Source organism: Episyrphus balteatus, chromosome 1, assembly GCF_945859705.1.
Source record: "Episyrphus balteatus chromosome 1, idEpiBalt1.1, whole genome shotgun sequence".
In the NCBI taxonomy this organism is placed as follows: domain Eukaryota; kingdom Metazoa; phylum Arthropoda; class Insecta; order Diptera; family Syrphidae; genus Episyrphus; species Episyrphus balteatus.
Genome location: NC_079134.1, coordinates 60392350 through 60680707, shown reverse-complemented (window position 1 = coordinate 60680707; position 288358 = coordinate 60392350). Strand labels below are relative to the sequence as shown.

Here is a 288358-nt window from a genome sequence, read left to right as displayed (position 1 = left end):
GCTCTTGTGCTTTCGCTAAAGCGCAAGGTAGATCGTCGGGAGAGAGAGAAAATAGTATGTTGGACAATGGAGTTGGTTATGGTTATGAATACTCGGAGAGCATTTCGTCGATGAGGGTTATTCAATTCCTTTGTTAAGGACGAGTCATTACCATGAGACATAATGGTTTTATTAATAAGTAGAGTTAGTTTTACGTTTACTAGATTATAATAATCTATGAAACTTGTATTACCCTGTCGTAATACACTTAACTCTTGCTCTATAACGTGAGCTGGTCTTTTGTCCGCGTAAGCGAAGTCGAGACGTGATATAATCGCGTCGAAATTTAATACAGTACCGTGGTTCGTCAATATGTCATTAGCGTTATGCGTAATTTTATTTCTAAATATAGTTAATGCAGCGAAATATTTTCTGCTGCCTATTATGTATAATGACATTGAGTTGTGTGCGGCTTCCCGCCAACTTACATATGAATTGATATTTTGCCCTGAAAACTCAGGCAAAGATTTTATGACGTCGAGTGTCTCGTTACACTCTACACCGTCTGTTATCGTTTGTTTCTTATATTCAGTTACGACGTTACTATTTGTAACGGCGTCGAGAGTACTTTTTAATGAAGTAATCTCTGCCTCCATGGAAGCAGTAGTAGTCGCTATTAGTCTTGCGACTAAGTCTTGAGTGTCTTGGTCGAGAGGCATTGTAATCTTTAAATTGGTAAACTTGTCAAGTAAGTCGTCCAGCATTCTTAAAATACCTAATTATTTTTTTACAATAATACTTTTTATATATTTATAAATATTTCTCTGATAAATTTCACTTCCAATATAAGTATTAAATTCAATTTCAAGATAATAATAATTAATGCAATAATTAATGTATGTATATATATTTTTATACTTAATATTCTTACTCAATATTTATTTTAATTAATTCTGGTGTTGATTTTTTTTCTGCTGCTCCTATATTGTTGTCACTGGCTGATTGAACTGGTGAAACTGATGAAATAGATTTCAAATGTTTTTTTGTTTTTAAGGTTTATTTCCTGTTTTTGTACTGAATATATTTAAATTTTCTTTTTTTTTTAATTATTTTCTTTATTCACACTTCTTGTTTATTTATTTTCTGTTTTGTGGGTCATTTCAAATGCCCCACGTGGGCTCTTTCTTTCACTATTATCTTTCTCTTTTACTCTTCAGTCTTTATTGTCACTCTTTTATTTAATCAATTTTTTTCTTTTTTTTATCTTTTTATTTGTATATATGTGTGACCGCAACTCCCATAGAAAAAATTTTTTGTCGAATTTTTTTCGGGGGAACCCCATAAAATGTTCCGCCTTTGCAGATTTTTAGATAGCCAAAATTTCAGCTCGATTGGATAACTCTAAATGGTGCCGACACTCGCTCAAAGTATCAAAAATCTCTGTTTTTTCACTGTTTTTCGAAGAAAATTAGCTCTAGCTCCCAAACAGATCGGGTTATTTTCACTTTTTATATATTTAATTAAAGGTAGTGTTGTTACACATAATTCAGATGCTTAATTTGTTTAGTTTTACTAAAAAAGAAAAATATTGTCATCAATTTAAATTTTCAGTACTTACCACAAAAAGAGCTGAAATGCAAACTCGATTTAAAATTAAACTTTTTTTTAACTGTTTTATTCTGCGGATAGGGATAGAATGGATGTTTCTCTATCTCTGGGCCCTCGGGTAGCAAAAGTATGAGGTATAGTCGTATGGTGAAAGAGCTATTAACAATGAAACTTTCTTTGTTATTGGATCGATGTAAGGCATCTGATAGAAATGCTTCTTGCATAATTATAGCTACAATAGAAGCACTAGGGCAAAATCCAATTGGCTTTGTAGTTTCAAAATCAAACTTACATTCAACAAAAAAAAACTTTTGCTTGGTTTAATGCCCCAAGAGCTTATCTGGCTCCTAAACAAGATCTTGATCTTTTGCGTAATTGCATTGAATACCGCAAGATAGACAAAGATATTTCAGAGAAGGCTCTTGCTAAATTCTCAAACTATTTATGGTATTTGAGTTCAGAGCAGGCAGGTCTGGCGTTCTTTGACCTAACTTTACCAGATGGCGAACAAAATTAGAAACGGCCAACATAATTTTGAAAACCAGTGAAACGGAAACCAACAGAATAGTAAATCCAAAGCTACAGACACATGAAGATGAAAAATTTGTCACAGCAGGGTTAAAAAATATTGTGAACAAAGAAACATTGAACTTTTTCAGCCCATTGAAAATAGACACAAGTTTTCTCAAAGAACCTTCAAATCTTTGGCCCGAAAACCCGCATTTTAAAGAAGGCTTTAAAAATGTGCAATCACTTAAAGTCGTAAATGACATGACAGAAAGAGGAGTCAAATTAATAAGGGATTTTAATAACCTTTTAACTAAAGATGAGGAACAAAAACAATATGTACTTCAAGTAGTCAGTGAGTGCCGAAAATTGTATCCTGATGCTTCCAAAACTACTTTGTAAATCTGTTGATTGAATTTTTTTAGTATTTACTTCATTAATTATGTATAAGAAATGTAACACGATGTTATTTTTTGGTTTTTAGGCCGTGTGTGAATTGCGTAAAATAGTTCACTAGTGTAAAATATTTGACACTGTTGAGGTGAATAAAAAATTTTCAACTGTTTAAAATTTATTGGGCTCTGGGACAGGTTAAATTTGAGTTAAATTGTTTTTGCAGATGGTTTTGTTTTGTTTTTTTTTTTTTATTAAAAAGGAGTTTCATAGCAGAAAAGAGGCAGAGAAAAATATTAAACAATAAGCCAGACAGCTGAAATTTTTTTTTTCACCTCAATAGTGTCAAAAATTTTACACAGTGTTAACTATTTAACGCAATTCACACACAGCCTTAGAATTCTGTTAAATGTTTCGTTTTTTTAAATAAAACAGTTTAAAAAAAAAGTTTCATTTTAAATCGAGTTTGCACTTCAGCTCTTTTTGAGGTAAGTACTGAAAATTTAAATTGATGACAAAATTTTTCTTTTTTGGTAAAACTAAACAAATTTAGCATCTGAATTATGTGTAGCAACACTACCTTTAATTAAATATATAAAAAGTGAAAATAACCCTATCTGTTTGGGAGCTAGAGCTAATTTTCTTCGAAAAACAGTGAAAAAACAGAGATTTTTGATACTTTGAGCGAGTGTCGGCACCATTTAGAGTTATCCAATCGAGCTGAAATTTTGGCTATCTAAAAATCTGCAAAGGCAAAGGGGTTCCCCCGACCAAATTTCGAAAATCGATTTCTTGCGGTCACTCTAGTATATATACATAAACATATTTATTTCAACGAAGAAAAAAATAACAAAAATAATAAAAATTATTTAAATTATTTCTATTTTAAGTGGAGCGATTGAATATAATATAACCTGGGCGAAACGCTTTATAAATTTGGAGTTGAGGTCACTTGAACTTTAAAATTGAATCATATTTATTTCACTTCGTAATATAATTATTTATTTTTATTTTTTTTATTTTATTTTTTAGTTTTTTTTTTTAAACTCTTTTTATTCATTTATTTATTTTTATTTTTTTTAAATTCTTTTTATATTCTTAGATCACCTTTTGTATTCAATTTAATTTTTTATTCACTATCTGACTATCACTGTGTTGAATACTGCACAAGTTTTATTAGTTTTTTCTTCACTTTCAATTTTATCCTTCTTTAGGATACTTATTTTTCCACTGATTTAATTTTTTCTCCTTTTCGAAAGGATACTTATTTAGGTTTTTGTTTTATTTTTTCTCCTATTCCAAGGATACTTATATGTTAATTTTTCTCGTCCGTACCGGGTATTTTAAATTACGGCACTCGAGTATTCTTTACAAAGTTCGTACTTTGTTTTTTCCGAACTTCACTTGCAAAAAATTTAATGGACACAATTTTTCATACTTTGTAATTTTCTGAATTTTTGATTGTGATTCACTTCACTTCACTTGACAACTCAACATAAAACCATACTTTGCGTTTTCTGGTTATCTTTATGTGGTTGTCCTGTCACGGTCGCCAATTAATTTATTTCTTACACATTGTAAGTTTTAAAAAATATATTTATTTGAAATTAAACGAACAAGGGTTGCTTACGACTATCTTAGCACTCAACTTAAAACTCAACTCACGGTCGCCAATTAATTTATTTCTTACACATTGTAAGTTTTAAAAAATATATTTATTTGAAATTAAACGAACAAGGGTTGCTTACGACTATCTTAGCACTCAACTTAAAACTCAACTTAAGACTGAAATACATTTCAAGTATTTTCTTATATCTAACTTTATGGTGGGAGATGGTGATCTCATCAACTGGAATCTGGAACACTGCATCCCAGGGGTATTGATTGCCTGCATGATCGTGATCGTACTTGTTTGGTTATAGTTATGCATTGCATCATTGACCGGATGCTCTATTGATAAGATGTTTACTTTATTGTTGGGAGTTTTAGCAGGCTTTATTCATTGATTGAACTATTCTTAATTTGACGTTTGGGGTATATGTAAGCATCGGACCTTAACTTATCTTATATATAAAAATGAGTTCGTTTAGTGTGTGTGGCCGATAAACTCGCGTTTGGCTGGTCCGATTTTGGTAATTTTTGTTTTGTTTGAAAGGAGTTAATATGTGGATGGTTTGTATCAAAAAAAATAATACCTTTTCTCGCATCTTTACATAGCTGTCAATTTGTACGAGTAAAAAAACACTCTCGCTTTTTAAAAATTTTAACTAAGCTTAATTTGTAAACAAAGGCTTTCAAAATAATTTTTGACGTCTAAAACGTAAAACAAATAATTTTCAAAATTTGAGTACAGAATAAAGGTATGTAGAAATGAACTTAATCAGATTTTATTGGGTCAGAGATTGTTTCATCAATATGCTGTGGGTATGTAGTAGAGACAGAACGATTACAATTTTTTCGTTTTAATAAAAAGAAGCTCAGATCTGAGGAGTACCTACAATCATACCATTAAAACGGATGGTATTGTTAATGATATGGGTCAAATTACTATTTTGCTCTCTTCATACACTGGCGGTCCACGTCATATATGCATGAATACGCTCAAGATTCTTTGTCATATGTTCGTAATTACCAAAGTCAGGATTTGTTCATTATTTTTACATGCAACTCGAAGTGGATAGCAATTAAAATTAAAGAGCCAGGACAATCGGCGGCTGATAGGCATGATATAATAGCGCGTTTGTTTTAGATGAAGTTAAAATCATTAATGGATTTTATCATTAAACATAAAGGATTTGGGAAGGTACAATGTTGGATGTAGGGGAAGTGGGGGAAAGACCGCTTATGGGGGCAATATCGTTTTTGTACAGTGTCGTATGAAATAAAAGTAAAATTGGCATGACTTGCTATATAAAATTGGTGCCTTTTGATATGATCGATTACGTCTGTAAGTTTTAGCAAGTTCAGTTGAGACACCGAAGAGTTACGGTAAATTTTGTGATTTTTAATCAAATTGTTATCGTTCATGTGAAAAGTCAGTTGTATTTTTAACACTGAATATTCAAAAGTATTTTCTGCGAAAAAAGGAGTCTTAAAGAAAAATTAAAAATAAAATGATCCAGAACATCAAATATGATATGATTGGGGCAAGACCGCCCTTGGGTTGAAATTGGAAACTCTGATAGCTTTAAAAAAGTAAAAAAAGAAGTTTTCCGTTAAATCTTCCAAAAAGGTAGGCCAAATTATACTGTTAGTGATGATTCTGAGGAAGAGGACTTTGCAGATTGTATTTGTAAATTCTACCTGCAATTGTTTTCTATCCAAAATATTGTTGGATTAAGTGCAAAATATGTAGCAAATGGTACCACAAAGCTTGTGCTGGAGTGAGAACTAATGAAAATAAAGCATAATTGTGTTATTATTGCAAAAAGAACGGTCTTTCTACCAACAATATTTGATAGGGCGGTCTTACCCCCATGGGGGGACAAGAACGTTTTTTGTTAGATGTTTTTTCAAAACTTATTATCTTCTGTTCAATATTTTGTATTTTTATATAATAATGGGAGTTCCTACTCAATCACTATGTATCAAATGGGACGCTACATAAGCAGTAACGAAGCAGGTTGGCGATTTTTTTCATTTCACATACATTAAAGGTATCCAGCGGTTCTTCATTTAGCAGTACATTTGGAGAATGTATATTTTACACATGAAAATGCTGTTTCAAGAGCAGCGGAACAAGCGTCCACCGCATATAACTTTAATCGCATTTTTTTCGTTATGCAAGAAATGTTGTATATCAAAAAACATTTTTACAATAAATTGGTTAATATTCACTAAACTAAACAAGTTCTTTTTTCGGTTTTAATTTATTTTCAAACAGGTTCAATTTTATTCAAAAGTGCACTCAGCGAAGCGGGTGGGGGTTAGCTAGTTATATATAAATGTATGTACAAATTCGAAAGAAAAAGTTAAAAACATTCAAATAAATAAACAAATAGGTATGTACCTAATAGTTTTAAAAAATAAACGTTTTATTTGCCAAAAAAAAAATGTTGAACAAATTTGTTTTTAAACTACTAAAATAAATATCATCACTGAATACCATAACACAGAAAAAAAAAGTCGATCGGATTCCTGCGCCTACGAACACTTGCAAAAGTTATATAGAATACCAAGGTGATGTAGGTACATAGATGCGCAGAAAGATAGAAAAATTCAACACTGAATATCATACCATTTTTTTTTTTCATAAATATACCTACCATGACTCTTGCACATAGAGTAAAACCAACGGAAAACGAAAACACAAGTGAATTCGGTTGCGCTAAGCAAAACCGCAATATACACTTGCAAGGCTTGTTATTTCCTTGATGCTGATTGTTTTTTCTACCTAAATAGACTTTAATTTTATGACTTTGGTTGTCTAGAAAGGAAAAGAGAATGCAAATAAAGATACCGAGAGAGAACTGAGTTGAGATGACGTTGAACGTGAGAGATGTATGGCGAAGAAAGGTCACTAATACACACAAACTCATTTACATTAAGTCCAACGGCGTATACAAGGGGGGGGTTACGGGGTCATGACCCCCCCCCCCCCCCCAAGAACTTAGAACTTAAAAAAGAGTTTGTTATGTGATACTGAAATCTCTTGAGTAAGATTATTTTCAAAATGTTGAAGTTTTAGAACATGAACGAAAATTAAAAGTAAAAAAAATTTTTGGTATTCAAACAAACTATTTTACCATATTATTTTGGGGATGTGGTCATATTTTTAGCGAACGCTATGCTGGATTAGGATTATTTTGATTCGTTCGATAATATTAGTTGAGCTGTGCTGTAGAGTTTTGTATGGAAACAAAATCCGGATAAGTATTATATTCAAAGCTTTTTAAAAGAAATTGAATCTGGTAGGTACACAAAAATAATATCTTAAGGGCAAGACACTGCTTACCAGCAAATAAAAGAAGCAGCCATATCTTCTATTTTTTTATATGATGAAGTGAATAAAATATGTTTTAAATAGGGAAGCTTTCTGTGGCCTTGCTGTGTGGAGGTCAATTCTGTTGATAAAATTCGTCATCGGCAAAATGTTAAAGAAGGATGTCATTTCTCAAATCATTTTAGTTTTTTGCAATGTTCCAGTTTAATACATTCGTCTGATAAAATTTGGTTAATTTTGTTTGCTTACAGAATATAACAGTATTTTGTACATACTAAATTTGCTAGATCTGTTGCATTTTTTGAAACAACTATGGATTTGTTAATCATCAATGGCCAGCCAATTATAGAAGCAATGTAAGCACCCTTATCTAAGGCAATTTAAATATTATTATTAAATATCACTTAGGGCTAATTTTTTGAATAGTTAGATAAACCTAAGTTAGAGCTTATTCCTAGGAATAAAAGTTTTTTTTTATAGTGACATTTATTCTTCTGATAGTCTATCTGACGATTGAAAAAGCAGGGCTTAATCTAATAAATACAACTGAATGTTTTTTATATTGTAAACCGCTGATTAATACCTGAAAACGGACGAATCCCAAAATATCGCCAAAATTATTCTTTTTGTCTTTACTATTTTAATAGAGGTATTTTAAATTCCCATACAATTTTAAAACAAAATTTAAAAAAAAAATATATTTTCAAATGCAATTTTTTTTACAAAACTTTGCGATGCGTTTGCCTGAGGTTAGGAAGACTTTTAATTCAAAAGTTAAAAACTGTTATTAAGTAAAAACGATTTTTATTTTATCTTTCTGGGCTAGCGGAAAACAATGAACAGTTGTTTTAAGGCAAATTATTCAATCGAAGTACTCGTATAGTACATTTTATTTTTAGGAGAGGATAGCCTCAATTGGTCAAAATTAAAGCCTAGTACGCTGCTGATAAGAAACGAAAAATCCCATACAAAAATGAAACAACGAATTGGTAACCCGAAAATTTCGTTCAACTTTTCGTTCTGTAGTACGCTGTTCGGCACAACGAAATTGAAAGTCTAAACTTCTTTTTCGCACACAAACAATTGCCGGGGACATTCATTGTGTGTGGAAAAATGACATTTTGAGTTTTTTGTTTGTTTTTGTTGTTCATTTTGTCATTGCATGTCTTTCTGCGATGCGTGTTTGCTTTTTTTTCATTTATGTTTTGCAATTTTTGAGTATTTTTCGGTCCAGTTTTCGCAAGCATTTCGTTGTCCTCGTGGAGACCGACGAAAAATTTCGTTTCACATCAGCAGCGTTCTAGGCTTTAAGGCTTAACGCTAAACTTAAACGAATCTCATAACGTTTTTGTTTGGTTACTTTTAGAACTACATTCGGAACTTTTCGATTCGAAATGCAAGACGCACAAATTTTAATGTTTAATAGTTCAAAAAGCCCATTTTCAGGTTTATGCCTACTATCAAAACTTTTGAAAAAAAAAAAAAATTGGCATGACCCCCCCCAAGAAGCAAACCTGTATACGCCCCTGATGAAGTCTGAGTTCGTCATTCGGGGACACCCACTCTTAAGAGACAGATTCAAAAATTGTATCAAAATTAGACAAATTGTATTTTTGTACTCGAGCAAACTCATTTGTATCGAATTCGATACAATTGTATCGACTTTTCCATGCCTGCTTTGGCCATCAAAGGTCATATAGACATAGTTTTACAAGGCTCGGTAGCAGCGCTGCCACCCCAGAGATAATTGAGCGCAGTATATTTCAAGAAAAGGCGCAGTAGATTGCAAAAAAAAAAAACTTTAAAAACTTTCTAACATTAAAAAAAAAAGTTAGCATGCCATTTTGAAGAAATAATTAATTTACATTAAAAACAAAATTTCGAATCATTTCAAAAACCCGTTTTCAAAAAATTGATTTTTCAAAAAAAATTTTGAAATATTTTTAAAAAATCCAAAAACGTGTTTTTTTAAAATTTTTACATTTTAATATTACGGTTAACTAAACGCTTTAGTATGAAAATTTTAGTTGAAATCGAGTTAGTCTTGTAAGAGATATTTTGAAACCAAAGAAACGGTTCTATGGCAGGTACCGTTAGTAACCTTCCAAAAAAATATTTTTTTTAATCAAAAGTTGGGTCTTGTTTGTAAAATTATACACAAATTTTTTTTATCAAAATCGTTAGAGCCGTTTTCGAGTTATTTGATATAACTTGAACAATTTCTATTTGAGGTACACTTTTTAAGTGAGATATAAAAAAAAAAACAAAAAAAAACCAACCAGAATTCTATAAAAATCATCTGAACCAAATTTGAATAAAATCCGTCCACGCGTTTAGGCTGTGGAAATGTGTACAGATGGACGTACAGACGCACAGACGCACAGACGCACGGACGGAATTGCGAGACCCACTTTTTCGGAATTCTCCATCATCGTAATGTTGGTTTTGATTAAAACCTCAAATTTTTTTCCGACACGAAACCAATACTTGCGCTATAGAGCAAGTAAAAATGAGCTCAACAGTAAAAAATACAAAACAGCTCTATCTTCGGTTCGACGTCGTTTCACATCATTTTGTTGGCCCGAAATCTTATTAGGTATTGCGATTTTAACTTTTCACCAGTAGCCAAAATATAACTGAGCAAAAAGATGTCGGTAGCTTCTCAAATTACCTGAAAAAGAGTTAAAAATACGGCTTGTTTCCCGAACATGAACAACTTTTCGGTCGGAACTCACAAGTAACAAGTGAAATTCAATTTTTCGTTTGGAATTTTGTTCACGCAAAACTCGCATTTTAATTTTTTAATGAATACATTTACAGTGAGTGAACGTGTCTCAGTATTTAAAATTTTGTAATGGACAACAATCAAACTTTGGTTAGGAACTATTAAAATTGTTAAAAGGGGAGTAGATTCGTTTTGCTTCGCAGTAGATTTTAATTTGAGCTAAAACGCAGTAGATCTACTACTAAAGGAGTAAGGTGGCAGCCCTGCTCGGTAGTCCGAAGGTAGAGCAGTCAGTCAGCGAGTGGAGGGTACCGAGTTCAAGCCATAGTTAGGGCATGTAACGTTTTCTTTTTTTTCTTTAATATTCTTTTTTTTTATTTTAAAAATTTAAGTGATAGAAGTAACATCTCACATTTTATGCAAGATTATCAATTTTTTTTTTTTCAAATATCTTATTTTCTCACATCCTTTTTGCTTGTGAGTAATTTTGGCAGTTCAATCGAGATATTATATCGATTTCTTACAGACACAGTTTTATTCAGATTTTTCCAGTCTGTCAAGCATTTTGATTTAGAAATGTTTCAAGGCGAGAAAATTTTGTTTATAGAAACAAACGAATGTGAGAAAATGATTTTTGTGTCGATTCACATTTTTTTACTTGCGATATAGGTACTATAGGGCAAGTTTAGGATTCGTAAAAAAAATCGAACTCGAGATAACAATTTCACATGACATTACGATGATGGAGAATGCCAAAAAAGTTGGTCCGGCAATTCTGTCTGTCTGTCTGTCTCTATCTGGAGCTGCAGCCTAAACGAGTGAAGTGATTTTAGCAGTTTTTGGTGATTCTCTAGAGGGGAAATTGAAATTTTTTTTTTTATGACCAAAACTAACGGTACCTGCCATATAACGGAAATAGAAAAGTTAATTTTTTTCAAAAACGGCTCTAACGATTTTGATTAAAATTTTTGTGTGTAGTACAATACATAAGAGCCAACTTTTTAAATAAAAAAAATATTTTTTGTACCGTTATTAACGGTACCTGTCATAGAACGGTTTTTTTCGTTTCTGAATATCTCGTACAACATTAACCCGATTCAAATGAAAATTTTTATACAAAAGTGTGTAAGTAAAGATAATATTAAAATTTTAGAAAATTTTCAAAAAACGCATTTTTGGTTTTTTAAAAAATATTTCAGCTCAAATACAGGAAGTAACTAAATTTTATTGCCTCAAAGTAAAGTAGAAGATGGAGCAGTCTTCTAGAAGACTCAATCGGTTCATGAGCGCTAACGAATAATGGCTGAATTCTAATCTGAATATAACTAAAGCTATACATGACTGCGTAAGTGATAACATCAATTTAAAACAAAAAAATGCTCTTTAAACCAATATTACATATTTATAACATTTTACCATTTCAATCAAAAATGATGGGATCAAATTCTATAAAAATGCAAAAACTCTTAGCAGTTGTCAAAATGTTCACATATATCAAATTATGATCGAGATATATACCAATATTCATCAAAAAATTATATAGATCTAAGTTTTCCCCTAGAATTTAACCCGGACGACTTAAGTTTTACCTCCGAAATCGACAATGAATAAAAAGTTTTGTTTCTTCATTTTGTTATTTTCTTTTTTGTTTGAATATTCAAATTATAGTGTTTTATTATCTATACTATTATTAGTTCTATTTTAAATAAATTAAAATTATTTAAAAGAAAAGAAAAAATTATAATAATAAAAAGAAAATCCTAAAAAAAGTTCGCTGCTCAACTCTTTTAATTAAATAAAAATGAATTTCCTGGCTAAAACGTTTCCATTTATCTGTTTTTCATGTTTAATTAATAGATTTAGGTGCAAATAGACGTCTTAATGCAACTTTGCGTAGTTTCAGTCACTAAAACACAAGATATTAGAAATGCCGATTTTTCCATACATTCGTCCCACTGTGGCGGCGCGGCGCACAATGGGCCCAAAGGACCATTTGCGTCTCAAAAATGGTTTTTATGAAATTTTAATTTTTGGTAATTTCTTTACGGAAATGAATCAAGGGAAAGTCAATCTATATGTTTTCATTAAAAATTGATTTTTAATATGAGTTCCTCTATTACAAAATTGTATCTGAAGTCTCCACTTGAAAATACTTTGTTTGAGTAACAAAATAAACCAAATCTTCACTATACGTTTTCAAAACTATATTTGAATAAATTATATAAGTGTTGTATGTCGTTGGAAAGCTTATTTTAACTGCTATTTATATTGCTGAAAATAAAAATTTTTAAAAATATAGTTTTAATTAATATTATTTTTTTCACACAATAAGCTTTTATTTGCAGTTTTTTAATTTCGAATTGAGTTTTAAATGTTTCCGCTGTCTTCCGCTGTCTACTTTTTTTCACAGATTTGTTCTTTGGTTTATGTACTAAAAGATACAAAAAGAATTGGCTGCTTTTATCTGCTTTTCTTTGATAGAGAACGATATATCTGTCGAAAGACATAGTACAAAAAAACGTATTTTGGTGCATCCTGACCTGTTTCAATACATATCTTGAGTTCTATTGATCGCACTGTCAAGATTGATGTCTTCAGGCCTTGGGGAAATGACAGAGCATCAGTCCTTATATTCAGAATGTGATTTTGTGTTATTTTAGCCTACTCACATTAATTGGAAAACTCGCGATATTTAACCTCTCGGAAACCATATAAAGCCGCGATTTAAAGCTGCCAGACTTTTGAATTCGTTATTAGAACGCATAAGGCTATAAAACTGCATTCTCACATCTTGGTTATACGCTATACCTCAACTCCCAAAATTTGCTGTGGGCTCTTAGACTTAGTATATGCACCCGAAATTGAAAATATTTGTATTTTGAACAATTCAGTCATTGTACTATTAGAAAAAGTCTAAGGTAGCAGAAAAATGGTAGAATTTAATATTGTAATTGTTGTTCATCTATGGAAAAAGTTAGATCGAGATTTTATTTACTGATTTTGATTTTACTCGAAGATTTTCAAAAGAGCCGTTTAAAGTATTTAATTAAGAAGGATTTTCGTGAAAATTGACAACCATTTTTTTTTTGTAATTTCTTTTTTTTTTTTTGCTCTTTTCTCAAAAGCGTAGTTTTTCTACTATTTCACTTTGCCTTACAAACGAAATTTTATTTAAAATGAGTATAATCAATATTTTTCTTATAATTTTTCAATAAAATAGCTTTAATTTCAAATAACGTAACACAAACAAACTACATTGAAATGTATTTTTTCTTTATTTTATACTCATACAAATAATTAAGTAATTTTAAGACACGAAGGGAAGGCCTTTATAAAATTAAGAAACCAGTTTTATCTTATTTTGCAAAATTTGAGAAAATAATCTTTTAAGATACAAAAGTTACAGATTTTTGAGACGTTCTAGCCAAGTCAAAATCGTAGTTTTTTAGCTTTGAATAAACGTTTAACACTTAAATAAAAATATTAGCTAAAAAAACAGTGTGTCAAATAATTTTTTAAACATTTCAGGTAATATATTCCTAATTTGAGTTAATTATTTTCAGACGCGAAGAAATGACAGATTTTTGGAACGCCATAGTCGAGCCAAAATTGTACTTTTTGAACTTTGCCTAGCTTTTCAAAGCTCAAAAATAATTTGCATTTAAAAAAAGCTACGCTCAATGATTTCTGATACATCAAAGATTATATGTTCCAAATTTGGTTTAATTATTTCAGGAGACAAAAAAGTTACAGATATTTTTAAATTCCCAAATCAAGCGAAAATCGTACTTTTTGAACTTTGACTAATTTTTAAAAGCTTAAAAATAATTTTAATTTAAAAAAAAAGTAAGTTGAATGATTCGTTATATATCAAAGGCATTATGTTCCAAATTTGAAGCAATTATCACAAAAGACAACAAAGTTACAGATTTTTGAGACGCCTAAGGCCATATGGGCCCACTGTGCGGAGGTCCCAGCCTTTTTGGAGACATCGTCAACCTCGACGATATCCTCAACCAGGTTAGGGTCCATTTCCTGACTCTGCAGAACCTTAATTTTGACATTCCTAATGCCAAAACGAAGCTTGTAATCGGCTTTATCGAGAGCCCCACGGCTGACTTCGCAGATCCTCAGAAGATAAGACGCGCTGTTCTTTTGCGGTTCCTCAGTCTTAATGACTACCCAGTCATGCATCGGAATCAGCGGGTTTAACCTCTGAAGACTACGAATCAGTTCCGGTCCACTTGGCTTGATACTCATGAGGGGCAGCCAAATGCGAGCAAGCGGTTGTCTAGGTATTTCCTTAGCTGGGATAAGCTTGAGCTTCAAGCCATCCCATTTATTGCTGATCTCAGCAATACTTTTACTAAGGAAACCCCTAGAAAACTCATCCTCGCACTTGATTACCCTGTATCCCAAGAGCATCTCACCAGAGTCAAAACTCGGGTAGGGTCCCTCAGTAGCTGTTAGGGTATAAAGGAACACCATCTCAGAGAGCTTAGCCTCGATGGAGTTCCACACTGACGTCAGAGCTCTGTTGTCAGTGGAGAGCTCATCTACAATCGCCACTTGAAGATCGTCTCTGACAATCTCACTTAAAGTGCGCGATTGCGCCGCTCCCTGAGGTGGTGTTTTCTTAGTAGTGCCGCCGGTTTTAGATCTCTTCTGAGGAGGATTAGCTTCCTCACGAGACCTATTTCTCTTGACGGTCTTTTTTGGCTCAATGGGAAGATTGTTGTACTCTTCAACAATCTTCCCATATTTGATTTTGTCAGCGGCATCGTTCTCGTGGGGAGTTCCAGCTTCCTCATTTTTAGCAATCTTGCCAAGAATGAAGGAAGCCCTCTTGAAATCCGCTCTACGAAGCGAACTCGCTGTTCGTTTCTTACGATGGGTAGCATCGCTTTGGCTGGCTTTGCTACCCGAAGGCTTTATTGGGTTTGGTACGGGTCGAAACACAGGGGTACTATGGCTGGTACCACCTGCATTTCCAATTTTTGAAGATTGCTCAGAAATGCTAGTGCCTCCAGCATTAACTGAACAATCGACGATTGTTTCCTGGCTCGAGGCCAAAAGTTCATCCTCCATATCGGAGGATGTAGTAACGTCTGTATTGTCTTTTCTGTCCATATTTGAAATTGATTTATAAAAATTTGAGTCCCACGAGTAGGTCGGAAAGGAAAGGTCAACCCCGGCAGAGCCGATTACCGGGGCAAGGCAAAAATATATGACGGACCCTGCCAAGGCGTCCGAAAGAGCTCGTTCGCGACTGGTTTGTCCCCCAGCCTTCCATTTCTTCGGCACGGATTATGATAGCGCTCACCCCACCACTGAAAATTAGGAACCTTGTATCGATGGTAAAATTGCATTTCTGGTTGTTTAACTATTGAGGAGTTAAGGAACAACACAGCTATGCAACCTTACCTTAGCTGATCCCCATCTTGCCAAAAACGAACAAGATAAAAACTGTGGTGATCATTACCGCCCGGCACCCACTAGGAGGGTTTGATACAAGGATTTTTACGAACATACTCGTCAATCATAGTATCTATTTTCTCACGTAAATCTGGTTCTCTCAACATTCGTTTTTGGAGACATGTCAAGCGATTCTTAGCCATGGTGTAGCTGTTTGGCAGTTGAAAATCTTCAAACTTCCAAAGCAAACCCGTTTCAAAATGTCCATTTTTACGGATTGTGTGTGTTTCCAAAATATTCAAAGCTCGTTTGTCATCACTTGATAAAGTGACATTGTTGGAATTCGAAGCTCCAAAACTTTCTGTATCGATGAACTCTCTTACTGATTGCTCCAGCTCGGTGTCATTGCATTCGCAAATGTGGCAGCTATGATGACCAGAAACATTTGAATTTGAAGCTACGTCAGAGCAATTACCATGCACAATCCACCCTAATCGAGTTTTGGTTGCTACTGGTTCCAATAAACTACCTTCTTTGCTTCTCAAAGGTAAACCAAGTTGAGTATTGTTTAGACCTATAAGCAAACGAGGAGCTGCATTTGTATACCCTTTTATATCAAGCTCTCTTAGGTGAGGAAACTTCTCTTTTAATGCTTCTGGGTTAATTGTTTGATGTGGAAGTTGAAGATTTTCAACTGTGTGTACATCAGCAAGAATTAATTTTTTAGAGTTAGGTGCCGTGCTAGATATCTTCAGTGTGAACACTTCAGATGAGTTCTCATACCGTCTGGTGTTTCCAGTCCATTTTAAACACAATGGTTCAGACTTGCCCCTCATGTTGAGATGATTTGCTATCTCTTGATCAAGCAATGTAATAGACGAGCCATCATCTAGGAGCGCAAAGATTTGAAGTTCAATATCATTTCCATAAAGTATGACGGGAACAACACGAAATAGAGTTGAGGTGAGGTTATGCCGATGAATGTTTGAGTGATGTTGTGCTGAAATATTTTCTTGGTTGTGTCCGTGATTATGTAGCAGCTGATGATGTTTAAACATGCAGTTGTTTACGCCACAAACTGATCTTGAGAGGCATTTGCTATTCTCATGCTTAAGTAAGCATTGCCGGCATAGTTTATTTTCTCTGACAGCTGACCATTTAGCTGTTCGATTAAGTTTTTGAAACTTTGAGCAATCAGCAACAGATGTACAGTTACCATTGCAGATACAGCACTTAGGATTACAGAGAGAGAGTTTGCTATCTATTTCGCTTTCAAGATGTATGTTGAGATATGCCCTGTCTTTTGAACTTTTTGTATTTCGTTTGTTCGACTCAGTTGAAGTAAATGCTATGGGGGATGTAAGACCATTGACAGCATCGGCAATATTAAACATCCACTCACTAAAGTTAAAAAGTGTACAATCTGCGAGCGTTTGTTTATAAATGGCCCAGTTCAGACGAAGCTCATGTGGTAATTTATTTTCAAGCTCCTGGAGGAGAGTCGGATTGTTTATATAAGCAACCAAACCAGAAGCCTCTATAGTCGCACAGTAGTTCTGAACCTCAAGAGCGAAGCTAACAATTGTATCGAACTTGTCTGCTTTTGGAGCTGGAGTCATTTGGATCCTCTTTTGAACCGCTTGAATAATCATAACAGGCTTACCATACAGTGCGTTAAGTGTGGAGATAACCCGAGCCACACAGTTAGGTTGAGTCAATAAACTTTTAACGGCATCAAGTGCTCGTCCTTTCAATGTCCTCTGTAGCCGTATCATGTTTTCTTCATCGCTAAAACCGCATAATTTAGTTGTTCGATTATAGTTCGATATAAAAATTGGCCATTCTTCTGGGTTTCCTGAAAAACTCTGAAGATCTCGGGACAGTACTTGTCGAGCTGCTATATGACTTCTAGATAGAATCGAATTTGCATTAGCTTGATTAGATGGATTAATATCTTGCAATTTTAGGTCAGAAGGCAAAGGCTCATGAAAAATATGAGTATTCGAGGTTGGTTGTTGATGTTGTGGTATATAATTCGGAAGAGACTGTGGAGCATACGTCATCGCACTTTGCTGCTGTTGCTGAGGTAGTGGTTGCGGCTGGTCACGTTTTTGAGTCCACGTGGTATTGAGCGGTAAATTTGGGGAGCTTGTGTTTTTTGACGCAGGGTCAGCTGGATTCGGTTGCTTTTTCACCGTCGTCGATTGTAGACAGCTCTGAGTTGGATATTTTGTTAGCCAGTGGTTGACTTTTGACTTTGATATAATGGAGTCTCTTTCATCTTCCTCGGACGAGTTATCATCAGCTATTTGGGACAAAAGTTGGTATTTCTTTGACAAGTAGTCATTGTCTTCTTTTTGTCGGAGTTCTCGCATTTCGTTGAGGCGTTTTTCTGAGAGGGCTTTTTCTTCTTCTAATTTTTGTAGTTCGATTTGTAAATGTTTAGTGGAACGAGCCTTTGAGATTTTGGAACTAATGGAAATGTTGGACCCCTTTTCTTGCCTATCTAAATTTAGTAACCCAGTTTTGTTAGAAGTGGGGTTAAGGAAAGATAATACCGAGGGACGAGCAGTTGTTAACATGTACGTTGGAGTGGCGACAGCGGTTGCAGTTGAGCTAGTACTTACTACTGGGAAGTTAAAATTTGCAGCTGTCAAATATGTGGTTGTGGTTACAAATGAACTGGGTGCTGTAGTCTTGTTAGGGTCGACGTTGGTTGGAGATACAGCACTCGTGTTAATAGTTAAATTTTCGATAGTGGTATTGGCATTTTTAGCAGTAGAGGCAGACGACACTTTTAAAAACCAAGGATAGGAAATATTCTTACCTGCGCAACATGTTTTACAGATGAACTCTTCTTCTCTGATGAAACTATCTACTCCAGCACATGAATAGTGATTCCAGCCTTTACATATCTCGCACTCGACCATGTTCTCTTTAGAATCTGGGGCTGTGCAGGACAGACAATTAAATTCCTCATGTGATGGTGTGCTTTCCATGGAACCCGGTGGCGTTCTGGATATTAGTACAGATTTGGAGAATGCTGCTATCTCAGGGTTATTATTTGATGACATCTTTAGCGGGAATACAAATTACTTAATGAATTTGTAAGCTAAGCTTAAAATTACATATAACCTATAATAATTTGATCTTACAAACTAGAATACTTAAAGAATTAATGAATTTGTAAATTGTTGTCGCAGTTTGGCGACAGCAGAAACTTTTTTGTTAACTCAAACACAGTTTTTTATAGTTCAGTTGAGTTACAAATTCCTTTATTAAAAAATAACAGCGGTATTTATTAGATTTGCTTAAATTGGTTCTCAAAGGTTGTTTAATTAAGCTTGCTTAAATATTTAATTCGCCTTTAAGCAACGTTGCTAAAATTTGTATTTATAATCGAATTTCCACAGATGACTAACTAAACGATAGTTGTGTCAAAAAATGAAGGGGAATTGACTAATCTAGTACAAAATACTATTACATTTTAGAAACATCACGTGGTTTTGACAACTTGAGGGTATGTATTTTTGTAAACAAAAATTCTTAACCTTGACTGCGCAAAAAAAAAAAGATTAGGTCGTTGACAATGAGTTTGCTTTCGTCGCCAGACGGCATTGATTTTTTTCATTTGTACTAGCCATTTTAATTTTTTTTAATTCTTTGATTTGAATTTAAAATTCAAGCTCCTTTTAGGGAATAATTTCATTTCAAACCAAAATGAAGTCTTCACCCCACACCCTAGATAAATTAATAACATGATACTGAGCTCACGATCTTAGTAATATTTCATATGTGGTCAAATCAATCTTAAAATAATCACTTGTGATGGTGATCTATAAATTGCATGTATATGTTTAGTCCCCCATTTATCTTCCATTTTTATATGTAAACCATCATAACTTAAAGTGTGCATAGAAAACCTTTCATAAGTTATATTCTTTCGTATGAACTCCGCAACTCCTCCTTTTCCAGATTGTTTCCTATTCATAAATTCTACATTAAAACCTTCAATGTTGTAAAAATTGTTTTCTTCCTCATTTATATTTATTTCATTTAAAACTATTATGTTTAAATAATTTAAAATACTTTGAATTTCAATAATAAAAGTATTCCAATTTTTGCGTAGCGATCTTATGTTATAAAACACACAACAAAAATTAAAATTTTTTAAATCCATAACATTCATACCAATAAAACCATGCAATACCCTAAAATCAACCTCAGCTTCACTGTCTTCCATCATATCATCTATTATCATTTTTGTGCCTCAGGTTCTCTCATAAATGCATTTGTATTTTGTCTATATCATTTAATTGCGTGCAAGTATTTTTCCTGCAGCCTCCCACACAAATCTCCAGTTGCACTCTCTCGCTTTGTTTTTGGCTGCCCATAGCAAGTGCTTGTTAGTTGGAGTCGGGTGATTGTTTACAAAAACAATTGCATTGCTGTGCGTATTACCTTGTTGTTGTTCTTTACTTGCATTTTCTCTGTCTTTAATTTGATCTGTTCTCCGAGCGGTTTTTGCATATTTTAAAAAGTTTATTTTATTATGTGTAACTTGCAAAAGAAGCAATGATAACTGATCTATTTGGGTTTCTTGTTCTTGTTCTGTATACATCAGTAATGTCAGCTTGATGAATGGGACAGTTGATTTTCTCTCCAATTGCTTGCAATACATTGATGAGATTTTCATTCGGTGTTGGTTCAACGTTTTTTATTTCTATATTTGTTTTTATTAGGTGTTGTTCAAGTGTGTTAATTTTTGTTTCCATTGTATGTATTATTTCATCTTTTTTTAAGTTATTTTCTCTTAATTCTTTAATCTCATTTGAGAGTTTGTTCAACAATTCGTTGTTGTTGTTTACACTTATTTTAATTTGTTCATAATTTTTGGCAATTGTATCGCAGGTGGATCGAATTTCTATGATTTCATGTCTCATTGCTTTAATTTCATTAAGAATGCATGCATTTAGGTTTTCTGTTTCTGGTTCAGAAGTGCTTCTTGACCTTTTCGATGATGGTTGGTTGGACGTTGTGATAGCCGCCGCCGCACAGTGGGCCCATATGGCCTTAGGCGTCTCAAAAATCTGTAACTTTGTTGTCTTTTGTGATAATTGCTTCAAATTTGGAACATAATGCCTTTGATATATAACGAATCATTCAACTTACTTTTTTTTTAAATTAAAATTATTTTTAAGCTTTTAAAAATTAGTCAAAGTTCAAAAAGTACGATTTTCGCTTGATTTGGGAATTTAAAAATATCTGTAACTTTTTTGTCTCCTGAAATAATTAAACCAAATTTGGAACATATAATCTTTGATGTATCAGAAATCATTGAGCGTAGCTTTTTTTAAATGCAAATTATTTTTGAGCTTTGAAAAGCTAGGCAAAGTTCAAAAAGTACAATTTTGGCTCGACTATGGCGTTCCAAAAATCTGTCATTTCTTCGCGTCTGAAAATAATTAACTCAAATTAGGAATATATTACCTGAAATGTTTAAAAAATTATTTGACACACTGTTTTTTTAGCTAATATTTTTATTTAAGTGTTAAACGTTTATTCAAAGCTAAAAAACTACGATTTTGACTAGGCTAGAACGTCTCAAAAATCTGTAACTTTTGTATCTTAAAAGATTATTTTCTCAAATTTTGCAAAATAAGATAAAACTGGTTTCTTAATTTTATAAAGGCCTTCCCTTCGTGTCTTAAAATTACTTAATTATTTGTATGAGTATAAAATAAAGAAAAAATACATTTCAATGTAGTTTGTTTGTGTTACGTTATTTGAAATTAAAGCTATTTTATTGAAAAATTATAAGAAAAATATTGATTATACTCATTTTAAATAAAATTTCGTTTGTAAGGCAAAGTGAAATAGTAGAAAAACTACGCTTTTGAGAAAAGAGCAAAAAAAAAAAAGAAATTACAAAAAAAAAATGGTTGTCAATTTTCACGAAAATCCTTCTTAATTAAATACTTTAAACGGCTCTTTTGAAAATCTTCGAGTAAAATCAAAATCAGTAAATAAAATCTCGATCTAACTTTTTCCATAGATGAACAACAATTACAATATTAAATTCTACCATTTTTCTGCTACCTTAGACTTTTTCTAATAGTACAATGACTGAATTGTTCAAAATACAAATATTTTCAATTTCGGGTGCATATACTAAGTCTAAGAGCCCACAGCAAATTTTGGGAGTTGAGGTATAGCGTATAACCAAGATGTGAGAATGCAGTTTTATAGCCTTATGCGTTCTAATAACGAATTCAAAAGTCTGGCAGCTTTAAATCGCGGCTTTATATGGTTTCCGAGAGGTTAAATATCGCGAGTTTTCCAATTAATGTGAGTAGGCTAAAATAACACAAAATCACATTCTGAATATAAGGACTGATGCTCTGTCATTTCCCCAAGGCCTGAAGACATCAATCTTGACAGTGCGATCAATAGAACTCAAGATATGTATTGAAACAGGTCAGGATGCACCAAAATACGTTTTTTTGTACTATGTCTTTCGACAGATATATCGTTCTCTATCAAAGAAAAGCAGATAAAAGCAGCCAATTCTTTTTGTATCTTTTAGTACATAAACCAAAGAACAAATCTGTGAAAAAAAGTAGACAGCGGAAGACAGCGGAAACATTTAAAACTCAATTCGAAATTAAAAAACTGCAAATAAAAGCTTATTGTGTGAAAAAAATAATATTAATTAAAACTATATTTTTAAAAATTTTTATTTTCAGCAATATAAATAGCAGTTAAAATAAGCTTTCCAACGACATACAACACTTATATAATTTATTCAAATATAGTTTTGAAAACGTATAGTGAAGATTTGGTTTATTTTGTTACTCAAACAAAGTATTTTCAAGTGGAGACTTCAGATACAATTTTGTAATAGAGGAACTCATATTAAAAATCAATTTTTAATGAAAACATATAGATTGACTTTCCCTTGATTCATTTCCGTAAAGAAATTACCAAAAATTAAAATTTCATAAAAACCATTTTTGAGACGCAAATGGTCCTTTGGGCCCATTGTGCTCCGGCAAGGTGCCGGTAACTGACTGTGCAGGACCTTTCACGAATTAAAAACATGCTGCGCGTCATTCAGGTTAATCTGAAGCACTCGAAATGTGCCTCGGATAACCTGAGAGTTTTCCTAAGGGAGGAAAACTTCGATGTGGGCATGATCCAAGAACCCTGGGTAAATGGCCTTCAAGTGAGAGGCCTCCGAGACAGCCAATATGACCTTTTTTATAAGCCCGTCAGTTCGAACCAAGGTAAGCCAAGAACATGTATTTTAGCTAAAAAACACTTAAAAGCTTTTTTGTGTCCCAATTTTAGCACCTCTGATTTAACAGTTATTAAATTAGAGGGTTCAAATACCGACAGCTTATTTTTGGCCTCGGCGTACATGGCACATGACCAGCAGTCACCGCCGGATGAGGTACGCAGACTGACATCTGAAGCCAATACATCAAAGACTAGCCTACTCATTGGGTGTGACGCAAATGCGCGTCATACACTATGGGGTAGTTCAGAAATCAACGAACGAGGTGAGTCAGTATTTGATTATATTATCGAAAATAACCTAATTATTTGCAATAGAGGTACTACTCCAACCTTCACTTTCCCGAGTTCAGGTAACTATGAAGGGTGGGAGGATGTACTGGATCTTACTCTCATAAATAATTGCTCCAATTTGCAGGTTGAAAATTGGAGAGTTTCGCCCTTAAAATCTTTTTCAGATCATAGTTGGATCCTCTTCCAACTTAATTTTGAAACCAAAATCCCAACCCCCTATAGAAATCCCAAAAGAATTGACTGGAAGAAATTCAGTCAAATTTTTAGCGCAAAGCTACGCAGCATACCTAATCTGAGTACAGATACGGTTGCGGATCTTGAGTCAAATGTTTTGACCTTTGAAAGATCGATGATCACTGCCTTCAAGGCTTCGTGCCCGGTAAGACATAGTAGCAAAACTTTTCCTCCTTGGTGGAATGAAGACTTGTCTAATCTAAGAAAAATGACTAGAACAATCTTCAACATCTGCCATAAACACAAATTCTATCAACCCTATAAGGACTGTTTAAGAGTCTATAAGCGTACTATAGCATCATCCAAAAGAGAAAGCTGGGAGGAATACTGCCATTCCATTGAAGATATAAAGGACTCCGCCAGGCTTAGCAAGGTTCTATCGAGGGAACATACCAATCCCTCATTCCTTAAAAAGCCTGACGGATCCTGGACTATATCTCCAGCTGAGTCCCTGGAACTACTGATGACTACTCATTTCCCGGGGTGTGAAGACAATACCTCTGAAGTGAACATAAATCCCACTTTGCTGTCAGTTACGGCAGAACAAGTTAACTCCCTGATAACAAGAGAAAATATAGCCTGGGCTATTAGCACCTTCTCTCCATATAAGTCTCCAGGCCCTGATGGTATTCTGCCTATCATGCTACAAAAGCAGCAAGAGATAGCAGTTACGTGGCTTGAAAAAATCTTTAAAGGCTGCCTTCTTCTTAACCATGTGCCCAAGTCGTGGAGACAAGTAAGCGTGGTTTTCATTCCCAAAGTGGGAAAAAGAGGGCATGAATCCGCGAAGGATTTCCGGCCAATCAGTTTAACATCTTTTCTACTCAAAACCTTGGAGAGAATTCTTGAAACCCATATTAGAGAGATCTTTAAAAGATGTCCTTTGGAGAGTTCGCAGCATGCTTACATGAGGGGCAAATCTACGGAAACAGCCCTCCATGAAGTCGTTCGAACAATTGAGAACTCGATCCATTTTAAAGAATATACCCTAGCTACCTTCTTAGATGTAGAAGGAGCTTTTAACAATGTCCTAACCGAATCTATTCTCGAGGCCCTTGTGACTTTTGAAGTAGAAGACTACATCAGAAGTTGGATTATTTCAATGCTAAAAGAGAGAAGAATTCAAGCAAGTTTAGGAAATTCACAATGTTATAAATGCGTCAACAGGGGTACGCCTCAGGGTGGCGTTCTTTCCCCCCTTTTGTGGCTCCTTGTTATGAACAATATCCTCGTGAAGCTTGAGAGAAGTGGAGTGAAGGCAGTGGCATATGCGGACGATCTGGTTGTACTCGTATCAGGAAAATTTTTACCCGTGATCAGTGAGATCACTGACACGGCTTTGAGAAGAGTTAGCAACTGGGCTACAAGCTGTGGCCTAGGAGTTAATCAAAGTAAAACGGAACTGATGCTTTTTACAACTAAAACCAAAATCCCTGCCTTCCCTCTACCTCAGCTTAACGGCCAAATCTTATCACTTTCTTCTAGCGCAAAATATTTAGGTGTAATTTTGGACACTAAACTTAGCTGGAAGCTAAATATAGAAGAGCGGGTTAAGAAAGCGAGCATTGCTTTCTATGCCTGCAGTAAAACCTTTGGGAAAAAATGGGGCCTTAAATCAAAAATGATTCTATGGACTTACACAGCGGTTGTAAGACCCATTCTTACCTACGGCGCCATTGTTTGGTGGCCTGCTCTCAGTAAAGCATACAACATCAACAAACTTAAGAAAATCCAGAGAACGGCAAGCGTAGGGACGACTGGAGCCCTCCGGTCGTGCCCCACTGAGGCTCTAAACGTTCTCTTACACCTTTTACCCATAGACCTTCATGTCAAATACCAGGTGTCTTGTAGCGTATTAAGGCTAAAAGAAACCGGCTGTTGGAAGGTAAAACCTTTTGGTCATAGTGACATAACTAATTTAGTACCATCAGATATGTTTCTGACCCCTACCGACTATCACACTCCTACCTTGAACACTGTAAAGAATTGTAAGGTCAGCTTCCCGTTGAGGACAGACTGGGAAGATGGAATTGTGACGAGAGACTTCGACACTTGTATTTTCACTGACGGCTCAAAAATGGACTGTGGGGTCGGTGCGGGTGTCTATCATGAATCCCTTAATATTTCAAAATCCTTTCGACTTCCAAATTTTGCAAGCGTGTTTCAAGCAGAACTACTCGCAATTAGGGAAGCTTGCAAAGTACTAAGAATTAATTTAAATCAAACCCATAATGTAGCTATACTAACAGATAGTCAGGCAGCTATAAAAGCAATCTCTTCAGTCATGACATCATCCAAACTGGTTCAGCAGTGCAGAGAGCAACTCTCAATACTGAGCGAAAGCCTCACAATCACTCTAGTCTGGATCCCAGGACATAGTGGTTTTGAGGGCAACGAAAAGGCAGATGAACTGGCCAGGCAAGGATCGGCCCTTCATGAGTCGCTAGCAGAAGCAGTTAATATTCCAATAGGAGTCATGAAGGGCAATATCTTCTCAAACTATTTAAAAAAAGCAAACAATAGGTGGCATAGTTTAGATAGCTGCGTCATATCTAGGAAAATATGGCCCACTTATAATAAATCCAAAACCAATGATTTAATCTCCAGACCCAGAAAAGATATTAGCAGAATCGTTGCGGTGCACAGTGGGTCCCGCCATAGGTCAAAAATAAAAAAAGTAAATGTCAATTTTTTAAAATCCAATGATTAAACAACGTTCTACAATCTCCCATCGAACCAAAACCAAAAAAAATTTGACAGTTACCCTTTTTTTCATTTCTTAATAGCCATTCAAAGTCGGTATATAAAAAAAGGTACAGTTTTTTAATCGCGGCAGTTATAAAATGTGAACTTGCGATAGTGATAGCTGGTGTTAAAAATTGTGAACAGTATTTAATTGTTATGGATATTAAACGAGAAGGTTAATACTTTCTAAAAACATAAATTATATTGTTAAATAACATTAAGGCTAATTGTAATGGGGCTCGTTAGCGAAGCAATTTTAACCATTTTTATTTAGCTCAATTTTCATTAAATTAGAGATTTAGTTGGTTTGCCTTCGAGTGCCCTCTACAATTTAAGTTCTCAAATGAAGAATACCGTCCTACCTTTCGAAATAATAGCGCCGTTTTTTCCCCTTTTTTCCCCTTTTCGAGTAATACGAGTTTAAATGACGATAGACGGAGAAAAAAAAATTACAACGTAAAACTAAAATAAATTCCTTTTTGGCACTATTATTTTTTTAAAAGACTGAACTAGAGGATAATGGTAAAGTGCTCGACTGACAGGCAGGTCCATTTCCGGCATTAACCATTTTTTTTATATTTTCAAAAAAAAAAATCTTTTTTACCTTTTTTTAATTTTCTTGAAAATAACCAAAATTTTAAAAAACTGACTTGATGCATTTTTTTGCAATAATAAATCATATAAAATGATAATACAGGTGTTTCATTAAAAAAAAAATGGTGATTATATTTTTGACCGCACTTTGTATGGGAGGTGACCCACTGTGCGGTGTATCAAAACGGCGCATTCTGCGCTAATTGGGTCATCAAGCTCGTTTGCTTTGACCGCCATCTCTACCTACCTACCTACCATGTTCGTAAAGGCTATGCACGGAAACTTTCGAAAAAGGAAATATCTGAAGGGCAAAACAAATCTTGGTATCTACCTATATTTCCCGTGCAAAATCCAAACAAGCCAAACAAATTAAGAATTGTTTGGGATGCGGCTGCCAAGGTTCAAGGAGTTTCTCTAAATTCATTTTTACTCAAAGGGCCAGACCAACTTACATCCCTCATATCCGTCATCTACAAATTTAGAGAAAATCTTGTGGCTATTTGTGGAGATATCCAAGAGATGTTCCACCAGATACACATCCGTGAAGAAGAGCAAAATTTCCAAAGATTTCTATGGAGCAGCAAGGCTGATGTAAGTCCAGACGTCTATGTTATGACCGTCATGACCTTCGGTGCCACATGCTCCCCTTGCTGTGCACAGTACATAAAAAATAAAAACGCAGATGAGTTTGCTCAAGAATACCCAAGAGCCGCACGTTCCATTCGCGAAAATCATTACGTCGATGATCTGATGGACAGCGTTGAGACAGAAGATGAAGCAATCCAACTAGCAAACGAGATTCGACATATTCATCGAGAAGGAGGTTTCCATATCAGAAACTGGATTTCTAATTCTTCACGTGTACTGAATGCGTTGAGCTCCGAGCCTATCGAACAAGTCAATATGAATATAAATGTAGAACTAGGAACCGAGAAAGTTTTGGGAATGTGGTGGAATACCTCTATAGATTGCTTGATTTTTAAGCTCAGTTCCAATCTTAAGCAAACAGAAATTTTAAGAGGCATTCGTCGCCCTACAAAACGTGAAGTATTGAGGATTCTCATGACCATATTTGACCCTATCGGACTTTTGGCGCAATTTCTCATATATATAAAAATCCTCCTACAAGACATTTGGCGCTCTAACATAGAATGGGACACGCAGATAAGAGATGCAGAGAACGATAAATGGCTAAAATGGATCCGTTATCTCCCAGAAGTTGAAACCCTGAAGATTCCAAGATGCTACATGAGTCCGAAGGCTGTTTCCAAGAGCAGTGAAAGGCAACTTCATATCTTCGTAGACGCGAGCGAGAATGCCTTTGCAGCTGTCGCTTATGTGAGAACTACAAACTTCGGCGTTGTTGAGTGTGGTCTAATTGATTCCAAAACTAGAGTAGCCCCCCTCAAGAGTCTGTCCATTCCCAGACTAGAACTGCAAGCCGCAGTTCTTGGGGCTAGATTGGCAAAATTCATCACAGATTCGCATTCTCTGAAATTTTACCAACAATTTTTTTGGTCTGATTCCAAAAATGTTTTGAGCTGGCTACGTTCAGATCATAGGAAATACAGGCAGTTTGTCGCCTTTCGGGTAAGTGAGATACAAGACCTTACCAAAGTTTCAGAATGGCGTTGGATTCCAACGAAACTGAACCCAGCCGATGAGGGAACTAAGTGGCAAAAATCACCAAACTTAAGCATTCACAGTCGATGGTATAAAGGTCCCGATTTTTTAAAACTCACTCAAGACAAATGGCCCCAAGAAACACATTATCAACAATCAACTATCGAGGATATGAAGACACAGTTCATTAATGTTCACATTGTGCAAACTCCCAAGAATGTTTTTCGGTTCGATGAAAATTCCCGTTGGAGTTTTCTGGTGAGGAGCTCAGCTTATGCTCTCCGATTCATTCATAACATAAAGTTAAAAAAGCAGAAAGAGAAGAGAATTATTGGATGTTTAAAGCAAAATGAGCTCCAGAATTCTGAAATTACATTAATAAGAGAAGCTCAATCTCTCTACGATGATGAAATTGCAGATCTTGCAGCTAATCGACCTATTGAGAAGTCTAGTCCAATTTACAGTCTCTGTCCTTATTTGGATGACAACTTCATTCTTCGAGCCAACGGAAGGATCAACTTCTCAACTGGTGTATATGATAATACGAAACGACCTACAATACTTCCAAGAACACATCGAATCACGTTTCTCATCATCATGGATTTTCATCGCCGTTACAATCACCAAAATCATGAGACTGTGGTCAACGAACTCCGGCAGAGGTTTTTTATTCCACGAATGAGAGCCCTTTTTCGTTCTGTGAGATTATCTTGTCAAGAGTGTAAAAACAATAGTGTTCAGCCACAGGTTCCAATAATGGCTCAACTCCCTCCAGCTAGGCTAGCTTCATTCTCTCGTCCATTTTCTTTTGTAGGAGTTGATTATTTTGGACCGATGAAAGTAAATGTACATAGAAGATCCGAAAAACGTTGGGGAGTTTTATTTACATGCCTGCGAAATTTTATCGCAAGACGTGGAACACCTCAAGAGTTTTTCAGTGATAACGGCACAAATTTTGTGGGTGCCGAACGAGAACTCAGAGAAGCACTACAAACTTTAAATAAGGAAAGATTGATGGTAGCTTTTACATCAACAACAACAAAGTGGACCTTTATTCCACCAGGATCGCCACATATGGGTGGTAGCTGGGAGCGGCTGGTGCGTTCTATTAAAACGATTTTATACAAAATAATGCCTACACGTAACCCTTCTGATGAGCTCCTACGAGGTATGTTACTGGAAGTCGAAAATATTGTTAATTCTCGTCCCTTAACTTACATCCCTCTAGACAACGAAAGTGATGAAGCCCTAACACCCAACCACTTTCTTCTTGGCTCTTCAAGTGGTATAAAGCCCATCGCTATATTTGATGATAGTGCAATAGTGGTTAAAAAGAATTGGCATGCTTCGCAGCAGTATGCAGACCATTTTTGGAGACGGTGGATAGGTGAGTATCTCCCTACGTTAACAAGGCGCTCAAAATGGTTTCAGCCCGTCAAGCCCATTGAAGTGGGCGATATTGTTCTTTTAGTTGACCCAGATAGCCCAAGAAATTGCTGGGCTAAAGGAAAAGTTATTCAAACTAAGCCTTCAAAGGACGGTCAAGTACGAAGTGCATTTATTCAGACACAGAATGGGGTGTATGAAAGACCCGTACTTAAATTAGCAGTGCTAGATGTCCTTAACAAGCAACTTTAAACTTTATTCTCGAGCGAAATTACAAGGAGGGAGTGTTAGTTGCTCATTATACTCAATGTCTTGTGTAAACACCTTTACAATGTAATGTAATTTCACCCTTATATAAACTTCAAAACTTCCTTGCCAAGTTTCGATATCGAAAAGCTAATTGAAATTTAACTAAGCCTTCCTGCCAAAAAACTATATATATAGCGTACCTTTTCTTTCATTTTCCTCTTTTTTTGCAAAGCGCGTGCTTCATATGTACTTAAAATAACCTAAGCTTAAAATTACATATAACCTATAATAATTTGATCTTACAAACTAGAATACTTAAAGAATTACTGAATTTTATTATAAAGGAAACTAATGTAAGTAAAGAAAAAATGAATTGTATTAAAAAACAACTATAAACTCTTATTTTTTAATAAAGGAATTTGTAACTCAACTGAACTATAAAAAACTGTGTTTGAGTTAACAAAAAAGTTTCTGCTGTCGCCAAACTGCGACAACAGTCTTCAAAAGGTCTTATGAATGTAATAAAACAAAGTACACGAGTTGACATAACAGCAGGCACCAGCACTTTAATTGATCATATATACGTTACAATTACAAAATGCGATATAGTATCTGCAGTCATAGAAACGGACATATCTGATCATTTTGCAACTTTTTACGGTACAAAAGGATATACCAAGCACTTGACCAAAGATGATGCAATAAAAATAAATCAAGATATGGTTAATCAACTTATACAGCAAACAAATTGGCAAAATATTTATGAAAATGAAAATGATGTTGATGAGCTATATAACAAATTTGTAAAGAAAATGTCGAGTATCTACACGGATGCAACTGTAACCAAAAAACACAAACAGTGGATTACGCCAGAAACCATTGATTTGTGCAAAAAAAGGGATCAATATTACAGAAAATGGAAAAATAGTCCACAAAATGAAAATTACAAGTCCGACTACAAAAAATTCAGAAATTTCGTCAATAAAAATATACAAATTATGAAATCGAGATTTTACAAAACAAAATTATTGAGTGCAAAACACGATCCTTAAAAAAATATTGGGCATTTTATAAACGATTTGTTGGGAAAAAAAAAACCATCGATTAATGAAATCATTTTAAATAATATTTGTAATAAAGCGAACGTTGCAGATACCGCAGAAGAATTTGCTAATTTTTTCTCAACACAGGCAGCCAATATTGTGCACCTATGTGATCAGAAAACTTCCAAACAACAAATCCAACACCTTGCTCATACAATATATGTCGAAGAAGCGGATGAAACTGAGATAAAAAACATACTCTCCAACTTAAAGACGAATAAAGGACCAGGAGTTGATGGAATAAGAGCAGTTGACTTAAAAATTAATTCAAACACCCTTACACCAATTATTCAAACGATTATTAATCAGAGCCTAGTTCAAGGATGCGTTCCAAAAATTCTGAAGACATCAATTATCCGCCCGATCTATAAGGGAGGAAAGAAAAGTAAGATCGAAAACTACAGGCCCATAGCAATTTTGCCCGTCATTGAAAAATGTCTTGAAGAAATTGTAGTAAGACGCTTAACTAAATTCATGGAAAAGCACTGTTTGGTGCAAAGCAATCAATATGGATTTCAAAAAGGGAAAAGCACAGGAACGCTTCTTTGTGAATTCTGCAATGTTGTGAATATGAGCCTTAACAAAAATCATCATGTATTAGTAATGTTCGTGGACTTCAGCAAGGCTTTCGACACAATTGGTCACGAAAAACTATTGGATGTCCTATATAATATTGGCATACGAGGAGAACTATGGAAGTTTTTTTTTTTTTTTTTTTCTTTATTCTCCAACTCCATTACATCATACAAAATTCAATTAATTACAAAGTAAATAAAATATTATAAATAATTATATCTATAAGATGAATGAAAGGGAATAGTTTGAGGCATTAGTTAAATTAAATCAAAATAGAGCTTAATGCCACTTAATAAATTGATAGTTACGTACTTATATGTTTTTTAGTGTGGGGTGAGTATAAAAAAGAAAATTGCATTTCGGATTTGTTTTTAAATTAATTCAAAAGATACAAAAACAAAATAATAAATCAATAAATAGCGCATCAAATTTTCAACTTCATTGTGATCAATGCTCAAAAGCCATAGCTTAACTTCCTTCAGAAAAATTAATAAAATTCAAACGGTTCGAATATTTTCAAGGAGGGCATTAAACAATTTATGAGATACGATAGAAAAAAAGTTTCTTAATCTAGAAGTTCGAAAGCGAGGAATGGTTACAGTGGATCCAATATTACTTCGAAGATTATATAAGTCAGATATGGGGCTTTGTAAGTAGCCACCTCTTATGAAAAAAATTTTTAGGACTTTAAAATAAAATAAGTGTCTGATTGGTAGAATTTTCAGCCTTTTGAACAGTTCCATAGTGTGTGCTAAACGAGACAGTTTACAGATTTTTCTTATAACATATTTTTGTAATATGGTCAATTGATGAATTTTATTAAAATATGCTCCCCCCTAGCAGCTAATACCGTACTGCAATTTTGAATGAAAATTGCCAAAATAAATATTTTTCAAAACTTTTGAAGAGCAGCATTTCGAAAGACGGTAAACAGCGCAAAGTCGATAAAAGATACTGTTTCAAGCACATAATATGGTCATTCCAAGACAGATTTTGGTCAATTAAGACACCTAGATATTTGTAGTTAGTTACTATATCAATTGTGAAACAATGTTCATTACAGTCAAAATCTTTATTGTATAATAAATTACATTCACAAGACAGCAAGCTTGCTCTGTGACAATTAGCCGCATGAAAAATAATGTTGAACTCAGGGGATCCCGTCGTGTGAAAAGTGAAGCACATGAGTTTAGTTTTTTGGCTAACTACCAACTTGTGTTTAGCAAACCAAAGCCGGAGTAAATGTACATCATTATTTATATTAGCAACTAATTCAAAAAGGTTAGTTGAAACATAGGCAAACGCTAGGTCATCCGCAAAAGCCTTGACCTTGCCAACAAAAGGAAGTTAAAAAATCGAGTTCACATAAATTAGGAACAAAATCGGTCCAAGCACAGATCCTTGTGGAACACCGAGACTTACGGTCTTGGGATTACTTAAACTGTTTCCAATTTTAACTTTTTGAACTCTGTTATTGAGGAACGAATAAAACCAGTCTAGAACGAAGCCACGAAAACCCACGCTATACAGTTTGTTCAACAGAATTTCATGATCAATCGTATCAAAGGCTTTGGTTATGTCCACGAAAAGTCCGGCACAACATTTTTTGTCATCAAGACCTTTGTAAATGTTTTCACAAAAATCGAGCAAAGCATCTTCAGTAGAACAGTTTTCTGTGAAACCAAATTGCTTTGTACTGAAATAATTTAGTTTAGTGAGATATTTCAAAATCCTGCTCTTCATAGCCTTTTCAAAAATTTTTGACAAGGTAGACAATAAAGAGATCGGTCGATAATTGGTTTTGTCTTTACGATTTCCTTTCTTGAAAACAGGAATAACATGAGCCTTTTTAAGTGACTCAGGAAAAGAACCCTTTAAAACACTTAAATTGAAAAGATATGCAAGAACATCAACAACATACAGACCAATTTTTTTCAGAACGTTGTTTGAAATGCCATCGTCTCCAAAAGAATTCGAATTTTTGATAGAATTTATTAATTTCAAAACTTCAAGTCCTGTAATATTTGTGTAAAAGAAACTATTTCTATTATAATTAAGCTCAGGAAGAGTTACTGATTCCGAACAAATGTCACAAGACAACGAAAAATCACGAGGAAATGACATATGTGCAATAGATGTAAAATAGTTGTTAAAAATGTTTGCAACTGCAGTAGGATCTGTGACATTATCATTTTCATTTGTTAACGCAATTGTATCATTACGGTATTTAGACTTGCGATTAATTATTGTATTAACAATCTCCCATTCTTTTCTAAGGTTACCGTGAGAATTCTCAATTTTGTTAATAAAAAAGTTATCCTTGCATAACTTAATGTCTTTTTTTATTTTTTTGCATATTTGAGTGTAGCGAGTTTTTAGGGCATGATTATGTGGATGTTTGCAACATTTCTTACGAAGTCTGTGCTTAGATTTTATTCGATTTAGAAGAGATTTATTCATCCATGGTTTTAACATTACCGATCTTCTAAGAACTAAAGTTCTGCTCGAATCATTAATGTGATTTTTAAGGATTACAACAAAATGTTGGAATGCTCGCGACGCGTCTAACTCAAAGTATACATCGTTCCAATTCTCCCTAAGCAGTTTAGTTTTTAAAAGGTTATAGTCAATTTTTAATAAATTCGAAGAAAAATCTCTTTTAGACGTGTTTTCACTACTTAGACTGCTGAAAAGTAATCCAGTCATGCAATGGTCTGTAATCCGAAGATCAAAATTAAGAGCAATACATTGATTAATTCCAAGCGCTAAAAACCGACCAAAAACATGATCAAGACAAGTGCCAGATTCTCCACGAGTTGGTTCATTAATAATTGATGTCATCCCTTGAGTAGCCATAAGAGATTCATATGTTTCTATTGTTTTACAAGATTAAGTAGATCTAAATTTAAATCGCCAAGAATAATGACATTTGCTCCCGTTTCTGACGTTAAAAAGACTGAAAATTCATCTATGAAAATATTCGAAGCAACATTATGAATTCTATATAAACACACAAAAACAAAAGTGGATGGAGCGTTATCTTAAAGAAAGAACAATTAAGGTGAAAATTGGCGATTATTGGAGTATGGAAAAACCGAGTCATTTTGGCGTGCCACAGGGGTCAGAACTAGGTCCTATACTCTTCATACTTTTCACGAACGCACTTCTCCAAGTGTTCAAGTGCAGATGACATGGCGATTGTGGTTCGACACAAAAATCTTCAGACTGCAATAACTATTATGCAACAAGAGTTTGATAAGGTTTCTCGATAGTGTCATGACTTTGGATTGGTAATAAACTCTACAAAAACTAAGTTAATGCATATTCGAGCACCAAACCATCAAGAGGAGCATATAAACATCTTCTTTCAGAATCCAAAATGTCCAACTAGCATAAGGAGTGATCCAATCGAAGTTGTTAAAACAGCCAAATATCTGGGAATCACAATTGATGAACACTTTTTATGGCGAGAACATATCAATGCAATGAGATTGAGTATAAGAAGTGCTATGTTTGCCATATTTTACCTGGAAAGATGTTCAACAAAAGAGGTGCAGAAGCAAGTGTACTATTCACTTGTTGAATCCTGTTTAAGATATGGGATATTGGCATGGGGAAATGCAGCAAAGACACACCCAGATAAGCTCGTTAGCTTGCAGACAAGAGTAGGTAAAATAATTAACAAAAACCACATTTCTTTCAAGGTCTTGAGCGTACACGACATTTACAAGATGACAGCGGTTATAGAATATTATGATGACAAACGATTTCAACAATCTATCTTACACAACATCAACACAAGAAGACAAGCCCAAGGCCTACTGGAAATCCCGGCAGTATATAATAATTATGGGAGAAAACAACTTTGTCATTCGATACCATCACTTTTGAACCAGCTTCCACGAAACCTTAAAAATATTCGTAACTTTAAAAAACGTAAAAAACTTATAAAATTATTTTTCTTAAATTAAATATAAATTAATGAAAATGTACTATAATTTAAAAAAAAAATTTTTTTTTTGTATAACTTTATTCTACTATAAAAACAAAAAAAAAAAAAAACAAAAAAAAAGCTTCATTAAATTGCAATAATTAATTTTTTTTTTTTTCTCTTGTTACTATCGATCAACAAAAATTACCATTGAAATATTTATGAATCTTTGATTACACTGGTCAACAAAATTTAACTTTCTTTTTGCCACAAGAACCAAAATATACTTTTCTAGTAGTTTTTAGGGCGCTGAATCCGAATCTGAAGTCAGAAAAATTTGATTGGTCTTTTTTTTTTGAAATATTACCGTTAGAAAATGTCAAAAAACGTAATTTTGGCTGTTTTCGAGGTTCTGTTTTTATGTGGGGTAATTCATTATAAACTAATTTGTAACGGTTATTATAAGAACAGATATTCTTCTTTCAAAAACTTTTTAAATTTTCCCGATATCTCTTTTATTGCTCGAGATATCTTAAGTTCATTTAATAAGTCAAAGAGAAACTAAACTTAATCTAAAGTTTAAGTCACTGGTCACAGAATTTTTGCCAGAAGAACCAAAATATGCTTTTCTGAAGGTTTTCAAGTTGCTGAACTCAAATCCGCAATCGGAAAAATTCTATTAGCCTCCGTTCTTGAAATATAACCGTTATAAAAAAAACCTTTTTTTGCATTTTATAACGGTAATATGTTAAGAACGAAGGCTAATAGAACTTTTCTGATTGTGGATTCGAGTTCAGCAACCCAAAAACCTTCAGAAAATTATATTTTGATTCTTGTGGCAAAAAAAGTTTAATTTGGTTGGCCAGTGTTGTTTCTGATTCAAAGCCCGCTACTTAAATTTTAAATATCTCGGGAAATAAAAGAGATATCAGAAAGATTTAAACATTTTTTGAAAGAATAAAACTAGCTCTTATAGGCACCGTTACAAATATATTAAAAATTTAATAACCCACAGATAAGCATTAAGCTTCGTCGGTAACACAAATATTGTTAAACTCCTTTTGAAATGAATAAAAATCTATCTATCTATCTATCTATCTATCTATCTATCTATCTATCTATCTATCTATCTATCTATCTATCTATCTATCTATCTATCTATCTATCTATCTATCTATCTATCTATCTATCTATCTATCTATCTATCTATCTATCTATCTATCTATCTATCTATCTATCTATCTATCTATCTATCTATCTATCTATCTATCTATCTATCTATCTATCTATCTATCTATCTATCTATCTATCTATCTATCTATCTATCTATCTATCTATCTATCTATCTATCTATCTATCTATCTATCTATCTATCTATCTATCTATCTATCTATCTATCTATCTATCTATCTATCTATCTATCTATCTATCTATCTATCTATCTATCTATCTATCTATCTATCTATCTATCTATCTATCTATCTATCTATCTATCTATCTATCTATCTATCTATCTATCTATCTATCTATCTATCTATCTATCTATCTATCTATCTATCTATCTATCTATCTATCTATCTATCTATCTATCTATCTATCTATCTATCTATCTATCTATCTATCTATCTATCTATCTATCTATCTATCTATCTATCTATCTATCTATCTATCTATCTATCTATCTATCTATCTATCTATCTATCTATCTATCTATCTATCTATCTATCTATCTATCTATCTATCTATCTATCTATCTATCTATCTATCTATCTATCTATCTATCTATCTATCTATCTATCTATCTATCTATCTATCTATCTATCTATCTATCTATCTATCTATCTATCTATCTATCTATCTATCTATCTATCTATCTATCTATCTATCTATCTATCTATCTATCTATCTATCTATCTATCTATCTATCTATCTATCTATCTATCTATCTATCTATCTATCTATCTATCTATCTATCTATCTATCTATCTATCTATCTATCTATCTATCTATCTATCTATCTATCTATCTATCTATCTATCTATCTATCTATCTATCTATCTATCTATCTATCTATCTATCTATCTATCTATCTATCTATCTATCTATCTATCTATCTATCTATCTATCTATCTATCTATCTATCTATCTATCTATCTATCTATCTATCTATCTATCTATCTATCTATCTATCTATCTATCTATCTATCTATCTATCTATCTATCTATCTATCTATCTATCTATCTATCTATCTATCTATCTATCTATCTATCTATCTATCTATCTATCTATCTATCTATCTATCTATCTATCTATCTATCTATCTATCTATCTATCTATCTATCTATCTATCTATCTATCTATCTATCTATCTATCTATCTATCTATCTATCTATCTATCTATCTATCTATCTATCTATCTATCTATCTATCTATCTATCTATCTATCTATCTATCTATCTATCTATCTATCTATCTATCTATCTATCTATCTATCTATCTATCTATCTATCTATCTATCTATCTATCTATCTATCTATCTATCTATCTATCTATCTATCTATCTATCTATCTATCTATCTATCTATCTATCTATCTATCTATCTATCTATCTATCTATCTATCTATCTATCTATCTATCTATCTATCTATCTATCTATCTATCTATCTATCTATCTATCTATCTATCTATCTATCTATCTATCTATCTATCTATCTATCTATCTATCTATCTATCTATCTATTTAAAAATCAATATTTTCAGACTTATATTAAGGTAAAATATGTACCTAACTTTCTAGTAATTTCTATTAGGAATTCATACAAAAAAGGCTTTACTGTTAAGTTAAGGGGTAATAACACCTTGTAAACCATGAAATCGAGCGTCATATTCATGAGCGTATAAAACAAAGAAGAAATATTATTTTCTTTTGGTGTTTGTTTATTTTAATTAAGTATATTAATAGGTAACAGAATAGGCTAATGTTAAATTTTTTAATGATGTGAAATTTGTTAAATGGCTGTGTAGTTCAGGATGATAGTAAAATCCTGTGCTCCCATCGGGCGACCAACTAATTCCTACAGTTTTTAACCGATTGGGCTGAAATTTTGTGTGGAGCTTAATAGCCTGTTTTCACTAGAGCAAATGAGATGATTTCGATCAAATTTGCCAAATGAGGTTCGCAATGAGATAATTTCCCATACAAATTTCAAATTTGAAATGAGATAATTATCATCTCATTTCAACGAAATTAGCTAGGAAATTAAGTCAAATCGCCTGAACGCACATAAAACTTCATTGTGAATAGGCCACAATTGTGGCATTTTACGAAACGTCAATCTAAAAAAAAAATCATAGCGGTAAAATTAAATTTAAATTTGTGTATTTCGTGTCGGTAAATAATAAATAAATAAAAAAATATTATAAAGCATAATACTTTGATTTCCATCATTAGTTTCTACCTCTATTTCATTCTATGAAGCAATTAAATGTTAGAGGTATGTTTTTGAATAATAGAAATTTGATGATTGAATAGAATTGACTTTGTTTTTTTTTTTTAGATCTTTGTTAAAAAAGCTGGACGTGACCGAGCAATTACCTAGGAGTCGAGACTATCCAATATCATCCCAAGGATGTAAAACGTGTATATTTGTTTTTCGCGAAATTAAAACAGAAATATTTCATAACGAAAAACTGAAAAAATTGTTTGCCGACAACAGTCCTCAGCTGCAAGTACTGCGCCACGACAAACCACTGAAAGTGATGAAGATTCAGTCCCATTTGTCATATGTACCGAGTATATTATTTCAAAAGCATTGAAGCACTTGGCGTGCAAAACAATGTACAAGTCAACGAAGCTCCAAGCAGTTCAAGGGTTTTCTATCCGTGTTAGATCAACATATGAAACCAGGAGAAACCATTGCTCTGTTTGGATACTGACTACACCAAGAATCGTGTAAAAATAAAATAAAATCTTTTCTTTTAATTAATTTTTTATTAGTTTCAATTTTATTTTGTCAAAAATTATACTACATTTCGTTGGGCCTCGATTATTTTAAAAAGATTATTTTGAGGACATGGGTTCTCCCCTTGGTCATCGCCGTCGTCGAACGTCGCCTCATAAAAGTGATATACCTAGATCTGCTGTATGCTTTTCTTGTGTTTCTTTCGCTTCTTTGTGATTGTTTGTAGATTATCCTTGAGTTGGGTCAGTGAATGTTCGAATACAGCATTACCCACTTCTGTTTGTACTGTCGTCTGGTTGGTGAGCATGGCATATAGATTATATGTAGCTTCGTCTTCATTACCTGATGCGAGTTTCAACTTCAGGAATAGCGATGATGTGTGTCCCACTGACTACGATTAGTTTCTTCGGTGGTGGTTTTTGGGCTGGAGTCTTTTTTTTATTTTTCTTTTTTTATTTTACTTCCAAGGAGTGGTATTTGTTTTTATTCTGAAAAACAATTTGTTTGTATTGCAATTATTTTTAATAGATAATTATTTAACTTACCATTTTTTGCTGGCATTTTGATTTCCGTTTTATTTTAACATTTTTTTTTCATATGATTGACAGGCCTGTCAACAAAACTCATACTTCAGTGTTGACACTTGTCAGTCCAAATGAGATAATTTGTAGTGAAAACACTTTTTTGGAAATTTGCTAAATTACCTCATTTGGGCTGTAGTGAAAACAGGCTATAAAATACTATTCTATAGTGAAGTACGTAGGATTTTTTTGAAATATTATTTTTTAAAGAAATGGCATTAGTTTGAAAAAATTATTTCATTCCAAAAACAAAATTCGTTGAAAAAAAGACCATAAAATCGTTAAATACTTAATTAAACTAAACAAACACCAAAAGAAAATAATATTTCTTCTTTGTTTTATACGGTGATGAAAATGACGCTCGATTTCGTGGTTTACAAGGTGTTATTACCCCTTAATCATAAGCTATAAATTTAATAGAAAAGTGAGGAAAATTTCATTTTATTGGGGAGTCATCCCTTTTTAAACTCTACATTAAAGTTAAATTTACCAGAAATAAGGTGGTTCATACCTTATTTTTTCTCCGTGTGGAAACTGGAAATCAATTTTTGTGGAAATTTTATATATATACATTGCATACATTGCGCCATTTTCCTCCCATTTGCCAAAGAAGAGTTTATTTTTTCAGGAGAAACAAATCTAATATATTTTGAGGGGAGAGATTTTGGTATATAAGAAAACACATACATTTACAAAGTAGACTTTGTTGGTGGTTGTATTTTCCCCGAAACTACTGAGGTTTGGTTTGAATACGGCTGTGTATATATAATATACTCAGCCCTATTTATAAACTCATCACAGACAGTACAAAGCATTATGTATTCTTTATAATTTATTTAACAAGGGTAGGTTCGTGAATGCACCCAATGCAACAAAAAAATAAAAAATAGTCGAGCTCGGACTCACGTCGGAGCCAATTCGGACCGAGGTCGGACTCGTTTGCTTGAAGAGTTTGTCTTTCCTTCGTTATTTCTCCTTTTCGCATTTTTCACCACGATTTCTCCTTAGTCAGCTATTACCCTGCAAACCAAACCTCAGTAGTTTAGGGGAAAATACAACCACCAACAAAGTCTACTTTGAGGATGTATGTGTTTGCTTATTTACCAAAATCTCTCCCCTCAAAAAATAGTAGTTTTGTTTCTCCTGAAAAAATAAACTCTTCTTTGGTAAATGGGAGGAAAAGAGCGCGATGTATGCAATGCACAAAGTTTTGTCTCTTTTGTAATGGCGGCTCACGTTTGATTTGACTTTTCCTGCATTTTATATTTCCTAGGCTCTAGTGAAACCAGTTAAACATTGATAGTAACAGCAACATATTAGTTAAACAAAAAAAAAAATTTCCGTGCTCCATTTGGCAAATAAAAATGAAAAATAAAACAATTCAATTTAAAAAAATAAATAATCTTCCCAGTGTTATTTGTGAAAACTATTTTCTCTAAACAATCTACCACACAAATTCTTCGGCACTCCACAAAAATTGATTTCCACTTTGTGAAAACTATTTTCTCTAAACAATCTACCACACAAATTCTTCGGCACTCCACAAAAATTGATTTCCACCATCAAAATGCGCTGTTAATTTTTTTACGGTTTACTCGGAAAAGGTTGACACCACTTCACAGCTTCAGCCTTTTGAATTTAGAAAAAAAAATTTAAAAAAAGATACAAAACCACCACCAAAGTGCAGAGTATTTTTTTCTTTTCACTCTTCTCAACGGGAAAGGCCACAGACGCGCGCCCAGGGATCTTTTTTTATTTATGTTTCTTGTTTTCAACACAAAAAACTATTTTCTGTTTTTCCAATAAATAATGGTTGTTTAAAAGAATTGTTTGTTTGTTTTGAAGATTTTTTTTATTTTCAGATGAAATTAAAATATGGGTTTTAGCAATACGGATATAAACCGATGAAATAGTACTCCATATAAGTACCTACTTTTAAAGAGCAGATTTCAGTGGTTTTTCTGTAGCTACAAAAGTACTGGCAAATGTACATCAGAAGCACTTGCAGATGTGCTTCGCTGATGTACTTTTAAAGTACATTTATCTGTACTTTTAATGGAGGGGAAATTTATTTCATCTTTCATGCAAGAAAGAGATAGCTGCTTCACGTATTCTTATATACAGAAAGTATGTATATAACTGAGTTTTTTTCCCGAGCTCCTATCTTTTTTCAGTGGAAAAAAAGTACTTCTTTTACCTACATATTTCACGGGTTTTTTCTGTAGTTCTACGTTTGCTGGGTACATGAAGCCTCAAACGGCGCGACTCTCTTAAACATAATAAGTGCAAAAGAGAGAAAAGATGAATGAAAAAATTATCCGACCGGAGATTAGTGGGTCGTGAGTCCGAGACTCTTTTTAGACGTTCCTTTTTCCTTTTTTTTCAACATTCCCTCTCATTTCTTTTTGCTTCTTGGTGCAAAAAACAACAACAAATTTTAAATCAAAAGAGAAATGTCAAATTTGAGTCCTTGACTCAAGAGGCATCGTGTAATAGTACGCGCCTCACAGAATGATTATTATCAAAAGAAAGTTCGAAAAAAGAGTCAACCCTTCAAGCAAGAAAACGGAGCTCAGAAAACCAACTCCGACCTCAAAACGCGAAAAACGAGGTTGCACTCACACACTTGCAACTTTTTGTGTATGAACACAAAGTCGAAGGAGAATCGTGGTGAAAAAGTGAAAAAAGGAAAACGAACGTAGGAAAGACAGAGACAACAAGACAAGGTATAATACGTCGTTTTGTAATTATTTGTCGTTTGTTGCAGTATCTCGTCGGTGGTCGGGTCGTACGTCGTGCCTCGTTCTAAAACTAAATACATTGTTTTATTAATATGGAAAATTTTATTTCAAAAAAAGGTATGAATTGCTTTACGTGCTTCTGCGATATTCTAATTAATAAATTTATCATTTTGTTGTTTTTCAAGGAGTTCAATAATGAGACGCTAGCTGAGAATTTTCACCCTAACCTAACGCACAACAGCTACAATATTCTTCAATGATGCAAATTCTCCAGCCGCTGTTTCAACGAATAAAAAATAAAACAATACAAAAAAATTGAAGAAAAAGAAAATAATTCGTGTTCTGTTTTGTTTGCAAATGCTTCCAAATCGCTGCATCAAAACTATAATGTTCTATGTCGAGGAAATGGAAAAAAATGACTTTTTTATATCAAAATTTTCGTCTTTTCAATGGCTACAAGACTGTGTCCACAAAAATTTTCTTTTTGGCTTAATACTCAATTTACGGATATAATGGCTTATACTCAGTACTATAAAGTTCTTAGTTCACATAGAACAATTTGCCTCATTTGAACCCCATTCAAAAATGACTACTTTTAAGTTACAAAGAACATTTTACATTTAAAAATTAGCTGTCCAAAATAAAATCCTTTAAAGCAATATTGAAAAAAACAACAAAAAGCTTTAAAAGCAATATAATTACTCCAAAAATATTGTTTGTCTTGACTGTAAGTTGGTTATTTTCATACACAGTACACATAATAAGGTAATATATTCCGAAAAATGTCAAAATTTGTTTGTCAAAAAATGGGCACCATCTGTCAGGCCGGCCTTTAATTTTTGTATTTTAATCGCAGTAAACAGGAAATATGTTTTTGTTTTAATTTATAAAATGTCATTTGAAAAAATTATAAATTGAAAAATAACAAATTTTTTGCGTGTTTCGTTTCGGAAAACGGTAAATAAATATTAAAAATTAGTTGTGTGCGTGGTTTTTCGGTTTTTTTTGCGTTTTTGGTCGGTAATTTAAACAATTAAGAATTACGGTAGTTGACATTGGTCGCCAAATTGTCATGTTTTGACAATTTGCTGACCAATGTCAGTTCGGAATATATTACCTTTTTATGAGTACTGTGATTTTCATATACCATACTCATTACTACACCCACCGAAATAATTATAAAGGCAGTCGATTTTTTTCGTTTTTAAACCATATAAAGGATATTTAATTTTTACTCCTTGCACGAATAAGATGACAAGTATATACTGGATTGTTTGCCACCCTTTATTTTTATTTAATTCGTTAAACTTAATTTTAAAAATAATTTTTTGAATTTCTGGTGCGAAATAATTATAAAGGCACAGCTGATTTTCACATCAAAAGTGTGGTTTAGCGAGATCAAATGCAACCAAAAGTAAGCAAAACAGTTGAAAAATGAATTTAACCCATTATGAACATTTTATAAGTAAAATTGTTCGGTTATTTTTAAATAAGGCGTGAAAAAACCAAAATCAAGGCTTACCATGAAAATTGATTGTCCAACCGCGAAAAATCTGGAGGAGAAGAAAGGTCCGATTGTGTAATTGATAATTTAATTTACAAAGATGACAAGTATGGTTACCTAAAACGATTAGGAAGGAAGCCTTTGGTCGAAGAGAGAGCCAAAAGTGACAAAAAATGAAGTAATTTTCGTGAGAATTTGACAGTAAGAGAAGTTTTCGAGAAAATAAACTTGGTAGTGGAAGTACGAAAAGTGCAGCAAATAATTAAGGTGTAATTAAGTCATTTCTACAAAAGAAAATGTGGAAAACCGGCGCTCTTGTCAAGGCATAAACTTTCCCGCCTTCGCTTCGGTGAAAAGTATAGATTCTGGGATGAAACATGAACCTGCACGGTCATGCTTTGTACAATTATTACAGAACCATCTTCGTTCTACATCAATTCCTTCTTTTGATAAATATTTAAATAAGATATTTAAAGACACAAACAAATTTTTAAAACGGCATCCAGAAATTTACATCGTTCCTGCAGACAAAACTTTATAGTTCACCAATGAGAGAAAGTTTAATTTGGATAGCCTAGATGGTGTACACATCGATTTTTCCATTTTTCATCCCAGAATCTATACTTTTCACCGAAGCGAAGGCGGGAAAGTTTATGCCTTGACAAGAGCGCCGGTTTTCCACATTACACAATTACACAATCGGACCTTTTTTCTTCTCCAGATTTTTCGCGGTTGGACAATCAATTTTCATGGTAAGCCTTGATTTTGCAAATTTCTGCCTGCGTCAAGGATTTTTCACGCCTTATTTAAAAATAACCGAACAATTTTACTTATAAAATGTTCATAATGGGTTAAATTAATTTTTCAACTGTTTTGCTTAATTTTGGTTACATTTGATCTCGCTAAACCACACTTTTAATGTGAAAATCAGCTGTGCCTTTATAATTACCTATTTCGCACCAGAAATTCAAATAATAAAAAAATAATTTTTAAAATTAAGTTAAACGAATTAAATTAAAATAAAGGGTGGCAAACAATCCAGTATACAAGGTGTCCCACAGTCACCGCCCCAAATGAAAACCATGGATTCCTGAGGTCATTTCAAGTCGAAAAACTTGAGAGGTAATTTTCTCGTTTTCGTCCCGTTTTCGAGTTACCACGGTTTTTATGATTTTTGCTCTCTTGTCCTTTAACTGGCCTTATCTTTGCCAAACCACGTTTTATTCGAAAGATTTTTATAACAACAATTCAAAAATTTATTACAGTTTAAGTTTGTCTTAAAACTTTTTTTTCTGCGGACAACCGTTTCTCCACAATTTTGCATCAAACACAATTTTCTTCGTTTTTTAAATTGTTTTTTACACTTTCATATCATTTGAGTCAAAAAAACACGTTAATGAGTATTAGTTTTGTGTGCTTTTTGTTAAAGCCCAGTTTATTTTCATAAAAAAAATAAGTTTTATTTCATAAAAAAGGCTACTGTAAGTAATTAAAAAAAAAAAACAAACTGAGTGCATTAAAAAAAAAAATTACTTTTAAATACAAAATTAATTTAAATGAATTAAAACTTTTTCTAAGCTTTATCTATTTGTCCTTTTCTTAACCACAAAAGCTCAGAAAAAGTTTTTAAATCTTGATTGGTTGTAAAAAAAATCTTTCAAATCAAACTTAGTTTGGCAAAGAAAAGGCCAGTTAAAGGACAAGAGAGCAAAAATCATAATAACCGTGGTAACTCGAAAACGGAACGAAAACGAGAAAATTACCTCTTAAGTTTTTCGACTTAAAATGAGCTCAAGAATCTATGGTTTTCATTTGGGGCGGTGACTGTGGGACAGCCTGTATACTTGTCATCTTATTCGTGCAAGGAGTAAAAATTAAATATCCTTTATATGGTTTAAAAACGAAAAAAATCGACTGCCTTTATAATTATTTCGGTGGGTGTATAATGTTGTATGTCGAACAAAGAACAAAAAAATCAACTCGAAATGCAAGGAAATCAAATAAATGTTTTATGTCAAAACAGAAAAACGTTAATTAAACAGATTTCCAGCATCAAAAAAGAAATTTTAGCATTTGAATTGATAGATTATCCTGCTACGGTAGTTAATTTTCTATTTTCACGCAAAAATACATAAATAAAGGGTGAAATTCTGATACTCCAAACTTTGAAGTCGATTTTTTCGAAACATTTTTTTGAAACATAGAACATTATAGTTTTGAGGCAGCGAAATGTCAAGCGCCATTTTTTTTCCATTCCGTTTTCCGCTCCGCTTCGGGCTCCGTTTTCTCGGAGTGGTGAATTTCCCCCTCACCAATACATATGCAATCGGCTTCGCGGTGATTATAATTTCCGTACTAATTTGAGGCACCGTGGGACCCGTTTCGTAGTTAGGTCGCACCAATGTCGGACTTGTTTGCTTGAAGGGAATCCTCTTGAGGCTTCGTGTAATAGCTGACTTCGACTTTTGTGTTCATACACAAAAAGTTGTAAAAGAAGTGTGAGTAAAACGGCGTATCCAAATGGGGTAATCAAACAGAACTCCGTTTTCGTGCTTGAAAGGAAATTCCAGCTCCCCTTCAAGCAAACGAGTCCGACCTCGGTTCGAATCCGCTCCGCCTCAGGTGGAGCTGACTCCGTCTTCGGCTCAGAAACGGGTCCGAAGGCGGCTCAAATTAGTATGGAAAATATAATTACCGCGGAGCCGATTTTATATGTATTGGTTTTTTTCACCACTATTTCTCCTTCGACTTTGTGTTCATACACAAAAAGTTGCAAGTGTGTGAGTGCAACCCCGTTTTTCTCGGTCGGAGGTTGGAATGTCTTTTCTGAACTCCGTTTTCTTGCTTGAAGGGTCGGATTTAATCCGACCCTCAAATCCGGTCATATAAACGTATGGCTAAAAACGAAAAATGTGTACAAAATGGTTGCCAAGGCATTTGCAATTGCTTCTTTTGCGAAAGTCGGTCCTTATATATCGAGTATCAAATATACTTTGTTTTAAATATTATTTACTTTATATTGAAGACAGCTGTGACGTAAAAATAAATCTTATTTCAAGAAAAGCTCAGCCTAATAAGCGAATTCTAGTTCTTAAAAAACTTAACGCTTGAGTTACCACAAGTATAAATCTTTGTATGATGCGGCGTCGAAGTGAACGGAAAAAATCTATGGACGTCGTTCAGTCTCCTGCAGTTTTAAAGCGCCCAAGAAGGACACGACGATCCTCACAAGTTGATGCTCTTCCGAAATTGAGCAATGCTGAAGCTTGTAATGACGACGGCGAAAACGTCAGCAAGGATTCTAAATCAATAATTTCTGGCCTAAGATCAACTAATAACGGTGAATTACAGGCACTTGAAGAGGACCCAAATGTTAATTCAGTGAAGAAACGAACACTTGAGGTACTTAAGAAAACCACTTTCTTTCTAGTCTAATGCGGTTCTCCATTGGTAAAAAATCAGTTTATTTTTGATATAAATCTGTGTACAGACTGATGGTTTGTTCAGTTAAATGAATTAGATCAATGAATAAAATCTTTATTGAGGCTTATAATGTTAGTTGTGTCGAATTCCATTCAATGAAAAAGTCGAATTTTCGGCGATCTCGAAGCGAATTATTTTTTGAAACTCATGTTCCATGGAAACAAAATTCGCAGCACATTTTTTCAATCCCTCTTTTTTTAGGGATTTTCACAGATTTGAACACGCAATTAAATTTAGTTTATTGAACTTGTTATTTACAATTGACTTAAAATTAACTTATTTCTAAAATACAGTGCCGCTCACTTGAATAGCACACCTTTTTTTTTTTTGTTATAAGTGCATATAATTCCTGTCTCTTAATACCAAAATGATCAATATTTTACTTTTTGGTATGTCCCCTTATGCACTCTCTCTGTGAGCGAAATCATTCATTTTCAATGACCCGTTAGTTAAATTTTGCAATTTTTTGCGGAACAACTCTGAAAAAAGTGCTCCTATTCTGGCGGATGTGCTATTCAAGTGATAGCACATCCGCTTTTTTTTTTTTAGTTTTCGAGTGCAAATCAAAGAAGGTAGAAATGCAGAAATGTTCTCCGATGTCTTTTAGTAATTTAAAGCTGATTTCAGTTAAGTGCATGGCCCTTCTTTAGCATATCATGACAATAATAGTTAAAGCCATTGATCATTTTGGTATTAAGAGACAGGAATTATATGCACTTATAACTAAAAAAAAAAGGGGTGCTATTCAAGTAAGCGGCACTGTACATTGATTGATACAAAATTTTGTTGGCACGGAGGTGGCCTAACTTTATACAATAGGTTTGTTCCTTTGGCGTTAAATATCTACTGCTAAGTACTTCTGGTTGTCAACTCCATTTCTTCTATAGAAAAAGTGTCTTTGAATGGATTCAGAAGTACTAAAAAGTACTTTGCTGAGCCCCAAGGAACACAGCCAATGACTAAGTTATAAAATATAAATATATATTATACATGGATAAACTTAATTTGAAAAGCTGCTGACTAGGTTGTCCTCAGGTTGTTCAGACCCGGATGTCCAGTTGTAGAGTTGTTTGGCGTTTAGCCACGGTAGTATGCCGACTGCGTGTCGGCGTAAAAGTTAACTGCTTCTTCGTTGTCCATTGAAATTATGTGCAAAACCAAACTGCTTGTCTGGGATGATGTTGTTATCGGTGCAAAATTTCTTCAGCTTTCTGAGTGTCAGCTTTTCCAAGTGCTTACTAAGATTGTTGAGAAGAAAGATTGGAGATGATGTTCCTAGCACCTTTCTTAGGAATCCACGATTCTTGCAGTTTTCCATTTCTGTGGGAAGTAGCAGTTGTTTATGCAGTTGTTGAGGATGATAGCTAAGAAGATTATGACTGTTTGCTGGAGCTACTTTATGATGAAGTTGGAGATGCCATCCAGTTCAGCTGATTTTTTCGGTTTGGATAGGTTAATTATTTCGACAATCTCTTCTGGATACTCAGGTTTGGGCTATCAGTTGGATCACTGGAGTCACTGAAAGTTGTTTTATCGTTGTTAGATAATAAGGTCCTTTAGATGGATGCTTCGAATTCCTCTAAGAAGACCGGGATTATGAAAGGGTTCGGTGTGAAGTTACTTTCCAAGTGGGCTGCAAATGCTTCTGCTTTTTCCTGCGATGTCGTTGCTTCTCCATTGTTGCTATTTATGACTTTCAGCATTGGTGACTTCTGTCCAACTATTCCGTTGATGTTCTTGAAGGCATCAGGTCCTGGCTTTATTGACTGTAGTCACTTCAAATAAAGAGTAAATTATAATCGAATATCGTATTTTTTTGCGGAAAATGTGATATATGCAAATAAAAAAAAAACAATGTGCGATCAAATATATATATATATGGCATAGTTCTTGTGAAAAAGTCAAATTACTGTGACTTTTCTTCCCGTGATTGTCTTCAGGAAATTTTTTCTCTGTAAAACCACAGTATACGGCCAAAATAATTAACCTTCTACTTCATCTCCAATCAGATCTTAACAATATCTGCAATTTCCTATTGATTTTGACTAAATTAAATTTATATTACCGAAGAAAATAAACAAAATTATTGATTAATGGAATCTCTGGTTTTATTTTGCAGAAATTGTTTTGATTTCAGCTTGACGTTCGTGTAAAAATTGTTGTCAAATGACACACACACAATGGCAAAATGAATTCGGTCTGTTTTCGTATTCCTTTTCAACACCAAAATCTAAAAATTGAAAGGAATTCCACATAAAAATTGAAAGGAATTCCACATTACTTTTTGATTTTACATCTGTTTTTTTTTTTACATTCTTTTATCGCATTCGAATACGTTACCGTGTGCCGTGTGTGAATTAGGTTAAATATTTAACCTCTGTTTAATTTTCGACACTATTGAGGTGAATAAACAAATTTTCAGTTGTCAAAGATTTAATGGGCTCTGGGACCCGGTTAAATTTTTATCTTCAGAGGTTAAATTTTTCACAGAAGGATTAGCAATTTTTTTTTTTTTAAATAAACAATCAAAAACTGGAAATAAAGAATGAAAAATGAGAAAGAAATAAAACATTTTGAGTGTATATCAATGGAATAATAATATTTAAATTAAAAGAGTAAAAAGCACCTTACTGGCGGACCAGAATGATGTAGCTGTGGCTGTGTCTTGTGGCGCTGTCAAAGTTAAAAAGTATAAAATTAGTATATCTGGCTGAACAGAATGGAAATTCGCTTGTGGCAAAGAAAAACGCCGTGGTACAAGATGTCAAATAAAATCGCTGAAAATGTAGAAAAGATGAACAAAATTGAATCGGTGATTGTTAAAACAACATAAGTAACATTTTTTATTTTTTTCAGGAGAGACAAAAAACTGTATTTTTGACTACGCGGCCGTATTGACAATTTTAGCTTTAAATTCGGTTTAGAGGCCTTGTTGAGAGTTGAAACCAACTAAAAGTTTTAAAAAAATATCTTTATTAAAGAAGATTTAACAAAAAATAAATATTTGTTATATGTTGTTGTAACACCCAACGTTTTGTTGGGAATCAAAACCACTTAATTACTTGAAAATAATGTTGTTTTGACACTCATTTTACATCCAAAGTATTAGCAAATTTAATGGAAATGAATAAAAGACTATTACAATTCAGCAATTTTGTTAATACATATTAAAAAACTTGAACATTAAACAAAAAGGCGAAAGTGGACGTTCCACGGCCAGCAATGAATTTGTTATTTTTGACGTAGTAAAGTCGTACTAATATTGTGCAAAAGTTTTATCCTTGTGACGTAGGTACTTCAAAATAGTATAAAATGCATTTTTGAATTTAACACTTTTTATTGATTGTCTCATTGATGTAATTTTAATGTTTATTTGAAGTGAAAAATATTATGGTTTGTAATTTTCCCTGAGTTTGAAGACCTTGATCTTGAATATCAAACCAATAGAACCCAAATTAACAGCCTTTTAAGAGAACAGTTACACTGCCGCTCATCTGAATAGGTTCACATTTTAGTTCATCTTACTCTTAGCCTGTCTTGGTATTTAATGCAATGGCACATCTTTTTTATATATGTAACGAGAGAACATCTTTATGCGCTTAGTTTAGGAGAAAAAAAAATTGTCTTGGGGCCTACCGTTCTTCTCACACGGTACCTAGACCAAATCTAGTCAAAAAATCGAGCATATTTTTTGGCTCATCTGAATAGGTTCAAAAGCAAAAAATGTTTATAAATGATGAGTTGCATGGGTCTGTTGGACTCAAAATTGTGTCTGTAAATAAATCTGATTGTGTATAACCTGTAAGGATGAAAACGGGTCGTGAAAAAATCTTTAGGCGCGAAAAAAATGGGGAAAATAAAAGAAGTCTTTGAATCAGCCCGAAACCAAAGATGCATTGAGACAAAAACAAACGCAAGTTAAAATTTAGTAAGCAGTTATTTGCGCAATATCCAAGGGTATAAAAACAACATTAAAAGTCGATGCAACTCAGTCACAACATGGCCCGATAGATGTGCAATGATCAGAACAGCATGACTTTGCGCTAAAAATTAAGCCGAAAACCGGTATAAAATGCAGTTTAACGACGGCAAAACGGGTTGTCAGAAGTGGTAAACATTTGAGAAGAACAAATCTTCGCAAAAATTACCACTTTACAAACCACGAAAAGAAACTCGCCTACAATAAAAAAAAAAAAAAATATGTCGTGAAAGTCGAATTTGCAACCGGTGATTTTTCAAAGGAAAAAAAATGAATTTAGTGGGCACTGAGGGCTAAATTCCTATTTTTATGACCTTCGTAGAGAGAACCATTATTTTAATGTGTTTAGATAACTGTGAAGGCAGTGTCATTAAGTGCAAAGCTATTTCCTTCTACAAAACTTTCGATCTGCAATTTGTAACACAGTTTTTTTTTTTACTATTGTCGGCGAGTTTCTTTTCGTGGTTTATAAAGTGGTAATTTTTGCGAAGATTTGTTCTTCTCAAATGTTTACCACTTCTGACAACCCGTTTTGCCGTCATTAACTGCATTTTATACCGGTTTTCGGCTTAATTTTTAGCGCAAAGTCATGCTGTTCTGATCATTGCACATCTATCGGGCCATGTTGTGACTGAGTTGCATCGACTTTTAATGTTGTTTTTATACCCTTGGATATTGCGCAAATAACTGCTTACTAAATTTTAACTTGCGTTTGTTTTTGTCTCAATGCATCTTTGGTTTCGGGCTGATTCAAAGACTTCTTTTATTTTCCCCATTTTTTTCGCGCCTAAAGATTTTTGCACGACCCGTTTTCATCCTTACAGGTTATACACAATCAGATTTATTTACAGACACAATTTTGAGTCCAACAGACCCATGCAACTCATCATTTATTAACATTTTTTGCTTTTGAACCTATTCAGATGAGCCAAAAAATGTGCTTGATTTTTTGACTAGATTTGGTCTAGGTACCGTGTGAGAAGAACGGTAGGCCCCAAGACAATTTTTTTTCTCCTAAACTATGCGCCTAAAGATGTTCTCTCGTTACATTTATAAAAAAGATGTGCCATAGCATTAAATACCAAGACAGGCTAAGAGTAAGATGAACTAAAATGTGAACCTATTCAGATGAGCGGCAGTGTACGTGTTTTTTTATAGTTGAACAAATTTTGCTTTTCTGAATTTTTATATTTATTTCATTTAATAGTTCAAATAAATTCATAAAACACTACTAAACTGATAAAAAAGTGTACTTTCTAACGTCAGCACTTTTTGAAATATTAAAATTAGATTAGATTAGAAAAATTTTATTTAGCTAAGTTCGCTATTATTAGAATTTTATACATTTATATATATACATTAAAGTTTTTAATTTAAATTTAATAATTATTTTTACAATATATTATAACATTTTTCTTAAATTTTGTAATATTTGTTTCATTTTTTACATAATTAGGAAGTTCATTAAAAATTTGTATGCCTTTATCAAATAACATATTTTGCGATTTTGAATTTCTAAATAATTGCACATTTAAGTTATTGTTATTTCTTAAGTTATATGGTTGTAAATTACCTCTTGTTGTTAATTTTCTACTTAAATAATTCGGCAACATATTGTTTTTTATTTTGAAAATAAATAAAAGAGTACTGATTACAATTCTCTGTTTAATATTTAACCACCTAAGTGTATCTAACATGCTTCGAATGGAAGTATATCTATTACAACATAAAATTGAACGCATAGCTTTATTTTGTAACTTTTGTAGGTTATCCAGCATACTTGAAGATCCCAACAATAGTATTGTTGGACAATACTCAAAGTGGGGTCTTACTATAGTATTATAAATTTTAATTGCCATTGGAATACATAGCTTTTTTCTTATACAACGAAAAAAAACGATTTTTTGGGCAATTTTTTTTAGATATATATTCGAAATGTTTTTTAAAACTAAGTTTACAGTCCATTATGACTCCTAAATATTTTATTTCATTGACACATTCAAATTCTTCTACTTGATTTATCGTATTATTTTCAGGTAACAACATTATTTTAGTTTTTTCAATGTTTAGCTTAAGTTTGTTCATATTCAAATAACTTTTTATGTTTTTTAATTCTTCACAAAGTTTTCTTAAACAACCATCAAAATCATTTTCATCAATGTATAAGAGTCCATCATCGGCAAAAAATTTTATTTTACTATACTTTATCACTTTTTTCACATCATTAATGTACAGCAAGAACAGCAGCGGTCCCAATATAGATCCCTGAGGAACTCCCAACTCTGATTCGATGGGATCAGATACTTCATCGTTGAATTTCACTGTTTGTGTACGTCCCTCCAGATATGATTGGAACCATTCATGTTCAACTCCTTTTATACCGTATTGAAATAGTTTTTTCAATAATATTTTTCTATCAACTGTTTCGAAAGCTCTTTTGAAGTCTAAGAACACAGATGCAATTTTCTTCTTAGCATGTAGTTTCTCTTTCCAGTCAGCTATTACGAAGTTTAACGCAGATTCACATGAATGTTTCTGCCTAAATCCTGATTTTTCTTCCATAAGTATATTATTATCTTCTATGTATTTCTCAAGTTGTACTTTCACCACTTTTTCAAGAATTTTCTCATGCAATGGAAGCATATTAACTGGTCTAAAATTTTCACACTTGTTTGAGTTATTCACTTTAGGCACAGGAACTATAACTGAGTTCTTCCAATTTTTAGGGAAGATCCCGTTTGTTAGTGAATAATTTACAATGTTTAAAAGGGCTGGACCCACCCAGTTAAAACTGTCCTTTAACATTTTTTTGCTCATAAAATTAAAATCACTTTTTTCCGGGATTGTGTCTATTATTTTCCAAAGTTCTTCTATTGAATCTAAGGTTTTAAACTTAAAATTGTTTTCAGAATTCTCTACACTATTCAACCATGGTTCAATTGGAATGTTATCATTTATTTCTTTTACACTTTTCACAAAATATTCGTTAAATTTATTAGCAATTAGTTTATTGCCTCTGGTTTTAGTTCCATCAAATTCAATAACATTTGTCTCTATTTTATCATTTCCTAAAACTAGTGACTTGATATACTTCCACATTGTTTTCTGATCGTTAGCACCATTAATTTTATTTTTTATGTATTCACACTCTGTTTTTCTTAGATTTTTTTTGTAATCGTTCCTTATTTTTTTATACACTTTCCAGTCTTCATCTTGTTTTGTCATTAAAAATTTTAAATGACTTTGAACTTTTTGGGATTTTAGTCTACTTAAATCATTATTGAACCACTTTTGTACATTGTTATTAATAGTTCTTTCAATTACAAAACTTTGAATAATTTTTAACATTTCTTCTTCAAAAATATCACTCATGAATTCATTGCCCTGAGTTGAGATACTAATCTGATTTATTGCACTTCTTCGTATTGCTTGTACAAAATGAAAACTGTTGTATTTTACAAATTTTATCTTTTTTGGTAAGTAATGCTGTATTTCACGTTTTATATTGATTTTAAATATAACCGTCTCATGATCACTTATTTTTATTTTATTTTCAACTTTTGCTTCACAATTGTTTATATCCGTTACCACATAATCTATTAAAGAACTTGAGGTAGTGGTTATCCTAGTTGGGTCATTAACCAATTGTTTACATAGTTTTTCACTAAATAAACACTCTAACTCTCTTTTATAAATACTTTCTTCAAGCCAGTTTTTGTTAAAATCGCATGGTATTAATATGTTTTTATCAGGTAGTTGATCAAACCAATCACAGATGCAGTTACAAAATTCTCTAATTGAAGTACTAGGTGATCTGTATAAAGTTAGAAACTACTGATTTATTTTCAATCTCCACTTTTATTAATAACACCCACGCCATCAACCCAATTTGTACACTTTTAATGACTGTAGGATATTCGAAACAATCTTTTAAATATATAACTATACCACCAGTGTGTGGTGATGTCGTTTCACATCTGATTATATGGTATGCATTTAAAGTTATTTCTTTATTATTCACTTTTGTTCCAATATGAGTTTCTGTTAACACCACCATATCAAATTTATTTTCAAGTATATTATTTTGTAGCTCACTAAAGTTGTTGATGAGGCCCTGGATATTTAACTGCATGCATTGAAAAAACTTTGGTTTCTAATATGCAACTTTCTCCCTCTCTCTTTCAACTCTTTTCAAATACACTGGACAATTTATATCCCTGGCATCATGGCACGGATCAATATCAAGATTCAGTTTTTGAATAGTTATTAAGCAGTTCACACATTCACTCATTTCACTATCGCAGTCCTCGAATCTATGCTCACCATTACATTTTGGGCATGTTATTTTATGTGTACAATCTTTAGCATTGTGATTAAATCCCCAACATTTGAAACATCTTTTCACACTTATCTTATCATACACTGTACACTTGTTCCATCCAATATTAAAACTTGGTCTTTCCGCTTCTAAAATCCGTTTAAATAAAGTCTTTTCAATTTCCACTATAGCGTTATATTTATTTGAATCTTTATAATTATTATAAGTTTTGATAATTTTTAAATTTCCATCAATTCTATTTTGTTTTTTTATAATTTCGATAAGATTATTTTCATAAATATTTTTATCTACCCCTATTATAACAATTTTTGGATCATGCAAAGATGGCACATTTACTTTATAATGTTCACCTAATTTTTCTTTAACTTCACTTTCCATTTTTCTTGTAGATTCTTCATCTTCACATCTAATAAACACTGTTCCATCTTTACTTTTAGAAATTCCGCTTATTTGTATAGCCAACTCAGCTGGATTAATTTTTTCTTTTAAATCTTCTTTTGTTTTTTCACAATTTTGATTATTATTAGGCTTCACCATAATCGGGGGTACATTTTTTGTTATTATATCCGCATATGATTTCGGTTTGTTTACTTTTTTTGTTTCACTATTTGACTCTTTTCCTCTTATTAATTTCATACAACTCATTAGTTCTTTTATTTCTTCTTCTTGTTTTTTTAATGCATCTCTATTGTCCCTTACCACATTTAACACATCTTCTATTTCATTTAACGCTTTTTTGTTGTCATTTACGACTTTTAGTACATCATCCATTTTTAATATTATCACTCTTAAATATTCTTTGCAATCATCACAAATAAACATAACATTCTTGTGCTTAAGAATATTATTTTCATATTGTCCCAGGCTTACGCATTTACCACAAAATGTTTTTTGGCAGAAAGCAGAGCACACAAAGGGGGTTTCTTGCCTGCCAATTAGTTTTTTGCACTGTACACAGTCACTCATTTTGTTATATACTTTTTTTTTTTTTTTTATCACTGTATTGCTCTGTTATTCGATTATATATTATAGGTCTCTGTCCTTTCACTCATTAACGGCTATGCCGCTAATTTTTAATTTTAATTTTTAATCTTTTGAACTAAATATTTGTATTTTTTATCATTTCACTTGAATTATTAAATTTAAAAAATTTACTTCCGTGGCTTCACTTAATTTTCGGTTATACGCGCGACGCGTTATCCAACAAATTTCTTCTTTTTTCTTTAGCTACTCGATTTTACGTCCTTTCTTCATGAAATTTCACTCAAGAAAATCAATAAGAAAATCGAAATAAAAAGTTAACATTTTTGCATTCTAACGCTTTGTTTAATTTTTTTTTATTTTTTTTTCTTATCTGATCTGTGTGAAAATGGAAGACTGTAGTGGTAAAGACTGTAACAAAAGAATAAGCCGCAATGAAGATTTTCTTATATGTAGTGGAATGTGTGGAAAAAAATTCCTTCAAACAATAATAAGTGAATATGGCTGTGATATATTAGTACTAACTGAGACACATTTTACAAAAAAACATAATCCTGCTGAAATACAACTAGATGGTTATTACATTTTCAACTGTGATAGCGAGTCTAGTCATACAGGCGGATTAGTTTTCTATGTCAAAAAAATCGTTTAATTGTTCTCTTGTTAAAAAATTTGTTGTCGCTATGAACTTTTGGTGTTTAATTATTAGAGTGCAATATGAAAATACAGCTGTGATATACTTATGTGCATCTCATCTATCGACATCTATCGAATTCTGTGATGACCTAGAAAAATGGATAGACTTTCTTCAATAGTGCAATAATAACTTTATACTAATGGGAGATTTTAATATAGATTGGCGGGCTATGAACAATACCTATACAAAACGTTTAAAACAAATAATAACTGATAATAACCTTTCCATGCTTAATACAGATCCTACGAGGATAACACCAACTTCATGTACCCTAATTGACTATGTTCTAACTAATAACAGAAATATCTGCAAAGCTAAAGTGGAACCTAAATTTAAAATAAGTGATCATGAAGCTTTGGAAGTTACTATACAGTGTTCAAAACAAAAACGAGTATTTAAAAAAAACTATAAGCTACTGTAAGTACAATAAAGAATATTTTTTAAATGAACTAAGCCTCAATCAATTCTTCTCTAGTTTTAATTCTGATAATTCTTATAATTTACATACTCTAAGTGAACAATTTGCTGAAGAATTGAAAAAAGTTGTTAATAGTATGGTGATCACTCGAACCTTCCCTTATCAAAACTGTGAATGGAATTCTGAACTTAGATATGCAAAAAACGTAAAAATTAATTTATATAAAACGGCTGTTACAACAAATACCTTAAGCAACTGGCAAGCTAATCAGCAATATAGAAACTACTACAAAAGACAAATTGAATTTGCTAAGTCAAGTTTTATAACTGAAAAAATACAAAATGCTAACAACCAAAAAGAAATGTGGAGACAATTAAAAAAGCATGTTTTAAAGACAAATAAAGATGAAATTTCTATAGTGAAATTCGAAGACTGTGATAATGTAACTAATAATGCAATTATAGCTGAAAAGCTTAATAACTTTTTTATTAAAAGCATCTGTGATCTTAGCAATTCTGTGATATTTTGTAATTATAGTAGTTTAGTTGATGAGTGCAATATAGATTTTAAGTTTAACATGATTGATACAAATGATATTGTCAATACCCTATCTGTGATAAGCACTAAAAGTGATTTTAATTATATGAACACAAAAATGTTAAAAGACTCTATAGAAATTGTCGGTCCCGTCTTTGTTCGAATTATCAATACGTCTTTCAATTCCGATTTTTTTCCCAAATCATGGAAAGAATCTCATTCTCCCAAAAAAGAAAGTGGCAAGCTCAACTCTCTGCAGTGATTTGCGTCCCATAAATATGCTCCCAATTTATGAAAAAGTGATTGAGAAAATTGCCTCTACTCAACTACAACTTTTTCTTGACAATAATAAAATTCTTTCCGTCAACCATTCCGGCTTTCGCTCTAATCATTCTTGTGAAACTTGTGTTAATTATGTTGTAAGTGATTGGAAAAAAGAAATCGATGACAAGAACTGTGTGGTTGCCGTGTTTTTAGATCTTAAGCGGGCCTTTGAAACAGTTGACCACAAAATATTGTTAAACAAATTAGAAAAATATGGTATACGAAACACAGAACGAAAGTGGTTTAAAAATTTCATATATGACAGAACTCAAAAAACGTCTGTAAATAACAACATTTCAGACTCTACAACAGTTGCTACTGGAGTTCCACAAGGAACAATCCTAGGAATGCTTCTTTTTCTTCTGTACATCAATGATATGGAAAAAGTAGTTCAATATTCCCAATTGGTCCTATTTGCAGACGATAGTTTAATTTATTTAAGTGAAAAAGATATCAAAACTGTGATTGAACAAATTCAAAGTGATTTAAACAATATTTTTACGTGGCTAAACATGAATAAACTTATCCTTAATACTTCAAAAACAAAATTTATGATACTCAATAAACCTGTCTCCCTGTCCCAATTAAGTTCTCAAATTTTAATCAATAACCAAAACTTAGAAGAAGTATCATCTATCAAATATCTTGGTGTTGTGCTAGATAATAAATTATCTTTTAATGAACATATAGACTTAATATGCAATAAAGTATCTCAAAAATTAGGAGTTCTTAGAAGAACCCGAAGAAATATATCAAAAGATAGTGCAATAAAAGTTAGTGCAATAAAAGTTTTTAATGTGACTGTAAAACCTCATTTTGAATACTGTGCAAGTCTCCTCTTTACATGTAACATAACACAAAAAATTAGAATTCAAAAACTTCAAAACAAAGCCATGCGTTTTATATTAAAATGTGATCGTTATTCCTCTTCAACTGCAATGCTACAATCATTAAATTGGTTAAATATAAATCAAAGACTTTTCATAATGGCAATGGTGTTTGTTTTCAATATAAAACACAATAAGTGTCCTGAATATCTTAAATCAATAATACCTGAAAATAGAAATATACAATATAGTTTGCGAAACATTGAAGAATTCAACATCATTCGAACGATAACGACAAGAGCACAATCCAGTATAATCTATATGGGACTACAAGCATATAATAATCTTCCACTGAATATAAGAAATATAAACAATTTAGATCAATTTTAAAAATCAAGTAATCATTTGAATAAGTAAAAAATTACTTTTTTTGGAAACTATATGAGTCTTTACATTAAATAAAAGATAAAGAATTATTTTCTTATACTCATATGTATATTATATGTTGTTTATTTAACAAACGTTTTCGGGAATTCTTCCCATCTTCAGGTTCAAGCAAATAATACATAAATATTTTAAATATTTTAAATTTAAATTTACATAAAAATCAATTTATCAAATCTCTTAAATTTAAAAAATTAAAGTAATTTTTAAAAAGTATCAAATAAGAATGTATGAATTTTAATTTGGTTTTAATATAAAATAAGATAAATGAATAAATGCGTTTTAGAATTTTGTCTCAAATATGTCTTTAGTTGTAAAGGGTTTCAAAAATGCATGTAAGGAAGATCGTTCAAATAATTTGTTTTTATTCATATTATTTGTACGATGAATATATATTTCTTCGTATGCATTTAATAATTTTGGGTTATTTATTTGTTTTAATAACCGAAAACCTGCTAGGTTATGATTATTGCTAATCATGTGATCAGCTGGTGTTGATTGATAAACTGTTTTAGAGTGGATAGATTTGTAATGTTCTGACCATCTTATTTTAGCCCTTCTTCTCGTTTGACCAATGTAAACTTCATTACAATCTTGACAAAACATAAATAATAAACAAAATTAAAACTATTGATGACACTGCGCTTTAATATAACACAATATTATAGTCAAGGTATTTTGTTGTGACTCAGCATACTGAGACTGCTATGATTGCCGTGGGAATTTGGTGTTGGGTTTTGTTGGTGTTCCTGTTGATACTTTCAACAAGAGACTTAACAACTTTAGTATCTAATAAACAAAAAGCTACTACTACCTATATGGGTGGTACGTTTGTAGAAGGGTTGACATATTCTTTGATGAAAGTGTTTAATAATTATTCAATTAAATTATCACCGAACAGTACTGGTAATAAAGTAAAAACTTTGATTGGCACTGTAAAAGACAAGACTGACACTCTTGACAAATCTGGAATTTATTCCGTTATTTGTCAAGATTGTAATGAAGTTTACATTGGTCAAACGAGAAGAACGGCTAAAATAAGATGGTCAGAACATTACAAATCTATCCACTCTAAAACAGTTGATCAATCAACACCAGCTGATCACATGATTAGCAATAATCATAACCTAGCAGGTTTTCGGTTATTAAAACAAATAAATAACCCAAAATTATTAAATGCATACGAAGAAATATATATTCATCGTACAAATAATATGAATAAAAACAAATTATTTGAACGATCTTCCTTACATGCATTTTTGAAACCCTTTACAACTAAAGACATATTTGAGACAAAATTCTAAAACGCATTTATTCATTTATCTTATTTTATATTAAAACCAAATTAAAATTCATACATTCTTATTTGATACTTTTTAAAAATTACTTAAATTTTTTAAATTTAAGAGATTTGATAAATTGATTTTTATATAAATTTAAATTTAAAATATTTATTATTTGCTTGAACCTGAAGATGGGAAGAATTCCCGAAAACGTTTGTTAAATAAACAACATATAATATATGAGTATAAGAAAATAATTCTTTATCTTTTATTTAATCAAGTAATCATTTATGCAAAATCAAATATTTAATGTTAAATGCTTTTTATTTTACTTAAATTACTGATACAAATTTGAATGTAACTTTAAAAAATTGTAAATCTCTTTTAGACCTTAATGGCCATTGGCCAAATAAATTTCAAATAAATAAATAAAATAAAAGTTCGGATTTTCAATTTTTTTGCTGGTTTTAATCGCTTGAAAACTCTCGAACAAAATCTCGAAGTTGATTGCTTAAAAAGTTTATATTAAGAGTTCTATTGGCATGATATTCAAGATTTTACCTTCATGCTCAGGCAAAATAACAGAGCATAATACTTCATATTCAAAATAAAAATTAAATTCAATATGTCCTTCACATATTGCAAGATGTATTATCAATACTAATATTACAATATCTTACATTCTTAATGCAATGCAGTGAATAGTTCATAGTAAAACTTTTCCTTAGTTATAGTTTTTTCATTTGTAACTGCCGAACGTCCAACACAGAATTTTTCTGTATTTATATCCATATTTTAAAAACCTAGAACATTTTGAAAGATGCAATTCCACTCAAATGACCACGAACAACTGAATGACAGTAAATCATCGAAAAAACTGTAGGAAATAACAGTTTACTTACTTCGTTTTTCCAGCCATGAATGTAAAAATAAATTAATATCAAGTATTTAAGGTGTTTTAATACTCAATTTCAAAATTGGCAGAAGAGATATGTTGTTTTAGCACTCAATGCGTATTTTAACCTCGAAATTTTATATGATCCAAATATCAAATCATGTTGGTTTTGCTCTACCCATAAGCCATAGAGGAAAGAATATCTAGAGAGCCGACTCGTACCCCCCTTGCCTAAAACACCCGCAAATTTAATTTCAGATAATTGGTATACATCTCTCTTATTTTCCTATCTGTGAATACGTGTGAAAGCTATAATGCGTTTAAAACCTTCCTTTCACAAGTAGATGTCCTCACAAGCTTTGAACTTAAACATGATTTTGGTTTGTACATGAACTTGAATAGGTCAAATAGCTCACTCCAAACACCCACCTTTCAATAAATATGTACAGAAATAAAAAAAAGGTTCGTGTTTTGAATTTATTATATTATTTTTTTATGAATTAATTCCTCTACTGAGCACTTAAATTGTTTTTAATTGTTTTGAGCACAACTCCACAGTTGAATGTGTTGGTACCATTTAAAATGCACGGGAAAACTACCACATATAAGCACTGTGGAGTTTTTCCTCTCATTGCAGCTTGTAGGGTGGAAGAGAAAAACCAACCGAAGTCGCGTCTCTAGGTATTCCTTTCTCTATGCCATAAGCAATGCAAAACAGTTATAAAAGTGGTTTCAAAAAATTTGTCACTCATGTTGTTTTAACAATCACCGATTCAATTATGTGGCGCACTAAAATGTCAATTGCCTTGAAAAAAAAAATAATATTAACTGAGCAAGCACATTAGAAACGTCAAAAGTCATTGCGCTTGTAGCTTGAAGTAAAAGTCGACTCGACTTGTACCACAGCGAATTTCCTTGCCACAGCCACACCTACGTATTTTGGCACCAATATACTAATTTCATACTTTTTAACTTTGACAGCGACACAAGCCACAGCTACATCATTCTGGTCTACCAGTATTGGTGCCAGAATACGTAGCTGTGGTTGTGGCAAGGAAATTCGCTGTGGTACAAGTCGAGTCGACTTTTACTTTTCTTGACTTTTGACGTTTCTAATATGGTTGCTCAGTTAAAATTATTTTTTTTTTCAAGGCAATTGACATTTTAGTGCGCCACATATTCTGTTCATCTTTTCTAAATTTTTAGCGATTTTTTTTGACATCTTGTACCAGCGCGTTTTTCTTTGCCACAAGCGATTTTGCATTCTGTTCCACCAGTTAGTGACTTTGCCAAATTTTAATTTTATTTCCAAAAAATTTTTTTAACAAATTAAATTAAGACTGGGTTCCCTTTTTCAGCAAAGTCAAATCTTATGTAAAAGCATTTGTGTGTATTAGTGAATGTGTTTCGCTCTCTCGCCATCGAATTATCTGGTTTTTTACTCTCAGGATGTTGGTTATGGTTTTCATTCATTGTCTCTTTGTGAGATCGCCATCGCACTCACGCGTGCGGGGTGACATGCAAATGTATGTAGGTATACTACATAGATCTTTATATGGATATGGTTTGTGGACGAAAACTGGTTTGAAATTCAATATTTTCATGAAAGATTTCTGGAGTGTATACCTATTTATTTTTGAAATGAAAAAGAAACTTGTTTCCATGTTGCTGTTGTGGATGGTATTTGAGTTTTTTGTGTATCAGAGAAATTTTTTGCATTATAATAATAATTATATAACCCGTTTGTATGGCGATTTGAATCCGAATTGAATCAGGATTTAGGTCTATATATACCTGAATCGAATTGAATCCGGATTTGTCGATCCGATCCGACTCGGGGAGCTGAATCGAATCGAAAATATGCATATATACCTAACGAATTGAATACTCGAGATATAATATATGGTGGAAATTGTGTGTGATTGTCTTCTTATTTGCAAATTCACTGTGTGTATGTCTAATGATATCTAGTTTTACTTGCACTTTGTTTTTGGTTAGATTTTTCTATTTTACTGCAAATATATTAAAAAGAAAAATTGTGTTTTCGATTCTATTTCAATTCGATTCCTCGATCTGGTACTTCCATATACCTGGATCAAAATTTCGATTCAGTTTCAATTCGATCTTTAAATCGGTCATACAAACGGGGTAATAGTTGTTCAGCGGAGAAGCAGGTAGAGGATGTGTTATATGGGTGCATTGATATAATATACTTGACAGTATCCTTTGTGTAGTTTGTATAAAAATATGAGTAGATGCGCTGATGCGCAGAAGGATTGATTTTCAGGTTCTTGCTCACTTTTGAGTTGTTCTTCTAAATTTTTTGTCTCGCACTCACGCGTGCCGGCTGACATGGAAATGTATTTACTTACAATATATAGAATGTTTAGGTGCTTATGTGTATGTTGTTTGAGGATGGACTCGATATCAATCCAATTTACTTTCAACACCTTTTTAATAAAGATTTTTTTTAAGTCACCAATGCAATGAACTCAGTTCGTAACTGAATCGATTTTGTTTTTTATTTACTTATACCTACATTATTAGGAAACAAAATTGAGGCAGCATTAATAACTTATAAGTTACTTTTTTTTAAACCTTGAAATTAATTTTTCAATTATGTAATCAAAGTTTAGGGAAGTTTTCAAAAATAATTTTCAAGCTCAACACTTTGAAAAACAAATGATCTATTTTTTCAAACTGATATTTTATTTATAAATTCAGATAGGCATTAGCTACATTTTTGCTTCTGTTTCCTCAGTAGCAAAACTATTTCCATAAATACCATCAAGTGCATTCTAACCACAAATACACTTATACCTATAACCCTTTACCCATTCACCCGCGAAAATATAACTATTATACCTACAAACCTACAAAAAAAAAACCGAATCCGCAACATATAAACAAAGACAATGAAAAACAAAAGGACATATTTATATTATATAACCCTGCACGCTCGCGCGAGTGTAATATAATAATAAACAATACAACCCAGAAATCAACCTAAATATGGAAATCAATAATTGTGCACAAGCACATGTCAAATGTCAATACACATTTTTACACACAAACAAATGCATACCACATATCTAATCCTTTACCTATATCCCCGCACGAGCAATGTGAATATTACACAACGCAAAGAATTTCGCTGACACAAAAAAAAAAACCAAAAAGTGTCAACTCGCAAGAGCGGGTGCGATATTATAAACACGAAATGAATTGTTAGGAAAAACCCAAGAGTCAACAAGAACAAAACAACCCTTTTTGAAAACCAAAGATAATGATCTTGCAAAAAATATCTACTATATACCTACTCTCTGCATCATCTTCATAATTTCATGAATGATTTCTGCCTGCCTGAGTGAGGAAATAGGAAACAAAAAAAAAGTATTATGTAAACACAAAAAAAAAAAAAAAACAAAATATAACGAGAAAATGAGAGCGCAAGAGCAAGTTTTTTTTCAATAAATAGAAAAGAACAGAAAAAAAGAGTTCATCAGCGCCAGCTTATGCGTGGCATTCTTTTGAACTAAATTTGCATGTGTGCATCACGCACACATGCTAAAATAGACACTTTTTCAACAATTTATATTAAAAATACTGTGAGCAAAAACATATTTTTTTTTTGAAACTGATTTGAAATATAATGAAAAAAAAATAATAAAAATAAATTGTGGATGCTTTGACTGCCCCTTCCTCAAAAACAGAATGCAAATATTGGTTTATTAAAATCAAATTTTTAGTGTGTAAATAAAAAAAATATTTTTTTTTGGCAAACGGGTTGCATGAACAACTTTATTAACTTCTCATTATGACACCTTTCCTTCAAATTAACCGTTCAAACTAACTTCAAATTAAATTTTAGAAATTTTATTGGGTTCACCTATTGTTTTCTTATTGTTTTCTTTTTGTTTCATCTAAAAACACTAATAAACGGTAAAGTTATTCTAAGAAGAGTGAGTAAAAAAACATGAAATTACAACAAATTAACGAAGCTTTTTTTCTAATAAAAAAAAAAAAAAAAAATCTGTTTCGCGTAGTGCATGAAAACACATTTAATCATTATAAAACAAAAAAAAAATAAATAAAAAGTTTATAAACAACGGTGCCCCAACCAAAATTCTGATTCAATCTAAATTTGCAGGAAAAAAATCATTTTCGACCCTTATAAAAATCGCACAAGAAATGTTTCTAAAATTTAAATGATGCAAAAATATTCGTACGTTTATTACCTTTTCAAAAAAGTAAGTTTCATAAGATTATCTTATAAACTGCAAAAGTAATACAACAATTAGTCAACCATCTTCCATTAAAATGCTATGGAAACCCCCCTTAATGTTTTTGGATGCATTTCGACTATTAGTCATCCTCAGCGAGCACGTTATACTAAGTTTAATCTGTCATGGACCAGCTGGACGTGAGAGAAAGAAGAATTAAAAACAAATTAAAAAACAATAACAATAATACAAATTAAAACGTCAATTAGTAGACTGATTGATGCATTTGAATAGTGGAGCGTATATGGGAGCTTCCATCATGTTCATAGATATGCTTCTGTTTAAGAACATATAAATGCTCTCATAGACGTCCAGTTTGTATGCGTCGTTGACCTGTTTCTTCAGTTTGACGTTGTCCATACTCCAAAGTGTAAATTGGTCATGTTCTAGTGCATGGAGTGCAACGGCGGATTTTGTTGTTTGTTGTTTCTGAATGCTAGACAAATGTTCCTTCATTCTCACCTCTATGCTTCTTTTTGTTTGGCCAATGTACTTTTCTTCACATTCATTGCATGAGATTTCATTAATTCCAGATTTTTGAAGGAAGTTTGTTTTGTCTTTCAAATTGACAATTACATTTTGTAATTTGTTGTTGCTGCTGTGTACAATTTCCATGTTATGTTTTTTGAAGACTTTTTTTAATTTGTTGGTGATTTCAGGTACGTAAGGTAATGATATTCTTTGTTGTTGTTCTTTTTCCTTAGAAAATGTCGTGATGCTTCGTATGTTTATCTTTTTCGAATGTAGAGATACTAAATTTTCAATCATTTACCACACAAATTTTGTATCCACAAAGGACAAATCACTTATCGCACTCCAAACAATTATTTTTTTTTTTAAATGACAACAGCTGATTTAATTTTGATAACTCTGAATTCCGCGTTCTGAAAAAAAACCCAGAGTTGTTCAGGGTGCGTTCAGAGCGAACAGCGAACACAGAAGAAATAACTCTGGTTGAAAAAGGAGTTACAAAAAACGCTTGACGTCGAATTCGGAGCGACCCAGAGTGCCCTAGAGCTCACAACGAACAAACCTATTTGTTCACTGTAACCATTTAACAAAGCTGCATACTTGATGTATTTCAATTCTTCCATATAATTTTTGATGTTGAGTGGAAGTCTGCAAAGTCGATGAACCATGCTATGGAATGCAGCTTTTTTATGAGACACTGGGCAGTGCGAATCAGATGGAATGTAACATGGTATGTTAGATGGTTTTCTATAAACAGAAAATTCGAATTCAAGAAAGGTAATGACGAATTCTTCTCCATTTCTAACGTGAAATTAATCGTTGGCCATTGTGTATTTAAATGTGATAAAATTTCCCTTTCTTTTCCTTTCTCAATTATTGCTGCAACGTCGTCAACGTATCTCCACCAAGTTGTTGGTAATTTTCCTGTTTCCTTCAATTTTGTCTCAAAACTTGACATTAAAAGGTTAGCAATGAAAGGTGATAAGGCGTTTCCCATGCAGGTGCCTTTTGTAATTTGATAAAAATCACCATCAAATTGGCAAATGTTTTGATTCATGCAAAGTTTTGTTAGATTCATGAACAAATCTTTCTTTTCTTCCCTTGGCTCACATTCTTTGAGCCATTCTTCCAAGATGATGAGTGTTTCAGGAATAAGTATGCTTGGGGAAAGAGACTCTACATCAAAAGACACTAAACATTCATTTTCTTTTATTGTAATACTTTTCATTTTTTCGCAAATCTCAAAGATATTTTCAACAAATAAACCTTTTGGTTTCGGGTATTCATTAAACTTTTTCACTTACCATTTTGCAATTTTTTCGGTTGGTGCATTACAGTTAGAAACTATTGGGCTCATTTTTAGGTTTATAATATCTTTGTGAGTTTTTGGCAAGCAATACAACTGGTATTGACGGGTTTGATGTTAAAAGACTCCATTTTGTTTTGGGGTCAAATTCAACTTCAACTTTTTTTAAAGTGATATTTGTATTTGTAATCATTTTTGGTAATGGATTCTTTTTCAGTAGTTGAAAACTACAAGAGTTGATAGTTTCAGTTACTTTTTCTTTATATTGTGATTCATTGCTAACCTTTTTATGTCAAGTTTTGAGACAAAATTGAAGGAACAGGAAACTACCAACAACTTGGTGGAGATACGTTGACGACGTTGCTGCAATAATTGAGAAAGGAAAAGAAAGGGAAATTTTATCACATTTAAATACACAATGGCCAACGATTAATTTCACGTTAGAAATGGAGAAGAATTCGTCATTACCTTTCTTGGATGTACTTTTAACACGAAAAATTGACGGTACTATCGAATTTTCTGTTTACAGAAAACCATCTAACACACCATGTTACATTCCATCTGATTCGTACTGTCCAGTGTCTCATAAAAAAGCTGCATTCCATAGCATGGTTCATCGACTTTGCAGACTTCCACTCAACATCTTAAATTATATGGAAGAATTGAAATACATCAAGTATGCAGCTTTGTTAAATGGTTACAGTGAACAAATTATTGACAATTTATAGAAAAAGAACAACAAAAAAGAATATCATTACCTTACGTACCTGAAATCACCAACAAATTAAAAAAAGTCTTCAAAAAACATAACATGGAAATTGTACACAGCAGCAACAACAAATTACAAAATGTAATTGTCAATTTAAAAGACAAAACAAAATTCCTACAAAAATCTGGAATAAATGAAATCTCATGCAATGAATGTGAAGAAATGTACATTGGCCAAACAAAAAGAAGCATAGAGGTGAGAATGAAGGAGCATTTGTCTAGCATCCAGAAACAACAAACAACAAAATCCGCCGCTGCACTACATGCACTAGAACATGACCAACTTACACTTTGGAGTATGGACAACGTCAAACTGAAAAAACAGGTCAACGACGCATACAAACTGGACGCCTATGAGAGCATTTATATGTTCTTAAACAGAAGCATATCTATGAACACGATGGAAGCCCCAATATGCTCCCCTATATTCAAATGCATCGATCAGTCTACTAATTGACGTTTTAATTTGTATTATTGTTATTGTTTTTGAATTTGTTTTTAATTCTTCTTTCTCTCACGTCCAGCTGTTCCATGACAGATTAAACTTAGTATAACGTGCTCGCTGAGGATGACTAACTGGCTGAATACAATGGTATAGCTGTGGCTGTAGCTTGTAGTACTGTCAAAATTTTACTGAGGGAAACAACAACAAAAGTTGGCGGCAGCTGAACAAAAAGTTGAGAATTCTTCAACTTGCGCTATAAGCTACAGCCACAGCTACACCATTGTATTCAGGGGGTAATAGTCGAAATGCATCCAAAAACATTAATTTAATTTGTTAAAAAAAATTTTTTTAGTAAATAAAATTAAAATTTGGCAAAATCACTAAAGCCGTTGTTTTCTTCATTAAAAGTTGAAGTCAACTTGAGGATTTTTATTCTCAACTTGTGATTTTGTTTTTCTTCACTCAAAGTTGACAGTTTCAACTTTTGATTCTCAACTCTCGAGTTGGTCAACTTCTGGTTTGCTCAACTTCCGAAAATAGTAGAAGTTGAGGGAGCAAACCTGAGAGTTTTCTGTGAAATGATGGTGAATCGTGGCAAAAACTCTTTTATTTTTGTTTTCATGGACAAATAATTGAGAATTAAACTTATGGAAACATATTTTCCAATTTATTCATTAAAAATTGTCATTCACATTTTCCAACCATTTTTTTTACATTCCGTCAACATCGCTTTGCACACACACTTTTGCACAAAAAATATTATTCCTTTGAAATTCATTTTTACAGAAAAAGAATCAAAGCAAAATGCATTTAAATTTATTACTAAAATGAATTTGACATTTGAACAAAAAAAAATTGCACCAGATTTATACAGAACTTAATTTAAATGACATACTCGATTGCTTTTTTTAATTTGAAACTGACACTATTAGTATAAAATGTCACAAATATCCCAGGGATATTTTTCAACTTGGTAGTTGGCCAACTTCTGTTTTTTTTTAAGTGAAGAAAACAAATTTTCAACTTTTGATTCAACCTTCGAGTTGAAGTCAACTCTCAAGTTCGCCAACTCTCGAGTTTGCTTCAAGTTGAGCAATAGTGAAGAAAATGGCTGTAAAGGTGCTTTTTACTCTTTTAATTTAATTATTTGAGGATTTTGCGGTCATTTTTTTATCGTTTTAAAATAAAATACAATTAAATAATAATATTCTTTAATATATTTCACTTTATTGATGATGAAAAAAATTGGAAATGCATGAGAATCAAAAATAAAATTAGCAGAACAACGCAAGTGTGATGTTTGTGTATTGTAAAGATTAATAAAAGTTTTTAACCCCATTAATTCTTTTGTTTTGCAGCTTAAAAAAATTGTTAAGCCACGTCAACAGACCCTATCAATTCCAGTGTATCACTTTGTACACTTCCTCTTTCAATCATTGACAATTACCACCCGCCTTTTCTTTTAAACCAGATGAAGCTTATTTTAAATATTTGCCAAATTTTTCATTCGGGCCATTTCTCCCAGATTTCATCGAAATAAATCTCATCGAAGATAAATTGAATCAACTTGACGATGAACACTCTGAACGACCAGATAAACTCCCTGCCATTCTTCTCAAAAAATGTTTTCATACTACTCTTTCCCGCTTTCTCAAATATTTAAGTTATCTTTATCTCAAGGAGAATTCCCCCAGGTATGGAAATCATCTTTTATAACTCCAATTCACAAAAAATCTGCACAAAATGACGTTAAGAACTACCGCCCCATTGCTAAACTTCCCCATATACCCAAAATTTTTGAATGCATACTAAACGAACTCATAAGCTTCCGCTGTAAGTCACTTATATCCCCTAGACAACATGGGTTTCTCAAGGGTAAGTCCACTACCACTAACCTCATTGAACTCGTATCTTTTACCCTTTCAGCACTTGAGGCTGGGATGGAGGTCGATGTTGTCTCCACCTATTTTAGCAAGGCCTTTGACAAAATTTCCCACAGCCTAATACTTTTCAAACTTACTGCACTTGGTTTCGAACCTATATTTTTCAAATGGATATCTTCCTACCTCCAAAACCGTTCTTATAGAGTGCGTTCCAGAAATGCTTACTCTACCCCCTTTTTCGCTACTTCCGGGGTCCCCCAAGGAAGTCATTTAGGCCCCCTCCTCTTTATTCTATTCTAAATGATTCAAAACTTATACAATCAGACCTTGACAGCTTTTCAGTTTGGTGTCTTAAAAATTGTCTCGAATTAAATGTAACCAAATGCCAATCAATGACCTTCACACGTAAGCGCATAAAATCTCCTCCCCGTTACTACCTACTCCACAATGAACACATTCCCATTGTTGAAACGATTCGAGATCTTGGTCTCATATGTGACCAAGAACTCAATTTTCTAATGCACATCGATAACATGATACACAAAGCCAACGCAGCCCTCGGTTTTGTTAAACGATGGTCCAAAGAATTCTGTAACCCTTATGTGACTCGCTCCCTTTATATAACCTTCGTTAGAGCCATCTCAAGTCTGGTCACCATATCACCATGTCCACACAGCCAGAATCGAAAGCATTCAACGTCGCTTTCTTCGCTTCGCTCTTTGCCACCTACCGTGGGCGATCCCTTTATCCTCCCTCCCTATCAAAATCGTCTCAAACTAATCAACCTGAAAACTTTAGAAGAACGAAGAAAAATAAACGATATTCTTTTTATTCACCGTGTTGGTGTACACTCTCTTTAATTCCATCTTTTTCAATACTAACCCCCGAAATCTGAGAAATCCTCGCCTTTTTTATATGTCCTCCCACCGTACATCCTATGGATCCAACGAACCCCTCACTCGAATGTTGCAGAGTATAAACACGAACTTTGACTATTTTGATTTCAACATCAGCACGTCTCTTCTTAAACACCGCCTTCTTAACTGTCCCGATCACCCTCTAAGTTAGCTATAAGTTAGTTTTTAAGTTAGATTAAGTTTTTGTAGCTTGAATTAAGCCGAATAAATGGGGGTGCTGCCCCCACCAAAATTAAAAAAAAAACTAAAATTTATCCCAATTAATTTTTTTTTTTTTTTTTTTTGATTTTGAACTTTATTTGGCTCATTTATTTATGTTACATTCAAAATAATTGACCTATAAATTTTAATTAATATAAGTTTTGGCATATGGGGCATTTCACGTGAAACCAGCAGCAAAAAATGTCGTGGGTCGTCAAATTTGTTCATATTTGGTATATGTATTCCTCAATCGATTTAAAAAATACATCTGGAAGGATTTTGAATTTTAAGCCCTGATAGCGGAGTTATGGGCTTCTAAAGTTTTGGAAAACTGTGGGAAGAGTTTATTTGAAAAATTTATATAAATTAAACGAAGGGGTTACAAAATTATTTTAATGATGGATTATATGCAAAATTAGACGTCCTTTTCAAATATGAAATCTAAACCGGAAATAGATTTATTTTTTCGATAGAAAACCGGAAGTTGGCACTTCAAATCCGACCATTTCGATATTTTTTTAAATAGTCTTAAAATAAAGCTTATACAATTTAAAAACTACATGCCAAATTTCAGAGTGGGATCTCAAGTCGTTTAGAAGATACATAGGTTTTAGCGAGGGGTCTTCGTGCATGTAAAACCGGAAGTACCCAGTAGAGTGGAGCGTTTTTGGACTTTTCTTTCAGATCACTGCGTGCAACTCATGGTTTATGCCTTGTGGTCTTTTGAACATATTCTGATACTTTTTTTTTATTTGACAATGGAAAAATAAAAATCGGGAAGCCTCCTGAAGATTGCTCGTTTTTTACGAAAATCGATATTTTATGAGGCGTTAGAACCCATCTGAATTGACTTACTCTTTTTCATTTCACTACCTACTACTCATAACTTATGCTGAGTGGTCTCTAGAACCTGATCTGATCCCCTATTTTGAGTCATCAATGGAAAAAAAGAAATCAGGAAGGCTCCGAAAAATGCACATTTTCGCAAAAATTCAGATTTTTTAAATTGTGTAAAATCCCGCCCAGAACAAATTTCTTTTACAACTTGTCTGTATTTGTTTTATTTGTTAGAACCTATTTGAACCTTAAAAGCTATGGAGCACTCAAACTGAGAACTTTTCTGTAATAATGACGTCGTTTATGGGGGATTTAAGAAAATGCTACTTTGACATCCCCTGACCCATTTCAATAGAAATTTAAATTCTAATACTACACTTAAAAACTTCGTTAATAATTTAGTTTTTATATAAAACACTAACTTTTGTAACTGCATTTGATTTATGTCGATATCTTATTTCAATCCTTAGATATTTGACAATTAGGTGTTTCCATAATTTTTGCCCATGCTTAATTTTTTTAACTTTACCTGCAGACGGTTTTCTTAAATACCTTACAATCTTTTGATTTCCACAAACTTGAGTTTTTAATATTGTTAAATTCATAAAAATAAATCGTTAAAAGGTATAAGATTATATAAGATTATGATTCCCCTCGTTATCCAGGCATTTGTCTCTTTAATCGTTACCACCGGTGATTTATGATAGGCAAATATATGCAGTGACTACATGGAATTGAAAAGAACTACTAATCTGTATTGTATATAATCAAATTTATTCCTTAAAATCTATTTTATAGGTATAAAATTAAAAAAGTATGCAAAAATTGCTTCATATTACCCGGTGGGAACGATCGCGTACTTCCGTCGTTCGTGTGCAGCGTCTGCACTTTTCCTAGTCAGGTTAATGCCTAACTGTGATAACTGCCGCCCTCACAAATGTCTGCGTCAAGCAGATCGCAAGTTGAATGAGGACAGCAACTTGAACTTCCGTTGGTGTCACCGAACCTTGAGGTAGGTCTGGGTATTGGGATTGGTTTCCGACGGAAGGATAGGCGCAGTTGGGGTACGTTGACCCTTCCATAGATTTTCTTCCCAAATAAGGATATTATAGCTAAGACTGTTAAGAACAAGAAGATTTCTGTAAAGATAGAAGAATTAAGATTATGATTCCCCTCGTTATCCAGGCATTTGTCTCTTTAATCGTTACTAGCGCACCGGTGATTTATGATAGGCAAATATATGCAGTGACTACATGGAATTGAAAAGAACTACTAATCTGTATTGTATATAATCAAATTTATTCCTTAAAATCTATTTTATAGGTATAAAATTATAAATGTATGCAAAGATTAAGATAATGGAGGAAGCGCTTGAGGACTCGATACCATCTTACTATAGTATGTCTTCTCCTTAATGTTTACCCATTCATTGTCCAGCTGAATCAGATAGGTGCCTTCTAAGGGAATAGAGGAATTTTTATTTAAAATAGTTACACAGAGCATTTCCACCTTTGAGAATTCTCTTCGCACACAGACGTATTAGCAATGTTAAGACAGTCTACATTTAGACCGTACGTTTCGTTACGGTTTAATAAAAGTCTGGAATAGTCTAAGTCAATTTGTCTATTGTTTTTAGTCACCGCATGAACGGTAATTAAATGGTGTACCCTAGGGTCAATTTTAGGTATAGATAAGACGTAAAGTAGCAATGTCCCATTACAATATACTAAGGGTCGTCCGTATTCAACTGCTTCTACAACATTTTGGTAAGGTAATGTTTCAAGCTCATTTACTATAGTATTAATTTCTTCAGAGTCCAAAAGATTACTGTTCACTATTCCGTTCTTAGCTAATTGGCAAGCTCTTAATATCTCATTAACCCCTTCCTTTAAAATAAGTATTTTGTCAAGTAAGTCGTGTCTTAGTTTATCTGTTTCTGTTTTTTGTACAGCGTTACTGTAGCGTTCAATAAGTTTGTTAATTTTGTCCGTTACTTCCTGGGTCTTTTCAAACAATTTTTTGTTCATAATGTATTGCTGGTTGTTGTGTTCTGTGATGTATGTCTTTTCTTTTAAAAGATTGTCCCAGTCAGTTGCGTCTGGAGAACCACCAATCCCTATCCAATTTATTAACCTAACCCTCCTTGTTCGTGAGTCTCTCAACTCTTCAATCCTATCCTTTATTTGTCTTATGTGATAATTCAGAATAGTTCTCGTTTCTTCGTCCATCATATGTTTAAACGTAAGTCGTTCGGTTTCCTGTACAAGTATATCGTATTTGTTTAAGTCAATAACATGCACGAGCTTAAAAACTCCCCTCGTTATCCAGGCATTTGTCTCTTTAATCGTTACTAGCGCACCGGTGATTTATGATAGGCAAATACATGCAGTGACTACATGGAATTGAAAAGAACTACTAATCTGTAGTAGTTCGGCAGACGGCAGATAGCCATGTCTAAATGATTTTGTTTTATATTAAAATGTTATATTAATTTTATGGTGCAGGGAACTAAGTCCACGGGAACTAAGTCCACTGAGGGACTTCGTTCTCATTGAGTGGGAACGAAATCCACTTTAGGGAAGTGGTTTTCTTTCCCATTCAAGGTGGGATTGAATTCCACTCTCTAATGGGAACCTAGTACACACTCAAAAAAATCAAAAGAGAATTTATTTTCAACAACGATTGTTAACGAAAAACGAAAGTAATCAAATAAGCGTGATTTTTCGTAAAAGTACTTTTTAGTAAAAAAAATCGAGCAGGGGCATAAGTCCCGATTTTTTTTTTCGGAATTTATGTCCCACTTTACTAGAATCCAATTCGGGACTTAGGTATGTCCCTCACTACTGAGAAATAAGTCCCAAAAGAAGAATTTCGGAACTCATTTCCCACATGTATTTTTTTTTTATTTTTGCGTATAAATACCTGAAGAGACAAGTTAATATGACCACTGCTGATGCAACAGTAGAACCGGTCTTGATTTATTTTTGTCGGTAGTACCTAGTCCAATGCAAAGCACAATTATAAGATTTTGAAAAACAAAAAAGAAGTTGGCAAACTTAATGGTTAGTGGAAATAGCATCGTGACAAAATAAGATCATGGAAAGTGAAAGTCTTTTCGAAAATATTTTTGATATGTATTCTTTTTAAGTTGATAACACGGTGAATTGGAATTCACCGCGCGAATTTTTATTTTCACACCTCAAAATTGATTCTCCCCTGGGCAAAATTTTTTTCCGCTTCGCGTTTGGCTTGTACAAATTAAATAGATTCGCATGTTAGCAAATGTTTTTCCGCTTCGCGTTTGCCAAATTATAACACATCACTAACATACAAACATTTGCGTCTGCCTGGCGATCTAACATTACCTAAGCAGAGGAACGAACTTGCGTGAGCGGTCCACTTAGGATATTTAAAGTCGCCAATGTCGGGGTCTTTTTAACTAACTGAAACCTTGCCCGGCTCGCTTCACGCGTTCTCAGTATTTTAAATCCCTTTTAGGGTTCTTTGTTCCGCTCATGTAACTTCGTTGCTCCGCTAAGGGTATGTAAAATCGCCAGGAAGGCGCCAATAACAACACTTTTTTAAGTAAACTGCTTTGTCCCGTGGATGTTTATTTCAAATTAAATGGAACTAACATCCAATTGGGTTAGTTCCGTGAGTGTTACTTTCTTTTCAATTTCTTGAAAACTGGATTTCGAAATGAACTGCTGATTTTCCAGATTCTGTAAAAAGTCAATTTACAAACTCGCGACTCTTTTTCTTCTTATTTTACTTCTTCTTGGTGAAATGGGAATTAAGTTAACATTCAGAGGGAACGAAAACCACACGTTTTTTTGGGAATTAGATTCCCACCTAGCATGGGAACTTACTCCATTTTACTAAAGTGGGTTTCGTTCCCACTGAGTGGGAACTAACTACCTCAGTGGACTTAGTTCCCCGCACCTAATTTTATTAATTATTATGAATAAAATCAATTCTAATCTAATCTAAATCTACTAATCTGTATTGTATATAATCAAATTTATTCCTTAAAATCTATTTTATAGGTGTAAAATTATAAATGTATGCAAAAATTGCATTTGGTAATTCTTTTTTTTTTTATAATTCTTGCAATCGATTTTTTGTATTTGTAATATGAATTTCTTTCGTATTCATCCGCTTTAGCTGCAAGGTTATATTTCAAGCAGCCTACTAGGGTTCGAGGATCAACACCACCGCAATTACGATTAAGTAATTTTCTATGAACCGACCCTTTGTTTCAGGGGAGCTAAACTCAGGCATATTTGTACATTGTTTTTTTTTTTTTTTTATTTCATTTCATTTCATTTTATTTTAATCGCAATTTGATTTTTTTATTTTTATGCTAGGCGTTAGCCCATTCTTTTTTATTATTTTATTTTTTTTTTTTTTTAATTTTTAAGCAATTTAGTAAAAGAAAAGTAAAAACATTTTCGGTTTTATTACTTTAACCATTATTTAATATTTTTCAAATGGGCTTTGTGGATTTTTTTACCACTTAATGTGGTGATCGTCACTCGATTGTCTTTTGCTACAATTTCTTTTTTGTATAAAGGTTTATTTTTACTTTTTATACCTTTTACAGCGACGTAAACGTCATCCCTATTCTTATATTTCTTTGGTACCACTCTTTTCAAGTTTCTTCTATTGTGCCTCCATATTCTTTTTTATAAGCCCCCTAAGATCGTTATTGGTTCTTGATCTGATGTTTAACAGATTTTGATAATTAACTCTTTGTGATCTGTTAAAAAAGATATCTGATGGTTTTCTCTGTATAACAGAGTGCACTGTGTTGTTATATCTGTCAACGGCCACATAAACGAGTTCTTTAACGCTTAAGTCGCGATAGTCTGCCTTAAGACACCTGTATATGTCTTAAATAGTAGAGTGAACTCGTTCTATCTGGCCATTGACTTCGCTCCTATGAGATGGGGTCAGATAAAGTTTTACTCCTAGGTTTTTTATTAGATTTATAACAATGGGACTAAGCAATCCTCTTTCGTTGTCTGTGACAAGGATGAGTGGAACGGTAAAGAAATATAAGATCTTTATTATCTTTGATCTGATAGTGATTGCAGACCTATCTTAAATGTGGAAGAACTTTGAAAATTTTGAAAATTTATCAACGACAGTTAAGAACTTTTCGTTTTGAATTTCCTTTATATGCATGTGAATTATTTCACACGGATATTAAGGAATCGGTGTTGATTGTAACTGTGCCATCATCTGTGGGAAATAGTACCTACCTTTCGAGGATTTGTTCTTTGTTTTCTCTCGGAGCTCGGTGAGCCCTTTTATGCACCTCTTCAATCAATGATAGAAAACCTACGGTCTTCGTTGGCGACGTCCTCAACCCGTATCTGAGTTATTCTTATTTTATATTTCTCGAAATGTTCTAAGTGTACATTTTGAAGCATCCAAAGGTATTTTTCTGGGATTTTTATCCCATTTATTACATTTGGATTTAAGCTTTGTTCTGTCCAGTTGTCTATAGGAAAAGTAATGGCGTTGGAAACCCGGGTGTGGTTGTTCATGAGAATATAAATCAATACCTATTTTAAAAACCAATTGGTTCCTGAAGACATTTAGTGGAGCTAATGCGTAAGGTATAAGGTCGGTACTGTCATGGTCAGTAGACTGGGCCAAAACAAAAAAAAATATTTTTTTTTTTGAAAGTTACTTCGAAAATCTTGTTCAGGATGATGAAAAAAAAATTTGGTGAAAATTTGAGCCGTTAAAAAAAATTTTAAGAGGTCTATCAGCGGTGTTTTTTATTTTTATACATGATATGATGTTTTACAACAGAACTGCGGTTAAAGCTAAACGGTTAAAGCAATTAATTTGCTGCCAAGGAACTTTTTATAGAACGTTTAATTCCCTACAAGAAAACATCTTGCTAATTTGAAAATATTGGATTTTCAGTGAATTAGAAAATTTTGAAATTGAAAATTGATTTTTTAATTTTTTGGAATTAATTTGCTTGGACCAGAAATAACGGTATTTGTCATATACCGATTTTAGTAAAATTGAAATATCTCGAAAACGGCTCCAACGATTTTGTTGGAAACTCTCTCTCTAAGTGATTGGCTGTGTTTTGTTTCTGCTCCGAATATTTTTTATTATTGAACGTTTAAATCGTCACATTTATAAAATTAAAAGTGTTAACTGATTCTAGTGACTTTTTGACTTTAAATTAAATTAATTTCAATCAATTTTGCCAATTAGTTGTCATTTAACTTTTACCTAAAAGTTTTATCTATTTGCCATTAAAAAAAAAAAAAAAAACTATTAAAAATTATTGTGTTTTGCTGCATCTACCAACAACAACAACTACCACCAATCTTAACAATTTCTCTTTATTGAGAATAGAGCTAACTCATTCAATTGTCTCCCTCCGGTGGGTACAATTTTGGTATATGTTCTGCCTTGTACATATTTGATGACATCCTTGGTTTTTCTTTGCATTAAAAAAAAATCAAATCATTGACTGCGGACAACAACTGGACTTCTCTACATCTTGTGACAACAAAAACCATTGTCTTGCCTGCCACCAGCATTCATCACACTGAGAGCATCTGCTTGCCCCCATCCGCTGCCCTTTTCATCATCAAACGTTTACTGCATCACTGCTGGCATTTACAATTTACATACAAGCCATCAGTAAATTTCTTCCCGCTGTTTTACGTCTAAAAACAATAAATTTTTTTGAATTGAATTTCTTTATTGAGTCTTTTAGGTTACAGTTGCTGTCTTAGTCTAAAAATAACAATTCTTTACTACTTTACTTAAGTTAAACTGGCGGCTATAATGTATTGCCTGCTCTTTCAGTTGCTTTGTAATGAAAATGAATACAATGTTTGCCTCATGGCGGTCAGTAAAATGTTTTTCTTTTTTTTCTACTCTTGCTCATGACAGAGAGTTTTGTTTACGTTAACTGTGTGACGTTTTGTCACCCTCTTATAAACTAGGATACATATATACAATAAAAAAACTACAGATACCTTACAAACTAACCCTACGATAGAATGCCTTGAACATTTGTTAGGTTTGTGAGATACGAATATACATAGTATGTACGGAATACAAATATACATTTTCTTTTTTTTTTTTTGTTAGAGCGAGAGCTCAGTCAGATTCTTGTGAATACATTGTATGTTAGGTTAACATTTTCGTTTATAAGAGCGAGTACGCCCTTAGATTCATTATTTATTTGTTTTTTTTTTTTTTTTTTTCCCTTTTTAGTGAATATTATTAACATGGAGGAAAAAGGCATTTATCGGGGAACACATTTATACTTCGATTGTTGTGTACGAGACGAGATAAACATAGATACACAGAGGGTGTTACAAAAGAAAAAAAAAAGAAACTTCATTAATGAAGATAATGAATGACAGATAACATTGATTATTACAATTATTTGTTTTATAAAATATTTTTACTTTTGATTTGTTGTTCATTTAATTGTCTTTTACATTGGTGATTTTGTAATTATTTATTTTATAATAATACCTGTTATATATTGTTTGATAAATACTTGAATTGTATTTTATTTCAATTAGAAGATAACTAAATGATACTTATTCTAGTATTTTTAAGTAAGTACTGTCGGCCAATCTTTAGAGAATTTTGGTAACTTATTTTTAATAATTTTATAGGTAGAAAAGGGGTTCCCCCAACGTACACTGTAGTGAATCGCGGGACGCAAGTGGCGAATGGATAATTATCCGCGATTTTGATTTGGGATGGCCCTGTTATAGAACTCTAAAGGTTCTAACACTGGAGCGTCAAGATCCACTGAGAGTATTCCGAGTGGTGACAGATAACCAACGCCGTCCCAAGAGGACCCAGTCTGGGATGCTAAGGAATGTATTATTAAGTCGTTTTCGGATTGTTCAAAGTTTGAAATTGTTTTTTTCATGAGAAGCGAGACGTATCTCATCAGCGGGACAGTATTTGTGTCGCTGTAAATAAAGTTATTTGAGAATCTTTTGGTCCGGGTCTCAAAGTTTTTACCAGCACAGAGCCTAAGAAGTTTTCTTTCAAGGATTTCCATATTTTGGGCTACCGAGGGAGAGATGGTAAACCATATTGGAAACCCGTATGTCATTACTGGTCTAACTAATGTTTTATAAAACAGTAGTTTGGATTTTTTGTTTAAGGCTCTGTGCCTGAAAAAGGGCATCAGCATGTTAGAGACTTTTCTGGTCTTTTCAATGGTGAGTTTAGCATGATAATTAAATTTAAATAGATTGTTGAAGTTGATTCCTAAATATTTCAACTTGTTTTGAACTTGGATTGGGCAACCGTTGACGTTTAGTGTGAGATGTTTGCTTTCCCTTACTACTCCAATTGGACCTTTACCACTCGCGTTTCTGATGCAAATCAGTTCTGATTTTGGGACATTCAGCTTGATACCCCAGGTGTTGTAATAGTCGTTTATAACCCCGATGTGTTTTTCGAGGTGGTGTAGAGCTACTAGTGGATATTCGTGGTTGGAGTACGCGATGGTGTCGTCGGCGTAAAGGAGACCGGTTGAGACCAAATTATTTTCTGACCATGTATGGGGGAAGTCGTGCACAAAGATGTTGTATAGGTGTGGGCCCAATATTGACCCTTGCGGGACGCCACTGTCGCAGCTTCGGGGGTTCGACTTTGTCCCTTGAATTTGTACGAAGAAAGTTCTATTAGATAGAAAGCTGTGCAGAATATTGTAGATGTAACTAGGAAGATTAATTGATACGAGTTTAGAGATAAGCCCCACCCTCCATACGCTATCGAAGGCTTTTTCAACATCGAGAGAGCAGGCGACTGTGCATCTTTTTTCTCTCAGATTTAAGATGATATCGTTTTGAAATTTGGTTAGCGCATGGAGGGTGGAGTGTCCTCTGCGGAACCCGAATTGGAAGTCGGGTATCGGGTCTATGGGGTTGTCTAGCGGGCAATTCATTTTGTTCAGGATTATTCTTTCGAGTATTTTCCCGGTGTTGGAAAGTAGGGAAATCGGTCTATAATTGTTAATGTCAAAATTGTTTTGTTTTTTAACTATAGGCAGGATCCTAGCTGTTTTCCAGAGGCTGGGGAAGTAGGCATTGTTAATGCAATTATTGTATAGAATTGTTAGGAAGTTAACCGCTTGATTTGAAATTTTTTTCAGAAAGTAATTAGAAATGTTGTCCGGCCCGGACGATTTTTTTGGTCTTAGAAGCTTAAGCAGGTTCTTCACAGAATCAGGGTCAGTAAAAATATGGGGTGCAATAGGGTTCAGTGCAGAGTTTTCGGAATTGAATAGGAAAATGTGTTCCGGTGTGTTTAGAGCCACTGAGTTAGCGGACTCTTGGGCTCTTTGCGTGGTGTTTATGTTGAATAGCGGCACTCTTTCTTTGTACACGTCTGTAAAGTGTTTTTCGAAAGATTCAACGATTTTTGCTTCGCTGGTGAAGGTCTCATTATTAACGACCACTTTATTGCAATGAAATTTTTTCTTTTTGCCCAAGATCCCGAACGCCTCTTTAAAGGCCCATGGGCCAGGCTTAATTTTGGAAAGTCTGTCACTTAGTTCCTTGTTTAACCAGATGTTTACTTTTTGCTTAATAATGTTGTTTAATAAGGCGATCTGGGATGATAACTCTCTATATGCTGGACTGATTCTGTTAAGGGATCTGTGGAATATATTTTTTAAACGCCTTTGCCACTGGTGTTTGACTTTATAGAGGTTTTCGATTTCAGGGGGTAAGTTCTTGTACTTGTTGAATGAGATGGAAGAGCTTGTGGAGTTTCTTTCTAGGGTGGTAATGAGTGTTTGATTAAAATGTGATATGTATTTATCAATGTCGGTATTGGGTAGGCAGGAGGTCGCTGGGGGAAAAAGTTGAAGGAGGTTGCTATCTAATTGGTTTCTGAAGGACTGCCAGTTGGTATTTTTAAATGATCTGAGTGAGTGCTCCTCACGCAGGCAGATGTTTGCTTCTCCAATACTTATGCACAGAAGTAGGGGGCAGTGCTCTGTAAAGGTGGGAAGGGTTTTCAATGAGAAGTTTTTATTGAAGTGGTTAATTAGATGACTGGATATGAGAAAGTGGTCCAAAAAAGATGGTCCTCTGGGAAAGGTGGGTGTATCCGATGTGAAGTTGGCTAGGGATGGATTGAAGTTTTGTAACCATGATTCAAGCGTCTTACCGTTTAGGTTATGGGTGTGGTCCCCCCAATTGGTACTCCTAGCATTGAGGTCACCACCTATAATTGAACCATCAAAACTGTTGGAGAGGGCTTCAATAGCGTTGAGTTCTGAGGTAAATTGTGCAGGGGGGGTGTTCGAGGGGAAGTATACCGACCCTAGTAGAAGTGTTTTGGGTGAATTATCAATTTTCAGTTTGATGGTGACGAAAAGCGAAGGAAAATTTGTTGAGTGATAGTCCACCAGCTCGTATTCAATGTTATTTTTGATGAGCAGGGCTACCCCCTGGTGGTTGTCATTTCTTAAAGTGTGATAGTTTTGTATTTGTATTCTGTGTCTATTCGAGAAATGAGTTTCTTGAATAAACGCAAAAGAACAATTGCTAGCTTGGAGAATTTTTTGAAGTTCTATTCTCCGCGCTTGTGAAACTAAGGACGTAATGTTGAATTGTAGAATTTTTAACCACATCATTTGGAGCAGAAAAGGAGTTGGTTGACCAGGTCGAGGTACGCTATTCTTTTTTCCGCGAGGGAGCTGAAATTGTTTAGGTTAGACATGAACTTTTCAATATTCGAAATAAGTGTGTTCATGCCAATGCCAAAAAGGTCATTTGACAGTGACATGAATTGATCAATAGTGGATTGTCCTGTTTTTTTATTGGAGTAGTTCGGGAACATGGGTTCCACTCGGGGGGTGTTATTTTGGGTTGCTTTGAAATGGCTGGCATAAGAAATACCCGGTGCCACAGGGGCACCCCTGGAGATCGCGAGGGAGAGGCCTCTTGCGTCAGCTTTTTTAGCACTTGCTTCTTGCAGAAGGCGTTTTCTTCTGGAGTCATATTTTTTGTAGGACTCGCATCCTCTAAAGTTAGCTGGGTGGTCTGAGCCGCAGTTGACGCAAGTGGCCTTGCTCTCCCCCTTGTTCTCCACAGTGCAGGCGCCGGGCTGGTGGTTATTGGTGCATTTTACGCACCTGTATTGGTTTGCACAATTCTTTGCGAGATGGCCGAACTGTTGGCAGCGCCTGCACTGTAGGGCGCCCGTGTTTCCCTTTGGCTTCTCCCAGTGAACCCTGGTATTAAACAAATATTTGATTTTGAGGAGTTCCCCCATGCTGGTGCCTGGTGTTAACCGGACCAAAAAGAGATTATAGTTTATTTTCTTTTGCCTAGACCGAAGTGTTTCAAATATAGAAACCTTTTCCGCGAAAGGGACTCTCATTTTGAGCTCGTCCAAGATCTCGGATTCCAAATAATCTGAGGTGAGGCCCCTTAGGACCACGTTGGTGGTTCTGTCTTCCTTCAAAGTGAAGGAGTGTGCTTGGGCACTCTCTGTCTTTCTCATTAGATCCATAAGCTCCCTATGGACTTTTGCGTTATCGACGTACAGCCTACTGCTGTTCCCGCGATTCACTATCCTATACGCGAAGTTTACCGACTTTTCTCGGAAATCAAATAATAATTTTCTAGTGTCTACATTTTTCATTATAATTGGCGGACAGTACTTACTTGTATGTGGTATATCGCTAGGGATGCTTTCCTTTCCTAAGGTGTTGATTGGAGTATTGTTGGTACCGTCTTTGGTGCTTCCATCGGTGTTATTATTTTGTCCTGGGACATCTTCCTCCACGTTGCTGACTGCTGATTGTGATAATTGTCTCGTGATGTTGTGGTTGTGCGAGTTCTTTTTTAGCGTGTGGATTGTTATGTCCAGCAGGGGGGCGAATTGGTTTTGTGATGGAGCGCCAGTGTCCATGCCTTGGCGGGGTGATGGTGTTGCTGCCTTGTGCCTTTTATCCGGCATCTTCCATTCCTTTGTCAGGAGGTCGTCATCGATTTCGATTTGAAGGGCTCGGGTTGTGGCGCCATTGTTGGAGGTACCAGGATTTCCATCGTTTTGTTGCGAAGGTTGCTTTGGCGGGCGGCTGAGTACAACGAGTTGCTGCGCCACTTCCATCTCGATGGATTTGTTGATGGTGATTTTGGGCTGTTTTCGTTTTCTAATGTTAGAAGAGGTTTTGTTCATCTCTCCGGCTTGTGCCGTGTGGCATTTTTTGAACAAATAAATCAATTAAGATAGCAGGCAATTTAGATTGCTTTTGTTTTAAATATTTGATTATTTAAGTTTTTTGAGGGGTTTTTGTTTGGTTTTAAATGATTTTTATTTAGTTTTTCACAATAAAATTGCTGTGTTAAACACGTGTCTCAAAAAGCCGCCAAAAATCCAACTTCGCACGACGACGTGCAACCTTCTTTTTTTCGCGGGGAACAGCGCTCGCAACTGCACTTGACGGATGAAACAATAAATCATCATCTATCAGTTTTGACGTTTACCCCAGCGCCACCTGTCGTGACCTAGAAACCCTACAAACCCTATTACTACTGCATAGGGTGATCAATAACGAATTTTAAATTAAAAAAAAATACTAATCTGATAATTAAAAATTATAAAGTAATTTCGATTAAGATATAAATTAAATAATAACTGAAGCAGTACGGCAAACTGTGGATCTTGCGGAAAAATCTGCGACTATATGATAGATTCCATTATGTGTAGTGGAAATTGCAGAAGAACTTTTCATATTCTATGTATTGGTGCCTCGTTTAGCAGCATCAAACTTTTTAATAAGATGAAATCGTTCTACTACTTTTGTGACAAATGTGATTCATTTTCTGATAATAATATTGTTCGTGACGTTCTGCAAAACATGAAGCAGTTAGAAAAATTGGAAAAACAATTATTATTATTTCTCTCTAGTACAGGAAAGATAGACTTTTTCGTGGAACGAAATATAGGACGGCTGAATTTTTCAAATCTGAAAGAGGGGTATTAGAAAAGCTTAAGTCCTGGTTTTCGGGACGCCACCCCCCTGGCGAAATCCACCATTTTGGAAAACGCGAATCGCTCTATATTTCCAAGACTATTTGTCCTAGAGAAATGGTTATCAGACCAAAGTTCTTGAAAATTTAATAATCTTTTTCTTTGTCATACATTATTTTTCTGAGCGGGAAATAGTTTTTAGGTTATGTTGTTTTAATTTATTTTTTTTTTGTTTTTTTAAGTTTTTATCATTCCCGCTAATAGTAACATAATTTTTTAAACAGTTAAAGTTATAGACCTCAAATTACCAATAATTTGGTATATTTTTGAAAGTCATGCGATGTATGAGTCGAAAGTTATTGATCTGAAAACTATAGTCTAAGTACAGGAAAGTTAGTAAATAAAACACTCATTTTGTGAAACGAAGTATAGGGAGGCTGATTTTTTCAAATCTGAAATAAGGGTATTAGAAAAGCTTAAGTCCTGGTTCTAGGGACGCCAACCTCCTAGCGAAATCCGCCATTTTGAAAAACGTGAATTGGTCTATAGGTATCTGCTACACTATTGACTTGACCGAATGAGTTACCAAAGTTGAAGGTAATATAAATATCTTTTCTTGTACATTCACTGTTTTTCAGCGAGGACAACACTTTTGAGGTTATGCTGTTTTATTTTTCGTTTTTTTTTTAAATTTTTCTCAGTCTCTATGTTAGAAACATAATATGTGTACCACAATATTCTAAATTTTACCATTACCCACCTTTACAACTCCCTCTCATATCATATGTTTCTTGTTTTTACATTACGTACACGATTTAGTCTTTTTTTCATATCTTATGCAAAAACATATTAGTATATTAATTGAAAATATTGAAAGGGATTGCTCTCAAAAATCCGTATCTTTGGTTTGAAAAGTCATATTATAATCTTCAAAAGTATACCAAATTGATGGAAATTTGATGTTCTGATGGCGTCCCGAGAACCAGGACTTAAGCTTTTCTAATACATTTATTTCAGATTTGAAAAAATCAGCCTTCCTATATTTCGTTTCACAAAATGCGTGTTTTATTTACTAACTTTCCTGTACTTAGTCTATAGTTTTCAGATCAATAAATTTCGACTCATACTTCGCATTACTTTTAAAAATATACCAAATTATTGGTAATTTGATGGTCTATAACTTTAACTGTTTAAAAAATTATGTTACTATTAGCGGGAATGATAAAAACTTAAAAAAACAAAAAAAAAAAAATATAAATTAAAACAACATAACCTAAAAACTATTTCCCGCTCAGAAAAATAATGTATGACAAAGAAAAAGATTATTAAATTTCCAAGAACTTTGGTCTGATAACCATTTCTCTAGGACAAATAGTCTTGGAGATATATAGAGCGATTCGCATTTTCCAAAATGGTGGATTTCGCCAGGGGGTGGCGTCCCGAAAACCAGGACTTAAGCTTTTCTAATACCCCTCTTTCAGATTTGAAAAATTCAGCCGTCCTTTATTTCGTTCCACAATATGCCTGTTTTTTTTTTACTAACTTTCCTGTACTACTCTGACAATCGAAAATATAACTTCACCCTCACAACAACAAACCGAAAACACATTAAACTGTTTTTAACATCTTATCAGAAAATTGTTAACAATACACAATCATGTAACAATGAAAATCAAGATAAAATTTCACCTAAGAAAATTGTCGCAGCGCCATTAAAAAGAAAAAGTGATACACTAGATCAAGAATCACCTTCGCTAATTCCATCACCAAAGAAACTTGCAACTCAGTATCAGAACATTTAGAAACGCCCACGTTTTCTAAATCGCAACAAATTGTAGATGCATCAAATGCAATTACACCTCCACCCATACCAAGATCTCCTATTGACGCTTCTGTACTAACAGGCAATTTAGATTGTGAAATTAGCTTAGTAAAAAATAATTCAACAGGACCTCTACCGCATTTAAATGTAATTTCTTCAACTTTGCCAAATCAAAATCTAGCTATGAATAATCCAACGAAGTTTGTATCTCCTATTAAGTCAGGTCTGAAAATAGTGGAAGGACAAAAAACTATCTTTATTTCCAAATTGGACCCTAAAACGAATGCTTAAGATATTTAAAATTATATACAAAATAAACTTGGCATGATTCGATTTATGACTGTTGAAAAAATGATTCAGCTTAAATTTTCAAAATACTCATCTTTCAAAATAAAAGTACCTGATTCAATATTTTATATTCTAAATTCTTCGATTTTCTGGCCTAATGGTATTATCATGCATGAATTTGAAAACAGATCCACAAAGACGCAGCACAAAAATTTTCGACCACAACTGACAATGCGAAACCCTCATCGAAGCAGCTTCAACAATTATTAATTTATTATCAAAATGTCAACGGATTAAGGAGAAAAACCAGCAAGGTTTATAAAAATATAAATAATATCCCCCATGACGTAATCGTGCTAACTGAGACATGGTTGAACTATTCTTTTATTGACACTGAGTTTTTTGATAACACCTATCAAATTTTTCGACGTGGTCTCCACATACTTAATGATTTAGCTTCTGTTGGTGGAGGTTTATTAATTGGAGTAAAAACATCTCTTATATGTTCACTTGTTGACGATTTTTTGGAGTCCTCGCTGGAGGTGCTCTGTGTGAAAATAAAAATGTCTTCTGGATACATTTATGTGGTGGTAACTTATATTCCACCTAATTCTACCATCGAAATCAATGAAAATTTGCACAGTTCTTTAGAGACGATATTTGAAAAGATTGATCCAACAGACGAAATCATAATTATTGGGGACTTTAATCTTCCCAAATTGGAATGGTGCCGTTCAACTTATGAATTCTGTTTAATAGATGGTATGGCATCTTTTGGCTTAAATCAGTTGAATGGAGTTAAAAATGAAAATGGAAGAATATTAGATCTTATCTACTTCTCTGACGCAATGAATGCTGATGTAGCCGTTATCCCATGCGATTCAAAACTTGTTCACGAAGATCGCCACCTCCCCGCCCTTACTATTTGTTTAAATTTATCTATATGTAATGCACTTAATTTTTGTAAAAAACATATTGAATTTGATTTTAAAAAATGTAATTTTACTCACCTATTTAATTTACTACTCGAAATTAACTGGGATGTATTATTTTTAAGTTTGAGTTTAGACGAAATGATTTTAAGTTTTTATGTAATTATATTTGATTTTTTTTTTTTGATACTATCCCACTGCGCGAATTAAAATCTTTAAATAGTAACCTGCCGTGGTTTGATTCACATTTAAAATCATTAAAAAATAAGAGAAATAAGGCCTGGTTGAGATATAGTCTTTCGAGAAGTGATGAGACACTTAGAGTTTATCAAGAGCTGCAAATGAACTTTGTGACTTATTCGGATTTTCTGTACTCAGAATTTATTTCAAAAACTGAATGCGAAATTAAAATTAACCCTCTTATGTTTTGGAGATACGTTAATAATAAACGTAAATCTGACGGTTATCCAGCTAGTATGAACTTTCAAAATTCTTCTAGTCATATCCCAGAGACAATATCTAATATGTTTGCTGATTATTTTAAAAGTGCCTTCGAAGATTGCTCTTCAACAAGCACTTCTTTTATCTCTCCTTTTTTTTTTCCGTGGGTAGGTGTTGAAATCTTCAAAAGATTCTATGAGGCCCGGAAAACGCGTGCTCATAGATATGTGGGACTCTTAACCACTAAAACCACCTCCTCCTCCCGATTGCAACTAAGTTCAGATGGAACTTATCTAGCAATTTATCTTTCTCGAAGTTAAGTTACGTGTTGTAGGTAACTTTCCGATGAAAGTTCCTACTGATGATATTTAAAAATAAATAAATAACATTTGTTTTAAATTAAATCATTTAAGTAATGGTTTAAATTTTGTTATCAAAAAAATACTTTATAGGAAGTTAAACAAATAAAATCTCTAAAACATTTAAATTTATATTAATCAATGCCGATATTTTGAAATAAAGGAATTAAATTGAAAAATTTCACTGTACCAAATCGGAAGGTTTAGTCCTTCGCAAACGTCGTACTAAGTTTGTCTCGTCGAGTATTTCTAGTATTGTTTTATTAGTATGTTCGACTAACCGTTTTCGATGTTTTTGGGCAAACGTTTTTATTTCTTCGCGAACCGTGGGGATTCCAAGATCCCTGTGAAGATCTTCGTTTCTTATATACCACGGCGCATTTACAAATGATCTTAATAATTTATTTTCAAAGGTTTGTAATCTATTTAAATTTGTATCGCGGGTACAACCCCAGAGTTGAATACCATATGTCCAGACAGGCTTAAGTACTTGCTTGTAAACTAATAATTTGTTTTCAATACTAAGTCTAGAATGTTGTCCGAGCAACCAGTACATTTCTCTTAACTTAATATTTAACTGATCACATTTATTTTTAACATGCGGTTTCCATTTTAATTTCGCGTCGAGAGTCATCCCGAGATATTTTGCCTCGTTTGCAAATGGGACTTGAGTAGTATTAATAAAAACAGGTAGTCTATTTATTTTCTTATATGTAAAGTCCACGTGGACTGACTTAAATTCGTTAAGCGCTATTCGCCATGTTTGTGTCCATTCATTAACATTGTTAAGAGCATTTTGCAATTTACTTGTCGATTCGTTAATTGTTTTGCCTACTGCAAGTATTGCGGTGTCGTCAGCAAAAGTAGATACAATTGTGTTTTCTGTTTGAGGTATATCGCGTGTGAATAGAAGGTACAGAATGGGACCTAAAACACTACCTTGTGGTACCCCAGCCACTATTTCCCTAAAGTCTGAGTAATCATTTCCTTGCCTAACGCGAAAAATTCTGTTCTCTAGATATTCTCTAAGAATGATAAAGAGTCCTTCAGGTAGGACTTGTCTTAACTTGAATTTGAGACCCTCGTGCCATACTTTATCAAAAGCTTGAGACACATCTAAAAAGACCGCTGAACAAATTTTCTTTTCTTCAAGAGCTTTCTCAATGACATCGGTGATTCTATGTACTTGATCAATCGTCGAGTGCTTGCTTCTAAAACCGAACTGGTGTTCAGGTATAAGACCTTCTTCTTCTATTATTGGCTGGAGGCGCTGCAAAAATATTCTCTCAAAAACCTTTGATACTACAGGAAGCAGTGAAATGGGTCTGTATGATTTCTTTTCATGTGATGGTTTGCCAGGTTTCAAGACCATTATTACTTCTGCGACTTTCCATTGGTTTGGAATATATTCTAACCTAAGAGTGGCATTCATTATGTATAGGAGGTTTATTAAACCTTTCCGTGGGAGCATTTTAAGAATTTCCGCAGTAATTAAGTCGTATCCTGGAGCTTTTTTTGACTTAAGCTTCTTAATTTCTTTGTTTAATTCGGCAAGCGTAACATTTCTTGTGATAAAACTTTCACTTGACGTTATATTCATTTTTATACTATCATTCAATGCTTGCCCATTGAATGGTTTGAATGTTTCCTCTAGGTAATCAGCGAAAACGTTTGCTTTCTCTTTGTCGCTTCTTGCCCATTCATTTTGGTCTTTCATAATCGGAGGTGCTGGAATCTTAGGTTTTTTCGTAAAGTAAGTAAATTACTTAAGTGATTTAAATTAGATTTGTGTTGAGGAGCACGAGTTTGTTGCCATTTTTTGCGCGCTTTTCGCTTTTCTTTAAGAACGTCTTTTATCTCTTGGGGATATTTAGCATCTTTGTACCCTGAAATTTTTCTTTGGCAAGGGGTATTGTTCCATGCGGCTTTTTGGATAATATTCACAAAATTATCTACCGCTGCTTCAAGCTCAAGAGGTGTTTGTAGTGATACCCTTAATTCAACATTATCCTCAATATCTTTCTTAAAACCTTCCCAGTTAGTTTTACCGTTTGTTAGCCTAGGTGGTATTTCGATTTTAACAAGACTTTCGCTCATTGTGAGAATAACGGGAGAGTGATCAGAGAAAAGATCAAAGTATTCCGTTACTTTAATTCGATTTGACGGTATTCCCCTGACTATAAAGAAATCAATCAGGTCAGGTATTTTGGAGGAATCTGCCGGCCAATAAGTTGGTTTTCCAGTAGAATGAAAGTCACAATTATTCTCCATACCGGCTTCGTATAATGCTTGGCCCTTTTGAGATATGCATCTAGAGCCCCAAAACGTGTGTTTAGCGTTAAAATCGCCACCAATGATTAACGTTGGTCTAAGTGATTTTAGTAAGTTTGAAAATTCATTTTTATCGATTTTGTACCGCGGAGGGCAGTATATAGATTAGACTGGGCCAAAAAAAAAAAAATATTTTTTTTTTTGAAAATTACTTCGAAAATCTTGTTCAGGATGATGAAAAAAAAATTTGGTGAAAATTTGAGCCGTTAAAAAAAATTTTAAGAGGTCTATCATCGGTGTTTTTTATTTTTATACATGATATGATGTTTTACAACAGAACTGCTAGAAGATCAAAGTAAAAAAAATTTCTGTTCATTTTTTCTTATTTAAAATTAAATTTCCTACAAAAAAGATCGAATTGAAAATTTTCGTCAGACGAGCCGTATTCGAGTAATTAAGCTTTTTAAATCGAAGTGTTTTTTCAATTTGACTGTTTCACTTTGGAATTTTGTGTTGAGCAAATAAGTGAATAGAAAAATAAAACCACGACAGATTCTTATAGGAAATTTAATTCTCTACAAAAAAGGTCTCCTAGTAATTTTCCCTAAATTGAGTTCTAAAGAAGTTATTCACGATTTAAATCGAGAAAAAAATTAAAAATCAATTTTCAATTTCAAAATTTTCTAATTCACTGAAAATTCAATATTTTCAAATTAGCAAGATGTTTTCTTGTAGGGACTTAAACGTTCTATAAAAAGTTCCTTGGCAGCAAATTAATTGCTTTAACCGTTTAGAAGATAATCGTATTCAAATCGCAATGCATACTTGTCATAAGAAAACTATTGAAATCAGTGGGCATTGGTTTTGATACGAATATCTTCTTAACGGTTAAAGCAATTAATTTGCTGCCAGGGAACTTTTTATAGAACGTTTAAGTCTCTACAAGAAAACATCTTGCTAATTTGAAAATATTGGATTTTCAGTGAATTAGAAAATTTTGAAATTGAAAATTGATTTTTAATTTTTTTCTCGATTTAAATCGTGAATAACTTCTTTAGAACTCAATTTAGGGAAAATTACTAGGAGACCTTTTTTGTAGAGAATTAAATTTCCTATAAGAATCTGCCGTGGTTTTATTTTTCTATTCACTTATTTTCTCATCACAAAATTCCAAAGTGAAACAGTCAAATTGAAAAAACACTTCGATTTAAAAAGCTTAATTACTCGAATACGGCTCGTCTGACGAAAATTTTCAATTTGATCTTTTTTGTAGGAAATTTAATTTTATATAAGAAAAAATGAACAGAATTTTTTTTTACTTTGATCGTCTAGCAGTTCTGTTGTAAAACATCATATCATGTATAAAAATAAAAACACCGATGATAGACCTCTTAAAATTTTTTTTAACGGCTCAAATTTTCACCAAATTTTTTTTTCATCATCCTGAACAAGATTTTCGAAGTAACTTTCAAAAAAAAAAATATTTTTTTTTTTTTGGCCCAGTCTAATATAGATGAAATATTCAATGCATCATGTTTAGTTTTAACCTGCACACTTATAAGCTGCATCGATTCAAGTTCAAGCTTTAAGCCAATCGAGTGTTTGATACATTCTTTTATATATAATGATGCTCCGCCCCTTGCTTTGTTCGACGGATGAATTGTGTGGTAATCTAAAAAACCGTTTATATTGAAATTTGATTCTCTTTTAACATGGGTTTCTGATATCAAACAAATGTCAATATCTTGTTCCCGTAAAACCATTTCTAGTTCTCCAAGTCTCTGCCATAATCTATTGGCATTCCAAGTAATAATTTTAAGGTTTTCCATCATGTTTTTTTGTATACCGTTGGGGTCGAATAAAATCTTCAATTTGAGCTAGCCTATCACATATTCTATTATTAAGTTTGACCTGATCCTCAAATTTTGACAAGATTAAAGCCAGACATTGAGAAAATGCGTCAGGTTCAGGATGATTTATTACGGGTGTAGCTGCCGCTTTGGCGTATGAGTTTGCACTACTTTTTTCTGGAGACGTCTTTGATGTTGATGGCGTTGTATTTTCTTTGCCGGCATTGGGTCTTACTGTATTTGCCCTTTTAGGTGTCTTAGAAATTGAGTTTTCTGTTTGCTTCAATGGTTTTCTTTGTGTGTGAGTTTTTTCTCGGCGTTTTTGTAGCTCTTTGGCTACTTCACAGCCTCTATAGCTTGCCGGGTGACTTCCATTGCAATTAATGCACTTCGCTGGAGTTTTGCTATTTCCGGTACAGTCTGCAGTTAAATGTTTTCCCGCGCATTTCACACACCTACAGTGGTGGCAAAATAATTAGAAACATCCTCCTTTGTTTACAAAATGTTATTTTTTTCTTACTATAAATACAAAATATTTAATAAATTTTTAGCAAACACAAGTGATGATATAATCCTTGTAACATTTTAAGAAAAAAAATGTAGAATTTATCCAACAAAAGAAAAATATTGCAAAAAATCTAAAATAAAGTCCAATTTTGTGTGGAAATATAATTAGAAACACTGAGGAAAAATTACTAAGAAATATCCTGTTTTTGATTTTTAGCATTTAAATTTGCCAAATTTGGTCAATTAATTAAACGTACAATTAATAATAAGGACTATCACCAACTAATTTCTATTAGTTGGTTAATGTGGTTGCAGTCCTCGAAAAATGCCACATGTTCCAAAAAAATAATAAAACGTCCTAAACAATATTCCTGACACACCAACCCCTTATATTTTAGAAAAAGAAGGTGCAATAAAGAGGAGCTCCTTAGTAAAACATCAAGCTCTCCAAATACCTCTGTTAAAAAATATTTCTAATATTTTGTATTCATATTAAGAACATACAAACATTTTGAAAAGAAAGAGCGTGTTTCTAATTATATTTCCACCACTGTAGGTTCTTTTTTGCAATAGGTTTGCGTGTGGTTGAAGCCTTGACAGCGTTTACACTGAGGTACTTGCTTTGTACGGTTTCTTAGAGGTTCGATCTTTACAACGAGGTTAAGTATTGTTTTAATTTTGTAGATTTCCTCTAGTTTTTCTGTTTTATCAAAAGTGAGTATGAATAGTGGGAGGCCACGTTGTACCACGACTGTTTCCTTATCTTTTTGTTGTTTTTCCTTCTTGACGATGCTTTCAGTATTTAAAATCTTGTAATTTTGTTCTTTAAGATCACTGATAACATCATTTTTTTGGCATGAGGAGTGTAAGCCCCTCGCCACGACGCATAGAGGTCTTTCCGATTTGTTTTCGTATGCGTACCACTCTACTTTTTCTTCGTTTAGTCTTCGCGAAAGGAGACGATAGTTATCGGAGTCTTTTACACAAACTTTCCACTTGGTGTTATTAAGCGAGATAACTTTAAAATTCGGCGGCGGTAACGCCTTTAAAATAGTTTGTAATTTATTGAACTCCGCAACCCCGACAACATTAATCGGTGGCTTTTCTTTGTTATTTTTATCGTTTTCTTTATTTACTTCTACATTCGCTTCTTCCGTTTCGGAAGAGGATGCATCCTCTGGTGGGGACGAAGCTTTACGTTTTTTGGTACGTCTTTTTGAGGATCTTTTCGTTTCACGTTCTAGTTCTTCTTCGTCTGTTTTATATTCAACAATATCCACTTGCTGTGGAGTTTCTTTTGATTCTATTTCTGTTTTAGTTTTTTTCAACATAACATTTTCTTTGCGAAGAATATCGATTTCTTGCTGTGCTTTCTTTAAGGCCTCATTTTCATTTTTTAGAAATTTTATTTCTTCTTTCAACTCTTGATAGAGTTGCAATGTTTCGTCGAGCCTTTGACGAAGATCTTTATTGTCTTTTACAAGACTTTCTACTTTCTCTGAGTCTTCTTTTGCACGCTCTGGCGTTTTGGGCAGACTCTTTTGCCCGGATACACTCGATGTTGGTGGTGGTGATCGAGTTATCATGGGTTTTCTTGAAAACGGATTTATCAAGTGTTCGAATTGGAATAATTGGCTCTCCCCAGAATCCTTAGAGCCGACCTCCGAAGAGGGTGGATTTTCCAGAAAATCTGAATTGCCACCTGGGGTATTATATCTTTCTGTTTTATTCATTCCATATTTTGTATACGTCATTCTCAGTATACGGAGGGTGGATTTTAGTCGCCTCTTACGACAGGCATGCCTACCTCGGGTATATTCTTTCTTTTCCCCTACCCGAAGGGGTATATTATCTCTCCTAACACATTGGAATATACACATCTTAATTCAATTAATTTTTCTATTTCTGAGGCTGCTATACGTCAAAATATTTTAAAACTAGATGAATGTTTTAGTCCTGGTCCAGATGGTATACCATCATTTATGTTGTATAGCAAAACTTTCAGCTATTCCTAAACTGTTCGAGTCTCTTGTCTGTGAAATAATTTCTTTTAATTGTTCATCTGTTATATGTGAAAATCAACATGGTTTCGTGAAGAAAAAATCTACGATCACCAATCTATTACAGTTGTCTACTTTTTGTCTTGATTCATTCGAAAATCATTCCCAAGTAGATTGCATCTTCACAGATCTTAGAAAAGCATTTGATAAATTAAGCCATAAAATACTTCTGAGTAAACTAAATAAAATTGGACTAAGTGATCATTTTGTTATGTGGATTTCATCTTACCTTAAAGATAGATATTATAGTGTTATGTTTAGAAGAAGGAAGCAGTTCTTGTCAATTCAAAGTTAATTCTGGTGTTTCCTAAGGGAGTCACCTTGGCCCTTTGCTGTTCATTTTATTTATAAATGATCTTCCATCTGTATTAAAACATTCAATGACATTAATCTATGCTGATGATGTAAAAATATTTAGGAAAATTAATTCCATTACAGATTGAGAACATCTACAATGTGATCTATGTTACGTAATCTTTCATACGTAACGAAGGTAAATTTGAGAGGTTTGCCGTAAAGGCAGGGGATGTGAACCCGACAAATGGGTTCCTCTCCCTTTTACAACAATTTCCCTAATTCCCTAACGTTTCCCTACTGTCCAGCTTTTTGGCACACTGGTGGCCAGTTATGTTCGAGGCAACTAAGGCCCACTTCCTGAAAAAGAGGAATAAAAAAGATTAATTACTTTGTTTTAATTAGTTCTTACATTTATTTTTTTATCGATATTTGTTTCTCCCTGTGTAGTCGGCCAGAGGGTCCTCTCTTGGTGTATAAGATTGACTGTTCAATTTCTTAACTAATTCTACATTATTTATACTATTTAATTTTAACATTACACACTAATACTTATAAGACTAAATATACAGTATAAAGTATTACCCAATTACATAACTAAGATTGCTTACATTGCAATCTTGGGTAATACTTTATTTTGTTGCTAATTAAATTGACATACAAAGAATTACCCAGTTACAAACTTAATATTGCATACAATGCAATTTTGGGCAATTCTTTGTTTATTGTTTATTAACCTATTTCAAAATTATACCTACTTAATTTCTTCTACTTTACTTTGCGTCATCCTCAATTTCTTGGTGACGCAATTTGAGCCATCAACACTCAATAACCAATATGACCCATCAGCAGTTTTCTTTCGTTTATTTTAATTGTGACGATCCAGTATGTTTTGTCACCGGATCGTCGACCTGCCGTCGCTTCAACTTATTATTGAAGTTGAATCATTGGCCAGGTGTTTACAATTATTATTGGCCCAATTAATTTGAGTAATTCGTTTGTTTGTTTACAAAGCGAATTACTCTTGGTGCCCTTGAATTAATGAATTAAATTATTGTGGAGGGTTATGGTTAGTGTGAGACATAATAGATTAATGTCTAACACGACATCTAAATACATTTTGGGAATGGTGCAGTAACAATCGTTTGATTTTAAATATAGACAAGTGTAAGACAATTAGTTTTACACGCAAACGTAATTTAATTAATTATGACTATAGTTTAAACTTGACGCGTTTACATCGTGAATCTAGTTTTTCTGATCTCGGAATCGTATTAGACTCAAAATTAACATTTACTGACCATTTTAATTATATTATAAAGAAATCTAATAAAATACTGGGTTTTGTGAAAAGATTTTCCCGTGATTTCCGTGATCCCTATGTAATTAAAATCCTTTATGTTTCTCTTGTCAGACCAATTCTCGAATACGGGTGCGTTGTATGGGCGCCATACTACTCTATACACATAAATAGAATTGAAAGTATACAGAGTAAATTTTTAAGATTTTCTCTTCGTTTTTTGCCATGGACAGATAGGGTAATTTTGCCTCCATACACTTCAAGACTTCAATTGTTAAACTTGCCATCTCTTTCTGGTCACAGAGAGTACTTGCAGTTCTGCTTCATAACAGGTGTTATAAATGGATCTATTTCATGTCCATCAATTCTCGATCGAATATGTTTCAATGTGAGTCAGACTAACTTAAGAAGGAATTTACCACTTCGAACTATTTTCAGCAGATCAAACTACGGCGCCAATAGTCCTCTTAATCAATTAATTAAAAATTTTAATAAATTCTTTATTCTCATTGGATCTACAAATGATAACTTTAAATCTATAAGCTTTAAATGTAAATGTTTTGCTCTGAGTAGTTAAAATTTTGTTATGTATTTAAATTTAGTTCTTAGTATTTTGTTTGTAAATTTTTAGCGTTAGTATTTAACGTACTTAATAAACAACAAAATTCAAGTGTTAGTTTTAAGCTAAAGTCTATCTTCCAATGAAAAAATTTTTTTTGAAAATCATTATTGACAGTACATGCCATAGAACCGTTTTTTTTTTTTTCAAATCCGGTTATTTTCGATTTCAACGAAACTTTTTGTGAAGAAGCATTTATGTAATTTAAATATAAACCAAAAATAAAATTTCCAAAAAAATAATTCTTGGATTTTTAAAAAAATTAAAAATTTTCGAAAATGGGACATTGAATTTTTTTGAAATTTTGTTTTAAGATGTTGATTAGTGATTTCTACAAAATGGCATACCAATTTTATTTTAAAACTTTTTTTCCAAAAAATTATACCCAGTCGTGCATTTTATTTTTAAGATTATTTGTATTCGTTTGGTGTTTACAAATAAATTGTTTTGGAAGTTTTATTTGAGTTTGTGAACATCTGTTCGTGCTATTTTGTGAGTCAAAAGTAAATCAGCAGCAGAGATGAGTAGCAATACGAAAGGTTTGTCAATAAGCCAAATGCACTTAGCTTTTGTGCGAATTTCAAAAGTGCATAATGAGTAAGTCACAGCAACCTTCTATTAAAAAACTAAGGCGGAGGCTATACAAATATTTATTACCTAATGAATACAAATCTGAAACTGGGGCGACACTAAACGAAGAACCACAAGAACCAAAGTAATCTTTCTGAAGGTTTTTTAAGTGAACTCGAATCTGAAGTCAGAAAAAATTGATTTGCCTCCGTTTTTTGAAATATTACCGTTATAAAATGACCAAAAACGTAATTTTGGCCGTATTTAATGCTATATTTTTATGTGAGGTAATTTATTACAAACAAATTTCTAACGGTTCCTATGAGAACTTACTTTTTTCTTCCAAAAACTGTTTAAATCTTTCCGATATCTTTTTTATTGCCCGAGATATCTTAAGTTTAAGTTAATTAGCCAAAAACAAACTTAACTTTATTTAAAGTTTAAGTCACTGATCAACAAGATTTTTGCCACAATAACCAAAATATATTTTTCTGAAGGTTTTTGGTGTGCTGAGGTTGAATCCGAAATCAGGAAAATTCTATTAGCATCCGTTTTTGAAATATATATACATACTACCGTTATATAAAAAAAAAAAAAAACATTTTATAACGGTAATATTTCAAGAACGGAGGCTAATAGAATTTTTCAGGTTTCGGATTCGACCTCAGCACCCCAAAAACCTTCAGAAAAGTATATTTTAGTTATTGTGACAAAAAAAATATATTTGTACCAGTGCTGTCTTTGAACTTGAGGCTTATTTAATCTTAAGATATCGCGGGTAATCAAAGAGATATCGGAAATATTTAACGAGTTTTTAAAAGAAGGAAGTTCTTCTTCTTTGTTTGTAATGAATAATTACCTACCACTTGTGGCAAAAACCTTTTTGACCAATATTTTTATTTTACTGGAAATTACTTACCAGTAAAGTGTTCACTTTGATTCAAAACCCGGTCCTCGATCTTTATAGACTTTTTGGGAATTAATACGTACAAATTCTGCCATTTGGAAAAAAAAATTAACAACAACCCTATTTTAATAAATATCAAGAACCGATTGCCTCAATAAAGTATTTACTGAAAAAGTTCATCCAAAAAAGTAGTTACTAGACTGATAGTAAATACTTAATTTTCAGCATTTACTTGATTTGTATGCATATCAAAAATAGTAGATACTTGAAAATTCTCTAGTAAAAGCATTTACTATTTTTATGCATATCACCCCATGTTTCGTACCAAGATATTTCCACAGATCGCAGTTCCATTTTAACTGGGGTTTTTGGTCCTGTTGGGTATTTGTATCGTTTTGAATTGTAACTAGGGCCTCATGTATTCGAAAACTGTCTTGATTGATTAGAGAATTTATTAGGATATTTATTAATATTTCTATTTGGCAAAGGAGGTTTTCTATCCGTCCCAAAATCATATGACACGGGCGCGGAAACAACGTTTGGTGCCTGTACATGCACCGACCTGTAGTTCACATTTTGCCTGTCGAGACATGCAGTGTATGCTTCAGGGAGAGATTTTGGCTTTTGTATCATCAAAAGCCGTGAAAAATCTCCGCTCAGACCCCTGATGAACACATCCAGAGCCCTGTTGCGATATGTTCCTTAGATAGCATCGGCTATCTCGGAGCAGTACGACTCTGCGCGGATTTTGTTTACAATAAGCAAAAAGTGATGGTTTACGTTTGCGTAAAAATCATCGATTCTCGAGCCGCCCTGTTTCAACTGGTTAAGTTGATGATCAAGGGTTCGAATATCCCTTTTATCGGCATAATGAAGTGACAATATCCTCTTCATCTCAGCCCAGTTGTTGTCAAATATGTTATACGATACCAAGGCAGAGTCGGCCTTGCCACGAATTTTTTGACGTATATGCTGGAGGATTGCCCTATACAAAGGCTTGGTGCGGACTATTTCATAGTCTTTGAGCACCGTCTCCACACAGTGCACCCATGAGACATATTGGACGGGATTCTCGTCGAACACCTGAATCTCTTTAACAGGATCAGGAAGTTTGGAAATTTCTCTCAGCTCTGATTCTGTGCTTGGCCCTCGAAGGGGCTGAATATTCGTTGAGGATTCTGTACTGATTACTTCGTTTGAATTTTTCGTCAATTCAATTTGCTTGATTTGGTTTTCAATGGAACTCAGTTTCCCTACAACAGATTCTATTGCCTGACTACCCCCATATTGTTCTAATTGAGTAATACGAGTTTCAAAACCCCTCAGCTGATCCAGGACAGAGTTAACTGCCCCAGTAAGCTGTTTTACCGAATGTTGGAGTTCTTCCATTTAATTCTTTTTTACTTGCTCTATAGGTACGGTGACCATCCGTCCCGGTTTACCCGGGACTGTCCCGTATTTCTACAGCTTGTCCCGGGTTTTTATTTAAGAAACCCGGGACGTATAAGTGTCCCGTATTTTGTAATTTGTCCCGTGATTGTCCCGTATTTGCACATTCTCTGATTTTTGTATTTAATATTTTAAATACTTTGTACGGAAAACAAGAAAACAGTGGTTGGAAATTAAAATTTTTCTAGTACGCTGCTGAAGCAAAACGAAACATTTTTTAAGTCTCCAAAGTAAAAAAACGATTAAAAACTCTCCATATATTCTTGCACAGGTAAGAATTTCGTTGCCTAAGCTGCGTACTGTGCAACGAAAAGCAAAATTTTCGTTTACGATTTCGTTGTGCTGGTTTTGTATGAAAATTTTCGTTTTTCCTCTAAACTAGGCTTTAGTTTTTTTTAAATGTTCGTCAATTATTTAGTTCCAGCTTCTGTTTGTCAGGTTGCTACACCAGGAAAAATGTTTTCGAATAAAGAACAACATATGGAAGAGTAAAGAACCCAGATAAGTTTCAAAACTTTTAAGGACATGTTAAAAATTGTGTTAAGGTTCTTACAATTTCAAAACCATTTAAATAAAAATGTTAAAAAACAGCTCTCCCGAATTTGATTAAAAAAATATTTTTTTAGAAGTTATTAACAGACAATATTAAAAAACCATTTTCTTGATTTCTGATTTCGTAAACGACTTAAATGATTTCAACAAAAACGCTCCCATAAAATCGTTTAGGAAATCTTAATAGCCGTGTTTTATTGGTAACTCAGTACTTAGCTCAGTAAAATTTTACACGGGAAACAACAACAAATGATTGCTGAGGATAAACAAATGTTTTGTATTTGTTGGTTTACAGAGAAACTGTTTTTATAGACTTATACATTTTTGACCCTTCAACAATATAGGATTATAAAAAATAAATAAAAGTTATCGTTTTTTGTTGTTTGCAGCATAAAATGTTTACTTAGTAAAATACTGAGTACCAATAAAACACGGCTAATATCAAAAAAAGGAAGAATTATGAAAACTCATTTAAAAAAATTTTTAATTTTTTTTTTTAAATCAATATTTTCAAAACGATCCAACAAATTTTTTATCCGTCCCGGGTTTGGCTTCCAGAAATATGGTCACAGTATCTATAGGGCAAGTATTGGTTTCGTGTCAAAAAAAAAATTCGAGGTTTTAATCAAAACTAACATTACGATAATCGAGAAGTCCAAAAAAGTGGGTTTTGTCATGACGTCCGTCGCGTCGGTCTGTGCGTCGGTGCGGCGGTGCGTCCGTGCGTCCATCTGTACAAGTAGCTGCAGCCTAAACGGCTCGGCAGATTTTCATCAAATTTGGTACAGATAGTTTTTTCGTATTTTCCAAGGTTGGTTTTTTTTTTTGGTTTTTTAATATCTCACCTAGAACGTATACCTCCAATACAAACTTTTCGAGGTATTGCAGTTTTCTCGAAAACGGCTCTAACGATTTTGATTAACTATGTGGTTGACACAAGTAATGCTGTACGTCTAATATAACTGCGTTTTTAGTTTTTCTCAAAAAGTACGGATGATGGAAATACATATGACATTTTCTTTTTTTTTTTAATTGCTAATGTCGGCTCTTCCCGTGTAAACCAAGGTTGGTTTTTTTTATTGCAATTTTCTCGAAAACGGCTCTAACGATATCGATTAAATTTGGTGTTCGTCATAGTTTTAAAGATTGTAAAAAAACTGCGTTGTTTTTCATAAAAATTTCGGGGAACGGAAATATGGCGTTGCCGTTTTCTGCCAAATTGATATATTTCTTAGTTAATATCGCATATTTCATCAAAGACTAAACCAATTTTATTCAAAATTAGCAGACAGATATTTCTTGTCATTATGAAGTGTAAAATTTAAACAAAAATTAAAAGTTTCTGAAAAAAATTTTAAATGGAATTTTTTTACTTTTATTTTTTTTTTGTTCAAATTTTAACGAAAATCTTAAATTTCCAATAGTTATTTAAGATAAAGATACTTTGAATTAAAAGAGCAAGTAGATAGATAGATAGATAAATTCTTTATTTCATAAAATTTTGTTTCACAAATTTCTTTTTTTAAGAATAATGACATGGCTTCTGCCATGTCTGCCTGATATGACATTTCGCTTAATTTTAAAAAGAATATAAATGAAAGAATATTAAAAAGTAACAAGTTTTTTTTTTTTTTTTTCTTTGAATACGAAACTAATACGAAAGTAATAATAAGTTGATGATTATTTATAGGTTTACAAAATTCAACAATCCAATTTAACGATAAATTTTATTATATTTATTAATCTTGAATTACATAAAATAATATCATTTTAACAATTTTAATATTACATATTTGAAACACAAAAGATACTAATTTTGAGATGATTTGAAACACAAATATTTTAATACAATTTAAATTTTAACGTGATTTGAAACACAAAATTCAATTATTCAATTTAACGATAAAGTTTATTATATTAATTAATCTTGAATTTCAAAAAATAATATCGTCTTATCAATTTTAATATGATTTGAAACACAAAAAGATACCAATTTTGAGATGATTTGAAACACAAATATTTTAATACATTTTCATATTTTACTTGATTTGAAACACAAAAGATATCAATTTTTGTTTGGTGCAATGAACTGCAGTAACCAGAGATTTACAAATCGAAACTATTTCGATAAATTAGGGCGTGTTTGCAGTACTCATAAAGGGAAGACCATCCTAGAGCTCCGTTAAGAATTTCGTATAGTCGATTTACATCGATATAACTTACGTCGAAATACAATCGTCGAATTTCCTGCAACATTGGACAGGTTGCAATAAAATGGATTATGTCTTCATTCTCTCTTCTATTGCAGAGATTGCAAAGTTGTGGCAAGTCATCTCGATGGGGCATAAAGTTTAAGTTTAACAGTTCGACTCGTGCTCTGAATACGTAGCTTATAGCTTCAACCGAAAATTCTTTGGAAAAATAGTTTCTGAGGGCAACTGGTGATCAAGGTTCTTATTTATGTATTTCTAGAAGTTGTTTCGGTTGCTCTAGATAGATGTTGAATATAAGTCTTTTCATCAATTTTTGCAATGACATTAGCAAAAATCCCCGGTCATTCATCGACATTTGTTTCATTGATGGAAAGATTAGTCTTACAAGAGCAAGTACGTGCGGCCCCAGTCATGCATTTTATTTTCTTTTAAAAGTGGTACCAGAAATGTTTATTGCGTAACTTGATTTTTATCCTTCTTCTTTAATTTTATTAAATGTAATATATTTTCATATATTGGTTTTTCCTTTATCTTTAATTTTAATAGTTTACAATATTTTGTGAAATATATTTTTTCCTTTTTTTTAATTTTATTTTAAATTTTGATTTGGATATCTTAGTTTAGGTTAGGTAGCAGTGGTTGTCAGGCAAGTTACACGACACACTTAGACCCTTATGTATCCATTGTGATACCACAAAAGACTAGCAAGTAGGAACTCACTAGCCGAACCACTCGGAGCTTCTTATGAATGAAGATAGACTTTTAACGTCTGTTTTCACTAGGTCGCTAGTGTATTCATTAGTCCATCTGAGGTTGATTTTCTTTAAAGCGTCCTGTCTTAGTATAAGTTTGCATGTAGCGATAGGTTTTCCTATATTGTTCCTTTCTGGTTGTAGAGAAGTGATTGTTCCTTGTTTAGCAAGAAAGATTCGTCTGCCCTGCAATTGCCTGGAATGTCTCTATGTCCCGGCACCCATACGAGGTGAATGTTAAACTGCTCAGACATCTCCCTTAGACATGTTTGACAGTCGAGGACCGTGATTGAATTTGTAGTGACAGAGGCAAGAGATTTAATAGCTGCTTGGCTGTCCGAGAAGATCCGAATATCCGGTTGGAGAACCTCCTTAATCGCCAGAATTTCTGCTTGGAACACGCTACATTGGTCTGGTAGGCGGAAAAAAAAGACCTTCCTTGGTTTTTGAACCGTCAGTATAGAAGTGTAAAGAGTCATTGTCCAGAGTGCTAAGGTCCTCCCATTTAGATCTGGAGGGAATAGAGTTCTGGAAATTATTATCGAACACCAATTGGTATAGTCTAAACGATCCGGAATGAATCCGAAGTTGTTTAGAATGTTAGTGTGGCCAATATGATTACTGGTCCACTGAAGGGTTGCTTTTAGACGAGTAGCTGAGCTTGCTGCTACTTGTACATATGCTGAAAATATCTAGGGGTGTGAGATTTAGTAGTATGTTGAGGGCGTCAGAAGGGGTTGACCTTAGTGCACCGCTTATGCACATACAAGCTGACCTTTGGACTTTGATAACCTTGTTTAAGTTTATCGCTTTGTCCAGTGCGGTCCACCAAACTACCATCCCGTATGTAAGTATGGGTCTTATGACCGATATGTATAGCCAGTGTGCAATGTTAGGAGAAAAGCCCCATTTGCCACCAATGGCTTTTTTGCATGAAAAGAGTGCCACATTGGCTATCTGGATATTTTTTTTCTTTTTCATAAAATTAAATGAATATATTTGATAATTAATTTTTATTTAAATTATTTTCTTACATTAAAAAAACAGCATCTTCCGTTCCTCATAGAGACAACAGTAATTTATAACGGCAATTCGCTTAATTATCCTTTAAGAGTTGTTACAGATGTAAAGTTTTCCTTTGGGGATTTTTATATGGGTTTCAGAGTTTTATTATATTTTTGATTTTAGCACTTCATTTTTTAGGAGCAAGGTTTTTTTTATATACGGGTTTCAGAGTTTTATTATATTTTTGATTTTAACACTTCATTTTTTTAGGAGCAAGGCTTTTTTTTTCTTTAATAAGTTTGATTTAAGCACTTGATTTATTCCACAGTAAGGATTTGTTTCAGTGTAGGAGCAAGGGTTTTTTCCTTTTTTTATGGGTCCCTGCTCGGGCGCCAGTTAAGATATTCACTTGAATACATATATCTTGAAAAAAATAATTTTTAGGGACCCAACCACTTGGTCCCAATAAAACTCAAACAAACTCAATTAATTTTACAACGATTTATTTCGTGCGTTCGCACTCTTTGAATGCAACCAGAATGACAAACTTAATTCTAGTTATACAATCATAATAAAATTATGTTGCTGATATGCAGTTCCCATGCATATCCACGCTCCATATTACCCGGTGGAAACGATCGCGTACTTCCGTCGCTCGTGTGCAGCGTCTGCACTTTTCCTAGTCAGGTTAATGCCTGACTGTGATAACGCATATTATTTTGTTTATTGTTTTATATATTGTTGATAAACAAGTTATGGGTCTGTATTTTGATGGATCTGTTGAGGTTTCAGATTTTGGAATTAAGAAGGTGTTGGCAATGGTTAAGAAGTTTGGGACAGTTGCCTGTTTATTGAGTACGAGTGTGATTGCGTTAGCAAGAGGTTTGTGAGCAGCAGAGTTGTAAAAGATTGCAATCTTTTTTGAATGCAATCTTTTAATGACTTCAATCAAAAGATTGCATTCATTGACTTACATTTGAGACTGTGTTCAAATTTTGCAATCACCAATCATTTTTCGTAAAATGGTTGCAAACTTTTTTCTTTACCAATCAATTGACTGCTTCAAATGATTGCAGTCTTTTGGAAATGCATGCAGTCCTTGCACTCTTTTAGCAATCTTTCCATTCTTTGGCAGTCTTTTGCATTCATTTGTATTCCTTGGCAGTCTTTGCATTCTTTGCACTCTTTTGCATTCTTTTTGCATTCATTTTGTAACGAGTTATTTTGCTTTGAGGGTCTGCTGGCACAAAAATCATCCCTCGCTAGCTAAGCTGTTGGGTTCTTTTAGCTCCTCGTTATCAAAAAAAATATTCCAGGCTCACTTCATCTAGATGTTTTTGATGCGCGAGATATTATTTCAAAACCCACCCTTGGTTGTTTTCTCGCCAAACAACCCCTTTGAATGCTTTCCTTTTTCCTCGACTGCCCCTTTATCTGCTCATCACTTCCTCCTCATCTTCCCCTTTTTAAATAACTTAGAAAATCATATTAGTTTTGTAAGCATAAGATTTAATTAAAATTCAACTTATTTAAGCCTAGTACATACTTGGTGAAGTCACCCTTGAACGTTCCTGTGAAATTTCGTGGTGAAAAAAAAAAATTGGAGAGTTTTGCTTCATGACGTGAAGTAGTTCACGTGCAAAATGTACGGGAATCTCTTTCACTCGTGAATCTACTCTTCTTATATATTTTTCGAAAAAAAATTATTTTGAAAATTGAAAACAAACAAAAATTGTATGAATTCACTTCACGACTTGCTTCACAAGTATTTACTAGGCTTAACAGAGTGATTATACATTACTGTGTATTTCACATTAAGATTCAATTTTCAAAAAAATTATAGTTATTGAAATGCATCTTTATCTTGTTTCGCTTTCAAAAATCAAAATTATGGCAAATACTTCTGTTTGTATTTATAGATAAATGTAATCAACTCTATTCTATTTATTTCAAAAGTTGCAATGCTTATCAAATTATATCTATTAATGTCGTTTTTGACGCACATAACATGAAATAACTCACCCCCAAAATTACTCGTCGCAGTGGCCACACTTTCGATGAATCTTGGAGTATTTTTTTGGTGTTTTCCTTTGTAGACCAGGGCCCTATTTCATAAAACTATTAGTCTAATACTAATAATTTCCAAATTATTAGTTCTAATAAAATTCAGTTTCATAAAAATAAGTTCCGGGACTAATATATCCTTTGATTTCACAGGGGAATTATTAGTGAAATATTAAAATATTGATTGAAAATAAGTAGTTTATTATTATTTTTTAAATTTTATTTTTTTATTATTTAAAGATACCGAGCTTTGCTCGGATCATTGCATCAGTAATTTTTTTAATGATGGCACCGGAACAGTAAAAAAATGAAACGCTATCATCAGTAAAATTTATAAAATGGATTTGTGAATAAAATTTAACACCAAAAGCAATGCTTCTTTTTGAAAAAATTAGTTAAATTAAGCTTTCAACTTATTTCATCAATATTTATTTCAAAATAAAAGTTTAAAGTATTCAAAATAGCTAAACAAAATTTTTACTGATTGATTTTACTGATAGCTATAACTGAGGCCTAAACAGCAATTTTTTGGAGTGGGTTTGAGTTTGCAATGACCAGTTTTTTCGCGGGTTACAAAACACCACATTCCCAGTAATCCAGTTTATTTACGTTTGAATATACAAGCGACGATCAACAATGGATAGAAGGGTTACAGGGTTACATTATCGAAAATGTCTACAGCAATGAGATCCCTTTTTGTTCAAATTTTAATTCACGGGTCAGAAAGTTTGGATAGTGAATATAAAGTTAATCTTTTTTTCAAGTTTAGCCTTGCCGGCAAAGCTTAGTATAGAGAAATACTATTTTTATCCCTGTCTCTATTTTATTCTGTATCAGTGGATGCTTTACTTCTCTCTTTTTTTACTTACATATATATTATAAGATTAACATTAGGTCAATGGTGTTGCTTGTTGTGAGTTATTTTATTCTTAAGCCTGGTACGCAGCTCGCGCTAAATTTAAGCCGAGATAAAATTCCCATACAAGTTATCGATAAATTTGTATGAGATCCATTTTAGCTGAGATAAAATTTTTCGATAATTTGTATGGGAGCTAAAATTTAGCGCGAGCTGCGTACCAGGCTTTATACGTTGATTGATTGATTGATTGATGTTTGGGGTGTAAGATGTACTGCGACCTGTAAGATCTATTGTACCCCCCTTTAAAGCTAAATGAGTTAGTACCTCATTTTATAGCTCCTCCTCTAACCTAATTCCTTTCATGAAATTGATTATTTGGGGTATTTTCAAAGAGTGCAATTTATCCTCTTCAGGATGTGGTCTGGTGTTTCTTCTTTTTCGCTACACAATCTACATGTTGCACTATTTACTAAGCCCAAAATATGTATGTAGGTGCCTTCTTAACTTACAGTGGCCCGTGAGGAGCCCAGTGATTAACCTGAGATTGTTCCTACTTAGACTGATACATGATTTGAAACGCTCTCGGTTGTAGTTCCCGAGGAGCATTTTCGCTTGTCTCAGTTTTGGTAGTTCTGCCCAGTTTTTTGCTCTCCTGGACTCCTCGTCTAGTTTTATTTTATTTTTAATGACATTTTCTCCTATTCCGCAATACGGTTCGGGTCCCATTAAAGGGAGTCCGCCTCCTCGTTACCCAGGACACCAACGTGCCCAGGTACCCAGTGGAGAGTGACTTTGTTTATTTTGCCAAGTTCGTTAAGTTTTCCTATACACTCCAATACTAGCTTGGAGTTGATTTCGTAGGATTTAAGTGCTTTTAGGGCAGCTTGACTATCAGACATAATTGCAATGTTTTTATTCCGGTGATTTAATTCGAGGCTTATTTCTGCACATTTTACAATGGCATTTACCTCAGCTTGAAAGATACTTGGGGATTGACCCATAGGCACGGAGAGTTTGGTACTAGGCCCAAAGACGCCTGCCCCTGTACCTTCCGCTGTTCTCGACCCGTCTGTCTACCATTTGATGGTATTTTCTTTAAAAGAGGATAGATTCACCTACCCAATCTTTTTTACTACTGACATGTATATTAATTGTAGTTTTTAAAATAATTTGTGACCTTGGCATCTCTTGGAAAGTCAAGGAAGTTTTCTTCTAAGGATCTGGACAGGAATTCTCTTTCTCTGTTGCCTATGCATTTTCCAGCCCCAGTTCCTTCCTTGGCAAATTTCATGATAGCTCCCTTAGTAGTACTTTCAATAGTAAGGTGAAGTGGAGTTAAATCAAGAATAACCTCCATTGCTGCTGTAGGGCATGTTCTCATAGCCCCGGTGATGCAGACACATGCGAGTCTTTGCACTTTATCTAGTTTTTGCTAGATCGGTTCTTTTGTGCCAAGCCACCGCACCATAGGTAATTATAGGTCTTACCATCATAGTGTACATCCATCTTAGGATGTATGGTTTGCAGCCCCATGAATTGCTTGCTAATCTTTTGCAAATCATTAAGGCTTTCGTAGCTTTACCAGTGGTTATTTCTACGTGTTTGTTCCAGAGGAGTTTACTGTCTAATGTGATACCTAGATACTTAACCTCCTTCTGTGTTTCTATTACTTCTCCAGCTAACCGTATAGGTTTCATACGGTTAAGAAGTCTTTTTTTGGTAAATGGTATAATTGTTGTCTTTGTAGGATTGATGTTAAGTCCTGCCGATAGACAGCATTTCCGAATGTTTTTCAATCCTCCTTGAATAATATCGCAAAGAGTTTCTTCAAACTTCCCACTGGCTATTATTACTATATCATCGGCAAAACCGAGACATCGTATACCTAGGGAAGTTAGATTTTCTAGTAGTTCATCAACAACAATACTCCAAAGTAAGGGTGAAAGGACCCCCCCCTGAGGACAGCCTCTTGTTGTGATGATAGTTTGTACATTAAGACCTGCCCTTACCTCAGCTGTTCTTGTGCTCAGCATTTCATTGTTCCATCTCACTACATTGATAGGGACTTTTTTCCTTTCAAGAGCTTTGTTTACAGCGACATGAGAGGTGTTATCAAATGCTCCCTCTATGTCTAGAAAAGCACATAGGGCTGTTTCTTTTGCATCCAAAGCTCTTTGTATGGAATTTGTTAGCTCGAAAAGAGCAGTTTCCGTAGATTTTCCTTCCCTGTAAGCATGCTGGCGATGATTAAGTGGCATATTTATTAAAACTTCTGATCTAATGAAGTTATCTATTACTTTCTCCAAAGTCTTAAGTAGAAATGATGTCAGGCTAATTGGCCTGAATGACTTTGGATGGGTGGTATCTTTTTTCCCAGTTTTGGGAATAAAAATTACTTAAGCTCTTCTCCACAGGCTTGGTACATGCCCAAGTGCTATGCTACTACGAAGTTTGCTAATAATGTACGCCATCAGGTCTTCCGCCCTTTTTTGAAGTAGAGCAGGGAAGATACCATCGACACCTGGTGACTTAAAAGGTTGAAAGGTGTTTATCGCCCAGTCAATTCTTATGCCTGAACAGATAGCTGTAGCTAACTTCCAGTCTGTTTTGCTAGGTTTGAAAGTTGTACTTTCTATAACATTTCCTGTCATTGGAAGCGATCCTGGGAAGTGAGTGTTAAGTAGCAGAGTCGACCTTTGTTCTTCATTTTCAGTAAAGCTACCATCATTGTATCTAAGCGCTAGCGACTTTATGGTATTGTCTTTCGCTAGAGCCTTGTGTAGTCTCGCTGCAACTGGAGTAGCGGTAATATTTTCACAAAAACTCACAAAACTATTTCTTTTTGCTTTTCTGATTTCTTTGTTGTAAATTGTCAACTCTGCCGTATAACCTTCCCACTCCCCAGTTCTTTTTGCCTCATTGAACAGTTTACGTACCTTTGATCTTTGTTTCGACAGATTTTTGCTCCACCAAGGAGCATCTTTCTGACTTTTGATTGGTTTAATGGCACAACTGAGTTCAAATGCCTCATTGATTGCTCCACTTAACTCATTAACCATATGGTCAAGTTCAAGGTGACTTTTAGTCGTTCTAGCCGGACCGATTCTTTCAAGATTGATTTGTACCACACTCTTATAAAGATTCCAGTCGGTTTTCTTAGGGTTCCTCCCAGAGGTGTTCTCTGTGAGAAGGCGTGTTATTGAGAATGTAATTATTCTATGATCAGACAGGGAAGGTTCATTGGATACTCTCCAACCTTCTACCAGCCGACCTAAGTTAGAAGTTATGTCTAGGACTTCTTTTCTAATTCTAGTTACGAAAGTGGGAGTGTTGCCCACATTATAAATATCTAGACATGTTTCCAATATAAAATTTCTGTTTATGTCGGTACTACCCCATGCTGTGTGATGCGCATTTGCGTCGCAACCCACAAGCAATGGTAGTTTGTTACTTTTGCAGTAATCGACCAGCCGTTGTACCTCCGTCGGTGAAATGTTATCTTCGTCACCTGGGAAGTAAGCCGCCGCAACAACAATCGTTTCAGGTATACCATCACACTCAATTTGGGTCTGGATCGGTACCAGATCCCTCGTCATAAATTCTGAAAGACATATAAATTTTATATTATTTCTTATTTTTATGCAAGCTCTGGGCGAGTCGTGCCTCGTGTCCCATATTAAATCAGAGTTACTACTATTTAGACCTCTTACCTGACCTTTGTAGGTCCAGGGTTCTTGGATCAGTGCTAGCCCTAAATTCTCCTTTGCAAACATTCTTACCAGGACGGCTGATGCCGCTTTTGCGTGATGGAGGTTAATTTGGGCTAGCTTAGTGATCCCGCGTCTGTTCATTTTGAGTTTAACAGATGGGGACCATTGCCCCCTCATCTGCTAATAGATGGTTTTCTTCCTCCTCAGTAGGAAGCATCTGACCCGGCTTGACTCAAGGTGAGGTCCATGCCCTCTAACTCATCGTCGAGACGAACCTTTTCCATACCCATGAGGTCCAGTGAATCTGCCTGGCTGCCGGATGGGAGGGATTGTTGGGTGTTTTGGAGGGGTAGTAGGGAGTTTGTGGGTGGGGTTTCATTGGGTTGATTGGAATCAGTATTAGGAAAACGGGTAGGACGTATGATGCTTTAAGGAATTGGGGCATCTGACATTTCTACCTCTTGGGTCCCTTCGGGTGCTACGTTTTCAGGCTTATGCAAGGTAGTAGGCACTGATTTTCATTTCATTTTTCATTTCATTTCATTTATTAAGATAAAAACTTTTTTACATTGTACTTCGAGATTAATCTCATAAATAGTATCAAAGTGGAAAATAACATAATATTTATGAATAAGTGATATATGTATATATATAAATAAATAAATAAGTTTAGCTTGTGTATATTTAAAGATAGGTATGTATATAGAAAAATAAAAAAGAGAAACAAAAAATAAGTTCAAAATGAACTACAAAAGTTAAATAATAATGATAATACGTTATAATAAGAACAATGAATATAGTAAAATTAAAAATGTTTGAGATCTACTTTCATTCCGACATGTGTTTGATAAGCTCCTTTCGAAATCCCCCGACGAGTTGGTTCTTTGCAATTGATGTGGAAGATTATTCCACAATCGAATTGCGTTGACAAAATATGATCGTTCTCCTATGGTATGTGTAAAATGTTCTATCGTTAACTTAATGCCTCTAGGTGATTGAAGAAAATTAAGATATTCATTCAAGTACTCAGGACATTTATTATGAATTATATCATGAAGTTTCAAGATCGATCTAAATTTGTAAAATTCATCCAAACTCATTCCCAATAGCGTTGTTTTATACCGCGAAACACTTATATGCCTCGGCAAACCATATATGTACCTCAAACAGTCATTGAATGCCACATTTAATTTACGCTTGCATTCAGAATCTAAACAAGAGTATACAATACAATTGTAAGAAAAAAAAGGAAGCAGTAATGATTTTACAAGATACATTTTCATGTTAGGACTCAGTAGATTAGAGGATATTCTAAGGTTCCGCAGGCCACCGTAGATTCTTCTAATAGAGTCTGATGTAGCGTCACAACAACTCATTTTACTATTTATCATAAAGCCAAGATATTTAACTTTTTCAACGTACGGTAAGATAAAGCCATTTAAATTAAGTGAGGGTACATCGCGAACTGATATTTCGTTTCTTGAACACACCATTCCAAACGATTTCAACGGATTCAATCTTATTTTATTCAATTCAGCCCACCCCTGAATACGTAACAGATCTTCATTTACTCGGGCAACGCAGTCTTCTAGCAACCCAGGTCTTCTAGATAGATAAATTGTAACATCATCTGCATAAATATGCACATTACAGTTTATAATAGCATCAGGGAGATCATTTATGAAGATGCAGAAAAGAAGAGGGCCTAAAACAGATCCTTGCGGGACACCTGTGTTGACAAGCAAAGGATTAGATTTTCCAAGTTCTGTTTCGACTCGTAATAATCGATTTTTTAAATAACTAGAAATTAATTGAAGGGCAGAACATGAAAAGTTAAAGTTATTTTTAAGCTTCCCCAAGAGAATTGAGTGGTCAATGCAATCAAAGGCTTTTGAAAAATCAAACATCACCATTAAACTGATTTCATTACGATCCATTGATCTTCTTAAATCAGAAGTTACTTTTAACACAGCTGATTCACAACTATGTTTTTTCCGAAATCCTGATTGCCAAATTGAAATGCTATTGTGTCTGTTCAGACTTTCTTGTACTTGTTCAGCCAAAATTTTTTCTAACGTCTTAGAAAGGAATGATAAGAGACTGATCGGCCTGAATTCCGAAGGACTTTTGGGGTTTGGTTTTTTGGGGATTGGAACAACTTTTGCATTTTTCCATTTTACAGGGAATTGACGGCTGTATATACAGTAATTAAAAATGTGTACAAGATAGGGAAGAAGAAGTAGAAGGATTAATTTTATAAATTTTGGCGACAGGTCATCGGGTCCCACTGCGTTAGACTTGATCGAGCGAACTGCCTTCTCAACATCCAAGTCGCTAGCACACCTAAATTCGAAACAGTCATCAGAAGAGATTTCACCAATTTCAAAAGATATCGCTTCAGACGAATCTGGAACAAGAACCAAGCTCATTTCATTTGGACTGAATGAGCATTGAGACTTTTCAGAGTCTATAACACCGTAATTTTTTAAATTTTTCCATAGGGCTTTTGAGTTTAAATTAGGGTCCAGTCGTTTCATAAGATATGTTCGCTTGACGTAACGTATGTGGGACGTTACTTTGTTACGAGCATAGATATATTGACATCGGTTATACTCCGTCCGGTTTCTTTTGTATTTTTTGAAAAAGCGCTCTCTCTCCTTAATAAGCTTCTTAATTTGAGGGTTAAACCATGGACAATGTTGAGGCTTTAAGACTTTTGTTACTACAGGCACATATTCATCATAGAGTTCGGCAGTAATTTGCGTAAGCAGAGAAACTTTAGAGTCAATGTTTGAAGCATTATAAATTTCAAAGAGACCATATCTACTTATGTTTTGGTGCAAACTTAACAAATCAGTTTGATTGATCGATCTAAATCTTAGCGTTTTTACAGAGTTACTTCTAAAATTGAAACTAAACGAACAAAAAATAAGATCATGTATAAAGTCTGATGTGAGCCTCAACTGATCGTTCCCCAATACATCATCTATTGAATTTGTTAAAAACATGTCAATTAAAGATGGATTTCTTACAGATTGAAAACAGGTTGGCCATTGTTGGTTAATAACTACGAGACCAATCTTATCACAAATATATTGAAACAAACTCACAGAAGCATTTTTTTCCAAATAATTTACATTAAAGTCGCCACCTATGAGAATTTTTGTATATGATCTACTTAGTCTGATTAGTGTTTCCTCAAATTCTTTTATATTTTCATCTTTGAATTTGCATGGAGGACAATACACAGTAACTAGTAAACACTTTTCAGATTCATTTTTAATTTCAATACATACAAACTCAATAGGGCACAATGAGGACGAGAACACAGATTTTGCATGCAAGTTTTCTTTGACAAATACACAAACACCCCCTCCCACTCTATCCTTGCGATCATTCCGATATATTAAAAAGCCTGGAATTGATACAAACGAAGATGGAATATGCAAATTTAACCATGATTCCGAAACCATGATTACATCCATTTTTGATGTACTGAGCAGTTGATAAAGAATTGTGTGTTTTGACTTAAGACTACCGGCATTTATGTGACAAACCTTAAGACCATTGTGATAATTACACATAACATTAAGAACGGATCTTAAATTGTCAGGATCCAAGCCAATGACCGAAACTCGTCAAAGTTCCTCCAAATGAAGCTAACCCCCACATGTAATACCAGCAAAAATGTTATGAAAAAAAGTTAAATAAATCATTATTGTTCCTATTATGCACAGTTCATTTTAGCATGAGCAACGCAAATGTTAAATTAAAAAGAAAAAAAGAAAAACTAATTTTTCAGGTTAAGTTAAATATCAAAAACAAAATTCATTCAATTAAAGATAAAGAAAAAACATTATAGGTAGGTACATGATAAAAAAGAAAAGAGATAAACAAATAAATAACGTTGGCAATATAACTAAATTCTAAAATTGAATTACATAGTTTAGTTCTAATAACTCATAATTTGTTAAACATACTCAAATCATAATTGTATCAAAGCAGCATCAGGAGCAGCAACAACAACAGCATCAGCAACATTTTCAACGTCGACAACAACAGCATCGGTAACCTCGTTATCAACAACAGCATCAGCAACATCGTTATCAACATCGGTATTGTTATCAACATCAGGTGGCAGTGAGGTGGATTTGGATATATTGTTGATTTCAACTGTTACAGATTCCAGTGATCGAATGTCGTTAATATGGAGTGGTTGGTCTGCATGCGAAATTTTTACAAAAACTCTCCCGTCTCTTGTGAATACTGAGTGCAGATATTTGTTTCTTCTGTATTCATTTGCTCTTTTAAACAAGAAATGATTTTGCTTGGTTAAGCTCTCATATATTCTCACAAACTTGTTGCTGTTATAACCAAGATCAGCAAGAGAGACAGATCTTTTGTTTGTTTTGTAGAAGATTGCAGCAGAGATTAGTAATTGTTTTTTAATGGTTACATGAGGCAGTTTCACAATTATGGGACCGCTTGTTGATTTATTCACAGGTCTTGTGCGGAATATGTGCAAAGGTATTGGTGTCGTTTTGATGAGCATTGTACACATTTTTTGGAAGATGTCAACAAGATTTTCATTCTCTGAGTAGGGAATGCCATGAAGTACCACATCAGTAGCTGTGCTCTGCCTGGCTAAGGCATCAAGTTGTTTTTGTAAGCGGTTTTTGTCATTCTCACAGGCTTGCACTTGTGTTTGTACTACTGACCGCTTGACAGCGATTTTTTTTAAAATTTCTATTATTCTTCGATTTTTTCGACATATTTTATTGTATTTTCTGGTTAGTTCCCACGTTAAGCTAGAAAATAGAAAAGTCTATCATATCAGAGCTCCACATGATAAGATAAGGTGTTGATACTCTTTGATTCGCCCCGGTTTCAAAGAGGCACCGTTAAAATACAGTCGGAAACCCCTGGCTGCAAACCACTCCAATAGGCACGGTTACATCACCCTGGATTAGGGGTGGCAGTTCTTGGTCGTAACTCCTCAAAATTACTGCCGATTTAGGTTTCCCCAAACACGGTAGATCAGATGAATCTTTGAAACTCAAACCACCGCACCAACGTCAAGGTGACTGCCGCGCGGTAGCTTTATACGTTAACAATAGTCGCATTAAAAAAAAAAAAAGAAAAAAAAAGATAATTAGTGATACCAAATTAACAAATTGCTTTAAAATTTCAATACATGATCAAAAAAATTTTGTTTAGTTACTAGGGGTATTCACGATCCGGTGCAACGAAAAAGTGTAAAATTGCTAAATTTTATTTTTCTACTACAACAACTACAAAAGACAAATTTTACCCCATTGTATTTTATTTTTGTAATAGGGTTAGGGTATAGCAAAAGTGTAAAAAAATTGTAGTCTAGGTATTTGGCTGTTTAAATTTTAGAAAATGTTACACTTTTGCAACGATACAAGACCATTTGCATCGAATCGTGAATACCCCTATTTTACCAAAAATAAAAAGAACAATGCGTAAAACATGGAACCATTCCTCAAAATTTAATTGAAATCGTTGAATCTGTCTCCGCGAAAAAACTAATATAAGAGAAAATACTTCCAAAATGTTGTATTTGCCTAGAGGAAAAAATCCTCAAAATGTCATCGAAATCTTAAAAGCAATAACCAAAAAACTTATATGTGAGAAAAATAAGCGTAGCTGTGGGCGGATATTTATAAAAGTACTTCCAAAATATTTTATTCGCCTAGAAGACCAAACCCTCAAAATTTCATCTAAATCCTTAGAGTTGTTACCAAAAAAAATTCTAGGTTAAAGAAGTGGGCGTGGCAGTGGGTGGATTTCTCCAAAAATACTTCCAAAACTTTTTACTCCCTTAGATAAACAAACCCTCAAAAATACTTCCAAAACTTTTTACTCGCTTAGATGAACAAACCCTGAAAATTTCATCGAAATCGTTAGAGCCGTTTCCGAGATCCCAATTTTATATACACATATATATATGTACAGTGCTGTGCAGATCTTTCCATCTCATAAAAAATATCTATAAAAGCAAACAGCAAACTTCTTTTCACAAATTTGTAAACTTTATTTATAACAGTATATGATTATAAAAAAAAAACAACATTATTCACTTTAACGAAAAAAAAATCAAATAACTTAAAAATACGGGTTTATAGCTGTGCAAAACATTTGCAACTTTGAACCAAATCCTACCATTTTCTTGCTTTTATGCAAGTAAATGCTAATATTTGGTTGCAATGAGGTTATTAATAATACTTTCTGGAATGGCATTCCACTGACTTTGAATTTCATTATAAAGGTCGTCCTTCCGCTTAAAAATTTGGCATCCTATTCTTCTTTTTACGATCTCCCACAAATTCTCAATCGGGTTTAGATCTGGGGACTGCGCTGGCCATTGCAAAACCGTGATTTTATTTTCAGAAAGCCAGTTTGTGGCGAGCTTCGACTTGTGCTTAGGGTCGTTGTCATGTTGATATACCCAAGCAAGTGGCATTTCCCAATCTGCATAAAGAAGCATGGTGTTTCTAAGAATGTCCACGTAGTCTGCTGACTTCATTATACCCTCTACTTGTTGAATAGGTCCAATCCCTTGGCCAGAGAAGCAGCCCCAGACCATTACAGAGCCATGTTTTACTGTTCCTCTTGTATACCTCGGATTCAGCCTCTCACCTCTTGGCCTCCTGACATGTTGCCTTCCATCAGATCCTTGCATGTTAAATTTTGACTCATCAGAAAACAAGACTGTTTTCCATTTTTCGAAATTCCAATTAAGATGAGTTCGTGCAAAATCCAAACGAGCTTTTAAATTTTTTTTTGAAATAAAAGGCTTTTTCACCATTTGGCAACCACGCGATCCGGCCTGTAGTGCTCGGCGTCTTATTGTAGATGAGTCAATGGATAGTTGTAATTCAACTTTGGCTTCTTTAGAAGATGCTGTGGGTGTTTTGCGGAAGAAATTAATGATATTTCTGTCTTCTCTTATTGTGGTACTGCGTGGTCTGCCTCCTCTATGATGAGTTGTCAGCTTTCCAGACTTCATTATCCGACAAATAGTAGATTTATGTATCGAGTATTTTATTGAAATATCTTTCTGGGATAATCCTTTTCTGAAATCACTCAAAATTTTTGATTTTAAATCTGAATTATACTTGTTTCCGGCCATTTTCATTAAAATTTCTTTGATTTTACTTTTTTATTTATCATAAAAAAACTTTTTTTCTCGATCAAACACGTGGCTGATACTTGCTTAACAAACATAACAACTGAAAAAGATGATCAAAATAAATCATGGCGGTCAGTTGCAAATGTTTTGCACAGCAAAATGCAGTACTTTTTTTGTTAAGCTGTTGCATTTGTTATATTTGTATGAGATTGGTGGTTTCAATTGTTTTTTCAGTAAGGTTGATTCATATAAAGTCTACAGCAGGCATGTCAAACTTGCGGCCCGCGGGCCGCATGCGGCCCATAACACATAACTCTGCGGCCCAGTCCACATTTTTAATCATTTTGAGTTTAAGTTTATAATTTAGATTTTGTGCTCCCAGCTTTCGACATACATGCTCCTTTTTTTTAACCAACAAATAAATAAGTATAGAATATGTACGTACCTACTTAAAAACAAAATTATAAACTTTTTAAAACCTAGTGGCGTTAATCAGGGGAAGTTCTGTGATTTCTTAAAGCGAATATTCTGATTTAACCTACCAAACGGCTCTGGGTCTTGGGAATTTTTTTAGGTTTTGATGATAAAAACTTTAAAACCAGCATGCAATACGTCAAATTTTGGGTAAGTTTGCATCGGTCGGTCGTATCAAAAATAATCCACAAAAAAATTTAAACTTTAATACTGAATATGAAAAAAGGCTTGCAGATTTATGTCTTTGAAAGACAAAGTTCTCTCGATTTTCTTCGCTCTTTTTACTGTTAAATGTACCTGTAGAGGCGAGCTGTTCCTTACATAAGTCATTAAGAGTAATGAGCTACCTATAAGCTCCAGCCTAACTAACCTTGGTCTTAGAAAAAATATGGTAAATGGAATACATTAATGTTATCATTCTTCTTGTTTTTTTTTTATAAATTTGTCTTATAAAAATTTACTTTTTTTCTGCGGCCCATACAAATTTTTATCCTGCTGTTTTGGCCCTTCGTAACCATTGAGTTTGACATGCCTGGTCTACAGCAATAGAAATAATTTCGTTGTAGCAACTTATACGTGTCGAATATGTTGTATTCTTGATTTGTGATAGAAGTTGCAAATGTTTTGCACAGCACTGTATGTATGTATATATTTATATATATTAGACTGGGCCAAAAAAAATAAAATATTTTTTTTTTTTGAAAGTTACTTCGAAAATCTTGTTCAGGATGATGAAAAAAAAATTTGGTGAAAATTTGAGCCGTTAAAAATAATTTTAAGAGGTCTATCATCGGTGTTTTTTATTTTTATACATGATATGATGTGTTACAACAGAACTGCTAGACGATCAAAGTAAAAAAAATTTAAAATTAAATTTCCTACAAAAAAGATCTGATTGAAAATTTTCGTCAGACGAGCCGTATTCGAGTAATTAAGCTTTTTAAATCGAAGTGTTTTTTCAATTTGACTGTTTCACTTTGGAATTTTATGATGAGAAAATAAGTGAATAGAAAAATAAAACCACGACAGTTTCTTATAGGAAATTTAATTCTCTACAAAAAAGGTCTCCTAGTAATTTTCCCTAAATTGAGTTCTGAAGAAGTTATTCACGATTTAAATCGAGAAAAAAATCAATTTTTAAATCGTGAATAACTTCTTCAGAACTCAATTTAGGGAAAATTACTAAGAAACCATTTTTGTAGAGAATTAAAATTCCTATAAGAACCTGTCGTGGTTCTATTTTTCTATTCACTTATTTGCTCATCACAAAATTCCAAAGTGAAACAGTCAAATTGAAAAAACACTTCGATTTAAAAAGCTTAATTACTCGAATACGGCTCGTCTTTTTTGTAGGAAATTTAATTTTAGTACCTGGGTGACCGAGCTTTGCTCGGTATCCTAAAATGTTATAGCTTTGAGTGAAAAAAAAAATCAAATGTAAACAGCAATTTTTTGGAGTGGGTTTGAGTTTGCAATGACCAGTTTTTTCGCGGGTTACAAAACACCACATTCCCACTTTATAATCAAGTTTATTTAAGTTTGAATATACGACCAGCAATGAATAGAAGGGTTACAGGAATCTGCATTATCGAAAATGCTTACAGCAATGAGATCCCTTTTTGTTCAAATTTTAATTTACGGGTCAGAAAGTTTTGGATGGTGAATATAAAGTTAATCTTTTTTTTTTGTATAGCCTGTCTCTGTTCTATTCTGTATCAGTGGATTAAGACTAAGATTAGGGTGAGAGGTGGGAATAATTTGCCTTATCACTGCGGCCTCTGATGGGCCTATTGTGATGTCCTCTTTTTAGAGTTCACGTAGAAATCCTGAGTTTAGAAAACTTAGTATGTTTTTGGGTGAACTAGCTAGTATGAACTAGTATCAGTGGATGCTTTACTCCTTTCTTTTTTTTTACTTATATAGGGTGTCCCAAAAGTAATGGATCAAACGAAATATGCTGATTGGGGAACTTAAGGGCTCTCAGAATTTGGAACCTTGTTCCTCCCAAATCCTTACGGGTTTCAATTTAATGCAATTCTTGTGAAATTTCGAAAAATCCCTACTTGACAACAGTATTTTGCTTCCTGCGCCCATTATTGATATTTGTTTTTTCTTTTTAATTCTTTTACGAAAACATTGCCAATAATTAGGAACAATTAATTAATCAAAATATTTTTTATTCCATACGCCATATTTCGCTGCAAATTAACTAACAGTTTCAAGTTTTATAAAAAATCTATTTCTAACTTTTATTTGCGACCAACACCACAAACAAAATTTTACGCTGTGAAAATGGTTTATTATTTTAAAAAGTTGCCCTGTTATTGTAGTTTTCAAAAAAGTATAAAAGTTTCCTAAGTTGCAGTTAGATCACAAAATATTACAATTTGAATTCAACAAAACAGGGTTTTTCAGAACAAAAAACAACCAACTGAATAAATGATCAATACATGATCAAAAAAGTCATGATCTAAAAAATTTTGTTTAGTTATTATAACAAAAAGAAAAAGAACAATGCGTAAAACATGGAACCATCCCTCAAAATTTTATTGAAGTCGTTGAATCTCTCTCTGCGAAAACAAAAATAATATAAGAGAAAATACTTCCAAAATGTCTAGAGGACTTCAAAATTTCAAAAAAAAAAATCTATGGTAAAAAAGTGGGCATGGCAGTGGGCGGATTTTTCCAAAAATACTTACAAAACTTTTAACTCCCTTAGATAAACAAGCCCTTAAAATGTCATCGAAATCGTTAGAGACGTTTCCGAAAAAAAAAACTTAAATGTTAAAAAAGTGGGCTTGGCAGTGGGCAGATTTTTCCAAAAAAAAACTTCCAAAACTTTTTACTTTCTTGGATGAACAAACCCTGAAAATTTCATCGAAATCATTAGAGCCGTTTCCGAAAAAACTTATATGTTAAAAAAGTGGACGTGGCAGTGGGCGGATTTTTCAAAAAAAAAAACTTCCAAAACTTTTTACTCGCTTATATAAACAAACCCTGAAAATTTCATCGAAATCGTTAGAGCCGTTCCCGAAAAAACTTATATGTTAAAAAAGCGGGCGTGGCAGTGGGCGGATTTTTCCAAAAATACTTCCAAAACTTTTTACTCGCTTAGATGAACAAACACTGAAAATTTCATCGAAATCGTTAGAACCGTTTCTGAGATCCCAATTTTATATATATTTATATACATATATACATATATATAAACAATTTTAGCTCGTTTAAAGTTATAAGATATAAGAAAAAATGAACAGAAATTTTTTTTACTTTGATCGTCTAGCAGTTCTGTTGTAACACATCATATCATGTATAAAAATAAAAAACACCGATGATAGACCTCTTAAAATTATTTTTAATGGCTCAAATTTTCACCAAATTTTTTTTTCATCATCCTGAACAAGATTTTCGAAGTAACTTTAAAAAAAAAAAATATTTTATTTTTTTGGCCCAGTCTAATATATATATAAACAATTTTAGCTCGTTTAAAGTTATAAAGCATGGAATACACGATACAATCATCGTACACGACTTAAGATGTACCGATATCGTTAACAATATCGAAAGAAAGCACATACACCATACGATTCACTTACGATTTCATTATCTGTCAAATGAATTTTCTCATTTTTATCCATTATTTGCATGTTAGCTAAACAAATTTTACGTAATCTCAAAAACCGAATCATAGGTGAATTAAAACCCCACTCACGGTACAACCCTTATCTAATCAATAGCATACTACCTCTTGTTTTCCATTATCAGCATTCGACCGTGCGATATGGGTACAGCGGATACTTTGATGCACACATACCATAGAATTATCGAATGCGATTCAAATTTTGTACGATAATCGGTACAATAATCGTACCGTGTATTCCATGCTTAAGATTAATTGCGATATACGTACTATATATGTACTTTAGGGCTAGTTAAGGACTCGTAAAAAAAAAAATTGAACTCGAGATAACAATAGGATCACATTCTAAAAAAAATTATTTTTGAAATTCGGATTTTTTTTTAAATCAATTTTTTGAAAATATGTACATACATATATGAATGAATTTCATTGAAACTTTTGTTTTTTGAATTTTTTTTTAATAAAAAACCTAATGACATACTTTTTTGGTTTGAAGGTCAAAACATTTTGTAACTTTAAACGTAATTTTGATTTATTTTTTATTATTAATTTTGCATAGTTTTAAATATTTAAATAATTTTTTTTATGCATTTTTAAAAAGCCTTAATATTCAGAGAAACTTTGAATTAAAGAGAAAATGTCCGACCCATTCATTCATTTTATTTATTATAAGTTCACTCTTTTCAAAATCCTGAGTAAAAATTGCTTTCAAGTATGTACATATATGTATTGCCTAGAAATAAAAATGCATTTATATATTCAATTTTATCTTAAATACATTTAAGCAATTTGGTTCGGATTATTTTTAAAATAAATAAATAAAAATACATTATATCTCTTTCCACTGCTGAAAATTTACTAATATTAGCACTCCTACCCACGTTTCTTGACTAATAGAAAAAATATTATTAGTAATTAGTGCGGCAAAAATCTCAAGTAATAAATTTGTTGTTTTGAATAATTAGTAATAATTTCCCACTAATAATATGGACGCTGGAGAAATAGTTTATCAGTGCGGAAAAAGTTTTATGAAACACTTTTTTGCTAATAAATAATAAACAAATAATTACACCGGCACACAAAATAAAAAAAGTGTCATGTACCAGGAACCAGACCTATCTTTCTATATGTTTTTGGACCCGCTGAATTCGAATTTCCGTTTTGCCTGAACACCCTTCAGTTTTGAGAAAAATGCAAAAAACTCCAAAAAAGTCATAAAAATTCAAACAAAATGCAGTCACAGCTCAAAACTGGAGGGTGGCCGGGCCAAACGGACTTGAAATTCGGATTCAGCGTGCCCAAAAACATATAGAAAGATAGGTCTGGTTCCTGGTACATGACACTTTTTTTATTTTGTGTGTCGGTGTAATTATTCGACTAATAGTTTTATGAAATAGGGCCCAGTGCCGAAGCCTTCAGAAACATTAAAAAGTAAAAAATCATAGTAGAATGAAACCTATTGGAAAAAGAGGTGAATATGATAAAAATGAAAGGAAAAATAAATTACGGGCGAGCCGAATTCGGGAAGTGGGTGGGTTGAGTTTTCAATGGTAAAAATATGATAATAATATGTAAATAATAAAAAGATCTACAACTTTAAGATTGACAATTTTTTCACATAACCTCAAAATTTATGTGAAAAATTCAAATAACCGAGTTTTTGGTTTTTTATTTTTTTCTACGAAATTTTGTGAAAACTTACATTATTATAACCCAAATACACTGTACAGTAGTTGGCCACATGATTATGACCGATGAAAATTTTCAATTGTCACAAAAATGAGTTTAAAAAAAAAATTTGTTCGCCTATTTTTAACTTTGAAATCGATTATTTCAAAAACTATTGGTTATAAAATATTGATTTAAAAATTAGCATTAAATGTACAATTTCGCGTTTCGGAAATGGTATCACTTATTACTGTAAGTGTTGCCGGTGTTTTTTAATAATTTTTTTTATTTTGATACATTTTTTTAGAAAACTGCCTCTCCCACCTAAACGGGGGGAGATAGACCCCCCCCCCCCCTTAAGAAAAAAATGTTTGTATTGACCTCTTCTACAAAAACCCGTTATCAAATCTTGGCGCCCAAGTTATCCTACTACGTGCCAAAACAACAGTTTTGTTCTATACCTACAAGTTCGAATTTCTGTATCTGGGTTGAAATCGTAAAATTTTTTTTTCTAAGCCAATTTTAAATTGATTTTCATAAAAAATACCTCGTTTGATTTGGAAATAAATATTATTTTAGAATATATATTTAAAACAATATGTTGTTGTGAAAATATATACTTTAATTTGATGTCGAAGTTGGGTAAATGACAAAAAAAATGGCATTTTTGAACTTTGACAGCTTATACATTCTACGTGGTTTAACCGAGTATGTAACTCGGTTTTATACATTGTTGAAAAGGGTTAGGGACTTTTTAAATACCGTTTCGTAATCAGTGCGACTAGCTCTACAAAACGTGATAGGTCTCCGCCCGCGTATATTTTAAAACCTCATTTTTGTAACACCGTGTAATTACTGTACAGAAAGAATAAAATTAAATTTGTTTTCAGCGTAACAAATTTGTGAAAAGGTTCATCGGTCATAATCATGTGGCCACATTAGAGTGACCGCAAGAAATCGATTTTTAGATAGCCAAAATTTCAGCTCGATTGGATAAGTCTAAATGGTGCCGACACTCGCTCAAAGTATCAAAAATCTCTGTTTGTCGCAGAAAATTAGCTCTAGCTTCCAAACAGAGGGGGTTATTTTCACTTTTTATATATTAAATTTGTTAAAAGAAACGATAGATTTATTTTATTTTAAGAGATTACTTTATTGTGAACTTCCTCTGGTGAAATATAAAAGCAAAAGGGAAGAACAAAATAGGAGAGGCAAATAATGAAGTTGACAGTTGATTGTTATTCTATAAACACAATGCCTTTTCTTAAGGTGTCAACACCCCTACTCAAATTCATAATTGTCGAAATAATCTTTTAATTCAAATTCAAAATTTTATAAATTAAATAAAGTTACGTTAAAACTTCAAAAGCAAAAATCTTATAATTCATTTAAGTTAATCAAATATAATCAAAAATTACTCTACTCTTCAAAAATCATACCCATCTCCTTGAAATGTTTGAAATGTGGTTTCAATGGCAACCGCTTCGTAAATGCATCCGCTTTCATGTCTTCAGACTTCAGATAATTGATATTGATGATTTTTTCTGCTACTGCATCTCTTATGTAATGGTAAGGCACATCAATATGTTTCGTTCTACCTTAGTTTGACTGATCAGTTGCGATATGCTTTGCACCTTGGTTGTCGCAGAACATTTCAAACATGTGCGACGTGTAGTTGAAGCTCGATTAAAATGCTACGAAAATATGCCGCATCCTTTGCGACCGATGACAGTGTTATGTATTCGGCCTAAGTACTAGATGTGGCCACTATTTTTCGTTTTCGAGATCCCCAGTGGACCGCTCCGCCAGCATAAAGAAACACGAAGCCTGATTGAGATTTTCTATCATTTGTATCTGCAGCCCAATTAGAATCTGAATACGCTAAGATTTGTTGATTTGTTTTTCTGTATACTATTTTTGCAGTCTTGGTGCCGTTTAGATATTTTACGACGTTTACTGCTGCGTTCCAATGCTGACGTCTAGGGACTTCAACACACTGAGAAAGAATATTCACAATGTACGAGATGTCTGGTCGGCTGAAATTGGACAGGTAAAGCAAGCGTCCCACTATTTGCCGATATGCTGTGATATCCACCTTCTCATTTTCACCTTTGATGGTTGGTTCTTTTTGAATGATGAGTTTGACTTGTGATGGTAAGCGAGATGGTTTTACTTCACTTAAATTGTATGACCGTATCAGACTGTTGATGTATCCCATTTCCCTCCGTTGTTCCTCGTGATTTCAAGTCCCACACATAGTTTTGGTTCACCCAAATCGCGTATATTAAACTCCTTTGATAGTGCGGCATAAATCAATGAGTATTCTTCGGTGTTGTTTGTTGCCAAAAGGAGATCATCAACATAAACGGTGATAATCGTGATTGTTTTCTTAATAATTTTATAATATATACATTTGTCATATGATGACTGGTTAAATTCGAGATTCTTTAAAGTCTTATCCAACTTAAAGCTCCATTGGCGTCCGGACTGTTTAAGACCATAAATCGCCTTCTTTAACATACACACCTTGTTTGCAGCGTCGTTGTTGAAAACTTCCGGCTGCTCCATGAAGATGACAGTATCCAGATCGCCGTTTAAATATGCTGCAGAAACGTCAAGGTGGTATAACTTCAGATTGTGTTCTGCTGCAATTGCTAATGTGAGTCGAATGGAATGGATATTGGCTACCGGGGAATACGTTTCAGTATGGTCGACCCCATGAATCTGGTCGAATCCTTTGGCTGCAAAATATTTGGTTTTAAATACCCATTCTGATTTAATTACCTGCCGCTCATTTAGCCTATCCACCAACACCCAGGTTCCATTTCGAATAAGCGAATCGTACTCTTCTTGCATTGCACTGTACCACTCTTCCTGATGTTCATTGCTTTCCAGCTGTTTAACGTTAACAGGGTCAACTCCGACGCTGCAGACTTCCTCTTCATCATTGGGTAACTGTGCTGTAGATCCTGCTTCAGTATATTCTGTTTCGTTCTTTTGTGATTCCTCACGATGCACTTCTTGGTCTTCATCAGGTGGTTGTTGTTTTAGGTCTTTAATATCCGGCACTTGACTCTCAGGCTGTTTTAAATCGAAAACATAGTAGCTTGGTAGAACTCCTTCCCCATTTTTGGTATTGGTTTAATTGAACTCCTCTTCCACGAATCGTACATCTCTACTCCTGATGACTATGCGGGTTCCAGGTTTCCAAAGCCGGTATGTACCATGTTCATTGCTATATCCAACAACTATATCGTCGCTGTATTTCTAATACCTCGTAACCCACATAAGTCTATTTTTCAGGAGAGCCAAAAAACTAAGTATGAAATGTATGAGAATCAATACAAATGATCTGGTTTTGATTAAGCGTAGCTCTGACAATATCGATGTTAGGCAAACAGGGTCTTTTCTATTACATCAACAATATAATTTTACAACAATATAATTGCATCATTAGTCCAAAATCACCTTTTTGTGGGTTACGAGGTATTAGAACTACAGCGACGATATGTTCATTGCTTTTCGATTCAAACTTACCGAGATTACTTCCTTTGTCCAGTACATATGTCCTTGTACCGATACATCTAAATGATGACACGTCCGGTTTGGTACCGGTCCACAGCTCCTCTGGTGTTAGTTGGCCGTTCATTTTTGTGGGACACCTGTTGCGAATAAAAGCTGCCGTACAAATTAGTTCTGCCCACAACATATCAGGTAGTTTTGCTTCCAGCTTTAAACACCTTAAACACCTCGCCATTTCAAGTAGGGTCCGGTTGGCCCTCTCTGCTATGCCATTTTGTTGTGGCGTATATGGGGCTGAAAACTCATGGTCGATTCCGTTTTGTTCCAAAAATTCTTCAAATTTCGAATGCGTGTATTCTGTCCCATTATCTGTTCTAAACGATTTGATTGATTCCCCTGTTTGTTTTTCTACAAACGCTTTAAAGGCTTCAAATTTATCTAAAGCTTCGCTTTTCTTTTGCATGAAATATACAAAAATTCTTCGGGAATAATCATCGATGAATGTGATGAAGTATACTGCTTTGCTCAACGATGCAGTTCGCATGGGACCACACAAATCGGAGTGGACCAATTCGAGTTTTCTTTCGGTTCTTTTATTTTCGCTGACACTAAAAGGTTTTACACACTGTTTGGCACAAATACATGAAACACAACTGCTTGTATCGGATTTGAACACCTCTGGTAGGCCAGTCACCATTCCAGCTGACTGAAGTCGTTTCAACGAGGTTATGTTTAAAAGGCCCATTCTCTGGTGCCACAAGTTCAGCGAGTTGTTACTTTCACGTGTGGCTAGAACTCTGTCACTTCTTGAAACTATATACAAACCACGACTTTGATCAGCTGTGAATAGCAGTGTACCAGTCTTACTATATATTTTAGCCTTATCGCCTTCGAATACTACCTTAACTTTGCTACTTGCCGCCTTGCTTACCGAGATTAGATTTTCATTTAAATCCGGTATATAAAGTGTGCGAAACAATTTTATATCTTTTCCGACATTGTTTAGGTACGATGGTAGTAGCTAAAGTCACAAACGATTCTTTTGTACACATTTCCAAACTGTCAAACAAGGATTTTGTCGAGCACATATGAGAAGTCGCTCCGGAATCAAGGCACCATGTGATGTCTTCAGTAGACACTCTAAATGCAGACTCCTCCGTAATTACAAAGCCATATTCCGCTCCTTCTGTGGTACTGGATTGAACAGTTTTCGCCTTTTCTTTATTGTGATAGCAGTCTTTGGCCATGTGTCCTTTAATGCCACACACACGGCAAATATAGGGAAAGGTACTACCTTTTTTGTTGTTGTTTGGTGTTTTTCTCGGTTTGAATTTTCCCTTTGTGTATAACGCTGTGCTTTGTTGTCCATGCCCATCCTTCTTACGATCGCTGACTTCTAAAAGTCTCGCGCAAACAACATCGACCTCCGGGTACTTGCTTTGTGCGTCAAATGCAGCTTGGACATCTCTGTAGTCTTCGGACAGTCCGTCAAGAAGAACTACAACTAATAAATCCTTATCGAGAGTCGCTTCCATTTCCTGCAATTTGTTGACGGTCGTTTTGAATTCACGGATTTATCCATCCATGCTCAGGTTCACTTCCATCTTCATGTTTATGAGACGCCTGAACTCCTCCGCCTTCTGTCTGGGTCCCTTGCGATCGTAGGTTTCACCTAGGAAGTCCCAAATTTTTTTGGAAAGCCTTTTGTCTTTTACTAGAGACACGATACTTGGCTCTATCGCCAACAGCAACTCCGCCCTTGCATCCATATCTTTGTCGTCCCAACTCGGCTGCAGTCTTTGGTCTTGGAATTTTACCATAAACGTAACCAGTAAGCCTCGCTTTATGGAGGACTGCTTCCATTTGTGGCTTCCAAGAAGCAAAATTTTCTCCATTGAAGAGTTGGATGCGGCCATGAATGTTCGTGCCCATGGTTCGAGGTTATATTTTGTGGACTCGATGGAAAAGTCACCAGCAAAATAATTTCGTGTGAAATTTTTACGAAATATCAAATCCTTGATATTTATAAGGATGTTTGAAAAAGCCTGGGCCCATAACCTGTTAAAAGAAACGATAGATTTATTTTATTTTAAGAGATTACTTTATTGTGAACTTCCTCTGGTGAAATCTAAAAGCAAAAGGGAAAAACAAAATAGGAGAGGCAAATAATGAAGTTGACAGTTGATTGTTATTCTATGAACACAATGCCTTTTCTTAAGGTGTCAACAAAATCAAAGGTAGTGTTATTACACATAACTCAGATGCTAAATTTGTTTAGTTTTACTAAAAAAAAAACAAAATATTGTCATCAATTTAAATTTTCAGTACTTACCTCAAAAAGAGCTGAAGGGCAAACTCGATTTAAAATGAAACTTTTTTTTAACTGTTTTAACAAAAAAACGAAACATTTAACAGATTTCTAAAAAAAAAAAACAAAATAATTAATATCGTCTTATGCCTACTTTTCACGAGTCGATTTTAGCCGCACGATATGTCGTTCGACTAGGATTTTTCTATAGGGATTGTCACTTTCACACGATTCGACTCGTGAAAAGTCCCCATTACATTTCTAATACATAACTAATGAAGTAATTTCTAAAAAAATTGTGTCAAGAGATTTACTTAAAGTAGTTTTGAAAGCATCAGGATACAATTTTCGGCACTCACTGACTACTTGAAGTACATTTGTTTTTGTTCCTCATCTTTAGTTAAAAGGTTATTAAAATTGGTTATTAATTTGACTCCTCCTTCTGCCATGTCACTTACGACTTTAAGTGATTGCACTTTTTTAAAGCCTTCTTTAAAATGCGGGTTTCCGGACATAAGATTTGGAGGTGCTTTGAGAAAACTTGTGTCTATTTTCAATCGGCTGAAAACACTTAAAATTAAAACTTCTTTTAATATTAAAACAAAAACGCAACAGAATTAATACTCACATTTTATTTTAAGTTAATTTATTTTACATACAAAGTAAAATTAGCAAAAAGCGCCAGTTTATTTTAATAAAACTATTCAACTACCAACGAAACTACTCGTGAAGCTTAAACTTCATAAAAAAACAACAAATATGTATTTTACAACTGCATTTTTTTCTATAAAAAAAAACACATAGCAGGTTCAACCCCCAATGGGTGCCCTTTTTGTTTTTTTTTTTAGTCAATTTTACTCTGTGCAACTATTGTTGATAAAATTATTATATATTATACGAGAAGCATTTTGATTAGATACCTTTCCATAACATAGAAAGTTTCATTTTAAATCGAAATTGCACTTCAGCTCTTTTTGAGGTAAGTACTGAAAATTTCAATTGATGACAATATTTCTTTTTATTAGTAAAACTAAACAAGTTTAGCATCTGAGTTATGTGTAACAACACTATCTTTAATTTAATATATAAAAAGTGAAAATAACCCCCTCTTTTTGGAAGCTAGATCTAATTTTCTGAGAAAAACAGTGAAAAAACAGAGATTTTTGATACTTTGAGCGAGTGTCGGCACCATTTACACTTATCCAAACGAGCTGAAATTTTGGTTATCTAAAAATCTGCAAAGGCGGAACATTTTATGGGGTTCCCCCGAAAAAAAATTCGACAAAAAATTTTTTCTATGGGAGTTGCGGTCACTCTAATGTATAGCTTCTCCGTTTTCACATTTGCGTGCAAGCATTTTTCCGCAGCCTCCCACACAAATCTCCAGTTGCACTCTCTCGTGCACTTTAGTATAAGTGTATGGGTAGACAAAGAGAATTTAAACAAAAGCTAATAATTCGAGATGAAACTCACTTTGTAAAGCAAATAATTAAAACTTTTTGTTCTTTTTTTTTTTAGTTTTAGGGAATAAAATTCATAAAATCACTATGATTATAGTTTAATTAAAGCCACTTTAGTTAGTTTTTAATTCACTAAAATGTAGGTATTTTTGAGAGATAGGCGAATCACTTTATATTATTTTTCCGAGAGCTATCGCAAAACACAACTGAAATGTCTTTACTTAGGAAGAACAAATGAAATGAACGGCTTGAGATCTCGGCTTAGACTAAATTAACTTTATTGATAAAAATGCTTAAAACTAACATGAGCTTACATACTAACTAAATTTAAGAGAAAGAAAGTGAGAGTGTTTTATGTAATTAGAATAAGTAGATACATACATCTCATTTCCTCCCCCCTTAAAAAATATAAAAACAATAATTAATAAATGAAAAATTAAAAAAAATAATTCAATTTCAAATGATAAATTAACCAAAAAAAAATAATTCACATAATTACAACTTACAAAAATATTTCATTTTAAACAGTATTTTGTTTAAATAAAAGTTGTAAACAAATATCTTTACATTATATTTTAAATAACAAAATTCGATCGACATTTATTTTTATTTTGCTTCCATTAAAACTTTAAGTGTTATAAGCATCGCTTTTAACAGTGTTTTTTCTTAACTTTTTAGTTTCACTTCTTGTCATATGTGTTTTCTTAATATCGTCACTATCATCACACTGACGTCTTTTGTTATTGGCATTATTTCTAATAATTGGACCAGCCATAAATCTTACTTGTTGGATTCTTTTTCTTTTTATCTGATCTATATATGCCTGCTTATGAATTCCATTTACAAAAATTAGGTATCTAAAATTACTAAGTTTTTTAACAATTTTACCTGGAATCCATTTGACATAATTTGAAAAAATATTTCGATACAATATGGTATCACCTACTTTAAATGTTTCGATTACTGGCTTGTGTGTCTTTGCATTTGAAATTCGATCTTATTTGCCTACTTCTACATTTGTATCTAAACTATTGCCTCGACTTTGAGGTACAATCAAATCTAACAATGTTTTAGGCTTAAATTTAAACAACATATTAGCAGGCGATAACTTTGTGATGGTGCATGGAGTATTTCTATATTTCATTAAAAAATTGTTTAACTTTAAATTCCAAGATAACTGCCGCATATTTGGATCAACTAACATCTTTCTAATCGAGCTTTTAAATGTCTGGACGGCACGCTCTGCACTACCATTAGACTGCGGGTGATAGGGTGGTGACTTTAAAACTTCAATCCCATTTGATGAACAAAATAATAAAAATTCTTTCGAATTTAATGGCGGTCCATTGTCGCTAACTATGCATTTTGGCAACCCAAATGTACTAAAAACGAACCTAAGACGGTCAGTTACATTTTTAGCTGAGGTAGTGATCATAACAAAAGCTTCTATCCATTTAGAATAGGTATCGATCAATATCAACACTGTCCTCCTGTCAACTGTACAAAAATCTAAATGAATTCTTTCAAATGGAAAATTTAACGAAGGCCATTTATTCAATATACTCTTTTTAGAATTTTGTGTTGCTTGACAAACCTCGCACTGTAACACGAACCTTTCCACGTCATCATTGTCAACATTGAGCCACCAAACATATGAACGTGCTAATGACTTTGCCCGTACTACACCAATATGACCATCATGAACCAGTCTCAATACCTTATTTCTTAAACTATTTGGTATAACAATCCGTTCACCGTAAAATATGCACTCCGCTTCTGTCGCTAACGATTCCCTTTTCAAATAATAAGGTCTAATTTCCGTCGATACATGGTTTGGCCATCCGTCTTTGACATATTTGTACACCTCAACTAACAACTCATCCCTCTTTGTTGCCTGACATACATCATCTAGCTTCAGTGGAAAATCAGACATACTCAAAGAATGTATACCATCGTCTTCAACATCTGTTCCTGCCAAAAGTGGCAACCTCGATAATGCATCTGTATTTCCCATCTGCGAAGCTTTTCTGTACTTGATAGAACCTTTGTACATGGACAACAAAACGGCCCACCTTTGCAACCTATTTGCTGCTACTGAGGGAATATCTTTTTTATCGCCGAATATAGCCTGTAAAGGCTGATGGTCACTGTAAATTGTGAATGGTAACCCATAGATATACTTATGGAATTTTTGTATGGCAAATACAATTGCCAAAGCTTCCCTATGCAGTTGCGAGTAGTTCCTCTCTGAGGAACTAAGGGTACTTGAGACAAGCATCACTGGTCGTTCTACTCCGTCTACCAAGTGCGATAACACCGCACCAACTCCATACGAACTAGCATCTGCGGATATGATAATTGGTTTACTAGGATCATAAGGCGTTAGCACATCAATAGCTAAAACCAGTTCCTTACTTTTCTCGAACGCAATTTTATGACACTCCTTCCAAATCCATTGCTTGTTGATTGAAGTCAACTCATACAAGACCGAAAGTTCGCCTGATAAATTTGGAATGCATTTGTTATAATAATTGACTATCCCTAGATACGATTTTAATTGGGTTTTATTGACGGGTTCTGGTGCATTTAAGACAGCCTCTATCTTGTTTTTGCTAGGTTTTATGCCTTCAGAGTCAATACTGTAACCTAAATACTCAATACTATCTCTTAAAAACTCACATTTGCTTAGGTTAACCTTCACATTGAACTCAAGAAGTCTGTCTAACACCGATAAAAGATTTCGCATGCAATCTTCTCTATCCTTACCTCCAACCAGTATGTCATCAAAATATACGTGAACCATCTCAAGTCCCTTCAAAATTTCATTAATTATACCAGAAAAAATCTGAGGAGCTGTTTTCAAACCGAAAACAAGCCTAGTGAATTGGAACAACCCAATGTGTGTGTTGACTGTCATCAATTCTTGTGACCTTTCTGTTAAAGCTACCTGCAAATATGCACCTGTCAAATCTAACTTGCAAAAATACTTCCAGCCAGCCAACCCTGCTAAAATATCATCGATTCTGGGTATCAATGTATGCTCCATCTCTATAAATCTATTCATAGTCTTCTTGCAATTTACGCACAACCTGATTGACCCATCACCTTTATTAACAATTACTACCGGACTTGCCCATCTACTCCTCTTTACTGGTATTAATACACCTTCCTTACACAGCCGATCGATCTCTTCTTTAACTTTATCTCTTAATCCAAAAGGAACGGTATAAGCTTTAGCAAAAATTGGGTAAGCGTCATCAACAAGATCAATTTCTGCTTTAAATTGCTTGATGACTGTCCATTGCTTTTAGAAAATATTTTCTTATATTTACTAAGAATATTTTGTGGAATCCCACCAAACGTTTCAACGTTACATACCATTCCACTTTTTGCAGCAAAAAATTGTCTCCAATCTGGATATAAAACTTCCACCCAATTTCTTCCAAATAAAGCCCTAAAAACATGCTGACTTTTAATAATAATCAAATCAAGATCATGCACTACTTGATTAATTTTAACATGCACAATAATTTTCCCAGCCACAACAATGTTATCACCTGATAATCAGCCCTATGATGGTAGCCGATCGGAAAAATATCCGATCGGAGAAAAGTTCCGATCGGAAGATTTTTGTATTCACGGTACCCGAATTTGAGGAGAAAAATTGACGTCAAACAACGCACTCACTTGACATCTACCAGTTTGCAAAAATATTTTTTTTATCGTGAAAATAAAATTTAACAAAACACTAGAAACACAAAAACATACAAAAATAGAAATTACTTGCTCATTACTGTTTTGTGCACTCATTTGTGTGTTTTTGAACAATTTATTTGTTTATTATTCCAATTTTTTTGGTTTTTATATTTTTCGGATAATATTTCACTTTTGATTTTCTATCGGAAGGAATCGGAAAGAAAAAAAAACACAAAGCACTACCCGTCGCAAATATTTTGACAGTTCACTGCATAGCATCGCATGTATTTTGAATTTTCAACGCACCTAAGATTTTTTTCGTTAATCTGTCCGATTTTACAGTTGGAAGGGTTAAAATCATATGAAAACTGAAAAAATCGTACAAATCGGATAAAAATCTCTTCCGATCGGCTACCATCATAGGGCTGAATAGCTTCAAATCCATGTTTTCATTTAATAATTCGCAATGTTTGAAATATTTTAAGTAATCGGATTCGTGACACACAGAAACACAAGCACCCGTATCGATTTCCATTTCAAACAAAAAAATTTCAACAGATATCTTCATTACTAAAGGTTTTTTGCCACCAAATTGCATAGAATTTAAGTATAATAAACCAAAAGAATTTATTTCACAATCATCTAAACTATTTACATTATTTGAATATCTATTTTTCTTCTTAAAACAATACTTAGCATAATGTCCAATTTTTCCACAGTAAAACCATTTAACACTTTTTCTATTGCTGCTTTTATCCCGCGAACGCGAACCATGTGCTGATTTCTGCTGATGTTGCTGCTCAATCTGCTTTTGACCATAAGTCAGAGGTGAATTTCTTCTCTCTCCATGATGCGAAGAACCAGACCTATTTGCGCTTGGTCGGTTGTTGTTGTTTCGTCGATGCTGATTTGATACATAATTAATATGAGTACCTCTCATTATATCAATATTGTTGTTGCTCATTTCCATACACAGAGCAATTTCTGATGCTTTGTCTAATGTTTTTAGACCAGTTTCATTTAAGAGTTTATTTTGAATTTTTGTGTCACTTAGACCACACACAAATTGTTTTGAAATGTAGTTTTAAATTTTCAATTAACTTTGCGTACGTAAAGTCAGTCTCAAATTTTGGCGCAATTAATGAAAGAAGGATTTTATATAAATCTGGACCACCAAGGCTTACGAGAAATGACACTTTTTCTGAATCGGTTGTTACTTTATTTAACAAAAGTAAATGATCCAATCTCCGTGCATATAAATTGAAATCTTCACCCAATGTGAAAGATTCAATTGTGCCCATAAAAAGTTTTTGAGCTTCCGTCGTCATTTTGCCACAAATTATTTTATTATAGTTCACTTTTATTAGAATTATAAAAAATATGGTCCGATTTATTCCCGTCGTAGAAGTAAAATATTAACTTTTTAATTACAACCACGCGCACCAAATTAATTTTCCTCGTCGCCACTGAAATGTCTTTACTTAGGAAGAACAAATGAAATGAACGGCTTGAGATCTCGGCTTAGACTAAATTAACTTTATTGATAAAAATGCTTAAAACTAACATGAGCTTACATACTAACTAAATTTAAGAAAAGAAAGTGAGAGAGTTTTATGTAATTAGAATAAGTAGATACATATATCTCAACAACCAATCAATTCAATCACTGAAGACGAATATACGAAATGTATATCTAAAATAAATAAATTATTTTGTCTGTTGGTCTCTAATATAGGTTGGTTGCATACATTTTTAACAATATCCTTATTTTTTTTTAAATCGACTGCGCAATTATGTTGGGTAATTTTGCTAACGGACACAAATTTCCACGCAGCTCCGGAACAAAGAGCATATTATTCAGAGTAACGTTTCCATAGGATAGATAGATAAATAGATAGATAGATAGATAGATAGATAGATAGATAGATAGATAGATAGATAGATAGATAGATAGATAGATAGATAGATAGATAGATAGATAGATAGATAGAACAATTTTATTTCCAAGAAATTTATACATAGTTTAGTTTTCTTAACTTTAAAATTAAAATTTAATTACAATAACTTATAAAGTTGCCTGTCAGGTAAAGAGTTTTAATAAATTTATATATATATATATCAGTCATCGACTAACACTCGTTGTGGTTACATCGCTCTACCGACAGAGTTTTTGTCTTTTCTCTTTTTGCGATCCCGTTACCCAAACACCTCTTATACAAACTAAATATTTTTTCTTATCTTCACATCACGTGTGTGCAAAAAAAAAAAAACTAGTTTGATAAAGCTAAAGTGTCATGACCTCTAGGCCACATGTGCCTTCGGGCAATCGATTTAGTGACTTGGATATGGAAGTAGATCCACCTCCTGATTACAAAAAATCTAGAAAAAGAAAACCGAACAGTTCACCTCCTTTACCAATATATACTATCCCAACCCAATCCCTTTCCGATGACCCTAAATTTATTGTTATTTCACCCACGGGTGATTCTAAACCTCTAACCTCCTTCAGTGTTTTTGCGCTTAAAAAAGCAATCGATGGAATCAGTACTTCCTATGAACAAATTACCCAACTTAGAGACGGAAGTCTTTTAGTTCTCGTAAAATCTAGGAAAATTGCGGATCTATTTGTATCTAAAAAAACACTTTCCAATTTATGCCCCATCTCTATTTCGTTACACAACCAATTAAATTCTTCTAAAGGAACAGTTTATGCTCCATCCCTCAGCCACACGCCCGAAAAAGAAATATTGAATGAAATGAAATCAGAAGGAGTGACAGAAGTCTTTAAGTTTAAGAAAACTATTAACGGAGTTCAACACCCTACTGGCCTGATTCTATTCACGTTCGACATTTTCCGACCCCCCACGTCTCTTAAATTAGGATGGCACAACGCTCAAGTAAGGGAATACTTCCCCAACCCAATGCGTTGCCAGAATTGCCAACTTCTTGGCCACACTGCAAAAAGATGCAAAAGCAATTCGTCGTGCGTAAACTGCAACCTCCCGCCACACACACCTGAAGAATGCACTCGTACATCATGTGCAAATTGCGGTGATAACCACCCGGCTTCTTCTAAATCATGTCTACGTTATCAGCAAGCGAAAGAGACGCTCAAAATAAAAACAGTTCGTAAATGCAGTATGGCTGAAGCCAAACAAATTTACAAAGAACAAAATCCACAAACGTTTCTTCCACTATCGTTTTCAACGGTAGCAACCAATGCTATAGCTAAAAAACCACATTACCATTTCAAGAAACAAATCTCACCCAAAACCAATCAAATCAAAACCTCAATTCCCAAACACCTTCAGAAAAAACATCATCCGAAGATACAACAATATCAGTTCCTAATCCATTAAACAATAAAACACTAAATCAAACAACAAATTCACCGCCAACCATCGCTCTAACTAGCACCACCTCCAGCCCAACCAGTCCCAATACAACCACCTCCAACACAACAAACTCCAATACTACCACCTCCACCACAATCAACTCCACAGCAACCACATCTTCATATTACCCCTTACAATCATCCAAATTCACTTCAGATATTACACAAAATACTTCTAATCATAATTCCCTATCAGAAACCACACTTTCAAATAACTCTACTTCACAATCACCAATATCAAAATACACCGAATAATAAAAATAAAAACCAATAAATACTACATAAAACCGTCAAAATCTGACAATCATGGCCTCGAGCAATAAAAATAATATTTATTCCTCAAATAAATCCGCTGATCGGGAAGCGAGCATTCCGGGTTCCTCTCGGAACTCGGATGGCTCGATTTTCGATCAGCGGACACTACCTCAAACCAACTCTTTGACTTACCCGCTTCCTCTTATAAACAATACCCAAAACTCCACTTCATTTGTTAGACCTTCACTTGGGGTTCTCCAGTGGAACCTTAATGGATTTTTTAACAACTACCATGAATTACAACTTCTTATCAATGATATAAAACCATGTATTATATCTTTGCAAGAAACCCATATCAAACACAATTCACAACCTCATTGTCCAAAGCAATATTCATCTTGCTTTTATAATTTGACTTCCAACACTTCATGTAAGCAGGGAGTATCCCTTCTCGTCCACAAATCTGTTCCACATAAGTTTATCCAAATCAATTCAAATATAGCAGCAGTAGGAGTACAAATCGAATCAAAAATTAAATTCACCGTAATCAGCATCTACATTCCACCAGAACAAAGCTTTTCTCGCAATGACCTTGATAGTATTCTGAAAGATATCAACACCCCAGTCATTCTTACCGGTGATTTCAACTCATGGAGCCCCTCGTGGGGTTCAAGCACATGCAACACTCGCGGTAAAATAATCGAAAACTTCATCACCAATTCTGGTCTTGCAATTTTGAATGATGGTCGACCTACACATTTTTCGACACAGAAAACCTACACTCATGTCGACCTTATCCTTGTTACACCATCTCTTATTCCAAATTCCACATGGTCTGTCTCTGAGCACTTACACGGGAGTGATCATTTTCCAATCACCACAACTATTTCATTAAGCAACAATTTAACACCTATACGCTTACAAAAGAGATTTTTACTAGATAGGGCTGACTGGGAACTATTTCAATCAGCTCTGTCTACAGAAATCTCACAGAGGAAACCTTCGTGCAACATTAATCACGAATCCGCCCTTATACAAAAATCTATTAGATCCGCAGCAAACATTGCTATTCCTCAATCAAAGGACAAAGCTCACAAAAAAATAGTTCCCTGATGGAATAAAGAGCTAGGCGACCTCCGCCAAACGAAACAAAAAGCTTGGAGACTTTTTAAGAAACACCCTACAGATAATAATCTGATTTTCTACCGCAAAAGCAACGCTAAATTTCGCAGAGCTGTAAAAGAAGCAAAAGTTTTGTCATTTGAAAAGTTTACCTCAAACATCAATCCAAATTCCACATCTAAAAAACTATGGACTGATATAAAGACCCTGACGGGTAACTTTATACCACACTCAATCAAAATCATAAATTCTGAAACAGAAACTTTAACATGTCCACAAGAAATTGTTGAATTTTTTGCAAAAACATGGGGACTTGCCGGCGATGATACAAACTTCCACCCAACTTTCATAAGAGAAAAACACTTGATGCTCAACCAAGTTACTCCATCTTATACAATCAGCCATTCCGCAGCTCTAATTGAATGTCCTTTAAATATGATAGAATTAGAGAGCTGTCTACACTTAGTTAGAGGAACGACTCCTGGGTTTGATCGCATTTCTTATGCCATGCTTAAAAATGGTTCTTTACCCTTTAAAAAAAGGTTGCTAGATTTATTCAACCAGATCTTTAACCATGGTATAATTCCTCAATCTTGGAAAGTTGCTAGTATTGTCCCAATACCCAAACCAAACAAAGACTCTTGAGTTGTTTCTGGATATCGTCCTATATCACTCCTCCCTTGTACAGGCAAAGTTCTAGAAAAAATAATATCCAGACGATTGTTCTGGTTTCTTGAAAAAGAAAATCTTATCGACAATCGTCAAGTGGCTTTCAAACAAGAACGCGGAACTATCGATGCACTTCTTCACCTAGACGAAATCATAGCATCGCACCTGTCAGCAAAAAAACACGTTTCATTCCTTTTGATTGACTTCGAAAAAGCCTTTGTTCGGATTGGCATCCATGTTATTATTAACAAACTAATCAGCTGGAAAATTGGGCCAAAAATATTAAATTACATTAAGTCCTTTTTAAGCAATCGATTCTTTCGCATTAAAGCAAACGGTACCTATTCATCTATCCATAGCATGATAAATGGGATTCCACAAGGATCCCCTCTATCTGTCGCCCTCTTCATAATTGCATTTAATGAAATCAGTTCAATAGTGGACACATACAGCACAGTAGGTCATACAATATATGCTGACGACTTGATAGTTTACTCAAACTGCAACGATTTAGCGCTCCTTGCTACTACGTTCACGAATATTCTTCAAAAACTATCTGAATGGGGGCTATACTCTGGTTCAAAGATCTCGATACAAAAATGTGAAATTCTCCACATATGCAAAAAATATACTTGTAATAAAAACATCTCAGTACAGTTAAATAATTTTAATATAATAAATGTTAACTTTGCTAAAATACTTGGTATTATATTCGATTCGCGATTTACATTTAAAAATCATTGTACAATGTTAAAAAAGAGCCTGACTGCTAGGGTTAATGTTATAAAATACCTTTCTTCTAAAAATAGCTATTGTGGCCCGTTGTCTGATTCCAGGACCGATGGGATGCCATGGGTTGCAAAACAGACCTTCAGAGCCTTAATAACCTCAGTTGATGTTGTTTGTTTGAGTTCTGTGTAGTCGAAAAAACCGGAGTAGCTATCTGCAATTAATAAAAATTCATTATTATGGAAATGAAAAATATCGATTGCTACTATTTCCCATGGGAGAGTGGGAATGGTTTTTATAATTAGTGGTTCCTTGGGTTTAGATGGCTGGTAGGATTGACATATGCTGCACCGCTCTACAAAATTTTTGATGTCGCTGTGCATTCCCAACCAAAAAACTGTTGCTCGTGCACGATGTAGACATCTTTGTATTCCGAAATGGCCTTTGTGAATTAGTGTGAGGGTTTCAAGTTGGAGTGTTTTAGGAATAACAATTTTAGCAGCTTTGTAAATGATTTCGTCTTCATAGGTTAACTCTTCCCGGAAATTCCAATAATTTCTTATCAGGGGTGGTAGGTCGGTGATTTTTTCCGGCCAACCCTGTAATATAAATTTTTTAATAAGTAGAAGTTCATTGTCGTTTGATATTTCTAATTTTAATTTTTCTTTTGTAATTAAGGTAAGTTCTGTTAAAGCATGTATTTGTATGTTGTCGTCTGGCGTTTTATTAATTTCATTGTTGCAGTTTCTGCTGAGTGTATCGGCAAGTTTTATCTCGGTCCCTTTTCGGTAAATTACTTTTGGTGCGTACGGAAGCACGTAAAGGAGTATTTTTTGAAGCCGTGGTGAAGCTGAGCACAGTGGTTTTTTGAAGATCGTTTCCAACGGCTTATGGTCGGTCTCGATGGTAAGATTTTGTCCGTATACATACTCGTGGAACTTTTCGCAAGCAAAACGTATCGCTGTGGCCTCCTTTTCAATCTGAGCATAGCCTTTTTGAGTGCTCGTTAGCGCTCGGGAAGCGTAGGCTATCGGTTGATCGTTTTGAAGGAGGGCTGCTCCAAGGCTGTGTTGGCTAGCGTCCACTTGCAGCTTCACGTCAAGGTTGGAATCGTAATATCGCAGCAATGGAGTTGAAGAAAATGATTTTTTGAGAGCTTCAAATGACTCTTGTTTATTTTTAGACCAGAACCATGAAACTTCCTTTTTTAGAAGTTCTCGTAACGGATGGGTGATTTCAGATAAATTTGTGATGAATTTCGAAAGATATGTAGCCATACCTAGAATTCTTTGGAGTTCAGTTTTATTTGTCGGTACCTTTAGTTGCTCTATGGCGATCGTTTTTTCAGGATCAGCACGAACACCTGTTGACGTTAGTATATGGCCAAGATATTTTATTTTAGTAGCGTCAAAAACGCATTTATCCCTATTGAGTTTTAGGCCAGCATTAGAAAGTACTTTGATGACTTTACCTGTGAGTTGCTGCAGTTCCTCTTGAGTTTTCGCATGGATCAATATGTCATCAATAGCGACACCAGTGTTTTGGCATCCTTCGAGAATTGTTTGCATGTAGCTCTGGTAGGCTTCTGGTGCGCACGCAAGTCCAAACGGTATTCGTGTAAATGAAAATAGTCCCCAAGGAGTTGACATCGTGAGGTATTGCTGTGTTCTCTTTGATACCTCGATTTGCCAAAAGCCCCTCGTACAATCTAATAGTGTAAAGAACTTAGATCCTTTAATATTTGCAGTTATTTGTTCAATGGTTAGTAAAGGATGATAACGCCTACGTATATTTTTATTAACGTCTGTGGGATCGATACATACCCTAATTTTGTCCTTCTTTCTTACCACTACCATCGGTGAAACTGCAGGGAGAAATCCGTCCGTTTTGATTAGAACACCGAGTCTGAGCATATTGTCAATTTCTTTTTTGACATCATCTCGAATGGAATGAGGAATTTTTCTTGGCGCATAATGTTCAAACTTTGGATTGTCGATTAGGTCAATATCATAGACAAAATCTTTGACCTTTCCAAGTCCTTGGAAAATCTCGTTATCCAAGTTTATTTCTTGCACACGCAGCACTAGAGAACACTTTTCACAGTCATCTTTGCCTAATATTGGCTCAAAATCTGGAAAATCTTTCACAATCAAGAACTTTATTTTTCGATTTTTATTGCGCACAACACAATCTAGGCTTAGTTCACCGCGCACGTCGATTTCTGTTCCACCGAAAGCTATAATCTTTTGTTTTGTTGGTTTTATTTTTTGTAAATTTGATTTCTTTATCAGACTGACTGGAAGCACGTTGCACTGCGCGGCGGTGTCGAGTTTAACTTTGATTGTTTTTTCCTCGATTTTTATTTCTTCGTACCAATTTTTTGTCCCATCCTTATTTGTTTCTGATTTTGTGAGAGCTAGAACGAACAAACCGCTTGAATCGTCACTAGTATTGTCACTTTCGCTAACAGGTTGTGTGCCTTCTTGTAGGGTGTATACTTTTTTCTTCTTATCGAATTTTTTTCTTCGCTGAAAGCATAGATCGGTAAAATGGCCAGTTCTTTTACAGTGTTGGCATTTTTGTTTGTATGCTGGGCATTTATTTTTTTCATGCTCTGTCCCACAATTTCTGCATGTGTAGGTGAATGAAGATTTGGCTTTTGGTGATTTTTTGTAATAATGTGGGTTATATTTTTTTATTGCATCAACTGCTGCTGTTTCGGGCTTATGTAAATCGCGCAATTGCTGGGAAGCTATCTCGCTTGCTCTGCATACCTTTATAGCCTGATCTAGTTTGATGTCATCTTCTGCTAATAATTTTTCACGCAGACTATCATTTCTTATACCCGTTACTATTTTGTCCCGCAATAATGAGTCTTCAAGATTTTCAAATGCACATTTTTTTGATTGATTTTTAATTTTTGTTAAGAATTCTTCGAAACTTTCTCCTTCGCGTTGAGTTAGAGTATTAAAGGTGTACCTTTCAAATGTTAAGCTTACCCTAGGAGAAAAATACTCGTTAAACTTATTAATTATAGAAGATACTTTATCAGTCTCGGCTTCTGTGAAGGAAAAAGAATTATAGATGTTTGCTGCATCTGCTCCTATACATGACATAAATGTTGCCACTTGGATTTCCTCTGGTTTTTTGTTTAGTTGTGCAGCTATCTCGAACCATTTATAAAGCTGGATCCAATTTTTCCATGCCGATGAAAGGTTTCCACCGGTTATTTGGAGTGGCTTTGGTGGCTTCACGTAATTAGCTGCACTCAGAGTTTCAGATTGTGGATCATCTTTAGGAGGCATTCTTAATATATTTATTTTTAATTTATTTATTGTTACCGATTTTTTTTTTTTTTTTTTTTTTTTTTTTTTTCGTATTAACAATTGATGCGGAACTTAATATAAACTTTTCTATTAATATAAAAGTTTAAGCCACTTCTGACACCATGTCAAGTGGTCAATGATTAAGTGAAGACTGAAGTGTACTTTTATTGAGTTGTCATAAAAGATAACATAATACAAATGTATGATTATAAGTATGTTTATATAATGTAGGTTTAGGCAGGGGTGTCGAACCTATATGACAGTTAATACTATTATTAATGTAATTAAATCTATAATTTTATCAAAGATTGACTATGGTTTAGCTGTATATGGTAAATGTTCCAAATCATCTTCTCAACTCATCACAACACCGTACCATGCAGCCATTAGAAGCGGTATGAGGGCCTTCCGTACAACACCAATCCGGAACCTTTTGACAGACGCTGGATTACCATCACTCCCCGAAAGAATAGAATACCTTACTACGAGTACCATACAAAAAATTAATTCCTCTAGAAGATCACCCATAAATAACGATATCAAAAGAATACTCAAAGGAAAGAAACACTTACGACTCGAATCCACATTAGTCTCCGCTTTAACATCAGCCAAAAATCTGGACATCCCCATCATCACTCAAAAATTGAAGCCATTATCCTGCCCGCCTTGGAATTTACCAAACGACTCTATAAACACAGATCTTAGTAAATATACAATCACAGCAACCAATAATGAAATTTTTAAAGCTATGTTTGCTGAAACGGCAGAAAATCACAAACAAAAAGGATGGAACTTAATGTTCACTGATGCCTCAAAAACGGATAATGGAACATCATTCGCTGTTGTCGCAGAAGACTTAACAACTGTTAGTAAAGGTCTTCTCCCAGCTTTCACATCGATCTTTACAGCAGAAGCGTTTGCTATCCTTACTGCTATCGACAAATGAAAAAACAATAACACCATCATATTCACAGACAGTCTTTCTTCCGTAAAAGCCATACAAAACGTCAACAATACTAGTGAAATTGTAGCATCTATCCGCGACAAGCTCATCTCCAAGTGTGGAAAACTTAAAATCGCATGGATTCCAGGACACCATGGAATTAAGGGTAATGAAGTTGCAGATGCTGAAGCAAAATCAGCTTTAAGAGAGCCTCTTACCACATTCTACGCCTTCAACAAAAAAGACATTCAAAGACACCTACTTAAGACATGGAAATACAAGAGAAAAACAAACTGGATAAACTACACTTAGGAGCAAAAAAATGGAATCAAGCTGGGTTTTGTAAAAACGATAATTGAACAGGATATAGTTGACACACATGAATGTTAATGGAACCATTGAAAAGCTTGAAATTAAAGCTTTAAGTAAATGAACTTAAAAATCTGTACACTTTATAAAGATCCCATCAACATAAATGAATTATGTGAGGAAAAAAGACTGAAATTAAAACAGAGTGTACCTCCTCTGGAAAATTTAACATTAAAAAAATGAAGTGCAATTTACTGACAAATAACGCTAGTACTATCGTAAGGAAAAAAAGACTGCAATTTGAAACAGACAGTATCTTGAAAATTAACATTTAAACAAAAATTAAGTGCAATTTATTGGAAGATAGCGCTAATACTATCGTATGCATTTTTATATTTTTCCCAACAATTCAAAGTAAAAAATTCAAGCTTTAAAATGAGACCATGAGACTTTGAAGAAAAAATATTTTATCCATTGCAATTTTTGTTTTTAATATAAGAATTTATTTGATTCCGTTTTTTTGCTCCTAAGTGTATCAACACATTTACACCAAATTTAACCCTAATGCTGAAAAAGTCACCTACCCTGGAGACATATCACATAAGAAAATAAAAATTTATATAAGACTCCGAATGGGACACACCAACATTACCCACAAACACCTCTTTACCAACGATACGCCCCCGCTCTGCCACCTTTGCGATGAAAACCATACGCTAACCATAAGTCATCTTATATCTTGCAAACAAGTCAGTTTAATAAGCGAATCCATTGCTCATACAAACTTATCTAACCTTTTAACCATAGTAACATTCGATAATGTAAATAATGTATATATGATTATGTCAGCACTAAATTTAGAAAACCTTTTATAAAACTTATCTTTTGTTTAACTAGCTGAAAGCCCAAGCAGCTCCAGCTATATATATAATTATTGACAATGTAATTTATTTAATTGTTAATAAAGTTTTAATAATAATAATAATAATAATAATAATAATAATAATAATAATAATAATAATAATAATAATAATAATAATAATAATAATAATAATAATAATAATAATAATAATAATAATAATAATAATAATAATAATAATAATAATAATAATAATAATAATAATAATAATAATAATAATAATAATAATAATAATAATAATAATAATAATAATAATAAATTTGTATAATTAGTTTTAGCTTAGCGATTTTTTTATGAACTCTCATTTATGATTAAATTTCGATAACGTAGTGCGTTTCTAAGAAAGTTGTAGAGATTGGTATAATTTTGTCCATATTAAGAAAATGATCACGATTAAGATGCTCACTGCCTAGAAACTTCTTTCTTGAATATGGGACAGACTCCTACAAAATGGTATGTATTTTCTGCTTCATCGAGATTACAGATTGTACAAATGCCTACAGATTCTCTGTTGAATGCTCGTGCATTAAGATTGACCAGTCCACATCGATACCTTAAAACTAAACTAATCATCTCCCGTGAGTTCTGATCATTGAAATAATTTGGAACTTCCATGTATTTAAGATTGCAGTACTCGTCGTGAAATTGTGATTGTGTAGCTCGTTTTGTGTTTTTCTCTAAATTTAGAGCAAACTTCTCTATGCATTTTACTCCACTCAGACTTGCAGACCAATTGAAAACAATTCCAACTTGATTGAAGATTGTGGACCATTCACTTGCCCAAAATATTTGTTTCCTTATGATAATATTTGACAGTTAACGTGTTAATCTGTTCTCAGGAAGAGTGTATATTTTTTGAATGTATCGGAAGTGCAATTCTATATTGATTGCATAGTTGGGTGTGTTATTTGGCAGAAAGAAACATCTTTTTACAAAAAAAACGTTGCAGTTTTTTCTATTTCAGTATGCTCAGTATAGCCCAGATTTGTGCACAGTAGTTCATAACTGATCTTGAAACAGCTTCATATATTTTGTATTTTGAAGATTGCAGGAAATGTTCTGACCAAGACATGTTGTACGTAAGTATAGCACCGAGCTATTTGAATTTATTGGCGATTTTGATTTCCTCATTCTTAAAAAACCATTTGTCTCCAACTGCACGACGGCCACCGTTTCTAAAAATCACTATTTCCGACTTATCTTGATTGACAAGGAGATTTCATTAATTGTTTGTAAGGCGGCGGGGGTATCAGAGAGTAGAACAATATCATCTGCATACATTAACACTTTGATTGATACATCTTCAATTGTTATTCCCCCTGGTAGTACGGATCCTAGGTCATTTAAAAAAAGGATGAACAATAGAGCACTAAGAACGCATCCTTGTTTAACTGATTGATAGGGAAAAAACTACTGGCTCCAGTTCCATTCCAAACAATTGCGCTATTGTTGTTATAGAGAGCTTTAATAATTGAGACCATTTTTGAAGACATTCCTAGAAGTGTTAATTTATAAAACAATGCATCTCTATTAATGTTATCAAATACTGCTTTTAGGTCTATAAAATATGCATTAAGTTTTTTCTTCTGGTTTAATTGCAGCTTTATGAGGCAAGTTAAATTATAAATTTAGTCTACAGTTGAGTAATTCGGTCTGTTTCCATAGGATGACTTCAAGTTAACTTTACCTATCCCGCTAGCCAAAATGGATTTGTCATTCGTTAGATGAACCGTTTCATTACTGTCAAAGCTTAAACTCCCAAAAAACCTTCTGTCACAACACATGTGTGAGGTTGCCCCACTATCTAGGCACCATTTGTGAGATTTAAGAACTTTTTTACTATCACAATTTGTTGAAAATAATCCAAAAGATGCAGTTGATAAATGATTTTTCTTCTGACGACAGTCCGAAGCAAAATGGCCCCTCTGCCCACATCCATAGCATTTTCCCTTATTTCTCGAACGATTTCGATTTCTATTATGACTAAAATTTTTGTGATTCGAATTCACATTAAAAACCTGATGATTTTCTACACCACTAGTTCCCTTTTTACGACGCCTATGCTCCTCCTCCAGCAATTTAATTTTTAGGTTAACAAGAGTTGGTAAGCTATCTCGGCTCTCGATGGCGACAGTAAAATTTTCATATGTATCAGGCAAACTACATAGCTAAATAATACTCAGCAACTCATTAGGCATAACACATTGGATTTCATGCAATTTTTCTACTACAGACCATCTGTCCTCTTGGCATGCATTTTTTGTTTAAACAAACTCACCATTCGAGGTGGACCTTTAGGCTGATACATTTCAGAAAATTTATCCCATGCCTCCTTAGACTTCTTACAGTGTTTTACATGTATCAGCTCAGATGAATTTACACTCAGTAAAATTGCTAGCGCCTTCCCATCACTCATCGTCCATGCTGCTTTTTCTTCTTCTTTAGGCTGCTCAGGCAATTTATTTGACTAATCAACAAATGACCACAAATCCGCATGGACCAGAACGCTCTTCATTTGAATTATCCATGTCGTATAATTATCGCCGTTCAGCTTTTCAATTTGATATAGGGAACTCATCCTTTTATTTTATAATTTTGCTTCTCAACAAATTAAAAAAAATCTTCATCCCGATTTAAAGAAAAAAAAAATAGAAAAATAGGCCAACTACCTTAATTCGACAGACTTAAATTATTTTCTTCGAAAAACGAACAAAAAAAAATTACTTTAAGCTCTTAACTGTGAATACTTTAATTTCGCAAACTTGGACCCATAATTTGTTGCAGAAATAAAACGCAAACCGGGGTTATAATTCAATGTTAATGTTTAATGTGTTAAGTATTGAAAGCAACAGAACAGAATGATAGAGATTAAAGATAATGATAAGTTGGGCGTACAAAGTAAAGTAAATAGGTACATAAGTAATATTAGAATTAAGAGAGGGAGTATTGTGTTGACTTTAATTATGATTAAGTTAATACAGTGATTCAATGAAATATTTCAACAGAAATTTTGAAAGATGTTAACTTAGTGTGTAAAGCCATGTGGAAAAAAACAAATAAAAATTCTTATACTGCAGTGATTGAGTTGGATAGCAAGAGTTTTAATGATGTGATGAAAGCTGGTAAACTAAGTGTTGGATGGGATAAATGTTTAGTGAAAGAATCATTTTATGTTAAGAGATGTTTTATATGTTTGGGATTTAATCAGAACAATCAGGATTGCAAAGCTGAGAGTAAGTTGTGTGCTAAATGTGGTGGGTGAATGAACGAATAACTTAAATTAAATTTGAAAACAAATCACAGTGCGTTTGATAATGAGTGTGAAGTCTATAAGCGTATAATCGTGGATGTGGATGAATGATGAGAAATGGATGGTAAAAGTGTTTTATAGATCCCCTAGTACTTCAAAGACTGACTTTCTTACATTTTTTTGGATTGGTGTTTACGTTCAATTAAAAGTAAAGATAATATTTTAATGGTGGGTGATTTCAATATTGACCTTTTTGCGAAAGATCGTTACGCAGAGAAAATATTAGAAATTCTAACTGATCAAGGTCTGTGTCAGAACCAGACAACCTACCAGAAAATTTAATAGACTACGTGATTACTAATAATGATCTAAAGTCAAGAGTTAAATACGCGTCAAACAGAGTCAAATACATGCAGTTGATAAAATTACGGATCATGAAACTATTACTATTGAAGTGCAAATTAAAAAGAAACCAGAAAATAAAAGAAGCGAGTATAAGGTTTTACGATACACAAAAGAACGTTTTGATTCCTGTCTTAACGATGAAGGTTTTCAAAATGTATTTTTTTAAAATGACTTGAATGATATGTCATATACTTTCAGTGAAAAACTTAATAAATGTTGTGAAGTGTTAACATTGAGTTTGTACGTTTTGGTGATGAAATTACAATTCAATCCAGTGAAATAGCGAATAAGTTTAATAATTACTTTGTTGATAGTATTCGTGAAATAAATGCCTCGATACCATATATTCCCTTTGTCCCACCTAATATAAGTATAATTTCTGTTTTTACTTTCAGTTTTTGTAATGAAAGATCTCTTTACACTTTAATAAATAAATTAAATAACAAGAAAGATATGTGTAAGCTAAACAAAAGTTATGAATCTCCAGTCGATTGAAATTATCGGTCCGGTACAATTCCTGAAAGTTGGAAAGAATCATTGATTATCCCAGTTGAAAAAGTGAATAATACGAACAAGTGTGAAGAATTCAAACCTATCAATATGTTGCTATTGTGTGAAAAAATATTAGAAAAATTTGTTGCAGAACAGTTTCAAAATTATTTAAAATGTAATAAACTGTTGATACAGGAACAATCTGGATTTAGAAGTGGACAGGACACTCATGTAAAACGGCGATTAATTGTGTTGTGTGGAACTGGAAAAGGAATATTGATTGTGAACATTCGATAGTGGCTGTGTTTCTTGATTTGAAAAGAGCGTTTGAAACGATTGATAGGCAAATATTACTGAGCAAATTACGTTTATATGGTGTGTGTCATCGTGAATAGAAATGGTTTGAATCTTATCTTACCAATAAAAGTCAAAGAACTAGTTTGAATGGTGTAACATCAGATGCAAAAGTAAACAATTTGGGAGTGCCTCTAGGTTCTCTTTTGGGAGTGTTCTTGTTTCTTTTGTATATAAATGACTTTAAAAAATGTTTGAAATATTGCAGTATGAAACTTTTTGCGGATGATAGTCTAATTTAGTCTATGTGCAATAATCTCAAAGAAAATTTATTTTCTAAGCAGACTACGTAAGGACTTTACATTCAAGGCTGCGATTCTCATTTATAACGCGATAATTTTGCCACACTTCAATTTATTGTTCCACCTTATTATATGGTTTGAATTTAGACGTGAAACAAAGACTTCAAAGACTACAAAATAAGGGTATGACAATAATTGAACCATTTATTTTCAAAACATGATAAGTCCACTTTTTTTCAAAATTCGTTTTTTTGACTAAATTTGTACTCCAGGGATAACCACGTCTGTCTTCAAAATATGAAGTATCTACTCCATCTATATCCGATTTTACAGCTACGCGAAATATTTTTTCAGTATCAAAAACAGAATAAGTCCCGGACTTATCATCTTTTGAAAATAAACAACAGATTCTTTTTGTGTAAATGCTATATTCGACTAATGATTGAAAATCTTAAGTTTAAAGCTACTTTAAAGTTAAATAAGTAGTCCTGACATTGTATTTTAGTCTCTAATACAATTGTTTGATAGACTGGGGCTAAAAGCAAAATTGTATATCCATTTTAAAACTAATTTCACATCTGTTTATTTTCAAAGTATGATAACTCCAAAAGCGTTTTTATTTTTTATCTTTTGAACTATCGCTCCAAAAATTAAAAACGAAACGGTGTTTTGTAGCTAGGCAAGAGTCCTACAGAATATATTTTTTATACATTTTGTTACGCATATCAAAAAAAAATGGAACGTTTTTTTCTTCTCCTGAAGAATTAAAAATCATGGACTTATCATGTTTTGCAAATAAATGATTCAATTTTAAGAATGAATGTATATACTCCAATTCGTGTTTTGCTTGAATGCTTATGTTGGATGAATGTGAAACAGAAATTGACATTTGACGCTATGATTTGTATTTTTAAAATAAGAAATGGTATGTTACCGGATTATTTATCGGATGGCTTTGTGGAAGTTTCAGTAGTCCAGCCTTATACATAGTTTGAGATATGCTACCAACATATAGTACCCAAAGTTCAATCTTCTATGATGGCATTACCTATTTCAATAACTTACCAAATGGAGTGCAGTGTGAAAATAATTTAATACATTAAAAAACAAAACTAGTACAAATGATACACGTAAGATCATAAGTATATGAAATATTAACAATTAATAGTATATTTAAAAGTTTTTTTTTAACTAATCTCGTTTTCAATAACCTCATTCTAGTGTTAGGATTAATAGAGTCCAATCTTATTTATAAGATGGATACTCTTGGCTTAAAAAAAAAAAACATAACATACTTAATAAATAACCATTAACTTTACCTATATAAAATTTAACTGTTAGAAATTATTTTTATGAGATCGAGAATTGCACATCATTCAAAATAATTACGCGGACTGTAAGTTTAATTGTTTTGCTTTTCTCATTCTTATTATTAAATCAAAAGCTAGTCAAGATACGTGTTAAATGTGCCAAAATGCATTCAAAAACGACGTTTTATTTTTGTTTTTAAAAAAGATAAAAAACAAACGTTGGTAATTCTCTGGCTACAGAGATGTTTTCACTATAATGCTTATTTTTTTTTTTTTTTTTTTTCTTTTTTCAATTCGCCGAAGGTAGTTTTAATCTAACGTTTTTTCCTAGTTAAAACTAGAAAAATGTAAACTTTAAAATAGAAGGAATCATAAGAATATTCAGTCCTTTGTTTCACAACTCGACGAAAGCGGTTATTGCTTGTGGTCACAAACTTTTTTTAACTGAAATATAGTTTTCGAAAATCACTAATATTAAATAGACTTTATCATTCAATTAATTCAGGAAACAATCTTTCTTTCACAGGTGATAGAAGAAGTGCCAATACAAAGTAATGAAACTATTCAAAATGAAATTCGGAAGCAGAGCTCCGAAAAAGAAAAAGAGTTTCACAATCACGAACTTTATAAGGAAGATAATACTAAAGTAAATAGAAACTCTAGAGAGGAAATGGCTACACCAACTAACCCAGAAGAATCCACTGAAGTTTTACCAAAAGAAAATGTGGTTTCAAAAAATGATCAACATATGTTAGAAATTAATGTTGCACAAGATATGCATGAGGGAGAAAAAACAAATAAAGAAGATGGTGAAAGCGATTGCAATGAAACGGGAAAAGAACAAGAAAAAAATAAATCGCAAGAAATAACAGAAACCACAACTAATGTCAGCGAGACAAAGAAAAGTCGTAGCAAGGAACGGAAGGATCTGATAATTTTGAGAAAAAAAGAAAAACAAGAAAACGATGAGAACGATGAATTCAGTAATATTCCAGAAAAGCTGTCAGCGCCATTGATTGAGAAAACAAAAAATACTAGGAAACGCAGGTGGCTATCAAAAAGGACTTCTGACTCAAATTCTCAAATTCTTGCTATATCAACCGATTCTCTTAAGAATTTAATTTCGGATGTACAGCCAGTGCCATTGTGCGATGTCAAGTTGGAGTCGTCGTCAGATGTGGAAGAAGTTGAATCAGAACGAGAAGAAGGGGAGGCATCTCCTATTCCTATCAAACCAAAAACTGAAAAGCCAACCGTTTTTGACAGGGAACGAACAAAAACTTACGAGAATCCAATTCGAAAGTTTTCGATTATGAGTGACAAGGACGAGCATTTGCCCTTTATCCCTACTAAAAATGAAACAAGCTCTATTTTGTACATAACGAATCTAGTTCGCCCCTTTACAGTATTACAGCTGAAGGGATTACTGGCCCGAACCGGTAAAATAGTTGAAAATCGGTTTTGGATTGATAAGATCAAATCTAAATGTTTCATTCAGTATGAAACTGAAGAGTAAGTTGTTTTAATTAGAAAATTATAATTGATTTAACTATGTTACCGAAATTAAGTGAGGCGATTGAAACACGACATGCTCTTCATGGAGTCCGATGGCCAACATCCAATCCGAAGTGTCTTAATGTGGACTTTGGGACGGCCGCTGAAATGGAGAAGGCAATGGCATCCTCACAAGAATCTGGACCTATTTATGGGCAAGAGATCGGTCGGGAAAATCGTGTTGTGGGAACAGGATGGGACCGGGATCGTTTTGATTTCGAAGAAAAGAAGGTATGGTTAAGAAATAAAATTTCAGCTAATAATAAGATATAGATTCAGGTAGGTAGACCAGTTCGTGAGTGGGATGTTGGCAAAAGAGAGGAACCAGAGATGGAAGCAGACGGGCCAAAAAAAAAGGACAAATTGCGTATCGGGGAACGGGGTGAAAGAGTAATTCATAACGTTCGCGCTGATAAGGAAAGCATAAGAACCGATCGCAGTGAAAGAGATCGTGATCGGAAACGGAGATCTTTGGATCGTGAACGGCGTAGCAGTTTAAGTGTTTCACCCGGTATGTACTACAAATATATATATTAGGATGGGTCAAAAAAATTTTGTCCTCCGAAAAATCGATTGCTAGACACCTAGAATATACACACCAAATATGAGCTCTTTATATTAATGGGAAGGTCCTCCACTTCTCAATTTTCCATTTTTACATCAAGCTTCTATTAAAAAAATCAATTTTTTTATTAATTGACTTTTTAGCAATTTTTTTTACATATTCTTGTAGAAAATAATTAAAAAAATTTTTTTTTAATTAAACTGAACTTAAGGGGTAATAACACCTTGTAAACCATGAAATCGAGCGTCATTTTCATCACCGTATAAAACAAAGAAGAAATATTATTTTCTTTTGGTGTTTGTTTAGTTTAATTAAGTATATTAATAAAAAACAGAATAGCCTTATGTTAAATTTTTTAATGATGTGAAATTTTTTAAATGGCGGTGTAGTTCAGGATGATAGTAAAATCCTGTGCTCCCATCGGGCGACCAACTAACTCCTACAGTTTTTAACCGATTGGGCTGAAATTTTGTGTGGAGCTTACAAATACTATTCTCTAGTGAAGTACGATTTTTTGAATTAGTTTATAAAGAAATTGTATTAGTTTAAAAAAAATATTTCATTCCAAAAACAATATTCGTTGAAAAAAAGACCATAAAATCGTTAAATTTTAATATTTAAAAAAATCCTACGTACTTCACTAGTATTTTTAAGCTCCACACAAAATTTCAGCCCAATCGGTTAAAAACTGTAGGAGTTAGTTGGTCGCCCGATGGGCGAACAAACACCAAAAGAAAATATTATTTCTTCTTTGTTTCATACGGTGATGATAATGACGCTCGATTTCGTGATTTACAAGGTGTTATTACCCCTTAATAGTAGTAACGACCTTAACCTCAATCCACTGTGCAAACAATTATTTCCCCCATCTTTCTGTTCTTTCTAATGTCAATCAATCAAACTAGTTGTATCTTTAAAGATCTAAGGAGTAAAAGGCATAAAGCATATCCACGCATTCACAGTTTCTGAGGTAAATAGTGCATTTCATAAAATAGTTCTTATCATCATTTTCCTAATAGGAGAGACCAATATTCATTGCATTGCATTCAATAAATAACGATATGCCCCGTTGATGTCCCGTACACAAAAATCCAGAAGTTTAAGAAACTTATGTATAAGTATTTTTGTGTGATTTTTTATATCGTCCCATTGTTTCATATAGGTAAACAACAAAACTTTTTTGGTTTTTGATATTATATTTGATGATGTACTTTACAACAATTGTTCAAATGTGTTTCGACAGACTAAATCAGGGAACATTTATGGACGGTTATATTGAACTTAATAGTAGACCGGGTTTGGGGATCTCTGGAAGTTCGTATAATCTCGGTGTTATTAAAGCTGAGCGGTTCAATTAATTTTTAAGCCACCGATCAATTATATTCATTTTTGAAGAGTTCGTTTACAAGCGTTTAATTTGTTGATTGTAATTTTGTTGTTAGATCTACTCTAATCGTTTTGTAGGTGTTCTTATCTTCAAGAAGTTTGTTAAATTTTTGCTCGTTGTTGGCTTTCTGTGTGGATCTGGATAGGAATACCTTAGTTTGCTATGTTTTAAGAATAAACTTCTCATTCGGTGTATTTCAAAGTTTTCTTTTATGTTCTGATCTTTGTGATTTTGATCTTTCTCTTTTTCTGTATCAAAGTTAACTTTTCTCCCAATGAAAGTAACCATTTTGCTTCACTGGGCAATTGTTCCTTTCTACCATCAAAGTGTTAGGTCTATCTGTGTTTTGGGAATGACGTTGAACTAATTCATCGTGTTGATGGTAACCTGAACAATAAGGTAAAGAAGATCATAATGCTACCGTGGGCCGAAGAAGATTTATAGAAGTAATTTGGTCATTTCAACAAGATAATGACCCAAAGCATACCGCGGATCTTAGAAAATAGCAATTAGTTGAATAGATATGATGACGTCAAAATGAAGAACATCTTCGAAAAATTTTCAAATTTGGACATTTTGTTAGAAAGAATGAAAATAACCTTGGTGTTTGATTCCTGCAGAGAAATGTCCAGACTTAATCGAGTCAATGCAAAACCGATGTTAGCAGTATTTTAGCAACGAAGATTCCCAACATATTATTTACCTTTTAGAATATAAAACCCGATATTAGTTGTAGTAGCAGTACTAGTAGTAGCAGTAAGGTTTTTTATTCATTTTTCAGTTTTGTTTAATACAAATTTACAATTTTTTAAGTTTTATGTACAATATTTGCTCAGTAAATATTAATTGTAACAAATATTTAAAAAATAATAAATATTAAAAACAATAATAGATATTCAACAATGACTTTTAAGTCCTCTGCCGCGATCAAATAACTTAGTTAATAAAATGCAGAATGGATTCTTCTTCCTGCATGATGCAGAGGGAACAGTTCGAATTTTCTCGTATAATCCTTGTCGTACCGTTTAGGTTTATTAGGCCTGCTCTTGCTATGAAAATCAATCTGATCATGGGGAAATTTTTATCATCGCAAACATACTCCATACCAGCTTCAAAATTAAGTAGATGGTATAAGCAATGAGATCTTGTAAGTTGTGCTCTTTGTAATGCTTGGTTTTTGTCATCACTAACAATTTCTTCCGTTATTTCGCCAATATACTCCAGTCAAAGCGTCATTTGACCTTGCGCGGAGAGGCACTGTCAGTTTTTATTTCATGGATCGATAGGGGTATATTTAAAAGGCTTAAACCCAATTTCTCACCACCTGATCATTCTTATCAGTGGAGTTATTAGCAAAAATGCATTTTTTGGGATATTTTACTTCTAAGCTAATATCTTTGCTCCAGATTGTCGTAGACCAAAAAATAAACAAACATTCTCTTCCTTATAACATTTTCTATCGTTATATGTAATTTCATTGTATTTGAGTGAGTAAATACAAAATAACAGCCATTCTTGTTGTTAAAAAACACATTTTTGTCATTATTTCGAAAAAAGCTTATATCATGATTGACATTTTTCTAATCTATTTTGTAGCCCTATTCATGTCCTGCATTTTACAGAAAAAATCAGCTCTTTATCACCAAAGATGGCCGAGCAATTGATAAATGAACGCATGCAAAACCGGTGCGAAAACACATAAAAATATCGTTTTTTGGTAATAACTCGGCTTCTGAGTGTCCTACGACAAAAAATAAAGCTATTAATTGTTTGTTACAACATTTTCTATCGATTTGGTGCACATTATTTTTGTTGAAACAAATAAAAAATAAGTAATATTAAGTCAAAGACGTTTTTTTGTTTAGCAAACTCTTGCCTTATTATTTTGTAAACGGTGCAAGTATTGGCTAAAAAAATAATGTACTGTTGTAGTGCTTTATCTACAATTTAAAAAAAAAAATTAGCTCTCTACGACCCACATGAGCCGAGAAATTAATTTTTTAAAAAAGTTCCAAATGCCCAACGAAAAACATGTAAAATGCAGGACATGAACAGGGCTACAAAATAGATTAGAAAAATGTCAATCATGATATAAGCTTTTTTCGAAATAATGACAAAAATGTGTTTTTTAACAACAAGAATTTGACTTTAAATGGCTGCCATTTTATATGTATTTACTCACTCAAATACAATGAAATTACATACAACGATAGAAAATATTATAAGGAAGAGAATGTATGTTTATTTTTTGGTCTACGACAATCTGGAGCAAATATATTAGCTTAGAAGTAAAATATCCCAAAAAATGCATTTTTATGAATAACTCCGCTAAAAAGAATAATCAGGTGGTGAGAAATTGGGTTTTAGCATTTTTAATATAACCCTATCGATCCATGAAATAAAAACTGACAGTGCCTCTCTGCGCCAGGTGAGGCCCTTTTTTCCGACGCTTTGGCTGGAGTAATAGTACTATTGAAGAGATTTCTGTTGGAAACAAAGTCTTGTAGGTTTTCAACATACATAGTTCGCTTGTCCAATGTTGGTTTCCCAACTCTGGAACCAGTATATCCGCTTTTAAGTTATTTTATTTGCGAGGAACTTGGGCAGCCTGTTGTTACCATAACTGTTTAGAACTTTTCCCAGCGCATCGTGTGTTCGAATACACCCACCAAAATCATTATAAAGGCAGTCGATTTTATTCGTTTTTAAACCATATAAAGGATATTTAATTTTTACTCCTTGCACGAACAAGATGACAAGTATATACTGGATTGTTTGCCACCCTTTATTTTTATTTAATTCGTTAAACTTAGTTTTAAAAATTATTTTTTGAATTTTGGTGCGAAATAATTATAAAGGCACAGCTGATTTTCACATTAAAAGTGTGGTTTAGCGAGATCAAATGTAACCAAAAGTAAGCAAAACAGTTGGAAAATGAATTAAACCCATTATGAACATTTTATAAGTAAAATGTTTCTGTTATTTTTAAAAAAGGTGTGAAAACCCCTTGACGCAGGCAGAAATGGGCAACATCAAGGCTTACCATGAAAATTGATGGTCCAACCGCGAAAAATCTGTAGAAGAACAAAGGTCCGATTGTGTAATTGATAATTTAATTTAAAAAGATGACAAGTATGGTTACCTAATAATTATTTCGCACCAGAAATTCAAAAAATAATTTTTAAAATTAAGTTTAACGAATAAAATAAAAATAAAGGGTGGCAAACAATCCAGTATATACTTGTCATCTTGTTCTTGCGAATACGTCAACTACTGAACTACCTCTTTAAATTCAAAGAGAAGTGAGTAGTAGATAACAGGTTTGATGGATAGATGTCGTATTATGTTGGTGACATTTTGAGTACCCTTCAAAATATTCGTATCCAATTCGTATCCCCGTTTCTTAGCTTTTATTGACGAAAAATTTCTATATTTACATAAACTAGATCTTATTTAAATTTTATTATTCTTTTTAAGTGGCATTGTATACGTTTGATTTTGCAATTAAAAATCTTTGTACATTATAAATTAATTACAGCAAGAAAAATAAAGAAGAAGGTAAACGATCCCCCACTTCGACTACTCGATGATTTGTTTAGAAAAACGAAAACAACTCCATGCATATATTGGCTTCCTTTAACGCCTGAACAGGTAATTGAGAAATGCTTTGCAAATTATAATTAATATTACTAACCCATTATTCTAGATAGCCGAAAAAGAAGCATTCCGGTTAAGACGCGTTGCTGAACATCAAGAACGCATTAGGCAAAGAGAACTCGAAAAAGAAAAAGATCGTGAAAGGGAACGCGAAAGAGAGCGGGAGAGAGAAAAGGAAAATGAACGTCAACGTGAAAGAGATCGTTCTAATGGCCACCGAAGATCAAATAGTCGCGATAGACGTCGTTACTAAAAAGCGTTTCGAAAGCTTCGCTCATTATTTAATAGTGTATTTATGTTACAACCACGAATCAGATTCAAGAGTTAAATAATAACTCAAGAATTACTTGATCTATGGCTGTATTTCAAAGTTTTAATCCAATATTTATTATATTTTTTTCCCAAGAAGAAAATTTAACTATACACTGAGATCCATAATATTTTAAATATTAATTCTGGAACGAATTTTAATTTTCGTTACTTTTCCTAATTTTGTTTACTTTCGTTATGATAGTTTTTCATTTTTTTTTTTTTTTTGGGAAAAAAGTATATATTTTCAGTTTTCTCTATCAGAGTTAGTTAAAAATAATTAAAGATGAACACGCGTGGATCTTTGTATGTATGATTTAGCTTTTTTTCGAAATGAAAGGCAAATATTTACCATCTCTATAAAAAAAAATGTAACCAACACTGGTCTCATTCGCCCCCGTTAACTTAAAAAGGTATTTTTTGTAAACATCTTTAAAAAAAGCTGATGGTTTTGTTCAATGCATATATTTTTTATTTCTTCAGAGTTTTATATTTTTTGGTTGCTGCACTAAACTTGATTCGATTGATGGTAATCTTATTTTGGAACAAAACCTAAGTATCCTGCAACATCATTGCTGTTTTTGTGTACGGATTGAAAAAAGACATTGAATAGTAACAAAAATAAAACTTTCAAATTTGTTATACTAATATACTATTTTAAATAATTAATTTCAAAGGAAAAAAGATTACCTAATCAATATTTAGTTGGCTGAGATGTTTAATCATTATGTTATTTTTTTTTAATACAGGGTGTCCCAAAAGTAATGGATCAAACGAAATATATTGATAGGCCAACATTAGGGCTCTCAGAATTCGGTAACTTGTTCATCCCAAATCCTTACAGTTTTAGATTTAATGCAGTTTTTGTGAAATTTCGAAAAATCCCGACTTTGCAACAGTATTTTGCTTCCTTCGCTCATAATTGATTTTTGTTTTTTACAATTCTTCCACAAAAACAATGCATAATAATAAGAAATAACTAATTAATCAAAATATTTTTTATTTCATACGCCATTTTGCTGCAAATTAATTAACAGTTCTATGTTTTATAAAAAATCAATTTCTTACTTTTATTTCAGAGCAAGACCCTGAAAAAATTTTGTATGGTGTGACACTGGATTATTATTTTGAAAACTTGCGATGTTATTGCAGTTTTCAAAACTGTATTAAAATTTCCAAAGTTGAAATTAGAACGAAAGATATTAAGGTTTGAATTCAAAAAATAGAGGTTTTCAGAGCAAAATAACAAACAAAAATCGAGGTTTTTATTCAAAAAGAAATAAAGAAACAACAGTCGAGAAAATGTGTTTATTTTTCTTTGTTATTTTTCTTTGAAAAGTCTTATTTTGTTGCTTTTAAACTGTAATATCTTTAGTTCTAACTTCAACTTTGGAAACTTTAATAGAGTTTTAAAAACCGCAAGTTTTCAAAATAATAATTCAGTGCCACACCATACAAATTTTTTTCAGGGTCTTGCTCTGAAATAAAAGTAAGAAATTGATTTTTTATAAAACATAGAACTGTTAATTAATTTGCAGCAAAATGGCGTATGAAATAAAAAATATTTTGATTAATTAGTTATTTTTTATTATTAGGCAATGTTTTTGTGGAAGAATTGTAAAAAACAAAACTCAATTATGGGCGGAGGAAGCAAAATACTGTTGCAAAGTCGGGACTTTTCGAAATTTCACAAAAACTGCATTAAATCGAAAACTGTAAGGATTTGGGATGAACAAGCTACCAAATTCTGAGAGCCCTAAGGTTGGCCTATCAATATATTTCGTTTGATCCATTACTTTTGGGACACCCTGTAGAATGATTAAAACTAACTGATTCTTATCAAATTTAAACCTATTTTTTATGTTATTAGACTTCTTATAAACTTCGGAAATTTGATAAAAAGTACGAAATATTACTAAATAAAATATTTTGAATTGAGGTTTTGTTTAATTTTTTTTTTTTAATATTGGTTAATATATAACTAGAAGGCAAAACAATACAAGCAGCCCTATTTTCAACATAATACAGGGTGTCCCGGGATGAGATAAGAAGACTTTGAGGGATGATTCTTGGGTATATTCTTAGAAAAAAATTATTCTACAGTACCTCTCTATCTGCAAAGTTGATACACTTTAGCGATGATTTAAGAAAACGCTTACTTTGGTATGCCTTTACTCATGTTAATGTTAATAACTCCGTTAATACTTATGATAAAAACTGTCAAAAGTGCGGGTTTTCCTAAATATCATAAAATCTATGAGTTTTCTGGCAATCTTTTGAACAACATTTTTGTTCGTTATTGTTTTCTTCATAAGAATAAATTTATAAAACACTATCAGCCTTATTTATTAGATTTCAATAAACAGCTCTAAACGGCTGCATAGTTATACAATACATAAAGTTTTATGTGGCCTTTATGCAACCTTACATAGATTCCTATTTATAAAACATTTTCTTACCCATTATAGTTTTGCTAGGTTTGTGTCCAAATAACTACTAAAAATGGAATAAAATAACTCCACCTGTTTCGAAAATAACGAAAAAAAAGCAAAAACGTGAGCGATAGTTCTCGATGTCATATTATATATACAAATCAGAAAATTATATCAGGAAAAAATCTCCACATTTCTTATTAGTTTATTTATTTGATCATATATTATACGTTATTTTTTTTTTAGTTGATTTCAAATTGTTCACTTAATTGCAAATGTAATTCAAAAAAAAAAAATTCTTCAATGAAAAAAAAAATATACAAATCATTGCTATGTTTTCTTTTTCTGAAAATTATGTGAAGTTCAAATGACATATAACGTCCACAGAATTATGTTTGAGGCCCTTTAATCAATGTAGGCCTCATATGGATCTTCGAAGCCAACAGAATTATATTTGTGGCCCTTTTAGTAAATGTAGGGGGCCTCCTATGGATCTTTCGAGGTCCACACAATTATGTTTGTGGCCCTTTAGTCAATGCAGGTTTACTATGGATCTTTTGAAGTCCACAGAATTATGTTTGTGGCCCTTTTAGAAAATGTAGGGGCCTCCTCTGGACCTTTCGAGGTCCACAAAATTATTTTTGTGGCCCTTTTAGTATATGAAGGCCTCCTATGGATCTTTAGAGTTCCACAAAATTATGTTTGTGGCCCTTTTAGTAAATGTAGGGGGCCTCCTATGGATCTTTTGAGGTCCACAGAATTATGTTTGTGGCCCTTTTAGTAAATATAAGGGGCCTCTTATGGATCTTTTGAAGTCCACGGAATTATGTTTGTGGCCCTTTTAAAAAATGTAGGGGGCCTCCTATGGATCTTTCGAGGTCCACAGAATTATTTTTGTGGCCCTTTTAGTAAATGAAGAACTCCTATGGATCTTTCTAAGTCAACAGAATTATGTTTGTGGCCCTTTTAGTAAATGGAAGGGACCTCCTATGGATCTATCGAAATCAACATAATTATGTTTGTGGCCTTTTTAGTAAATGTAGGCCTCCTATGGATCTTTCTAAGTCAACAGAATTATGTTTGTGGCCCTTTTAGTAAATGTAGGGGCCTCCTATGGATCTTTTGAGGTCCACAGAATTATGTTTGTGGCCCTTTAGTCAATGCAGGTTTACTATGGATCTTTTAAAGTCCACATAATTATGTTTGTTGCCCTTTTAGAAAATGTAGGGGGCCTCCTATGGATCTTTTGAAGTCAACAGAATTATGTTTGTGGCCCTTTTAGAAAATGTAGGGGTCTCCTATGGATCTTTCGAGGTTCACTAAATTATTTTTGTGGCCCTTTTAGTATATGAAGGCCTCCTATGGATCTTTCGAAGTCAATGTAAGGGGCCTCCTATGGATCTTTTGAGGTCCACAGAATTATGTTTGTGGCCCTTTTAGTAAATATAAGGGGCCTCCTATGGATCTTTTGAAGTCCACAGAATTATGTTTGTGGCCCTTTTAGAAAATGTAGGGGGCCTCCTTTGGATCTTTCGAGGTCCACAGAATTATTTTTGTGGCCCTTTAGTCAATGCAGGTCTCCCATTAATCTTTCGACGTCCACAGAATTATGTTTGTGGCCCTTTAGTCAATGTAGGCCTCCTTTGGATCTTTCGAAGTCAACAGAATTATGTTTGTGGCCCTTTTAGTAAATGTGGGGGCCTCCTATGGATCTTTTGAGGTCCACAGAATTATGTTTGTTTCCAAATGTTTAATGAAAATTAAGATTAATCTTATCACACCGAAACCAACGATGAAAAATGTATGATTAATGTTCATAAATAATGTAAGACACAACGATGGAATGCCCGTCGTACACTAAGCTGTCAACGCATCAATTTCGATATCAACACATTCAACTATAGTTACGGTGACCATCCGTCCCGGTTTACCCGGGACTGTACCGTATTTCTGCAGCTTTTCCCGGGTTTTTATTTAAGAAACCCGGGACGTATAAGTGTCTCGTATTTCATAGTTCATAGTTCATAGTTCTTTTATTGTATAATTATACTCAGTAAGATACAAAATCTTATAAATTATAAAAGAAACTCGCCTCCAATAGTAAAAAAAAAAAAAACATGTCGTGAAAGTCGAATTTCCAACCGGTGATTTTACAAAGGAAAAAAATGAATTAAGTTAACCCTGAGGTCTAAATATCTATTTGTATGACCTTCGTAGAGAGAAGGATTATTTTAAGTTGTCTGCATAACTGTGAAGGGAGTGTTATTGAGTCCAAGCTATTTTTTTCTACAAAACTTTCGATCTGCAATTTCTAACACAGTTTTTTTTACTATTGGAGGCGAGTTTCTTTTCGTGGTTTGTAAAGTGGTAGTTTTTGCGAAGATTTGTTCTTCTCAAATGTTTACCACTTCTGACAACCCGTTTTGCCGTCGTTAAACTGCATTTCATACCGGTTTTCAGCTTAATTTTTAGCGCGAAGTCATGCTGTTCAGATCATTGCACATCTATCGGCCAATGTTGTGGCTAAGCAACTTCGATTGTAAATGTTGTTTCTATACCCTTGGATATTGCGCGAATAACTGCATACTAAATTTTAACTTGTGTTAATTTTTGTCCCAATGCATCGTTGATTTCGGCCTAATTCAAAGACTTCTTTTATTTTCGCCATTTTTCCCGCGCCTAATGATTTTTTTCGAGTCGTTTTCGTCCTTATAGGTTATAGACAATCAGATTTATTGACAGACACAATTTTGAGTCCAACTGACCCATGCAACTCATCATTTATTAACATTTTTGCTTTTGAGTCTATTCAGATGAGTCAAAAAATATACTTGTTTTTATGAATAGATTTTGTCTAGCTACCGTGTGAGAAGAACGGTAGGTCCCAAGACAATTTTTTTTTCTCCTAAGCTAAGCGCATAAAGATGTTCTCTCGTTACGTATGTAAAAAAGATGTACCATTGCAATAAATACCAAGCCAGGCTAAAAATAAGATGAACTAAAATGTGGACGTATTCAAGTGACCGGCAGTGTATATGGGAGTGACAAACGATTGAAAAATCGCCATATATTCTAGCACAGGTAAGAATTTCGTTACCTAAGCTGCGTATTGTGCAACGAAAAGCAAAATTGTGTGCTGGTTTTGTATGAAAATTTTCGTAGGCTTAGTTTTTTTAAAATGTTCGTCAATTATTTAGTTCCAGCTTCTGTTTGTCAGGTTGCTACACCAGGTAAAATGTTTTCGAATAAAGAACAACATATAAAAGAGCAAAGAACCCAGATAAGTTTCAAAGCTTTTAAGGAAATGTTAAAAGTTGTGTTAAAGACCATACAATTTCAAAATCATTTAAAATAAAATTAAAATTTAAAAAAACAGCTCAATCGATTTGAATAAAAAAATATATTTTTTAAAGTTATGAACAGACATTATTATAAAACCATTTTCTTGATTTCTTTCGTAAATGACTTAAATGATTGCAACAAAAACGCTCCCATTAAATCGTTTAGGAAATCTTCATATCAAAACAAGGAGAAATTATGAAAACTCATTTAAAAAAATTTAAATTATTTTTGGAAATCAATATTTTCAAAACGATCCAACAAATTTTGTATTTATCCTGGGTTTTGCTTCCAGAAATATGGTCACCGTAACTATAGTGTACGGTGTCCTCAATTATATTCAACGAACGAGTTGGAGAACGTTGCTCAACGAGTTTCTCATAAAGTACACGAGTAGTGTACGAGCTCGAGTTGCTCGTTGGAAATCCTCAATGAACGCGTTGAGCAACATTTTTCCGATAATGCACTTTGTTGTTCCAACTCGTTGGCCAACTTCATAATTTTTTTTTAGCGTTTGTTGTTGTAAATGCGGAGCTATATGTTGTGCGTTGCGTTGGATGCGACGAAATGTGAGTGCGTTGTTCGAGTTGATCAATTTTTATCGTACTTTTGAAATACATACAAATCAAAGTTTTGGACAGGTATTAAAGGTACTTGCCATAGAACCGTTTTCTTGATGTCTGACTTTCTCCTAAGCGACACCACCGATGTGAATGAAAATTTTTGTACAGAAACGTTTTAGTAATTCTAATTTTAAAAAAATAATTTTTTGAATTAAAAAAAAAGTTCAATTATTTGAATTAAAATTTTTTTAATCATTTTTACTATTCCAAGCATTAGAGCCAGTACATGCGACACAGTTGTGCATTGTGCGTGGACGTGTGCGTGTGCAACAGAAGTAAAAATTACATATTTGAAAAGCTGCCGACACCAATTATATTCAACGCGTTGTCCAACAAGCAACTTTTGATTATGTGTACGAGGGTATAAACTCGTCTATCGTTCAGCAACTCGTCGCCTGAGAATTGTTTTGTCGTATACGCCAATTTTGGAATTTTGGGAAATCGCATTTTAAGGTTTGAGCTTCTATAAAAAAAAAACTGGCCGATAGATTTTTTTCAATTTTTAATAGAATATTTTGTGCGATATCTTCTTTATATTTATGTTGTCAAAATTGTCACATCTAGTTTGGCTTTCAAATTATCGGGGTTTTTACCCAAAATCAGTTTGTCGTAAACGCCACCAAAATCAACTTTTTTTCCATCCCATACACGTACGACAAAGTAGGCGCACGTACGACATTCCAATACCAAGACAAATAAAAAAGTAAATTTTCAAATTTCACAGTTCGTTTTTATTTATTAATTAAACATTTAAAAAATAGTTTCTTATTACATAGTAGTAAAATAAATAGATTAAAAACAAAGAATAAAACAATAAATATGACCATAAACATGGAAAAAAAAAATTAAAAAAATTTTTTTTTAACAAAAACTAAAAGCCATTCTATGACTATGAAACATGAAAGAAACAACAAATAAAACAATAAAACCGCGACCTTTTTTCACTTCAAGACAGCGCGCTAGAACGAAGCGCCGCCCGCGACCGACGGTCGACTTGTTGTTCTTTTGTGCTCGATACAAGATCAATAAGTGTACAGCAATAAAACAATAAAACAGCGACCTTTTTTTCGCGAAGAACAATGGCGCCTTAAAAAAATAATTTTCGACCAGCAGGTGTTTTTGCGAGCGGGTGCAATAACAAAACTCACAGCAACCCTTTTTCGCTTCGTTCACGACAGCGCGCGTGAACAAAGAGGCGCCACGGCGAGGCGCCCATGACTACAGTCGACTTGTTGATCTTGTGTGATCGATACAAGAGCAATAAAACAATAAAACAGCGACCTTTTTTTCACTTCACTTCGTTGAAGACAGCGCTCGTGAACGAAGCGACAAGATCAATAAGTGTACAAAAATAAAACAATAAAACCGCAACCTTTTTTCACTTCTTTCAAGACAGCGCGCTTGAACGAAGTGGCGCCCGCGACCGACGGTCGACTTGTTGATCTTGTGTTTTTGATAGAAGATCAACAAGTGTACATATTTATGAGCCACACCCACTTCCATATTGTGTCAGATCGGTTCTTGCGACCGAGGATGAGGTCAAGATACTTGCGGCAGGAACAAACGACAAGAACCATTAATTAAACACAACATTTGAGATGTCTCTGAAATGCACTTTTTTCTTCCTTGCACCTCTAGGAATAAAGCAAAACCTCAAGTAGCGCAGAGCTTAATGCAGCCCATAGTTTTTAAAGTCGTTGTCCCTATAGCACATGAAGTCCTTATTTTCAATAAATACTTTTCTAGTAGGTATATTATATCTGTTTACATTCTATTTCGGATATATACAAACATGTAAGAAAAAACAATTTTAAAATTTCTTTCGAAATTTTCTACCGTATCGGTTTTGTACGACGTACGACAAACCAATACTGAAGAAAAAAAAGCTGAAAAATACATAGAATTTTTGTCGTAAACGCCAAAAGTTGGCGCTTACGACAAACCAACGCTAATCCAATGCTTATTTTGTGGATATACGACAAAATGCACACTAATTATCTCAGTAACGGTAAACGATAGGACAAATCTGATAACAGAAATGAAAAGAGAACGTTATAAAACCTATTACTACATATCCAGTTTAAAAAAGTCCATTTTGGCGTTTACGACAAAACAACTCTCGGGCGACGATACTACCTCGAGAACGCAGTTGATAAACTCGAGGAACGGTTTTTTTCCCCAAAATCCAACAAGTTTATCAACAGGTGTACGAGGCTGTTCAACAATTGAATGAGTTGGTCAACTAGGTGTACGAGGGTATCCAACAATTGATGAAGTTGATAAACCAGGGTGTTCAACAATTGATGGAGTTGATCAACTAGGTGTAGGAGGCCCACAACGCGTTTTATTCAGTTTTACATCTAGTTTTGTTGCTCAAGCCTGGTACGCTGTTCGCGCTAAATTTTAGCCGAGAACGTGAGTTTGTGCACTAGTGTACGAGGTTATAAAATTGCTTATCCAATTGATGAGTTGAATAAGAAGTTGGTTGAACTAGTTGTGCACTAGTAGTGTACGACGGGCATTAGTCTGTAGAAGAAAAAAGCAATATTATTTATTAGGTCGGATCGTGCGTCGTTCTAAAACTAAATACATTGTTTTATTAATATGGAAAATTTTATTTCAAAAAAAGGTATGAATTGCTTAACGTGCTTCTGCCATTTTATAATTAATAATTTATCAATTTGTTGTTTTTCAAGGAGTTCAATAATGAGACGCTAGCTGAGAATTTTCACCCTAACCCAAACTTCCCACAAAGCACAGCAGCTACAATATTCTTCAAGGATGCAAATTCTCCAGCAGCTGTATCAACGAAAACAATAAAATAAAATTTTGTGTTAAAAAAAAAAAAAAAACAATAAAAAAATTTAAGAAAAAGAAAATAATTCGTGTTCGTTTTGTTTGCAAATGTTTCCAAATGTCAAGCGTCATTTTTTTCCATTCCAATGCCGGACGTCATTCATTCCGACTTCGGCTCCGTTTTCTAGAAATGGAGATTTTCACCACACCAATACATATGCAATCGACTTCGCGGTGATTATAATTTCCATACTAATTTGAGCCGCATTCGGACCCGATTCTGAGCCGAAGTCGGACTCAGCTCTGCCTGAGGCGGAGCCGATTCGGACCGAGGTCGGACTCGTTTGCTTGAAGGGTCAAAGCGCGCTCCTGTCACTTTGACTTCGAACAGCTGATTGAAACATAAAATCTGCTTTCAAATAAAAAAAAAACAAAGTCACTTACAAAATTATTGGGCCAAGTCTTTATCTTAATTTAAATGTGGAAAAATGCATTTTATATTTTCTAGCTACCTTGATAGCCACAACAACATATTAGTTAAGAAAAAAAAAACATTTCTGTGCTCCGTTTGATAGATAACCCTTCAAGCAAACAGGTCCGACCTCGGTCCGAATCCGCTCCGCCTGAGGCGGAGCTGAGTCCGACTTCGGATCAGAAACTGGTCCGAAGGCGGCTCAAATTAGTATGGAAATTATAATCACCGCGAAGTCGATTGCATATGTATTGGTGTGGTGAAAATCTCCATTCCGAGAAAACGGAGCCGAAGGCAGACCTGAGTCGGAGCAGCGAAAACCTACCAGAAAGAGGAATAAAAAAGGGATGACGTTTCGCATTTGCGACCAAAAAAAGAACTAGATTTTTTTTTTTTTTTCACTGAAACTGTTTTTTTTTATTTAATTTTGGCAAACGAAATTTTCACAATATATACAATTTAAAATAGAGTACATTTTTTTCATTTTATTTTATTTGTTGTTGCTGCTGTTGTTGGTGTTTCTTTAGATGCCCAATCGCATGTTTCACCTTCTGCCTTTTTCTTCATCATTAGAGATTACATCTACAACACAAACAGAAACACATCATTTTAATCCAAACACTTTGAGCGATGTATACAACATACCTTTTTTTGTTTCCATATTGTTAATAGTTTGATATAATTGTTTATAATTACACTTATATTTTATTAACAACGACACGAGACACGACGCGACTAAACACTTCAACAAAAAATAACAAAATGACGCTTTTGCTCTTGTTGGCTATGTCTGTCTACTTTTTTTTCCTTTTCTCAGTTTTCACCACGATTCTCTTAGACTTTGTGTTCATACAAAAAAAGTTGCAAGTGTGTGAGTGCAACCCCGCTTTTCTCGGTCGGAGGTCGGACTGTCTTTTCTGGACTCCGTTTTCTTGCTTGAAGGGAAATAGAACAATTTAACTTAAAAAAAATAAACAATCTTCTCAATGTTATTTGTGAAAACAATTTTCTAAAAAAACAATCTACCACCATTTCCACCATTAAAATGCACAGCCTCAGCCTTGTGCATTTAGAAACAAAAATCATAAAAAAATGACACAAAAACCACCACCAATTGATTTGGAAAATAAAGGTATGTTTATTTTAAAATTGATAAACTATATAGTTGTTGATTTTTCCGTCTTCTAGTGGAGTACTGGAGATCAATTCCATTCATCAATGACTGAGTTTACAGTTCAAAAGGTTCCTCCACGCTATCCAGAACGAGTGAAATGAATCTTATGTTTAATAGAGACTACAATACTTGAGTGTGATCCACATTCCACAGACTTGTAGTGTAAGTTAATAAGATTCCCTTCTGCGCTTTGTGAAGCTGATAGTATTATTTTTTTTTCTCAGGTCTGCACCCTCCGACCACTTGTTGATGTGTTCGCTCTAATCCTAGACAAAAACAACATTCAACAATTCTATATCGGGTATAAAAATGACGTCAGAGACTCCTTGCTCGCCACAGTATTGGATGCAGTCCGTTCGAGTGACAATCAAGATGTGCACGTTCGTATTACAAACACATTGCGAGGCATGCATTTTGTTCCCCTCAACAGTTGTGTGGATATGATTTTAGAGAAATTCAACGCCAACATTTCTCATAGTGGTCTTAAGTAAAGTGTCACACAAGACGTATGTTTTGATATTATATAATTCTACTGAATAAATCTAAATCTCTAACCAAAGTTTCAACTTCAGAGTTTATTTGTAATTTCATGTGTAATTTCAAAAGGTTTAGATTCACTAGGAACTAACTACTTCTTTTACGTACAAATTTCACCACATAATTACTTACTTCCAGATTCGAAGTTTCAGTGATTATTCCGTAGCTAAAAAAGTACTGGCAAACGTACATCAGAAGCACTTCCAGATGTGCTTCGCTGATGTACTTTTGAAATACACTTTTCTGTACTTTTAATGGAGGGGAAATTTATTTCATCTTGCATGCGAGAAAGAGATTGCTGCTTCACGTATTCTTATATACAGAAAGTATATAACTGAGTTTTTTCCCGAGCTCCTATCTTTTTTCAGTGGAAAAGAAGTACTTCTTTTACGTACATATTTCACCGGTTTTTTCTGTAGTTCTGCGTTTGCTGGGATATTAATGTGTTTAAAAAATGCATAGAAATTTGTTTATTCTTTAATCCTATAGTTATAAAAACAAAACCAATCAAAATAAATTGTTTTTTAAACAGAACAATCAATAAAACTCAGTCTACAACATCACTAAATTATTTTTGTTTTTAATACGTTAATTGTTTTTATTTAAAATATCTGGATGTCGTTTTTTTGCGCAAAATCTATATAGAGAAACAAAAAAACACACCTAGTATTGTAATAATTTATTTTTTTTATTCACATTTGGCCCAATAATTATGTGGGTGACTGTAACTATGTCTGATAAATGTCAGAAAGCGAGCAAAAGTTCAGTCTGGTTGAACTTTTGCTCGCTTTCTTACGTTTCCTTACGTTTGTCAAAAAAAGCGTACGTAGAAAAAACGTCATTGCGTGAGCCGTGAGGTTACACAGGTTTCGTATGGTTGAACTTTTGGCAGTTGTCAAAATCGACGGCAAAGCGTGATTGTGTTTCTGTGTTTTTTATTACCACCGGGCTTAACTGGAAAAATAAAACGCAGTCGGGGCTAGGCAATTTATATGTTAAATACAAAAACACCTTAGCCCCGTGGGCTTAACTTTTTGAACAGTTTTAAATCTGTGCTACCAAACTATTTTTTTTCAAAAATTGTTTAGAATTTGTTTAAAACGTGAAAACTCACTTTTGGAATGACAAAATGTATTTAACTGGTTTTAGTAGCATTCAATTTTGTGTCTCTTTGTTAAACATACAAGAAAAATACAAGAAAAACCCTAAAGCGAAAACATGACAACTCTAAATTTTTGTTGTGTCTGCGGTTTTCGGAACATTCAATATGCAGTGCTGCCAAGATTTCAGGTTAAGCCCCGAGGCGATTATAACTCGACTCGACTTACAATACATAGGGTAAATAGTACATATGTTTGGCATTAATTAACAAGAAGAAAAATTAACAATGGGGAAGTTACAAAAATTAAATTAACAATTTCATTAATTAAAAAAGCAGCAATTTAACTTCAATTGAAATAATTTAAACATAATAACGATGAGTATTGAACATTCAGCCCCCCCCTGAAAGGCGTGGGTTTTCAGAAAAAGGAAGACGAGCTAATTTGATGATCGGTCGCACATAATCGCCTGTTTGTGTTTGAATTGTAGTTACTCTGCCACGATTGTCTTTTCCTGGGTGCACAGCTTTTATTCTTCCGAGGATCCACTTAGATGGGGGTAGATTTGGGTCTTTGAGCGGGACGACATCATTGACTTCTAGATTAGCCTTTGAGTTTTGCCATTTAGGACGCTGTTGCAATGAAGTAAGATAGTCTGCATGCCATCGGTTCCAGAAACCTTGTTTAAGAGTCTGTAAAAGAGACCAATTAGTTATAGGACAAACAGATTTATTACACATATCAGGACGAGGAACAGAAGTATAGGGTTTACCAATTAAAAAGTGAGCTGGGGTTAGAGCAATAGGATCGTTGGCCACATAGGCCGAGAGTTTAATAATGCCTCGATTTGCGTGAGAAGAGTGTACATCTCTTCAAATTATTGTTGCAATCTTGTATTGCCTCCAAAATTTTCCGAAATAAAACTCAATTGTTTTTTGTTTCGATCAATATATTTCGGCAACAAGTGCCATCTTCAGGATCTATTAAAACAATAAAGTTATACATAATAATTACAATAAATATTAAAAATATAAAATTATAAATAGTATATCTTAAAAAGAATATCACAATTTACTTTTTTACAATTTATTTTGATTTGATCTGTCAAAGAATACTTCAATTTAAAAAACAAAAACAAATATAGTTGTCAGCCCCCATCACGGTGTGCAGTGTTAATACGGTCTGTATCTGTGGTGTCTGTGTTTAGACTGTGTGTAGTGTTGTGTTAACACAATCATTTGTTACTCGTTGTAGATTTCCATTATTTCCATATGAGATGAGATTGAAATATGTATTTGTGTCATCTTTTTTGTCCGTTTTGAAATTACACGCTTCTTCTCCAATTTTAACAATTTGGTTTACTTCACTAACCTGTAACTTGAATATCTCAATATTTTCGTGTTTTCGAAATTAAAAGAATGGCCAGTTTGTTGTTTGTGGTTAGCCAATGCTGCAATACTTTTCAAATTAGCTGTCCCTGAGTCAACCTTATCACATTCATTTGAGTCTTGTTCGAGTCTTTTGCACAATTTTTGAATCGTTTCACCAATGTATTTTTTGGGGCAGTCTTCACATCGTCGCCTCAATAAAATATTGTCGTATGTGCAAAATTGAGGTTTTGAGATTTGAATGCAGTTTTGCTAATTGATTTTTTCTCTTTCATTCTGTGAAATCCGTTTTTCGATATCTGTCTTCGTTTCCGAGATAATCAGTATGCATTTTGTCGTATGTGTAGGTTTACAAACATTTTCAGTATCTATTTGTCGTAAGAGCACTGAAAACGTGCACATACGACAAAAATTATCACATACTACAATTTTTTCATACAAAATCTGTGTTTTCTTCGTTCGGTAAATAATTGTAGTATGTGCTATTTTTGCTACACATAAGACAAAATTTTACTGGAATTTCGGTAAACGTTTGTCGTATGTCCCATAAGGAAATACACAGACGAGTGTAATTTCAGTCGCAATCAAGATGTCGAGCAGGGCTGACGAGTCACCTGCGCCAAGTTTATCGGAGGTGCTTTATGCGTAATATGATAATGCATACTAAATGCTTAAAAAGTGGTTTTATGATTTGATTTTATTTAGCATGACATCCTCGATGTCGATCCATTAGGTTCGCCCAATGAGTGTTCTGAATCCAGTGACAAGGACTTTTCAGCAGACGATGAAGATAACGGCGATCCCACGTACCAGTTAGAAAATCAAAATGAAAACTCGGCCCTCCGAAATTTTTATGAAGCTGCACATGATATTCTTATGTCTATACTCCATCCACATCTAAAAATAATCAACCCAAAGATCGGAATCTACCATTCTAATTCTAAAAATTGTTCAAAAATAACATAAAAATGTTTTATTTTTTCTATGAATTAAATGTGATTTAAGTTTTTTTCTGTTTGGACAAAAAAAAGTATAGGTATTTTAAGAACGGCCATTCCACATTGACTTTGTTTTCAGTCTATCTCGTTGAAGAAGCAACCTTTTTTCTTGAAACTTGGTAGGTGTTAAAGGCTCATGATAAAGTTGATGTTCTAGAAGTTTCACGAAAAACTAATTTAACGTAGCCAAATTATTCACAGATAAAGCGGTAACGGAGAAGACGCGTACAAATCTTCTCCGTTACCGTCTTTATCTGTTAATAATTTAGCTATTTTGAATTCGTTTTTCTTGAAACTTCTAGAACTTCAATTTTATAATATGCCCTTAAGACCTACCAAGTTTCAAGAAAAAAGATTACTTCTTCAACGAGATAGACTGGATAATAAGCGTGAAAATGTCCTAAAAATGCGAATGGAATGGCCGAAAATTAAAAGTTCATCTCATGAATTCTAAAAATTGTTGAAAAATAACATAAAAATAATACTTTTTCTGTGAATTAAATTTTATTTTAAGTTTTTTTCTTTTGTTTAAACAAAAAGAAATATATTTTAAGAATTAAGAGTTAAGTTGCTCTACTTTAAAATAATAAATTAACGTAAACCGTTTAATAAGAAAAAACCTTGTTCTATGTGCTTTTTTTTTGCATCGAAAATGTCGTATGTCGTAAACAAGTGTAGGATTTAACTTTGTTTATTTTTTGTCGTATGTGTCATGAATTTGTCGTATGTGTTTGACTAACAAATTTTTTCTGTGAAAACGTTACATACGACAACGGCATATTGGACAAAATTGACTATTATTTGTTTCTGGATTGGAATATTGAAAAAATTCTAACGCAATTCAATAGGCAAATGTTTTCTGTATATACCATGATATTTTTAAAAAAATTCACCGTACAGTTTTCGAAAAAAAAATTCTGAACTTTGATTGCGTTTTCCCAAAAGTAGCCGAATGTAACATACGACATTATTTTATTGAGGCGACGACATGGAACACAATAAACAACACCTGAGTTTTGCGTCAGAGGCAGTTTTTGTTTCATGTTGGCAAAGAAATTTGAAACTTTTTTTTACTGGTTTCATAGCTACCTTAATATTTGGAACGAAATATTCACAGGATTTGGCCAAAGATTCTGTAAGACCTGGAACATAAGATATTGATGAATAGGGGTGCTTTCATAAATGCATGGTTGCGCAAGTCTGACGAATGCAAAGCTTTCATTAATGCAAATTACAATGTCAGGTGTTCATAAATGTAAAACGATAATATTTGCAGCGCAAATGTGCAAATGAAAAAATTCCCATGCGCAATGAATTTAAACTTGAAGAAAGAAGGAACATGACGTAAAAAATGATAGCTTTCCTTTATTTCTCAATTCTATCAAAATTTTGATTGGAAATTTAAAATTCAAGTCAAAATAACAAAAATAGCCGTGAATTTCTTGCATATAATAAATTTGTAAACATTTGGAGAAATGTTTAAAAAAAAGATTTTTTTCTTGAAGGATGGAATTGGTTTATTTTGAAGAAGAGGGTGAATTGAAACTTCAAACTTTTGACAAAAGACCCAAATCAGAAAAAGTGTTCATAAATTCAAAGTAAAATACATGCGCAAATAGTTTTTCTGACATTAGTCTGATCGCAAATGACCGCATGTAAACAAAGCAACCATGCAATTATGATCAGAATGAACAGACAAATGAGATTAACTATTTGGATGTTACTGTTAAACGTCATCATGACGGCAACATCACAACGAATTGGTATCATAAACCAACTGCGTTAAATAGACTGTTGAATTTTTATTCAGCACATCCGAAACATATGAAACATAATACGACTAAGAATTTTGTTCGGAAAGTTTTCTCATTTAGTCACAAATCCCACTGGAAAACTAACATTGAATGCATAAAAAATATTTTGAAGAAAAATAATTTTCCAATTGATGTCATCAACAAACTTATTGCATCGGTACGTTACAACAACTCTAATAGAGGTTCAGAAACGAGAAGATTTGACAGGAGTAGCTATCCTTATTTATCAATAGAGGAAACTTCAACCCAAACAACTGTTGAACCAGCTAAAATCTATTCATCAATATCTTATGTTCCAGGTCTTACAGAATCTTTGGCCAAATCCTGTGAATATTTCGTTCCAAATATTAAGGTAGCTATGAAACCAGTAAAAAAAAGTTTCAAATTTCTTTGCCAACATGAAACAAAAACTGCCTCTGACGCAAAACTCAGGTGTTGTTTATTGTGTTCCATGTGAAGACTGCCCCAAAAAATACATTGGTGAAACGATTCAAAAATTGTGCAAAAGACTCGAACAAGACTCAAATGAATGTGATAAGGTTGACTCAGGGACAGCTAATTTGAAAAGTATTGCAGCATTGCCTAACCACAAACAACTAGGCTTGTGTAGTTCGCGAACGAACTAGTTCGATGAACTAGTTCATCTTGGTGAACTAGTGAACTTAGTTCACTTACTTAGTTCAATTTAGTTCGCGAATAGCGAAAAAGATTTGTTTCAACAAACTAAACAGCAAACTAAAGCAGTCGTAATATGACATTACAAAATAGCTTGCGCACCTTACATTATCTTTTTTTTTATATATTTTTTGGGTGAAAGGAAGTCCCATCTGTATAGGGAATTTTCAAATTTGGTCTTTGTCTCCTTGTATTATACGACGACAGCGTTTAAAGAAGGGGTGCAGAAACCAAAGTGCATATGAAATTGCATCCAATTCTTTGTGGAGAGAAATCAGTTCTTCTGCTCTACCTCAAGATTTAGATGTAAAACAAAAGGTCGATTGTGCCAGTATCAGCGTTTCTTCTTCAAGCACCCCTTACTCTTATTTCTGAGCAAGAACAAAAAACAAGTAGCATCTTGGTCCTTGCATTACTATGATTTCCATTTAATGAAAGCAAAACGTACTTCTTCTAGACTTTTGTCAGGAACCAGAAAGCTCGACAGGTATATGAACGAAATTAAGAATTTTTAAAGAAAATAAAATATGTACATATCTGTTATTTTTAGGTTGTATTTGTGTTTTTATGTAGAATGCGTCAATTTTACATTAATTTGGATACAGTTTGTACAAACTAATTTTGTTTTTAATTTTAACAAAACCGGAGTGATTAAAATAAATTGAACTAAAATGAACTAGTTCAGAACTAGTTCATTAGTGTGATTTGAACTAAAGTGATCGATCACTCAAATGAGCTAAAGTGCCCAACTCTACAAACAACAAACTGGTCATTCTTTTAATTTCGGTAACACGAAAATATTGAGATATGAGCGCAATAAATTCAAGTTACAGGTTCATGAAGTAAACCAAATTGAATTTTACTGTTTCGTGACCTATAGCCCACGAAACAGTAAAATTTACTTTACTTTCAAAAAGGTCACGAAATAAGGAATAATTAAACCAAATTGTTAAAATTGGAGAAGATGCGTGTAATTTCAAAACGGACAAAAAAGATTACACAAATACATATTTCAATCTCATCTCATATGGAAATAATGGAAATCTACAACGAGTGACAAATGATCGTGTTAACACTACACACAGTCTAAACACCACAGATACAGACCAGGCATGGAAAAGTCGATACAATTGTATCGAATTTGATACAAATGAGTTTGTTCGAGTACAAAAATACAATTTGTCTAAATTCGATACAAATTTTTAATCTGTGTCTTAAAAATTCTTTTCTTTTTATTCAATTCGTCTGTATTTTTTTCCTCAGATTTTTTGAACCAAAATAAATGTTACAATTTGAGTGTAGTGATTTGTTCATAGTTCTATTTTTTCGACATTAATCAGAAAAAAATAAAATTGCACTTTTATTTTTGGGTCCTCACAATTTTTTTGTCCGAAATTAAATAAAATTTACTCTTTGCGCAGAAAATAATGAAATGTATATGGAAAATTCAAAAGTTTTTGCAAATATAACATTTTGTTTATATTTTAAATTAATTTCTCGTATGAAAAATATATTTCAATACAATTGTCCCCATTTCAGTACAATTAAAAAATGTCATTTTCCATCCCTGATACAGACCGTATAAACACTGCACACCGTGATGGGGGCTGACAGCTACATATATATGTTTTTGTTTTTTAAATTGAAGTATTCTTTGACAGATCAAATCAAAATAAATTGTAAAAAAGTAAATTGTGATATTCTTTTTAAGGTATACTATTTATAATTCTATATTTTTAATATTTATTGTTATCATTATGTATAACTTTATTGTTTTAATAGATCCTGAAGATGGAACTTGTTGCCGAAATATATTGATCGAAACAAAAAACAATTGAGTTTTATTTCGGATAAATTTGGAGGCAATTCAAGATTGCAACAATAACAATAACTAGTTTTCCGGCAAAACAAAAACCCAAACTAATCTCTTCAAATGTTAGTCTGTGGTCCTTAGTTACCCTTTTAAGATGAAATTTCACAGATTTTACTCCCGCCTCCCACAATCCTCCGAAATGAGGAGCAGAAGGGGGAATAAATTTCCAGTCGATGCTTTCTCTTGAAAGATGGTCGATGACGATATCATTATGTTGTTGACTGATGAGTAGCTGCAACATTTCGTTGAGATTCCTTTTAGCGCCTTGAAAGTTCGTTCATTGTCACTAAAGATTTTTTGCAGATTTACCACGACGGGAAACGAAACGATCGAGGGCAGCTAGAAACGCTGACGAGGAGAGTTCATAAACCAACTCCAAGTGAATTGCCTTTGTAGCAAAGCACACGAATAATGCAATATAACCACCTTACGAATTTGGGATTTCTTCCCCTGGCTACCTGCAGAGTAATAGGTCCCGCATAGCCCACTCCGACCTTGCTGAACGGCCGCGAAAACACAACTCGCTCCGCTGGTAAACTACCCATGAGCTGGACAGACGTTGTCTTTTTATAACGAAAACACTCGACGCATTCGAATACAACCTTTCGGAGCAGGTTTCGACAACCGACGATATATAATTTTTGTCTTAGGATTGCGAACATTTGGGATACACTTGCATGTTGATACCGATTATGTATTTGTCCAACTATTTGCTTTGTGATTTCTGCATTTTTGTCCATGATAGCTGGGTATTTTGAGGAGTAAGCGAGATCTGACTCTTGAATTCGACCACCGACTCGTAGAATTCCTTCCTTGTCTATGAAAGGATTCAATGAAATTAATTTGCTTCCTCTATTTATGTCTTTACCGGACCGAAAAGTTTCAATTTCAGAGGGAAAGCATTGGTTCTGGTGTAACTTGATCACATGAAGCTTCATCACACGACAGCGGAGACACATGGATAATAATATCTTTGAGTTCTCGTTTGGTTTTTTCGCTACGTTTCACCTGGGAATTAGCAACGAATCGACGAATATACGCAAGCACACGAATGATTTTTTGATACCGGGAAAATTTTTGAATCAGGTCATCGAGTAGATTTCGAGGTTTAATTATAGATACCAGTATCTGAGCAGGTTTTGTTCGTCTCTCTTCAAGATGTTCAATTTCGATGTTTTCGACACAAGAACTAGAAGATGGCCATTGGTCTGTTTGAAGTTTTATCCACGATGGCCCGTCTCACCACAAATCATTTGTTAGCAAATGAGACGGTGCATGACGTAAAGCACAGTCAGCTGGGTTGTCTTCAGATCGCACATGACGCCATAATTCTTTTGAAGTGCGGTTTGAAATAAAAACTTTTTAGGCAACTTAGAAAGCCAATGGAGGACTATTGAAGAATCAGTCCAGGCACAAACTTGCATGTCTTTATATTGTAAACCCAACTAACAATTTTACTTCCACGAGGTTAAGATTTTTAATTTCTTGCAGCTATTATCTCTACAGGGCTTGTATTTAGTTTGTGAATCGAAAATTCAAACTTTCGAGGCTTTACTTTCGTTAACCGCTTCCTAGAAACCTAGTGCAAGTGGAATCTAAAAATTTCTACAAGCATTAATGTAAACATTTCGTTTAAATTTCAATACGGCCACATGAAATTCCATTGTAGAAGCACAAGAAATAAAAGCCAATAACTGACTTCTTTTAAATGGCTTTGCAAAAGAAATTGTATTAGAACTGCTTACAAAATCTTTATGAATGCTTTGTATTTTTTTTTTATCCAATTCGAAAATTTAGACTCAAAAATGACTTAGGTATGTATTTAAGTATGGTAGAAGTACCTACAACTTATACAATTGCCTTAAATGCATTTGTTATTATAATTCTATATTACCGAAATTATGTCAATAGAATATGAGTCGTGATATTCATTAAATAAAAAAAAACATTACGTTGAATTTCAAATAAACCGCATTAAACGGTTTTGCCTTTTTAAACAAATATTCCACAAAATAGATGTGTTATAGTTACTGCATTTTAATATTTGAATTAATAAATTGTTGAATCATTGTTTTTTTGATTGAAAATATTACAAAGTATGTTTTATATTACTTTCAAATAATAACGACTTACATAAATGTTTATTTTGTATCTCTCTATGAGAAAAAAAGAAGTTCAATTTCAGGCGCATGCGCGAAAAGCTTTTAGTTTTATATGTTTGCCTTAGCGAAGTTAGGGGACATTTATTTATATTTGTAGAGATCCTTTAAGTACAAGCAAAACATTGTAAAAAGCATTTAATTTTATAAGTTTGCCTAAGCGAACTAATTTTATTTCTAGAAGCCCTGTGAAAGTGAGTACAAGCTACAGTACCTTGCCATATTATTAGGCCCAAGCGAAAAAATACAATTTTTCGGTTCAGTTTTTGCTCAGTTTTTAAAGTTTTTGTCGAAATATCTTGAATTTTTTTGTCCCATTTACTTGCACATATCATGTAGATACGAATTGACTTGAAAAAAGTTTAAAAATTTATACTTTTTGATAAAAATAACGTACAAAAGGGGATAAGCTCCAAAAAACGTACCCTGTGGAATTCACGCCCGGATAATTACCAGACCGGTCCAATACTTGATTTCTTGTACCGAGGAATAACGTGACATTCTTAACTTTATATCAAGGACCCAATCTTGCATAAATATAGAAGCTCTGATCGTCTGGAAAGTAAAAAATGTTCTTAGATTTGGGGTAGTTTTTTTCTTTTTTATAAGACCAGACGAGCACAGCTATTCAAAATACATTATTCCAATAAAAAAACATCCTCCGGTCATTATTGGCTGTTGTACTATCTCAGAGAAAGGATGAAGTTCTTTTTATATTGTGGAAAACGCCATAACTCTGGACCAACACAAAAAGGAGCTTGTGTACGTTTTGATTCTACGATTTCGGAAAAGGCTCGAGGCTCTAAGCTTCTATATTTATGCAAGATTGGGTCCTTGCCATGAAGTTAAGAATGTCACGTTATTCCTCGGTACAAGAAATTAAGTATTGGACCGGTCTGGTAATTATCCGGGCGTGAATTCCACAGTGTACGTTTTTTGGAGCTTATACCCTTTTGTACGTTATTTTTATCAAAAAGTATAAATTTTTAAACTTTTTTCAAGTCAATTCGTATCTACATGATATGTGCAGGTAAATGGGACAAAAAAATTCAAGATATTTCGACAAAAACTTTAAAAACTGAGCAAAAACTGAACCGAAAAATTGTATTTTTTTCGCTTGGGCCTAATAATATGGCAAGGTACTGTAAATTTTTTAAACTGTCAGGCAAACTCATGAGAATAAGAAATATTTGGATAAGTGCCATTATGGTGACCATTTTTGGTTTTTTTATTCATTGTTATAAAGAAATAAATAAAAAAGTGAATCTTTTCATATCGGTAATTGGTTTAAAATAGTGATATTAAAAATGGTTTACTGACCAATTTGGAGTTCATATTCAAGTAAGTAGAGAAGAAAGGAAAACAAGATTTTAATCTTCTCCACTTGTTTAAATATAAAATAGTGATGGACATTTTAGATTTTTTATCTATGTTCAAAACAAAGTTAATTCTCTTATTTTTAAGAAAAAGCCAAAAGCCCAAAAAAAAATTTTTTTCTGCTTCGGAAAAATGCAAGTTGACGGCATCCGGGTGAAACCTGTAAAGTCTAAAAAAACCGAATTTTTCAGATAGTTTTTTCTGCTCCAGAAAAATTGTTCTTGATTAAAAAGTTATTCTCTTTCATCTTCTCAATAATGATAAGATTTGACAATCAGAATATAATATTATTAAGTCTTTATTAAATAATTTTTTACAAGATAAAAAAAAAATCAGAAAATACCTAACCAAAAATAATAACTTTGAAAAAAAAAAACACAAATGGTCACCATATTCTTTAAGATAGTGCAACTCATCAGGAATTAAGTAGAAGCCCTTAGAAAGTTCTGGTTTCAACTAGTCCAAATTTGAAACTCTTTTATTATATACCTGAGTAGCTCGATGGTTAAGGTACCGAACTTTCAATCAGGATGTACGAGGTTCAAATCCAGCAAAATGCGTCAAGTAAGTAGAAGTTTTTTTCTTAATATAATTGTGTTTGGAAATTTAATTTCAGAAGCAAAACTTGTCTGGATGGAAAACAAAGAAGAAAATGAAAAAATAAAATGTAATAGGTACAAAAAAAAAAATGAAAAAAAAATATTTTTTTTTCTTTATTCTATTTGGGATATACCTCGTTTAGACTTTCACAATCCTTCCACAAGTCTGCTCCGAGCTTCTAAATAAAATTAAAAGCCTGTAGCAGTAATACAGATTTTTAAATCTTGAATGTTGCTTGTTTCTATAAGGCATTAAACACATGTTTTGAGTCTCTCTAATAAACTTGCATATGACTCTTCTAAAGCCTATCAAGCTTCTCGGGTGGGCCAAAAGGGCTTCTCTATGGTCGTATACAAGCAATATTTCTAAAATCGAAACAGCTTCGTTAGACCCTTGTGGAAGTAAAATTGTTAGTTGGGAAGACGATTTAAGTTTGTTATCTAGCCTAGTAAGTAGAACTGCTCCCCACAGCTCTAAACGGGGAAGAAAAATTACCTTTAGAGGAGCTACACGACTTTTGGCAGCGACGATATTGGTAGTAATGTTACCATTGGCATCGATACTTCTGCAGTAAACCACAGCAGCATAAGCGTCAAGAAATGCATCGCAAAATGCATGAAACTATATGCTGTTGTGAGTAGAGATTGCATTCCCGGGATTCGGGATCCCGGCCCATTTTTTGATCCCGAAAATCCCGGGATTATAGCTCTCCAATCCCGCGATTTTCGGGATTGGTGGCTAAATATTCGCAAACAAAAAATGACACAATTCTGGAAAAAATTATGTAAAAATGGAAAGAACTTTCCTTACTAGTTTATTGTGGAATAGCATTCTTACGATGCACATAGGAGTATTGTCATCAAAAACCTGGCCATAATTATTTTTCGTGGTTTTTGTTATTATTTCTGTTTAAAATGAGTATTCCTACAAGAAAATACAATATAAACCGAGTTTTTGTTATTTTTATTTTTTTACGAAAAACTAAAAAAATTGATTAATGGCCTGTACTCCGCCTGTCGACATTATTTTTCCCAAAATTTTTTCCTCATCCCTAATACGCAATTCTCAGTTTCTTTTCTCTCTTCCCCAACGTTAATTAAGATCACCCAAAATAAAATACACTAATAACATCAGTAAATTTAATTTAAAAATAAAAAACGTTGCATAAAGTAAGGAGTATTTTCTATCAGAAAGTGAAAAACTAATTGACCCTCGATTCTCTAAAGAGCACCTAAGAGCACCCAGTTTTTGTTGCATTGTGTTAAAGAATATATAAACTAACTCATAAGTTTCAATTCATCGCAGAATAACGGGGTATACTAAAACAAAATAATTAAAGTTCAAATAATAACTTACCAAAAATATCAAGTTTTTAGATACTAGTTCTAAGCCCGAATTAAAATAGAAAAAACCATCTAACATTTTCAAAACTTTATTAATATCGTTAATAAATAACTGAAGAAGAATTCTCCATTTAAATTTTTTTAGATTTCTATCACAACACTACGATATCGCATATAGAATAACACTTACCAAAATACTTCGAATTCAAATAAAAATGAGGTAAATGTAACAGTTAACTTTGAACTCATTTTTTAACAAGACACGATCAAAAAACAAAAAAATGAGTGCAGCATATTGACACAGGTATATTTTGCACCCACTTTGCCAAACTTTTTGGTGTCAATTTTGATTTTCAGAAAATCGACTTATGACCAGGTTTTTACTGCAAATACTCCTATGTGCGATGATGGAAAGCTTTGCACTTTTAAAACAGAGCATTCAAAAATCGCTTATCGATCTCAATCACCCTATAAGGTCTGAAGAAACAGATTTTTATTTAATAAATGAGATTATTGAAGTACTGGCTCCAATAAATTAACAGTTGAATCTCTTTGCCGTTCTGATTCTAACTTGTGTACAGCTGATAGTGCTCTTAAATTTCTTTCTTTAACAAACTGAGGACAGCTTTTATTAATCGCTTGAGCTTGCGACGGCGAGCAGAATTATCTGGTGTTCCTGCTCACCTACAGAAATAAAAAGTAATTTTCGAAAACTCAAGCCCAGAAGCAGGGCTGCCGAAATCGCTACTAAGGGAGTATTTGTACTCCCCATGCATAAACCGTACTCCCATACTCCCCACTCTTCAATTTTACTCCCCTCAAAAATATTCATAAAAATTGCTATAAATACATCCATTTCTTTTATACTGACCTATGCCATTGTCGATGTGGTTGGTATCTGGGTAAAAGTATCTGTCAAACTTTAAATTTCAAGTCCAATATAAGTTCAAGTGACCTCAACTCAAGTGTATAAACTTGTAACAAGCTAAATGGAGACGCTATAAAATATAATGTAAAATAAGTTTTAACTTTTTTTTCATATTATGCAAATTCCAAAATAAATGACAACCTTCAAAAGAACTTTTGAAAATTTTTTTTTTAAGAATATCATAACTTATCTTTTTTTAAGTATTTTGTTTTTCACATTAATGAATTTATTATTAATTTCAACTTTTGAATTTTTTATATTTTATAGTACTTATTATTTTTTTTTTTTTATTTTTTACATATTCACCCTTACTCCGATTAACAACTATCAATTGATAGTTGATAAAAATTAAATTTCTATATCTTATTATTTAATAAATACAAATAAATACAAACGAGAATGGTTATTAATTAAAATTTAATTGAAAAATAATATTAAAAACATTTAAGTTTTCCCATAAATGAAAATTATTCCTATTTCCGTGACCCACTTAGAGGATCATAATGTTTAGTTTTTACTAATTTGTTAAAAATGAAATAAAATGTGTTTAAAGTTTTCAAAAATTACACGGTGAAAGAAGGCGAATGGAATAATGTATTTAATGTATTTATATTAAATAGACTTCTACATGTTTTTTTTTTATAAGAAAACTTCCGTCTTCAAAAAAAAGTGACGAATCTTCTGAATTTCTTGAAAGTATTAATTTAATAGAATTTGTTTAGTTTAATAAGAAAATCATTTTATTATGTAAATCGCATTAATTAGATGTGGGATCCTATAAAAATAAAATGTTCAAAACTTAAAAATTACTCGTCTAGGAACATATACCTGGAAATCGTTTCCTTTTCAGATTTCTGAAGGAAAAATTATATAGGAGATAATTCTATAAAAATTAAGATGAACATTAAGGATCGGAACTGTTGATTTTATGAGAACATCTTCTTAACTTGTTTGTTTTGAGAAATTTATAAAAATGAGACTCACATAAGCACATCCACATAGAATGATTAAGAAATCTTTTTATGTTAATTCGAGTTTTTTAAGAATAAATCTTTTATTAAAATTAATTGTGAATTTAGCACAATTTGTAAATATTTTTATGTTAATAATAAAAAATCAAATTTTTTACTTTGCATACTCCACTTGAGCGTGAAATACTCCCCTCAAAACATTTAAAGTACTCCTCAACGCAAATTCGAAACGGCAGCCCTGCCGTAAGTAAGAAGTAAGAAATTTATTTTCAAGTCCCAACAAAACAACATTAATAAAGTAAATTACATCAATTTTAAAACGTGAAGGTGCTGTCAACGATGACTATATTCATAACACTGAACCTGTTGGCTGTTGCTGTTCCATCAAGCTGCGAAGAGAAACTTTCTTTGAAAGAAAAATTAGAAAATTAAATAAAAAATAGTCTCAAAAACATAGAACCCCAGCAAAATAAAGAAGCGGCTGATGAAACGGCTTTAATTAAGCTTTCAAAATAGGGGTGCTGCTTTTTGATGACGGGATAAAAGAAAAATACTTAGAGCAGGCACATAAATATTTAATGTCCATCCCTCCAACGAGTATTTTCTGTTGCTGCAGGTTTTGGAACCAAATTTAGAAGCAGACTTGCAGCTAAAACATTGGATCCTTTGCTTTTTATTCGATTTTATTATAAAAATAATTCCAAATTAATTTAATTTAATATAACATTTATTTTTTTTAATTACTTCTTAACTAAACCTTCAGACTGAATTAATTATGAGTTAATGTTTAGAATATATAGTTTATTCCGTTAGGAATATTTTTTTAGTTTTTGTTTAAAGCTATATTGTTTTTGTTTTACTTGTTTTGTTTGTTTTTATGAAGAATATTATTTTTTTTGTTCTTTGTCCGTTGTTAATAATAAAAATTAATGCATAAAACTTGTGTTTTGCCTCCAAAGTTGAGTCTAAAAATATTTTTCAAATCCCGGGATCGGAAAATCATCATCAATCTCTAGTTGTGAGCCACGTACAAAGCGCGATTTTTAGAGATTCTAGAGTAGAAAGTTCCTTCCGAATAGAATACCATTTGCTAGAATGTTCCTCTGACATAGTACCATCCCAATTGTATTTCTTTCGCTAGAATTCCTGCATGATAATTTTAATGCCGATTACAACAGGTGCTTGGAACCCAACAGGATAGAAGATTTTATACGACTCCGACAAAACTCGACACGCTTAGTAAAATACGAGAAATCACTCAAACTAACTTTATAAGAAAATGAATCCTTTAACGGTGACCACCGCAAACCTAAAAGTTTGACCGAATTGCAATCTTGCTTAAAGGGCCCAACCCATAGAATACGTTGCGTCCGTTCCGTCGAAGTTTTCAACTGACAGCTTGATAAAATACACACGTTCTTATGGGAAGCGACCCATAAGCGACGGATCGGACGGAGACGGACGGATTCGACGGAAGAAGTAACCCAACTTTCTACTTTTTCATTCGTCGTATCCTTTCACATTGGTTGTCAACAATAGATCAGTTCGATTTTCTGTTTCTGAGTACACACCGGGGAATTTCAGAACTAAGAACTGAGTTCTTTTCTTCTCCGATTTAATGAATTGTGAACTTTAATTGTTTATTTGTGAAGAAAATGTAATAAAAGTAACATTTAATGATATATCAAATAAATTATATCAATTAAATACTCAAATTCTATTGTAGCGTTCAATTTTACTATGCCAAAATCATACATACAACTCATAATTTGTTATAAAAAGACTTGTGTCACTCGAGGACTGCCACGGTAAAGCTATTGCATTGCATTTTTTATCGACTTATGCAATTATAATTTATTTACCTACACTACACAAAACCAAAGATTATGTTTTTTTTTATCTACCTATCAATTCATATACAACAACAAGGTCACATTTGAAAACATGCATACTGCATACACACAATCTCATAAACTTCTCCAGACAAAAAAAAATAAGAAAACAAGAATACTCTTTCTCTTCTGATGTAATATCGCAAGCGCAATGCAACGCTTTACTCGTTCACAAATCACAAGAAGTTGAACAAGAAACAGAAGAATGCGAAGAGAAAAGAAAATACAGATAATTTTTTTTTCTGATTTATTCTGCAGACAGCATTTATGGTCTTCTTCCTTACTCCTCTCTTTGTTGTCTAATACAATTTTTATAACCCTCTCTGTCTGACTTAAGGAAGTTGAACAAGAATCAGAAGAAAATAATAAAATACATACACACCATACCATACACTTATAGCGAATTATCTATGTGTGGGGTGTAATAATTTTTCGTTACGAAATTTCTTGGTTAGCTCCCCATGCCAGGCCTGCGTTAAAATCTATGCAATAGCTTAAAAACTGTTTATTTTATTTTATTAAAAAAAAGAACAACAATAATAGTTAAAAATTTCTTGCATCAGAACTTCCTTAGTGCACATTCAGCGATAAAATATCGAACACACCTTGGAATTTGAAGTGAGCTGCCAAAAAGCAATCCGTCATACTACGTATTCTATGGGTCACCCCTTTCTGTCCCATCCTTCAACTTCAACGGATCGATTGACGGAACGGACGCAACGGATTCTATGGGTTGGGGCCTTAAGAGGAAGGTCACTGGATTCTCTCCAAAGAATACGTTGAAAATTTGTATGATGATTTTCTGAGACGTTTATTTGGCGATACATTTTTTCTATATCGCCCGAGATAGTGTATTTATGACGACGAAAACGAAGACAAATGTAGAATAAATCTCGTTGATGTGTCTGACCAATAAGAAGAGACTCGTTTAGAGACGGGTTGCATCCCGACTTGGCAGATGCGTCAAAAACGAACCTAACCTTGGTTGTACTGTTACCAGTTTTAACGACTGCATGATGTGGCAAATAGAAACACGATGATGAAAGTCGTGGAATTTGGATAGGATGAATCTCCTCCATATATCCTAGCTCTAGGTATTCCCTCATAAATCGAACATAACTCTTGTCTTCAATTCGGATCAGAATCCAACCTCTTCTCTAACGAACGAAAACGATTCATTGCGACACCGAGACTGTTTCCAAAGTCAATTGGTTGGTCCGATTTGAAAGGTAATTGCACCAAATACCTCCCATCTGGTAAACGCGAATGATTCTTTACCAATATATCTTCAGCACGTTGGTCTTCAACAGAAAGGATGGGTTCGACATGAACTTCTTCTTAACGCTCAATATCGAAGGATTCCGATGTGTCCAAATACGTTATAAAAGAACTCACACTTCCCTCTGTTCGAGATGTAAGCTGTCCCATCGTACCACAAACTACCCAGCCAAAAAGAGTCGGAGTCAAATCGAGTAACCCTTGCTTACCCTGCACACCTGAACCAGTGAATAGGACGAAAATAGTTCACGGTCAAAAATTGCTACTTCAGAACTAGGTACGAAGGATGTCAATTTAGAAATAACGTAGCATTGGATTTCAATCGAGAATTGCGAATAACGTGAGAAAAGTTGAAGTGTTACAACTCCATTTGTAACACCTGCTGCAGTGGATCCAACACCTACCACCGGTATACTCGCCTTCTTCCTAACCTAACTAACCCTAACATCTAAACCATATTTTCCGTAGTGAAGGATACCTGGGATCCTGAATCCAGCAACAATCGAATATTTTGATACTCTCCTTGGTTGTTTTGAACTCTTCCAACAGCTGTAGGCAATAAAGTGTGAGAAAAACTATTTGAAAACGACGAGTTACCTTCTGCGTACATTGAAGAACAAAGCGAAACAGGAGATGTGGTTGTCTTTGGTTGGGTTGACGAAGAAGACGTTGGATTATTAGAAATGTTTAATGAATTTTCTATAGACGACGACGATAAGTGGACAAGAGAATGATACCGTGTATGGCAAGTTTTACAGCGCCAATCCGACTTGCATCTATTAGAAGAATGACCTGCTCGAAGACAATTGAAGCAAAGCTATTGCTCCTTCACAAAACTACGACGACCATCGACAGCTAGAGTGAGCAACTGTTTGCAGTTGGCGAGTATGTGCTCTTCATTGCAAAGAGGACATTCTATATGCTTTTTAGATTCAACTACGTGAGAACGAATGACCGACTGAACTTTGCTTTTGTTTTGTGTTGAACGAGAATATGAGACTGATTCTAAACAAACACAACGATTTTGTAGAAATTCCAAAAGTTCATTGATTGTGGAGTCCGATTTTGAACCTATTTTCTCAGCCCAGGACTGTCTTGTCTCTGGGTCGAGTTTCAAAACGAGCAAATGTATAAGCCAAGGATCTCTTTCATTTGAAGTTATAGCATTTAAGCAGCGAATAACTTCGTCTGCACCGTCAGTTAATTTTCTAAGAAGATTTACATTACACGAATAAATCGAAGATAACTAAATAAATGTTTGAATGAACGATGGAATTATGAGATGAGGACGATCGTATCGTTGCTCTAATTTTTCCCATGCTTCAAAGTAGTTATCTTCCGAAATACCAATACCATTTAGAAGCCTACTCGCGTTTCCACTCAAAAACGATTTAAGTAGGTAGAACTTGTGAGTAGAAGTAAGTGAGGGGTTAGAGTCCCCCGAGCCCGTCATGTCCTTGAAAGTTGGCCAATCCTTATAGTCATCACCCGACAAAATTGGAATGGGTATTTTTGGTAACGAAATCGAGGAAGGTGGTTTCGAGGAATTTAATTTTTCTAGAAACGTAGCTTGTTGGCTTGCTAGTGTTTCAGCTATGCATTCAACAGGTGGATTTAGAGCTTTTTTAGCTTGGAGAAAATTTGCCTCATATTCTTCAAATTCTGGTTCTGGATCAACAAATCCAGGATCAGCCGCAAAGTCGAACATTTGTTCATGAAGCGCAACGAAAATCGACCACGTGTCTTCCAATTTAACTAAACGATTTTCTATCATCGTGATAGGTGTATTCATATCCACCGATTCGGCAAAAGTTACAGCCCGACTAATTATGCCATTTGCATTACCGCGTTTAGCTTTAATCTTAATCATGGTTTAATTAACACGACAATCAAAACTAGTGTAGTCTTAAGAAAAATGTTCGAGAGGGTTTATGCACCACACTATAATTTAGCAATTTAATTGTTTTTAATCATGAAAGGTTCACAAAAATAATTTAATTTGGCTTCAGAAGGACCATTATGTTTCCACCAAAACCAACGATGAAAAATGTATGATTAATGTTCACAAATAATGTAAGACACAACGACGAAATCTATGCAATTTGGTTCTAATATACTTAGTCTGTAGAAGAAAAAAGCAATATTATTTATCAGGAATACTTATTTATTAGAGATGTTGTCAGCTTGAAGGTCCAAATTGAAAGAGGCATATTTACCATGTACTCAAGCTTATCTTAAATCAAGTGACAATAATTTGGGAAAAACAAATATGATAACAAAAGAAAAATGCAAAATTATAATCCGATTATAACTCGACTTACTTATAATACATAGGGTAAATAGTACATATGTTTGGCATTAATTAACAAAAAGAAAAATTAACAATGTGGAAGTTACAAAAATTAAATTAACAATTTCATTAATTAAAAAAAGCAGCAATTTAACTTGAATTGAAATAATTTGACCATAATAACGATGAGTATTGAACAATGTTTGTGCCCTTTAGTCAATGCAGGTTTACTTTAGATCTTTTGAAGTGCACAGAATTATGTTTGTGACCCTTTAGTAAATGTAGGGGGCCTCCTATGGATCTTTTGAGGTCCACAGAATTATGTTTGTGGCCCTTTTAGTAAATAATAAGGGACCTCCTATGGATCTTTTGAAGTCCACATAATTATGTTTGTGGCCCTTTTAGAAAATGTAGGGGGCCTCCTATGGATCTTTCGAGGTCCACAGAATTATTTTTGTGGGCCTTTTAGTAAATGAAGGCCTCCTATGGATCTTTCTAAGTCAACAGAATTATGTTTGTGGCCCTTTTAGTAAATGTAAGGTACCTCCTATGGATCTTTCGAAGTCAACATAATTATGTTTGTGGCCCATTTAGTGAATGTAGGGGTCCTCCTATGGATCTTTCGAGGTCCACAAAATTATTATTGTGGCCCTTTTAGTAAATGAAGGCATCCTATGGATCTTTCGAAGCCCACAGAATTATGTTTGTGGCCCTTTTAGTAAATGTAGAGGACCTCCTATGGATCTGTCGAGGTCCACAGAGTTATGTTTGTGGCCTTTTAAGTAAATGAACACAGTACACATATAAAGGTAATATCTTCCGAACTGACATTGGTCGCCAAATTGTCAAAACATGACAATTTGGCGACCAATGTCAGCTACCGAATTCTTAATTGTTTTAAATTGCCGACGAAAAACGCACAAAAACAGAAAAACCACGCACAACACTAATTTTTTAACAATTATTGACAATTTTCCTCGAAGAAACACCAAGAAAATTTGTTATTTTTTAATTTATAATTATTTTAAATGACATTTTATAAATTAAAACAAATACAAATTTCCTGTTTACTGCGATTGAAATATAAAAATCAAAGGCCGACCTGACAGATTGGTGCCCATTTTTGACAAACACATTTTGACAACGTTCGGAATATATTACCTTATTATGTGTACTGTGGTAAATGAAGGCCTCCTATGGATCTTTCTAAGTCAACAGAATTACGTTTGTGGCCCTTTTAGTAAATGCAGGGGGCCAACATGGATCTTTCGAGGTCCACAGGATTATTTTTGTGACGATCAATATTTTCGACCCTTTTTGTGACGATCAATATTTTCGACCCTTTTTGTTAACTTTTGAATTTTTGTCTATAGTTTGATTGGTTATCGTACTTTCCTCTAAAATGTTTCCTTTTTACTTGAGTAAATACAAAAAAAAGATAGGTTAAAATGGCCATACTTTATTTAATTTTCAATGGAAAATTTAATAAGCCCAGCATTTTGGAGGAAATTTAATCTTCTTTTTGTTATTAGAGCAATATTTTTGTATAAATCAGCATAAAAAAGAGATACAACCAGAATAGCAAAACAAAAAACTAAAAAATTGAAATTTTTAATTTTTATTATGTTTTTTTTTCGACTTTTTCGGTATGGAAATTTTGTTCTAAATTTTTAAAAAACATTATTCTTAATAAGAATTTCTTATAGGAAATTTAATTATCTACAAAAAGTTTTAAATGCGATACATATAGGTAGTCGAGTAAAATTAAGCATAAAATTTGAAAAATCTCGGAATCCATCATAGAGGAAGGAATACCTAGAGAACCGACTTCGGGGGGTTGTTCTCTTCGACCCTACAAGCTGCAATGAGAGAAAAAACTCCACAGTGGCTTTATGTGGTAGTTTCCCCGTGCATTTTAAATGGCACTAACACATTCAACTGTGGAGTTTTGCTTAATGCGCCCAGTGCGCAACTGAGTTGAACAAAAAAATTCGGTTAATTCAAAAATTGCAAAATAAAATTAAATTTGCAGAAAAAAATCTTTTTTTGACATTTAATCAATAAAAAATATATTAAATATTACTTTTTATTGCTCTTAGCATAGAAATCAAACAATATTTATGAACTTTATTGCTAAAAACTATAAAAATTTCAAAAAAAAAGTATAAGCGCACCCTAACTAAACCATGAAAAGTATAAACAGCGCCTAATTCTCCACCACACAAAAGTAGCTCAAAGGTGAGTATTTTGACAGATAAAAAAAAATAAAAAAAAATACAATTTATAATTTTTTGGCGCTGTATGTTGACAGCTGTCAGCTGTCACTTTAGATTTTTTTTTTGAGCTACAACCGCCATTTTTTTTCTGAATCCACCACTCACACGTATTCACGGATAAGAAAAAAAGAGAAAAATAAGAGAGTTCTCTTCTATTCACCTCAAATGAAATTTGCGGGTGTTTTAGGCAAGGGGGTACGAGTCGGTTCTCTAGGTATTCCTTCCTCTATGGAATCCATTGAAAGTCGATGAATCTGTAAAACTAAATTAAAAGGTCAAAAATAAGAAATTTAAAAAAAAAAATCACCGCTCTCGATTACAACAATATTTAAGGACCGTTTAATGAAAAATATGTTATTCCGTATGAAATCGTTCAATCGGAATTGCTGTCTCATTTTAGATTTTACTCAAACTTTTTCAGGATATTGTAATGTTTTATTCCGGGTTCACAATAAAACTTATTTCGTTTATTTTAACTTCCACTTATCTTTCCGTTCAAATAAGAACACACTTTATTTCAAATCAATTTACTTTTATTATTCGCTCAAACAAACACACTTTTCAATCACTTTATTTACTACTAACAATTTCCAACACTTTATTTCACTTTGTACTGTACTCTTTCACATTCAAGAAAAAACTGTCCGGTCGGTGTCCACGCTGCCCTTTTATACCTGAAATTCGGAATTCGAGAATGTCTTCGAAGGTTCTCGTCTTTGCTTCTCGAAGCTTCCTTTCCAAGAGGGGGCGCTTCATACTTCCAGTCCAGTGGGATATTTTGGGATATTCAGCAGTCGAGGGAATTTCTTTGGATGCGTTCAGAGGGTAGTTTCTTAATTACTAAAGGTCCGTTCACATTTCTACCTTTACTGTAGCAGGTAGTGTGTTCAGACTTTTATCTTAAAAGTAGTTCGGTAATTCATCGTTACATTGCCCCCCTCTTAGGATTGTTCGTCCCGAACAACTCCATTGCTTCTTTCACCATTATAACGATGTAAACGGTCACAATGAACTACCTTTAATTTGCCTCTTACCCCTCTCTGTATACGGTAAACCACGTCGTTGATTCTGGTTATTACTGTGTAAGGGCCTTCCCAGTTTTGTTGTAGCTTCGGTGATAGTCCCTTTTGTCGGTGGGGATTGTAAAACCACACAAGTTCTCCTTCTTGAAACCCTGTTGCTGTCGCTCGCGCGTCATATCTTGTTTTCATCCTGTCACTAGACGCTTTTATATTTGTCCTTGTCCGTTGGTGAATGTCAGCCAGTGTTTCTTTCAGGTTATCAACATACTCATCTATTTCCTGTGGCTCATTTGGAACACATCCGAATTTTATCTCACTTGGCAGCCGTATTGTAGAACCAAAAAGGACTTCCGATGGTGTATGTCCAGTGGAACTATGTGTTGCACTTCTATAAGCCATCAAGAATAATGGAATATGTCGATCCCAGTCTCGTTGATTATCGTTGACTACTTTTGACAGGTGTTCTTTAAGTGTCCTGTTAAATCGCTCAACCATCCCATCAGATTGTGGATGAAGCGGTGTTGTTCGCGTCTTCTTGATGCCAAGGAGTGAGCAAACCTCTTGAAAAATCTTAGATTCGAAGTTCCTTCCTTGGTCGGAATGAAGTTCCATGGGTACTCCAAACCTGCTCACCCAATGAAAGACAATCTTATCCACAACTGTTTTGGTTTCCTGGTTTGGGATGGCAAATGCCTCAGGCCACTTGCTGAAGTAATCCATCACTACGAGGATATACCGGTTTCCTTTGTTGGTTTCGGGAAAAGGACCTGCCACGTCTATTGCAATCCTCTCAAAAGGTGTGCCCACATTGTACTGATGCATCTTGCTTTGCATTTTTCTAGCTGGTCCTTTGCTAGCGGCACAAGTATCACATTTTCGGCACCACTTTTCAACGTCTTCTCTCATACGTAACCAGTAGAATTGCTGGCGTACCTTTTCCAGCGTCTTGTTGATGCCTAAATGGCCTCCAGAAGTTCCCTCGTGCATCTCTCGGAGAACATCATTAACCTTTGACTGAGGTACGATTAGTTGCATTACATAAGATTTACCATCTGCGGATTCCCACTTACGCCTGAGTAACCCTTCTTGCACATGAAGTGAGTCCCATTGTGCCCAATATGCTTTGAGATTGGGGCTTCGGTCGGAGATGTCGGCCCATTCTGGTTTCTCTTCATGTTCCTTCCATGCAAGGATGGGTTCGATGTCCGAATCTTCCTGTTGGGCCATTCTGAGTTCTTCATTACTCCAGCCGCAAATGGGATCAGCTCTCGTTCTTCTTACAGCGACAACTTCCTTTTCCTCTAGCCGTGTGCAATGCTTGCAGTCTTGCTTGCACGGGCGCCGAGATAATGCGTCTGCATTTGAATGTAGCTTTCCTCTTCGATGTTGAATCTGACATTGATACGTCTGGAGTATCTCGATCCATCTTGCTACTTGACCCTCTGGATTTTTGAAGTTCAAAAGCCAATTTAGTGCACCATGATCTGTGCGAAGAAGGAACTTCTGTCCATAGATGTACTTATGGAAGTGCTTTGTTGCCAATACCAGAGCTAGAAGTTCCCTTCTGGTCACGCAATAGTTTCTTTCTTGTTTCGAGAGTACCTTGCTGAAATAGGCAACGACCTTTTCTTCTCCGTCATGAACTTGCGATAAAACAGCACCAACTCCAACATTACTTGCATCTGCGTCAATGATGAATTGTTTGCCTGGAGTCGGATAGGCCAACACAGGAGCTTCACATAACCGTAGCTTCAGTTCCTGAAAGCTTTTCTCACACTCACCTGACCATTTAAAGGGTTTACCCTTCTCCGTAAGCTGGTGCAAGCTTTTGGCGATTCTCGCAAAATCCTTCACGAACCGTCGATAGTACGTTGCCAGACCCAGGAAACTCCGAAGTTGATGCTTGTCCTGAGGGGTTGGCCAGTTCTTCACAGTGTCAACTTTTTCAGGATCAGTCTTCACTCCTTGGGATGAGATGATATGCCCCAAATATTTAACCTCGGTCTTGAAAAGTGCACATTTCTTTGGATTCAACTTAAGATGTGCTTCTCGTAGCCTCTGGAATACAGCCTTTAGGTTTTCACAGTGGTCATCAAATGTTTTTCCGTAAACGATGACATCATCCAAATAGACTAGGCAAGATTTCCAGGTTAATCCATTCAAAACGCACTCCATCAAGCGCTCAAAAGTAGCTGGGGCATTACATAGCCCAAACGGCATGACATTAAACTGCCACAGACCATTTCCTGTGGAGAAAGCCGTCTTTTCCCGATCTTCTGGATGGATTTCTACCTGCCAGTAGCCACTCTTCAAGTCCAAAGTCGAAAACCATTGTGCTCCTTCCATTGCATCTAGAGTATCGCTGATTCTTGGCAGTGGGTAGCTGTCTTTCTTCGTCACATCATTCAGCCTGCGGTAATCGACACAAAATCGAGTGCTTCCATCTTTCTTTTTGACGAGAACTACCGGTGATGCCCAAGGGCTTTTGGAATTTTCGATCAGCCCATCTTTCTTCATTGTCGATATCATTTCTTCAACTTCACCTTGTTTGGCCAAGGGGAGACGTCTTGCTGGTTGACGAATCGGCCTAGCATCTCCTGTATCGATTCGATGCTGCACGAGTTGTGTTCGGCCGTACTGCCCGCTGGGTGAAGAGAAGATATCCGAATATTCGTGAAGAAGCCTTCCCGCAACATTAAGCTGATGTTGACTCAAGTTGTCTGATTTAAGAATTTGAGTCTTTAGTTTCTCCGAGTTCATAGTCATCTGTGTGTCCACCTCGTTGATCTTAGTTATTGCGGCCACAGATTCACATTGCCCAACAACTTCGCCTTTCTTAAGCTTGATTGGGTACGGTTTGATGTTAACTATCCGTACAGGTACCATGTTGTTCTTTGGTGCCACAAGAGTCTTCCCGATGATGATGTTTTCGGAACTTTGCTCAACTTCTGGTTCAACCATGAGGTATCGATGGCTTCCAAAGTTCCCCTTTAACTTGGTCCACACAAAAACTTCTGAAGAAGGAGGCAGGCAAATGTCTTCTTTGATGACAGTTCTAATTGTTGTCGAGTTTTCAGTGCCATAGACCACTGGAATCTCTACATTTCTGTATTTCAGGACTTGATTACCGATATCCAAAATGATTCCATGCTCCTTCATGAAGTCGATTCCAATGATGCACTCGTCACATATATCTGCCACCCAAAACACATGCGAAAACTCTAGTTCTGCCATACGGATCGTAAGACGAACTTCACCGTACACCCTTGCTGCTTCTCCTGTGGCGGTCTTCAGACGGTAGCTGTTGGTGTTATGTAGCCATGTCATCTTCACCAAGTCTCTTCGTACAATAGAGGCGGTGGCACCGGTGTCAATTGTAGCCACGTGTTGTTTGTTGTTTATGGTCGCTTCCACTGTCAGACTTTTGTTGTCTCGTTTAGTCTGTGAGACTTGAATTGTGGTTCTGGAGCCATTGATACCAGAAACCAGCTTCTGCCCCTCGAAGTTGGTTCTTACTCGTTTTCCCGAATGGGAATCAAGATGAGCATGAGTGTTAGTTGTATCGCTTACCTGTTGTTGGGCAATATTCCTGTTTCCACAGTGTGTGCAAGCAGTTCTTCTTGGTGGCAATCTGCACTGCCGCTGGAGATGTCCTGTCTTGTTACAGTTCCAGCATCGAGCAGCTCCGTCTCGTTGGTTTCTTTGGAATGCGAGTTTTTGACAAGAGCATTCCTCCACTGCAACTTCTCTTACCCGATGAACGCCTTGAGAAGCCTGTTCTGCTGCTTCCATAGTTAGTGCGAACGCTAATGCTTCAGGAAGGGAACGTTTTCCAGCTGTTCGTATAGCTCGCTGAAGATTTATGTCAGATACAGCACGAACAAAGGCTTCTGTCGCAAACTGATTGATAATTTCGTCTCCTGCTGTCGGATATGCAAGATGAGCTAACCTTTCAATATCAGCTTGGAGTTGTTGCAGAGTTTCTCCTCTTTTCTGGACTCTTGTATTGAGTTGGACGCGGAAGACTTCCTGCATATGGCCATCTCCAAAGCGTTTTTCAATGACCTGGACAAGAGCATTAAAGTTACCATTCTTTTCTGGTGGTAAAGTTTGTAACAACTCAGCAGCAGGACCTCTAAGAGCAAGAGTCAGCGCTATACATTTGTCTTCGTCATCCCAGCCATTTGTTGTGGCAGCTGCCTCAAACTGTTTCTTGTAGATCGACCAAGAACTTTGTCCATCAAAGGTTGGTGGATGCATTTCCTTCTTCTTTGAATACTCACCAGAACTTTCTCGGGCCTTAATTTTTCGAAGCTTGTCCAACTCTTTAGTAATGTCTTGGAATTTCTCTTCGAACTTTGTGTCCATTGCCAACAGCTCTTCTTTGTTTTCTTCAACACGCTCGTCAAGAGCAGTGAACTTCTTCTCGAAATCACCAAGCTTTCCCTCTAAAAGATTTTTCTGTTCTTCTAGAAGATTCTTTTGCTCATCGCGATGTTCTTCTAGATGTTTCTCCATTTTTTCGAGAAGATTCTGTTGTTCACTCTTTTGCTCTGTTCGTTGTTGTTCCATTTGTTCTCTTTGTTCATCAAATTTTGCAAGGAGAACAGCCATCATGGATGACATATCGGAACTAGTACTTACTCGTTCTTCTATCATTTCAACTTCGAATTGAAATGTATCCAAATCTTCGCTTTTCTGGGTTAAATAATCTTGCAGGCGAATAATGAGGTCATTTTTCGATCCAGCAGTAGGAAGACCTCGTTTAGTTAATTCCGCCTTCAGCTCAGTCAAACTTAACTGATTTAATGTCTTACCCATTTTAACTTTTTAAAATGCGAGCACTTTTACTTATTTCAAAATGTTTTACACTTTGTTTATTGTTAAAACACACGCGCACTTTTTATTTTATTCGCGAAATTATCTGATTCGCACAAATAAATAAGTTTTGTCCCACTTCTGACACCAATGTAATGTTTTATTCCGGGTTCACAATAAAACTTATTTCGTTTATTTTAACTTCCACTTATCTTTCCGTTCAAATAAGAACACACTTTATTTCAAATCAATTTACTTTTATTATTCGCTCAAACAAACACACTTTTCAATCACTTTATTTACTACTAACAATTTCCAACACTTTATTTCACTTTGTACTGTACTCTTTCACATTCAAGAAAAAACTGTCCGGTCGGTGTCCACGCTGCCCTTTTATACCTGAAATTCGGAATTCGAGAATGTCTTCGAAGGTTCTCGTCTTTGCTTCTCGAAGCTTCCTTTCCAAGAGGGGGCGCTTCATACTTCCAGTCCAGTGGGATATTTTGGGATATTCAGCAGTCGAGGGAATTTCTTTGGATGCGTTCAGAGGGTAGTTTCTTAATTACTAAAGGTCCGTTCACATTTCTACCTTTACTGTAGCAGGTAGTGTGTTCAGACTTTTATCTTAAAAGTAGTTCGGTAATTCATCGTTACAATATTCTCTAGGACTGTAAGGAAGCAAATCCATGATGATTTAATTTTAAATTTCATGGTTTCCCCGCTACCCGCATTCGAACTTTTGCAAAACGTCATTTTCATGTTACTATAGTTTTGCGTCTATTGAAGATATAAAAATTCGCGCGAATTTTTATTTTTACACCTCAAAATTGATTCTCCCCTGGGCAATTTTTTTTCCGCTTCGCGTACACATGAGAACTTTTGTTCTCATGTGAACAAAAGTTTTTCCGCTTCCCGTTTGCCAAATTATAACACTTCACTAACATACAAACATTTGCGTCTGCCTGGCGATCTAACATTACCTAAGCAGAGGAACGAACTTGCGTGAGCGGTCCACTTAAGATATGTGCCCTTAATTATGAAAGTGGACTAAGTCACTCCTAAAAATGGCATCAAATCTAGCCTAAATATAATTATTATTTAAGGGGTAAAGTTTATTTGAAAGCGAAATTGCAGTAAATAAACTTCTTTATTGCTCCTCTAGCGATTTCATAAAAGAAATATAATTAAATCGTTATAAGAAAATTATTATGTAAGTTTTTCTTCAAACAATGCAAAAAGTGACTTAGTCCACTTTCATAATCATGGGCACATATTTAAAGTCGCCAATGTCGGCGTCTTTTTAACTAACCGAAACCTTGCTCGGCTCGCATTACGGGTTCTCAGTATTTTAAATCCCTTTTAGGGTCCTCTAGCCCGCTCACATAACTTCGTTACTTCACTTAGGGTATGTAAAATCGCCAAGAAGGCGCCGACAACAACACTTTTTTAACTAAACTGTGCCTTGTCCTGTGCATCTTAAGAGGCCTCCGGACAAAAGTTCGAACTCAGATTCGAAGATTCGTATCTTCGAATAAAAATGAAATAGGAAAAACTCAGACCTAATAAGTCTGCTTTTACATGAAGACGCAAGGCGCAGAAATTATCTTCGAATTTCCTTTTGATTTTCCCTTCGGTAAGTCGCGCGCTTCTACACGTAGTAATTTTTATAAGACGCAAATTTGACAGCTATTTTTTTTATTTTATCTTGTTCTCGTTTTCGTATCTATTTTTATTTAAAAAAAAGCACCAAAATATACAAAAAACAACATCAGGGGGCTCTATGTGCAACGAAAACATTTAAATAAATTAATAAAAGTAAGTATACACCCAAATAATATACATCCGACGAAGCGAACTCTGCCACCGACGAAATCAATTAAAGCAAAACAGCAAAAAAAAGAACAAGATCAAAGAGAGACGTCAAAATGAGTCTCAAAATTTTCGACCGGAGACTCACAGGGTAAAAAATCTTCCATCCCTCTTTTTCGAACTTTCTTTCTCCCTTACTCTTCATTGAATCTTGACTCTTGCGTCTTCATGTAAAAGCAGACTTACATGTTTGAACTTCGAACGAACATCGTTCGATGGTTAGGGATAAAAGAAAAAAAGAAATAGAAAGAAGAAAAGAAGTAGATACGCATACGTGTAGAGCTCGCACAACCAGTTTTCTTTTTTTGTTCGTTTGCACGATTTACTCTTTTGTGAAGAAGAAGAAGCGGTGCCCACACCAAAGTGTGCCGTTTTTATTGTTACACATCATTTCGTCTAGGTATAGGAAATCAAGTGTATGTATTCGTTTTTTTTTTGGGAAAAAAGAATACATTATATATTTTGGTTTTGTAATGTGGTGCGCGAAGCACTTTTTGTCATTTTTTTTTTTTTCTTTTTTTTCGTTATGAAGTAATGACAGTTGAGTAATTTTTTTTTGGAATTTTATCTCGAGCACTCTAACTAAAATGCGATTAGGTTTTAGGACAATGCTGTGGTAGGTAAGGGAGCCAGGTAGGTATGGACATGTTTTCAATTTTAGGTGTTTCTTAATTCTAGGTTTTTTTAAAAATTATTTATCTGGGTTGGTAAGTATAATTGAATCATTTATTTTCAAAACATGATAAGTCCATGATTTTAAATTTAGCAGGAGAAGAAAAAAACGTTCTATTTTCTTTTGATGTGTGTAGCAAAATTTATAAAAAATATATTCTGTAGAACTTTTGCCTAGGTACAAAATAACGTTTCGTTTTCAATTTGTGGAGAGATAGTTCAAAAGATAAAAAATAAAAACGCTTTTGGACTTATCATACTTTGAAAATAATCGGATGTGAAATTACTTTTAAAATGGGTGCAAAATTTTGCTTTCATCCCCAGTCTATCAAAAAATTGTATTTGAGATTAAAATATAATGTCCGGAGTGCTTCTTTAACTTTAAAGACTTTAAACTTAAGATTTTCAGCCAGTAGCTTAATATAGCATTTACACATAAAAAAGCTGTTGTTTATTTTCAAAAGATGATAAGTCCGGGACTTATCCTGTTTTTGATACTAAACAAATTTTTCGCTCAGCTGTAAAATCGGATATAGATGGAGTAGATACTTCATTATTTTGAGGATAGACGTGGTTATCCCTAGAGTAACAATTTAGTCAAAAAAACGAATTTTGAAAAAAAGTGGACTTATCATGTTTTGAAAATAAATGATTCTGTACGATCAAACAACTTTGACCGCCAACCTGGGAACTCTATTTTGTCTTTTCTATGAAAAAGATAGGTAGATCCTGGTTGAGATAAATTAAGCGAAATTACTCTAGATACTATAACTTTAAAATTACTATATTATAGCCGATATACTATAAAAGCGAAACTATAAACTTGTAGCGAACGACGAAATAAAAATGCAGCGATTTTTCCCCTAAGGGTTTTTGAACAAGAAAGAGGTTTTATTAAAATTGAAAGCTTCTATTTATACATACATTTTATTGCAGTTTTTTAGAGAGAGAAATTACGTTATTTTTAAGTAACATTTTTACGGCGAATTCAACAATAAGTTATTATGGCGAATCGTATAAATGAAGCGCCAAATTCAAAAATAAATGTAATAAAAGTAGTAGATTTTATTCAATTTAAGAGTAAGTTAATTATTCAAAATTTAATTCAAAAATAAAGTAATTTATGATGATTTGAGCTCCAACAGATTCAATTAGAAACTGAATAACTTGAACTATTGAATAAGTTCATTTACAATTTTTAAATACCTACCATACCTCTTTTTAACTAATATTTTCATTTATTATTGCATGCGGATGCGAATGATTTTAGATAAGTAGGTACTTTTTTGTTTTCTTTTTTTTTTGTTTGCAGTCTTGTTCTGGGACTAAATATGGAAAGGAACACTGAATGATTTTATGTATGGAATAAGGAAATAGTTTTTCTTTTATGTTTCCGTATACTACTAATAAACCTAACTCTTTCGCTTACTGAAATTATTATAATTATGTTTTTTTTTTGCAGTAGTGTTACAAACTGATATTGACACAATTTACTGCTCACTGCTGCGACCGCAATATATGTGGAGGAAATAAAACGAGACGATGATTGCTGGAACAATTATTTTTTCAAAACTTTACAATAATTCGCTTCTTCCTGAATTTGTTGTTGATCTTCGAATTCCTCGTGGAATGCCAATAAGGAAACCCACAGAATAAAATGGATGAATTGAAATATTTTTTGTTTTGTCTGTTTGGTGTAATGTGCAATCTCATTCAAAACTGTGACAGATATGGGTTTTTCCCTCAATGAGTTAGGAAGGTAGTTACGTTTCTTCCTCAGAATATATACCATATACCCACACCAGCGAGCGTATCGGCGCGGCGGTTAGCTCAGACCAAACAAAATTTTTTTTAGAAATCACAATACTTTGTATCAACTATATGTAACTGCAGTCGATTCTAAATCCCGCTAAATCAAATAGTCATTTGAACTGTGTAGAAGCGAAAAATTTGCCAATATCCTTTTTAAGTATTTTTTAGGAGAGGAATTCGTAGTTAAAAGTTTAAAAAAGCCCTGCTTACGGTAAACGAATTTAAAAATGGCCGAATATTCAGCGGCATCTCTAGTTTTGTAGGTACAAAGAGTGATAAGTTGGTTGATATAAATTGCGAGCGTTAGCGAGCAAGAAAATTTTTTTTAAGAAACAAATTTTTACCATTCTAAGGCTTTATAAAAAAAATTATTTCGTACAATTTAATATATAAAACATTGAAAAATGGACTTTTTCTTGCACTGAAATTTTGTAGCAGAAAATTGACAGGTACATTCTATCTATTGAGTTCTAAATGAAATTAGCAATACTTAAAAACCAAAATTTTAAATAATCCAAAGTCAGAAAAATTCTATCACATCACGTTTTGGAGATATTCCCGTTAGAAAATCAAAATGCCGATTTTTACCAGTTTTCAAAGTTATTTTTTAGCGTTTACTTATTTTTTTTTAAATTAAATTTGTAACAGTTTCTAAAAGAATTATGTCAAAATTTGAAAGCGATTGGTACAGAACTTTTCGATATTTGCTATTAAAAGCAAATAAATATGAGATGTCCCAAACACTTTGATTTCAAGTTATGATTTCTCGAGGAAGAAAATAGATATTTAAAAGATTTAAACGGATTTAGAGAGACAAAACATAATTCTTTTAGAAACTGTTACAAATTCAATTTAAAAAAAAAAAAGTAAACGCTTAAAAATAACCCTGAAAACTTTCTAACGGGAATATCTCAAAAACGTGATGTGATCGAATTTTTCTGACTTCGGTTTCGAGCTCAGCACACAAAAAACCTATAGAAGAGTATACCCTGGTTTCTGTAACAAAAAAGAAGTTTAATTTTGTTGACCAGTGTTATACTTCACTTTGAAATTTAACAATAAACTGAAATTGTTTAATTTTGTAATTTGTAATTTAATAGGCTGAGCTCGAATCCAAAGTCAGAAAAATTCTATCACATCACGTTTTGGAGATATTCCCGTTAGAAAATCAAAATGCCGATTTTTACCAGTTTTCAAAGTTATTTTTTAGCGTTTACTTATTTTTTTTTAAATTAAATTTGTAACAGTTTCTAAAAGAATTATGTCAAAATTTGAAAGCGATTGGTACAGAACTTTTCGATATTTGCTATTAAAAGCAAATAAATATGAGATGTCCCAAACACTTTGATTTCAAGTTATGATTTCTCGAGGAAGAAAATAGATATTTAAAAGATTTAAACGGATTTAGAGAGACAAAACATAATTCTTTTAGAAACTGTTACAAATTCAATTTAAAAAAAAAAAAGTAAACGCTAAAAAATAACCCTGAAAACTTTCTAACGGGAATATCTCAAAAACGTGATGTGATCGAATTTTTCTGACTTCGGTTTCGAGCTCAGCACACAAAAAACCTATAGAAGAGTATACCCTGGTTTCTGTAACAAAAAAGAAGTTTAATTTTGTTGACCAGTGTTATACTTCACTTTGAAATTTAACAATAAACTGAAATTGTTTAATTTTGTAATTTGAAACAAAAGAATAACGAAATGTTGTAAATACAGTGCTTTGCAAAAGTATAATCGCACCATATAAAAATGCTATTTATATAAAACCGAGTATTGCAGCGACACTCTACTATTTTTTTATTAAAGGGGATCAAAAAACAAGAATATTGAGAAGAACAAAATGTCCCGTTACTTTCTCTAATAATTTTTTGAAATAAAAACAAGTTTTTCTTCCATTGCAAAAGTATAATCGCATTTTTTTTATTTTGAGTATGGCCAACAAGGTTTTTGTTACAGAAACTAAGATATACTTTTCTAAAGGTTTTTTATATGCTGAGCTCGAATCCGAACTCAGAAAAATTCTATCACATCGAGTTTTTGAGATATTCCCGTTAGTAAATCGAAAATCCCGCTTTTTGCCAGTTTTCGAGGTTATTTCCTAGCGTTGGTAGGTACTACAGTCTCTGAATAAATCGATACATTTATTTTCGCTTACATACTGGATTTAAGGTTAACATAGAACAAAAGTGGGTAATAAGCAACTGAAGATATCTCGGACAGTAGAAAAGATGTCTGAAAGATTTAAATAGATTTAAGGGTAATATTTCAAAAACGAGATGTGATCGAATAAGTCCGTCTTTGGATTCGAGTTCGGCCACCGAAACCCTTTGAAAAAGCATAGTTTAGTCCCGGCAACAAAAACCCTGCATAAGTACTTGTGGTATTTAAAGGGTTCTTAAAAGAGCATTTTAAGGTGTTAACATAGTGCTTAAGGAAATGGTCAAAGAGATAAAAACTCTTTGTAATGGACCAAACAATTTTTGTTTTCCTTTGTACAAACTTCATCGACAGCTTCTGCAACGATGCAAAATTGGTAGTGATTTTAAGGGAGATTTTCGTATAGGTAATCAAATCACTAAAATACTGTAATGTTTTATTCCGGGTTCACAATAAAACTTATTTAATTTCCACTTATATTTCCGTTCAAATAAGAACACACTTTATTTCAACTCAATTTACTTTTATTATTCGCTCAAACAAACACACTTTTAAATCACTTTATTTACTACTAACAATTCGCAACACTTTATTTCACTTTGTACTGTACTCTTTCACTTTCAAGATTAAACTGTGTCCGGTCGGTGTCTACGCTGCCTTTTATACCGGAATCTCGAGACTCGAGAACGTCCTCGAAGGCTCTCGTCTCTGTCTCTCGAAACTTCCTTTCCAGGAAGGCTTCCAGTCTAGTGGGATATTTTGAGATGTGTTCAGTGTGGGATATTTTGAGATGTGTTCAGTGAGATATGTTCAGTGGGATATTTTTAGATGTGTTCAGTGAGATATTTTTCTTAATTACTAAAGGTCCGTTCACATTTCTACCTTTGCAGTAGTAGGTAGTGTGTTCAGACTTTTATCTTAAAAGTAGTTCAGTAATTCATCGTTACATTGCCCCCCTCTTAGGATTGTTCGTCCCGAACAACTCCATTGCTTCTATCACCATTATAACGATGTAAACGGTCACAATGAACTACCTTTAGTTTGCCTCTTACCCCTCTTTGTATACGGTAAACCACGTCGTTAATTCTGGTTATTACTGTGTAAGGGCCTTTCCAGTTTTGTTGTAGCTTCGGTGATAGTCCCTTTTGTCGGTGGGGATTGTAAAACCACACAAGTTCTCCTTCTTGAAACCCTGTTGCTGTCGCTCGTGCGTCATATCTTGTTTTCATCCTGTCACTAGACGCTTTTATATTTGTCCTTGTCCGTTGGTGAATGTCAGCCAGTGTTCCTTTCAGTTTATCTACGTACTCATCCATTTCATGTGGCTCGTTTGGAACACTTCCAAATTTTATCTCACTTGGCAGACGTATTGTTGAGCCAAATAGGACTTCCGATGGTGTATGTCCAGTAGAACTATGTGTTGCACTTCTATAAGCCATCAAGAATAATGGAATATGTCGGTCCCAGTCTCGTTGATTATCATTGACTACTTTTGACAGGTGTTCCTTAAGTGTCCTGTTAAATCGCTCAACCATCCCATCAGATTGTGGATGAAGCGGTGTTGTTCGCGTCTTCTTGATGCCAAGGAGTGAGCAAACCTCTTGAAAAATCTTAGATTCGAAGTTCCTTCCTTGGTCGGAATGAAGTTCCATGGGTACTCCGAACCTGCTCACCCAATGAAAGACAATCTTATCCACAACTGTTTTGGTTTCCTGGTTTGGAATGGCAAATGCCTCAGGCCATTTGCTGAAGTAGTCCATCACTACAAGGATGTATCGATTTCCGTTGTTGGTTTCGGGAAAAGGACCTGCTACGTCTATTGCAATTCTCTCAAAAGGTGCACCCACATTGTACTGCTGCATCTTGCTTTGGATTTTTCTAGCTGGTCCTTTGCTAGCGGCACAAGTATCACATTTTCGGCACCACTTTTCAACGTCTTCTCTCATACGTAACCAGTAGAATTGCTGTCGTAGCTTTTCCAGCGTCTTGTTGATGCCTTAATGGCCTCCAGAAGTTCCACCGTGCATCTCTCGGAGAACATCATTTACCTTTGACTGAGGTACGACTAGCTGCATTACATAGGATTTACCATCTGCGGATTCCCACTTACGCCTGAGTAGCCCTTCTTGCACATGAAGTGAGTCCCATTGTGCCCAATATGCTTTTAGAGTGGGGCTTCGGTCGGAGATGTCGGCCCATTCTGGTTTCTCTTGATGTTCCTTCCATGCAAGGATGGGTTCGATGTCCGAATCTTCCTGTTGGGCCATTCTGAGTTCTTCATTACTCCAGCCGCAAATGGGATCAGCTCTCGTTCTTCTAACAGCGACAACTTCCTTTTCTTCTAGTCGTGTGCAATGTTTGCAGTCTTGCTTGCACGGGCGTCGAGATAATGCGTCTGCATTTGAATGCAGTTTTCCTCTTCGATGTTGAATCTGACATTGATACGTCTGAAGTATCTCGATCCATCTTGCTACTTGACCCTCTGGATTTTTGAAGTTCAAAAGCCAATTTAGTGCACCATGATCTGTGCGAAGAAGGAACTTCTGTCCATAGATGTACTTATGGAAGTGCTTTGTTGCCAATACTAGAGCTAGAAGTTCCCTTCTGGTCACGCAATAGTTTCTTTCTTGTTTCGAGAGTACCTTGCTGAAATAGGCAACGACCTTTTCTTCTCCGTCATGAACTTGCGATAAAACAGCACCAACTCCAACATTACTTGCATCTGCGTCAATGATGAATTGTTTGCCTGGAGTCGGATACGGCCAGCACAGGAGCTTCACATAACCGCAGCTTCAGTTCCTGAAAGCTTTTCTCACACTCACCTGACCATTTAAAGGGTTTACCCTTCTCCGTAAGTTGGTGCAAGCTTTTGGCGATTCTCGCAAAATCCTTCACAAATCGTCGATAGTACGTTGCCAGACCGAGGAAACTCCGAAGTTGATGCTTGTCCTGAGGGGTTGGCCAGTTCTTCACAGTGTCAACCTTTTCAGGATCAGTCTTCACTCCTTGGGATGAGATGATATGCCCCAAATATTTAACCTCGGTCTTGAAAAGTGCACATTTCTTTGGATTCAACTTAAGATGTGCTTCTCGTAGCCTTTGGAATACAGCCTTTAGGTTTTCACAATGGTCATCAAATGTTTTCCCGTAAACGATGACATCATCCAAATAGACTAGGCAAGATTTCCAGGTTAATCCATTTAAAACGCACTCCATTAAGCGCTCAAAAGTAGCTGGGGCATTGCATAGCCCAAACGGCATGACATTAAACTGACCATTTCCTGTGGAGAAAGCCGTCTTCTCCCGATCTTCTGGATGGATTTCCACCTGCCAGTAGCCACTCTTCAAATCCAAAGTCGAAAACCATTGTGCTCCTTCCATTGCATCTAGAGTATCACTGATTCTTGGCAATGGGTAGCTGTCTTTCTTCGTCACATCATTCAGCCTGCGATAGTCGACACAAAATCGAGTGCTTCCATCCTTCTTTTTGACGAGAACTACCGGTGATGCATAAGGGCTTTTGGAATTTTCGATTAGCCCGTCTTTCTTCATTGTTGTTATCATTTCTTCAACTTCACCTTGTTTGGCCAAGGGGAGACGTCTTGCTGGTTGACGAATCGGCCTAGCATCTCCTGTATCGATTCGATGCTGCACCAGTTGTGTTCGGCCGTATTGCCCGCTGGGTGAAGAGAAGATATCAGCATACTCATGAAGAAGCCTTCCCGCAACATTAAGCTGATGTTGACTCAGGTTGTCTGAATTGAGAATTTGTTTCTTTAGTTTCTCCGAGTTCATAGTCATCTGTGTATCCACCTCGTTGATCTTAGTTATTGCGGCCACAGATTCACATTGCCCAACAACTTCTCCTTTCTTAAGCTTGATTGGGTACGGTTTGATGTTAAGTATCCGTACAGGTACCATGTTGTTCTTTGGTGCCACAAGAGTCTTCCCGATGATGATGTTTTGGGAACTTTGCTCAACTTCTGGTTCAACCATGAGGTATCGATGGCTTCCAAAGTTCCCCTTTAACTTGGTCCACACAAAAACTTCTGAAGAAGGAGGCAGGCACATGTCTTCTTTGATGACAGTTCTAATTGTTGTCGAGTTTTCGTTGCCATAGACCATTGGAATCTCTACATTTCTGTATTTCAGGACTTGATTACCTATATCCAAAATGATTCCATGCTCCTTCATGAAGTCGATTCCAATGATGCACTCGTCACATATATCTGCCACCAAAAACACATGTGAAAACTCTAGTTCTGCCATACGGATCGTAAGACGAACTTCACCGTACACCCTTGCTGCTTCTCCTGTGGCTGTCTTCAGACGGTAGCTGTTGGTGTTATGTAGCCATGTCATCTTCACCAAGTCTCTTCGTACAATAGAGGCGGTGGCACCGGTGTCAATTGTAGCCACGTGTTGTTTGTTGTTTATGGTCGCCTCCACTGTCAGACTTTTGTTGTCTCGTTTAGTCTGTGAGACTTGAATTGTGGTTCTGGGGCCATCGATACCAGAAACCAGCTTCTGCCCCTCGAAGTTGGTCCTTACTCGTTTCCCGAATGGGAAACAAGATGAGCATGAGTGTTAGTTGTATCGCTTACCTGTTGTTGGGCAATATTCCTGTTTCCACAGTGTTCGCAAGCAGTTCTTCTTGGTGGCAATCTGCACTGCCGCTGGAGATGTCCTGTCTTGTTACAGTTCCAGCATCGAGCAGCTCCGTCTCGCTGGTTTCTTTGGAACGCGAGTTTTTGACAAGAGCATTCCTCCACTGCAACTTCTCTTACCCGATGAACGCCTTGAGAAGCCTGTTCTGCTGCTTCCATAGTCAGTGCAAACGCTAATGCTTCAGGAAGGGAACGTTTTCCAGCTGTTCGAATTGCTCGCTGAAGATTTATATCAGATACAGCACGTACAAAGGCTTCTGTCGCAAACTGATTGATAATGTCGTCTCCTGCTGTCGGATATGCCAGATGAGCCAACCTTTCAATATCTGCTTGAAGTTGTTGCAGAGTTTCTCCTCTTTTCTGGACTCTTGTATTGAGTTGGACGCGGAAGACTTCCTGCATATGGCCATCTCCAAAGCGTTTTTCAATGACCTGGACAAGAGCGTTAAAGTTACCATTCTTTTCTGGTGGTAACGTTTGTAACAACTCAGCAGCAGGACCTCTAAGAGCAAGAGTCAGCGCTATACATTTGTCTTCGTCATCCCAGCCATTTGTTGTGGCAGCTGCCTCAAACTGTTTCTTGTAGATCGACCAAGAACTTTGTCCATCAAAGGTTGGTGGATGCATTTCCTTCTTCTTTAAATACTCACCAGAACTTTCTCGCACCTTAATTTTTCGAACCTTGTCAAGTTCTTCGGTAAAACTTTGCATTTTCACTTCCATTCCTTTCAATTTGTCATCGAATTTTATTTCTACTTTTTCGAGTTTTTCTTCAACTTTCTCGAACTTTTCTTGAGATTGTTTTTCAACACCTTTGATGGAAGCATCAAGAGCAACGAACTTGTTCTCGATAGCATCAAGCTTACCTTCGATGAGGTTTTTCTGTTCATCTAGAAGGTTCTTCTGGGTTTCCAATTTTTCGAGAAGATTCTGTTGTTCACTCTTTTGCTCGGTACGTTGTGCCTCAATTTTTTCGAGAACACTACTCTGTTGTTTTTCTAATTGTTCTCTCTGTTCCTTGCGTTGTGTCTCAATTTGTTCAAGAAGATTTTTCTGTTCATCCTTCTGTTCATTACGTTGTGCTTCAATTTGTTCAAGAAGATTTTTCTCGAACTTAGCAAGGAGAACAGACATCACGGACGACATATCGGAAGCGGAACCAGTACTTACTTGTTCTTCTGGTATTTCAATTTCGAATTGAAATGTGTCCAAATTTTCGTTTATCTGGGTTAAGTGATCCTGCAGACGAATAATGAGGTCATTTTTCGATCCAGCAGTAGGAAGACCTCGCTTAGTTAATTCCGCCTTCAGCTCAGTCAAACTTAACTGATTTAATGTCTTACCCATTTTAACTTTTTAAAACGCGAGCACTTTTACTTATTTCAAAATGTTTTAAACTTTGTTTATTTTTAAAACACACGCGCACTTTTTACTTTATTCGCGAAATTATCTGATTCGCACAAATAAATAAGTTTTATCCCACTTCTGACACCAATGTAATGTTTTATTCCGGGTTCACAATAAAACTTATTTAATTTCCACTTATATTTCCGTTCAAATAAGAACACACTTTATTTCAACTCAATTTACTTTTATTATTCGCTCAAACAAACACACTTTTAAATCACTTTATTTACTACTAACAATTCGCAACACTTTATTTCACTTTGTACTGTACTCTTTCACTTTCAAGATTAAACTGTGTCCGGTCGGTGTCTACGCTGCCTTTTATACCGGAATCTCGAGACTCGAGAACGTCCTCGAAGGCTCTCGTCTCTGTCTCTCGAAACTTCCTTTCCAGGAAGGCTTCCAGTCTAGTGGGATATTTTGAGATGTGTTCAGTGAGATATTTTTCTTAATTACTAAAGGTCCGTTCACATTTCTACCTTTGCAGTAGTAGGTAGTGTGTTCAGACTTTTATCTTAAAAGTAGTTCAGTAATTCATCCTTACAATACAAAAACAAATTATTTAGTACTGCATATATTAGACTTGTATATGTTTATAATATAGGTATCTTTTGATTTTCTGAAAAAAAATTTCGGGGGGGGGGGGGGGTTAAACACCCAAACCCCCCCTCCCCGAAATACGGCTATGTCTACAATAATTACCACTCTAATTTCGCATTCCATATTTTTTTCAATCCTCATACTTTTTTTTTACCAACCCAAAAGTCAACAAGTACATGAAAAGCAATCGTTCTTCAATCCTTCACATAAGAAACTGTGAATTTCATTACACAAACAAAGCACTAACAATACACATCCTCTACCTACTTTTCCGCTGAGAAATTATAATTGTTATACAATGCAAAAAATTTCTCAGATACACAAATTCTGTCATTTTGCAATAATATTTTGCTTTTTGATTATTTTTTTTTTGTTGGATCAATTAAAAGAAGGTCTTTTGTCATTTGGGGAAAATTATATTGCTTTTTTCATACAACTACACATTTAAAAATGCATGAGAAAATGAGTAATTTTGATGTTTTTCATGAAATGATTATTCAAAAATAGGGCCAAAAATGAAAAATCCGCTCAGACCATGTTCTAATTTTATTCATTACCTTTAAATTGACATATATATCATATGTGTTTTCCACTTCAGTTTCTCATAAACTATACAAGAAAAAAGTTGCTTTCGGCTATTTTGCAAAAACTGTATTTGAAATATTAATATAAGGTATGAACTAAATTTAAAAAGTAAAAATGTGGCTGGACCATGTTTTAGATTAAATGTCAATCTTTCATTATCAAATTAGTTTTTTGCAGTAAGTGTTCTGTGGACCTCACAAACTGTGCAGAAAATTTCCGAATTTCTCGTTTTTCTCAAAATTTTGTCCGGAGGCCTCTTAATTCCAAATTAAATGGAACTTAAATCCACGGGGGTTAGTTCCGTGAGTACTACACTCTTTTCAGTTTCTTGAAAACTGAATTTCGAAATGAACTGCTGATTTTCAAGATTCTGTGAAAAGTCAAATTAAAAACTCGCGACACTTTTTCTTCTTATTTAACTTCTTCTTGGTGAAATGGGAATTAAGTTAACATTCCGAGGGAACGAAAACCACACGTTTTTTCCGGAATTAGATTCCCACCTAGCATTGCAACTTATTCAACTTTACTAAAGTGGGTTTCGTTCCCAATTTGTGGGAACTAAATACCTCAGTGGACTTAGTTCCCCGCACCAACAACCTATAATAAATTTTTTACCACCTGAAAGCTTATTGATTCAGCTCAAATATATATATCGATCATGAGCTAGAATTTTTTGAACTCGATCAATTTTCATCAAAAAAAACATATAATTTTATGTTCTCACGCTATTGAATCAATTTATTTTAGACAACCTATAAAAAGCTTATAATTTCACCTTTCATGTGACGTTTCAATCTTATTGCTGCGATGCCTAGAAAAAAAGTTAGAATTTTTTAAAGCCAACCATGTGGAAATTCCAAATTGAGATTACGGTACTTCCCACACTGGTGGCTGTTCAATCGTACTGTTCATGATCAACAGATCTCCACAGGTGTTTTGAGGTATTTCGCAAGTTTTTTAATTTAACATTGTGTAGCTTGTAGTGAATGTACAGTTATGTGTGATATATCAATGGAAAGATAACATCATCAGGATAATCAATAAAGTTAAATCAAATTTGTATCTGCTTTAGATCAAAAGATAGAACCTGTTGAATAATAAAACTTTATTTTACCGTTATCTAAAAATTGTGACTACAAAATTGATTGAAATTTTGCACAGATATAGTCCTGTCTATTATCTAACTAAAATATAAATTTCATTTATTTATCTGTTGAAAAAAAAAATGATAAAAATAAAAAAACCGTTAAAAAAGGTAAAAAAAACTTGGGACAAAAAAACTTGTTTTTCCCGTTATTCGGTCAAAAACCATTTTGAAATACCAATTTTTTGTACATGTATGCGCACAGTCGTAGACTACATGCTCTATAAACTTGAGATTTTTTGAATTCTAAAAAAAATTTAAAAAAATAAAAACTCACCCGAAAATACAACAAAATAAGTAGGTGTTTTTCAAAAACTCATATTTCGAAACGCAGACACTTAAAAAAAATCCGTATCAGACCACAACTTTTTTATTATCTTTTTTTTATTATCTTTCGAATGACGTTTTTAAAATTGTCAAAAAAAAATTCCCCTACCTATAATCACTACTTTGTCAAAGGTTTACCTCATGTTTTAGTTTTAGAAAACCATTAAAAGCTTGGTTTTGAAATTTCTTAGAATTTTTTCAATACCATTGTCAGTCTTGCAATAAATTTATCTATTGATTAAAAAAATTCAACTCTGTACACGTTTAGAAAATAGCCAATTTTTTGAAATTTTGTTTTAAACCTATTTACCCTATTCAAAGATGGAATTTTTTTTTTAATCCTTCAAGTGTATTTAACTTTAGGTTATTATCTTTCAAATAAGCTATAGAAGATTTTTGTATCTCTAATAGTTTATTTTTAATTTTTAATTGAAATTTTTGCCGCACTGAGAAAGTGCGAGAGTGGAACGTTAGAAAATGGCGTCACTTTTTTGTGGGGGCTGCCATGGTTCATCGATTTATAAGATGTTATCACGTCAAAAACTTTGAAAAATTATGTCTCGAAAACGTATCCAGCGTAATTTTTTGTAAAGTAATTTCCGAGACCCTTAGGTCTCGTAAGAAAAAAATAGTGAGATTGAGTGTCCATTTTGGCTGTAAACCAGTGCAATTAGAAGTGCTACAGTTCGTTTTTGAAGAATTACCCAAATATAACAAAAGTTTGTGAAATATATGAAATAAAATGCACGACTGGGGTCCCACGTGCTTGCTCTTACGGTAAAAGCTACCCTAATGTTAAAGCTTTTTACTGAACAAAATAAGGGAAAATTAAAATTACATAAGTAGAGTCAAATTAAAAAAAAATCGGTTTTTGTAATTAATTAAACACTTCTTCAAAATAATCTTTTTTATCAAAAAACAAAACCGACTTCCATGGATCAAAACAGGGTTTTATGATTTTTCTAATAGTTCCCATGGCTAAAACTGAACAAAATTAAAATGGGACCACACTGCAGCCATCAACTTCCCAATACAAAAAGAATAATTATCAAAATTGGTTCACTTAGTTCAAAGTTATGAGGTAACAAACATAAAAAAAAAAAAAATACAGACGAATTGAATACCTCCTCCTTTTTGGAAGTCGGTAATAAAAGGCTGACCATCGCAGTCTTGCTTGAGGACAAAACCCTTTTAAACAGCTTTTAATGCATCAAATGAGGATTGTTCTTCTTTGTCCCCTTCCTTTGAGTTAGGTCACTTAATGGTTTCGATATTTTTGAAAACTTTCCATGATTTTCCGGTACCAAGAACAGGTTTGTAAAAATGAAAGGACTTGCTTGATCTTAGGATCTCGACGGTTTTTGATGGCGGAAACTTCATTTTGAATTGACTTTAATGGTTAGTGAAAACATGCCCAAGGTATTTGACCACTGAACAGCATAATTCGGAGTTTCTTCTATTGAATTTTAATTTGAAGAGCTTGAGCCGCTCAAATGCTGTCCATTATCCTTTGGAAAATGGCTGGAGCGTTTCGTAAGCCAAATGGCATTGGTTCATCTAATGGGTCAAACACAGTGCTATGATGGTTAAGCTCTATTTTTTTTTATATCAATTTCGTTCAACTCAACGGTTTCATCGGAACGGAGCTCAACGTCAAATTCGGAATACGTTTTGTTTTTTTCAGGTTTCCGATCTGAACTAAGATCGGTGGTTCTCAAAGATTCATCAACAATCTTTTGAATGGAGTTGGGATGATGTCAAAAGTCTTCTTGTTGGCAGAATCTGTACAGACTGGATGCGAATTTTATTCCCAGGCATTGGTGAAATATAGATTCAAATACTTCATACCAAGACAAAAACGCAGATACTTGGTTTTTTTTGGTGATGTTTCTTCGCTTTGCTTCGGTGAGAGGACTGCCACGTTTCAGTGATATACTTTAAGGTGAAATGAACTGTAGTACTTTTGTATGAGCTGGGTCGAAGAAATTAAAAGCTTTTTTCTGGTTGATTGGCAAAGTACCACATTCTTGGTTTTAGGCCCAATAATATGCGATTAGTCCTAGAAAGTCTTTTATGACAAATTTTACTGGGCGTAATCGATTGCCAATTATGTTGTTTGTGCCTGAAACATACAATTTTTCTGTAGACGCTCCTCCATCAGCAAGAGTAATGGTGGTGTCAACTTTATGAAATTTTGAAACGTTTTGGATGAGATGCAAGAATAGTTCTCTTCCAGCAACGATTGTTCTGATTTTCCGGTTGTCTAATACTGCTGCACAGCTTCTTCTTCTGAGATTGAAAGTTGTGATGCTTCCCCGGGATATACCGTCTCTGATTTGAAGACTGACAAGAGACTACACCATACACTAGATCAACAACACGATAAAATTACCTCCCATCTCTTGTGGGCGAAATCAAAGGTAGCGCCAATAAATACTATCTCGTTAACAAGGCTAGAGTTGCAAGGGGCAGTTCTTCTATTAGCACAGGTAAAATAAAATAAATACTAAAAAATAAATAAAATAAATACTATACATTTATAAAAAAAAATTGTTACACTCATGAAACTTGGCAAAAAGTTTGCTTTTGGGATAAGAACCAAGTACAAAAAAGTCTATAAAAAAAGTTGGGTGGAAGGGTGTTTATTCGCGCACAAGAGGGAGGGGGTGAAGGTCAAAAATATACTGAAAAAAATTGTTTGTCGAATATGATCATTATGACACATGTTTTCAAGGTATTTTTGATGCTGAATCTAATGGCATATAAATAAAGTCAAAACGATTGCTCTTAGAAAAGTTATTGCCGATTAAAAACAAAGGTGCTTGTAAAAAACATAAAAAAATTTTATAGACTTATGCCCGTCGTACACCTAGCGTTCAACGCATTCAACGCAAATTTAAAACCTTAAATTCTAATTGATGGTTCTTTCAATTATATTCAAACAAAGAGTTTTAGACGGTTGGAGATCGCTACTAAACGAATTAATTAAAAAGTATACGTATAGTGGCCTCGTTTTTTTATAATTAATTTGTTAAATTCGCGTTGAGTGCGTTGAGCGCTAAGTGTACCACGGGCATTACATTATTCGTAATTCCCATGGGAAAGAGATATATTTAATGAATTTTCTAAGGGTACCATTTATACCATTGATTTTATCGGACTTATAGCGGATTTTTCCCTATTTCCAAAAAAAAAACACCCTTTAACCTAAAATTTTTGTATAGACTTTTTGGGTTCTTGGTTTCTGTTATAAATGAAAAATTTTTACCAATTTTCATTGGTGTAACAATTTTTTCCTAGTTTTTGTGGTACTAATTCCGAATTTCATCATTTCTTAAAAAAAAACACCCTTTCACTCAAGATAATTTTGTACTTTTTATAGATTCTTAATTCTTATACCAACCAAAACATTTACACCAAGTTTTAAAAATTAATAAAATTTAAGTCAGCTGTTATGATACCTTCCTCAATCCTCACATACAACTTAACCCAACAAAAAAAAAACACCCTTTCACCAAAAATAATTTTAAGAACTTTATGAATCCTTTTTCCCTGCATTATTTAAAACCTTCATCACAAATTTTATCAGTGTAACATGTTTTTCACATGGGTTTCGGTTATATTTTACTTGTTGAAGTCAAAAAATAATCACCCTTGTTTTTAATCGGCAATAACTTTTCTTAGAGCAATCGTATTGACCTTTTTATGCCATTAGATTCAGCATCAAAAAATACCTTGAAAACATGTGTCATATGATAATATTCGACAAACTATTTTTTTCAATATATTTTTTACCTTCATCCCCTCCATCTTGTCCGCGAAAAAACACACTTCCACCCAACTTTTTTTTATAGCCTTTTTTGTACTTGGTTCTTATCCCAAAAGCAAACTTTTTGCCAAGTTTCATGAGTGTAACAATTTTTTTTTCTTGATTTTATGTACTATTTTACCTGTACTATATCTAAAATGATCTGTTTATTGTCAACAGCTCTTCAAATTCAAAATGTTTCATTAGTTAAGTTGTGGACGGATTCCACTATAGTCTTAACCTGGCTTCAAAAATAACCATGTTCATGGCAAACGTTTGTGGCAAACAGAACAGCAGAAATTTTGAAAAATACGGCGGTGACGGATTGGTTACATGTAGTTTGGTTACATGTAGGTGAAAACTCAGCGGATCTAGCCACGAGAGGAGTATCCCCTGTGGATTTAAGAGAAAGCTCTTTGTGGTGGAACGGTCCCCACTGGTTATTGAAACCTCAATCAATGTGGCCACAAACCAAGCTCGAACGAGTTGATGAGTCAAATCTAGAAGTGAAAAAGGTAAAGTCGTTTAAACAACAGGTCGTACAGGACTTCGAGGAAGATTTAGCTAAATTTTCGAACTGGCCTAAGGCTGTGTGCGTATTTGCCTACATGGAGAGATTTTATCACTCTTTTAAAAGGTATGGAGGTACAAAATATTCTTCTCCGGAACTTTCATACGAAGAATTTAATTTAGCCAAACAAACATTAATTGTATTCACCTTCTTCCCGTAAAATGTCTTTTCGTTCAACTTTATATACAATACATTCACGAGCTTTCACTACATGGTGAAATTCATGTTGGGTGCAAGGGTATTTTTTCGCGGAAAAGAGGGAGGGGGTTTTATTAAAAAACAAGGGCAACACTTACAGTTATAAATGATACCTTTTTCAAAAGCCAGAATTGCACACTTAATATTAATTTTTAAATCAAATTATTTTAATTAAATGTTCTCAAAATAACCAACTTCAAAGTCATTTGGGAAAAAAAAGTAAAAAAAAAACACAATTAATACTATTTTTAACAGGACTATGAATTTAAATATAAAATTAATCGGTGAAATAATCTGCCTCAATTAATTTCTTACCAAAATCTGAAAACCATATGCTTTACATAAACATAATGCTTGCAAGCAGTATTCCCCCTTGCAACTCCCCTGCTTGGGGTCACTATTATAGGATTTGGGGTGGATGCGAGTTTGGGTGTAGGCAAATTTTCTTCAGAATTCAAAAGTTTTTTCGAATTCAAAAGAAACTTTGTACAGACCCAACCTTGACCCCACCCCAAATCCTTTAGTGAAATAATCTGGGGTTGCAGGGGAGCAGCATGCCCCCCTTACCCATCTCACTTTGAAATGCCTTGACCTTCATACTTATACCGCGTCTTTATTAATTTTTAAGAATTGGTTTTCTTTCAAAATTTAAAAGTTTCTTCGAATCCTAAAGAAACTTTGTACATACCCAACCTTGACCCCACCCCAAATCCTAATGATTTCTAATGATCATACCTTCTCTTTTTATACCATGGCCTTGAACTTTATACTTCTACCATTTTTATTTATTTTTAAGTAGGTATTCATTTTAAAAATATCGCGAGATTCTTAGGACCAATTTAATGGTCTAAGCGAAGCAACGAAATTGTCTGAGCTGGACAGAGGATACAAAAGGGAGTTTAAATCTTGAGATCCCTCAAAGCGGGCCAGACATGATACTTTAAAGTTAAAAAGCTGTTAATATTGACGAAAATAGCCAAGAAAATGAAAATCTGATGAAAAGGTAATTTTCTTATTTTTAATTTTCTCAAAAACTAGAAGGCATAGAAGCATATGGATTTCAGTATTTGATTAAAAAGTAATTAAGGCAGCTTATTTCATCTACTAGTTTCATATTTAATGTCACAGTCATGATAAAAATTGTATTGAATGTGTTTTTTCAAACTTTTTTTTCCACAAATTTTGACTTTGAAATCATGTTCCTTAAACTTTAGAACGTTTTATATTAATAAAATAAAAACACTTATATTTTTTTACTCATTCTTTATAAATTTATTTGTAGATGTGTACTTAAAGGTGGTTGGAAAGCGAGTGCCCATTATGCCATCATTCAAAGGCAGCTTGCCAAAAATGACAAGTCAGCATAATGAACACTCAGCGCGTGAGACTAAACATTGAACCTTTATTAATAGATCTTCTTTCGTCTGGTCTCACGCAGATGTAGGAGTTAGGTGGAAATATGAGTGATATGGTAGGAAGGTAAAAAATGGGTGATAGAATACAAAAATAAGTATACATAATTATAGTTGCTATCAGTGCTGCCAGAGCCGGCTATTTATCGCTAAACAGGCTCCTTGAACTTTTAACTCGTTCCTTAAAATTTTGATTTTAGATTTATCGGATTTTGGCTCTTTTAATTTCGAACTTTGCGATTTCAGGCTCCTTTAAAATGAAAGCATTTTACAGCAAAAATTCACCAAAAATGTGAATGTGACAACCAATTTGCATACATTTTTGATTTGATTTTCATTCAAAATTTAATTTTACGCCTGTAAATGAGCATGAAAACCAAAATAAATCGACAAAATGAAAAAAATGATTACACTTGAAGTCTGATAAGCAAAAGTTATTTGAAAATTGAAAAAAAACAACATTTTTAAATCTCATGGCACAAAAATTTTTTGCGTTTTTTTGGACCATTTTTGAAAGCGGCTAATTTTGGTTCCAAATTTTTTCAAAATCGGCTCCTTGCCTCGAAAATACTCTGGCAACATTGGTTGCTATTAAAAAGAACACTCAGTGGGAACTGGTAAGAAATCATTTCCCATCGTGTCAGCATTAATGTAATGTGATAATACTATTGTGTAGTGTATCCACATGCGCCGCCACTGCCCATTCAATAAATGAGTAACAAAACATGTGAAATGCAAATCGAGTATGTTAGTCATATCATAACATCAACATTCCACTCGATTGCATTGATTGTCACTCAATAGTAATAAGATCCTTATTAATATAATCTAGCCAATAGAAATATAGTCTTATTTTGAATGTGAAATTCAACGTATAGAAGTAAGATAGAAAATAAGTATAACAGTTTAGACAATAGTATTTAAGGAATGAATTCAATAAAAATAAACCAGAGTCAAAAGAATATTCATATTCACAGTACACATAATAAGGTAATATCTTCCGAACTGACATTGGTCGCCAAATTGTCAAAACATGACAATTTGGCGACCAATGTCAACTACCGTAATTCTTAATTGTTTAAAATACCGACGAAAAACGCACAAAAGCCGAAAAACCACGCACACAACTAATTTTTTAACAATTATTTACCATTTTCCGAGTTAAAACACGCAGAAAATTTGTTATTTTTTAATTTATAATTTATTCAAATGACATTTTATAAATTAAAACAAAAACAAATTCTCCGTTTACTGCGATTGAAATATAAAAATTAAAGGCCGGCCTGACAGATTGGTGCCCATTTTTTGGCAACCAAATTTTGACATGTTTCGGAATATATTACCTTATTATGTGTACCTACTGTGATTCATATTGATCTTTTACTTTCAAACTTTGCGGCGAGCATACTCGCCCTAACATTTTAGCGTGGTGCGTTTAACACACTTCATGGCGATCCTGCCAATCTGTTGGGATATAGTTTTGCTTAAAATAAACTAACAGGCGGACCAAAAGACAGTTTTAACTATTAACTCCAACAATTTTCCAAATGTCACAAGTAGAGATAGACAGCATTGTGCAAAAGTGGAAAAAATACCTTGAAGAACTAAAAAACAAGATCAAAGAAGAATACCTACATCCCCGAAGGATTAACCCCGCCAGTAAAATATATACCATCATTAAAGACTGCTGGACCCAAACCCATTAACATCCATCAACAACCCTTGTAACTCCCCTGCTTGGGGTCACTATTATATGATTTGGAGTGGGTGCGAGTTTGGGTGTAGGCAAATTTTCTTCAGAATTTAAAAGTTTTTTCGAATTCAAAAGAAACTTTGTACAGACCCAACCTTGACCCCACCCCAAATCCTTTAGGGGGCAGCATGCCCCCCTTACCCATCTCACTTTGAAATGCCTTGAACTTCATACTTATACCGCGTCTTTATTAATTGTTAAGAATTGGTTTTCTTTCAAAATTTAAAACTTTCTTCGAATCCTAAAGAAACTTTGTACATACCCAGCCTTGACCCCACCCCAAATCCTATAGTGTGGCCAAGCAGGGGGGTTGCAAGGGGCAGCATGCCCCCCTTTCGGCATCTCACTTTGATACGTCTTGAACTTTATACTTCTACCATTTTTATTTATTTTTAAGTATTCATTTTAAAAATATCGCGAGATTCTTAGGACCAATTTAATGGCCTAAGCGAAGCAACAAAATTGTCTGAGCTGGACAGAGGATACAAAAGGGAGTTTAAATCTTGAGATCCCTCAAAGCGGGCCAGGCATGATACTTTAAAGTTAAAAAGCTGTTAATATTGGCGAAAATAGCCAAGAAAATGAAAATCTGTAATTTTCTTACTTTTAATTTTCTCAGAAACTAGAAGGCATAAAAGCATATGGATTTCAGTATTTGATTAAAAAGTAATTAAGGCAGCTTATTTTATCTACTAATTTCATATTTAATGTCACAGTCATGATAAAAATTGTATTGAATGTGTTTTTTCAAACTTTTTTTTTCACAAATTTTGACTTTGAAATCGTGTTCCTTAAACTTTAGAACTTTTCATATTAATAAAATAAAAACACTTATATTTTTTTACTGATTCTTTATAAATTTATTTGAAGATGTGTACTTAAAGGTGGTTGGAAAGCGAGTGCCCATTATGCCGATCATTCAAAGGTAGCTTGCCAAAAATGACAAGTCAGCATAATGAACACTCAGCGCGTGAGACTAAACATTGGACCTTTATTAATGGATCTTATTTCGTCTGGTCTCACGCAGATTTAGGAGTTAGGTGGAAATATGAGTGATATGGTAGGAAGGTAAAAAATGGGTGATAGAATACAAAAATAAGTATACATAATTATTGTTGCTATTAAAAAGAACACTCAGTGGGAACTGGTAAGAAATAATTTCCCATCGTGTCAGCATTAATGTAATGTGATAATACTATTGTGTAGTGTATCCACATGCGCCGCCACTGCCCATTCAATAAATGAGTAACAAAACATGTGAAATGCAAATCGAGTATGTTAGTCATATCATAACATCAACATTCCACTCGATTGCATTGATTGTCACTCAATAGTAATAAGATCCTTATTAATATAATCTAGCCAATAGAAATATAGTCTTATTTTGAATGTGAAATTCAACGTATAGAAGTAAGATAGAAAATAAGTATAACAGTTAAGACAATAGTATTTAAGGAATGAATTCAATAAAAATAAACCAGAGTCAAAAGAATATTCATATTGATCTTTTACTTTCAAACTTTGCGGCGAGCATACTCGCCCTAACATTTTAGCGTGGTGCGCTTAACACACTTCAATTGGTCAAGTTTTTTGTTAACTTAAAATAGGTGTGTTTTTTATTACCACCGGTCTTAACTGGACAAAAAAAACGCATCGGGGCTTAACCTGAAATCTTGGCAGCACTGTATATTGAATTTTCCGAAAACAGCAGACACAACAAAAATTTAGAGTTGTCATATTTTTCGCTTTCGTCATTTTCCTGTATTTTTCATATATGTTTTACAAAGAGATACAAAAATGTATGCTAGCAAAACTATTTTAATACATTTTGTCCTTCCAAACGTGAGTTTTCACGTTTTTAAAACAATTTATGAAAAAATTAGTTTGGTAGCACAGATTTAAAACTCTTCAAAAAGTTAAGCCCAGAGAAATCTCCGGGCTAAACAACTAAGCCCAAGGGGCTAAGGTGTTGTTGTATTTAACATGTAAATTGCTTAGCCCAGACTGCGTTTTTTTTGTCAAGTTAAGACCGGTTGTAATAAAAAACACACCTAATGTTTACTTAACATACTCGCTTTTGAGGGATCTAATCCCTCAACAAATTTAAAATTGTATGTCTATTTCAAAACGAGGAGCGCTTCTTATAGGAAGTGGTTTGGGTTTTCTTTTTTTAATAAAATAAAAAATGATGAATCCAATCATTGTAAGGAATAATATGAAGCTCATGCCATAATGATGTTAATCGTGCGCGTTTATAGAATTTACCCAGGTATCATTATCTAGGTCTTTATCAACTTCACTAATTTTGCCTTTTAAATCTTCTATCTCTTTAAAATTAGTCTCATTGCTCGAGGATGTTATGATGTTCATATCTTTTATCGGTATTTTACCTTTAATTGACTCAGAAATTAGAGGGAAAAAATGAGTTTTTTTAGGTGGTTTTGCTAAAGACTCGACCATTTATCATTATGTGCTGAAGTTTTAAAGTACTTGGTATCAAAAATTCTATAAAACCACTGTCACTTAGGGTTAAACTTTTTGTAATTCCTTCACACACCAATAAACCAGTTACAGCCTCCTTAAGAGCGAATATCCAAATATTGGAACTTCTTAGGCTTACCCATCGTACTTGAGAGATGGATCTCGTTAAACAACAGTGATTTAAATCACTACTAAATGATTCAGAAGCGAGACTTCACAACTTAACCGCTGTCTCGATGAATCATTGTTGGTAGTTGTTGGTTACAGACAAAAATTTTCGTTGAGAGGAAATGGCATGATGATAGCTGATTTTCTGTAAATTCAGAATACCTATCTCTTGTTAAATAAGGGGATGATAATTCTATTATGAAACTTGGATCATTTTGAAATAGAGGAAACTGAACTAAATTAAAAAGCTGAAATTCTTGGTTATCAACCAAAGGGATCATCATTTCAAATACTATTGAGTCATTAAGACTTCGTCCTTTAATAGATGCTGTCGGAATGTTAAGATGGAACGGAATGTTGTTCCGAATAATTTGGAGCTGTTTAATAAATTGTGACCGCGAAATAAAATGAGGATTCATTTTGACATTATTAAGACTAAGAAGAACGTCAAGTAATGTGTCTTGCACTCTTTCGAGGTTTGAAATTGACAAAATCAAATATGAAGTTAATGCAGAAAAGCTCTGACTGACATCAATTATTTCTTGATGCTTTTCAATGCTGCTTAAGTATTTTTTGAACATGGTTTTAAAACCTTGATATTGCTGACTGAGTTGCAGATTATTTCGTTTAAGCAGATTTACGGTTGAATCTGCGATTGAGCTCTGCTTTTTAAAGAGATGCACGAGACTCTGTTCATCTTGGTTGACCAAAGAGATTTGGTGCTGTATGTCCTTAGCATCATCTTGATCCAATACCCCAAATAAGCTATGTGCCTTCTTCTTTTCTTATCCCTTTATTGTAAGAAGTATGATAATTTTATGAATGAGGTCATTGTTTGATTCGACTGCTATAACTCTTTGTTTGAGAGTTACTGTAGGAAAACAATACGGATTAATTTTCAATTCATCTAAACCAGGCATGTCAAACTCATAACGCATAACTCTGCGGCCCAGTCCACATTTTTAATAATTTTGAGTTTAAGTTTATAATTTACAGTACCTTGCCATATTATTAGGGCCAAGCGAAAAAAATGCTAGGTATTTTTGTTTCATGTTGCTCAATTTTTAAAGTTTTTGTCGATTTTAAATTTTGATTAAAAATATCGTACAAAAGGGAATAAGCTCTAAACGACGTTATCTATGGATTTCATGACCGGAGAGTTTCCAGACCGATCCAATACTTTAATTTTTGTATTGAAGTATAACGTGACATTCTTAATCATAGCCGTATTTAGGGGGGGGTTTTGGGTGTTTAACCCCCCCCCCGAAATTTTTTTTCAGAAAATAAAAAGATACCTATATTATAAACATATACAAGTCTAATATATGCAGCACTAAATAATTTGTTTTTGTATTTTAGTGATTTGATTACCTATACGAAAATCTCCCTTAAAATCACTACCAATTTTGCATCGTTGCAGAAGCTGTCGATGAATTTTGTATAAAGGAAAACAAAAATTGTTTGGTCCATTACAAAGAGTTTTTATCTCTTTGACCATTTCCTTAAGCACTATGTTAACACCTTAAAATGCTCTTTTAAGAACCCTTTAAATACCACAAGTACTTATGCAGGGTTTTTGGTGCCGAGACTAAACTATGCTTTTTCAAAGGGTTTCGGTGGCCGAACTCGAATCCAAAGACAGACTTATTCGATCACATCTCGTTTTTGAAATATTACCCTTAAATCTATTTAAATCTTTCAGATATCTTTTCTACTGTCCGAGATATCTTCAGTAGTTGCTTATTACCCACTTTTGTTCTATGTTAACCTTAAATCCAGTATGTAAGCGAAAATAAATGTATCGATTTATTCAGAGACTGTAGTACCTACCAACGCTAGGAAATAACCTCGAAAATTTTTATATGGTGCGATTATACTTTTGCAAAGCACTGTATTTACAACATTTAGTTATTCTTTTGTTTCAAATTATAAATTATATTATACAGTGAAGTATAACAGTGGTCAACAAAATTAAACTTCTTTTTTGTTACAGAAACCATTAAGAATTCAGTTTTGTCTCTCTAAATCCGTTTTAATCTTTTAAATATCTATTTTCTTCCTCGAGAAATCATAACTTGAAATCAAAGTGTTTGGGGCATCTCATATTTATTTGCTTTTAATAGCAAATATCGAAAAATTCTGTACCAATCGCTTTCAAATTTTGACACAATTCTTTTAGAAACTGTTACAAATTTAATTTAAAAAAAAATAAGTAAACGCTAAAAAATAACTTTGAAAACTGGTAAAAATCGGCATTTTCGATTTTCTAACGGGAATATCTCCAAAACGTGATGTGATAGAATTTTTCTGACTTCGGATTCGAGCTCAGCCTATAGAAAAGTATACCCTGGGCCCCTGTTCTGTAACTTTATCACTGGCGATAAACGTTTTTCAATGTCTCCAAAATCCATTTTCTTCCATAAATAAAGCAAAATTTCTTTCAAATTCAGAATGTATGAATTAAGAAATTATGATCTGGAACAAAATTTCTTTTATTTTGATGTGATTTAATGAATTTTAAAGCCATTCAAATATTTTATCGCCAGTGATAAAAGTTACAGAACATGGGCACTGGTTTCTGTAACAAAAAAATTGTTGACCAGTGTAATTAGCTCATGTCAAACAACTTGGATTATTTAAAACTTTGGTTTTTAAGTATTGCTAATTTCATTTAGAACTCAATAGATAGAATGTACCTGTCAATTTTCTGCTACAAAATTTCAGTGCAAGAAAAAGTCCATTTTTCAATGTTTTATATATTAAATTGTACGAAATAATTTTTTTTATAAAGCCTTAGAATGGTTAAAATTTGTTTCTTAAAAAAATTTTCTTGCTCGCTAACGCTCGCAATTTATATCAACCAACTTATCACTCTTTTACCTACAAAACTAGAGATGCCGCTGAATATTCGACCATTTTAAAATTCGTTTACCGTAAGCAGGGCTTTTTTAAACTTTTAACTACGAATTCCTCTCCTAAAAAATACTTAAAAAGGATATTGGCAAATTTTTCGCTTCTACACAGTTCAAATGACTATTTGATTTAGCGGGATTTAGAATCGACTGCAGTTACATATAGTTGATACAAAGTATTGTGAGTTCTAAAAAAAAAAATTGTTTGGTCTGAGCTAACCCCCCCCGAAATGAAATCCTAGCTACGGCTATGTTCTTAATTTTATGGCAAGGACCCCATTATGCACAAATAAAGAATCTTTGAGCCTCAAGCGTCAAGCGTATTCCGAAATCGTAGTATCAAAACGAAAATGTCTTTAAGAGCTTAATCTCTTTTACACGTTATTATTTATCGAAATTTATGAATTCTTTTTTTTTTTAAGTTAATCCGTATCTATCCTTATCGGTCGTATCAAAAATAATCCACAAAAAAGTATAAACTTTAATACTGAATATGAAAAAAGGCTTGCAGATTTATGTTTGTGAAAGACAAGTTCTCTTGATTTTCTTCGCTTTTTTCGTGTTAAATGTACCTGTTGATGCGAGTTGTTATTTAAGTCATTAAGAGGAATGAGTTACCTATAAGATCCATCCTAACTATTCTTGGTCTTAGAAAAAACATGGTAAAAGGAATACATTAATGTTATCATTTTTCCTGTTTTTTCATAAATTTGTTTTATAAAAATTTTAGTTCTCCTTTTTTCTGCGGCCCATACAAATTTTGATTTCGCTGTTTTGGCCCTTCGTTACCATTGAGTTTGACATGCCTGATCTAAACAAATATTATCCATTCTCTGTAAGTAAGTTTTCACTTCTCCTAGCTCTAGCCAATATGATGATAAATTATAAAATATATAAATGTTCCAAAAACCTATACCTATATCTTCAAAATAAATCCCTGTGGGATGGTCAAATTGGGTTATTCTTATTGGTTCGGTATCTGAAGAGGCAGCTAAAGGAAACAATAGCAACATGAAGCATAATAATGATGTTAAAGAGTTACGGAGGTATCTCCCACTTCTTAGTCTCATCAGGGGTTGCTTTTTTTATTGGGATTTGTGCAGCATCCTTTTTCTGCTCTTCATGGTCAATCGGTAAGGGACAAAAGTTTTGAACAGCCCTTCAAGCAAGAAAACTGAGTTCAACAAAGGTACTCCGACCTCAGAACGCGAAAAAAGGGGTTGCACTTACACACTTGCAACTTTTTGTGTATGAAAACAAAAGTCGAAGGAGAAGCGTGGTGAAAATTGCGAAAAGGAGAACTGACGAAAGAAAGACAAAGGCAAGAAAATGACAAAGCGCCATTTTGTCATTTATTTGTTATTTGTTGAAGTTCCTCGCTTGTCGTGCTCGTGACTCGTCAAAAATAATAATAATAATATTATTAATATTAATTGGAACAAAAAAACAGGTATGCATTGCTGAAATGTAGCTTAACAAATTTCTAATCAATAATTAATCTTTTTTATGTTTTTCGTAGGAAGTCATCTTCTCCTGCAGCCTGACGCCACCACCAACCACGAACAACATTCAACAAATAAAATTTTGGAAAATCAATTATTCCTGCCGCTGGCCTGTATGCTGTTTCTCCAAAAAAAATTTTGTAAACATTTGTGTTTGTGAAAGTTAAACAAATAAAACAATTTCAGTGAAAAAAAAAATAAATCTTGTTCTTTTCTTGGTCGCAAATGCGAAACGTCATCCCTTTTTTGTTCCTCTTTCTGGTAGGTTTTCGCTACTCCGCCTCGGGTCCGACTTCGGCTCCGTTTTCTCGGAATGGAGATTTTCACCACACCAATACATATGCAATCGACTTCGCGGTGATTATAATTTCCATACTAATTTGAGCCGCCTTCGGACCAGTTTCTGATACGAAGTCGGCCTCAGCTCCGCCTCAGGCGGAGCGGATTCGGACCGAGGTCGGACTTGTTTGCTTGAAGGGAGCTGGTTGATATGTGCCGGTTTCTGTCTTGACATATGCCACTCGTACTAATCCGTCTGTTCCCTTCACAACTTCGATTACACGTCCGAGCTTCCATTTCATTGGAGGCTGGTGTGCATCTTTTAAGACAACCATTGTTCCAGGTTCTAGATTTTTGGATTCAACCTTCCACTTTAATTTCTGTTGAAGAAGATGGAGGTATTCATTTGACCATCTTTGCCAAAAATTCTGTTGAAGATGATGAATCTGACGAAATTTGTCTGATCTTGAGATATTATGATCAGTTGTCAGGTTCTGGAAGCGATGTCAACGGAGCACCAATTAAAAAATGACCGGGAGTCAATGCCTGCATGTCATGAGTATCTGAGGAGTTAGGTGTAAGTGGGAGTGAATTCAAGATAGATTCAATTTGAATCACAACTGTGGAAAGCTCTTCATAAGTTAAAGACGCTTCTCCTAAATATTTTAACAACAATGTTTTAGCGGATTTAACAGCGGTCTCCCAAAGGCTTCCGAAATGTGGAGAACGTGGTGGAATGTGTTTCCAGTTCATTCCCATTTTTAAACTATTTGAATTAATTGATGATTGAGTTTCAGACGAATCAAGAAAATCTTGAAAATCTTTAAATTGGTTTCTTGCCAATACAAAGTTTGTGGCATTGTCACAGAATATAGTATGGCATACACCTCGTCTTCCTACAAATCGTTTCAAGCAGTTAATAAATGATTCAGTTGTAAGGTTGCATACAACTTCAATATGAATAGCTTTTGTTGAAAAGCATACGAATACTGCAAGATACGATTTTGTTGGTTTTCCCTCGAATATTATATTGTGTTTGTATTGGTTTGGTACACAAAAATCCACCCATGAATAATAGAATGGGCGAGAGGGTACGATTCTTTCCTTAGGTAGATTATCCATTAATTGATCTATGGATCTGGGTTTCGCACGGAAACATTGGATGCATTTAGAAAGTACCTTTTGTGTTTCTTTTCCTACACTCAAAATCCAAAATTGTTGCCGAGAGATGGATACAAGTGTTCTATGGAAAACGTGTAGATGTTTTTTATGTAAATGATCTAAAAGTAATGTGGTAACTATATTATTTTTTGGGAGTAATATTTGATTTTTTGCTTCGGAAGGAATTTCAGCATTTTTAAGTCACGCACATGTATTAACATAAGGGGTATTCACGATTTGATGCAAATGGTCTTGTATCGTTGTAAAAGTGCAAAAATGTAACATTTTCTTAAAATAAAACAACCAAATATACAGACTAAAATTTTTTTACACTTTTACACTTTTGCTATACCCCAATCCTATTGCAAAAATAAAATACAATGGTGCAAAATTTGTCTATTGCAGTTGTAGTAGTAGAAAACAAAATTTTGCATTTTTACACCTTTTTGTTACACCGGATCGTGAATACCCCTATTGTTGTTTTATCAAAATATGGGCTTAACGAAATTATGCTAGAGGTATTGCGGAGAGGTTTCCCTGTCTGAAGTGCCTTCGGGAAAAACACTTAATTGAACAGTCCTCCACAACAAATGCGTTCCTTTCTGGATTTCTTCCGCGGTTAAAGAACCAGTTCTTCTGTTTCCTTTACAGCGAAAATTAAAATTCATCATGAATCTATAGCAATGTGCAACAATTTTCTGCAGCGTAAAAAACGAGTTTTTATGGTTGATTGAATTTATTATATCATTTTGGATTGACATATTTAGCACTATCTTTAGCCTTCGATGCCCAGAGATTTCTTCAGGAATCGAATACTCCATTTGTATACTTGAAGTTTGTCTTAAAAACTCAGGGCCATTGAACCAAATGGTTGATCTTACAAGATTGCGCATTCCTAACCCACGCGATATAAGATCTGCAGGATTTAATACTCCCTTTACATAATTCCAATGATTCATATCTGATTTCGATTGGATTTTTGCTACACGATTTGCTATATATGTCTCCCAAGTATAGTCTGTGTAATAACTGACTGATGTGATCGTCCTACTGATTACACTGGTCGGCAACGAAAATGGAGCTTGAACCAAACCATACTTTTCTAAAGGACTTTTGTGTGCTGATTCCGAATCTGAAGTCAAAATTTCACTGGCACGTCAAGTTTTCGAAATATTTAAATATTAACAGGTCAAAAACGCGATTTTTTGGTACTTTTGGAGTTGAATTTCATCACCGTTAAATTATTTTTCGCAAAACTACATATGCAATATTTAAAAGCTATATTTTATCGTTTTAAATACGTTTATTTTTATTTTCAAAATTATTTTTTTCTAAAAGATATTTGGTATAGAAATGTATGATATCTCAAAATCTTGGTGGTTAAGGTAACTTATGGTTTTTGAAGCAGATTTCAGTTTTCGACTCCAGATTCCGTTGAAAAAATAGCAAAATATTACGGAAAAATAATAGTTTTAGATCAAATGTCTAAAAACATTTAATTTAAAATTAGTTTTTGGGACTTTATAGCTAAAATTGTGATGAGCAGAGCTCAAAAACTAGACGTGATGGAAAAAATCTGTAAACTGTTTTGAATTCAGCACACTCAAGTTTATTAAAATCACCTTACAGAGTTCTTGCTCCCGCCTTTTTTGTTTTTTTGCCGACCAGTGTTATTGGAAGGATTTTTTGCACTAATTCTATCATTAGGACAGCCGCCTGAAGCTCTAACCGAGCTATAGTTGTCGCCTTTAAGGGAACGACACGATATTTTGAACATAACAATTGAACAAAAACTCCTCCTTCATTATCAATAGATTTTAAGTAAATCCATGCGCCATATGCGCTTTCACTACTATCGGAAAATGCATGCACTTCTAATTTCGTAGCTGAATCTATTAAGATAAGGCGTGGGATATCAATTTCATGCAAAGAAGAAAATTCTGAAAAATAGTTTACCCACTTATAAGCCTGTTCTAGAGGCAGATTCTCATCCCACAATATCTTAGATTTCCAAAGTTCTTGTAGAAATATTTTTCCTAGTAATATGACTGGGCCTATCAATCCCAAGGGATCCAAGAATTTTCCCTAGTCGGCAAGAACGCGGCGTTTTGTAATCTGTAAATCATTGGGTGTTTTGTACTTGTAGCAAAATTTTAATGTGTCTTCAGTTCAGTCCCAAGCCAAACCAAGGGTTTTAATGACCTCCGACTGATAGATTGTTAACATTCTTTCTCGATCTTCCATTGGAATATTTTCTAGAATACGTGGATCATTTGAACAAAATTTGGTTAAATTAAAATTTCCTTGACTTAATAATTTTATTGTTTCATTGAGAAGCAACTTGGATTCTTCAAGAGAATCTGCTCCTGTTAGGCAGTCATCCACATAGATATTGTTTGTAATAATTTTTGATGCATTAGGATATACAGTAGCGAGCAAAAAAAATGCAAACGAAAGAGGTTTAAAGAGTTTTGAACAAGAACTAAGTTACAAAATTTGGCATATTGAAACTGTTTTATTTTCATTAAACAGAGTCAATTTGTGGAATATTTTACTTCAAAACCATTATTTGGTCAAAAGTCTACCTAAAAATGCGTTTTTAGATGAGCAAAAAAATGCAAATGTTTTTATTGTTTGCATTTTTTTTGCTCGCTACTGTATATGTTGAAAATCATCTGCTAATTTCACCAAACATCTTGTAGATAAATAAGAGGCGGACGCCATTCCATACGTAACTGTGTTGAGCTGGTATGTTCTTAATGTGCTCTTAGGATCTGACCTCCATAAAATGTGCTGATATGCTCTATCCTTTGGATGAATGAGTATTTGACGATACATTTTGCTAATAGCGCCAGTGAATACATATTTATGTAATCTGAAATTTGCTATAACTGAAAATAAATCTGATTGGACTGTTGGACCAACCACGAGGGTGTCATTAAGTGAATACCCAGATGTTGTCTTTGCAGAAGCATCGAAAACCACCCTGAGCTTTGTTGATGAGCTCTCGGGTTTAATTACACAATGGTGTGGAGGAAAATAATTGAACTTTGTTATGTCAAGCTCTTGAATTGCAGTCATATGACCTAGACGCTCTTATTTCTCCATGAAGTTTGTATAACTTTCTTTGAGGTCTGCATTTTTCTCTAGTTTTCTTTCTAATGAATAAAAACGCTTCTTTGCAATTTCTTTTGAACCCTCTAATGTTTGATTTGGTTCTTTCTTTAAAGGAATTCGTACTATGTACTGACCCTGGCGTGTTGTTTCCACGTTATCAGTAAAATGTTTTTCACATTTAAATTCTTCTTCACTGTAGACCTTTGACTCAACTTCAAAATTTTCACTTTCCCACAATGATCGGACCATTTTATCGAGAGTTCTCAGACTAGCCTTTGACACTGAATGACAATGAGAATTTTGGGAAGAATCTACAGCGCTTCCTGCTAAAACCCATCCTAACCTAGTATTCCGCAACAGAGGAAGATTTTTTGAGATTTTAAATTCTCCTTGCAAAAGAAGCTCGAAGAATAGCTCTGCTACAATTAACAATACTGGTCTCAATAACTCTTTTATAGGATGAGGTTCTGGATTCTAAATGAACATTTATAACGGAATTGGCTTGACTTTTCCTGCCTCCAATTCCGCTAATCGGAATGTCCTTTCTTCGTTTTTTGTTCCCTAACTGCTGGGCTAGGGATGTTGTAATGAAATGTAATTGAGATCTCGAGTCTAACATAGCACGACAAGGAATACGCACTCCGTTTGAACTCACGACGTTCACAATCGCCGTGGCGAGATATACCTCGCGACCTTTTAATACGACCCCCAGAAAATTGTTATTATGGGACCCTGAAGGAAACTCACCCACCTGACCAATATTATTATCACTGATTGGGAATAAAAAAAAAAATAAATTTTAAATGGACTGTATAAAGTTTTATTGATTATAAAAAATGAGTTGACACAAGATTTACCAAAGTTCTGCACAGCTTAAGCGATCGAATCCAAGTGAACGATGCTTGCAAGAAATTCAATTTACAATGCACGAAAGAATATGACAACAAAAGATAATGCAAGATTAACTTGTGCATGAGTTTTAACATAAGATTTAAGTAGGCAAAAAATATAACTGGACAGTTTTAAATTTGCAGAAATAACATATTGTATGATTTGAATGTTTGGCAAAATGTATAAATGATATTTTTTTGTATGAATTTAAGTATGAATGGTTTTAAAAGTAAATTTGAATGAATTTAATGATTTGAATGAAATGAATGTTTTTAAATACATTTGTTGAATGCTGATTAATCCTGAACATCCCACCACTGCCAGCTTGGTGATTGCACGAACAAAGGTTCCACCACTCGTTTTTACGGTTGCAACTCGTACTCGACCATCTGTATCTAGAGTTGTTGCTGTAATTTTGCCAAGAAGTAGCCACTTTGTTGGCGGAAGATTTGGCTCCTTTATTATGACAAGGTCCCCTGGTTTTAGGTTTGGGGTCTGCTTCTTCCACTTTGGCCGTTCTTGAAGCGTGGTGATATATTCCATGTGCAGCCGTTTCCAAAACCCTTGTACCATATTTTGAAGGCGATTCCAGTGTGAGAGTCGATTTATTGGCGTGTTGGTTGGTTCCGGGACAGCGGTAAATGGTTCACCTATAAGAAAATGAGCTGGAGTTAGAGGGTTTAAATCTTGATCTGATATAACACAAAGAGGACGAGAATTCAGAACAGCTTCGATCTGAGTGAGAACAGTGTACAGTTCTTAAAATGTAAGAATCGTTGCTCCGACGACTCGTCGAAGGTGAAACTTGACTTCCCTTTTTGCGTCTTCTTCGTGTTTTGAATTCAACACAATTCTTTTTGTTGATTCTCTTTTGAATTCACCACACTGCACATTGAACGATTGCGTGGGTGTTATCATAAACAAAAAATACCAAGACTGGAAACTCGGCGGTCAACTGACGTTTGCCTACAAGCTGCGAGGTGTGGTGAATGTTGTGAACCTATCGTTGTGTTCGTGTCCGATGTGTGGTGAATGTCGGGAATCTATAAATGTGTGCGTGTTAACGTCATTTACCAACGTGGTGGCTTTCACATATATTCACAGACAGCACTGTACACAAAAGGGTTTTGGAGGGAAAGACGTACGAAAGTTTCCAGTCTTGGTATTTTTGGTTTATGGGTGTTATCATAATTTGCTATCAGTGATGTGGATATGCTTGGCTAGGTACATGGGAGCGGTGATGCGTTTGGGGTTGTTGATGAGTTGTTTTGGGAGTAGTTTCTTGTTGTAGAGGTTAAATGTAATGCATTGCAGGATGCATCATTACATGCCGAAAATTCATTTTCGATTTTATCAACTTCGGTTTCTTCGGTTTGTTCGAGAATCTCATTATGAAGTGCAGAAAATTCGTTCCACACAGTTTCTAATTTTCCTAACCGAATTTCGAGCATTTCTATCGGTGTAGATTCGTCAATTGTCTCTACAAATGCTGCCGCCCGAGTTAAACGCCCTTTGGCATTACCACATTTAACTTTTAATGCACTCGACATTGCACAATCAATGTTAAATATATATTTTTAAAAAATATATATACATAAATATATTGTAATCAATAAAAAAAAAACTATGTTCAATTAAACCTCGCTGTTGGTAGATAAATTTATATTAATTATAATAATCTCACCCAAATTTCACAGTTTGAAAAGTTTAAATAATTTTTCTGAATTTACTTCGTGTGAATTCAAGTGAAGCAAAGACGAATGTATGTACATATATTTAATTGCAACCACTTTTTATACCACAATTTAGTTCAATAACAATTTTTATTTGGCGTGAAGGATCACAATGATTGGGAATAAAAAAAAAATAAATTTTAAATGGACTGTATAAAGTTTTATAGATTATAAAAAATGAGTTGACACAAGATTTACCAAAGTTCTGCACAGCTTAAGCGATCGAATCCAAGTGAACGATGCTTGCAAGAAATTCAATTTACAATGCACGAAAGAATATGACAACAAAAGATAATGCTAGATTAACTTGAGGGAAAATGAATTAACTGTGTAGCTGATATGGTGTGTGTGCATGAGTTTTAACATTAGATTTAAGTAGGCAAAAAATATAACTGGACAGTTTTAAATTTGTAGATATAACATAGTGTATGATTTGAATGTTTGGCAAAATGTATAAATAATATTTTTTTGTATGAATTTAAGTATGAATGGTTTTAAAAGTAAATTTGAATGAATTTAATGATTTGAAAGAAATTAATGTTTTTAAATATATTTTGTTGAATGCTGATTATTCCTGAACAATCACACTTACCGGATGCTATGTTTTTTACGTTGGCATCTTTTTTATTTGGATAGTGTAGTAAAGTGTTGTGTTTCCCGTTGCAAACCTTGCATCTGCGTTGTTGTTGACACGATGGGAAACGATGTCTTTTCATACTGTTGGTGCAAAGTTGAAGCTTCCGCACCTGCTGATTGCGATCCTCAACTGAAAGATTAATAATTTTTTTTACAATTAATTCATCTGGTTTCACCGTCTCCAGGGCTTGGAACCTGCATTCGACAAATTCCAGTAACTGGGTTAGAGTTAGTGTTATTCTTGGTGCTTGTAGGGATTCCTCGAAAAGCATTCGGGTGTCCTTGTCCATTTTTTCTAGCCTCTTGAGACTTCTGACAGTGTCTACGATGGTATTTATGGAACAATCGGCTTAACTGAGCGGATAACAGCAACCGCTTGTTGTTGAACCTGTCAACTAGAGTGTTGCAAGCCAATTCATAATTGTTATCAGTGGCATGGAAATGTTGATTCAGGTTTTGGGCATCTCAAGTAAGATTTGTCTTCAAAAAGTACAATTTTTGAGTCGGTACAATTGGTTGGTTGTGCACCATTTGTTTGTTTAGATCGAAGAACTGCTGCCAATTAATTAATGTTGCTTTTCCTTGATTCATTTGAGTTGATGTTTCGGCTGGCAATGTATTTGTTGGTAGCCAGGTGATCCTCAGCCCGGAAAAAATCCTCGATCGAACCCTCCAAGTTAGTGCCGGGCGGACAATGACCACCACAATTCATGCTTTGTGCCATGTCCAATTTCACCATAGATTCGAGGTCCCTAATTTCAGTGGTGGTGTGAGCGTTTTAAACCGTGCCAGGGAATGCAAGACTGGGGGGTAAACCAGTCACTTACGAGCTCTTTCGGATGTCTGACAAGGTCCGAAATAGACTAGCCTTACCCCGGTACATGGCTCTGCCGGGGCTGACCTTTTCTTTCCGTTTCTACTCGTGGGACTCCTTATGAACAATTCTTTAAAAAACAAAACAAACAAACAAACAAACAAACAAAACAAAAAAAAACCTGACGGGAAGCAAGGCTTGCCGGCCACTTGCTCTAAGTTAGCTGAAAAGCCTACGCAAGCAAGTGAAGCGACAGCCTTGCCAACGTCTATTACTAGCAGGACGGGGTCAAATCCTAATGCTAGTAGTATAAAAAATGTTCAGAGAACGGCGCCTGTGCTGCCACCGGTTCGCGATGAGGGAGTGGATAGCAACCAAACCGCAAACCAAGGTGACGGAATGTCTCTCCAGGAAGAAAACAAACTTCCAGGGTTGGCACCTCTGTTGCCACCGGTTTGCGGGTAGGGAGTGAAGAACGACCACGACCGTGTGATGGCCAAAGCGGCTATTAGCAACTCTGCCTCAACCTCTAATGCCCGAAATATAAGGAATACGGGGAGGAATATCGTGGCGGGAGAGGTTAGTGATACTTAAACCGCTGGCCACGATAAGTCTTCCTCGAATCCAGTTGATCCCTCCCTTGGTGGAGCAAAACGAGATTAGATGGCAACATCTAACCTGATCATTGGGCGGACGTCAGGTCTCACCTCGGGTTCAGATTTATCCCTGTTCTTGAGGAGAACCCAGGACCCCTTCCAAAAGTAAGCGACGGAGGATGGCACCAAAATAGAGTCAAACTCATCGTTTGCGAGGATCAGTGATCGTTACATCTCTATAAGCTTGCTGTGGGTGGTTTGGGTGAGATCTGGCCAAGTGCCAAGCTGGAGGTTGTGGCTAGGGAGGAAATCCCCTGTAGGCCGAGAGCTCGCATTCTGGTCCCGGCCTTACACACGTCACCAGAGATGGTTCTCCGACTGATTCAATTCAGTAATCCTTCTCTGCCCACTCACGATTGGAAAGTTCCAATCATCGAAAAAGAGCCGGTGGGACGCTATCGCTCTGCTCTTGTAATAATCAACAAAGAGTCACTGGATCCTCTGGCTGCAACCGGAGGGGTCATCCAGTATGATTTTGACAGCCTTGTGCTCAAAATTTATAAGAAAGATGAGGAGATGTCAAGGCTTGCAGGCCATACTGAGTCTGAGTTGGATGAATTTGGCATATGCAAAGCACTTTCAGCAATGGAGGTTGGTGCATTATGCAGCTTGTCTATTCCAGACCAGTCGCCATCTTCGGTAGAAGATCCCGTAAAGGGAACGAATCTCACCCCAGTGCCCGAAGAGGACGCGAACAAAAACAAAGTGTCCGAAGAGGACGCAAAAACAATATCTCCCGAAATGGAAGATGAAGTGATGATTGACAGTTTTCCCGATATGGAAACTGACAATGACGCGCTTGAGGCCCCTCTCAATGAGGATGAGTTACTAAACTCTACCTCAGAAAGGAGGACCTTAATGCCACAGTGGTGGAGGTTGATCGTACTGGTTGTAGCCATGCTGCAGGTAGTACAGATTAATCACCAACACTCCATAAAGGCTTCGGCCGCCCTTCTTCTCCGACTAAACAAGTCCGGAGAGGATATAGTTATGATCCAGGAACCTTGGATTGTAAAATCCTTGGTGAGAGGCCTCGGGACGAAAGATTATTCTCTGCTGTATGTGACGGATAAAGGTGAGCCTAAATCCTGCATACTAGCAAAGAAAATACTTACAGTATCCGCTTATCTACGCCATGATTGTGGGCCGCCTCCGGGAGAGACACTTGGGCGAATGATCGCAGCAGCAGCGAGCACAAAAGTAGATCTCCTAATTGGTAGTGATGCTAATGCTCATCACACAGTTTGGGGGAGTACTGACGTAAATGAAAGAGGTGAGTCACTTTTTGATTTTATTGTAAGTACTAGTCTTCTTATTTGTAATATTGGTAATGAACCTACCTTTGTCACAAAGAACCGACAAGAGGTATTGGACATTACCCTTATATCACATACAATTCACCACAAGATAAGAAATTGGACTGTATCTAATGATCACTCATTTTCAGATCATAGATATATTCAATTCAGCCTCGAAGATGAATGTATAAAACCCACTGGTTTTCGTAACTATAGGAAAACCGATTGGGTGAAATATAGGGAAACTTTCAATACCTGCTATAATAATCAGGACAATATTTTCCCTTCAAATACTGATGATCTTGACATAGAAGTCAACGATCTCACTAAAGCTCTCAACAGCTCCATGGTTAACTCTTGTCCTCTTACCACAATAAGAGGAAAGAAAAAACCGCACTGGTGGAACAAAGAGCTTGAACCGCTCAGGAAAGACTGTAGAAAGGCTTTCAATAGGGCTAAACAAACAAGGAACCCATCAGACTGGGACCTGTATAAAGTTTCTCTAAAAAGTTACAAGAAACAACTACGGAAAAGTAAAAGATCTTCCTGGAGGAACTTCTGTAGTAAAATTGAAGACTCCTCTGAAGCTTCTAGACTAAGGTAAATCCTTTCAACTAATCCAACCATGCCGAGCTCTCTAAAAGACTCAAATGGCGATTGGACTAGCTCCTATGAGGAATCACTAAACTTTCTACTAGACACTCACTTCCCTGTTAGCTCGAACTCTATAGGTAAGTGACTTTGGTCACCGATCCAACCAATTTTATCAAATTAGTAAAGATCTTATTTCCAAGGATAGACTAATATGGGCAATAAACAGCTTCAATCCATACAAATCACCTGGGCCAGATGGTATCATATCCGCCGAATTACAACACGTCTCAGATATCATATTGCGAAAGCTGGAAATTATAATGATAAGCTGTATAAGCTTCTCATATTTTCCAAAGGCCTGGAGAGAAGCTAAGGTGGTTTTTATACCAAAGGCGGGTAAATGCTCTCACGTCACTCCAAAAGATTTAAGACCTATTAGTCTATCATCCTTTCTGCTTAAAACTCTAGAAAGGATGATAGATATCCATCTAAGACAGGAAATAGAACCATGTCTGATCTCTAAGGCACAACATGCCTACACCAAGGGGAAATCATTGGAAACAGCTCTCCATTCTTTGGTCAGCACCATTGAATATTCCCTACACTACAAAGAGTACACTCTTGTCGCTTTTTTAGACATAGAGGGTGCGTTCAATAATGTCAGGAACTCAGCAATCATGAATGCTCTAGACAATCTCAAAATAGAACCCGCTTAAGAACATGATAGAAATCATGCTCAGCAGCAGGATTATCAGTTCAGAAATGCGTAACTTCAAAACGCGTAGAGCAGCCAACAGAGGTACCCCTCAGGGAGGGGTCTTATCACCTCTTCTATGGAACTTGGTAGTCAACGAACTGCTGCTAGACCTAGAAGGAGGAGGTTTTAAGGTGATGTGGCAAATACCCACAGACACTTGGAGAACTGCTACAAACAGCTTTAAACAAGCTAATTCACTGGGCTAGAGGATGTCCATTGGATATTAATCCCCACCAAATGGAACTTGTCCTCTTCACGAGGAAATACAAGATTCCAGACTTCAAACTCCCTACAATTAAAGATGTAACACTTATTCTATCCGATCAAGCTAAATATCTAGGACTCATTTTTGATAAAAAAAACTGACCTGGAAGCTCAATATTGAAGAAAGGGTGAAGAAAGCCAATGTGGCACTCTTTTCATGCAAAAAAGCCATTGGTGTCAAATGGGGGTTTTCTCCTAACATTGCACACTGGCTATACATATCGGTCATAAGACCAATACTTACATACGGGATGGTAGTTTGATGGACTACACTGGACAAAGCGATAAACTTAAACAAGCTTATCAAAGTCTAAAGGTCAGCTAGTATGTGCATAAGCGGTACGCTAAGGTCAACCCCTTCTGACGCCCTCGACATACTACTAAATCTCACACCCCTAGACATTTTCACCAAACAAGTAGCAGCAAGTTCAGCTACTCGTCTAAAAGCAACCCTTCAGTGGACCAGTAATCATATTGGCCACACTAATATTCTAAACAACTTCGGACTCATTCCGGATCGTTTAGACTATACCACACCTCAATTGGTGTTCGATAATAATTTCCAGAACTCTATTCCCCCCAGAACTGAATATGGGAGGACCTTAGCACTCTGAACAATGACTCTTTACACTTCTATACTGACGGTTCAAAAACCAACGAAGGTGTAGGAAGTGGTATATTCTCGGAAAAACTGAATCTCAGTCTTTTCTTCCGCCTACCAGACCAATGTAGCGTGTTCCAAGCAGAAATTCTGGTGATTAAGGAGGTTCTCTCTTGGCTCAGAGAAAACGTAATATCCAACCGGATATTCGGATCTTCTCGGACAGCCAAGGAGCTATTAAATCTCTTGGCTCTGTCACTACAAATTCAATCACTGTCCTCGACTGTCAAACATCTCTTAGGGAGATGTCTGAACATTCACCTGGTATGGGTGCCGGGACATAGTGACATTCCAGGCAATTGCAGGGCAGACGAACTTGCCAAATAAGGAACAATCACTCCTCTACAACCAGAAAAGAACAATATAGGAACACCTATCGCTACGTGTAAACTTATGCTAAAGCAGGACGCTTTAAAGAAAATAAACCTCAGATGGACTCAGAGTAATACTTGCCTAGCTACTAAACAAATTTGGCCTTGTATAGACTTGAAACGTTCAAAGGGTTTGTTGAATTTAAACAGAATGCATATTAGCTCCACCATAGGTGTTCTTACAGGACACTGTCTAATAGGTAGACACGCAAAAAGAATGGGCGTGTTCTCTAACGATTTATGCAGAAGTTGCATGGACCAAGAACAAGAGGAAAATGTTCAACATCTTCTGTGCACCTGCCCTGCTCTCTCCAGTAGAAGAAAACTCCATCTAGGAGAATTCTTCTATGAATACACTAGCGATCTAGTGAACACGGACGTTAAAAGTCCATCTTCATTCATAAGAAGCTTCGAGTGGTTCGGCTAGTGAGTTCCAACTTGCTAGTCTTTTGTGGTATCACAATGGATCCATAAGATTCTAAGTATACTTAACCTAACCTAACCAGGTGATCCTCAAATCGAATTCATCCTGGAGTTCAAAGTAAAGCTGTATATCTTCTATAGCTGCATCGCCTCCAAGTAGTCTATACGCCGTTGTTACTTCATCCTAATCGGTCATAAGAGTTTTTGTTGAATTGCTGCGGTAAAGTTTCTCGTAATTTCAATGGGCACTTATTAAGAGGCCTCCGGACAAAAGTTCGAACTCTGATTCGAAGATTCGTATCTTCGAATAAAAATGAAATAGGAAAAACTCAGACCTAATAACATGTTTGAACTTCGAACGAACATCGTTCGATTGCTAGGGATACAAGAAAAAAAGAAATAGAAAGAAGAAAAGAAGTAGATACGCATACGTGTAGAGCTCGCACAACCATTTTTTTTTTTGTTCGTTTGCACGATTTACTCTTTTGTGAAAAAGAAGAAGCGGTGCCCACACCAAAGTGTGCCGTTTTTATTGTTACACATCATTTCGTCTAGGTATAGGAAATCAAGTGTATGTATTCGTTTTTTTTGGGAAAAAAGAATACATTATATATTTTGGTTTTGTAATGTGGTGCGCGAAGCACTTTTTGTCATGTTTTTTTTTTTGTCTTTTTTTTCGTTATGAAGTAATGACAGTTGAGTAATTTTTTTTTGGAATTTTATCTCGAACACTCTAACTAGAATGCGGTTAGGTTTTAGGTAGGGTGTCCATTTGGGACCTTAAGGGGTTATATCTAGTTGTAAGTGCGAAAAAACATTCTTTTTTGCGGATTTTTTGTGAAGAGGCATTTCATTATACAAACATAAAGAATACATGTACATATAGCAAATTTAATGTATAAAAATAATTCGCTGTGTATTTAGAAAAATATTGGGTTCCGTTATTTTTGTAGTAGATCTCCTAGACGACCTCCAAAAAAAGCTGTCTGGCGGTGAGCAAGATATCTCTGATACAAATCACCCAAAATTGAAAAATCCAAAATATTCATTTCTAGGATAGACAAATGCAAGTAATGAACGAAGGAATAGTCAAAATTTTGATTTTTGACAAAATGGCGGCTTCTCAAAGACAAAAATCGTTTTTTTTTACGAAAATTTACACTTTAAAATGGCATAAAAAATCCAATTATTGTCAAAAACCTTTTTCCTTCGTTCATTACCTGACAAAAGTATCGAAAAAAATTCAGTAAAAATTTCAAGCCGATCGGTCCAGCCGTTCCGGAGTAATCGTGCTCACCGCCAGACACATTTTTTTTGGAGGTCGTCTAGGAGATCTTCTACAAAAATAACGGAACCCAATATTTTTTTAAATACACAGCCAATTCTTTTTATACATTAAATTTAATATAAGGATATGTATTCTTTAGGTTTATATAATTAAATGCCTCTTTACAAAAAATCCACAAAAAAGAAGGTTTTTTTTGCACTTACAACTAGATATAACCCCTTAATAAAAAGAGAACATTTTACTCTAGAACCTTTAAAAAAAGAGGACTTAAAAGAAAAAAAAATAAAGAACAAAAAAGAGAGTAATTGATAAGAAAAAGCAAAAGCTAACGTCACATAAGCAGGTTCTGGAAACCCTAGTTTTAGGACAATGTTGTGGTAGGTAAGGGAGCCAGGTAGGTATGGACATGTTTTCAAGTTTTTTTTCTTTTATGTTTCCGTATAATACTAATAACTCTTTCGCTTACTGAAATTATTATAATTATGTTTTTTTTTTTGCAGTAGTGTTACAAACTAATATTGACACAATTTACTGCTCACTGCTGCGACCGCAATATGTGGAGGAAATAAAACGAGACGATGATTTCTGGAACAACTATTTTTTCAAAATTTTAGAATAATTAGCTTCTTCCTGAATTTGTTGTTGATCTTCGAATTCCTCGTGGAGTGCCAATAAGGAAACCCACAGAAGAAAATGGATGAATTCAAATATTTTCTGTTTTTTTTTTTGTCTGTTTGGTGTAATGTGCAATCTCATTCAAAACTGTGACAGACATGGGTTTTTTACTCAATGAGTTAGGAAGGTAGTTACGTTTCTTCCTCAGAATATATACCATATACCAACACCAGCGTATCGGCGCACAGTGGTGCCATTTCTGGACGAAAAGTCATGAAATTTGGTACTCTGAATGATTATAGTATGGAGAATACGAAAAGGCTGCCAACTTTTTTTTATTCAAAATGGCGGCTCCAAAATGGCGGAAAGAATGAGCGTTAAAATAGAATTTTCATTTTCAAAACAATATATAAGCTAGAAATTGGGCTAAATTAATGTCAAAAAGATTTAGGACTCATAGATTAATATTCATTTCAAAAAATTTGAAAACAAATTCCAAAAAATGCCAATTTTGTAAAACACACTTTAAGACCTCTAATTACGCTATTTCATGCATTTTTTTTTTAATTTATCACAATTTTGAGATCTATTCTATTTATGTTTCATAAGAAAATTGAAAATATTGGGGTTATAAGGTTGCCAACTATGTTTTTAAGTAAATATAAGAAAACATGATATAATGAAAAGTTTCAATGTTCAATAAAACTGAGAATTTATTTTTTTCCGTAAACCAAAATAAATTTTTGTAATAGATTTTAGCGTTTTAAATTCAAATCCGGAGTCAAAAAAAAATTTTTAACGTCACGTTTGGAAAATATAAATTAATTTTGATCTGCTTATATCTCAAAAACGTGACGTCATAGATTTTTTTTTGACTCCGGATTTGAATTTAAAACGCTTAAATCTATTACAAAAGTATATTTTGGTTTACGAAAAAAATAAATTCTCAGTTTTATTGAACATTAAAACTTTTCATTATATCATGTTTTCTTTTATTTACTTAAAAACATAGTTGGCAATCATATAACCCCAATATTTTCAATTTCCTTATGAAAAATAAATAGAATAGATCTCAAAATTGTGATAAATTAAAAAAAAATGCATGAAATAGCGTAATTAGAGGTCTTAAAGTGTGTTTTACTAAGTTGGCATTTTTTGGAATTTTTTGATTTTTTTGTAATGAATATTAATCTATGAGTCCTAAATCTTAAATCTAACACCTTTTTGACATGAATTTAGCCCAATTTCTAGCTTATATACCTACTGTTTTGAAAATGAAAATTCTATTTTAACGCTCATTCTTTCCGCCATTTTGGAGCCGCCATTTTGAATAAAAAAAGTTGGCAGCCTTTTCGTATTCTCCATACTATAATCATTTAGTGTACCAGATTTCATGACTTTTCGTCCAGAAATGGCCGTGCAAATGAATTTTGTCGCCAAAAACGAAGAATGGCACCACTGTGCGGCGCGGCGGGCCGCATACAAACACACGCACTTTCACACACACTCCTCTGTTTGACATTTGTCTGAACATTTGTTGTTGTTTTATTTTTTTTATACGCACAGATTTCGCACACAATTACAAAATTAGATTTCATATTCTATTTGCAGTGGAAAATCTGAGAATTTTACACAAAAATCTCAAAAGTCAATAGAAAACGACATTATATTCCAAACCAGTTTTCGTCCATTAACACCATATCCATATAAAGATCTATGTACCTACATCCATGTCTCTGTCTAACATCCGCAGATCCGCGATGTTATTGAAAACAAAAATAACCTATCACTTGTCGCATTCTACATTTTTCTATGGTCATACTCCTTTTTTTGTATCTTCTTACTTCCAACTTGTTTATGTTCCAACTTCAAACAAAAAAAAGGGGTATCTTCGAAAAAAACAACCCTGGTGGTAAATCGATGAACTATAATTAGCCGTAACGACTTTTGATACAAAATTGAGTTATATTAATTGTGTCATTTTGCAATAATAAGTAGCTTTTTGATTATTTTTTTTTTGTTGGATCAATTAAAAGAAGGTCTTTTGTTATTTGGGGAAAATTATATTGCTTTTTTCATACAACTACACATTTAAAAATGCATGAGAAAATGAGCAATTTTGATGTTCTTCGTGAAATGATTATTCAAAAATAGGGCCAAAAATGAAAAATCCGCTCAGACCATGTTCTAATTTTATTCATTACCTTTAAATTGACATATATATCATATGTGTTTTCCACTTCAGTTTCTCATAAAATATACAAGAGAAAAGTTGTTTTCGGCTATTTTGCAAAAACTGTTATTGAAATATTAATATAAGGTATGAACTAAATTTAAAAAGTAAAAATGTGGCTGGACCATGTTTTAGATTAATTGTCAATCTTTCATTAGCAAATTAGTTTTTTGCAATAAGTGTTCTGTGGACCTCACAAACTGTGCAGAAAATTTCCGAATTTCTCGTTTTTCTCAAAATTTTATCCGGAGGCCTCTTAACCCCCTTCCTTGAAATATTTTGCAGAGTAATCGGAATTTGCTTTCCATAGTCATCCTGTTGATTTTTATACTGGTGTTATCTGTTAAAGTGGGTTTATTGACAGCCCTGGTGGTATGTTAAATTTGGAAACTGCTGCGGTAACTCCTTCTGAATGCCCTGCTGGGGGCTTAACGAGTGCTGCTGGTCCTATGAGGGCTCCTTTTAGCTCCTCCGGCTGAGGATAGACTGCTGCGGTCTCCTCTATAACCCCATCAGATTTTTCTTCTTCCGCTACTGCAAACTGCTTGATAAAGTCATCTTTCATTTCATCTTGAATTTTTTTTACCTCATCGTAAAAACCTTTAGTGAAGTATTCGTGTTCAGTTACCTGCGGATAATTGTCTCTTATCTCGCTATCAACATTGTCGAATACTTTCCATAATTCATTTTATATTGTCCACCGCGCATATAAATAATCCAGGGTTTTCCTTCCTGGACCATCCTTTCCGTAATTGCGAGCAAGTGTACAGATTTCTTTTCCTACAGCTTCTTGCTGATTGGTAAGTTCCTCAATTGTAGCCACCATTTTAATTATTTTTTGTATTGAATTGTTAGTAATTGAAAAGAACTTCTTTTCATTTTTACTTTTTTAAGTCTTCTTATTATGACTCACTTCGCAACACTGTTTCTTTTTCTGTTTAAATCAACTTTTTAATTAGTTTGATGTTTATTATTTTTTTTTTTTTTATTTTGTTAATTACTTGATTTACAGGGCACTAAACTCTTTTAGTCAGTCCTGTCATGGTCGCCAAATGTTCATTAAACTTTAGAACTTTTTATATTAATAAAATAAAATCACTTATATTTTCTTACTGATTCTTTATAAATTTATTTGAAGATGTGTACTTAAAGGTGGTTGGAAAGCGAGTGCCCATTATGCCGATCATTCAAAGGTAGCTTGCCAAAAATGACAAGTCAGCATAATGAACATTGAACCTTTATTATTGGATCTCATTTCGTCTGGTCTCACGCAAATGTAGGAGTTTGGTGGAAATATTAGTGATATGGTAGGAAGGTAAAAAATGGGTGATAGAACACAAAAATAAGTTTACATAATTATTGTTGCTATTAAAAAGAACACTCAGTGGGAACTGGTAAGAAATCATTTCCCATCGTGTCAGCATTAATGTAATGTGATAATACTATTGGTCAGGTTTTTTGTTTACTTAAAATGTTTACTTAACAAATCGATTATTTCGAAAACCATTAATTGAAATAACTTGATTTAAAAATAAGAATAAAGTGTGCAATTTTGGCTTTTGAAAAAGGTATCATTTATAACTGTAAGTGTTGCCGTTGTTTTTGAATAATTTTTTTTTTATTTTTCGTCATATTTTAGAAAATTGCCCCTCCCGCCTAAACGGGGGGAGAGAGACTCCCCCTCCCATAGTGAAAAATGCTTATATTTGACTGTTCTATAAAATGCCGTTATTATTTTTCAACGCCTTAGTTATCGTACTCTTGCCCGGAGGGGGTGAAGGTCAAAAATATAGTGAACAAAATTGTTTGTGGAATATCATCATATGATACATGTTTATCAGGTATTTTTTGATGCTGAATGTAACGACATAAAAATAAAGTCAATACGATTGCTCTAAGAAAAGTTTTTGCCGAATAAATACAAGGGTGCTTGTTTTTTGACCTCAACAGGTAAAATATAACTAAAACCCATGTGAAAATCATGCTATACTGATGAAATTCGGGATGAAGATTTAAGATAAAGCGGGACAAAGAATTCAAAAAGTTCTTAAAAATATTGTAACGATGAATTACTGAACTACTTTTAAGATAAAAGTCTGAACACACTACCTACTACTGCAAAGGTAGAAATGTGAACGGACCTTTAGTAATTAAGAAAAATATCCCACTGAACACATCTAAAAATATCCCACTGAACACATCTAAAAATATCCCACTGAACACATCTAAAAATATCCCACTGAACACATCCCAAAATATCCCACTAGACTGGAAGTATGAAGTGCCCCTCCTGGAAAGGAAGTTTCGAGAGGCAGGGACGAGAGCCTTCGAGGACGTTCTCGAGTCACGAGATTCCGGTATAAAAGGGCAGCGTAGACACCGACCGGACACAGTTTAATCTTGAAAGTGAAAGAGTACAGTACAAAGTGAAATAAAGTGTTGCGAATTGTTAGTAGCAAATAAAGTGAATTAAAAGTGTGTTTGTTTGAGCGAATAATAAAAGTAAATTGAGTTGAAATAAAGTGTGTTCTTATTTGAACGGAAATATAAGTGTAAATTAAATAAGTTTTATTCTGAACCCGGAATAAAACGTTACATTGGTGTCAGAAAAGTGGAATAAAACTTATTTATTTGTGCGAATAAGATAATTTCGCGAATAAAATAAAAAGTGCGCGTGTGTTTTAACAATAAACAAAGTTTAAAACATTTTGAAATAAGTAAAAGTGCTCGCGTTTAAAAACAAAAAAAAAAAGTTAAAATGGGTAAGTCATTAAATCAGTTAAGTTTGACTGAGCTGAAGGCGGAATTAACTAAACGAGGTCTTCCTACTGCTGGATCGAAAAATGACCTCATTATTCGCCTGCAGGATTATTTAACCCAGAAAAGCGAAGATTTGGATACATTTCAATTCGAAGTTGAAATGGTAGAAGAAGGAGTAAGTACTAGTTCCGATATGTCATCCATGATGGCTGTTCTCCTTGCAAAATTTGAAGAACTGAAAGATCAAATGGAACAGCAACGTAAAGAACAAAAGGATGAACAGAAGAATCTTCTCGAACAAATGGAAAAACAACGTACCGGGCAAAAAGGTGAACAACAGAATCTTCTCGAAAAAATGGAGAAACAAGGCAATGAGCAAAAGAACCTTCTTGAAGAACAGAAAAATCTCTTAGAGGGAAAACTTGCTGATTTCGAGAAAAAGTTCACTGCTCTTAACGAACGTGTCGAAGAAAAGCTGTTGGCGATGGACACAAAGTTCGAAGATAAATTCCAAGACATGGCTAAAGAGTTGGACAAGGTTCGAAAAAATAAGGCCCGAGAAAGTTCTGGTGAGTATTCAAAGAAGAAGGAAATGCATCCACCAACCTTTGATGGACAAAGTTCTTGGTCGATCTACAAGAAACAGTTTGAGTCAGCTGCCACAACAAATGGCTGGGATGACGAAGACAAATGTATAGCGCTGACTCTTGCTCTTAGAGGTCCTGCTGCTGAGTTGTTACAAACTTTACCACCAGAAAAGAATGGTAACTTTTGCTCTCTTGTCCATTTCATTGAAAAACGCTTTGTAGATGGCCATATGCAGGAGGTCTTCCGCGTCCAACTCAATACAAGAATCCAGAAAAGAGGAGAAACTCTGCAACAACTCCAAGCTGATATTGAAAGGTTAGCTCATCTGGCATATCCGACAGCAGGAGACGACATTATCAATCAGTTTGCGACAGAAGCCTTTGTCCGTGCTGTTTCTGACATAAATCTTCAGCGAGCGATACGAACAGCTGGAAAACGTTCCCTTCCTGAAGCATTAGCGTTCGCACTGACTATGGAAGCAGCAGAACAGGCTTCTCAAGGCGTTCATCGGGTAAGAGAAGTTGCAGTGGAAGAATGCTGTTGTCAAAAACTCGCATTCCAAAGAAACCAGAGGGACGGAGCTGCTCGATGCTGGAACTGTAAAAAGACCGGACATCTCCAGCGGCAGTGCAGATTGCCACCAAGAAGAACTGCTTGCCAACAATGTGGAAACAGGAATATTGCACAACAACAGGTAAGCGATACAACCAACGCTCATCCTCAACTTGATTCCCATTCGGGAAACGAGTAAGAACCAACTTCGAGGGGCAGAAGCTGGTTTCTGGTATCGATGGCCCCAGAACCACAATTCAAGTCTCACAGACTAAACGAGACAACAAAAGTCTGACAGTGGAGGCGACCATAAACAACAAACAACACGTGGCTACAATTGACACCGGTGCCACCCACCGCCTCCATTGTACGAAGAGACTTGGTGAAGATGACATGGCTACATAACACCAACAGCTACCGTCTGAAGACCGCCACAGGAGAAGCAGCAAGGGTGTACGGAGAAGTTCGTCTTACGATCCGTATGGCAGAACTAGAGTTTTCGCAAGTGGTTTTGGTGGCAGATATATGTGACGAGTGCATCATTGGAATCGACTTCATGAAGGAGCATGGAATCATTTTGGATATCGGTAATCAAGTCCTGAAATACAGAAATGTAGAGATTCCAATGGTCTATGGCACTGAAAACTCGACAACAATTAGAACTGTCATCAAAGAAGACATGTGCCTGCCTCCTTCTTCAGAAGTTTTTGTGTGGACCAAGTTAAAGGGGAACTTTGGAAGCCATCGATACCTCATGGTTGAACCAGAAGTTGAGCAAAGTTCCGAAAACATCATCATCGGGAAGACTCTTGTGGCACCAAAGAACAACATGGTACCTGTACGGATACTTAACATCAAACCGTACCCAATCAAGCTTAAGAAAGGAGAAGTTGTTGGGCAATGTGAATCTGTGGCCGCAGTAACTAAGATCAACGAGGTGGATACACAGATGACTATGAACTCAGAGAAACTAAAGACTCAAATTCTTAAATCAGACAACTTGAGTAAACATCAGCTTAATGTTGCGGGAAGGCTTCTTCACGAATATGCTGATATCTTCTCTTCACCCAGCGGGCAGTACGGCCGAACACAACTCGCGCAGCATCAAATCGATACAGGAGATGCTAGGCCGATTCGTCAACCAGCAAGACGTCTCCCCTTGGCCAAACAAGGTGAAGTTGAAGAAATGATATCGACAATGAAGAAAGATGGGCTGATCGAAAATTCCAAAAGCCCTTGGGCATCACCGGTAGTTCTCGTCAAAAAGAAAGATGGAAGCACTCGATTTTGTGTCGACTACCGCAGGCTGAATGATGTGACGAAGAAAGACAGCTACCCGCTGCCAAGAATCAGCGATACTCTAGAATCTAGATGCAATGGAAGGAGCACAATGGTTTTCGACTTTGGATTTGAAGAGTGGCTACTGGCAGGTAGAAATCCATCCAGAGGATCGGGAGAAGACGGCTTTCTCCACAGGGAATGGTCTGTGGCAGTTTAATGTCATGCCGTTTGGGCTATGCAATGCCCCAGCTACTTTTGAGCGCTTAATGGAGTGCGTTTTAAATGGATTAACCTGGAAATCTTGCCTAGTCTATTTGGATGATGTCATCGTTTACGGGAAAACATTTGATGACCATTGTAAAAACCTGAAGGCTGTATTCCAAAGGCTACGAGAAGCACATCTTAAGTTGAATCCAAAGAAATGTGCACTTTTCAAGACCGAGGTTAAATATTTGGGGCATATCATCTCATCCAAAGGAGTGAAGACTGATCCTGAAAAAGTTGACACTGTGAAGAACTGGCCAACCCCTCAGGACAAGCATCAACTTCGGAGTTTCCTCGGTCTGGCAACGTACTATCGACGATTTGTGAAGGATTTTGCGAGAATCGCCAAAAGCTTGCACCAACTTACGGAGAAGGGTAAACCCTTTAAATGGTCAGGTGAGTGTGAGAAAAGCTTTCAGGAACTGAAGCTGCGGTTATGTGAAGCTCCTGTGCTGGCCTATCCGACTCCAGGCAAACAATTCATCATTGACGCAGATGCAAGTAATGTTGGAGTTGGTGCTGTTTTATCGCAAGTTCATGACAGAGAAGAAAAGGTCGTTGCCTATTTCAGCAAGGTACTCTCGAAAAAAGAAAGAAACTATTGCGTGACCAGAAGGGAACTTCTAGCTCTAGTATTGGCAACAAAGCACTTCCATAAGTACATCTATGGACAGAAGTTCCTTCTTCGCACAGATCATGGTGCACTTAATTGGCTTTTGAACTTCAAAAATCCAGAGGGTCAAGTAGCAAGATGGATCGAGATACTTCAGACGTATCAATGTCAGATTCAACATCGAAGAGGAAAACTGCATTCAAATGCAGACGCATTATCTCGGCGACCGTGCAATCAAGACTGCAAGCATTGCACACGACTAGAAGAAAAGGAAGTTGTCGCTGTTAGAAGAACGAGAGCTGATCCCATTTGCGACTGGAGTAATGAAGAACTCAGAATGGCCCAACAGGAAGATTCGGACATCGAACCCATCCTTGCATGGAAGGAACATCAAGAGAAACCAGAATGGGCCGACATCTCCGACCGAAGCCCCACTCTAAAAGCATATTGGGCACAATGGGACTCACTTCATGTGCAAGAAGGGCTACTCAGGCGTAAGTGGGAATCCGCAGATGGTAAATCCTATGTAATGCAGCTAGTTGTACCTCAGTCAAAGGTAAATGATGTTCTCCGAGAGATGCACGGTGGAACTTCTGGAGGCCATTTAGGCATCAACAAGACGCTGGAAAAGCTACGACAGCAATTCTACTGGTTACGTATGAGAGAAGACGTTGAAAAGTGGTGCCGAAAATGTGATACTTGTGCCGCTAGCAAAGGACCACCTAGAAAAATCCAAAGCAAGATGCAGCAGTACAATGTGGGTGCACCTTTTGAGAGAATTGCAATAGACGTAGCAGGTCCTTTTCCCGAAACCAACAACGGAAATCGATACATCCTTGTAGTGATGGACTACTTCAGCAAATGGCCTGAGGCATTTGCCATTCCAAACCAGGAAACCAAAACAGTTGCGGATAAGATTGTCTTTCATTGGGTGAGCAGGTTCGGAGTACCCATGGAACTTCATTCCGACCAAGGAAGGAACTTCGAATCTAAGATTTTTCAAGAGGTTTGCTCACTCCTTGGCATCAAGAAGACGCAAACAACACCGCTTCATCCACAATCTGATGGGATGGTTGAGCGATTTAACAGGACACTTAAGGAACACCTGTCAAAAGTAGTCAATGATAATCAACGAGACTGGGACCGACATATTCCATTATTCTTGATGGCTTATAGAAGTGCAACACATAGTTCTACTGGACATACACCATCGGAAGTCCTATTTGGCTCAACAATACGTCTGCCAAGTGAGATAAAATTTGGAAGTGTTCCAAACGAGCCACATGAAATGGATGAGTACGTAGATAACCTGAAAGGAACACTGGCTGACATTCACCAACGGACAAGGACAAATATAAAAGCGTCTAGTGACAGGATGAAAACAAGATATGACGCACGAGCGACAGCAACAGGGTTTCAAGAAGGAGAACTTGTGTGGTTTTACAATCCCCACCGACAAAAGGGACTATCACCGAAGCTACAACAAAACTGGGAGGGCCCTTACACAGTAATAACCAGAATAAACGACGTGGTTTACCGTATACAAAGAGGGGTAAGAGGCAAAGTAAAGGTAGTTCATTGTGACCGTTTACATCGTTATAATGGTGAAAGAAGCAATGGAGTTGTTCGGGACGAACAATCCTAAGAGGTGGGCAATGTAACGATGAATTACTGAACTACTTTTAAGATAAAAGTCTGAACACACTACCTACTACTGCAAAGGTAGAAATGTGAACGGACCTTTAGTAATTAAGAAAAATATCCCACTGAACACATCTAAAAATATCCCACTGAACACATCTAAGAATATCCCACTGAACACATCCCAAAATATCCCACTAGACTGGAAGTATGAAGTGCCCCTCCTGGAAAGGAAGTTTCGAGAGGCAGGGACGAGAGCCTTCGAGGACGTTCTCGAGTCACGAGATTCCGGTATAAAAGGGCAGCGTAGACACCGACCGGACACAGTTTAATCTTGAAAGTGAAAGAGTACAGTACAAAGTGAAATAAAGTGTTGCGAATTGTTAGTAGCAAATAAAGTGAATTAAAAGTGTGTTTGTTTGAGCGAATAATAAAAGTAAATTGAGTTGAAATAAAGTGTGTTCTTATTTGAACGGAAATATAAGTGTAAATTAAATAAGTTTTATTGTGAACCCGGAATACAACGTTACAATATTTTTGGTGAAAGGGTGTTTTTTTTTATGGGTTGAATTATGTGTGAGAAAGGTATCATAACAGCTTACTAAATTTTATTAATTTTTAAAAATTAGTGAAAAAGTTTTGGTTGGTATAAGAACTAAGAATCTATAAGGTGTACAAAATTATCTTGAGTGAAATGGTGTTGTTTTTTTTAAGGGAATGGTGAAATTTGGAATTAGTTCCACGAAAACTGGGAACAAATTGTTACACCAATGAAAATTGGTGGCAATGGTGCAGTGGATGTAGTACTTGACTGCTAACCTGAAGGTTGTGGGCTCGAGCCCTACCTCAGGCAGCATTCTTTTCTTAATCCCCCAGCTTGGAAGCCACCCGTGGGACTATATGAGATAATAATCATCCTATTCTCAATTCACTGTACCAACAAAAATTCTTTCCTATCTTTCTATTCCTTCTAACTAGTGCTGTGCAGTTGCATTTAAAAGACCTTAGGTCTTACAGGCATATAGTTAAATTATTATTAAAAAAAAAAATGTTTCATTTATAACAGAAACCCAGAACCCAAACAGTCTATACAAATGTTTTAGGTTAAAGGGTGTTATTTTGGGAAATAGAGAAAAATCCGCGATAAGTCCGATAAAATCAATGGTATAAATGGTACCCTTACGAAATTCGTAAATATATATTCTCTTTCCTATGGGAATTACGAATAACAGAAATCTATACATTTTTTTCATGTGAAAGGGTGTTTTTTTTAGGTGTAAAGAAAATATTGGTATACATATAAGTATGTTATACTAGAGTAATATTAGTGGTGCACTACTGAAATTCGGCAATTATGTTTCTTTTAAGATAAGAACCAAGAATCTGTAGTGTCTATAAAAATATCATGATTTAAAGGGTGTTTTTTTGAGTGAAAACAAAAATGATGGGTCACCTTAATGAAATTCGGTAAGAACATTGAATTTGGGATAGAAAGCAAGAATAAAGAGTTTTCATAAAAAAATTTAGGTGAAAGGGTGTTTTTTTCGAAGAGACAGTAAAATCTGCAATCGGTCCCAAAAAGCCAACCATGATATTTTTATAGACACTTTATTGCAATGGTGCAATGGTTTTTTGCATTGGTGCAGTGGATGTAGTGCTTGACTTATTCGACTTGTACTGTGGAACAGAGTGCACGCGCAAATCGGCTTTCACAGTGTTTATAATTCGATTTCGGCAAGTGTAAAGTAAACTAGAAGCAAGTTAGCCAGTAAAGCTATCAAATCAGCGATGGCTTAAAGGAAGTGGCGTCGGACCCAGTCGATAGTGTACTGTGAAAGAGTGTAGACGTATTCGACTTTCATAGTAAATTTTAAATCGGTATCGGATTTAACAAGTACTTAGTTAGCCAGTTAGGCTCTCAAGTCGTCAATAGCTCAGTGGTAGTGACGTTGGACCGGAGAGCTGAATTAACGGCGTTCGATTCCCAGCTGGGTCCAAGTTTATTTGGAGTTTTTTTTTTAAACAAATAAAGTGCAAATATCATTCGCTTGAGTTAAAGCTAATGCAATCGGGTGATATAGCGGGGACAAAGGTGCCCCAGCTACAGCAGAAAAAAAGCAATCAACGGCAATCAAGCGAACGGCAAGTTGGCCAACGGCAACAACAGCCGATATGGGGCACAAGAGGAGACGCATCATTGCGAACCTAAATAACCTGCCGAAGCGTCGTTCCGAAAACCCTTCAGCTGAGCTGCCAGCTGAAGAGGAGAAAACGGCGCGTACAGCGAAAGTTCAAGCGGCAGCTAAAATTCATCAACAGATGAAGCCGCATCAAGAAGATGATGAGTTAAATAACACATCCGAGGGGGAGAAGGGCAACAATCTCCCTGGTCTGACATCATCAGAGACGTCATCAGACGAAGACGATGAGGAGGAGCAAACCCTCCAAATAAAATTCAGCCAGTTTGAGAGGAAAATGGAGGCCCTCAAACAAGAAATTGCGCCCCTTATTCAGCTGTTGAAAGAAAAACAAGCGCACAGAGCCAAAGACAAATAAAAGCTCATCGACAAAGAAGCCGCTAAAGCAGCCGAACAAAAACAACAGCAAGAGCAGCTTCGACTGCAGCAAGAAGAACTCCCTCAACCCCAGCGACAACAACAACAGCGGCAACAACAATTTGCCTGCACAAGTTGCACAAAAACAACAACAGCTGCCAGCACAAGTGCCAGTGCAGCAACAAGAACAGCCACAGCAGCAACAACAACCAAAACAGCAAAACACACAGAAAAAACAACAAGCAGCTGTGGCAGACAAGCCTAGTGGAAGCAAGCAGCAGGTGCGGACTCAGCAGCAGCAGACCCAGAAGCAGCAGCGAAGAAAAGGACACCAGCAGCAGCCACAGATAGCCAAAGCAAAAAAAGGGAAAATGGGTTACCAATTAATGTGTTCAGGATGGAACTATAAAGCTATGTAAGTCGGCCATAGACGAAAACTTTTTTATTAAACGTTTAAGTAATAGTAGACATGCTATCCACTGCAATACAGTCGAAGATCATATAAAAATTAGATATTTACTCAAAGAAGCCACGACTGAGTGCTTCAGATTTACCCCTAAGTTGGAGAAAATCCAAACGGTCCTTCTAAAGGGCCACCACTGAGTGCTTCAGATTTACCCCTAAGTTGGAGAAAATCCAAACGGTCATTCTAATGGGCATAGATTCCACGGGCACGGAACCCCAGGCGCTCTATGATGAGCTCTGCCGCAAAGCGAGTGGTGATAGAGAGAGAGAAGAGTTCGATCGAATTAGACGTGTTAATCAAGTGCTTAAGAAATAATTCTATTTTTTTGATTGATTTTGTTGGTAATAAAATACCACAAAAAGTTCTAACATCGAAAAAACTATCGCGAATCTGGTTTTCGTAATAAACATTCAATACGATGGATGAATCTTGTGGAAAATGCGAAGCAAGATTTAGTCGCAGTGGTGTGAATATAATTTCTTGTAGCGGTTTCTGCAATAAAGTTTTCCATCGGTTGTGTTGCAAAGGCAAATTGTCTGAGTATGACTTTAAACTACTAAAAGGAAATAAAAATCTTGTTTACTTGTGTAATGATTGCTTGGTTTATCCAAAAAATATTCTCAATCAATATGAAAATTTATTGGATTTACAGAAGTCAAAAGTGATAAGATTGTAGAAGTTTTAAATGAAGGTGTGAAGAGTCTATCAACACAAATGAAAGATATGGCTAGTGCATTTCGTACTGATTTGAAGAATAAGAGTGAAAAGGAAAAAGCAGAAGAGCAAACAATATCTGCAACAGTAAAAGAGTTAAATAATAACCTAATGCTTAAATCTACCGAAAGCAAAAACGAGAAAGATGATCAACTAAAAAGTATCAAAGAAAATGTTAGAGAGTGTTTAATAAATAAATTTGATGAGCTAAAGAGTAAAGTGGTAAAATCCCGCAATAATAATAAAGAGTCTGAAGTTAGAGTGAAAGAAAAAGCTAAACCGTCATATGCTGAATTATTAAAAAAGCCTATTGAGATTGCCCCTGTATTAGTGAAACCTAAAGAAAATCAGCACTATGACGTCACTAAATCTGAAATTAAAGAGAAGATAGACCCATCGGCCCTTTCTATCAAAGTAAATAACATGTTTGAGAGGAAAAATGGTTCGATCGCTATATGTTGTGACAGTGAGGAGGCTGTAAAAAAAATTGGTGATGAAATTAAGAACAAAATGAGTGATAAGTATAAAGTTCATATGCCTATTATGAAAAATCCCTCAATTCTAGTAAGTGGTATGTGTGAATCTTTAAGCAGCGATGTTATAGAGGAAGCAATAAAAAATCAAAACAATATTGTTTTTAACACTTTAAAGTGCGTCAAAGTTTATAAGTCTTTTAAAAACAATATTTTTTATAATGCTATTTTAGAAGTTGATACTAAAGCATTTCATGAGATTATGGAACTAAAAAAATTTATATCAAATATGATAAATGTGTTGTTTATGAAAAAGTTGGAATCCGTAGATGCTTCAAATGTCTGGGTTATAACCATAAGCATGTTGACTGTACGAGTGAAAAAATTTGTTTAAAATGTGGTGAAAATGATCATGAAATTAAAGACTGTAAAAATGAAGTTCAATGTGTTAATTGTAAAAGACTTAGTAATAAAGCTAATCTTCCAGATATGGATATTAAACATAATGTTCGTAGCTTGGAGTGTCCAATCTTCAGAAGGCAACTGCTCAATGAACGCAGTAAAATAAACTATTAGCAATTATCTGAAATTAAGTGCCTTAGTCTAAACATTGAAGGTCTATTAAATAATTTTAGTGAGCTCGAATCGTTAGTTTACAATAATAATAAATTTGACTTCAGATTTGATGACTTGACTACAGATTTGGTTTAAGATGTTGAAATCGACTTAAAAGACTTCCAAACAATAAGATGCGATTCTATATCTGCACATACGGGTGGAGTGGTTTTTTATATAAAAGAAGGTTGGCAATTTTAAATAATATTGCGTTTGAAAAAAAGATTTGGTTTTTATTAGTGAAAGTAAAAAAATATAACCTTACATATATACTTGGAAGGATTTTCAGATCACCCAGCTACTCAGCAACGATATTTTTCGATCGATTTCCAAATTGGTTAAACATAATAAACTGTGATTTTAGAACTGTGATATTAATGGGTGATATAAATATAAATTTATTAAAAGATAGTTCCTTGAAAAAACAAATAAGTGCAATATTAAGTGATAACTCCTATACCCAAATAGTCAAAGAACCTACGCGTATAACCAAAAATACTAGAAGTTTAATTGACTACGTCATGACAAATAATCCGGAGAGAGTTGAAGCAAAGTCTGATAGTAAATTAAAAATTAGTGATCATGAATCTGTGATAATTAGTATTAAGGCATTATATAATAATAAGCTAAGAGACAAAAATATACGTGTTTTTAAATATAGTCCTGAAAGTTTTGTCTCTAAGCTGCGAATCTGTGATTTTTCTGTACCTGATAACAATATACCTGTTGACACGTTAGCAAAAAAGTTTTCGAATAATATGCTACAGACAATAAATAGTTTTATAACATATAAAAACATTAATAATAACTATAACCCATGGTTTAACGAAAATTAAAGAATGCTTAAAAACGAAAAAGTATCTAAGTACGAAAAAGCTAAAGGTTCTTGTCTTGTGGTTGACTGGAAGTACTACCTATAAAATTTCTAGAAATAAATTCAAAAACTCACTTGAAAGTGCAAAAAACGACTACATTAGTAGAAAAATAGAAATTTGTAGTGATCACAAAACTATGTGGAGAACTTTAAAACTCCTTGTATTAAAAGAAAGTAAAAAAAATATAAATGAAGTGATATACAATGGTAAACGTTACAACAATGGTCCTGAAATGTCGAATGTTTTAAACTCATTTTTCGTTCATAGCATTGATGAAATAAGAAGTAATATTCCAAAGAGTGCTTATATTAATTTGACTATTATTACCTGGATTTTAAATTCAAGGAAATTAATATGAATGACCTACAATCAGTTTTAAAATCAATGAACAATAAAAAAGATACAAACGGAGTTAATGTTAAAATGTACTTGGATGGCTTTAATATATGTGGTGATATGTTACTGAAAATTGTTAATTTATCTTTGGTTAGTGGTGCGTTCCCAAATTGCTGTAAGGAGTCCCTTGTTGTTCCTATTCCAAAAATAAAAAACTCGAACAAAGTGGAAGATTTTAGACCGGTTAATATGATGAACCTCGAAAGTAAAATTCTTGAAAAGATTGTGTATAACCAACTACAGAATTATTTAGAATCTTTTAATCTAATATCGTGTTATCAATCTGGCTTTAGAAAAAATCATAACTGTGAATCCCTTCTAAATCTAGTAATCACCAAATGGAAAATTGATATCCATGATAAGAAAGTGGTAGTGGCAGTGTTTCTAGACTTAAAGCGAGCTTTTGAAACTGTGGATAGACTAATATCACTGTGCAAGTTTTTTGAAAAAAATTTTTGAGACAGGTGCGCGATTAACTGTTTCGCCCTATTTCAGACCCGAGAAATCCATTGGCATCATTAGTTTTTCGATTTATCGGTACGACTTCGAACAAAACTTTTTTTGAAAGTTTTTTTCAATTATTTTGAGAATTTTCCACTGTTTTTAGTGATTTTTCAATCAAACAGTGTTTATATTGCTAATACTTCTGCTCAAACGTTATTTGCTACCAGTAAAAAGACATTGTAAACAATTTTGAACAATTTATTTAAAAGTTTAGTGATTTTTTTTGAAAAAATTAAAAAAAAATCGAAATTTTTACATTGTTTATCGTTTTTTTCGCTGTTGTTGTTCTCTTTTGCACAAATACATTGCATGTTTTCCATTAAAAATTAATTTAACTGTTGATTTAGTGTTGGTTAAACTTTGACATACTATCGATAACAAAAAAAATATCGATACTTCACAAAACTATCGATAGTTTCAATACTTCCAAATTATTTAACCACAAGGCTACCGATACTATCGAAAGCTTTGAAATTAATTAAACACAATTTGAACTACAAGTTAAGTTTTCGTTTGATATTGGATGTAAACAACGAATTAACATAGTGTTTGGTAGATATCGATAGTTTCCATTGTCGATTGTATCGATAGTTTTAAGAAAAAACTATCGATAATATCGGAAGCCTTGTGATAAAATAATTTGGAAGTATTGAAACTATCGATAGTTTTGTGAAGTATCGATATACTCGATATTTTTTTGTTATCGATGCTATCGATAGTATGTCGAAGTTTAACCAACACTAAATTAACAGTTAAATTAATTTTTTATTGAAAACATGCAATGTATTTGTGCAAAAGAGAACAACAACAGAGAAAAAACGATAAACAATGTAAAAATTTCGATTTAAAAAAAAAAATTTCAAAAAAAATCACAACTTTCAAATAAATTGTTCAAAATTGTTTACAATGTCTTTCTACTGGTAGCAAATAACGTTTGAGCAGAATTATTAGCAATATAAACACTGTTTGATTGAAAAATCACTAAAAACAGTGGAAAATTCTCAATATAATTGAAAAAACTTTCAAAAAAAATTTTGTTCGAAGTCGTACCGATAAATCGAAAAACTAATGATGCCAATGGATTTCTCGGGTCCGAAATAGGGCGAAACAGTTATTCGCGCGCCTGTCAAAAATTTCGACTTGCACAGTGTATTAATTGAAAAACTAAAAATGTATGGTGTCAGAAACACAGAATCTCAATTGTTTAAATCATATCTCAGTAATAGAACCCAAAAAACAAAAATGAACAATGATATCTCAAACCCTATTCCTGTAATGCATGGTGTACCTCAAGGATCTTTGCTTGGTGTTTTGCTGTTTTTGGTGTATATCAACGATATGGAGAATGCTATCCGGTTTTCAAAAATTGTACTGTTTGCTGATGATGCGTTATTGTATGTATCTGGTAGTAATGTTGATGAATGTATTGATAAAATTAATGCCGATTTGCAAAATTTACAAAAATGGTTTGATAGCAACCAATTGAACATAAACAAAACTAAAGCTATGATATTAAACTGTAATACAAATAGAACATCTGATATAACCATAAACAGTCAAAATATTGAGATAATAAGTTAAATAAAATACTTAGGTGTAATTATTGACGATAAATTAAATCTTAATGCGCATGTTGATTATCTATGTAGAAAAATATCTAAAAAACTTTTCTTTTTTAGTAGAATTAGAAAAAAAATGTCAAAAAATACATCAATTAAAGTATATAATACAATGATAAAACCTCATTTTGAATACTGTTCTAGTATTTTGTTTATGTGTAATAATCTCATGATAAATAGGTTACAAAAACTTCAAAATAGAGGCATGAGAATTGTTTTACTATGTAATGGATTTACTCCAATAAGAGAAATGTTGATAAAATCTTGAATGAGTGTGAACCAAAGAATAATGTATAATGCCATTGTGTTTGTATTTAAAATCAAATTTAACATATTACCAAACTATTTAAATGAATACATAACCTTTGTAAGTGATATACAACCTTTCGCGTTACGCAATGCTAATAATTTTAGATTACCAATGTTCAGGAACTCAAAAACAAAAAATATGGTTCTACATAGAGGATTAAGTATCTATAATAATTTACCAAATGTATTAAAAATGGAACAGAATTTAACAAAATATAAAAATCTTTTAATAGATTATGTAAAAAATAGTTTTATTTAATTTATAGAATGCTAAATTTTTGTAATTAATTTTTTAAATGGCAAATATTGCCAAATAAATGATATAAAAAAAAAAAAAAATCTCGAGATCATCAGCTACAAGCCATTCCAAACGGCTTTGTCCAGGCGGGAGAAAAGCAAGCTGCCTATATTTTTAGTTCAGCTCACACTCAACAGCAAACTGGATAGTTTGAGGAGTATCACAGTCCTCAACTAGCAGGTTGTCACTTGGGATAAATTAAAACGGAGCGGTGACATGCTTCACTGCGTGCGCTGCCAAAGGTTCGGTCATGCCGCAGCCAACTGCGAAATGAAGTCGCGCTGTGTCAAGTGTGGAGAGAATCACAATAAGGGGGAGTGTAAACTCGGAGAGGAACGGGTCGAAGATAAGGCCCAGCTAAAATGCGCAGTCTGCGGAAGCGTCGGGCACCCTACTAATTATCAGGGCTGTCCGAGGTTTCAGCAAATGAAGCAACAGAAAACGGCGAATCAGCCTTTCGTTGAAAAACGTCCAGAAAGGCGTGCTCCGATTGTCAACCCAAGCATCTCTTTCGCCCAAATGGTGCAAAGCGCAATGCCCAAGGTGACACTGAAGCCACCAAGCCTCCCCAACAAGCCTCCGTGCCTTAAGCACCGGCGATCTCAAAATTGTGCTAATTTAAAAAAAAATCCTTGAAATAGCGTAATAAGGGGTCTTAATTTTTTGGACTTTGTTTAAAATTTTTTTTTTAAGAATATGAATCTATGAATCTGTACGAAAGTACAAAAGTATTAAGTATTAAAAATAGTACTAAAATTATACAATGGGCAATGCCATTAAAATACATTCCACAATTGAGCTATTATTAAAAAGATAATAAAATTGATGCAGCGATTGTACGAAGCGAGTATACGATAGGTCTTATCACTAAAATAAAATATAATTATTTCTTCATACAAACAAAGTGGTTGCATTTTTTATTTTCAAGTATTTTCAACTAATCCTTTTTTATACAGAATTTTTAATAAAATCTATAAAGTGATTAAAACATTGGTCATTCGAGCCTTTAATTGAACTAAAAACAATTAAATATTTTAAATTAACATTTTAAATAAACAATTTTACGTGTGCAGTGTGTTGTAAAAAAAAAAAACATTTTTTAAAGACCCTGTCGGTAGTGCTTTACAATCATTATTTCAAACATTTTAATAAATTATAATTGAAATCTTAATAAAAATTAAATAAACGCGATTTTTTATTAAATTTCGTGAATACCTCGTCGGTTCTACTACAAAAGTCAGCGGAGCCCTAGTAGCAGCAGCAGCAGGCAGTAGTAGCAGCAGGCAAGCAGCAGTAGCAACAGCCAAGCAGTAGCAGCAGCAGACAGGCAGTAAGTCGTTGTACGTGTTGTAAACTTGTCTTTTCATCGTTTTTATTGTTTCTGAAATAAAAATATAAATTATTATGACTGAAGCAAGTGGGTATAAATATGGCGAGTTACAGAAAGGAATTCTCACCAAGATAAGTAAGGATCTTGTGAATTTCAAAAAAGCCCCTAAAGAGCGCAAAACTGCAGCATACTCCTCGGTTCGTCTTGCTAAGCTTGAGGCTGATATGGCTACGTCCAAAGTCTACCACGAGGCAATAATCGGTGGGGGCAAGTTGGAGGAAAGTTTGAAAAAAGAAGATTTGCTAGTGGTGTACGACCAAATCTATGAAATCTATTTAGAATATGAAGCAGAGTTGGTTGAGGCAGTGGAAAGGGCGAAGTCGGTAGCTTTAAATGAGACAAAAACGATGACTCCGACAAACTTTTCAGCGGCTTCATCATCACATTCAGCGATTCGATTGCCCAGAATAGATTTGCCGAAATTTGATGGGTCATATGTGGCTTGGCGGGATTTTCACGATAGGTTTCAGTCCCTTGTGCACAATAACACTACTATTGATGATACCGATAAGTTACATTTTTTGCAATCTTGCTTGGTTGGAGATGCTCATCGTTTTTTGCAAAATCTGTCGGTGGAGGCTGCAAGCTATGATAAAGCTTGGAAGCTTCTGGAGGAGAGGTATGACCATAAACGCATTCTGGTGCACATTCAGATGCAAGCCCTTTTTGGTCAACCTTCCTTGCCACGGGAAACTGCTTCGGATATTAGGGATTTTTTGTATACCACCAGAGAGTGTGTTCTTGCTCTTGAGAACATGAAAGTACCAGTGTCTTCATGGGACATCGTGCTGATATTGTTTCTTCTTCAAAAATTGCGAAGCTCTACCCAAAAACTGTGGGAAGAAAAATTAGGTAATAATAAAGAGCTACCAACATTTCAAGAATTTTCCGACTTTTTGGAGATTAGATTCCGCACACTTGAGGTCATGGTCCAACATGAATCCGGAACGAGTCGCAGCAAGGACGAGTCTTTTCATGTCAAGCAAACGGCCAAGCAGTCATCCAAATTAGCACCGAAGACATCACCTGCGGAACGTCTTGTATGCAAACTGTGCAATCAGGGTCAGCATTCGTTGTGGCGGTGCCAGCAGTTCCTTTACACCAGGCATGTCAAACTCAATGGTTACAAGGGGCCAAAACAGCGAGATAAAAATTTGTGTGGGCCGCAGAGCATGTTAAGCTACAATTTTTATATGTAAAAAAATTTTGTAAAAAAAAACAGCAAAAATGAGGAACCAATTTTTTTTCATTTACCTTTTTTTTCTCAGACCAAAGTTAGTTATTCAGGATTTTATAGGTGTGTCCCCTATAGTAGGAGAGCTAGTGGCACATTTGACTAAGGTAGCTCTTTTAAGGCTGAAAATTCTTACAGTGGTAGTTTTCAGCATGCTTAGTAAGAAAATCTTGGTCTGGCAGGCCTCAGCGGTGCACCTCCACATTATATATATATTTGACCTTGAAAGTTTAATTTTCAACTTTTTTTGCCCAAAATTTGACTTTGAAATCGATTATTTCAAAAAGTATTGATTAAAATAACTTGATTTAAAAACTAATATAAAGTGTAATATTCTGCCTTTTGAAAAATGTATCACTCATAACTGTAGGTGGAGCCGTCGTTTTTAAATAATTTTTTTTTATTTTGAGTTACTTTTTTAGAAAATTGCCCCTCCCTCCTAAACGGGGGGAGATAGACCCCCCTTTCCCATAGTAAAAAATGCTTGTAGGTATTTAACTCCTCTGCAAGAATCTGTTACTAATTTTCCCCGCCTTAGCTATCGCAATTTCCCCAAAAAATATAAAATACAAAAAAAAAAATTTGAACCAAAAATGGTATTCTAAGGCGGAGAAAATTAGTAACTGATTCTTGCAGAGGAGTTAAATACAAGCATTTTTTACTATGGGAAGGGGGGGTCTATCTCCCCCCGTTTAGGAGGGAGGGGCAATTTTCTAAAAAAGTAACTCAAAATAAAAAAAAATTATTTAAAAACGACGGCAACACCTACAGTTATGAGTGATACATTTTTCAAAAGGCAGAATATTACACTTTATATTAGTTTTTAAATCAAGTTATTTTAATCAATACTTTTTGAAATAATCGATTTCAAAGTCAAATTTTGGGTAAAAAAGGTTGAAAATTAAACTTTCAAGGTCAAATATATATATGATGTGCACCGCTGAGGCCTGCCAGACCAAGATTTTCTTACTAAGCATGTTAAAAACTACCACTGTACGAATTTTCAGCCTTAAAAGAGCTACCTTAGTCAAATGTGCCACTAGCTCTTGGACTACTAGAATCAAAAACAATCTATTCCACTTTTTCTTTTATTGAGTTATTTAAAAAAAATGTTCCTAAGCACTCTGTCCCGCTTTATTAAAAAAACAACTTCTGAATCGAATTGAACATGTACTTTTGAATTTAAACTGACTGTGCTTTCCTTTGTCACCCAACGCGTTCCGAAAATATTTAATAATTTATTTTGGAATAGAAGTGTTTTGAAAGTCATGCATAGGAATAGTTTTGTTTTGAAACGTAGCAAAAGAATTATTTTGCTGTACATCGGGAATAGTGTTGTTTTGATTCTCAAAGAATGTGGAATACATTCGTTTTGATTCAAACTGTAATATTTCTATAAAGTATTAATCTGGAACAAGTTGACTTTGAAAGTGCTCAACCACACTCAAAGAAAGGGGTTGAAAAATTGAGATAAACTGCGTTTCTAACTCATTTTTCACAAAAAGTGGAATAGATTGTTTTTGATTCTAGGGGACACAGGTAACTCATTCCTCTTAATAACTGAAATAACTGCTCGCATCGACAGGTAAGGTACCTACTGCGAAATTTGCAAACGATTTTATATGGCAGTTTTCAAGTGCACAAAAATACTTATAAAATCGGGCATTTCAACGAATTTGGAACTTATTTCGAAGTCAAATTCGGCAATAATTCTATGTTTATGGAACAAATCGAAAAAAATTAAGAGAACTTGTCTTTCAAGAAATATTCTGCAAGTCTTTTTCGTATTCAATTTTATAGTTTAGATTTTTGGCGTAGTATTTTTGTTACGTCAAATCCTGGTTTATCTTCTGATGTTCCAAAAGAGCTAGGTTGCATTTGAATGCAAATTTGCATTTTAATGTTGCATTTGTTCACATATTTGTTATTATTATGAATTTTGTTCGCAGTTTTGAGTTTAACTCAATAAATGTTTTGCTACATCTAGGTAGGTATCATGAATTATAAACTCTGCAACCATTTAAGATAGCAAGACATGCTGGCGTAAAGACTTTTATCATTAAAAACTAAAAAAATATTCCAAAGCCCCAAAATCGTTTGTAGGTTAACTCAGAATATTCGCTTCCTAGTTCACTTTAAGAAATCACATAACTTACCCTGATTTAAGCCACGAGATCTTATAAAATTTACTATTTTGTTTGGTTTTGTCCCATATTTATTTGCTGATTAGAAAAAAAGGAGGTGCATGTGTGTCAAAAGCTGTGAACATAAAATCTAAATTATAATCTAAAACTCAAAATTAATAAAAATGTGGACAGGGCCGGGCCGCAACGTTATTCGTTGTGGGCCGCATGCGGCCCGCGGGCCGCAAGTTTGACATGCCTGCTTTACACGGACTACTCAGGACGAAGACATGTCATTCATAGACTAAAGGTTTGTGAAAACTGCCTTTCATATGGACATATGATCAAGGACTGCTATAGTTTCAGCTGCTGTCATTTCTGCCAACAAAGACACCACTCACTTCTGAATTACAACTAGTTACAACAACAACAACACACGCAACAACTACACACGCAACAACAACAACACACGCAACAACAACAACCACAACGACAACAACACCATCACAAACAACATAATAAAGCTGGCACATCAGGAGCTGCTACGACAGTAGCTGGGACAGCTGGAACAGCTTCTCAGCCAAGAACTACCGGTTCCAACACATTCCAAGCTTCTGTCAACACGTACTCACCTGAGTTCCAGCCAACGGTAGATCAACCATCCACACAAACTTTTAATTACCACACGTCGCATGGTCAAGTGCAAACTCACCATGTGCTTCTGGCGACAGCAGTTGTGAAGGCCCGAGATGCAGACGGCAAAACTCGCCTCTTACGTGCTCTGATTGACACCGGCTCAGAAACTTCATTCATCACGGAATCCGCTGCACAACTGCTGAAGCTGGAAAAGCGGCGTACCTTTGTCGAGGTGTCTGGGTTAGGGTTGGTCAGCAGTGGCAAAACGCAATTCTCCGTCGATTTACATCTTACATCCCGCCATTCGACATTCGAGATTGCGTATATCTTCAAGTCGCTGACTGGCCATCTCCCGACCCAACGAGTGATACCCGGCAAATGGAACCACCTAAAGGAGCTCTCATTAGCCGATCCCTATTTCTTTGAGCCCGCTCCCATCGATTTACTCTTAGGAAGCGATGTTTGCGCCCAAATATTCCTTCCGGAACTTCAAAGACCTCTAGATGGTAACGGACCCATAGCGCAAAATACGCATTTCGAGTGGGTCGTATTAGGGAAAGTTCCAGTGGAAAATCCACCGCAAGTTCGAAGCTTCGTTCAAACTCACGAGCTATGCATGCAAGTGGAGAGGTTTTTTGTAATGGAGGAAATGCCGTTCCCAACATATGAAACCCTGGACAATATTGCTTGTGAAGAACATTTTGCCGAACACACCATACGTCTCCCAGATGGACGTTACCAGGTAGAATTGCCCTTCCAAGATGGAGGTCATCCAGTAATGGGTTTTAGCCAACAAAATGCTTTTCGGCGATTCTTGGCTCTGGAGAAGAAACTTGCTGCAGACCCGAAACTTGCCGCCGACTACACAAAATACATGAAGGAATATGTCGACCTCAATCATATGGAAGAGATAGCAGAAAACGATGCGGTTTTAGCAACACCGTACCACTATTTTCTTCCACATCATGCAGTTTTAAAGGATGCTAGCTCCACAACCAAGCTGAGGGTAGTGTTTGACGCAGCTTCACGAGCTTCGGATGGGAAATCTCTCAACGACCGTCTATTGTGGGTCCAAAATTGCAGACGAGCATCATCGATCTCGTTCTAAGATGGCGGACTCACCGAATCACCTTTACGGCTGACATCGAGAAGATGTACCGGCAAATTTTGGTTAGTTTCCCAGACCGATATTATCAGCTTGTGATGTGGAGAGAGCAAAAAACAGCACCTTTAAAAATATTTAAAATGAATACCGTCACTTTTGGCACCGCAAGCGCGCCATATCTTGCCATCAAGATTTTAAAGAAGGTAGCTGATGACGAGCAACACAACTTCCCGGAGGGGGCGAAGGTTGTCCGAGAGGACATGTATGTAGATGATCTGATTAGTGGTGCAGATTCTATTGAAGAGGCGCGGATAAAACGCGATGAAGCAAGGCAACTTTTGGCAACAGCGGGGTTCAACTTGCGAAAATGGAAAAGCAATGTGAGAGATCTCGTCGAAGACATTCCTGCTCATGACTGAGAGCTAGATTTTGAGCTTCCCATTAACTTGTCCAACCACGTGAAAACCCTAGGCATCAAAGGGAACCATTTGATGCCTAGGACGATTGCTTTTCGTACCAGAATCTTCAACCTTCAGCAGAAGTCACCACCAAACGATCGATTTTATCAACCATCGCCAAGTTATTCGACCCACTTGGCTGGATATCACCATGCATTATCACGGAAAAATTATGATGCAGAGGCTCTGGGAACTTGGATGCGACTGGGATGAACCTGTTCCAGCAACATTGAAAAATGAGTGGGAAGCTTTTCAACGAGAACTTCCTCTCATAGAAAAGCTACGAATTCCAAGATGGATACACATGAGTCCAACAAACAAAGCTATTGAGCTTCATGGCTTTTGTGATGCGTCGATGAAGGCGTACGGAGCAGCTGTTTATGTTCGTGTCCTGGATAGCGAAGGTAAAATCCATACCAATCTGCTTTTGGCAAAAACAAAAGTAGCACCCAGCCAACGACCTATAACTCTTCCTCGCCTTGAACTTTGTGGCGCAGTTTTAGTAGCACAATTGTTGCAGTACACCAAGGAGGTTTTGGGCATGCCCGATATAAAGATGTACGCGTGGACAGATTCCACTATTGCTCTGGCCTGGATACGACCACTTACGTTTCCACCCGTGTATCGGAAATTCAACGGCTTACTGGTATCGATTGCTGGGCACATGTTGCAACGCATCATAACCCAGCCTATGTGGTGTCCAGAGGTGTATTTCCATCGGAAATTCAAGGGTTGGACAATTGGTGGTTTGGTCCTGAAATGTCGACCAAAGTTATACGGCATTATCACCGGCCCATTACAAGCATGGGAATTAGATTTGGCTCATTTACTAATTATCAAAGCGGCACAAAAGGAAATGTTTAAGAATGAAATCGAACAAATCAAGCAAAAACAAATCCCTAAACACTTACGTGCTTTGAATCCATTCATCGATGTTGACGGGATTCTTCGAGTAGGAGGGCTATTAGAAAATTCTCTTCTACTTTACAATGCACAGCATCCAATACTTCTTCAAAACAACCACCATTTAACAAGGTTGGTGGTTCGAGATGCTCACAAAAACACTTTTCATGGCGGTATGCAGCAAATGATTAGCTTCATTCGACAAAAATACTGGATTGGCCAGATAAGGCCAAGCGTCAAACATCAACTGCATAGATGCATCTCTTGTTATAGACAAAAGGCAGCTGAAATGCAACAACTTATGGGAAATTTACCTTCAGCCCGAGTTCGTATGTCCCGACCGTTCAGCCACACTGGTGTCGACTACGCGGGGCCTATCGAAATAAAATCTTGGAAGGCTCGCGGTGCAAAAATCCTGAAAGGATATTTCGCCATTTTTATTTGCTTGGCAACCAAAGCCATTCATTTAGAAGTGGTGTCAGATTTAACCACCCAAGCGTCTTTGGCAGCTTTCCGGCGTTTTAGTGCCAGAAGAGGAAATTGCTCGCATATTTACAGCGATTGCGGAACAAATTTTGTCGGTGCAAACAATGAACTAGCCAAGATGCTTAAAGAAGCGAAACATGACTGGAAACAAATCGCCGAAACAATTGCAAATCATGGTACTAATTGGCATTTTATTCCTCCTGCTTCCCCTCACTTCGGTGGCTTATGGGAAGCTGGAGTGAAATCGGTCAAATACCATCTAAAACGCGTTGTCGGAACTGAGCGGCTAACTTTCGAGGAGCTCGCGACGCTTCTAGCCCAAATAGAAGCGTGTCTGAATTCGAGACCCTTATGTCCGCTCTCTGAGAGCCTTGACGATTTAAATGCGTTCACCCCTGCGCATTTCCTAGTTGGTGAATCGCTACACGCAATTCCACAAGCGAACATAAGAAACGATGTCACACATCTCGACCGATGGAAACGAATTCAAAAGATAACTGAAGAATTCTGGCAAAAATGGAACTCGGAGTACCTGTCTAGGCTACAACAACGTCCAAAATGGACTCAAGTAAAAGAAATGCCAAAGATAGGAGACTTGGTTCTTCTCAAAGATGAGCGTCTTCCATCAACGTTTTGGAATCTTGCGCGAATTGAAGGCACACATTGCGGGTCGGACGGACTTGTTCGCGTTGTCACCGTAAAAACAAAATCCGGACAAATAAAACGGCCGATTGCAAAGATTTGTATGCTACCGTCCAATAAAATAATAGATCAAGCTGCAATTATTTAAATAATTACCACCAATCAACAAGCAAAACGATCAACATTCAAATAAAACATCACCAATAATTCATCAAAACCCAACATTTCAATCAAAAACTTAATAAAAAATCATCATTTTTATTAAAATCAACAATGAAAACAAATAAATTTCATTTCAATCATCTTTATTTAAAAATTTAACACAACATAAAATTATTGAAAATTAATTTTATTTCCAAAATATTATTAAACTTCAACAAATCATGTAAAATTTCGTTAACTTTTTAAATTTTAATAATTAAATAAACTCTGCAACAATGCAAGCCTTTAATTTACATTTCATGTAAAATTAATAAATTTAAAACCACGAAAATACACAACAAAATTTATTAAAATACGCTCCAAACTGAGCAAAAATATCATCCACAGTGTATTTTCATAAAAAAAAATAAGTTTTATTTCATAAAAAAGGCTACTGAAAGTAATTAAAAAAAATAAACAAACTGAGTGAATTAAAAAAAAAATAATTTTTAAATAAAAAATTAATTTAAATGAATTAAAAACTTTTTCTGAGCTATTGTGGTTAAGAAAAGAACAAATAGATAAAGCTCAGAAAAAGTTTTAATTCATTTAAATTAATATTAAAAAATTAATTTGGCAAAGATAAGGCAGGCTTAAGGACAAGAGAGCAAAAATCATAAAAACCGTGGTAACTCGAAAACGGGACGAAAACGAGAAAATTACCTCTTAAGTTTTTCGACTTAAAATTACCTCAGGAATCCATGGTTTTCATTTGGGGCGGTGACTGTGGGACACCCTGTATACCACCAAACAATACTCGATAGAGCGAGTGCGAGAGATCATGTAGAAACAAAATAGAAGATAATAGGTGTGTTTTTTATTACCACCGGGCTTAACTGGACAAATAAAACACAGTCGGGGCTAAGCATTTTACATGTTAAATACAACAACACCTTAGCCCCGTGGCCTTACTTGTTTAGCCCGGAGATTTCTCTGGGCTTAACTTTTTGAACAGTTTTAAATCTGTGCTACCAAACTATTTTTTTTCAAAAATTGTTTAGAATTTGTTTAAAAACGTGAAAACTCACTTTTGGAATGACAAAATGTATTTAACTTGTTTTAGTAGCATACATTTTTGTGTCTCTTTGTAAAACATACAAGGAAGATACAAGAAAACCCCGAAAGCGAAAAAATGACAACTCTAAATTTTTGTTGTGTCTGCTGTTTTCGGAACATTCAATATGCAGTGCTGCCAAGATTTCAGGTCAAGCCCCGAGGCGTTTTTTTTGTACAGTTAAGACCGGTGGTAATAAAAAACACACCTAATAATAGGTGTGTTTTTTATTACCACCGGTCTTAACTGGACAAAAAAAAACTCATCGGGGCTTAACCTGAAATCTTGGCAGCACTGTATATTGAATGTTCCGAAAACAGCAGACACAACAAAAATTTAGAGCTGTCATATTTTTCGCTTTCGTCCTTTTCTTGAATTTTTCATGTATGTTTTACAAAGAGATACAAAAATGTATGCTAGCAAAACTAGTTTAATACAATTTGTCCTTCCAAACGTCAGTTTTCACGTTTGCTAACAAATTCTAAACAATTTATGAAAAAATTAGTTTGGTAGCACAGATTTAAAACTCTTCAAAAAGTTAAGCCCAGAGAAATCTCCGGGCTAAACAACTAAGCCCAAGGGGCTAAGGTGTTGTTGTATTTAACATGTAAATTGCTTAGCCCAGACTGCGTTTTTTTTGTCCAGTTAAGACCGGTTGTAATAAAAAACACACCTAATGTGAGAGGTACAACTAGCGCCAGCGGAATTAGTTTGAACTACAAATTCCAATACATACGCATTCCATGAGAATCTGAGGAAAAAAATGGAAAGTAGACTATTTTTCAAAAATTAATTGTAAGAAAACTATTATAGCAATTCTTGTTTGCTAACTTGATATTAATAGAAAATATAATGAAACAAAAATAAAAAACATATAACAAAAAATTTAAAAATGTTGGTTTCTAAGTACAGCTTATTGTTTTTGGGACTACTTAAAAAGCAACTGCAGGGTTACAAAACAATATTTTCAAACAAAATATAGTTTTACTCCAAAGTCAATAAACTAAGCTTTTAAAAATAAAAATAAAAATTATTCTTTGAAAAACAGAGATTAAACCACTTAAAAAAAAAAAAAAGTTAAGAAAAAATGACTTTTTAACATTTTTTGTTGTTTAAGACCTTAAAATTTAATATATATTTCTTAAACTAATCAATGTGTTAGTATTTGAGTTGAGGTACTTATTTCTTTTTATTTCGATGAATTTTATTAATAATTGCAGAAGTTACACATGTTCAAACATTGTAAGATAAGGAAAAATAGCTTCAGTTTCGATTAATTTTTTTCTATGAAAAAAACTACTTCTATGAATCAAACTACTCCGTAGTTTGATTCAATCTCAATCCAAAATAGAAATAAAAAAAATAAAAATTTTAGTCTAACTAAGAAACAAACCGATATCTTTCAGGTCGTTCTAAAACAACGAAAATTTTATCATGTTTTGTTCTCTCTTAATTACAAGTGCACGAATTTGGAAATTGTGGGGATGAAGATATTTAGCCTTGTTTATTATATTAATAATAAAATTTATTTCATTCAATTATCTTTTAGAATGTGAAAGTAATGCACCGATTTGTAAACGATAAGCCGATTTTAACGTGGTCCACTCAACCTTAATGCACCTTGGTACATAAGAAATAGTGATCTACATCTTAAAAACGGTTACAGAAGTTGTAAAAAAAAACACTGTATCGCATAATCAGAGACTGCATAATCAGAGACTGCAATTCTGAAATGGTGTCCGTCTTGAATACAAGAAACCATGTTCGGAGATTAAGAAGAACCAAGCCTCATGAGCTTATGGTCTAAAAAAACATGGGAAAGTATTAAAAGTTTAAACTTCCCCCAAAATGATTTTACAAAGTTAAGAAAGAAAAATCTGATGTCGATCTCTCAAGATTGGTCCTGATAAAGAGGTAGTTTTAGTGGTTAGGAGTCCCACACTACTTGGTGTCGAATACTGCCAAGTGTCTTTTGAAGATTTCCTCCTGTCAAAAAAAAAAAAAAATTGGTTTAAAGCGACAATTTTCTGCTCGTTTGCCATTCAATTTATGTTTTTTATAAAGTTTGTTCTTTTCTCTTGAATAAAATATACAAGTTTACCTTATTAGTAGGTGCATCCTATTTTTAAATATTTTTTAAAACTAAATACCCAAAATTGGAGTTAGAACAATTTCTATACAAGTAAAAGTGGACTTAGAACAAAATATGATGGGACTTAGAACAATCAAGAATACTCGGGCTCATTTTCAAAAGGCTACTTCTCTGTATTTATTGTTCTATGTCCCATTAAATTATATTACCTGTGGAATGAAATTTTTTTTGACAAAAACGGTTTTCAAATTCGGAAAGAGCACCCTCAAATTAGTAAAACTGCATCATTAACTCATTTTCGGTAAAAAGTGGATTTAGAACAATTTTGCTTTAAGCTGACGAAGTGTCAAGACGTGTGTAATTTTCAATACAAGTTTGTAAAAACCGTATTTAGAGTGATTAAAGTGTTTAAAATGGCCCTACGCCAAAGACATAGTAGTAGCGAGAGTGATAATAGTGATAACGATTTGATTTTTGTGAACCGCAGAAGAAGAAGAGTATCGTCCGCGGATAAATTTTAATATTTCCGAGTGTTTTTATTTTAATGAGCGATTTCGAATGAGTTTCTGTAAGGTACAAGAAATAATTTTTCTTATTGGGGGACGGATAAGCCACAGAACGGACAAAAATTGTGCATTATCTCCAAGGCAGCAGTTATTAACTACCTTGCACTGGATTGGAAATGGTGGGCAGTATCATGGAGTTTCCGATATGTATGGTATCTCAAAAGCACAGTATGTAGATGTGTTAATAGGGTTTGCACAGCAATTGTGGATTTATTGTTTGCAGACGTTGTACGATGGCCTGCTGAAGTGGATACCATTCCTGGTAAATTTCATGATATTGCAGGTATATTTCATAAGCTCAGAATTTATTTAGCAAATATATTTTACATACCTACATGTTTTATTTTTTAAAGGTATGCCTTGTGTATATGGATGTATCGATGGTACTTTAATAAATATAGATGCACCTCGTGATTTCAAACCTTCATAAGTCGATAGACATGGTAACCATTCAATAAATTGTATGCTTGTGTGTGACCCCGAATTAAAATTTTATAATGCATACGTGAAATGGCCCGGAAGTGTGCATGATTCAAGAGTACTAAGAAGAAGTCCACTTTACGCTCTTTTTGAAAGTGGTTTCCGTCCTTTTCCTCACGCTATACTACTTGGAGATACCGGGTATCCTTCTTTGAATTGGTTAGCTACAACCGATCGCATAAATCAACTCGTAGACTTATTGAAAAATCAATTGGTATTTTAAAGAAAAAATTTCCTTGCCCTAAACAGTTGCGGATACAACCACGTAAAGCAGTACAAAACTACAAATCATTAAATGCTGCATTATTTTGTATAATATTTCACGACAACCGGCAGACAACGACATTGAAATATCTGACAGTCAGAAGATGCATCAAATAATGATTATCAAGAGGATGCAGCATTAAATGAACTTGACGGAACAGAAAATCTACAACATATTTTAGGAAACTTTTCTTAAATCAATGTTTAAAACGTATAAATAAAAGTTATATTACAATGATTTTGCACACTTTAATTTTTTTTTTGTTGAAGTTAGTATCTTGTGTTATCAATTTGAAAATCTTAGTTCTTTCTAATATTTTCTTAGCTTATACATTAGCAGGTAACTTCTGTGTAAATGTTAAAATTCTTAACATTTTCCTTTAAAACCTTAAACTTTAAATAAAAAGCCATTTTTTAATAAAAAAACAAAAACCTACAAATAATTATTTTTATAAAAACTTTTTAATCTGTTTAGCATTTATCAATAACAAGTAACTAAAGTTTTAAAGATTTTTAACACTCGAGGTCTCTAGCCAAATAACTTTGGTGCGTTTTGGGAGTTTTGGGAATTTTTTGGTTTTTCTGAAAAACGGCTTAAACGATTTTGTTTAAAAAAAAATATAAGTAGATATAGAATAATATTTTTTGACCGTTATTAACGGCACCTATCATATACCATCTTGCATAATCATAGAAGCTTCAAGCCTCGATCCTATTTCGAAATCGTAGAATCAAAACGTTCCCAAGCACCTTTTAGTATTGGTCTGGAGTAAGTGCGTTTTCCCCTATTTAAAAGGAACCTTATCCTTTTCCTGAGATAGCAGAACAGCCAATAATGATCAGAGGATGTTTTGTTATTGAAATAACGAACTAGCTCTTCTCGTCTGATCTTATAAGAAAGAAAAAACTACAACAATACTTAGAATATTACGAACTGTCCAGACGATCAGAGCTTCTATATTTATGCAAAATGGGGTTCTTTCCATAAAGTTAAGAATGTCACGTTATTCCTCGGTGCAAAAATTTAAGTATTAGACCGGTCTGGTAGTTTTCTAGCCATGAATTCCATAGAAAACGTCTTTTGGAGCTTTTCCCCTTTTGTACGTTATTTTTTATGAAAAAGTATCAATTCTTTAACTTTTTTTTAGTCAATCCGTATCTACATGATAAGTATAAGTAAATGAGACACAAAAAAATTGAGATAATTCTACAAAAACTTTAAAATTACAATAACATGAACCAAAAAATTGTATTTTTTTCGCTTGGGCCTAATAATATGGCAAGGTACTGTAAGTTGTCTTAGTTGACAAGTCAATTTGAAATTTTTTTTAATACATATTTCAATTTTATTTTTTTGAAAAATTATTTTTTTTAAACGGATAAATAAATTTTCTTTATTATTTATTTATACCAAAATTTATTTTAAAATTTTTTTGTATTTACATGCATAATGTATATTAAAAATTATTTTTTTAAAAGGCTCCAACAATTAAAACAAAACTCCAAAAATTCTTTGCTACACCAGAAATTAAATAACATACTTTATTTGGAGATAAAAAACTATTTAAAAAGTAGTTTTCGTAATTAAAAAAATGAATTCTTTATTTTATTTCTTCTAAGAGATTAATGCTAAACTTAAATAAAAATTATACTTTTGAAAGCCTAAAAACTTTAACTTTCAAAGCAACTTCAACGATAAGAGCAACTACTTGCGACACATATTTTTTATACAAAAATTAAAAACATGAAAAATACACAATACACATAAGCTTCAAAATGTTTCCTATGCTGAAATCCATAAAATATCTAAGCATGTTGAATTAAATCACTTGGGTCGATCAACAGCATGGTATAAAAAGAGAAGGTATGATCATTAGAAAAAACTCAGTATCGAGAACTGTCAAAACTTATGGCTACTTAAGGTTTTGACAGCCCAGCCCATTTAAATTGTTGTTGTAAGCAAATTTGTCTTGAAAGTTGTTGTTGCTTTTGACTTTGCCGAATGCCAAACGTCAAAACCTTATTACTCCATTTTGTAAGATGGCGGCTCTAATGATCATACCTTGTCTTTTTATACCATGGATCAACAGTGACTTATTTCTCGAATACTTATATACATAATTGAGCTTTCCATTGTAACGTATATGAAATTTTTCCATGTTTTTTGGTGTTTGTAATAGATTTTAAGTGCCGTAATAGCACAGACAATTATATACAGATATCGCATCCCATAGAAAAAAAATGTCATCAAAATTTTTTCCAGCCGACACGTTTCAGCCGACAAGAGCTTTTTAAATTGGAATCAAAAAGGAGAAGAGAATTTTTCAGCCGACAAAAAAGCTTTTTTTTAAATTTAAAAAGCGAACAATAAGGAAGGATCTCTTACGACCATGACCTTACTCACTCTCCCGCTAAAATAAAAAAAGGAGTGCATGTGGGTAGTACTCCAGTCAAAGCGTCATTTGACCTTGCGCTGAGAGGCACTGTCTGTTTTTATTTCATGGATCGATGGGGGTATATTTAAAAGGCTTAAACCCCATTTCTAACCACCTGATCATTCTTTTTAGCGAAGTTATTCACAAAAATGCATTTTTTGGGATATTTTACTTCTTAGCTAATATCTTTGCTCCAGATTGTCGTAGACCAAAAGATAAACATAAATTCTCTTCCTTATAATATTTTCTATCGTTGTATGTAATTTCATTGGATTTGAGTGAGTAAATATAAAATGGCATCCATTTAAAGTCAAATTCTTGTTGTTAAAAAACACATTTTTGTCATTATTTCGAAAAAAGCTTATATCATCATTAACATTTTTCTAACCTATTTTGTAGCCCTGTTCATGTCCTGCATTTTAAAGAAAAAATGAGCTCTTTATCACCAAAGATGGCAGAGCTATTGATAAATGAACGCATGCAAAACCGGTGCGAAAACACCCAAAAATATCGTTTTTTGCTAATAACTCGACTTCAGAATGTCCTACGGCAAAAAATAAAGCAATGAATTGTTCGTTACAACATTTTCTATCAATTTAGTGCACAATCTTTTTGTTGAAACAAATAAAAAATAAGTAATATTAAGTCAAAGTCGTTTTTTTGTTTAGCAAACTCTTGCCTTATTATTTTGCAAACGGTGCAAGTATTGGCTATTAAAATAAAATATTATTGTAGTCCTTTAAATTAGAAAAATGTCATGCCTTGATTTTGCCCATTTCTGCCTGCGTCAAGGGTTTTTCACGCCTTATTATAAAAAAAACCGAAAAATTCTGCTTATAAAATGTTCATAATGGGTTAAATTCATTTTCCAACAGTTTTGCTTACTTTTGGTTACATTTGATCCCGCTAAATCACACTTTTAATGTGAAAATCAGGTGTGCCTTTATAATTATTTCGCACCAGAAATTAAAAAAAATAATTTTTAAAATTAAGTTTAACGAATTAAATAAGAATAAAGGTTGGCAAACAATCCAGTATACACTTGTCATCTTATTCGTGCAAGGAGTAAAAATTAAATATCCTTTATATGGTTTAAAAACGAAAAAAATCGACTGCCTTTATAGTTATTTCGGTGGGTGTATAGTTAGGTATTTAAATATTTTGGTTCTGCATTCTGCAATATGGATTAAAGACAAACCAGACATTTGAATGTTCTCCGTTTCCGCTGTTCTTGATTTATAGATAATCTAACTAGCACGATTTTTTTTAAATATGTTTTAAAGATATCGATTATTTTCCAAGTTAAAATACTGAAAGGCTAAACAAAATTAATATAGGTACCTAGATACTCCTTAAATTTGTTAGCATATTTATACATATTAGGTATTTTTAATGCAGCTAGGTAGGTATTTCTATTTAAACATTTTTATGTTTTTGAAAATTCGTAAGTAGGTACATACTTACCTAACTATGTACTTATTTTCAAATATTATTTGTCTCTACATGATTCTGGCTACGGAATCCGAAAAATCCCTGTGTTGTTATTTTGTACATACAATTTATAATTTCTTTTGTAAAATAAATTTTTAAGTTGATAAAACTAGTTTAATTCCATAAACCTGCCTATTATAATGTACCTACAACAATGAGATACGTAGTATTTGCTACATACATAATATAATTACAAACATATCTGACTGACTACGGTTTAGATGAGTTTATTTGTGTAAGTATACCTGTGTTCTACCTACGTTAAGTAACGTTTGTACATAGTTACTATTTGATCGACATAGGTATGTACGATCTACCTACCTACGAACTTAACTTGATCAAAATTAAAAACAAAGTGTAGCAGATATGTTACTATATGTAGGTACCTACAACCAAAGATTATAGAATACAAAGATGTCGCATCCCATACAAATTATCGGAACCCCAAATTTTTCGGGTGGTACGTGATATGGCGTACCACAACATGTTGCTAGTACGAAAATGTTGCGAGAGCAAGGGAATTCCTTAAAAAATTGGAATCTCTTAAAAAAATTACTTTGACGTTTGACCTTCTTCGGTTTATTTCTTTTTTTGTTCTTATGTATTGTTTTATGAAGAAGCGAATGCTCCTTGTGGCAGAGGTGATGGTATTTTTTTGTCTTTTTTCTGTTCTTCTGCTGAAGCATTTCCTATTCTAAGGATTTTATTTATTTTGTAGTTTTTTCCCTTGTTTTGATTTTTTTTGTAAACTTTGCGTTGAAGACTTTTTACAAAAGTCGAGGGTAGTTTTCTGTTTTGATTTTTATTTACAATTTTGTTTTCTCTTTCTGCATGATCGTGATGCACAGGCGCATCGCTTTCAGGTGTACACACATAATACGTAGGTATTTTTTTTTTCCTTTGCTACGGCAATCTTCCTTGGAATTGCAAGCTGAATTTTTTTTTGTTGAAATAGGTATACATATTTTGTTGGTTTGTTGTGAGCTTTGGTATTTTTACTTTGGAAGGGAAGAAAAGGTATTGAAGGAATTATTTAGTGCGGATCGTAAGGGTAGGAAAGGTTTAAAAAAGTATTTAGTGCGGATGGTATGGGTAGGAAAGGTATTAAAAAGTTTTTAAGTGCGGGTGGTAAGGGTAGAAAAGGTATCAAAAATTATTTAATGTACGTAGGTAGGTACCAAAATGGAAATTTTTCTATGATTTTTTTGTGAAAGTAGTAGTAAATCTTGAAAATAAAAAAATTATTAGCAGCACATGGGTGGTTGGAAAATTAAGGATAAATGGTATATGTATAAAAGGGGAAAAATAAATTGCTCACAAACAAATTTGGGGAAAGAGGGTGGGTGGGCCAAAAAGTGGGGTGGGTGCCAAAAATCGTGTTTTTACGATTTCGGTCAAAAGTAGGCCTCCTATCTAAAAAAGTTAAATGCAAAAGTTGTAGGTAGATTGTAAAAGTGTCTAAAACTTTTACTCCAACCATTTTTTTATATAGCCTCAAAAATATTGAAAAAAATGCGAAAAAATTCTATACTTTTTAAAAAGTTTGGAATGCAGTCATTTAGATAAAAACCTTTTATTTAAGATTGTGTGGGAAAATTAAACTTTTGTTTTAGAAAATATTGAGAAAAGTTGAAAAAAAAAATTTTTAAGATCGATTTTTCCGTAAATGACAGTAATATTGGCGTAAAATAAAATTCCATAGAAACCAAACTATATTCTTCTAATGGCCTTAGACACTCTTAATTTGAATTTAGCATTAAAATAGCTCTACGTGCAAAGTTTTTGAGATATTGAATTTTGAACGCCCAAAACACTATTTTTGTGATGTTTTGTAATGGTAATATCTCTAAAACATGATGTTATAGAGTTTTTGTGACTTCAGTTTCGAGCCCAGCGCACAAAAAAACATTAGAAAAATATACATTGATTTCTATAACAAAAACTTTTTGACTAGTGAAATCGAACAAGGAAGAAAAATTCGATTGCCTTGTTCAATTCACTAGTCAAAAGACCAAAAATACTAGATTTTGGAAGTATTTGATTTTAGCTGTATTAAATTTTTGTGACCATTGTGTCGAAAAAGAAAGTACCTTCTTTTCTCCTTTACATGTTCAATCTCTTTAAATGCTCAAAGCATAAAAATATACTATTCAGTAAAAACGTCAAAAATGTTTTTTATCTCTTCTTTGAATAGTTTTTCTTAAGTATTTTACAATGTTTTAATTGTAAAAGTTTTTAAAAGGATGCATATCGATAGAAATTTAACTATCTACAAAAAACTACTCAATAAAAATTTTCAAATTCGATTTGCTTTTCAAGTTTCAGGCAAGAACAAAAAAAGTAACAAAAACAGTCGAAAATATTGATCGTTACAAAAATGGTCATGTCCTTATAACTAATCCATAGATTTTGAAGAAAATTATCTTGTTACAATAAATTAAATGACAATAATGGAAATATTGTTTTTTTTTTGTATTAATAAATATCGTTTAAGGTTTAAACTCTACATAAACCAATGAGAAATCAATAATTTTCAAAATAAGGAAAACTATCCAAAAACAGTTATAATTTTAAATAAAAAATAAAGTAGAAAATTGAATAAAGTTTTTAAATGTATACTTGAATTTTCTGTAAAGTGATCCGTTGCTGAGGTATTGATAGTAAAAGTCAAGAGTTGGCTTTTGGTTTGATGACTGATTTTGCAGTCTAAAAAATATCTTAAAAGTTTGAAACAAAAAGAATCTTGAAGCTAAATAAATAGTCTTTGTAAAATTAATCATCATTTTATCAGAAAACAAATCCCCAATTTTTAAGAGAAAAATAAAATAAAAAAATGTAAAATTTTGGTTTTTGAACAGTTAAAATGATTAAGCTATGTGAGACATATGTACATTTACAGAAATCTATGAAATGAAAAAGGTTTCAGTTTGATTTTGTAGTGTTTTTCCTTTTGTTAATTTTTTCTGTTTTCTTGTAACTTTTTTGAAGAAATGGGTTAAAACAACATAGTTATATAAGTTTACTTACTTATTTGACGTTTTGGGAGATTTGTTTCTGTTTTATTCGTCCGTCTCACTGTTCGTCTTAGCCTATCTCACTGATCACACCTTTTGCAAACAGTGAGACGTTTTGACCTTTTCTACATTTTAGTTTAATGTGATGCTCTCATTCATTCTATAATTATAACTTTCGTTGCAATATAATGATAAAATATGTCTTAAAATGTCTTCAAAGTTTGGTTAAGATAGCTTAGAAGCTTTCTGAAACATGACAATTAAAAAAAAAGTGTCTGACTGTTCGCACCTTTCCGCTACTTTTTTATCATAAATTTTAACCTAAAATTCAATGCAAGACATATTTTTAAAAATAAAAATAAAAATAAAATATTAAATTTATTAAAACAAACAGTAAATCTATTTTAATTTTAAATATTTAATAAATATGATGATACATATTCGACAAAAATTTTTTTTCAGTATTTTTTTGACCTTCCTTTTGTCCGCGAAAAAACACCCTTCCACCCAACTTTTTTTATAGACTTTTTTTGTCCTTGGTCCTTATCCCAAAGCAAACTTTTTGCAAAGTTTCATGAGTGTAACAA

At 34.1% G+C, this 288358-nt stretch overlaps 4 protein-coding genes and 2 long non-coding RNA genes across 7 annotated transcripts; 5 read left to right on the top strand and 1 right to left on the bottom strand.

Annotated features, from left to right (window-relative positions):
• The first annotated feature begins 47301 nt into the window (after nucleotides 1–47301).
• Nucleotides 47302–164596, top strand: LOC129907049 (apoptotic chromatin condensation inducer in the nucleus). Of its 2 annotated transcripts, none has more exons than XM_055983089.1 (7): nucleotides 47302–47792; nucleotides 155713–156698; nucleotides 156755–156971; nucleotides 157020–157251; nucleotides 162231–162343; nucleotides 162399–163071; nucleotides 163142–164596. In XM_055983089.1, exons 1-6 carry the CDS (start codon nucleotides 47526–47528, stop codon nucleotides 162600–162602), a joined length of 2019 nt encoding a protein of 672 aa, XP_055839064.1. In that variant the 5' UTR covers nucleotides 47302–47525; the 3' UTR covers nucleotides 162603–163071; nucleotides 163142–164596. The 2 variants fall into 2 exon arrangements, with proteins under 2 accessions (XP_055839064.1, XP_055839063.1); XM_055983088.1 differs by having other exon boundaries at nucleotides 157014–157251.
• A 3875-nt stretch (nucleotides 164597–168471) lies between these two features.
• Nucleotides 168472–171948, bottom strand: LOC129907050 (uncharacterized). The gene is made up of 2 exons (XR_008770946.1): nucleotides 171643–171948; nucleotides 168472–171578 (listed from the first exon to the last, which is right to left on the bottom strand). It is a non-coding gene; the product is annotated as an uncharacterized LOC129907050 (long non-coding RNA).
• A 1261-nt stretch (nucleotides 171949–173209) lies between these two features.
• LOC129907048 (uncharacterized) lies at nucleotides 173210–174216 on the top strand. Its single transcript, XR_008770945.1, has 3 exons — nucleotides 173210–173452; nucleotides 173509–173656; nucleotides 173719–174216. It is a non-coding gene; the product is annotated as an uncharacterized LOC129907048 (long non-coding RNA).
• An 86329-nt stretch (nucleotides 174217–260545) lies between these two features.
• Nucleotides 260546–263157, top strand: LOC129921528 (regulator of nonsense transcripts 1-like). Its single transcript, XM_056003395.1, has 4 exons — nucleotides 260546–260835; nucleotides 260933–261303; nucleotides 262047–262679; nucleotides 262898–263157. The coding sequence occupies exons 1-4, from the start codon at nucleotides 260546–260548 to the stop codon at nucleotides 263155–263157; spliced, it is 1554 nt and encodes a 517-aa protein (XP_055859370.1).
• Nucleotides 263158–268601: 5444 nt separating this feature from the next.
• LOC129921519 (uncharacterized) lies at nucleotides 268602–273688 on the top strand. Its single transcript, XM_056003384.1, has 2 exons — nucleotides 268602–269627; nucleotides 272363–273688. Exons 1-2 carry the CDS (start codon nucleotides 268602–268604, stop codon nucleotides 273686–273688), a joined length of 2352 nt encoding a protein of 783 aa, XP_055859359.1.
• A 606-nt stretch (nucleotides 273689–274294) lies between these two features.
• Nucleotides 274295–276322, top strand: LOC129921511 (uncharacterized). Its single transcript, XM_056003374.1, has one exon. It carries the CDS (start codon nucleotides 274295–274297, stop codon nucleotides 276320–276322), a length of 2028 nt encoding a protein of 675 aa, XP_055859349.1.
• The last annotated feature ends 12036 nt before the right edge of the window (nucleotides 276323–288358 follow it).

What these genes read in the sequence shown, in the direction of transcription:
- LOC129907049 (XM_055983088.1), top strand. Translation starts at nt 47,526, where the DNA reads ATGATGCGGCGTCGAAGTGAACGGAAAAAATCTATGGACGTCGTTCAG. An exon ending in ATTCAGTATGAAACTGAAGA is followed by an intron (nt 156,699 to 156,754) that starts GTAAGTTGTTTT and finishes ACCGAAATTAAG; the next exon opens with TGAGGCGATTGAAACACGAC. An exon ending in TTCCTTTAACGCCTGAACAG is followed by an intron (nt 162,344 to 162,398) that starts GTAATTGAGAAA and finishes CCATTATTCTAG; the next exon opens with ATAGCCGAAAAAGAAGCATT.
- LOC129921528 (XM_056003395.1), top strand. Translation starts at nt 260,546, where the DNA reads ATGGGGCACAAGAGGAGACGCATCATTGCGAACCTAAATAACCTGCCG. An exon ending in AGCAAAAAAAGGGAAAATGG is followed by an intron (nt 261,304 to 262,046) that starts GTTACCAATTAA and finishes TTGGATTTACAG; the next exon opens with AAGTCAAAAGTGATAAGATT. An exon ending in TCCCTCAATTCTAGTAAGTG is followed by an intron (nt 262,680 to 262,897) that starts GTATGTGTGAAT and finishes TTTATGAAAAAG; the next exon opens with TTGGAATCCGTAGATGCTTC.
- LOC129921519 (XM_056003384.1), top strand. Translation starts at nt 268,602, where the DNA reads ATGACTGAAGCAAGTGGGTATAAATATGGCGAGTTACAGAAAGGAATT. An exon ending in CATCACCTGCGGAACGTCTT is followed by an intron (nt 269,628 to 272,362) that starts GTATGCAAACTG and finishes AATTACAACTAG; the next exon opens with TTACAACAACAACAACACAC.
- LOC129921511 (XM_056003374.1), top strand. Translation starts at nt 274,295, where the DNA reads ATGCATTATCACGGAAAAATTATGATGCAGAGGCTCTGGGAACTTGGA.